General features: G+C 40.5%; 6 protein-coding genes across 11 annotated transcripts; 4 read left to right on the top strand and 2 right to left on the bottom strand.

The window, feature by feature from the left end:
* Positions 1 to 30,751: 30,751 nt before the first annotated feature.
* Positions 30,752 to 36,766, bottom strand: LOC132133063 (ADP-ribosylation factor-like protein 3). Of its 2 annotated transcripts, none has more exons than XM_059545767.1 (7): positions 36,633 to 36,766; positions 36,313 to 36,418; positions 32,899 to 33,042; positions 32,692 to 32,808; positions 31,721 to 31,771; positions 31,318 to 31,503; positions 30,752 to 31,097 (listed from the first exon to the last, which is right to left on the bottom strand). In XM_059545767.1, exons 2-7 carry the CDS (start codon positions 36,313 to 36,315, stop codon positions 31,050 to 31,052), a joined length of 549 nt encoding a protein of 182 aa, XP_059401750.1. In that variant the 5' UTR covers positions 36,316 to 36,418; positions 36,633 to 36,766; the 3' UTR covers positions 30,752 to 31,049. The 2 variants fall into 2 exon arrangements, with proteins under 2 accessions (XP_059401750.1, XP_059401742.1); XM_059545759.1 differs by having other exon boundaries at positions 36,619 to 36,757.
* Positions 36,767 to 36,784: 18 nt separating this feature from the next.
* wbp1 (WW domain binding protein 1) lies at positions 36,785 to 46,737 on the top strand. Its single transcript, XM_059545748.1, has 4 exons — positions 36,785 to 36,917; positions 37,735 to 37,837; positions 42,441 to 42,608; positions 44,544 to 46,737. Exons 1-4 carry the CDS (start codon positions 36,855 to 36,857, stop codon positions 44,924 to 44,926), a joined length of 717 nt encoding a protein of 238 aa, XP_059401731.1. The 5' UTR covers positions 36,785 to 36,854; the 3' UTR covers positions 44,927 to 46,737.
* An 8,006-nt stretch (positions 46,738 to 54,743) lies between these two features.
* Positions 54,744 to 61,341, bottom strand: lman2la (lectin, mannose-binding 2-like a). Its single transcript, XM_059545735.1, has 9 exons — positions 61,136 to 61,341; positions 60,456 to 60,574; positions 60,165 to 60,282; positions 59,985 to 60,067; positions 59,360 to 59,392; positions 59,090 to 59,251; positions 58,908 to 59,022; positions 55,393 to 55,512; positions 54,744 to 55,318 (listed from the first exon to the last, which is right to left on the bottom strand). The coding sequence occupies exons 1-9, from the start codon at positions 61,251 to 61,253 to the stop codon at positions 55,176 to 55,178; spliced, it is 1,011 nt and encodes a 336-aa protein (XP_059401718.1). The 5' UTR covers positions 61,254 to 61,341; the 3' UTR covers positions 54,744 to 55,175.
* A 26,697-nt stretch (positions 61,342 to 88,038) lies between these two features.
* On the top strand, positions 88,039 to 88,688 carry LOC132132007 (mitochondrial fission process protein 1-like). Its single transcript, XM_059544209.1, has 3 exons — positions 88,039 to 88,045; positions 88,272 to 88,399; positions 88,452 to 88,688. The coding sequence occupies exons 1-3, from the start codon at positions 88,039 to 88,041 to the stop codon at positions 88,686 to 88,688; spliced, it is 372 nt and encodes a 123-aa protein (XP_059400192.1).
* Positions 88,689 to 104,125: 15,437 nt separating this feature from the next.
* On the top strand, positions 104,126 to 109,727 carry LOC132129353 (zona pellucida sperm-binding protein 3-like). Its single transcript, XM_059540914.1, has 10 exons — positions 104,126 to 104,228; positions 105,699 to 105,880; positions 105,951 to 106,048; positions 107,142 to 107,224; positions 107,854 to 108,034; positions 108,803 to 108,908; positions 108,989 to 109,071; positions 109,183 to 109,268; positions 109,352 to 109,444; positions 109,527 to 109,727. The coding sequence occupies exons 1-10, from the start codon at positions 104,174 to 104,176 to the stop codon at positions 109,679 to 109,681; spliced, it is 1,122 nt and encodes a 373-aa protein (XP_059396897.1). The 5' UTR covers positions 104,126 to 104,173; the 3' UTR covers positions 109,682 to 109,727.
* A 7,800-nt stretch (positions 109,728 to 117,527) lies between these two features.
* On the top strand, positions 117,528 to 208,582 carry LOC132133027 (mediator of RNA polymerase II transcription subunit 13-like). Of its 5 annotated transcripts, none has more exons than XM_059545702.1 (31): positions 117,528 to 118,282; positions 163,509 to 163,743; positions 172,328 to 172,412; positions 174,040 to 174,123; positions 174,444 to 174,583; positions 174,675 to 174,869; positions 174,952 to 175,089; positions 175,859 to 176,006; positions 176,114 to 176,188; positions 180,725 to 181,303; positions 183,672 to 183,861; positions 184,406 to 184,484; positions 184,566 to 184,687; positions 185,700 to 185,799; positions 185,878 to 186,086; positions 186,286 to 186,455; positions 186,719 to 187,602; positions 194,846 to 195,025; positions 195,153 to 195,376; positions 196,032 to 196,215; positions 197,053 to 197,296; positions 197,784 to 198,027; positions 198,109 to 198,297; positions 202,781 to 203,004; positions 203,090 to 203,232; positions 203,315 to 203,473; positions 203,669 to 203,833; positions 205,892 to 206,058; positions 206,142 to 206,303; positions 206,790 to 206,899; positions 207,235 to 208,582. In XM_059545702.1, exons 1-31 carry the CDS (start codon positions 118,205 to 118,207, stop codon positions 207,365 to 207,367), a joined length of 6,039 nt encoding a protein of 2,012 aa, XP_059401685.1. In that variant the 5' UTR covers positions 117,528 to 118,204; the 3' UTR covers positions 207,368 to 208,582. The 5 variants fall into 5 exon arrangements, with proteins under 5 accessions (XP_059401685.1, XP_059401695.1, XP_059401704.1 ...); XM_059545712.1 differs by having other exon boundaries at positions 176,111 to 176,188; positions 185,881 to 186,086; XM_059545721.1 differs by having other exon boundaries at positions 176,111 to 176,188; positions 185,878 to 186,080.
* Positions 208,583 to 288,358: the final 79,776 nt, after the last annotated feature.

Here is a 288,358-nt window from a genome sequence, read left to right as displayed (position 1 = left end):
GAGTAGGTCCTAAAATGTGTTGTTTAACCCCAAAAGAGTTCAGAATGTCTATAAATACTGATCCCAATCCACCTTTTCATTATCAACATGGATATTAAAATCACCTACAATTAATACTTTATCTGCAGCCAGAACTAACTCGGATGTAAAATCACCAAACTCTTTAATAAAGTCTGTATGGTGCCCTGGTGGCCTGTATACATTAGCCAGTACAAACATAACGGGATTTATCATTAACATTTGTTTCTCTGGATAATGTTATATGAAGCACCATTACTTCAAACGACTTATACTTGAAGCCTGCCCTCTGAGAAATCCTGAAAACATTGTTATAAATTGAAGCAACACCTCCACCTTTGCCTTTTAGACGCGGCTCATGTTTATAACAGTAATCTTGGGGGGTGGACTCATTTAAAATAAGGTTTTAGCCAGGTTTCTGTCAAACAGAGCACATCTAGGTTATGATCAGTGATCATATAATTTAAAAAAAGGTGCTTTTGTAGAAAGGGACCTGATATTTAGGTATATAAACCTCTTTGCCACATGCACTGGAATATATATTATATTGCAAGTGATTGTTTTATAAAGTAGCCTATGTGTTCATGTGCTTTGCTTTCGCTGGAGGAATTATTAAACTGGATTTATGGCAAAGAACTGCACAGATGCAGATATTATAACAATCTACCAATAAAGACACACCCTGTCCACTGTTTTTCACTCTGCGCCACCACTGTCTGTAGATTGAAAAAGAATGTGCTGAAAGACAGGAGGAGTTGATATGCATAGACAGTAAAAGAAATGGACACAGCGACCCCATTGGAACTCAATTGAGACAAGTGAAGCCCATTTTTAGCACTTCCGTTTCTGACGTGCAGACTCAAACGAAGCTTGACGACGTCAGCAACCTGTCTGACAGATGTAAATCTTCTAGTGGCTGTGCGTGCAAACTGCCATCGTTAATCTTGCAGAGACGGCGACCTTGAGCGGGGAGTTCTTTGGCGTGAGTGAGCAGGAGTAAGTATTCGGATTAATTATTTTGTATAGTATTTTTAAAATGTAACGCCAGTACGCCATATTAAGTTAATTGCCTGCGAGCTTCCCCTCCTGTCTGTACGGTAATGCGACAGAGAGTCGAGTGGTTATGACGCAATCGTTAGCCTATTTTTACAAAAACTGTTTATACGGGGCCATAATGTAACATAGAAGGTAATGGAGCCCTTTATACATTGTCGTGTATCTTTAGAAATAAATAATGGACAAACTGAGTCTTTAAACGCCTCAGATGTAAAGTTATTCGCTGTCAAAGTGACGCCAAAATGAATGGGAGTCAATGGGAATGCTAACGCAAGTGAAGTTCTGCTACAAGATGGCGGCACGCAGCCGACTTCAACTTCCGGTCGACTTCCTTGCCGCCTGTTGATATGTCTGCCGCCATTTTCATATGAATTTAAAGGGGACTGAGGCAATCACAAATTTGTGTACAGTTTATGGAGCTGATCTCAAAATTTTGAGTAGCCCCCCTTAAAATGGCCTAGTGTTATTAGCTCTATTTTATTAGCTAAACAAATGCAAAGCTTCCACCAAGAAAAAAAACTGCTCTTGCCAAGAACAGTGGCACATTTGTTGAGCTAATAAAATATTAAAACTTGATTCAAAATTGTGCACAATTATTTAATTATGTCATCCTGGTATCGCAGACTCGTTTCATACAAATGCAGCTGCTGCCATTTTTCTATGACTATTTTGTATGCTGTAATTGATTATAAGACAACTAACAAACAGGTAAGATTTTAAAACATTTTTGTCTTTAATCTTTTATCACCATAATTATTCTTGTGGTAAAATGTTGTGTAATAAGTCAGTTGTTTGACTGCGCTGTATCTTTTAAATGTCTGTCTAGTTTAAACTTGATGCTGCTCGCAACTGCTGTTTTCACTGAAACTTTATTGCGTTCAAATATTTCAACTCAAATCAATATTTCATGTTTAATTATTTACTTATGTGGCAAGTAGCCATGTAATAAGTGGGATAATGTACATCCAGACAGTTTTTAATAACCCCCTTCAGGGTGATACAAGACCCCTCCACTTTGCATCGGGGTCCTGTTCACCCTGTCGGGGGATATTCTGCTCACCCTGTCGGGGGATATTCAACCAGCTGGATATACATTATCCCTTAAATATTCAAATGATTGAACAGGCAAGTCAGCTGCTCAGTTGGGCAAGGGCCCATTACAAAGCCCACGTGTAACAACACAATTTTGCCAGAGAGCAGTCTGGAAAAAGCAGCATATTGTGTTCTCACAGAATGGGTAGACCTGCATAAAGAGGCCAAGCTCCTTTCACCCTCGTTCATTCCCCTCCAATCTCCAGGTCGAACTTCACCAGTTGGCATAGTGGCATTAGCCAGGTTTGGTGCGATGTACCTGCCATTTTCTGGAGATGCAACATCTGTTAATATAAGGTAGTTGTGCAGGGCCATGCAGGCTTTAACAAAACATACTGCCTTTTCAACAGAACTCTCGATGCGGCCACTGAGAATCTGGAACCAGGATGCCATACAGCCAAATGCATTATATATTATGTGACGTGCTTGGCAGTGTCTGAAGTTGTACACCGTCTGTGCAGATGTGAGATTCTGCCCTGTTATTAATAGAAAACATAATAGGCTCAGTTACACCAGAAAGTACATTTATTGACACAACATTATTATTATTATTTATATTAAGTAATAAAAATATAAGATGAAAACAGTTTGTATACAAAACCTGGATAGGGCCGCATCAGGTTCACATTCAGGGAGAAAGAGGCATCTCCAACTATGACATGAGGGCACACAGTCTCTGTCCCAGGTAGGTCCTTTGGTCTAGGCAAATCCATCTATTTCTCATATTTCTCTTTGTTGTAATAAGTACTTGTCACTGTAGGCATAGTTGTGGGAATAGCTCATGTCTGATCTTTTCAATAAGCTATTTTAACAGATTCACTCATTAAATACCTACAAGGCACTTAAACATCTACATCTATTTATTATCACAATTTATTTACTACTTATGTTAATACTTATCAATATTTTTGTTATGTTATATTATAGTAAAGTCAGCATTTTCAGAATTTATTTAGTGTGTGTGGGGGGGGGGGGTAATAATGAGCACCGATGCGCCCTACTTTTCATGGTGCATTGTGGGATTTTTCAGTGAGCGAACATTCCAGTGCACTGGAAGGATTTCGCGGTTGAGTCAGCCCGTAAAATGGCCGTCTCCCTGATCAGTGTCCTTACTACTAAACAAGGGAACTGACTGAGAGTGAGACTGAGCGTTTTTGAAGCTCAAAATTGGCAGAGTGGGCTGTCGCCATCTTGGCAGCGTGTCACCATGCCTCAGTCCTGGATAATCGAAAATGGGCAAAAAGACGGGAGCTGGTTGCTGAAATCAAGCCCAACTATCTCAATGGCAGTGACAGCAGCAGCATTCCACCTGTCGCTCAAGAGGCCACGCCCTTAATTATGAAAAGTTTAAGGCTTAATATAATTTAAATGGATGAGTTCTAAAAAAAGTCACCCCCTCACAGTTTCATGAAGGGCAAAATTAGCTATATAGACCAAAACCATTTTTTGTACCAGGCTGTTAACGTTTTTTTTTCTGCTGTAAAGTTTGCCATTTTAATATGGGGAGTCTATTGGACTGACTCCCTTTTGGAGCCAGCCTCTAGCGGTCAGTCGATAAATTGCAGTTTTAGTGACTTGTGTGGGCTTCAGCAGAGAAAACAGGAGATTGCCGCTCGCTAAAATCTAATGAGAAAAAACAAAACAAAACACTTACAAGCTGCTGTCCTCTTCTGTTGTTCGACTGCTTCTTCTGTAATAAAGCACACTTACACTGTAAGTGCACTCATGGCTGTAGCCTGCAATGAGGTCACCAAGGTCCGGACTTTCGTGTGGCTTTCCATGTTCAAAAATATCATTTGTTTTCTGAATTACCAATTTGATGTCTAAACTCCTCATATGTGTCTGCATGTCTAATGTAGTTTAGACAGTTTGCAAAAAAATTTTGTGTCCGTGGTGTGAAAGTGCTGAAAGACGCTGACGGAGTGAGAATGGCTTGAAAGAGCTGTGAGTGAGGGCGTGGGCACAGCCACTTCTGGGTTGCCAAATCCAGCTAATTTTGGAATTGCCTTTTCCACTTAATTTGTCACTTTGGAAAGTTAATAAAGAAGGAAGTTGCAGATTAGGGTTAGCAATATATTCATCCTGTCTTATTTGCAAAATATTTGTTTATTTTTATTTATTGTTTTTGTTTTCATATTTGTTTTCAACAGTGTGTGGCAAGACAGTAAGGCAAAGAAAGAAATCGAGGGAAAGACCTAAAATTTGAAATAGTGGCCCACTATGCCACCTAGGGACTTTCACTCCAGCATATAAACAACCTATATAAATACAGGTTAGGTCTACCCAGAAATGATTGAGATGCTTCTGCCAGTTAAAACCAATGTTTTATTACATCAAAAATAACATGTTTAAAATAATAATAATAATAATAATAAAGTTCACAATTCACAAGGGGACATGTTCGATACAGATACCTTTTAAATACCCACAAGCAAACAAAAAGAGATACCAATTAAAAAAGGAATTAACTAGGAGCAGAAAAAAAGGGAGAGAACAACAAAAAACTGAAAGTACCACCTGGGATGTTGAGAGCACTTACATGGAGAAAATCCTAAACCACCCAGACAGACAATCCCTCACACTCAAGTGCTCTCCACTGCAACCACACAAAGTATGAAAACACAAACGTGCTCCACACTGCACCCCAAAGAATAAAATGGTGTATCTCTCTCTAGGTCCCCAAATGGAGAACTCTCAGCACTGACAAGGGAATACCAAATAAAAATACAATCAAGACAACACATGCGAAAAACATGAATCAAACAATAGAAACAAAACAGCAGTGCAATCTGGGTCTGTATGTCCTGCCAAATATTGACACAGCTAAACCTATAGTGAGTTCTTCCTATTCTCCAGCAGAGGGGGTTGTGGTAGCAATATTCATCCCATCACAATCTATCCCACCTATTTGCATTGCAGTTCCGATGATGAACCAGTAGACCACAAAATTCAGTCTCATGGTCTAAAAATCAAGGAAGCATTAGGCACAATCATCTGGGAATTCATAGCCCCTCTCTCCCTCAACAACTGGTGGAGGCAAGTGGTCCAACCCCTTTTCCTCGTTGCAGGCAGTGTTCGCAGAAGGTTGTGCAGAGTACGGTTAAACTGTTCACACTGCCCATTGCCAGCAGGATGATATGGAGTAGTTCGTGACTTGACAATGCCATATAGGCCACACAGTGGTTGAATCAGACAGCTCTCAAAACTCTGTCCCTAGTCCCTGACTTGGTACTCCAAATTTATAGAACCATTCCATAACCAGAACCTGAGCCACTGTAGAGGCATGTTGATCCCGGGTAGGGATGGCCTGGGTGAATTTCGAGAACACATCAGTCATGATGAGAAAATTTTTCAAATCATTCTGAGCTGGCTAAAGAAAGGTAAAGTCCTGGTGCCCATGCCCCTGATGCAGCGGAGTGAGCACTTATCTCTTCAGTGACATGGAGAGAACTAACTTCAGAACCTCCTCACCCCCATCAGGATGTAGAATACGATGCTAGAGTACTCCCTCCTGCATCACACGACGGTCCCACTGTAGCAGTAAGAACACTGGCCTTGCGAGCATTCACCTTTCCTCAGGGGTCAGCTGGCATTAGTTCTTCCTAAAAGCTAACACCTTCCGTGATCACAGGATCATCTGCCTGCAGGGCACGCAAACTATCAGGGGCAGAATAGGGCAAGACAGAAATGGATGCTTGCATTACCTGCGAGGCTGGCTCCAAAGAAACTTGGGGAAAGGACAATGGCTCTTGGCAGTTCTCCTCCATCCCCTCCTTCGTAGGCACCACATACTGTCACGAGAGGCCGTCTGCATTTTGGTTAACCTTGCCAGACAAGTACTTGATAACATAAATGCAGCCAGATGTGCGACCCACCGCTGCTCAGTAGCACCTAATTTTGCACTGGCAAGGTGGCTTAAAGGATTGTTGTCAGTATACACAAGGCACTTCTGGCCCAACAAGTATTCTCAAAACTTTTCAGTCATTGCCCATTTCAGGGCCAGAAAATCCAACTTCATCGAGCTATAATTCTTCATATTACGCTCAGCAGGCCAAAAGCTTCAGCTGGCCCCGACAGCACCAAGCAGCTAGCATCCACTTCTAAAATGAAGGATAAAGAAAAATTAGCACAAATCGTGGAGGGCTTGCGAAGCCAAGTAAAGACCTCAGCTCAGATACATGTGCAGGCCTTCTCCATTCTGCCACAGTCTGGATTTTCTCCGGATCAGTTGAAACGCCAGTCTTTGAGATCCCATGCCCCAAATAACGTACCTCCAGTTTGAAAAATGAACACTTTTCCAACCTGGCTTTGAGGCTTTCTTGTTTCAGCCATGCCAGCACAATCTCGAGCAGCTCTAGATGTTCTGCAACAGAGGGGGAAAAACATGACATCATCCAAGTACGTACAATAACTGAGACTGACAATGCTGGACCCCGAAGATCCTCTCCATTAGCCTTTGAAATGTAGTCGGCACACTGCACAGAGGCCAAAGGCCATACGATTCCACTCAAAAAGACCAAATGGGGTACAGAATGCAGTTTTTGGTTTATCCTTTTTCGGTGATTGGCACCTGATTGTACCTTCTGGCCAAGTCCATTGTTGTGAACCACAGAGCACTGGTAATCCACACACACAATCTGAGGCTGCCATCCTTCTTTACCAACACATTAGACATAGGGGCTACTACTTTGCCGGATGACTTGTGTCTCTAACAACTGATTAAAATGGGCTTTAACAGTCTCATTTTCTGAAGGGGGAAATACGGCGATACCTCTACCTAACTGGAATCTCATCTACCAATGGAATTTCATGAGAAATTAAATGTACTACAACCCAAGTCCATATCGTAAGAGTAAAAAACAGAACTATAATTATTCAAGCGCAACTACATGTCACCGGTGCAGGCCGGGGCGGACTCGGATGACCAGCCGCCCCTGACTCCAGACGCCACCGTGAGGAGCCGATACCACAGGCACGCAACAGACGGACACAGGAGGAGGCAAGTAATTGAGTTCAAAAGTAACAATCTTTATTGAATAATAATCGACTTAAGGAAAGAATGAGCAACTCTCGTCTTCTCGGGCTATTTGACCGGAGTAGCCGCTGGGACGATTCTTCACTGTCTTCGGGACACAATGGTGTGATAGTGGCTAGGAAGGCTTACTCCACGGCGTTGTTGCACATCTGTAGGACTCAGACGGTAAGTAGCAGGTAAGGTTTCTTCTCTCAACAGCAGATTATCTTATCAGGACGTGAGAGGGGAATTGTGACTTTAAAACTCACTTCACAGCATTGCTGCACATCTGCAGGACTCAGACAGTAAGGAACAGGTAATGTTTCTTCGAGACTTGTAATTTTCAGAGAAAGAGAGAGAGTTAACTGGAGCCTTCAATGAGGAATTACTTCACGACAATACTCAGTGGAAGAGAGGATAATACAAAGCATTACTTCACCAGTTCAGTTGTATCGTTATGGAATTTAGATGGGGACCAGTAGATCATTTCACAAGAATGAAAGCAGGCGTTGGGAGACTCTTCTCAGCATAGCACACAGCACTCGTGTTCACTACAAATCCACAGCATTAATTCAGCGTGCATCAGGTAAGGCAAACAACTGCAAATCACTCACACAATAGGGCTGATCAAAAGCCTCGCTTCATCCATGCATTTCAATGGGAATATTCAACTCTCAATTCCTCTCCAGTGTATCTGAAACAGATGTCCTCCTCAACAGTAAATTTCACATTCACAGTCTTTTCTTCACGCTCTACATTTGATTCAACGATGTAATTAATTCACTTATCTTTCTCTCTTCCTCTTCCAGCACAGATCCAAGCAGCAGTTCAATCCAGTAATATTCCACAAGCAGCTCTAAACGACAGACTCCAATGGCAGTTACTCACTTACACGAATTTCCAGGATTACAACGTCCAATGTGAGCGCTCAAACAGGAGATCTTCTACTCCAAAACACGACGACAGAGACCCAGCCGAACCTGATCAACTGGACACCGACTGCCTTTTACCAACACCAACCCTTCTCTTCTTCTTCTTCTTCTTCTTCTTCTTTTTGATTGGCGGTTTGCAACTATTTCTTGTGCATTACCGCCACCACTGGACTGAAGTAGGCACGGGAGTTACTAACTATTCCCAAACTAAATATACCAGCACGTTAAACTAATATAATAATAATAATAAAAAAAAAAAAAAAAAAAAAAAAAAAAAAAAAAAACTTATATCCTTTTTAACAGGCCTGTACTTTTCAAAAAAAGAAGTAATAAATCAAAATTTTCCCTTGAGCTTCTTTTCAATAGTGTTTTAATTTCTAACGACATTTTCTTTGTTTTCAACTCATTAACAAGCCTCTGCCTTGCCTCATTGTATTTATGACAGTGCATTATTACATGCTCTACTGTTTCAGGTATATTGTTCTGGCAATACTCACAATTTCCATCTCCATGTTTTTTATTAAGAACATTGTACTATTCAACTTTGTATAACCCAACCTCATCCTTGTTAGTATAATTTCTTCCTGTCTTGATCTGGTTATTTGTGTGTCTTTTCCCACTTTCCCTTGTATCCTATAAAGATGTCTTCCTGTGTACCCATTATCCCAAATATGCTGCCACTTTTTAATCGTTTTCGCCTTTACTATACTTTTTATTTCTGCTTTACTGTACTTTACATCTACATCTATATTGCTTTTGTCTGTAGCTCTCTTTGCATGCTCATCGGCCAGTTCGTTACCCTCTACTCCTATATGGGCTGGAACCCATAAGAATGTCACCCTCCTTCCTGATGCTTGTATTCCACTTGCCAGCTGTAAAATTTCGATTAAAATATCTTCCCTTGAATCAGACCGATAATTCTGAACACTAAACATTGCTGAACTTGAATCAGAGGCAATCACTGCCTGCAGACAATTGTTAGACTCTATCCACACGAGTGCTAACCATATGGCAACCAGTTCAGCAGTATACACTGATAGGTCATCATTTATCCTTTTTGCCTTTGCTATTCCCATCTCAGGGATTACATAAGCTACCCCTACTCTCTTTTCAATATTTTTAGATGCATCTGTAAAAACCTTTACACACTCTTTGTATTTTCCTGTTATATAATTTCTTACCCCATACTTATCCACTCCATCTTTCTTTCTTTCCTCCAACAGTCCTAAATCAACCCTCAATTCTTCCAACATCCAAGGAGGCACTACTGGATATGCCACTGTAGGGCTGATGTTCAGTGACCCAATTCCCATGTTATTCACCTTATCTTTTATAACCCACCCATAACTTTTAACTTTCATACTTTCTTTTTCCTGACATTCTCTTAATACTGTCTGAGACATGTGGTTCTCTTTATGACCCCTGATGTTTGCCCAGTATACCAGTGCTAGCTGGTCCCTCCTCAAATGCAGTGGCATCTCACCCACCTCTACTTGAATTGCAGCTACTGGAGAAGTTTTTATTGCACCACTAATTATCCTCATTGCTTGATTTTGCATACCATCAAGTTTGCTCAAGCTTGTCTTGGAGGCTGATCCATATGCTATACAGCCGTAGTCAAACACTGATCTCATTAGACCTGTATAGATGGTTTTCAATGCTGACCTTGTAGCACCCCAATCTATCCCGCATAGACACCTCATGACATTTAGTATCCTTTTACATTTTTCTACCATCTTTTGGATGTGACATGCCCATGTTAACCTCTTATCAAACCAGACTCCCAGATATTTAAAGATCTCAACCCTCTCCAACTCTTTACCTGACACCATTATTTTTAATTCTCTGCAAATTTATTTCCTTGTAAAGAACATAACCTTTGTCTTCTCTATTGAGATTCTAAATCCCCATTTCACTCCCCATTGCTGAACTACATTCACAGCATCTTGCATCTTACGCACAATAAACTCAATGTTCCTTCCCGTCTTCCACATTGCACCATCATCCGCAAATAACGCTACTCCATCTAGGCCATGCAAGTCTTTAAATATCTGGTCTATCAAAATTACAAATAATAAAGGACTCACAATGCTTCCTTGAGGGGTTCCATTTTCTACTCTAAAACTCTCACTTATTTCCCCATCAATTTTAACTCTCACTGTTCTTTCAGATAAGAAGTCTCTGACCCACTGATACATCCTTCCCCTAACTCCCATCTGATTTAATTTAATTAATAGTCCTTCTGTCCACATCATGTCATAGGCTTTCTCGATGTCAAAAAACACTTCCACTACAGTCTCTTTATTCACTTGGGCCTTTCTAATGGCTTCCTCCAGGCATACCACTGGATCCATAGTACCCCTTCCCCTTCTAAAACCACTCTGGTAACATTGCAACAATCCTTTTGACTCCACCCAATACATCAGCCTATCATTTATCATTTTCTCCATTGTCTTACCCATCTGCGATGTCAATGCTATAGGTCTATAACTGCTTGGACTATGAGGGTCTTTCCCTGGCTTCTTAATTGGTACAATGATAGATTCCTTCCACTCTTTAGGGATAACTCCCTCCATCCATATCTTATTATACAACTTCAACAAGACATCCTTACCACTATCACTCAGATTCTCTAACATTGAGTAGCATATAGTGTCTTTTCCTGGGGCTGACTTTCCTAACTTCTTCAGTGCTCTATTCAATTCTCCTTTTGTGAATTTCTCATTCAAACTATCATTTTCCCCATTCCCATTCTCAAACACCCTTTGATATTTAGACACAGTTTCTTCTCTCCCTTTTCTCTCTTCATAACTAAGGTTTTCTGAACTGTGTACTTTAGCTAGTGTTTTTCCTATAACTTCTGCTTTCTCCTTACTAGAAGTTATACTGCCATCTCCATCAATTATCACAGGATATCCATATTCCCTACCGTTTCCTTTCATTTTCCTAATCATCCCCCAAACCTTCTCTATTGGAGTAGTTCGTCCTAAAGAGTCACAAAACGTCCTCCAGTACTCCCTTTTTGCTTTCCTGACATTTTGTCTTACCATTGCTTGCGTTCTCTTGTATTCTATCAAATGTTGGAAATTGTGTGTCCTCTTAAGTAATCTAAATGCCTTATTTCTTTCTTTAACAGCTTCCTTGCACTCTCTTGACCACCATGGCACTATTTTATTCAAGCGTTTGGGTTTGGATTTTGGAATAGTGGCATCTGCTGCTGCTATAATGCTTGACCTTATTTCTCTAGTTAACACTTCAATACTTTCACTACCATCAATACATGATAGCCATTCCTCACTTAGCTCTTCAAACTTATTCCAATCAGCTTTCTCCACAAACCACTTCTCTACTTTCACTTCTTTCTCTTTCTCCATCTCCACACCTATGTGTACCTTTATAGGGTAGTGATCGCTACCCACTGTATTTCCTCTTAACACCTCCCATTCACATTTGTCTGCCACATTTCTCGTGCCCAAGGTTAAATCTATTGCTGACTCTTTTCCCCTAGATACATCTATCCTTGTCCAAGTTCCATCATTAAGACATACTAGTTCCTTCTCTTCTATAAATTCTTCCAACACATTCCCATTTACATCATCTTTATCATCCCATAAAGTGCTATGTGCATTAAAATCCCCACACCAAATAACTCTGCCCTCCAAATCTTTCCAAATTTCCTCAAGCTGGCTGCTTTTTAACTGATTACATGGGTTGTAAAAATTTATAATTTTAATATTACCCTCTTTTGCCCACACTTCCACAGTGACATATTCCAATTCCTCTCCTTTCTTAATTTCCTTGTACTGCAGCCCTTTCTGTATAAAAGTCATGATCCCTCCACCTTTCCCATTCTCTCTATCCCTTCTTACTGCATTATACCCTTTTATGATAAAATCTAGCCTGGGAATTAACCACGTTTCTTGGACACATATAACATTGGGTTTTTCCTTAACATCTTCCACATACTTCTTAAACTCCTGGCCATTCGCAATTAAGCTCCTGGCATTCCATTGGAGTATTATTAACACCATTAAGAGGATCCAGCCCATGACTGAGATTGTTGAGTTTCCTCAAGGGTTTCTCTAATATTTTCCCACTGTAACCCTTTTACATCCAAATACTTCTCAGCAGTTTTTACTATAATCTTAATCCTTTCAGTCCTGCTAGTCGTCTGGGCTGTGCAGTTAATGATTTCTGCCATGAAAAGCACAAAGCCTATTTTGCTCACTATCAATGTTTCTTCCTGAATCCTGTTACACTTTACACATCCGTCATTGCCTTTACTCTTGTTCACTGCATTTTGTGGTATCTTTGGTACTCTTCTGGCTGCTTCAGCATACGTGATTTCCTGATTCACTTTAACCTTCTGAACTTCTTGCATTCGCTTGTACACTTCACACCCTCCATATGCAGCACTGTGCTCTCCACCACAATTGCAACATTTTTTCCTTGCCCCTTCCTCACATTCATCATATTTGTGTTCACCGCCACATTTACTGCATCTTATTTTTCCTTTACATGCTGCTGCCACATGCCCATATCGTTGGCAGTTGAAACACCTCAAAGGGGGTGGTATGTACATCCTAACATTGTAGCTCATGTACCCTATAAAAACTTTCTCTGGAAGTCTTTCTTCTTCAAAGGTTAGCAGTACTGAGAGACTATCACATACTACACCATCTCTTTTTGTTTTTAATCTTTTTGCCTCACTCACCTTTACATTCTTTATATTTGTACACATTCCTTCCATTGATTCCTTCTCAGGGATTCCTGTTATTACTCCTCTGATTCGGCTTTGAACTTTCTCCCCTTTTACTTTCTGTCCATTTAATGCATTTGCCCTTACTGCCTTCTTTTGTTGCACCTCATCCTTACACTTTACCAATAATGATCCATTCCTTAATTTTTTCACACTATTTACATCCCCTATTTCCTTATGTATAGCTTTCGAAAGTTGTGTTGGACTCCATCCATCAAAAGTCACTCCCTCCTGCACCAGTGTGATAAACACATTAAACTCTTTTACTTTTTCCCTATCTTTTACCTCAGTATAATCATCTGATATTTCCAATGATTTCTTTTTCTTCCGCTTACTTCCACTCACACCCGCACCCTCTACCTCCATCATTTCCTACTCCGTCCTTCCTCCAGTCCCACGTGGCGCCCTAGCGAATCGCTTTCCGCCAAAAACCCTTCTCTTCTCTTCTGAACGGCTCTTTTATCCTCCTCTTGTGAAGCGGAAAGCCTGTGCAAACGCCGCTCCTCTCTCTCTCACACCTGCCGTGTATCAGCAGTAATTAGGTAGGACAATGCCTCTGCTACACCCGGGGTGCTTCTCAATATCCCTACTCGTCTCCTCGCTCCTCCGTCCTCCATCCTATGACCCGGAAACCGATCGAACACAGCCATCTTGAAGGACATCTCAATTCTCTAATTGCACCACGAGGAGACGAGGATCGAGGAGGGAGGAGGCTTCATGAGGAGAGATGAGCGAGGATACACAGGTGTATCCTATGCGGAAGTATTTTATCGACTTAACGTGACGCACGTATAAATTCTCCTCCCCCTTCACATCTGTTGTAACAATTTTTAATTTATATTTTACCTTTTCACTTCAAATAAACCATGCATGTCATATATTTCAAACAGGGCATCTTGCTTTATTAATATTTATTATGAATGTCTTAATTAACAAACTTTAACAACATAAGGGCAGATCCCTTTAATTACAGCTGATGACACTTTGAAGTAACGCTGAAGGGAGCGAGGATAAATCATTTCACTTGATTCAAGTCCTCCATCCTCACGTCTTTTCCTTGCGTCCTTCCCTCGCATCCTGAAAGGGTGGAGCTAAGACACGAGGAAAGGAAGCGAGGATGCACAAATATGAATTGAGAAGCACCCCCGGAATCGGAGTGAGGCGTTACACCAAATTAATCCCCTCGGGGAACATGGAAAAAGAAAGGTACCGCTTTCCCAAGCATTCTGTCACCCGTGACATATACATCACTCTGATCTTGTCCTGAAAGGGGAGACAAATCTAAGGTATTGATCTTTTCCTGGACAACAGAGGCTTCAAGAAAAAACATTGTTGCAGTAGCAGTCCCAATCTCCTTAACCTCTGCTGGTAGACTAACCATGCTTATCATGTTAAGCATACTGGGTGGAACAAGTAGCGGGCACCAACTTCATGGTTCCACCAGGAACTCTGCAAACTCTTCATCCCAGCACCCTCACCTGCCCTAGAAAATCTACTGCAGGCTCTACCTTAGCCCGATGGCACTGTTGCAGGGCCTGACGAACGGGGCTTGGGACCTGTCACAGAGGGAACATCAAATAATTCAGAACCATACTCTCCACATAACTCTGCATAACATTCTTGAAGAACATTCATTCCCAATACCCCTGGAACTCTGGTATTACTATCTGGAGGGTCTTTTACCACTAACACTCCCCGTCCAAGCATTACCTTTCCACAAAGCTCAACATCCACTTCTATATACCCCACATACAGTATATCTAAACCATTAGCAGCCTAAAGCTGTAACCAATGTCAAGACTGTAACCGTGCTGGACCCAAAGCTACGAAGTGCTTTGAGGAAGAGGAAAAAAAAAACACCACACACAACTCTCCGTAATGGTGGACACCATTGATCCAGTGTCCACCAAACATGACACCTGAACGCCCCCCACAATTACATCAATGTGGGGACAAGATGACATCAACTGACGCATAGATTCAACTTCTGAACTACCCACTGAGCCCAACATAACCCCATCCGAATTGTGGCTCAACAGCTCGTTGGGTATTAGTTTTCCGACTGCCCGACTGTTTCAAAAGCTCCTTTAACTCAGCGGGTTCTGAGCTAGACGCAACACCAGCAGTTGATACATTGCCCTGAACCCCACACTGGAACCCATATGCTAAAGATACTGACTGGCTACGGTTGCGACTACCCACTGATGATCCCTCCTAATAGCCTCCCTACGAACATCCAACAGATTAGAGTTGGGTTTGTCATCCAACTGGCGGAGGATCAGCTGGCAGCGTGCTCCGGGGTCGGCGAACCCCTCCCATCTATATATCTCTCTCTGTCTTCCCCTGTCTCTCTCTCTTCCCCTTCCCCAAAACCTATTCCCTCTCCTAGGACCTGATTCGTGGGGCCACTTAGGGCCGCCCCCCACTGGAGGACGGGGACTGAGCCGGCAGCTGGATCACGACGCCCTGCATGGGGAATGGGGTAGCAGCATCGGGAGGGAATCGACGAGCCTCATACCGCCTCACCACGCCAATTCCCTGACCCACTTCCTGCCACTAGGGCGGCGGGGAGGCCTGGGCCAGCCTGCTGGCGTTGCGAGGATCCGGGCTATTTTGTGGATCGGTGCCCATTCATGGAGGTGTCCCGTTGGTCCGGCCCCCGATCAAACCGGGTTGTACCAAATACCCGTGAGTATTAAGGGGGGTACCTATCGGGCTTTGGTGGATTCAGGTTGTAACCAGGTTGATACCACAGGCACGCAACAGACGGACACAGGAGGAGGCAAGTAATTGAGTTCAAAAGTAACAATCTTTATTGAATAATAATCGACTTAAGGAAAGAATGAGCAACTCTCGTCTTCTCGGGCTATTTGACCGGAGTAGCCGCTGGGACGATTCTTCACTGTCTTCGGGACACAATGGTGTGATAGTGGCTAGGAAGGCTTACTCCACGGCGTTGTTGCACATCTGTAGGACTCAGACGGTAAGTAGCAGGTAAGGTTTCTTCTCTCAACAGCAGATTATCTTATCAGGACGTGAGAGGGGAATTGTGACTTTAAAACTCACTTCACAGCATTGCTGCACATCTGCAGGACTCAGACAGTAAGGAACAGGTAATGTTTCTTCGAGACTTGTAATTTTCAGAGAAAGAGAGAGAGTTAACTGGAGCCTTCAATGAGGAATTACTTCACGACAATACTCAGTGGAAGAGAGGATAATACAAAGCATTACTTCACCAGTTCAGTTGTATCGTTATGGAATTTAGATGGGGACCAGTAGATCATTTCACAAGAATGAAAGCAGGCGTTGGGAGACTCTTCTCAGCATAGCACACAGCACTCGTGTTCACTACAAATCCACAGCATTAATTCAGCGTGCATCAGGTAAGGCAAACAACTGCAAATCACTCACACAATAGGGCTGATCAAAAGCCTCGCTTCATCCATGCATTTCAATGGGAATATTCAACTCTCAATTCCTCTCCAGTGTATCTGAAACAGATGTCCTCCTCAACAGTAAATTTCACATTCACAGTCTTTTCTTCACGCTCTACATTTGATTCAACGATGTAATTAATTCACTTATCTTTCTCTCTTCCTCTTCCAGCACAGATCCAAGCAGCAGTTCAATCCAGTAATATTCCACAAGCAGCTCTAAACGACAGACTCCAATGGCAGTTACTCACTTACACGAATTTCCAGGATTACAACGTCCAATGTGAGCGCTCAAACAGGAGATCTTCTACTCCAAAACACGACGACAGAGACCCAGCCGAACCTGATCAACTGGACACCGACTGCCTTTTACCAACACCAACCCTTCTCTTCTTCTTCTTCTTCTTCTTCTTCTTTTTGATTGGCGGTTTGCAACTATTTCTTGTGCATTACCGCCACCACTGGACTGAAGTAGGCACGGGAGTTACTAACTATTCCCAAACTAAATATACCAGCACGTTAAACTAATATAATAATAATAATAAAAAAAAAAAAAAAAAAAAAAAAAAAAAAAAAAACAACTTATATCCTTTTTAACAGGCCTGTACTTTTCAAAAAAAGAAGTAATAAATCAAAATTTTCCCTTGAGCTTCTTTTCAATAGTGTTTTAATTTCTAACGACATTTTCTTTGTTTTCAACTCATTAACAAGCCTCTGCCTTGCCTCATTGTATTTATGACAGTGCATTATTACATGCTCTACTGTTTCAGGTATATTGTTCTGGCAATACTCACAATTTCCATCTCCATGCTTTTTTATTAAGAACATTGTACTATTCAACTTTGTATAACCCAACCTCATCCTTGTTAGTATAATTTCTTCCTGTCTTGATCTGGTTATTTGTGTGTCTTTTCCCACTTTCCCTTGTATCCTATAAAGATGTCTTCCTGTGTACCCATTATCCCAAATATGCTGCCACTTTTTAATCGTTTTCGCCTTTACTATACTTTTTATTTCTGCTTTACTGTACTTTACATCTACATCTATATTGCTTTTGTCTGTAGCTCTCTTTGCATGCTCATCGGCCAGTTCGTTACCCTCTACTCCTATATGGGCTGGAACCCATAAGAATGTCACCCTCCTTCCTGATGCTTGTATTCCACTTGCCAGCTGTAAAATTTCGATTAAAATATCTTCCCTTGAATCAGACCGATAATTCTGAACACTAAACATTGCTGAACTTGAATCAGAGGCAATCACTGCCTGCAGACAATTGTTAGACTCTATCCACACGAGTGCTAACCATATGGCAACCAGTTCAGCAGTATACACTGATAGGTCATCATTTATCCTTTTTGCCTTTGCTATTCCCATCTCAGGGATTACATAAGCTACCCCTACTCTCTTTTCAATATTTTTAGATGCATCTGTAAAAACCTTTACACACTCTTTGTATTTTCCTGTTATATAATTTCTTACCCCATACTTATCCACTCCATCTTTCTTTCTTTCCTCCAACAGTCCTAAATCAACCCTCAATTCTTCCAACATCCAAGGAGGCACTACTGGATATGCCACTGTAGGGCTGATGTTCAGTGACCCAATTCCCATGTTATTCACCTTATCTTTTATAACCCACCCATAACTTTTAACTTTCATACTTTCTTTTTCCTGACATTCTCTTAATACTGTCTGAGACATGTGGTTCTCTTTATGACCCCTGATGTTTGCCCAGTATACCAGTGCTAGCTGGTCCCTCCTCAAATGCAGTGGCATCTCACCCACCTCTACTTGAATTGCAGCTACTGGAGAAGTTTTTATTGCACCACTAATTATCCTCATTGCTTGATTTTGCATACCATCAAGTTTGCTCAAGCTTGTCTTGGAGGCTGATCCATATGCTATACAGCCGTAGTCAAACACTGATCTCATTAGACCTGTATAGATGGTTTTCAATGCTGACCTTGTAGCACCCCAATCTATCCCGCATAGACACCTCATGACATTTAGTATCCTTTTACATTTTTCTACCATCTTTTGGATGTGACATGCCCATGTTAACCTCTTATCAAACCAGACTCCCAGATATTTAAAGATCTCAACCCTCTCCAACTCTTTACCTGACACCATTATTTTTAATTCTCTGCAAATTTATTTCCTTGTAAAGAACATAACCTTTGTCTTCTCTATTGAGATTCTAAATCCCCATTTCACTCCCCATTGCTGAACTACATTCACAGCATCTTGCATCTTACGCACAATAAACTCAATGTTCCTTCCCGTCTTCCACATTGCACCATCATCCGCAAATAACGCTACTCCATCTAGGCCATGCAAGTCTTTAAATATCTGGTCTATCAAAATTACAAATAATAAAGGACTCACAATGCTTCCTTGAGGGGTTCCATTTTCTACTCTAAAACTCTCACTTATTTCCCCATCAATTTTAACTCTCACTGTTCTTTCAGATAAGAAGTCTCTGACCCACTGATACATCCTTCCCCTAACTCCCATCTGATTTAATTTAATTAATAGTCCTTCTGTCCACATCATGTCATAGGCTTTCTCGATGTCAAAAAACACTTCCACTACAGTCTCTTTATTCACTTGGGCCTTTCTAATGGCTTCCTCCAGGCATACCACTGGATCCATAGTACCCCTTCCCCTTCTAAAACCACTCTGGTAACATTGCAACAATCCTTTTGACTCCACCCAATACATCAGCCTATCATTTATCATTTTCTCCATTGTCTTACCCATCTGCGATGTCAATGCTATAGGTCTATAACTGCTTGGACTATGAGGGTCTTTCCCTGGCTTCTTAATTGGTACAATGATAGATTCCTTCCACTCTTTAGGGATAACTCCCTCCATCCATATCTTATTATACAACTTCAACAAGACATCCTTACCACTATCACTCAGATTCTCTAACATTGAGTAGCATATAGTGTCTTTTCCTGGGGCTGACTTTCCTAACTTCTTCAGTGCTCTATTCAATTCTCCTTTTGTGAATTTCTCATTCAAACTATCATTTTCCCCATTCCCATTCTCAAACACCCTTTGATATTTAGACACAGTTTCTTCTCTCCCTTTTCTCTCTTCATAACTAAGGTTTTCTGAACTGTGTACTTTAGCTAGTGTTTTTCCTATAACTTCTGCTTTCTCCTTACTAGAAGTTATACTGCCATCTCCATCAATTATCACAGGATATCCATATTCCCTACCGTTTCCTTTCATTTTCCTAATCATCCCCCAAACCTTCTCTATTGGAGTAGTTCGTCCTAAAGAGTCACAAAACGTCCTCCAGTACTCCCTTTTTGCTTTCCTGACATTTTGTCTTACCATTGCTTGCGTTCTCTTGTATTCTATCAAATGTTGGAAATTGTGTGTCCTCTTAAGTAATCTAAATGCCTTATTTCTTTCTTTAACAGCTTCCTTGCACTCTCTTGACCACCATGGCACTATTTTATTCAAGCGTTTGGGTTTGGATTTTGGAATAGTGGCATCTGCTGCTGCTATAATGCTTGACCTTATTTCTCTAGTTAACACTTCAATACTTTCACTACCATCAATACATGATAGCCATTCCTCACTTAGCTCTTCAAACTTATTCCAATCAGCTTTCTCCACAAACCACTTCTCTACTTTCACTTCTTTCTCTTTCTCCATCTCCACACCTATGTGTACCTTTATAGGGTAGTGATCGCTACCCACTGTATTTCCTCTTAACACCTCCCATTCACATTTGTCTGCCACATTTCTCGTGCCCAAGGTTAAATCTATTGCTGACTCTTTTCCCCTAGATACATCTATCCTTGTCCAAGTTCCATCATTAAGACATACTAGTTCCTTCTCTTCTATAAATTCTTCCAACACATTCCCATTTACATCATCTTTATCACCCCATAAAGTGCTATGTGCATTAAAATCCCCACACCAAATAACTCTGCCCTCCAAATCTTTCCAAATTTCCTCAAGCTGGCTGCTTTTTAACTGATTACATGGGTTGTAAAAATTTATAATTTTAATATTACCCTCTTTTGCCCACACTTCCACAGTGACATATTCCAATTCCTCTCCTTTCTTAATTTCCTTGTACTGCAGCCCTTTCTGTATAAAAGTCATGATCCCTCCACCTTTCCCATTCTCTCTATCCCTTCTTACTGCATTATACCCTTTTATGATAAAATCTAGCCTGGGAATTAACCACGTTTCTTGGACACATATAACATTGGGTTTTTCCTTAACATCTTCCACATACTTCTTAAACTCCTGGCCATTCGCAATTAAGCTCCTGGCATTCCATTGGAGTATTATTAACACCATTAAGAGGATCCAGCCCATGACTGAGATTGTTGAGTTTCCTCAAGGGTTTCTCTAATATTTTCCCACTGTAACCCTTTTACATCCAAATACTTCTCAGCAATTTTTACTATAATCTTAATCCTTTCAGTCCTGCTAGTCGTCTGGGCTGTGCAGTTAATGATTTCTGCCATGAAAAGCACAAAGCCTATTTTGCTCACTATCAATGTTTCTTCCTGAATCCTGTTACACTTTACACATCCGTCATTGCCTTTACTCTTGTTCACTGCATTTTGTGGTATCTTTGGTACTCTTCTGGCTGCTTCAGCATACGTGATTTCCTGATTCACTTTAACCTTCTGAACTTCTTGCATTCGCTTGTACACTTCACACCCTCCATATGCAGCACTGTGCTCTCCACCACAATTGCAACATTTTTTCCTTGCCCCTTCCTCACATTCATCATATTTGTGTTCACCGCCACATTTACTGCATCTTATTTTTCCTTTACATGCTGCTGCCACATGCCCATATCGTTGGCAGTTGAAACACCTCAAAGGGGGTGGTATGTACATCCTAACATTGTAGCTCATGTACCCTATAAAAACTTTCTCTGGAAGTCTTTCTTCTTCAAAGGTTAGCAGTACTGAGAGACTATCACATACTACACCATCTCTTTTTGTTTTTAATCTTTTTGCCTCACTCACCTTTACATTCTTTATATTTGTACACATTCCTTCCATTGATTCCTTCTCAGGGATTCCTGTTATTACTCCTCTGATTCGGCTTTGAACTTTCTCCCCTTTTACTTTCTGTCCATTTAATGCATTTGCCCTTACTGCCTTCTTTTGTTGCACCTCATCCTTACACTTTACCAATAATGATCCATTCCTTAATTTTTTCACACTATTTACATCCCCTATTTCCTTATGTATAGCTTTCGAAAGTTGTGTTGGACTCCATCCATCAAAAGTCACTCCCTCCTGCACCAGTGTGATAAACACATTAAACTCTTTTACTTTTTCCCTATCTTTTACCTCAGTATAATCATCTGATATTTCCAATGATTTCTTTTTCTTCCGCTTACTTCCACTCACACCCGCACCCTCTACCTCCATCATTTCCTACTCCGTCCTTCCTCCAGTCCCACGTGGCGCCCTAGCGAATCGCTTTCCGCCAAAAACCCTTCTCTTCTCTTCTGAACGGCTCTTTTATCCTCCTCTTGTGAAGCGGAAAGCCTGTGCAAACGCCGCTCCTCTCTCTCTCACACCTGCCGTGTATCAGCAGTAATTAGGTAGGACAATGCCTCTGCTACACCCGGGGTGCTTCTCAATATCCCTACTCGTCTCCTCGCTCCTCCGTCCTCCATCCTATGACCCGGAAACCGATCGAACACAGCCATCTTGAAGGACATCTCAATTCTCTAATTGCACCATGAGGAGACGAGGATCGAGGAGGGAGGAGGCTTCATGAGGAGAGATGAGCGAGGATACACAGGTGTATCCTATGCGGAAGTATTTTATCGACTTAACGTGACGCACGTATAAATTCTCCTCCCCCTTCACATCTGTTGTAACAATTTTTAATTTATATTTTACCTTTTCACTTCAAATAAACCATGCATGTCATATATTTCAAACAGGGCATCTTGCTTTATTAATATTTATTATGAATGTCTTAATTAACAAACTTTAACAACATAAGGGCAGATCCCTTTAATTACAGCTGATGACACTTTGAAGTAACGCTGAAGGGAGCGAGGATAAATCATTTCACTTGATTCAAGTCCTCCATCCTCACGTCTTTTCCTTGCGTCCTTCCCTCGCATCCTGAAAGGGTGGAGCTAAGACACGAGGAAAGGAAGCGAGGATGCACAAATATGAATTGAGAAGCACCCCCGGAATCGGAGTGAGGCGTTACACCAAATTAATCCCCTCGGGGAACATGGAAAAAGAAAGGTACCGCTTTCCCAAGCATTCTGTCACCCGTGACATATACATCACTCTGATCTTGTCCTGAAAGGGGAGACAAATCTAAGGTATTGATCTTTTCCTGGACAACAGAGGCTTCAAGAAAAAACATTGTTGCAGTAGCAGTCCCAATCTCCTTAACCTCTGCTGGTAGACTAACCATGCTTATCATGTTAAGCATACTGGGTGGAACAAGTAGCGGGCACCAACTTCATGGTTCCACCAGGAACTCTGCAAACTCTTCATCCCAGCACCCTCACCTGCCCTAGAAAATCTACTGCAGGCTCTACCTTAGCCCGATGGCACTGTTGCAGGGCCTGACGAACGGGGCTTGGGACCTGTCACAGAGGGAACATCAAATAATTCAGAACCATACTCTCCACATAACTCTGCATAACATTCTTGAAGAACATTCATTCCCAATACCCCTGGAACTCTGGTATTACTATCTGGAGGGTCTTTTACCACTAACACTCCCCGTCCAAGCATTACCTTTCCACAAAGCTCAACATCCACTTCTATATACCCCACATACAGTATATCTAAACCATTAGCAGCCTAAAGCTGTAACCAATGTCAAGACTGTAACCGTGCTGGACCCAAAGCTACGAAGTGCTTTGAGGAAGAGGAAAAAAAAAACACCACACACAACTCTCCGTAATGGTGGACACCATTGATCCAGTGTCCACCAAACATGACACCTGAACGCCCCCCACAATTACATCAATGTGGGGACAAGATGACATCAACTGACGCATAGATTCAACTTCTGAACTACCCACTGAGCCCAACATAACCCCATCCGAATTGTGGCTCAACAGCTCGTTGGGTATTAGTTTTCCGACTGCCCGACTGTTTCAAAAGCTCCTTTAACTCAGCGGGTTCTGAGCTAGACGCAACACCAGCAGTTGATACATTGCCCTGAACCCCACACTGGAACCCATATGCTAAAGATACTGACTGGCTACGGTTGCGACTACCCACTGATGATCCCTCCTAATAGCCTCCCTACGAACATCCAACAGATTAGAGTTGGGTTTGTCATCCAACTGGCGGAGGATCAGCTGGCAGCGTGCTCCGGGGTCGGCGAACCCCTCCCATCTATATATCTCTCTCTGTCTTCCCCTGTCTCTCTCTCTTCCCCTTCCCCAAAACCTATTCCCTCTCCTAGGACCTGATTCGTGGGGCCACTTAGGGCCGCCCCCCACTGGAGGACGGGGACTGAGCCGGCAGCTGGATCACGACGCCCTGCATGGGGAATGGGGTAGCAGCATCGGGAGGGAATCGACGAGCCTCATACCGCCTCACCACGCCAATTCCCTGACCCACTTCCTGCCACTAGGGCGGCGGGGAGGCCTGGGCCAGCCTGCTGGCGTTGCGAGGATCCGGGCTATTTTGTGGATCGGTGCCCATTCATGGAGGTGTCCCGTTGGTCCGGCCCCCGATCAAACCGGGTTGTACCAAATACCCGTGAGTATTAAGGGGGGTACCTATCGGGCTTTGGTGGATTCAGGTTGTAACCAGACCTCCATCCATCAAAACCTGATACAATCTGGGGCATTGGATGCTGGCCGCATGGTTAAGGTGAGGTGTGTGCACGGGGATATAGTGGAATACCCCATAAAGGCCATAGCCATCAAATTTAGGGGACAAAAGCATTATGTGGAGGTGGCCGTTAGTCCACGCCTCCGGCATCCGCTTATCTTGGGAACCAATTGGCCAGCTTTCGAACAGTTATTGGGGTGTTTAACAGTGGATGCCTCTGGGAAGAAGAGACGGCAGGAGGGGGAGGGGGGGAGGGGGGGGGGGGGCGAGCGCTCAGGTGGAAGAATCTGTACCAAGACCCAGTGGGGCGGTCTCAGGGGAACCAAGCGGCTTGGCGAGGCTGAACCTTTCCAGTCGCGATGACTTTCCCCGGAACAGTCCCAAGATGAGACCCTCAAACATGCATTCGAGCAGATCCATTCCATTGATGGGCAGGTCATCCATCCTGACCGCGCGCTTTCTTATCTGTATTTTGCCATTATTAAGGACTGGTTGTATTGAGTGACCCATGACGCTCAAACAAAGCAAGATACAACCCAATTGTTAGTACCTCGGAGCATTGTTATCCAATGGCAGGGCATTTAGGAATGACAGCGACATTAAATCGTCTAATGACCCGATTTTTTTAGCCGGGCATTCACGAGAACGTGCGCAGATGGTGCGCGTCGTGTCGGGAATGTCAGTTGGTGAACCCACCGGCCACCCCAAAAGCGCCTTTGCGCCCACTTCCTCTAGTGCAGGTCTCCTTCGAACGAATTGGTATGGACCTCATTGGGCCATTAGAACGAACAGCATGGGGACATCGCTTTGCGTTAGTCATAGTAGACTATGCAACACGATATCCAGAGGCAGTGGTGCTCCACAACATCTCAGCAAAGAGTGTGGCAGACAACCTGTTTCGTTTAATCTCCTGTGTGGGAATCCCAAAAGAGATTCTCACGGACCAGGGCACCGCATTTATGTCACGCACGTTAAGCGAATTGCGAATTAAGCGAATTTCCAAAGGAAATGCAAAATTTACTTTCATCAGAGAACATAACTTTGGACCACTCAGCAGCAGTCCAGGCATTTTTGTCTTTAGGCACTTCTGACGCTGTCTGTTGTTCAAGAGTGGCTTGACACAAGAAATGCGACAGCTGAAACACATGTCTTGCGTAGTGGTTCTTGAAGCACTGACTCCAGCTGCATTCCACTCTTTGTGAATCTCCCCCACATTTTTGAATGGGTTTTGTTTCACAATCCTCTCCTGGGTGTGGTTATCCCTATTGCTTGTACACTTTTCCTTCCCTTCACCTCTCTATTAATGTGCTTGGACACAGAGCTCTGTGAACAGCCAGCCTCTTTTGCAATGATCTTTTGTGTCATTTGCCCTCCTCGTGCAAGGTGTCAGTGGTCGTCTTTTGGACAACTGCCAAGTTAGCAGTTTTCCCCATGATTGTGTAGCCTACAGAATTAGACTGAGAGACCATTTAAAGGCCTTTGAAGGTGTTTTGAGTTAATTAGCTGATTGTGGCACCAGGTATCTTCAATATTGAACCTTTTCACAATATTCAAATTTTCTGAGATACTGAATTTGGGATTTTGCTTAGTTGTCAGTTATAATCATCAAAATTAATAGAAATAAACATTTGAAATATATTGGTCTGTATGTAATGAATGAATATAATATACAAGTTTCAGTTTTTGAATGGAATTAGTGAAATTCCATAAACTTTTTGATAATATTCTAATTATATGACCTGCACCTGTACCTGGGTTTAAACAGAGAAAGGAATGGAAATCCCAAACCACATGACTTTACCAGGCAAGGACAACAAAATGGTAAATGTAAGGTATGGGAAATTAGTCAAGTGCTCACTACGCCACGGCCATGCTCTACTTTTATTGTCATACAATCATGTTAATCATTAACCACCTTGTGATAAATACAGCTAAACCAGGGGTAACCAACCCTTCTCCTGGCGATCGACTGTACTGCAAAGTTTAGGATTAGGATTGGAGCTGAACTTTGCAGGACAGTCGATCGCCAGGAGCAGGGTTGGTTACCCCTGAGCTAAACCTATAGTGAGTTCTTCCTATTTTCCAGCAGAGAGGGTTGTGGTAGCAATATTCATCCCATCACAAGTGCATCGTCTGCACTTACACTGACAGTAATCAAAAAGGCCCTAATTGGAAATGTGAACGGCCTTGCAAAAAAATAGAATTTTTTCAAAAAATCGGAATTGAGTATTAAGCCCTGCAGTGTGAACGTAGCCTTAGATATAGGACTTAGCCTTTTTTTCTTTTCTTTTTTTTTTCTCGATTATCTGCATGATCGCAAATGTACAATAAACAAGAACTTATAGAGTAACTTTCAGACAAAAGATTCAGTTTTGCTCAATCAGAAAAAAAATAAAAAAAAACAGCAGAACCATTGCGTCTCCAAAAAACAGTGTTTTGTTCCTCAGCGTTACACGGACACCAAATGATTCAATCAAGCCATAAGTACAGTTGTTTGCAAAGTTAAATGAATCAGTTTTTTTAACTAATCAGTTGATTCATCTCACTCATTAAGGCAGTCACTTGCTGCCACCCTCTGGCAGTTCTAGTTTCATATTTAAAAAAGTAGATTGTTTCATTTTTGCAATCATTATTTCTACATTAAAATGTATATTTAAACTTAACATTAATGCACAATCCATATATGAATTTTGTTGATTGTGATTTAATTTGATTGTTAATAGCCAGCATGTCTTTTTATTCGATTGTGAAGCATGTTTTATTATGAATGCCCACTCTTTATTTGACGACTTGTGGACTGTTCCACTGCAACACCCGCTGACTTTTCATTTTTGGGTGAACTAACCCTTTAAGACTAGTACAAAGATCTGTATAAGTAGGTTACAGAATGAAAAAAAATGCAAACATTAGCCATGAAGAAGTCTCTGCTATTTCATTCAGTATAATAGTTAAATTTTCAAAAACTTGAAAAACATTCATAAGAGCACTAGAGTTACCATCTATATAGCAATGGTTAGTAATGAAACTATAACAGTAATATGTATTATTGCATAAATAATAAACAACCGATACAATTATCCAACCCTAACCTTATTCAAGCATTTTTTTATTGCAATTATGATGCAATAAATATAATTCAACAATGTTCAACCCTCCAAAACAGAGAAAACATCTTTCACAAAAAAAACATCTACATGTCTGTCTCTTAAGTGTTTAGTGTATGACTTGTATTTGTAGGGGTTATTTTAGCACTATTCTTAACCCTACCCCAGACAGCACTAATTTTCAGACCCTGGGCCAATGCATGTATTGTAAAATAAAGTGTAACCTAATATTATTGATGTACAATACATCTGAGAAAAACTATGAAAAGTGTGATTTAAAGGGAGGGAGAGACAGATGAGCCTAAACTGTCTTCTCGTGTCTCATTACTCACCTGTCTTCACACACACAAACACACGAATACACAACACTGATGTGAAAGAGAGAAGAGTCTCTAATGGACATCTGTGAGTGGCCTGATCCAATCAGCTTGTGTCATGTGACTGGCACATGGACCCTGTTTACACCTGGCATTTACATCAGTTTTTCATGCTCGTGGTAAATACAGGTGTAAACAAATACAGGTCTAAAACATTTTGTGATCAAATCATTGAAACCACATATGGAAGTAGTGAACACACACAGTGTGTGTAAAGCCCAAGTACTATATGTTGATCTACAGCATTCTGCTCCATCTAGCACACAATTGAGAATGCAAGCCTTTCAAAGAATACTTTACTGACCATGAGCATAGTTGGTGAAAATAAATCTGTCTTTGTGTGAACAGTGTGTCAGGATATGTGTGGATGAAAAGATGTACTGTCTGCAATCTGGAGCAGAACATGCAAGGGAAATGTACTTATGACTTAATCCACAGCCTTCTAAAGTATACTCTGTTAGATAGCAGGCACTCGACATATGCGCACTAGAAAGTTTTGTCCGTGTCCAGTTTTATCTTCAGAATAATGAGTGATAAAATATGTAAATGCACTTGTTTAAACTAGAGTTAATCTTTGAACCTTACACAAGAACTCATCAAAGAGGCTGTAAATACAGTCATTTGCAAAGGTAAATGAATCAGCTTTTTAAACTAATTGGTTGATTCAACTCACTCATTAAAGTAGTCACTTTCTGCCACCTAATGGAGGTTCTAGTTTCATATTTAAAAAAGTATCTATTTCATGTTTGCAATCATTTAATATTTATACATTAAAATGTTATATTTAAAACTTAACAATTATGCACAAAGGATTTTCTGTAATCTGGAGCAGAATGTACAAGTGAAATGTACTTTTGGCTGAATGCACAGTCTTTTAAAGTATATTGTTTGATAGAAGGCATTCGACACATGCACACTAAAAAACTTTGTTCCTTGTCCAGTTTTTTTTTTCAGAGTTATGAGTGATGAAATATGTAAATGTACTTGTTTAAACTAGAATTAATCTCTTAACCTTACACAAGCACTCATCAATGCTATTGTTGTCTTCAGTAGCAGCACCTAACTACTTAGTGCAAAAAATGCAAGGTGAAAATGCAAGCTGTGCCTACAGAGTACATGTGGTTAGAAAAAATTGGGCTGTGCATGCTCAATATGCACATTCTATGATGATGACTAAATTCTGGACCTCAGTGAAGCTCCGCCTTCTCAGCAACAAATGATCATTCTGGGACGAGCTGTGAGAAAGCATAACAAAACTTAGCATTGTTTGATTCAAACTTCACTGTAATGTAATAAACACAGGGATTACCTTTGTAACCGTTGCTGCTATCCTTATTCTTTTCATTTGCTTCCTTTGTTGCTCATTGATAACATTTATTCAGTAGTGTTCAGCGCTCCCGGGATAGTGATGTAGTGAAATAAGAGTGGGGATCTGAAATCATAGTTGAGCACACTCATTCAGTCTCATAATGCATCTCAGCATACATTTTGCATGTCTCCTTAATTAAACACCTGATTCAGGCCATCAACTCATTAGTAGAGATTCCAAAACCTGATATGTTTGTGCCAGACAATGAGACAAATGAAAAATGCATACAAAATGTGCAGTGTTGGAGGGCTCCAGGAACATGGATCAGAACTACCGTATTAAGGGTGATTCTGAATACAGCAAGTAACTGTTCCACTTAGATTCCTGTCAGGACAACAAAGCCTTCAGCATGTAAAATATATTAAAGTCAAAAAAAGAGTTACTCAGAAAAGTACTTGTGTTGTAGTGGTTTAGCAATCGTTCCCAACATAACACATTGTGTATATCCCCTGATGAAAAGCACCTGAATCTAATCAGAAACCTGACATGTGTGTGTCAGACAAAGGAGTACGTTCTTAAAAATAAAGGTGCTTCACGATGACCATAGAATAACCTTTTTTGTCTAAATGGTCCCATTAACGTCAGAAGAACCTTTCTGTTTCATAAAAGGTTCTTTGTGGCGAAAAAAGGTTCTTCAAATTACAAAAATGTATAAAAGAGATGGTTCTTTAAAGAACTTTGACTGAATGGTTCATTGTGCAACCAGAAATGGGTCTTCTGTGGCATCGCTTGAAGAACCTTTTTGAAGCACCTTTTTTTTTTAAGAGTGTAATCCTAAATGTGCAGATCTGTCGGACCAGGACTGGGAACCCAGAAACCAAAACTCTGATTGGAAGGGTTTTTCAGTCTTCTCAGAAGCATAGGGCCCTCCTGGATTCTGTTTTAACGGTTAAGTTAAATTGTATTCATCAAACAGTACGTCTAATTAACTGAAACCATAAAACTTATACAATTTAACAACAATTCATTAAAAGTTTAGCAAAAAATTAATTTGAGCATATAACAGACAGGGGTTCAGTGCTGATGAGTGTTTTTTCTCCTCTGTCTGCAGTCCTGATCTGTCCGTTCAGCAGAATTCCCTCGCCGCGCCATCTGTCTGAATGCTGACTGCTGATTCACCTTGAGCTCCAGATAAGTGTCCAACTCCGGACCGAGGAAGATCACAAGAACACGTGCAAGTCAAGGCTGGGCTGCTGGGTTTTCATAATGGCAAAACACTCAAATCATGTAGCTATGAAGTGGGCTATATAAATGCAAATTGTATTGGAGATCTAGAAGAGGTCTTGGAAAGAGAGTCATATGTAAATGTCCCATAAGAGCAAAGCACTGCGCCCGAGCCAATTACCGAAGGAGAATGCCAGCGCCTCATGGTAAATCATGGTGAACAAGGTGAGAACTCTGGAAATTGAATAGTGAGGTGGTGCGTTTTGACTTATTGTAAATGCAAGAAAGATGCACAGGTGCAAAACTGCAGGCTAAAATGAGCCTAGCACTGAGGTCGTTTTTTTGCAGCACAGAGATCTGTGATACAGGGAAACTCTTCTCACTGATCAATATTTCCAGTACAAGTGGATAAAAGAGCACTTGATTGCTCATTTAACTCATATAACGTGCTGTGTGCTGTTGTGTATGAAAATGCTTTTCTGCCCATCAATGTGGCTGCAGCATAATAATAATGAATGCTGAGAAAGGTGTCCATCTAGTGTTCATCATAAAGAACTGCATATTTGTTCAGAGAAACTACTGATTCAAAAGACAAACACAAAGAGGCACTAATAGGTCTAAATGAAACTTGTTTATTACCAAAAAAACACCAGTAAATTGTCAGACAGAAACTGTCATCATCGGTGACCGGATGAGATCATTAGTGTGAAAGCCTGGGCTATAAAAACTTCTCTACAAATAAATACTGTACTTGAGCATCCCATCAATAAAAAAAAACCCAGCTGGTGCTTGTCATTGACCATTTTATGAAGAGGAGAACGTGTTCCTGCTAATAAATACATTACAACATAGGATACAGGGTCTTTGCAGCAGCAGCACTGAGTCAAGATTAAATTCAAACTCTGGTCAGTCATTTCTTCCTGGTGGGAATGTTCCTGCAGAGCCACACCATCCCGTCCTATAGCAGACAGAGAGCATGTCTACATCAGTGTCTTTTACATGAACACTGTATGTGTAGCTGGTATTAAGCTGAATCATACAGTAAGTTTTTTGAAAACAAAAACTGACTGTAGATTTTATGTGAGGGTTAGGGGATAGAAAATACAGTTTTTACAGTAGAAACCCCATTATGGAATGAACCCATAATCATAGGAAAACCAGTGTGTGTGTGTGTGTACCTGGACTCCCTCTGCGGTGAGAGCGGAGCAGGGCTGGATCTGCCATATCCGGTCTCGTATGGTGTGCAAGTTCAGGCTCTCTGCGATCTCTGCCGCTGTTGCCGCCATCATTATGTCCTGCTTGTTTGCAAAGATTAGCAGGGGCACCATGTTCAGTTTCTCTTCATCTAGCAGCTCTGCCAACTCCTGATAATGTTGGGCATTTCAAACACACACACACACACACAGAGTGAAGTGTGTTTAGTGAGGTTAGGTTTTCAAGAAGAAAAGTGTCAACATTATTAGACTGGCTGATGGTCCACTGACAACTTCTGTCTATTGCCTAACAATCTTTTCATATTCAATGAAATGTAAAGGACAGCTTCCGGCTGATATATAATACAGACGGTGATGAAGGTCTCACCTGTGCTGTTTCATCAAAGCGTTTTCTGTCTGAGCTGTCAATCACATAAATCTGTAATAAATTAACAGTCATTAGTGTAATCTCATCTGTTTTTATGAGGTTAACGATTGCTAATAGAAATAATACTGGATCAAATCAAATTCACTTAAATTCAACCACACTCATATTCCATTTAACTTCTGCAGTATCATGGAAGTACCCCGGTATAAAGCCCACCGTCTGAGTGTCCATCAGCATCTAGAGCATCTTCTAACCCAAATCTATGCTCACTTCATATTTAAGCGTAGATTAAGGACCGCTCAGACATATTTTGTTTTAAAGCAGAAATAAGCTTTTCTGTGTATGTGCGAGACTTTCATCAGCCACAACACGTAAATAACTACAAGTATAATAATGTGCAGTAAACAGTTAAACTATCTGTGCTACTAAACAGTGTACACAATTATGACACTACATTAAAGCAATATGATGAGAAATGCCAGTTTGTAATATTGAGCATCATAATGGACTGTTTTTGTGCAGCTAAAACAACTGAAAGTCTCACACATTGTGTGCCACTGTGCCACTCTTATATGTAACGTAAGGTGGATACTTATATTATAAATTTAACAAGCATTATTGAATTACCATGTTAACTACTGGCAAGACTGCATTACATGACTATTGTTATAATACTGCATAACTATTGGTTCACATGAACCAGCAGCCGGTGTAACATGGGTAATATCAGCAGAAGTTGGAGCAAGAGATAACTTTTTGATAAGCAATTATAAAGAAAAACAGTACTTTCTTTACAGGAATATCACTGATGAATCATTCACAACATAAGCAGGAACACAAATAAACCAATGTCAATGCTGATTTCATGTTGACTTTAACAATAATGAGGAAAGCTGTAATTATACAAAGCAAAGAGTTTCCAAAATGCTCTCCAAATACAACATAAGAGACATTTAATGAACTATAAACACCAGGAGATCTGTGTTCTCAAAGTAGTTCCTCCAGTAAGGTCTGATCTTCCGCTGTCCACCGATATCCCAGACATTTAGTTTGAACCCTTGAGACTGGACACTCTTTATGTTGAAGCCCTGTTTAGAAAGACATCACCATGTTGAGAGCGAATGACACTTCAGAGGTTTGGTCAGAAAAAGTATTGCTGTGATCTATGTCTGACTGACCTGTGTAGGTGTAATGTGGCTGATGTCTTCTGATGCCAGCTGCTTCAGTATGGTGGTCTTGCCTGCATTGTCCAAACCCAACAGGAGGATTCGAACCTCCTGCTCAGGAGAGTTCTTCAGTCTCCTTAAGACCGACAGCAGGCCCTGACACACACAGTGTTTTTTAGGACTTTCCATAGACACGATTTTTATATTGTACAAACTTTATATTCTATCCTCGAAGCCTAACCATAAACGGAACCCTTGGGCTTCAGAAAGCTTTCTGCCTGTTTACATTTTTGAAAAATTAATAAAATATATCACAGCGACCAACCAAACAAACAAAAGGTATCTAGTACAATTTTGTGTGTTTTTGTAATTAATATCTGGCCAACACATTTATATTAAAACAGCATCAGTCATCAGTTCACAGCTCCATGAGGGAATGACTTACTTAAATAGATAACAAACCGATCACTTAAACTATAATGCTGGAGCTGAGATAGCACTATACTTAAGGTAAGAACACCAGGCTTCATTTATCAACAGTGCATAATGTGTGCGTAATAACAGTGTGTAGGATCTACCAACGTGTATGTAGGAGTGTGTGTAAATACAAGCACAACTTACACAGAGCATGCTTACACAGAGCATCTAGTGGTAGAATAGAGATACTACAAAAAGAAAGTCCCTCTGTGTGTTTCCTGTGTTCCTTAATTGCAAATAGCCTAAGCCTACTCAATTAATAATTTCATTGTTCAAGCTAGGACAAAATATATAACATTTTCTAAGCGCTGTTGATAAATGAGGACTCAGGAGCACATATGCACAAAATGGGCATAGAAATGTGCATACACAATTTTCCATGCACAAATAGGGATTAATAACAAATAAGCAAGGCATAGAGGGAGACTGGGTATGGCTGTAACACTTTTTGTTTCAACATCTTTAACTCGCTGATTTTTTGAGCTAGAGTGCGCAAACTTTTATACAAAGTACCCACGTTTGTTAAATACAAAAGGCACAAATTCAAACCTCTGCAAGAATATCACAGCCCTTATAAGTTGACGTCAAATACATGGAGTGCCCTTGTTACAATCTACCCCACTATAGGGGCAGGTTATAACACATCTTGTAACATACATAGTGTTCCTGTGGCTCAAATGGTAGAGCATTGCGTTAGGTTGTGGGTTCGATTCCCAGGGAACAAATGTTAGGTAAAAACTGTTACATGAATGTGTGCCTGCTTTTGGATAAAAGCATCTGCTAAATGCATAAATTTTAAATTTGTATATTGGGGAGAGTTGTAACTGTCAGATAAAAGAAGCAAAAACAGCAGCCACTTCATAAAGTTTGCATCAAAAACAGGTTTATTGAAACGATCTAAAAGAACAATACAAAACGATGTTGTGCTTTCTACGAATGACCACAGCTCAAATCCAAAATTTGTGTGTGAGATTGTGTCTATGTATTAATTTTCTCAATCAGAGTCACAATGGTGACAAACCAATGTTTTTAACCCTATAGAGTGCAGACTTGTAGGATCCAGAAACTGCACAGGGCACATTTTATCCACACTTCCTTTGGCTTTGAGCTTCCAAAAAAGTTCCACATAGACGACATTAAAGTTCTCAGTTCTATGTAAGGGGATGTCAAAATGTGTTACAATTTACCCCACCCCTGTCATCCAAATTTTAGTTAGCTGCATGCATCACACTTTGCCTGAGAATCTACAATTTATTCTAAAGTAAGTTACTGATTGTATATGGTAAATTATATAAATATAGTTTTGGTATATATATATATATATATATATATATATATATATATATATATATATATATACACATCAAAATCAGTCTTTTATATATATATATATATATATATATATATATATATATATATATATATATATATATATATATAAAATCTACATATACAGCCTTGACAACCATTCATATAAAATCATAGTGGAATTGGGTAAGTAATGAAATTATCATAGGACTCCGAGCTCATCCCTGAAAGGTGGAAATGATGCTGTTACAACTCCCGATGTTAAGCCATACCCGGTCTCCCCTAAATATGTGGAGCATCACAATTGTGTTCTAAATAGCAAACTCATGTTTTAAGAAAATATTTTTGAGCAAACGATGATCGTTCCTGTGAACTTGACTTTGTCTGATGGCATTGGAACATAGATGGTAATTACAGACTTAAGGACACGCTTGTTAATCTAACAGTCCAGTGGCTGGTTTGAACAGGTCTAATACTGATAACATTGAACGTAGAACCTCTGCACACAGGTGTCGCGCAGACAGACAGTAGCTTATGATAACCCCTTTCATGCTCTTTCCAATATTGTGACAAAACACCACTGTATTTAAAAGATAGAATTTGAAGGATACTGTAAGATTTGAACGTTTTATTTTCAAAACGTTTTGTTATTGACGCGGTGAGTCAGTTATTTGAGATATGGCCAATCTCTTTCCATTTAAATATAACATCCTAAAATATATGTTCACCTTATAGGCAAAATTCCGAACATTTAAGTTGTTTAAAACAATTTAAGATACTATTTGGCCAGTGGAAAAGAACAACTCTGAACACTTAAAGTTAAAATCCATGTAAAGTTTTATACATGAGGCCCCAGAATTTCTGTTGTTCAGGCTAGATGGCATACAGCAAAAACTACTGGGCATGCACACATCAATATAGCCTAATTTCACACACTGTACAACAATAATTACTACTTTTGCATTATTGTAAGGGATAGCTTTAGGTTTGGGGTAGGTGTAGACGTTAATAAAACTCAATATAAAAGGTAGAAAATTCAATTAATTGTTAGCGTCGGGTTTTTGCTGTTTTTGCCAAAACCAATTTCTGTCTGGTCATCCTGAGCAGAGGAGCTTCTTCGGATCCTGAACCAATCACACAAGACTGTGATCTGATGAGCTAATCAGCTGCTTTGATTAGGATTGACACAGATTAACACAGAGCTCCACGTGCTGCTAACCAAAATAAAGCCAGTTTCTGTGCCATATGTACAGTATACACTCAACACACTACATTCATATGATCTCATTCATTTAAATGAGAACAGTGAAACATCGAAGTTCTGTTAAAGGCTCGTATCGCTTATTCTGCTTAATAGATGCGTAGGCTATATGGATTTACATTTTTTAATAACTTCTTAGCAATACTTAAAAACAAAAATATATATATCTTTCTAATTGTAGCGCGTTCTAATAAACCGTTAAGCGCTGTTTATAAAGGCATCTTCAAACAAGAAAAAGTGTTTTTAAAAAGATCAAACCGAGTGAAAAATTAAGCAATCAGACTGTTCACATATATATAAATGAAATGTATGTGTGTGTGTGAGAGAGAGAGAGAGAGAGAGAGAGAGAGAGTATATGAGATATCAGCCGAGATACTCACCATTCCTCAATGCGCGCTCCCGTTGTCTCACAGAACGCGCGATTGATGTCATCCGGTTGACGTCAGGGGATAATAAAGCCTCAATGTCACGTTACATTCAAAATATCTTAAAATATGCAACATGTCCATATTGAATAAAAACATATTCTTTCAAAAATAAAAATATATAAATAAGATATGTATTAGTTTTTATACGGTTTGTGGTTTTTAACTACTACAAATTTATAATTTATGTGATTGCTGTTGTAGAAAATAAGCATATACTTTTTTAAAATATAATAGACCGATAAATATAACGATACTCACGCATAGTCACGTACTTAGATGTAATGCGAAACAGCAGCGGATGTGTTTCAGCATTCGGTTTCAGTGTCGCTTTTACTGCTGTTATTGTTTTGGCTGAATGTGATGCTGCTGCCCTCTGTATGTGGATCACATTAAATCACATTCATTAACACAGACATGTCGCGCGGACAGTCAACTCGTCTGTTCAACTGAAGCTTTATGATTCCGCTCGAGTTTGGAAAGAAAAACGCAGCACGATGCTACAGAATCTGCTGGGCTCCGTGGTGGGGCTTCTCTGTACAGGGACGTGTTTAGTTCAGGTAAGCCGGCGGCGCTTCCTTTGAGGCGGCGAGTGTTGAACTCGAGCTCCGGGATCAGCACTGAGCGAGGCCTCGATAAACAACTCCGATAAAGCCATAAAACCAGCATCGTGTAACAATGGTTATAAACACCTTATGTCCTTTCTTACGGGATATATTTAAAACCAATATTAATATTTTACATTTTAAAGTCACAGATATTCGGGACATGAAAAGATAAGATACAAAAAACTGGTGTTTATTATTGTTGTTTTGTACTTCAGTGTTTGTGATTATGCGGTGTCTGCAGTGTTTGCAGTATGTCTGTAGGGTGTTTAGTTAGTTCGCCGTCTTTGTGAGGTTTAGGTTTGACTCGTACTGATTGTTTTTAAAGGTTATTGTGTAGGTAAAATGTCCAGCGCCCATCATAGTTCACAAGCAAACAAAGACTCACCTGTCCAACAGGCAACACAGTGTTTCCTATTGATTTATACAGTATTATATTTGAGTACCCAATTTAATTAATTTTATATTATTATATATAATGGTTCCTATTTATTCTTTGATTTCAACTACACTTGCATTACTTTGACCCTATAATTTCAGACTAATATGGGCTTTTTGACACAGAAATCAGATTTTGACTGGTGAGTCTGGTTTTCAAAGATGAATTTGCCTTTGTGCTCATAATAAAGGAGCCACGCTCTTTCTCCGAGTGTTGAGAGTGTTTACTGTCAGTCCTCCAACACAAACGCTGATGTAAAGCCTGGAGTGTGCATGATGAAGAGCTCAGATCTGTGCTGTTGTCTTTCATTCAATGCTTGTGTTTGTTTGACAGGGGAAGGAGTTTTGTTTCGGCGTGAACAATGAACAGTACCGCTGTGAAATGGGCTACTGTTGTGGTGAGACCGAGTGCTGCACATACTATTACGAGCTCTGGTGTAAGTGCAGCACACACACACAAACACCCACCCATCCATACGTATGTGGTTCAGGCTCACACGCATGACAGTACAATGCTAGTGAGGTGTTAGGTCCACCAGCCTGAGCATGTTCAGTTCATATTTCAGCTCAAAATCAAAAGGAATAAAATTAGATTGAAAAACTTAATGAAAACAAAGCTTGTTTTGGGGATCGTTTTTTGCATCGTGACATTGAAACTATATTTAAATACATTTTCCTCTGTATTCTCATTATGGTAATTCATGACATCATTGATAAAGCACAACTCCCTCACACCTTCAGCACTCATACATCCCTATAGAAGAGAACTGAATGTCACTAGGAATCACTGTACTCATCTAGCAACACCATAACATTGTGGATGCTGTCAGATCCAAAATTATTGACTTGGTTTTATGAGACCAGAATATGGATTCCCAGAAGTCTATATTTTGTAAATATTGGCTTATGGAAAATGTTGTGCTTTGGCTACACTGTGAAACCCGAAGTTGAGTATACTCAAAACATTTTAGGAAACTTATTTCCCTCAAAATATTTGAGTAAACGATTTCTCTTTTTTTAATTAGTAGAGCTTAGAATTGTTCTCAGTCCCTCCTTATTCATCATAATGACAATTATATACAGCTTGCCTACATAAAAATCACCTTCACTCAAAACATTTTAGTTACAGTATCTAACAAAAGTGAGTACACCCCTCACAGGGTTTCAGCAACCATATTGGCTCAAGGGACAATACTATAGAAATTAAACTTGGATATATTTTAGAATAGTCAATGTGCTGCTTTTATAGCAGAATAGATTTACTGTCCTCTGAAAATAACTTAACATACAGCCATTATTGTCAGTATAGCTGGCAACAAAAGTGAGTACACCCTAAGTGAACATGTCAAAACAGTATGAGCACCATTGTTATCTAGCACTGCCTTAATCCTCCTGGGCATTGAATTCACCAGAGCTGCACAGGTTGTTGCTGGGATCCTCTTCCACTCCTCCATAGTGACATCACGGAGCTGCTGGATGTTAGACACACAGTGCTTCTCCACCTTTCGCTCAATAGGGTTCAGATCTGGAGACATACTTGGCCACACCATCACCTTCATCTTCATGTTCCTCAGCAAGGCAGCTGTCATCTTGGCGGTGTTTGGGGTCATTATCATGTTGGAAAACTGCCATTCTTCCCAGTTTCTGAAGGGAGGGCATCATGTTCTGCTTCAGAATGTCACAGTACATGTTGGAATCCATGTTTCCCTCAATGAAGCGCAGCTCCCAAGCACCAACCGCACTCATTTAGCCCCAGACCATGATGCTACCAACACCATGTTTGACTAAAGGTAAGACACAATTTTCTTGGTACTCCTCACCAGGGTGTCGCCATACATGCTGAACACCATCTGAGCCAAACACATTTATCTCAGTCTCATCAGACCACAGGACATGGTTCCAGTAATCCATGCTCTTGGACAGGTTATCTTCAGCAAACTCTTTGCGGGCTTTCTTGTGAGCCAGCTTCAGAAGGGGCTTCCTTCTGGGATGACAGCCATGCAAACTGACTTGTTGCAGTGTGTGACCTATGGTCAGAGAACTGACAAGCTGACCTTCCACTTCTGCAACCTCTAAAGCCATGCTGGCAGCACTCATGCATCTGTTTTATGAAGCGAGCTTCTGCACCTGATGAACAGCACAAAGACTCAACTTCTTTGATCGACCCCTGCAAGGTTTGTTCCAAGTGAAACCCATTTTGGAAAAACTCTGTATGACCCTGGGCACTATACTGTAATTCAGTTTCAGGGTGTTACTGATCTTCCTATAGCCTAGGCCATCTTTGTTGAGAGCAACAATTCTAATTCTCAGATATGTAACCCCTCTCTCCTGGGTCCTCACTGCCACTCCTCACTCCGAGTGGGCCTTGAACCGCACTAACAAGGAGGCTAAATGAGTGCAGCCACTAGCGTCTGTCGCTAGTGCATCTCTTGAGATCGGGAGTGAGGTTTACCTGCATAGCACCTACTCGCTGGCCTCCGTTACACTCACCCACCTAAACCTCACTCCCATCTGGGACACGGCACCAACGTAACCCCTCTCTTCTGGGTCCTCCCCGCCACTCCGAGTGGGCCTCGAACCCAGGTCTCCAGCATGGGAAACAGACGCACTGACAAGAAGGCTAAATGACTCCAGCCACTAGCATTTGTCGCTAATGTATCTCTTGAGATCGGGGAGTGAGGTTTACCTGCACAGCACCAACTCGCTGGCCTCCGTTACAGATACTCAGAGAGTTATTTGCCATGAGGTGCCTTGTATGAGAGAATTTTTCCCCAAAGTGCCACATTTTACATAATACAAGATACACAAATTTGTATGGTCCTGTCAAGCAGACAAAAACATGAACATGATGAATAGGACATGCAGCATTGTTGTCACTTAGGGTGTACTCACTTTTGTAACCAGCTATATTGACAATAATGGCTGTACGTTAAGTTATTTTCAGAGGGTAGTAAATCTATACTGCTATACAAGGAGCACATTGACTACTCTAAAATATATCCAAGTTTAATTTTTTATAGTATTGTCCCTTGAGAAGATATACTAAAATGGTTGATGAAATGTGAGGGGTGTACTCACTTTAGTGAGATAGTGTAAGTGCTAGTAGCAACACCACACTAGTACATGCTAACATAGCTACCTTAAATACTCTCACTTGCACATAAATAGTCAAAACAACATGCAGTGTATATATAGTCTTAACATTTAGCTGTCCACCCTCAACCTAACCACAGGCTCTACTCTTCATCACAGCGATAACACTACAAAACCATCATAACAGAAACCTCTGTAAATCCTAACACAACATTAAATACTAACTTAAGTCTCCCCATGTTAATCTAGTGCAAAAACACAAAAGAACACTTAATTTCAACATTTATTTTCCTTATAGTCTTATGCAAAATATGCTGGGAACTAGAAAACTCATCATTTTAATTTCCGCTTACTACAAATAAATTTTCTATTCACAGAACTTTTTTTTTCTTTACAATTAAGTCCAATTAACTTTGCTTATTATTTGAGTGAAATTAACTCATTTAATTTAATTCATTTCACTGTTCAGTTTCTACACTGTAGGTAGTTCTGGTGTGGATAAACAACCATGTATGTCACTTCTGCATGCTGCATCTTACTCGGTTAGATAAAGTGTCACCCTTTTCATAGCTTTTGCCGGCTCTGAGACACAGAGCTTAAAGTGAACTCCTGATTATTCTAATATACAATATAGTCCATTATTTTTGAATTTCTGTTTTACTTTTGTATATTTACACACTTGGTTTTCAGACAGTGATTTTGTGTTGTTCTTGTACCATTGTCCTCTTTTGTGCTAAGAAATAAATCTCCTGTCAGTTCTCTCTCAATTGGTCCCATTGTTGTCACCATTAAGCCTGAGTATGGCTATATATCACTTTTAAAGGGGACATCGGATGCCCATTTTCCACAAGTTGTTACGATTTTTAGGGTCTTTGTGAAATGTCTGCAACATACTTTGGTTAAAATTCCTCAGTAGCTGTGTAAAACAGCACCCTTTAAAATAAAAAACCGCTCTGTTCAAAGGGAGCAGTTTCGGTGCATGTTTCTTTAAATGCTAATTATATCTGCTCACCCCGCCCCTTTCTTATGTGGGAGAGGAAAGGTGATTTCTAAATAATCAAAAAATTTAAAGTGTGAGACTTACAGCTTAATCCATGTTGTGATAACGGAGGAGAAACAAAGTCTAGTGTGAGCGCCCCTTGATTCTGATCCAAAACTGCTTGTTGTGGCTACAACTGTTTGAGTGCAGAGAAAATGGCAGACAGCGTACAACTGGCTGAGGGGCAGAGCTATGCTAATATGGGCCAGTCCATGAGCGGTTGTGGGTGGTGCCTGAGCAATATAACATCATATTACTCAGAAAATTAAAAAAAGTGGGGGGATTAAAAAAAAGTAGTGAGTGGAGTTTTGACATTGTAGGGTGGTTGTGTCCACAAACTGCTAAGACATTATATGCAAACCCAATGTAAAAGTGATTTTTGCATCCGATGTCCCCTTTAATTGTCAAGAAATTGCTTATCTTTAACAGTTTTGGTCCAACATATTTACCTGTTGATCAAAAATGGCCTTTACTTTGTTTGTTTTATTTAGTAACTTTCAGAATGGTGTACTCATTTTTGTACAACAACATTTTCTGATGGAACATCATATCTGTAAAGAGCCCTAACATGTATTCTAGGTAAAGGGTAATTGCTGAATTTAAGTTTCAGAGGGGTGTGCTCATTTATGCTGTGCACTGTAAATGTATATCTGCACAGAAACATCATTTCTGTGAATACTAAAATTGCTTTTGTGCTGAAAATGATTATCAACAATTTATTTGTTGAATCAGGTAAATTACTGATATCAAACATTTGATTGAGGCACTTAAAGACATGAAGAGCCACCTGTCAATCATCTAGAGATGAGATCGGCGAGATTGCATGATGATGAGTGTTGGCATTGATCACATGACTGATATTTAGAGCAGTGTGACGGTATGCAAGGACTGATGGTGTGTGTCTGTAGGGTTCTGGTTGGTGTGGACCCTCATCATCATGCTGAGCTGCTGCTGTGCATACAGACACCGGCGTGTCAAAATGCGCCTGCAGCAGGAGCAGAGACAGAGAGAGATCAGTCTGATGGCATATCAGGGTGCCTCCAGCTCCTTCGTCACTCCTCCTCCTCTCAACTTACGTGAGTACCATCTTCACACCACACCATCACAGATGCCTGATTTGTCGTCAGCTCACAAGAGCATTCAGCATGATGTTTCACACGCGTGTAGCGGTTTGTCATAGTGTGACAGTCATCTCTGACGTGAGTTTCTGCACATTGTTCTCTTCAGAAATGGCCACATTGCACTGTGAGGATGGTCAGGATGCGCTAGGGCTGCATAGTTAATCGAAATTAAATTACAAAGGCAATAAATCGCGATTAGACAGAAGGTGCGATTGTCATGCGTACCTTTCAGTGAAGCACTGTTCTGTGATCAGTAGTAAAATCTCCATCTGAAGGCCAGAGGGCGATCTCGTGCTGAAAATCCAAATATGCCCAGAAGAAGAAATCCAGGAAATGAATCCAGGAAAAATCGCTGCACCTGAAAAAACAGAAGATTTAACTGCTTTCATTGATTCAACGTGACTAATAAACACACGACTACTGCAATATATGGTTTATCGGAGTTCTTCTTATGATTTTCGTCATCATAAAGTATATCTATAATGAAATGCTAATCGACATTATCACTGCTTAGAATTTAATCAAATATTGTAATTATTCTGTTTAAGAAGCCGCATCATCTCACAGAAGGATTTATTTTAAACACTAGACTGAAGTAATGAAGGGAGTTTGGAGTAAAAATATGTTATTAAATGTGGTATTTTCACGTGCTCTCAGATGGAGCAGCATTTACTACTCAGAGTTGTAGTTCACTGAGGAGATACGCAAACCGCTGTCAAACGATTTAATCGATTTCATAATCCTACGATTATATCGTCTGCGATTATGAATGCAATTTTGCTTTGCATGTTAGAGACCTATGGTTCTGTGTAGTAAATTCTGCTCCACCTTAAAGCAGGTGAAGGAGCTTTACTACTAATCACAGAACTGACTTTACTGACAAAATGTGCATAACAATTGTGATATATCACATTCGATTAATCGTGCAGCCCTAGGATGTGCCACTGCTCAATAGCTCACTAGTGAGTTTTAAAGCACAGAAATATCTGTAACACATTCAACCATTGATCTCTGTGTATTTGGATTATTTTCGATTCTATTTTAGAGAAATGATCAGAAAATACAGTAAAATGTTGGTGTCGCTTGACATGCGATGGCCAGGGTGTTCAGATATTTTTAGCTTATAGTGCAAACCTTGAGAAGGTCATGCTGTGAATTAAGGGACTCATTCACGCACACATTAAAATGAGCATTTACTTTGGGGACAAGTTCTCGCTATTAATTAGTTGCTTATTAGCATGCATATTACTAGCATATTGGCTGTTTGTTGGTACTTATAAAGTACATATTAATGCCTTACTCTGCATGACCATATTTTAGATCCCCTAATCCTGCTTCATACCTAAATTTAACAACTGTCTTACTCACTGTTTAAAAAGCAACAAATTAGGAAATTGAGGCAAAAGTTAATAATTAAAATTTGACCTTAAAATAACACGACCTCATTTACTCATCTCTATGCTTTTTGTTCTTCCATGACACAAATAAGTTCTCAAAGATGTTCACAAAGGATATGTTCTCAGCTAAATATAATGTAATATTAGCCAATATGAGAGTCATGTTCCATCAGAAGAGTCATGTGAAGAACTATGGTGTTTTATGGTACTTTGATCAGTTGTCATTAAAAACAAATGTACATTCAGAAGAGTCAGATCCATATTCAGCCTAGTTCATCAGTCCTCCGTAATACCAACCAGTTAACTGCATTCACGCTAGCTAGTCAGACACATGGAGACACTCGTCCAGCTTCCACTAATGTGCTCCTGTCATCTGTTTGGTAATGGGGCTGTAATGTGCGTCATGTCGCCTCTGAAACGAGCGCAGCAGCTGTGTCTGTTATTTTGGTCAAGTTGAGCAACACTCTGACACGTTTGTGTCCTTCACTTGCAGGGTTCTGGACAGACTGTAAGCTACCCGACTATGAGGAGGTGATCGCCCATCCGCCCACGCCCCCTCCGCCCTACTCAGAGTCTCCCCCAGACGTCCCAGTGCTCGCCGGCAGGACGGAAGCGGCCGTGGTCCTGGAGCCGCCTGTGCCTGAGACGGCTGTGGAAGTGGACGAGGACGAAGACGAGGAGCCCAATGGGCGGCGCAGACATGTGACGGGCGACTCGGGCATCGAGGTGTGTGTGTGCCAGCTGGACGAGGGTTCTGGGCCCGAGGAGGAATCGCTGTGTCAGGGAGCCGACGGCGGCTGCTGCTCCGAGTGTGAAACCCTTGCCAGCAAAGAGCTCTCACCCGAACCCGCTGCCACCACCGACCGCCATGTGTGACAGCCCGTCAGTATCAGGAATGATGGAGTTTGTGACAGACTTCTTCTACAGTCTTGACTGCGTCGTGTTTGTCCGTTTCCCTGCATCCCTCTCGCTTTCCTCTAACAGACTAAGCGAATGATCCAGACCACTGTTTGTTTCTCACAGCTGCACCGAGACTTCAGCCCAGAGCGAGACACACACACACACACACACACACAGAGCGACACATGTCTCCTCCCGCAGGAGACACGCACACACTGTCTCAAACACACAGGGTGGCACATGTTCTTTTTTTATGATGTTTGTGTGCTGAGGAATCCCATGAGAGCTGGTCGAGCAGATAAAAACACAGTCAGCTGATCGTCTCGTGTGTGTATCTCATCGTGGCCTTACCTGTTTCATACACTGCTGTAAACAAGCTTGTGTTGATCTGGATGTGGCATCCCGTGTTTGTGTGTGACCTGCTGCAGTCACATGATTTATGATCTATGATTTGTTTATTAGTGAAGCACAGACATGATCAGAAGACGCCACAAAAGGCGGCGATGAGTGTCATGTCGTAGAGGAAGACTGACGTTTACCTGCATTAAGGGCTAAAATTAAGATCAGAATGTTTCCTTTGGTATTCTCATGTCAGTCGTGTTTGTTTCCGTGAATGCTTGTCTCTGTCAACCCTCTGAACATGGCTGCAAACCCTGTTTTGTTTCCTGTTGCACTGAAGGACGCTGTCATCCTCTCAAAGTTCTTCAACTCCATCCCAATTCTCACAAAGTTTACAGATTCTGTGCCTTTCCTGGTGTAGATCTAGATGAACTAACTAACTAGGCTATGCAAAAAATGATGACTCTCTTTTGTTAGCTGCATTAGCGCGGCGACATCTGTTTAGCAATACCGTTCATGTTCACGTGATTCAAACAACTCCTTTTCTATATAATCAAATCAAAAAGTTCATGTTCATTTCTTCACCGGACACTCATTACTGTGTCCATCTGTCATAGAGTTTGTTTCCCTTAGTTTGTGTACTAACTCTGTTCATGATGCCTCTTGTTTCTTATGGATTGATCACCATTTACAGGTGAAATTTGAGGCGATTTGGATCATTTCAGGTTTCAGTTTTTGTTTTGAGCAACGCTTGTGTCAATCACATTACATAGGTGCTCTCAAATATAAAGCCTTTGACATTGAGCAGCTCCAAGTCTGTTGTCAAATGTGTGTTTATAATAAAGACATTTAATACCAAGCCAAATCACAGCGCAAATCTGCATCATGGCACAGTTCTATAAGCATGAGCTGTTTTGACTTCATACTCATTTATAATAGTAGTGCTCTGCTTAACTGTGTAATGCATTTTAAGGCCAATTCACAGCGTACAAATAAACGCCAACAAACACGTTTTTTGGGGTTTTTTGTCTGATCCGTGTGTTCCCGTCGGGGTTTATTTTCATCCGAGTGAACATATTCAATCAGCATTTGTCAGTGTCTGTTGCTAAAGTGTGAACATGACAGTTATTTTTCATAAAATTCTAAATCACACTAAATCAAAATTTTTTTGGTGTTTGTGTGGTGTGAATTGGCCTATACTTGACTCATCTGACAGTCCGTGAGGTTTTCTAATAGCAGCTAGTGATGATGATGATGATGATGATGATTTCTGCCAAATAGCAGCTGATATGGAAATGCTCACAGACCTCCAGACACGTTTGTGGTTCCAGCACTGAAAGCCGTGTGGCATTTCTACTGTCGGTTCTTTAGTAAGATGTCTGCTGTGTCTCTATAGTCATTTGTATTTTATTTTTGTAATAAAAATAATAAACCAGCTTTGGCACTGAGCCGTCCCTGTGTGTTTTTGATGTTCATCTGCTCACATCATGTTTGACTGAGACAACATACTGTACTGGTGATGACTAATAGAAATCTGTAGTGTGGAAATAAACCTGCAGGCAATTCTTGACCAACTTAGTACTAATATCTGGGGGGTAAAATCACTTGCAGAACTCCTGCTGATAGTCTCACTTGTTCTCAATTAATTTTTCAACACATGGTATTTAATGTTACCACATGGTACAAAACACAGCATATTGCATAGAATCCAGCAAAAGAATGGGTCGATACCTAAAAAGCACTGGGATACATCTAAAAAGCTTGTTCCTGTTGCATGTCTTTAAACTAGCAACCCACATTAGTGTCCCCAATAGCATTGAGTCTGCTAGCTGTCAGTATTACATACCGCACCTTTAAAGGTGCACTAAGCAATATTTAAAAAATGGTTTTGACCACAGTGTCAGACTGAGTTCCAAAACACATCAGCAGTAAGGGGCGTGTGTAGTAATGACCAGAGGCGAACCAAGATGAAGTGGGGGCCCCAGGCATAATTATTAGAGGCCTTTCTAAAGATTATTTCATTTATATATCTTCATTACCTAGATATATATTCACACAACATACAAAAAAAGAAGTTAGAAATCATAGAATAGAATAGAAATTATTTTTTACAACAAACTGGTTATTCTTTAATAAAATATCAGTCTTCATCTTAATGGCAGAAGTATAATACAATCTTGTAGATAGAGTACAATCTTCATATTTACACTAACAGATTGTCACATTAAAAATTGTGCTTATGAGCCTTAGCTACAGCAATTGCTGTCACTATGTCCTCCATATCCTTTGTATGTTCCATTCAATTGTTGAGTTCAACTGAAATTAGTGCCAGTGCTGACAGCCTCTCTTGACCTGAGGAATGTTTTTTTTTTTCAGCTTTACTAGTTTTATTAGTTGACAACTATGTTAAATCAACTAATTTAATGTAGAAGAGCTAAATAAATTGGTAAAGTAAACGTAATAAAACCCTACATTTTTTAAACAATATTTAAAGCCTTTTTTTTATTTTATTTTTTTAGCTCTGCCATTCATGAAGAAGACGGGAAATTTTTTTCTCCTGGTGGAAAACAAAGAGTTAAGATGAAAATGACATCAAATTACCATTATATAGTAGATGGCAGCAGAGGATCACCCATTAGCTCAGTTTATCTACCTATTTTTGTTCATGTCTTGCTTTTGGATTTATTATAAAATTACTATGAAGTATAGCAAGTACAGGAAGTCACAAAGTTTCATGTCCTTTAAAAATAAATATGCCCAGACACCAACAGTGCAAAATTATTTAAACGCTTATCTAGTTAACTACAAATTAAATTAATTAATAATAGCATAAATAATTCAATAATGCATTAAATATTTTGACTATTAATTATTTAATTTAAAAATTAGATTTTTCAAACATTGCAAAAAAGGACACATCAAAGGAGAGCTTTAAGTGATCTTTACCTGTAGAAGCTGCTAAAGGCAACACAGACTTGTTGCTGCCGTAGTTTTGTTACTCTGAATTTAATCTGCATCACTTAAAGCACAGCTCTGTTTTGACATTGGCTCGTCAGATAGTTCATTCCATCTATTGCTACAGGTATCACCGTTAATCGCAGATCAATTTTGGCAGATTCACTCACACCCTAACCCTGTTTACAAATATGTCTAAATCTGTGTTAGTGAGCACTTCTCCTTTGATGAGATAAGATGCTGATTAGACAGCATGATCATTGCACAGGTGTGCCTTAGGCTGCATTATCATGCTGCAACATGAGGTGATGGTTGTGGATGAATGGCAAAACAATGGGCTTCAGGATCTCGTCACAGTATCTCTGTGCCTTCAAAATGCCATCAATAAAATGTAACTGTGTTCGTTTTCTATATCATACGCCTGCCTCTACTATAAACCCCACCGTCACCATGAGCCACTTGATCCATAACGTTGACATCAGCAAACCGCTCACCCACACATGACGCCATACACACTGTCTGCCATCTGCCCTATATAGTGAAAACCAGGATTCATCCGTGAAGAGAACACCTTTCCAAAGTGCCAGACGCCATTGAATGTGAGCATTTGCCCACTCAAGTCGGTTAGGATGATGAACTGCAGTCAGGCTGAGACTCAGATGAGGATGACGAGCATGCAGATGAGCTTCCCTGAGATGGTTTCTGACAGTTTGAGCAGAAATTCTTTGGTTATGCAAACTGATTGTTACAGCAGCTGTCTGGGTGGCTGGTCTCAGATGATCATGGAGGTGAAGATGCTGGATGTGGAGGTCCTGGGCTGCCTTTGTGAGGCCGGTTGAATGTACTGCCAAATTCTCTGAAACGCCTTTGGAGACTGCTTATGGTAGAGGAATGAACATTCAATTCAATGGCAAATGCTCTGGTGGACATTCCTGCAGTCAGCATGCCAAATGCACGCTCCCTCAAAACTTGCGACATCTTTGGCAATGTGCTGTGTGATAAAACTGGACATTTTAGAGTAGCCTTTTATTGTGGCCAGCCTACCTGTTCAATTATCATGCTGTCTAATCAGCATCTTGATATGCCACACCTGAGAAGTGGATGGATTATCTCGGCAAAGAAGTGCTCACTAACACTGATTTAGACAGATGTGTGAACAATATTTGAGAAATAGGCCTTTTTTGTACATAGAAAAGGTCTTAGATCTTTGGGTTCAGCTCATGAAAAAGAGGGCAAAAACAAACGTGTTGCGTTTATAATTTGCGTTTATAATATGTTCAGTATAGTAAAAACCGAGCAAAGGGCACTTCCATTATCACTAGTGTAGCCAAAAATTACATTGTGTTGGACGCAGAGCAAATTGGGTGGGCCTAGCCTAAAATACATCTGTTATCAAAATATAGATAGAGAGAGACTGCAGATAAAAAAGACGAAAATTTCAGAGGAACAAAACATTTAAAAGAAGGGTTTTGATCAGGCAAGGGGTGGGACCTGCTTAAATATTGGAGCAGATTTCCCGCAGTGGAGAAACTCAAGGACCGGAAAGGCCTGGAATCGGATGCCATGCTTTGTTTCTTCTTGATAGGCAAGTTACACTGATTTGTACTTTGAATGACCATAGTAATGCCCGTCGCTTTCACTTATTGATGATCATAGAAGATTCTGCCATCTCATTGTCAACATAGATATGTATATGTAGATTCCTCATTAGCGACTGTTACTATAGGCCACTATACGCAAACTGTCCACTATATTCGAAGGGTCAACTTGACACCATTCAAAAATGTAAATATTTAGTTAATACATTTAAAAACACAAACAAACACATTCTCACCTGTGAAAGGTTATCCCATTTCTTTGGGAATTTAAATCCTGGTGGTTTTTACAACCATCGGCTGTGCAGGATTGTGGCATCTTCGAATATTCATAGAATATTATGGTGAATGACGTCAAGTTGACATTAGCAAGATTGAGGGACGTGTTGCATGCTTGGAGTTGTCAATGAGGCAGCCATCTACCTATACATATCTATAATGTAAATGACCATTGATGAAGAAGACCAAGAAGAAAGAAGCAGCATATATCATGCTTTTTTCCTTAGCAGTCGGTTTCCAATGGTGACTCGTCGATTTGTCGCTCTGTTGAGAATGTCTTGTGTGTTAAAACCAAATTACTTTAAGGCAAGTCATGTCACTCGGCAGCCATCTTTGAAATGTCTCTTAGGCAGGGAAGTGCAGCTCCTTTCTCTTTAAATGGGGAAACATCAAATTCAAAAATGTTCACCAAACTTAAGATTAAATTCCATATTTGAAATAACCAATGGAATCTGACAAGGTTTCATAAATGTTGTTTCCGTTGCTCTAATAGCGTTAAATAAAAAGCTTATTATACAGACTAGACCAACCAGTGTGCGTGTGCAGTCCTAAGCTTGCGTCTCAGAACCTTGAATGTTTCAATAGCAAACAGGACTTCTAACGGCAGCTGCAGTGACACAATGACTTTACTAATTAGTGATTCGCTTTTTTATTCAAAAGGCGGAGCTTCCTTCGATAGAGCAGCCATATTGAGCATTGCATTTTTCCCCAATTCAATACTATACTACTGATACATCAAGTATCAAGTATCATACCTCAAGTAAACAAGGTTTTGGCCAATTAACCGAGAGTTCAAGGTATATGCTACGGTAAATTAACCTTGCTTTTTGGAATACCCCTTGGATTATGTTAACTATACATAAACTTTACATTATGCTGCTTCATCCAGACTGGTGTTTGTCAAACAGTGTTTACTGCTCCTTTATTCTTCTACTTTATTACCAGTAGTGGCTAATGTATCCAAAGTCTGACACAGGAAATTACTGACTTCTGACAGACGCTCAACCTCAACAACAATATGGGTGATTTTTTCCTTCAAATGCTGCAGAGACAGACAAATTCATGGACATTATGAGAGGCAATTTACGAAATAGTATTCGTGACTCAATTAAGATTTTAAATGTCTAATGTTTATTTGTTATCTTTAATGGAGCAACTGAAGTGTTAATGGAAATTCAATTCTTTGATGCTGTCATTTCAGATGTCAATCAACAAGGATTTCCACTCAGGCCATACCGAAAGGGGAGAAGGTGATAGTACTAGTCCTGAATCCTCCTTGTGATTTTGTGCTGTCCTGTCCTGTCATCCATAATCAGCTCAAACTCATAATCTGCACACTTTCCAGCAAAATAGCTCTTTTACAAAGAAGTGAAACGTAGATGACAGTAGTACAGTTGCAGATTTTAACACATTATCACTGCATATCACACACTAAATGATCACACAACTTCAATGCTGATTCTTTATGGTAACATCAGGTGGAATTTTCAGTATTTCTCAAGTTTTTTTTTACTTAAAAGTAGTCTTTCAGATCCACTTGACCTGGAGAATGGTCTTTCATTACAGAGTGAAGACTGATGTCCATCTGATTTTCAATAACATCTACAGATCTGAGTCTTGATGATAGACATCATTGTATTTGTTCATTTAGATGAACAAATTGAGGAAAGTTCAGTCTTAGAAAGCAGTGTATTAGTGTTTCACTCAAATCCTGGAAAAATCTCACCTGCCTATTAATAATAATAATAATAATGCATTTTATTTCATGGCGCCTTTCAGAACACCCAAGGTAACCTAAATGCAATATACAGGTCACTGCATAAGACAAAACAAACAACAAACAAACAGCATATACATATAAAGTGGATTTAAGTCTCAATAAAAAATATTATAAAAAAGCCTGTATAAAAAGATATGTCTTAAGACACTTTGTAAAAGTCAACAAGCAATCGCTATTGCGAACATCGAGGGGAAGAGAGTTCCATAGGCGGGGGGCAACATAACTAAAAGATCTGGCACCCATAGTAGTAAGTCGAATCCGAGGTACCGCAAGAGAAATTAAAGATGAAGATCTAAGTGCACGTGAAGGAGTATAAACCTGGAGAAGTTGAGTAAGGTATTGTGGGGCGAGATTATGAAGTGCCTTATAAGTGAGTAGCAAGATTTTGAATTCAACTCTATATTTTACTGGAAGCCAGTGCAATTGCTGGAGAACTGGAGAAATGTGATCAGTATAAGGTGTTCTAGAGAGAACACGAGCTGCAGAATTCTGAACCAATTGAAGCTTATGCAGCAATTTGGAGGGAATACCTGTAAGAAGAGCATTGCAGTAGTCTATACGTGAGGTGACTAGTGCATGAATGAGAACTGCAGTATTATTATTTGAAAGAAATGGACGTAGACGATTAATATTGCGCAAATGGAAGTATGCAATCCGTGTGATATTATTAATCTGAGCTTTAAAAGATAGTGTGCTATCCAATATGACACCCAAACTTTTAACCTGAGAGGAAGGACAGATTGCAGTATTATCAATGTGTAAAGAGAAACAATTAGATTTAGACACAGCAGATCTAGTGCCAACAAGCAGAGCCTCAGTTATATTGCCATTTAATTTCAAGAAGTTCGCTGAAAGCCAGTCTTTAATTTCAGCTAAACAGCTTGACAAAGATGGCGGAGGAAAAGAACCGGTAGGTTTGGCGGACAGGTAAAGTTGGGTGTCATCCGCATAACAGTGAAAATTAATACCATATTTTCTTAAAATATCACCAAGAGGGAGCATATATATAATGAAGAGAAGCGGGAACCCTGGGGAACACCAGCGGTGACTGTAGATAGTCTTGAACTAAAACCTTTTAATTGAATACGCTGACTGCGTCCAGATAGATATGAACTAAACCAAGACAGAGCAGTGCCAGTAATACCAATGGAAACTAATCTGTCAAGAACTATGTTATGTGAGACAGTATCGAAGGCAGCGCTCAGGTCAAGAAGGACAAGTATAGTTAAAAGCCCAGAATCAGCTGCCAACAGTATATCATTGGTTATTCTGACAAGAGCAGTCTCAGTGCTATGGTGGGGACGAAAACCAGATTGGAATTGTTCATACAAGTTATTATTGGACAGATGTTCATGAATTTGTATTGCAATACACTTTTCAACTACCTTAGAGATGAATGGTAAATTGGAAATTGGACGAAAATTTTCAAAATCAAATGGATCACCCCCTGGTTTCTTAAGTATGGGTGTAATAATAGCAGATTTAAGAGATGGAGATACAAAACCAGAACCAAGTGAAGCATGAACAAGTTTAGTAATCAACGGCAAAAGGGCTGGTAAACAAGCTTTTACTAAAGGAGTTGGTAGAGGGTCTAATTGACAAGTCGAAGATTTAGATTTACCTATCGGACCCACTATCTCTGAAACAGTTGGTAGTGTAAAGTTAGAGAAGACAGAGTGGGGGGGTATGTGAGTAATAGACTGACAGGAGTCATTGTGAAGAGTACCAGTGAGTAATTGCCGATGTACATTTTCAACCTTAGATGTAAAAAAAGTCAAAAAGTGATCACATAAGTCAGATGGCAAAGAATCAGGTGGTTTCAGAATATTGTTTACCACCAAGAAAAGAGACCTAGGCCTGGTTTCATAAACAGGGCTTAGCCTAAACCAGGATTAGGCCATAGTTCAATTAGGACATTTAAGTAATTTTTATAAACATGCCTTAGAAAAAAACATTACTGGTGTGCATCTTGAGACAAAACGAAGGCACTGATATATTTTAAGATCAATCAGTACAAGTTTCTTTCATTTGAAACAACTCAGACTTGCATTTTAGTCTAGGACTAGGCTTAAGCCTTGTCTGTGAAACCGGGGGATAGAGTTCCCATTGCTAACTCCAATTACATTGGACTAGTAATCGGATTTAGCTGTAGTCAGTGCATTTTTATAATTTTGAATATGTTCAGCATACATGTCTTTATGAACAGTAAGGCCAGACCTGACGTACAGCCGCTCTAACCTACGGCCTTTAGTTTTAAGTATAGTAAATATACTATACTTATATAGTTTTTTTATAGTAAGTAAATATTGACTTAATAATCCTGAAAATATTGAAAAGATTGTTAAGGCATGTTTGATTAGAGTTAGAGCTGAACTCTGCAGCACAGCGGCTCTCTAGGACTGAACTTGCCTTCTCTTGATTTAGACCAGAGTAGAATTGGTCTCTCAACTGAGTCCGGTTTCCATCACCTGATGGAGTTTGGGTTCTTTGCCATTGTCATATTTGGCTTGATTAGTTTGGGTTTGAAAGACACTTAATGCTGACAGAAGATCTGCTTTATATCTGAATCGAATTCCATTTCATAATTGATGAATTTTGTAACATTAACACTGTAATTTCCCTTTTATGTCTGTGAAGTTGCTTTGAAACAAACTGTATTGTATGAAGTGCTATAGAAATAAGTGTGACTTGACTTCTGAATTATGTCATTAATGGCACTGATCAATTAAAAGATGTGCTGATAATTTGCTCTCTTGGGTTTTGTGCAATGATACATTGTTCTATAGTTAAGTAGTTAATTAGTCTTTGTACGGGTCTATAATAGCAGGTGATCTCTATACATTAGCATTTACATTCAGCTCAGAGTGACACATTTTCAAGTGTTGAATGCTCAGTGTTTAGCATTACCATAGTGGCATACAGATAAAAGAGCGTAAAAGCAACAACATTTTAATTTCAATTCCATAAGATCTTTAGATTTCCCATTTGAATAGAGACAGATAATCATTTTGCCAAAAAAAAAAACAAGATGGAACATGCTCTGTACAATAAATAAATAATAAAGAATAAATATTGGGTCTGTTATGAGAATGAAGGCAGCAGAAGCGCAGGATGCGAGGAGAGTTCAGATCTTGTGATGCTCTCATCATGTCCAGCTTCGTCATCTGAAGCTGGAACCTGACAACGGGTTGAGTGTTCAGAGGTCCAAACTTCAGTGGACCACATCATTCATAGAGTACAGAAACATTCAGACAGGAAGTGCTGAGATGAGAACGGGTCAGTAGAAGCGTTTCCGTCTGCTTTCGCTCCAGTGTCCGTACAGTACGAGTCCCACAACCACCAGGAGAAACACACCCAGCATGGAGAAGAGCACGCTGAAGAAGATGGCGATGCTGCTCATGCCCTCCGCATCTGTGTACGCTGAGATACACACACATATGCATCACACGTTTGCATGTGTCAGCATGCACTACTCTTCAACAGCTCATACTCACGTCTCAGAAGCTCCATGTTGTCCACGCTGGGTATCAGCACCTCCTGCTCCTCCACATCCTCCTGTTTGCTGCGCAGGATGGTCAGCTGGTAGAGCTTCATTGAGATCAGGTCATGGTTATCTGACACACACACACACACACACACACACACACACACACACACACAGGAGCTGAGCTTTAAATATCATGGATCATGTGAAGCAGTCGTGTGTGTGCCTTTCAGGGAAAATTATTCTGATGATCATGTAATCTAATGATTATTAGGTTGATTAATCGATGATTATTTCACTAGTTAACCACTAGGGTTTGATCAATCATTAAGCTCTTGTAATTATTTAAATACGGTGTTACACATTCTTACTAATAAATAAAACATGGTAAACACCAGCTTTTGAAAATGTCAAACCAATTTATTACCATTATACAAAAGGTATTAAGATGTTTTATTTTCAGATAAACTATTCATTTTTATTCACATTATCTCTATTAAAATACCTTATAACGTTTCGATAAACAAAAGAGATCACGCTTTAAACCAAACAGTCACTTCAATTTTAAAAATTTTTTTTGTGCATTCACTAATAAAAAGATTTATTAGCTAGCTCCACACTGGAGAGCTGCTTTATAGAAGATAACCAAGTTATAATGCGGTTTTCATACTGTAAAGCTGCTTCAACGTAGTCTATAGTTAGTATAAAGTTTTATATAAATAATCGTGTGCTTTCTTAACTGCTGCATTCTCACCACTGTATAGTTTTTGTGTTTATTTTGTCATTGAGAGGAAAGCGTGCAGCATATATTAACACTTATCTAAACGTCACTCTCAGCAGTGCCATGCTTGCATATCTTGAACTGCTTTTTACCTCCAAGTGAAGAAAGAGAACTTTGCAATAAGTATATCAGGGCCTACACACATGACAGCATTTGTTGGTTGTAATTTTGTAAAATATTCCCACACTCAACTAGTTTGGCTTTGATTGCCCTCATTTTGAAGGCTACGCCCTCCAAGGGTGATATTTGTTGGCCATGTACTTCACTGAGTCTCCTTATTCCAGAAAAATAAAGAAAGATGTTCCAATAATTTACACCAAGGGCCGGTCACACTACACTTTTCATTCAATTTACTTCCATTCATACGCATGTGAATGCGGGTGAGTGGAAACAAGCTCATACAAAGAAGTTTCACATTTCACTGTATTCCAAAGTTCCAGTTTGGTGAACTCTGACCCGCAAATTCTTTTCACATTAAGATTTATGACCATTAGAAGAACAGCGTGAGCTATTAGTTAGGGTGACCATACTTCCTCTTTTTGATGGACATGTCCTGGCCAGGTCTTCTAAAGGTCTTCTTTGCTTTCCTATTGATGTCAGGTGTGTTTGACTTGAAGCGGCGCTGCACAGAATGATCAGTGTATGTCATCAAAGTACCGCAAGAGTGATTCGAAAGCAAAAGGAGCCATATGCTCTCTTATCGCTCTCATGGTACATTGATGGCAAACACAAATCGGGTCTGCCCAGCGCTGCCTCAAGTCAAACACACCTATGCTCTCTACAGTCCTCATACATCGTATATATATGTGTATCTGCATTGCTTTGACTGAAAGCTATTGGTTGATTATGTACAATGCCTGCACTTTTGTCTTTATTGGTCAAACCCCTTTTTCAGTCATTACCTACAGCAGCAGCTATGAAAACAATACCATGACAAAGCCATAACCTGGCAATTTAGAAATCCTGGTCAGATGTCCCGGGAAAATGAGGTATGGTCACCCTATCTAAGCTGAATTAAAAGAACGCAAACTTTAAATCTGCAGGACTGCAGCACTGCAGTAAATTGATATAACATGAAAATACATATTTTTTGGATGTATTACATGTTGAATTATGTTTTTAAGATTATATATTATGATCGTTCGTTGCTGTGTCTGTAGATATATTTTGCATGCTCAAAGTCTTGCTTTACACTGAATAACAGTCAATGTTATTTGTTTCTTTTCTGAATGAGATGGCATTAATGACATATGCGACTGACTAATGCCACGTCCGGAGGGTGCAACTTTAGAAATGAGAAAGCCAAAGGGTAGGATCTGCCCCAGTTAGGGGTGTAACGGTACGTGTATTCGTACCGGACCGTTTCGGTACAGGGCTTTCGGTACGGTGCATGTGTGTACCGAATGACCGTATGTATTATTTTGGTTCATTTTCGTGTTTCCAAACGAACATAAGTGGCGGAAGTCTCCGCATTCAGCGCAAATACCGCCCTGCAGCAAGGCTGGCGACACACTGGATGCGTGGCGCAAGCGTCTCAGCTGCGTGGCGTGTCCGTTTTTAATTCGGCTCCCATGTTAGAGCTTGCAGACTGCCTGCGTGAGACGTGCGGAACACGCGTGCATGCTAGAAATGGAACCGACGCCTATATTTCACGCGACACGCAAGCATGTTGGAAGCGTTTCCAGGCAAAATAGAATAGGAAAATATGTTTATATGTCATTTTGTACACAAATACATATTAATTCATGACACTTTGATGTTTAAAAGTCTACAGGTATATTCAGATATAAATGTAATTTGAAAAATAAATTAATAATTATCGATTTTCAAATATTGCACCTGTCAAACATAGTCTATTTTGCCGTCAATACTTTTGACAGGTGCAATATGCCAGTGTGTCACCGGCCTAAGGTTTTCAAAAGGCATCACGCGAGTGTGAACATCACTACAACTAGGAAAAAAATGATTGTAATTCAAACACAGCTCCCGTCGGCATTTAAACAGACCTTTACTCTTAATTCTGATCGGTCCAACACTATAATGAAATCTGAACAGGTCTAAAAACTGAAACTGTTGACACCGCACTTTACACTTTATAAAAGTTATATATATATATATATATATTTTTTTTTTAAATATGAGCAGGCCTATAAGCTGGGATTGGTAATGCTGCACTGTAATCATAGTTATTTATTTATATTTTTTATTATATTTTGTTATATGATATTGGTTTGAGACTGAGAGTATTTTATTTAGTGCAGAACTTTGCAGCAGTATTTTATTTCTTATTCTTTCTCTTTTTCTTTCCCTTGCCATTTATTTGCATTTCTTTCCCTTACTGTACCGAAAATGAACCGAATCGTGACTTTAAAACCGAGGTACGTACCGAACCGTGATTTTTGCGTACCGTTACACCCCTAGCCCCAGTGAGGATCATACTTCTGAGATGAGTCCTTCTTAGTACTGAATGCTTCAATGGCACGCTTAATTAAAAATACACATGGCTAAGCCATAAATGTGTCCACCCCCGTGCGTATAGCACAAAAATAATATTAGAATTATAATTCGAAGAATACTTTATTTTGGGAATTTTTATGTTAACTGATTTCATGTTGACTGAAGCATTACAGTGCCCCACTGGTCAAATCATGTAATTGCAGGACCTTACATTACACAATATGACTATTCAAGAACAAAACTATTTGCTGATAATGTTGACGAACGGTTTCAGTGACGCTTATCACCTGACAGATCTCCAGTGATGGCTGAAACGCCAAAGTAGAAGCCCTGCGGCAGACGCACGCCAGGAACGTCCAGACAGTCTCTCCATTCGTGCTGCCCGTCGATGTCAATCATGATCTGCACCAAACACACGTTAGTGTGACATCAGGAAGGACAGTCTGTGTCTATGGCAGGTGTCCCTCACCGTGAGTCTGCGCCGGACATATCTGATGAACAGGAAGGTGTCGTGCTTCAGGTTGCGCACCATGGCGTTACAGCCGCCTAGTTCTGTGGGCCGCCCATCCCGCTCGTGATCGTAGCTTATGGTGCCATTGCCCACCATGGCCAACACGTACGGGAATATCCTCTGATGACAAGCAGAAGAGACGACAGCAGAATGAACTCAGCATGTGATCCACTACTAGTCAACACAAACCCACTGATGATAGTCAGTTAACTAGTGAGCGGTTGTTACCTGTGTGCGGGGCGTGTATCTCTTCCTCTGGGCCTAAAAACAGACACATACAAACACATGAAGCACACAAACGGAACAGGCACACATGATCAGAAATGACTGATTTACACTGTGGTTAAACTGTCCTGGTTGGATTGACTAGGGAAGTGTTCACCAGAATCAGACACAAACCTCTGTTGATCAGAACAGAGTGTACAGGAATGACTGAAACATGAGTGGAGATGTAGACGTCAACATGTTCTCTTGAATCAGGTTTGAAATACAAACTAAAAATACAAACACGATCTGTGTTTCATCATCAGATCTCATCGTGAAACTCATCTAAAGATACTGTGCTGCTAAAAACGATCTCTTCATGTAAGAGATGGACTGAATGAAGGTAAGATCTTTGTGTGGACCGTACCAGACTCCTAAATACACAAATATCACCGCATTATTACAATTAATGACTCAGTGAATCTTTAAATACGTAAACTGATATTTCCTTTTGAAACACAACAGCAAACAACACAAATCACTGTCTAACAAAAGATTTGCAAATTTGCAAAAGGCCCTTTTCTAAGTCCTATACACAGATACATACTGTAATGTCATTGATCGTGCTGGCAGTGTTTGATTTCTGTACCTCCATGAGTTTCTCCTCGTTGGGGTAGGTGTCCACAAACACGCCAAGTCCTGTGAAGAAATCCCTGTTTCCAAACACCGGACCTGCAGACAGGTGAGGGATAATCTACAGTTATTAGCAAACAAACCCTGTCCAGAGATCAGTCTTGACTCAATGAAACGAGGAATCTGCAGCTTTGACCTTTCTGCATGCGCTCCTTGGTGTACCAGATGGCCAGACCGTCTCCATTCAGATTCTTCTTCCCCTGACCGTGAATCTTAAAGTGCACCTGTAGTTCCCAGTCCCTCAGATGACACGGCTACACACACACAACCATAAAAATTCACACACAGTGTCTAGTCATGAACCAATGAACCATTTCCTCTGCTTTTAGGACTAGTTAATGGTTAGGGCGGGGTTGGTTAGAGTTATTATTATATTTGTTTAATAAGAAAATCGTATTAAGCACACTAGAAAGTGATGCTGACTTACTATTCGGCTCCAAATAGCTCCCTGTTTGCTTTGCTGGTCTGGAGTGAGACGCACGTGATCGGTGGTGACCAGAGCGTCTCCCATCTGCTCCCAGTGAGATGAACCCGACACACCGATACCTGAAACACACACACATCATACAATACACAACACATACATTTTAGGTTTCCGTGTTTTATGGGTTAATTCCATAGATGTATTGATTTTAATACTGTACAAACTATTTTCTATCCCCTTACTCTAACCCTAGCCCTAAACCTACCCATCACAGGAAACTTTATGCATTTTTACAATTAAAATAAACTTCATTCTGTGTGGTTTATAACCTGTTTTCCTCATGGGCACCAAATAAATAAAAAATAATATTTCCCTCTCAAAGTAAAAATAAAATTAAAAATACTGTTATCATCACTATCTTTGTGGGTACAAACCATAGAATACACACCCTATGCGCGCGCGCTCTCTATCTCAAACACACACACACACACACACACACTAATAACTAGCCATGCAAACACACAATATAATGCAGCAGCCAAAGACATGGCATAAAACTGCTTTCATTCCTGTGTCAGAATGATAACGTATATCATATAACGTTACGTATAATAATTATTATGATGATAATAGGCAAACGAGTCGAGAGAACAACGAATTTATAATGCATTTGTGTCTCTTACCCTGGTAAGGCTTGGACAGTGAATACTCTCGCTTTAAAAACTCTTCCATTTCATGACCGTCATCACTTAAACTTACACTGATCACTGCAAATAAAATCAACGATGATCCAGAAATCATGATTTAATTCAAAGCTTCATAAACGCGTCCACTGAAATCACACTCGCGGCCATCGAGTCCCACTATCGGTCAATGGTACCACCTGATTGGCTGCTGCTGTTCACACGGCGCGCATCTACTGGCTCTCTCATCTGTCAATCAAACATTAGCCCTCCCACACATCAGCAAACGGGACCGAAGATAAATGATCATAAAAGATTTTCGATTTGCTAAAACAGCAACGAAACGTTTAAAGTAAGTAGTTATTCTCCACACTTATTAACTATTATAGACCGCGGAATTATTTTTTAATTTTATATCATGGTTTTATTTTATGTGCACGCTTCATACTTTAGAAAATGTGAGAGAATGTGCTAACCAAATCTACAGTATAGTAATTCACTGCTAATGTGTTATTTTCATCATTATTAGAGTCGCCTTACTTCCGGTGTATATTGCGTAAGAACTGATTTAGGGACTATCATAAAACGACACCAGCGCCAAACATCAGGTCATATTGTCAGTTATCTTAAAGGGATAGTTCACCCAAAAATTATTTCATTAATAATGGCCAGAATTTAAGCTCTCGGATTTCCATCAAAAATATCTTAATTTGTGTCCCGAAGGTGGACAAAGGTCTTACGGGCTAGGAGGTGAATTATCCCTTTAAAAAAACAGTGCAGCAAAATGGTTGCTTTATCAAATTCACACTTTAAAACCGTATACACAACTTTATGTTAAGTCAATGAAACGGACATATTAAATGACTGATGATTGTTTTTTGATGAATTTTATTGAATGTGGAGATTTTACACTCTCACTCATCAATATGGATTTAAACCTCCATTAACAAAAATAGTAAATTAACTTTTGTGTGTTAATCAATTTTGAGGTTTTAAATGAAGCACAAACATCAGATGAGGTAAAATCAGAATCCTATGATGGGTGTAAGAGAGTGTGATTTGTAGACGACCCCTTAGCTCAGCTATAGTGTCTGACTGTGTGAACACGAGAACTCAACATACAACTTCTGATCATCAGATATCAAACACACATACACACGGGTCAGGATGGAGCACACGCCCGAGAAACACAGCAAAGTGGATATTTATCGAGACACGTGTGAGATTTCTAGGTGAGTCAAAAAGAATTGACCTCCAAGACTTAGTTACCCCCCTCCCCTTGTGTTTGTTTTCCTCACCTACATGTGTGCATTTTAAGATGTTTTAAGGTTCATAAATTGGATAATGTGGCAGCTCGCTCTCATAAGCGCAATAAAATACCAATTATGGCACAAAAATAGACTACGCCACCCCGGAAAAAGATGGGCCGGGGACCCGTTTGTACATAAAGTGCAAAGCACACAGATACGCAGTGACTGGGTCAGATAACAGACAACAAGGAGACGTTTCAAATCGTTTATTAAATACAAATAAGAAAAATACCAAAAGGCACAATACAAACACACATTAAAATAAATATGTCAACCATAACACTTATCCATTTCAGAATTGGGGATTCAGTTCGCCCGCCCGGTAAACACTGCAACTACTGCTCTCACCACACAGCACCCAATCACCCTCTGTGAACACAGCAAGCGAGAAGCACACCACCACCACAGAGGACGTGGACGTTGTACTGGCACCCCAACTCTGGATAAAAGAGAAGGACAAATTGAGACAGAAGCAACCATACATACACACTTTCCACGTAATAGTCGTTTGGTCGAACCCTTATCACATGTGGACAGATGGAATCAGTTGTTTACACAAAAAATAAAAACAACCACTCACTGGCAAACGCTCATTAATAGCTTTCCAACACTGCGTCGTCCGATGATTACAGTATTTTAAAAAGATACAACCTTCTCAGTTCGGATTTAGAAATACATACAAGACATTCAAAACAGACAATGACAATTTTACAAACGTAAATACTTTAAATGACAATGTTTCTGCTAAAAGAGTAAAATAGAAATGACAACCCAGTTATTCGCCGCTGTACGCCAGCCCAAAGATCAGCACTGAATCTGCTAGGTTTAGAAAGCGTCACTACGGCCGAAAATGCGCTATTGTTCCGGCCGCCTCAAGACGGATGAGAGATAAGAGAAAGTGTTAGTCAGATGATCACAACAAATGCGCTATTCCAGTATTTGTCACTGAGAAATGGTCGAGGAGTTTCTGGCAAGGGGAAACACAATCCAATCGGTAGTCACTAAGCCCAGCTACTCCCACCAAGCCTGCTGTAACACCACCCCTGTATTACTAAAAGAATATATATAACACACGATAATTGTAATTTACACATTTATGATCTCGTGAACTTAACATTGAAATGAGTATGACTTACTGGTAAATGGTGAATCATACCGCTCAATAGGGTGCAAATTACAGGCTTGCCATAACGGATACTTTATCAATGAGTTTACGGTCCTCCTCAGTCGCACTGTCAATTGAACGAGTCTTAAATTATCTTCTCTAACGCACGTTCAGAATTAAGCAGCTACCAGCATTTCTTACCTCCCGAATGTAAACACTGCGTGCCAGGATGACGTCACTTCCAGAACGAGAATGACGCGCTCGCTTAAGCATCTTCTTCTTCTTTTGGTTTTATGGCGGGTTGCGAACCAACTTCAAAGGTGCATACCGCCACCTACTGTGATGGAGTGTGAAAAGAATGAACTAATTTCTATATCCTATAATATAACCCACACTTCTTGATGAATTTTATGACTACATTTATCTGTTTCCTTGAATTTGAACTATCATTTAATATATTAGTTATATTGAATTCCCGGCAACCTACTGCTTGAAGATCTTCCTTAAGAATCCTCCTTTCTTCTTCATATGCTTTACATTCCTTAAAAACATGTTCTACCGTCTCATCTACCAAACAAACCTCACATAAACCTGTGTTGTGCTTCCCTATAATGTGTAAAGTGTAATTTAAATTAGAATGTCCTGTTCGTAAATGTGTAAAAATAATTTGTTCTCTTCTACTTAAATTGAGACTTATTTTGCTTTTCTTTACCGTTTTTTGAATCCTATAAAAATACCGCCCCTTATGACATGTATCCCAATCTGTCTGCCATTTTTTATTGCACGCTTCTAAAATTAACTGTTTACCTTCTGATCTACTGAGTGATATGTTTATATTTGGTTCTTCCATTTTTAATGATTCTTTTGCTACTTTGTCTGCTTCCTCATTCCCTTGAATTCCCACGTGTGCTGGTACCCACATAAATCGAATTATAATTCTCATTTGTTTTAAACTGTACAACCTGATCATGATTTCTATTAAAATGTCAGTTCTATTTGTTTCGAAGGATTGTAGACTGTTAAGAACAGCCATTGAATCAGTACATATTATTACTTTATCAGGTCTAACTTCATAGACCCACTCAAGTGCCATTAAAATCGCTATCATCTCACCCGTATATATTGATGTACCATTTGTTATTCCTCCAGCCTTTTTCACCTCAAACTCTGTAACATAGAAGGCAGCCCCTGTCCTGCCATTATCTACATTCTTTGATCCATCTGTGTATATTTGAAGAAATGAATAATGTGTGTTTTTGATATATTCACTTACATATGTAATTAAACTAACAGCTTTACTCATTTCCCTTCTATTCTCGTGTAATTGTGTATCTATTTCAGGTTGTGCTATTAGCCAAGGTGGAATTGGGGACATTATCACTACTGGAGCAAACGATATCAATTCTAAACCACCTTCATTAACCCACCCCTTTATTTTCCAAGCAAATCCTTTACCGGTTACATTTAAAATTTCCCAGCAGTCATTCAGGACTTCCCTTACAGGATGATTATCCCTTTGTCCTTGAAGATTTATCCAGTATGCCATAGCTAATTTCTGTCTTCTTATATATAATGGCATTTGTGATGTTTCTCTCGCTTAAGCATCATTCCCGTCCCCTTTTTTATATCTGCCGCACATACCCAGTCCGCAGTGTTGGGGAGTAACAAGTTACATGTAACGGCGTTACGTAATTTAATTACAAAATTACTGTAACTGTAATTAGTTACAGTTACTAAGAAAAAATGAGTAATTAAATTACAGTTATTATGAAATTTTTAACGATTACAAAGGGGATTACATTTGAATATTTACACACATCCACATACAGATTTAACTGATTTCTTTCCCAAATTGCACTGACTATTCTGAGACATACCGCCCTAATAATTTCCGGGATGCGGAAATACAGTCTGGTTCGTAGAATCCAGTCATAAAAACGAAATGCCTAACGCGGATGGAATATGACACATTTTGGATGACTAAATCAAAAGTAGGTCAGTACACTTGAATCAAAACATGACATGGACTAGTGTCTGTGAATATAAAGCCCCAAAAATGCAATATATGACTTGCACATTCTGCGTGTCTGTGGAAATCAGGCGCGGACTGGACACCGGGAGAACCGGGACAATTCCCGGTGGCCTGGCAGCCGATTTTGCCCCACTATTTAATATCATTATTGTATAATTGCCTGCCGAATGTACTAAAGCGATCATTTGCGAATCCGCCATTTGATAATTAAATCTCTAATAAGTCATGAATTTTTAGTTATGACTCGCGCGCTCTCCGCGCCTCCGCCAAACGGTTTGGATCAGACTCAGAGTAATCAATGCGAGAGAGAGAGAGAGAGAGAGAGAGAGAGAGAGAGAGAGAGAGAGAGAGAGAGAGAGAGAGAGAGAGAGAGAGAGAGAGAGAGAGAGAGAGAGAGAGAGAGAGAGAGAGAGAGAGAGAGAGAGAATACAGTGGACTGCTGAAGCAGAGAAGCAGAACTACTGTTCAGGGTTTCAGGTCAGTTTCATCTGTAAAGATGCTTTTATGTCTTTGTTTTTTTATTTATTTAATCAAGCAGCAGTACGTTGCTCATCAGTCATCACTCAAAATACTATATAAAGGACATAATTATTATCTGTTGTAATATTACAGTAGTAATTTAGCTGAAAAAAATTCAGATTTTTTTTATAGGTTTAGGGGTAGCTACGACAGACAACAACACAACCCTTACGAAAATTAACATTTTAATATTTAACTATAAATCCAGGTTACTGGTTACTATTGTTTAAATGTGATAACCAAAAATGTAAAATTATTTTACGAATGTATTTATTTAAAAATAAATACAAATCCATTTGCAAAAAAAACAAGGTTATTTTACTTTTATATAGGCTAATAAAAGCATGGTAATTTTTTGTAAGGGAAAAAAATGACTCGAGTACAGTATTAGGATTTTTCTATAAAGATATTGTAGTATTGTAGAGTATTGTATTGTAAAGTATAGTTTTGTTCAATCTTGAGTATTAAAGTCATGAGAGAGATGGATAACAGAGCAAAATAAAGAGACTGAAGAGAAAAATGGAAGTGAAGGTGCAGTTCAGGAGAGAACTTTTAATTATTTTGCATGTCCCCAAATTAAAGATTTAAACCTTTTTTATGTCAGGTCCATACAAAAAATAGTTTTGTCCATGAATTTGTTTGTATGAGTTTGAATTTTTCAGTCTGAATTTTTTTTCCCAGTCCGCCCCTCCTGTAAATTAATGGCAAAGACATGGTTTCATTTACTACACATATATAGGCCTACCGAAGCTCGCAGTGTTTTCAACTTCTGCTGCCTCAATATAGGAGTAAACGAGCACATAAACATAATTTCTAGAAATGCTCTGTGTCACTTCATGTGCATTTTACTTATTTTGAGAAAACTATCATCATATACAGAGACAGCAGTTTCAAAAAAACACCAATGTTTCAGGAGTTTATTACACAGAATACGTCACATGCTTATTAGATAACTGTATTTAAGTTGATGTATATGCTTTTATTTATTATTCTTTAATTTCACAAATTTAGAAAAGTAATCAAAAAGTACTCAAAAGTAATTAGTTACATTACTTTAATAAAGTAATTGAAAAAGTTACACTACTATTACATTTTAAACAGGGTAACTTGTAATCTGTAACCTATTACATTTCCAAAGTAACCTTCCCAACACTGCCGGTCCGCCCCTAATCATTATCATGATGGAGCGCATCACCACAATAATATAGTTTTAAAACCAAGTCATTGGGCTGTAGTCTATAGCTTATTTTTCAAGAAAACTTAAACATGAGAATCAGATTTAACGTTGCAATGAATGATCCACGCTACAAACTGGAAATAGAGAAGATATACTTTATGAATATGAATTTAATAAAATCAGTTCTTATTATCATTGTACCCTTTAGTAAAATCTTATGTCTAAAATGATTAAACATGATGGTTATTATTATTATTATTATTGACACTAATTCACACTAATATAAATGAATCTTTTCCAATAAGTTTAAACTGATTTTTTAATTTTATGGGCATTTTTACCTATATAAAGCCTTTTTGTTTTTCTAAATAAAATATTTAATCAGTGAATAATAAGACATTTGGGCTGTTATCAAGCAAATTAAATTAACATCAAAGCTACATCTGAAGTGGCATTTAGATGTATATCACATATATATATACAGTGTTGGGGGTAACGCACTGCAAGTATGTACGTGAGTATGGCCCTACTCATGGGTACAGAAGCTTATAAATCATACAGAATTCGTTGTTTTAAGAATTATAAAAATGCGAGGGGTAAGTTTAGGTGTAGGGCGATAGAAAATACAGTTTGTACAGTATAAACACCATTATACCTATGGAGAGTTCCCACAAGGATAGTCAACCCAAATGTGTGTGTGTGTGTGTGTGTGTGATCTGGTCTTTCATATTTTTGATTTAAGCTCTTCATTGTTTCAGAGTGAGCAGTTGAGAGTCATGAATGTCACTGTCACACTGATCCACTGCTCTTGCTATTTGTTTCAGTATTGTGTACTAGCCTTATAAGCTTATTCATGGTCATAATACAGGAATTAAACTTAAGTGTTGATGTTGTCTAGGCTTTATGTGTCCTTCATCAGTGTGAGATTCAAACAAAAAAATCTGAAATGCTTTCTCGCTCTCTCTCTCTCACACACACACACACACACACACATTCAAGCACACTCACACACCATACTGAAGAATGTCATACTGTTACATTGAGTAAGATCATTGGTGTCTCTCTCCCCTCCCTGCAGGATATTTATGGAACCCGTCTCACCCGCAAAGCCCTCTGCATCACAGGTGATCCCACACACCCATCACACAGCTTCTTCAGTCTGCTGCCATCAGGGAGGAGACTGCAGAGTCTCCAGGTGAGGACCAATGACAGACTGAATGACAGCTTCATCCACCAGGCTGTCAGGAAGTTGAACTCGCTCCCGAACTTGCCCCCCCCCGTCCCTCTTCTGCCCCAGGCACCACTGAACTTTGAAACCTATATGTATGTACTGTACACGTGGAAGAATTGACAATAAAGCAGACTTGACTTGACTAATTCTAAAATACTAAAAATACTGGCAGCAGGGTTGCCAGCCAGTTACTGTAAAATGTACAGTAGTCTTACTGTAATTGAATGTACAGAATGTTACTGTATTCTCGATTACAGTAAAATTCTGTAAATTAAATTACAGTAAGATGACTGTAAAATTTACAGTAACTGGCTGGCAACCCTGCTGCCAGTATTTTACTGTAAAATTTACAGTAATTTTTTATATTTTGTATACTGAATTTTTACAAAAAATATATTGTATAATGCATTTTTTATATATTGTATATGGCATTTAACATTTAAATAGCAAATACACACGTTCAAGTAGTTTACTGTGAAAAATACAGCAATTCTTTTAAAAAAGCATGTGTATTTGCTATATTTAAAGTATGTAAAATGATAGCATACAATATATTTTCCCGATTGCTGACTTAATGACTTGCAGCTGAATTTTAAATGTAAACTATTAACTGCATATGGTTTAAACAATTTTTAACTGCATAAAGTGTTGTACGCAATGGGATTATCATCATCACGTAGCCTTCTAGAAAACAAAACAACCAACTTATTATTAGTTCTACGGCGTTTTAATATTTTATTTTCGGCGGACAACGCTTGAACACAATTAACAAAATGAACGAAGGTAAGGATTTTAACAGGTCAAAATGTAATATTACTTTAAAATGTACATGAAAAAATGCCATAAAAAGTGTATTATTTTGAACTCATTTTTATTTATTTTAAAATGATTTCATTTTTTTTAATGGACATGTAATTTTGGCATGAATATTTTTTAATTAATTGAAACATATTGGCCTTCATGGACCTTGCCACAAAGAAATATGCAAATTGTGTTATAATCAAACATGACCAACATGGTCATATTAAAACAGTTCACCCAAAAGTGAAAATTCAGTCATTACTCACCCTCATGTCGTTCCACACCCTTAAGACCTTCGTTCATCTTCACAACACACATTAAAATATTTTTTTTACAAAACCTGATGGCCCAGTGAGGCCTGCATTGCTAGCAAGATCATTTCCTTTTTCAATGCCCAGAAAGGTACTAAAAGCATATTTAAAACAGTTTATGTGACTACAGTGGTTCAACCTTAGTGTAATGAAGCGACGCAAATACTTTTTGTGTGCCAATAATAAATAATGACAAAATAATGACTATTCAAAAATATCTCCTAATGGGTGATTTTTTTAAAAACACTCCTTCATGAAGCTTTGAAGCTTTATGAATCTTTTGGTTAAAATCAGTGGTCTGGAGTGCATATCAAACTGCCAAAGTCACATGATTTCAGTAAACGAGGCTTCGTTACATCCTAAGTGTTTTGAAATTTCAATAGTTCATGTGACTTTGGCAGTTTGATACACTTTCCAAAGAAATTATTTGAAACAAAAGATTCATAAAGCTTCGAATCTTCATGAAGCAGTGTTTTGAGATCGTCCATCACTAGAAAGTTTGTCGTTTTTTTGTTGTAGTTTTTTTGTCATACAAAAAGTATTCTCGTCCTTTTATAATATTTAGGTTGAACCACTGTAGTCACATGAACTGTTTTAAATATGTTTTAGTGGTATTCTGTGCATTGAAAAAAGAAATGATCTTGATAGAAATGCAGGCTTCACTGAGTCATTGGATTTCATCAAAAATATCTTAATGTGTGTTGTGAAGATGAACGAAGATCTTACGGGAGTGGAACGACATTAGTAATTATTGACTGAATTTTCATTTTTGGGTGAACTAACCCTTTAAAAAAAACACAAAAACACTTTCCAACGCTGACCAACATGGCCAAACAAGTCATACAAACTTTTCCATCAAAAACATAATCAACCAAAGAACAATTATGCTCCAGATGACGTTCCATCCCAGGATTCAAAGTGTGACTAGAAATATTGAAAAGAGCAAAGAGGACAATACATTAGATATATCACAAAACATAATAATACTTTCAGAAACAGATAGGGGAGGACAGATACAGTCATTGACAGATAGAGGGAGGACAGATACAGTCAGTGACAGATAGAGGGAGGACAGATACAGTCATTGACAGATAGAGGGAGGACAGATACAGTCAGTGACAGATAGAGGGTGGACAGATACAGTCAGAGACGGATAGAGGGAGGACAGATACAGTCAGTGACGGATAGAGGGAGGACAGATACAGTCAGTGACGGATAGAGGGAGGACAGATACAGTCAGAGACAGATACAGTCAGAGACAGATAGAGGGATGAGAGGTACAGTCAGAGACAGATAAAGGGATGAGAGGTACAGTCAGAGACAGATAGAGGGATGAGAGGTACAGTCAGAGACAGATAGAGGGATGAGAGGTACAGTCAGAGACAGATAGAGGGATGAGAGATAAAGTCAGTGACAGACAGAGGGAGGACAGATACAGTCAGTGACAGATAGAGGGACGAGAGGTACAGTCAGAGACAGATAGAGGGATGAGAGATACAGTCAGAGGCAAATAGAGGGATGAGAGATACAGTCAGAGACAGAGGGATGAGAGATAAAGTCAGTGACTGACAGAGGGAGGACAGATACAGTCAGTGACAGATAGAGGGAGGACAGGTACAGTCAGAGACAGATAGAGGGATGAGAGATACAGTCAGAGGCAAATAGAGGGATGAGAGGTAGTCAGTGACAGAGGGAAGAGATACAGTCAGAGACAAATAGAGGGATGAGAGGTAGTCAGAGACAGATAGAGGGATGAGAGATAGTCAGTGACAGATAGAGGGATGAGAGATAGTCAGTGACAGATAGAGGGATGAGAGATACAGTCAGTGACAGATAGAGGGATGAGAGATACAGTCAGAGACAGATAGAGGGATGAGAGATACAGTCAGTGACAGATAGAGGGATGAGAGATACAGCCAGTGACAGATAGAGGGATGAGAGATACAGCCAGTGACAGATAGAGGGATGAGAGATACAGCCAGTGACAGATAGAGGGATGAGAGGTAGTCAGTGACAGATAGAGGGATGAGAGGTAGTCAGTGACAGATAGAGGGATGAGAGGTACAGTCAGAGACAGATAGAAGGATGAGAGGTACAGTCAGAGACAGATAGAGGGATGAGAGATGCTGTCAGAGACAGTTAGAGGGATGAGAGGTACAGTCAGTGACAGATAGAGGGACGAGAGGTACAGTCAGAGACAGATAGAGGGATGAGAGATACAGTCAGTGACAGATAGAGGGAGGACAGATACAGTCAGTGACAGATAGAGGGATGAGAGATACAGTCAGAGACAGATAGAGGGACGAGAGATACAGTCAGTGACAGATAGAGGGATGAGAGGTAGTCAGTGACAGATAGAGGGATGAGAGGTACAGTCAGTGACAGATAGAGAGATGAGAGATACAGTCAGTGACAGATAGAGGGATGAAAGATACAGTCAGTGACAGATAGAGAGATGAGAGATACAGTCAGAGACAGATAGAGGGATGAGAGATACAGTCAGTGACAGATAGAGGGATGAAAGATACAGTCAGTGACAGATAGAGAGATGAGAGATACAGTCAGAGACAGATAGAGGGATGAGAGATACAGTCAGTGACAGATAGAGGGATGAGAGGTAGTCAGTGACAGATAGAGGGATGAGAGGTACAGTCAGAGACAGATAGAGGGATGAGAGATACAGTCAGTGACAGATAGAGGGATGAGAGGTAGTCAGTGACAGATAGAGGGATGAGAGATACAGTCAGTGACAGATAGAGGGAGGACAGATACAGTCAGTGACAGATAGAGGGAGGACAGATACAGTCAGTGACAGATAGAGGGAGGACAGATACAGTCAGAGACAGATAGAGGGATGAGAGATGCTGTCAGAGACAGTTAGAGGGATGAGAGATACAGTCAGTGACAGATAGAGGGATGAGATGTAGTCAGTGACAGATAGAGGGATGAGAGGTAGTCAGTGACAGAGGGAAGAGATACAGTCAGTGACAGATAGAGGGATGAGAGATACAGTCAGTGACAGATAGAGGGAGGACAGATACAGTCAGTGACAGATAGAGGGATGAGAGATAAAGTCAGAGACAAATAGAGGGATGAGAGATACAGTCAGTGACAGATAGAGGGAGGACAGATACAGTCAGTGACAGATAGAGGGATGAGAGATACAGTCAGTGACAGATAGAGGGATGAAAGATACAGTCAGTGACAGAGAGATGAGAGATACAGTCAGTGACAGATAGAGGGATGAGAGATACTGACAGAGACAGATAGAGAACAATAAAAGGAAGACTCAAACTTTGTGTGTTTCCTTAAATTTCAGAAATTCCATTGGAAATCCATTATTTTACACAGAAGAGTGGCAACATGTGGGTTGACTGCCACACGTTTCTTCTGTATCATCTGTCCTGTTTTTCTGGATGCCACTTTTCCCTTTGCCTTGGATCCTCTCTCCGGATTTATGCCCACAAAGCGCCTAAAGGGTCATGAAACAGACAATATGTAATTAAGATCGGTTTGAGGACCTCCCAGAAAGTTTGAGATGTCCTCTAATTAAAAAAATATATTTAACTCAATAGCTTGCTGGTATTAAATAGGGAGACAAGTATATTATCTTCTCGAGTTAAGAAACATTGTGTTTAAGGGCTCAGCAGAAATAACACTCATAACATAACATTATTAAAAGTTCTGATATAACTTATCTTTAAGTAAAATGCTGGTTCTGAATAGGGATGGGTACCGAAACCCGGTATTAAACTGGCCCTGGGGCTAAATTATGAAAGACCGTAGTATCAGTAAGATCTGACGCTATTAATGTACTATGTATTTTTCCTTAATAATGTTATCGTGCACATTTTATCTCACCAAATATTTCTAATGTGCGATTATATTAAGACGTTTTTCTGTGAGATCTGCGAGATTTCTCATGCGCGCCGCGGAGGCTGTCTGTCAGTCACACACACACACAACAAGAACAGAGGTGTAGTGGTTAAAAAAAAGAAGTTGGTAAACTATAAATTCTAGGTGATTACATCGTGGTCACGGTAAGGTGGGCCACTGCCTACCGTTGTATGTGTATCCTGATGACATCGCTATAGGCTATCATTTGATATTACTACCAAGGGTATCACTGGTTGTTCCCTCATAAAGGTCACTCAATCACTATTCAATTCATACATTAATCTAAGTTCTTGTTAAAGAGACTCAAGAAGGAATAATATGGTTGAAATCTATAAAGTCGGTCTATATTAAATTGGTCTATAATATGTCAGAAAAATGTGGATCAGTGTTTCCCCAAAAGCCCAGGAATGGTCCTCAAATGTCTCGTTTTGTCCACAACTCAAAGATATTCAGTTTACTTTCACAGAGGAGAGAAGACACTAGAACATATTCACATTTAACAAGCTGGAATCAAATAATTTTTAATCGTCTAAAAAAATTACTCAAACCGACTAATCGATTATCAAAATAGTTGTCGATTACAGTTTTTTCCAATTGCTAAAGTAGCAAGTGCAGATTAACGACAGAAGGATGAATCTGGTGCCACATTTTAAATTGAAAGAAAACACAGTTTCTTTAATTAACAGAAGACAATATAAGTTGCACTGTAGTTTCCACAAGTGTAATGGCTGCCGACATTAACAGACGATTTTGCTAAACTAAAAACAAAAACAAATTATTATCACAACAATGCCCATAGTGCCTCTTTGTCCACTTGAGGTGATGGCTTGCTAATGATATTGCACTGATGTCATAGCTGACGCGTATCAATAAGAGGAGAGTAATCGCTAGCTCTGTTAGCTGTTTGAGCTCTTCAGATCGCATAAATCATTGCAAAATGAATAGAAATGTTATTCTGTATGACGAAATATTTTACAATCATGTCATAGAATTATTATTTCTCCAAATGTGCACACCACTGGACTATATAGCCCTGGCGGATCGTGGATATTGTATGTATACGAACACAAATAAACCGGAGATTAGATGAATGGCTGCTGTATGAGTGATGATTTCTATTCAAAATAATGAACGTTATTATTATTATTATTATTAACGGACGTTTACCATACCTGCGAAACCATGAACGGCTAGTGATAACATTAACTAGGTAGAGGTGACTTGAGTCAGCGGAATCAATTTACCGTGAACCAAATTAACCTCAAAAACATGAAGTTTAGTACTGTTTTCCGAGCTCACTCACTTTGGGCTTGTAGGCGAGGCCATTTGCAGGCATCAGGGGGAGGGCTGCTGTCTTGACGGCGCTTAAAAAAAATTGCCGGATGTCCATTTTTGAATCTTGATGCAGTCTGTTGCGTATCGTTCATGAACGATTCGTTCATTTTGAACGAATCTTTAATATGACTTGGGACTACCGTGTTGTAGAGAGTGATTTGTTCATTTTGTGTTGACCGCACATGCGCATTACACACCATATGGGTTCTGAATCGACAGGTGAGGTCCGAGTCTTTTATTCTTCCTGTCGGTCCCATAAGACGGAAAACGACGGAGACGGAAAGAGAAAAGATTAGTTAATTTTGCTGAACGAGACTCAAAGAGCCGAGTCAGTAAAATGATCTGAACTTCCCACTACTACTGGCAACACCGCACACACAACACAAAGTACCGATAAGAATAACGTTAAAGTACCAGACCGTTAAGCAGTATCGGTAAGAGTAATAATACCGTTAAAACCTTAATGATACCCATCCCTAGTTCTGAAGTTGTTAGAATTAAACCATTACCTTTGAATGTACACACTGCTTCCTCCTGGTACTCAAGATTAAACAAATAGTTAGCCGCAAACAGAGTGGCAAGGCCGGACAGGAAACTTGGTTGAATGCCCTCACACACAACCTCGCCTTCAACACTCAGCATCCAGTGTCCACTTGTCAAAGTGTCTCCTAAAACAATCAATATCACATGTGACAATAGTAATTTTTACCTATACCGTTTTTTTTTCTCTCAGATTTTTACATTTACATTATATATTATATTTAGCAGGGGTGGGATAAAAATTTGATTCTTAAATGCAACGCAATGCGGAAGCAGACGATTCTGAATTGATTAACAAATGTCAAAAATCGATTTTCTAAATGTTAATTGATAACGTAATTTTGACGGAAAGTAAAAGGCGGAACTCTAAAACGCAGAAGTATGTGCTTGGACGGTCAGTGACGTGCACATAACTGTGTGTATCCACTGGCGCAGAGCGAGTGGTGCAGAGCGAGCGTTTTCAGTTAATTTATGGAAGTTGACCTTCAATAGGAATGAACTGAAGATGCTCACTCTGCTCTGCTTTTAAATAAAACAGCGCTAAGGGTTCCTGGAGGCTAAGTTAGGGCCATGCAGGGCCAGTGCTAAGGGACCAACGTTTTGCCTAAGTCTAAGAGGACTACCGTATTTTTCGGACTACAAGTCGCACCTGAGTATAAGTCGCATCAATCCAAAAATACGTCATAATGAGGAAAAAAACATATATAAGTTGAACTGGACTATTAGTCGCATTTATTTAGAACCAAGACAAAAGATTACCATCTACAGCTGCGAGAGGGCGCTCTGTGCTGCTCAGTGTAGACTACAGGAGCACTGAACAGTATAGAGCGCCCTCTCGCGGCTGTAGACGGTTATGTTTTCTCTTGGTTCATTTGTCTTAGTTCATTTCTCTTGGTTCATGTAAAATTAATTTTGATAAATAAGTCGCACCTAACTATAAGTCGCAGGACCAGCCAAACTATGAAAAAAAGTGCAACTTATAGTCCGGAAAATACGGTATATATGTAAAAAAAAAAAAAAACAGGGCAAGAACTTATACAAAAATTAGATGTACAGTACAAACGAAAAGTTTGGAAACATTACTATTTTTAATGTTTTTGAAAGAAGTTTCTTCTGCTCATCAAGCCTGCATTTATTTGATCAAAAATACAGAAAAAAATGTAATATTATGATATTATTACAATTTAAAATAATTGTTTTTAAATTTATTATACTTTAAATTAGCATTTATTTCTGTGATGCAAAGCTGAATTTTTAGGATCATTGTCACATGATCCTTTAGAAATTATTCTAATATGATGATTCATTATTAAAGTTGGAAACAGTTCCGCTGCTTAATATTTTTTCAGAACATGTGATACTTTTTTAGGATACTTTGATGAATAAAAAGTAAACAAAAGTAAAAAAAAAAAAAAAAAAAGAAGCTATGTTATAAATAAATATGAATATTTTGTAATAACAATATACACTACCGGTCAGTAATTTGGGGTCAGTAATTTTTTTTATCTTTTTTTTTTTAATAAAATCAATACTTTTATTCAGCAAGGATGTGTTAAATTGATAAAAAGTGATAGCAAAGAAAATATATTATTAGAATATATATTATTAGGATTTTTTTTTTATTTTGAATAAATGCAGTTCTTTTTAACCTTTTATTCATCAAATATATTAGACAGAAGAACTGTTTCCAACACTCATAATAAATCAGAAAATTAGAATGATTTCTAAATGATCATGTGATAGACTGGATGTTACATGTGACACTGAAGGCTGGAGTAATGATGCTGAAAATTCAGCTTTGCATCACAGGAATAAATTATTTTTTTAAAGTATATTCAAATAGAAAACTATTATTTTAAGTTGTAATAATATTTCACAATATTACTGTTTTTTCTGTATTTTTGATCAAATAAATGCAGGCTTGATGAGCAGAAGAAACTTTTTTCAAAAACATTAAAAATAGTAATGTTTCCAAACTTTTGGTCTGTACTGTATATCTGTCAAAGTAAACCTATGGAATAATTGTGATAATTAAAACTGTATTTCAATTTGTAAATTCAAGAAATTGTTTAAAAATAAGGTGATAAATAATATTATAACTTAATATGATTTAATTAGTGTATGATATATTTAAACTATTGTATTACTATCTGAAATGTGTGTATTTTTGTAATAATGTATGTATATTTTGGGAAATGTCTTGCATTATGTATAAAGGGTAGACATAAGCAAATGCTTACACCTACACCTTTTTTGGTTATGTATATTTTTATTTATAATAAAAAAATTGTCTGCAAGGACTGAAATAAATTTTTGTTGAATTGAGAAAAAGAGAAGAAAAGAATGATAAGCAAATTAAAACAATATGCTTTCAGTTTACAACTGCAGCATCCATTGTCCAACTGAACTAAACTGTTTTTATTACTAAAAAAAGCAAAACAGCGGTATAATGTAATCGGTGTACAGCTGAATACCGGGTAATACCAGCAACACAGACTACCACAGCAAGCATACAGCTAACAGGACAGCCTTACAAAAATACTAAACCTGAAAATTAAATGGAGGAACACAATAAAAGAAACATCCTTAGAGACAAAAACAAATCTGAAAACAATCACAACAATAAATCAATTCTTACAAAAAATAAATAAATAAATAAGTACACTGTTTAAGTAGTTACACACAAGCTTTTCTTTTTTTTCTGTCCAAGTTTTGGTCAATAAAGAGTGTGCACACTCGGTGCAGACTTACCAAGCACAATAAGTCGTGGGCTCCCGGGTATGGTGTGTGTCATTTGAAGGTCAGCTGCTTTGACGCACCTCTACAAAGGGACGAAAAAAAAAACATTTTTTTTACAAGGTTCTCTCCAAAACTTCTAAATGATGCCTATCATACCAGGATCAGTGATATGGCTTTCAAAAACAGGATCCCAGTGGAAGGCCTGTCCATATAAAATATTTACAAGAACATACAAAAATAGGGGTTTTCAGCGATTTACTTACATCTCCAAGTAGTAGAAGTCCATCCGGATCCTCTCGGAAATGGGCCAGGATGAGTTTGATCACAAGGGGTCCAACTTCTTCTTCTTCTTCTTCGCTGGAGAAGAGTTTCTTGACAACATCATTTGTGGCTTTGCTCTTAAAGAAGTCGACAAGGACTTTACCATACTCCTGCATGGCCTGGTTGAGCCTTTTGTGTATGGGGATACTGGTAAGCTCCTCAAAATGTGCAAATATGTGCTTTTGCACAAACAGGTAAGTCCATTTACTTTTGAGGTCTTTGATAGGAGGTGCTTCTGTGTCATTGATGTGCTTTCTTTGCAAGTAGTACGTTTCCTTCATCAAGGCACAAACATCACCCCTGTCAGCTCCACCTTTCCCATATTGCTGATACAAATTCTCTAAAGTTTGTCTTTTTATCTCAAGTACATCATTAGAATTTGCAAGCGGAGACTCAGGCTGCCACTGTGTACATCCGTACGTGGCTGTTGGTTCTCTGCATTGCATTCTTTCAGGTGTGTCAGTTACTCCTCTGATCCGTCGCCTGCGTGATAGTATTATCTCTATTGACGTGTTCAACACGGGTTTTTATCTGTTTTAAGAGGGAGTAGTACCCAATTTCATTTTTTTCTTGAGCATCAAAATCAGAAAAGCTCTTTGGATACTGTTTGACAATTTTGAAAGCAGCAGCAAGGCACTGTGCTTTGCTTGGATTTTTTTCATGTTTCCTAATTTCATTAACAATGATGCGAATCATTTTGCGTCGATCAGCAGGGAGTGGTCTCTTTCCATTCGCTATTGCACTGCGTTATTCGCTTGGCATTTGGTTCCAAGGAACCTGAAATGACTCAGGCCAAGTAACAGCTGCAGTTGAAGAAAGGAGGTGACAGTGGAGGAAGCCGGAGATATTGTTGCAGGGACATCAGCAGATTGATTTTGTTCTCCAGCTAATAATAAAACCACCATCAACATGTCAGTGTTATGCAACTGTGCTAATATTCTGATCTGTTATCAGAAAAATAACTATTTACAGTCTAACACAAAAAATATACACTTTATACATATATATACATATACAGAATGTCAAAATAACCTCTCTTAAAGCTGTCTAGCAGTTTGCGAATCTGGATGGGCGGGAGTAAATCAGACAGGTCCACTCCAGGAGCTCCCTCCACATACTTAAGGTCATCTGTTCTCTCCACACCCCAGCTAAAAAGTCTCTGCAGCAACTCTTCTTTCTTCTCTTCAAGAAGACCAGGCAGCGCTTTGGAAATAACATTTTGTACTTCCTGATCAATGAGAGTTGAAGAGTTATATCTTTCTGTGATGAAGTTGACATCATCTCCTTGAATCAGAATGGCTTTTATTTTGCCAAATACAATTCCATCATCACTTTGATCAAGCACAAGAAACATATTTTTCTTGTATTTAGTCCCTTTCACTTTTGCCTCATGTGAAATTAATGTGTTAGACTGACAGTTAAAATGCGAAACAGCTTCCCTAATATCATCATTGTAATCGGATGGGCAAAAATCGGTTCCTTTTTCAACTACAACATGGGGTGGGAACAGACTACCAGCGCTTAAGTATGCTTGAAAAAGCTGATGCCTTTCTGCAAGAGTAGAGCAAATGTTTTTGAAATTGTGCAACTTTCTTGAACACTGTTTGAAATAAGTGTGTTTGCTTTCAAATCTTAGTGTCCAGAGTGGCCCAAACTGGACTGTTAGTTCTGGATAGTGACTAACATAATGGGTGTTTTGCCTCAGAGGATGGTCAGGAAATAGTTTCTTTCGAAGATACATGTAGTCCTCAATCATTACCTTCAAGTAGGCAATCTGTCCAGCAGAAATAGCAGGTGCACAAATAAACTCCACCAACTCTCTGAGCTGCAAAACTAGTTGCCACACATCATTATCAACTGGGTCCTGTATTTTATCTCCTATTAACACTGGCAGCAATCTGAGGAAACACCAGTTCTGAACCGCATGGTCTCCAAGTTTATCACTCCCAGGATTTATCTCACTTGGCTTATCAAGTGCATCATTGCCCTGGTATCTGAATTGATTTACTCTTCTATTCAGTTCCCCATACGAAAACTGTTTTTCAACTTTGACCAGATGTTTAATGCATAGAGCCAAATCATAGGACACAATGCCTTCGAAAAGATCATGCCCAATGCATGGAGGCAAGCCAGGCTGGCAGACATGGTAATGTGATAGCTCATTAAACAGTGAATCAAACTTTACCCCTTTTTTCTGGTGCAAATCATCTGCCTGGACATTACCTTTGTATGACTGCACAGTCCTGCTTGGTCCCTTAGCCAGTGGGTCTGCCACAAATGTTGATCTATCAACTTCACAGAATCTGCAAAAGAAGGAACTGTTGCTGAAATTTTCAACAAAACCCCCGATAGCATGTGAGCCTAGATTATCTCCGGCAATGGCACACACAATTGCTTTCCTAATCTCACCACTGGGCAGTTGGATGCCACTCACCTCGAGGTCTTTGAGATCCTTTATCAACTGTCCCAACACCAAATCTTGTCCGAAGAACTTAAAATCTTGCTCTCTGCAAAGGAGAACAAGTTGTATATGGTCAGTGGTGGATCGATTATGTGGCAAAATGTCTCCTAATGTGAAATAGACTGCAAGCACTTTATGTTTTTTTCTTACTGAACCTAATGGGTTGACTACTTCGAATGAATCCTGATATAGAATCAAGCCTAAGGACATGGGATCTGACTTAAAGCATTTTTTGCAATTACTTTTCCATCCCAAATGTCCTTAAGAACATCTTTGTTGTGAACTTGCAAATGGGTGTAGCTGTGTTGCTCCTGCATGGACTCGCTCTTGAAAAGACCAGCAACTGTTTTTTTTGTTGGAATGTCCTCTGATCTGTTTTCAAAATCTGAGTGTTGCAAGTGTGGAGAAGATCATCTACTCTAATCTCGTCTACCACTCTTTCTACATCTGTTTTAGGAACTCCAATTAGAATCAGTTTCTCTTTAAGTTTATTCAGCAAATTTGACAGACTGATGTCATGTACATGTATCTCCTGGAGTCCTTCAATGACAGCTTGAATAACAGATGTAGGAAGCAACAACTTTGCCTGCAACTTAAGATAAAACAGGGCCAGATTTTTTAGAAACATGTCATCATCTACATGTTCAGGATAAATATCATCTGTACTCATTTCGGATGAGGCAGCTGCCTCATGCATGTCCTCGGAACGAAGCATAGACACCTGAGTGCTTCCCTGGCTTTCACCTGTTCCCTGAACAATATCATCAATTAAACTGTGCTCTGTCTTTCCTTTATGACATCTTGATAAATATGATGTGAATGTTGACAAGACAGTATATGTTTTTTTGCAGTGTTTAAATGGACAAGTTACTGCTGTGCCCTCTTTCAAATGTTTTTTTAGATGTGAAAAGAAACCAGTCAAGTTCTCACAATGCACAGAGCACCATTCAATGTGACAAGTCAAATCAGTACAGCAGAGTAGTGCCACAGCTGCAGGTCGTCTCTCATTGTGATACCGGTATGAGTGTGACTTAAAAGCATTAAAGCTTTTGAACACCAAACTGCAGTTTGCAATTCCACACTTAAAGGTTGCATTTGGCAAATTCCTGTGTAATTTCATATGCCTTATGTAAGCAAAAAACGTATCAAATTCATGCGAGCAAAACTGACAGATCATCTTGAACCTTATTCTTTTGGATGCCAACCAAGTTATACTTAATTCCCACACTCAGGAAAAAATGCTATCTGGAGTAAGACATTAATATACAATGGATTAAAAAAAGGAACGAGGCCGAAAGGGCGCGAAAAAAGTGCGCGAAGAAAAGTGAGTGGACTTTTAATGCATTTAAATTTACAACATGCAACCTTGCATATTATGTCTAAACAAGACAGTAGAATATGTTTTGCATGCTAATTAGCACGGTAACAGGTATCATTTCCAACTGCCGCAAAAACAACAACAACAAAAAGAAATAATAATTAAAAAAAAAATCTCCCACTAAATTAAAAAAATTCACTGCTCTACAACCCCCAAAAAAGGCAACAGCCACCTAAATAAAATCAAATTAGCTTTATTGTTAACTGGAACTCCTTACATAGCCTTCTCAACACAACCGCACTAAAGCAAGCTGAGCCGACAACTGATAATAAGTCAAAGGCACAATAAAACTTCAGAAAAAAAATAGAAATATTCTACAACTACAATGAGTCAACTCGTTTGTTTATTGGTCAGCGTTGCGCATGATCAGTTCATTTGTTCAAATGTCACCGCACTGAAAAGGTGCCTTTGTGCACCCTGTGCAAAAATAATCCACACAAGATTTGCATGCCGACATAAATATAAAAAAGTATATGGTTGCCCTATGGTAATAAATTAACTATACAAAGCAGACTTTATATCAAACAGATATGTTAAAGTTTTCACATTACCTGAAGTTACCAAAGGCACAAAAAAATCCACATCTCACTGGTTACGTTAACCTCTTGGAACAGAACCACTGAGAATTTATATGACACAGACATCCTCAGTGACTATGACCGCTAGGTGTTAGCAACGCCTATTATTTCGGCGCCCGTGTTAACAGATGACTGCATGTGCAAAGTTGTTTTACATCATAAATAATCACGACGAAGTGTGCCGATAAATACGAAGTTACCGTGAATTTAAACTATTAGCACAGAAACATGTCATTCATAACGAAGGAACACAGAGATTTTCTGCCCATAGCCGCTATAGCGACGGGGAATGTGTGAAATCCTACCGCGATCACGCTACTGAAACCCCACGCAAGTCTGCTTCGCGCCCCGCGGATGGAGAGTGCTTGAATCTGGGGTTACCAATATAAACCGCGAATGTAGATACCTTCATATACTACAAGTTACCAAACATGAAAAATAATAAACTGAAGTCACTTACCACAGTTGTGAATCACTCCTCTTTCCTTTAAGGGTAATCTCGACCATGGTAGTTCCAACGATGTGGCTCTGAAAATTTTAAATTTACAGCAATATTCTGTAAATTTAAGTCAAACCAACACGTGACCCCAAGATGCATTGCAGTTTACCGCAATATTCTGTATTAATAAAAAACAGCCCGCGGCTGTAAAATAATGCTGTAATTTTTACAGCAATTCGTTACAGTGCAGTGCACTGCGTAAATCTTCTGAGGATTTTGCAGCCCGGAAAATGGAGCACAGCTGGAGGAAAACAAAACTAGAGGTATTTTGTATTGCTTGGCAGGAAAGTAACCTGTCCTACAGAAAAGCATTAAAAACTGCTAGATCTGATTACTTTTAATCTCTTTTAGAAGAAAACAAACATAACTCCAGGTATTTATTCAACACAGTGGCTAAATTAACGAAAAATAAAGCATCAACAAGTGTTGAAATTTCCCAACAGCACAGCAGTAATGCCTTTATGAACTACTTTTCTTCTAAAATTGATACTATTGGAGATAAAATTGTAACCATACAGCCGTCAGCTACAGTATCACATCAGACAGTGCACTATAGACCCCCTGAGGAACAGTTCCACTTATTCTCTACTATAGGAGAGGAAGAATTGTATAAACTTGCTAAATTAATTAAAACAACAACATGTAAGTTTGACCCTATTCCATCTAAGCTCCTAAAAGAGGTGCTTCCAGAAGTCATAGATCCTCTTCTGACTATTATTTATCCATCATTGTCATTAGGATTTGTCCCCAAAACCTTCAAACTGGCTGTTATTAAGCCTTTCATCAAAAAAACACAACTAGTCCCCAAAGAACTAGCTACTTACAGACCGATCTCGAATCTCCCTTTTCTGTCCAAGATACTAGAAAAGTTAGTATCATCACAATTATATTCCTTCTTAGAGAAAAATGGTGTCTGTAAGGAATTCCAGTCAGGATTTAGACCGCATCATAGTACTGAAACTGCTGTCCTTAGAGTTACAAATGACCTTCTCTTATCATCTGATCATGGTCGTATCTTTCTATTAGTGCTATAGGATCTTAGCACTGCGTTCGACACTATTGACCATAACATTCTTTTGCACATGCCGCGTTTCCAACGCAGGAACTTTACCCAGGAACTAGGGAAACTCTGTGTGTTTCCACCGCAGGAACCAGGAACTAAATAAAGTTCCAGGTAAAAAAATGCCCCTCAGAAAGTCCCTGCTGGTGAGGTAGTACTTTTTCAAAGTTCTGAAACTTTCGGGGGCGGGACTTGGGCGCTAAACATCCTGATTGGTTGAGTTCACGTAGCATTGGTTGAGTTCAACCACCATTTATGCGGATCAACATTTTCAAAATATTAATGTTATTGTGTCATGAAATTTAATTGTAAAAGTATTTCAGGCGAGAATATAGTTGTTTAAAACTCAAATCTGTGGTTTAGTTATAAAGACAGCGCCTATTTAAAATTGTGTTTTGCCGATCTCGGAGACGTGAGCTCCACACGATCAGCGGGAGCTCAGTCCTCATGTATCCGCCGTGAGCAGCCTTACCTCCGCTAGACCTTCTGATGTGTGCCGCTGGTTCTGATGTCTCTTTAGTGGTTAAACATAACATATAATTCGTTTTGGGTAAATCTAACAGGTTATCTTTGGTCTGTATTCAATTTATCTATATATTAAAATGAAAATAAAAAAGGCAAATTGATATAATATTTCGTTTCATTGTAATTGCTGTATATATACACATTTCCCTGAACTAAGAACATTTCTGCAGCTGTTATTATGTTTAAATTAATTTGATTTGAATTTGATGATTTGCATCTTCGCGGACATCACACTCCCGAGTCGAATGCACGAAGTCTGAACTACCGAGGATACACGTCCAAAATCAGCATACTTTGTACTGAGAAACGCGCGCAGACCTATGTCAACAGTCTATTTGCCTAATCTTCCCTGTACTTTACACCGCGGTGGAAACGCACAAAGCAACAGGTCTGGGGGGAAAAAAGTTCCTGGGAAAAAAGTTCCTGGTACAAATGTTCCGGGTAATTTTGGTGGAAATGCGGCAATAGACTAGAGAACTTTGTTGGCATTAATGGAAGTGCATTAGCATGGTTTATATCATACTTATATGACCACAATCAATTCGTGGCAGTGAATGAAGACGAATCATATCGATCACAAGTGCAGTATGGAGTAACTCAAGGCTCAGTACTAGGGCCGTTACTCTTCACGCTTTACATATTACCCTTGGGAGATATCATCAGGAAACACGGTGTTAGCTTTCACTGTTATGCTGATGATACTCAGCTCTATATTTCTTTGCGCCCCTGGGGAAACACACCAATTTGAAAAACTAATGGAATGCATAGTCGATATAAAAAACTGGATGATAATTTCTTCCTGCTAAATTCTGAAAAAACAGGTGTTAATTATTGGACCTAAAAACTCTGCTTGTAATAACCTAGAACACTGTCTAAGATTTGATGGCTGCTCTGTCAATCCTTCGCCATCAGTTAGGAACCTAGGTGTCCTATTTGATAGCAATCTTTCCTTAGAAAGCCACATTTCTAGCATTTGTAAAACTGCATTTTTTTCATCTCAAAAATATATCTAAATTACGACCTATGCTCTCAATGTCAAATGCAGAAATGTTAATCCATGCATTTATGACCTCAAGGTTAGATTATCGTGATGCTTTATTGGGTGGTTGTTCTGCATGCTTAATAAACAAACTCCAGCTAGCTCGGTTCTGTCAACACTGCACTGGCTCACTATTAAGCATCGTATAGTATAAAAAATCTTGCTTATCACTTATAAAATAATGTTTAGCACCTCAGTATTTGAATGAGCTCTTGTTACATTATAACCATGTCCGCTGCGTTTTCAAAGCTCTGGCAACTTGATAATACCTACAATATCAAAGTCAACTGTGGGTTGCAGATCCTTTTCCTATTTAGCACCTAAACTCTTGAATAATGCTGAGTTCCAGGCAGGTTTTTGAGCCCGTAAATCACGACTTCAAACCACGGCTCACAACTTTGTAGCATTCCAGGCAAGTCACGCCAAACTGCCTAAGCGCAAGGAATTGTAGCTAGATTATACATTTTTTTGCAACGTCATTGTGTTAAAGTCTATTTCTCACCATTTACCACTTGCATAAACACCGCATCCGTAGACGACCACCGGGACAGAACCACAGGAAACAGATGATTCTTCTGCACAAACTGACTTTGCTGCAGCCTGGAATTGAGCTGCTGGTTTCGTCTGGTCAGAGGAGAACTGGCCCCCCAACTGAGCCTGGTTTCTCCCAAGGTTTTTTCTCCATTCTGTCAACGATTGAGTTTTGGTTCCTTGCCGCTGTTGCCTCTGGCTTGCTTAGTTGGAGACACTTCATTAACAGCAATTTCGTTGACTTGATTGCAAATCATTGCACAGATCCTATTTAAACTGAACTGAGCTGCATGATGACATCAATGAATTCAATGATGACCTGCCTTTCATTGTCAATTTGCATTATTGACACACTGTTTTCCTAATTAATGTTGTTCAGTTGCTTTAACACAATCTCTTTTGTTTAAAGCACTATATAAATAAAGGTGACTTGACTTCTGTGTGTCGCTTAATTCATCCACACAAAGCACTTTCTTATAAAACATAAGAAACAGACATTTCAGACATGTTTATTTTCTCCTATATGCAATAGTTCAGTTACACTGCTCCAGTGTTGTTATATGAGATATCAGCACTTATGAATCGCCTCTCAGTCAAAGGGACCATAACTAACTTGCATACTCAATACAAAAATCTTTTAATAATCTGGATTTGTAAAATTTGCAAGATTTTGTTGTAGTTTTTTCACTCTACTAAGTAAAGGTACCCAAACCAACTTGCAGAAAACATCAACATGCAAACAGCTCATAACAACAAACCCTTCCAGATATTTTGGAAAACCCATTTTGTACAAAAAACCAAGTGTTTATTTCCATTGTTGACTTTTTTAATATGTTCTAGCACATTAGTATTTCACAGTCATGCCTGTTTTAAAGACAAATAGTCTTTTAAATATAATATTAAAAGATTAATGTTCTGGATGAAACTTAAGATACAGTCGGGTTTGGAATTCAGTCTCAATAGTGTTTACATTACATTTTAAAATACATTTGTTTCTTGTTTTTTTTTTTGTTTTTTTTTGTTTTTTTACATCTGTTAGGACACATTTCTTAATAGTTATTTCACATTTTTTCTAAACACTTGCCACTGTTCTAATCAACTTTCAGTTTGACACAACAGTTCATGTCACATTCAAAATGCATTAAAAACACTTTATTTTATCTCAAATCAACTCATTCATCATAATACTAGTGAAGATTTTCACCCATGAAACTGACCTAAAAACTCTTAAGGACAGGCAGAATTACACAATGATTTCCACTGTAAATTTTCTTTATAAAACAATATAAAATGACTTTCTGTACAGTTCAGATTGACTGCAGTAAATGTTTCACGTTTTCATTACAGCAAAACATGATTCCTGTGTTGCCCCTTTTGAATAAATGATAATGAGATTGAAAGACTAACACTGTGTAGGAGTTCATTTATATCTAATGCTTTTGATAATATTTAATTTCATATTTTAGATTAACATTCATATTAACAGTTTTGTAAAGAGCTTATAATCTTGCAACATGTCCAGTAGGTTCATTAAGTGTGGCTGGTGTTTGTGTTGAGTGAAAAAATAGTTTGTGTCATTTAAAGCTGTATTCATTGACTGTATCTTGTGTCAAAGCAATGATAAACGATCCACATTTGATCCACACAGAAGCTGCTGAGTTTTGTCCGTCAGTTCTGTGTGAAATATAAGAGGTTTTGAAGTTTAACAGCATTAATGTAAGTGTGTGTCTGACATGTGCATCGGCAGGTTATGCTAACGAGGTGGGCAAGGCATTTCGCACATTGGTGCCAGTCAGCTCGGTGTGGGCCAGCTACGCCGTGGCCACTGCATACGAGTTTGCTGATGCATTTGACAAAGGCAGGAAAGCAGCTGTGGTGTCATCTTCTTGCTGCTCTTCATGATGGTTCGGCTGGTTTGTGTCTGCAGGCTCACACTGAGGATAATGGAAAGGTGGTGCGGGTGGCCATTGCTGTGGTTGACACGTTCGTCTGCCAGGCTTTGGCTTCAGTGGCCATTCCTGGATTCACAATCAACCGCATTTGTGCCGCGTCGTTCTTCCTGCTGGGAAAAACCACACGCTGGCCACTTCCTGTGCGCAAGTGGACCACATCCGCCATTGGCCTCTCCACCATCCCATTCATCATCACACCTATTGACAGGTGAGAACGTGTGTATGAGAGAGTGTGTAAAGCCCCTTTCACACTGAAAGGGGGTCCCAGAAAATTGCAGGAAAATTGCCAGAGTGCCCTTTGTGTGAACGCAAACAAAAGCCAGAACCAATGCCATAAAGAGTATAGGACCATCTATAGGACCAGCGAATAGTCAACGTCAAGCTTAAAGTGTCGTGGCAGAGCACTGAAGTCGACTAGTTGCTGGTCCTATAGAGGGAGTAACAGGATAAGACATTTTTGAAGGACTTCCACATTTATGGTCCATTTTCCTAACAGTTTAAAATGACAAATAAATGTATACAAGACGTGCGATTATATTACTGGATGCTCGAAATTGAACAGGAGAATGCACATTCTGTACAGCATATCGTACAGGTAAGTTCAACGCTGTTCTAATCAGTTATAATTATCACTGTACCCTGCTGCACTGTAACACACACATGGGCAACAGACAGTAGCTCCTTCGCTACGCGAGCACAGAATCATTCAGGGCAGAAATGTAATGTCAACACAGTTCTGTGATTTCTCAATAAAATAGCTTAGAAACTGAAAGGTTCAAGCATATATTTCTTAATAACTAAATCCCATAGCATCACTACTACTAGAGAGACACTGCCATGTGGAATTAATTCACACACGCAATCATTCTCACTAATGCAATCATATAAATGTAATCTTTACTGTGCTACTTTATCTGTATCTGATTTAGAATGAGCAGAAATCTGTGAGAAATAAAACGACCCAAAGGCAAAAGAACTGATAAAAATGAGCTGTTATAGGAGCAATAGCCATGTGGGCAGCAGAGTGTCATAGCTGTGCACAAGGGATTTGTCACAGCTCCAGACTTATTTGTACATTAATGACGTCATCAGCGACTTGTGTGTCATAGTGATGACGCACGTTATCGTGCGACTCTTTAACCAGGTGTTTTGAATGCAGATCAACGTTCGTGATGAAAAAATATGTGCAAACTGATATATAATTTATATAGTCCTTGGCCCCATCTGTTGGACATTGATAGTTTGGAAAGAGTTTTACCTTGGTTGAGGTCATCTGCTGGATTACTGCTTGAATCTATATATCGCCAGGTACATTCAGCTGTCAGCTCTTGATTTTTGGCTATCCTGGTGCTAACCAACACCTTGAGACTTGAGCGAAGCTAGAATGGTTGTGGAATCTACCCATAGTGTCACTGTATTGATCTAGAGGGTGAACTCAGTATGCAAGAGTTGGGCTTATTAAGCACCATTCAGGGCAGCACACAGCTCTAGTCAGGCAATACCTGAGGATGTGACAGTGTGAGGTAGTGAGATACTTGCCAACATAGGTAATTCTACCTCACATTCACACCAGGATCTCAAAAGCCAATCAGGTACACTGTTAGACATTTCTGTAATTTCTACAGTTATTTAATGTATATCACCCAGTATAATACTGCAAATTCCCCTTACAGTAAGTAACTGTAATACCCTTTTCTATCATGGGACGTCAAACTCCACATACAGCAACTTGCTGTATTTTTTTAAATTGCTGTATACTACTATATTTGCCTTAAAGGCCTCTGTGACGGCATTCAATTGAGGTTGTTTTATTTTCCTAATTTCTTACATTTGGATTGACAAGATTTGTCCTGCACTGTGTTTTGTCCTACAATGCCACAACAGCTTGGGCCAGACTATACTGGACATGTTAACGTTATATTTTATTGCTTGTAATGATTGGCAAATACATTTGCCCTTCGTGTCAGAAAGAGCACGAACAACACAGATCCAAAGGGGCAGCGCCACGAGTTTTGCCCAGGGATTAGCCCATGAGAGTGGAAGAGTTCCGGAGAAATCTATATTTAAAATTAATAAATGACAGTAGAATACTGATGAATTAGATTTTTTTATAGCAATTTACTGTAAAATGGTACAATTTTCTACTGTAAATCTTAATTATAGAAACTTACTGCCACTTATTGCCACTGGGTGTTCACAAAGGCATAGGAATACACCTAACAGGGATGGACTCAAGGTTGGTCCTGACAGCAAATAGTTGTTCAGGTTATGGGCTTCAAAGTGAAACAAACAATTAAAAACCACTCTATTTTTAACATTGTGCTGCACAAGGTGTCGAGGGATGAACCATGACTGGCTTTGTGAATGATCTACTTCAGGTGATAGTTTGACGACATAACCCAAGGTCTCTAGTTTCTTCATCTCCTGTTGGTAGGCGGCTGCTTTGATGGGGTCTTTCTCCAGGCATTTCTCTGTGTTTCTAAGGTTAGAAAGTACTGCCTCCATGGGAGCTTGAAGAATGGGTTTTTCCTTCTTATGCAAGAGAGGAGTGGCATAGCGACTCTGATAGTCTTTGACTGGAGCAAGTCAAGGGTTTCTTGGTCCTGCTTAGAATGAGTGACAAAATTCTCTGATCTGTCGGGAATCACGTCTACTTGCCAGAGTCTCTCAACACTCCTTTACAACTCTGTTATGGAGGGATTAGCCGCAATGTGCAGACACTGTTGCTGGGCCTTGTAAAGACCAACCCAGTCTTGTCATGACTGCTGCCGGACCTCCAGGTGGACCAAGTCAAACTGGTTCGGAGTGATAAGGTGAGGATGATCCGCTCCGATCAGTAACAGGGGACAGGCTTTGTGAACAGGCTGTAATGGTAAGCCTCTCAAGTGTCTGTAATGTCAGTGAAGCTCTGCAACAGGGTAAGTATGTTCAGTCAAGCGCAAATCACGCAAGCTGGTGAGGTCGACCAAACCGGGTCTTCAGAAAGATGACCCAGTGCTAGACCTGAATCCACAGCCCAGCCCACACCAAAAGAAGGAACTGAAAGCTCTCAGCTGAAGCTTCCGTGATGTGTTTGGTGTAACAGAATATGATGACATTTTCCAAAAACTGTACATTATTGTAGTTCCTCTATGCCCTGCCTCTCTCAAACGTGCTGTTTTCTACAAAGCCCCTCCTTCCAACAAGCACAGTCTGCTCTGATTGGGAACAGAGTCATGCGACAGACACAGTGATGATGCTTTTATGTATTTGCAGTACACAAGCCGCGATTAAGAAAGCTGACTCCACTATGAAGACCCTGTCTCTCTCTCTCACGCACACACAAACACACACACACGACAGAAAAGCATTAAAAACTGCTAGATCCGATTACTTTTCTTCTCTTTTAGAAGAAAACAAAAAAAACCCCAGGTATTTATTCAATACAGTGGCTAAACTAACGAAAAATAAAGCCTCAACAAGTGTTGACATTTCCCAACACCACAGCAGTAATGACTTTATGAACTACTTTACTTCTAAAATCGATACTATTAGAGATAAAATTGCAACCATTCAGCTGTCAGCTACAGTATCACATCAGACAGTGCACTATAGACCCCCTGAGGAACAGTTCCACTCATTCTCTACTATAGGAGAGGAAGAAATGTATAAACTTGTTGAATCATCTAAACCAACAACATGTATGTTAGACCCTATACCATCTAAGCTCCTAAAAGAGGTGCTTCCAGAAGTCATAGATCCTCTTCTGACTATTGTTAATTCCTCATTGTCATTAGGATATGTCCCCAAAACCTTCAAGCTGGCTGTTACTAAGCCTCTCATCAAAAAACCACAACTTGACCCCAAATAACTAGTTAATTATAGACCAATCTCGAATCTCCCTTTTCTGTCCAAGATACTAGAAAAGGTGGTATCCTCACAATTATACTACCTCTTAGAGAAAAATGGTATATGTGAGGATTTCCAGTCAGGATTTAGACTGTATCATAGTACTGAGACTGCTCTCCTTAGAGTTACAAATGATCTGCTCTTATCATCTGTTTGTGGGTGTATCTCTCTATTAGTTTTATTGGATCTTAGTGCTGCGTTTGACACAATTGACCACAACATTCTTTTGCATAGACTTGAACACTTTGTTGGCATCAATGGAAGTGCATTAGCATGGTTTAAATCGTACTTATATGACCGCCATCAGTTCGTAGCAGTGAATGAAGATGTATCATATCGATCACAAGTGCAGTATGGAGCACCTCAGGGCTCAGTACTAGGGCCGCTACTCTTCACGCTTTATATGTTACCCTTGGGAGATATCATCAGGAAACATGGTGTTAGCTTTCACTGTTATGCTGATGATACTCAGCACTATATTTCTTCGCGGCCCGGTGAAACACACCAATTTGAAAAACTAAAGGAGTAAAACTGCATTTTTCCTTCTCAAAAATATATCTAAATTACGGCCTATGCTCTCAATGTCAAATGCAGAAATGTTAATCCATGCATTTATGACCTCAAGGTTAGATTATTGTAATGCTTTATTGGGTGGTTGTACTGCAAGCTTAGTAAACAAACTACAGCTAGTCCAAAATGCAGCAGCAAGAGTTCTTACTAGAACCAGGAAGTATGACCATATTAGCCCGGTCCTGTCCACACTGCACTGGCTCCCTATCAAACATCGTATATATTTTAAAATAATGCTTATTACTTATAAAGCCCTGAATGGTTTTGCACCTCAGAATGAGTTCCTTTTACATTATAATCCTCTACGTCCGCTACGTTCTCAAAACTCAGGCAATTTGATAATACCTAGAATATCAAAATCAACTGCGGATGGCAGATCCTTTTCCTATTTGGCGCCTAAACTCTAGAATAACCTACCTAACATTGTTCGGGAGGCAGACACACTCTTGCAGTTTAAATCTAGATTAAAGACCCATCTCTTTAACCTGGCTTACACATAACATACTAATATGCTTTTAATATCCAAATCCGTTAAAGGATTTTTAGGCTGCATTAATTAGGTAAACCGGAACCGGAAACACTTCCCATAACACCCTATGTACTTGCTACATCATTAGAATAATGGCATCTATGCTAATATTTGTCTGTTTCTCTCTTATTCCGAGGTCACCGTAGCCACTAGATCCAGTCTGTATCCAGATCAGAGGGTCGCTGCAGTCACCCGGATCCAGTACGTATCTAGACCAGATGGTGGATCAGCACCTAGAAAAGACCTCTACTGCCCTGAAAGACAGCCGAGACCAGGACAACTAGAGCCCCAGATACAGATCCCCTGTAAAGACCTTGTCTCAGAGGACCACCAGGACAAGACCACAGGAAACAGATGATTCTTCTGCACAATCTGACTTTGCTGCAGCCTGGAATTGAATTACTGGTTTCGTCTGGTCAGAGGAGAACTGGCCCCCCAACTGAGCCTGGTTTTCTCCCAAGGTTTTTTTCTCCATTCTGTCACCGATGGAGTTTCGGTTCCTTGCCGCTGTCGCCTTTGGCTTGCTTAGTTGGGGTCACTTCATCTACAGCGATATCGTTGACTTGATTGCAAATAAATGCACAGACACTATTTAACTGAACAGAGATGACATCACTGAATTCAATGATGAACTGCCTTTAACTATCATTTTGCATTATTGACACACTGTTTTCCTAATGAATGTTGTTCAGTTGCTTTGACGCAATGTATTTTGTTTAAAGCGCTATATAAATAAAGGTGACTTGACTTGACGACATGATACTCAACACGGCGCAAAACTCTGCATTTGAACAGTCAATAGCAAATACTTAAACTATTAAGAAAACATACAGTAGCTTATTCAGAATTCAGAAGTGCCAAATTGTCATAGCAGTCAGAATTGACCCAATTTTTTTTTTTTTTAAATAGCCTTTGCATAGCCAGCCTTGGTACTCTCTTAGGTTCACAAAATAATGTTTTATTAACAAGGTTCGGAAGGAGTGCGTCAGATACTTAGCCGGTTTGCACCTTTTGCCATTATATGGCAGACTCAGCTTCTCCCATTTAGATGACGAGATCTATGATGGGGATTTTTTCAGTTCTCCAGGCAATCTGCCGGTTCCAGGATCATTCCTTCTCCGACAGACACCGCCGCCAAGCTCCTGGCTTCATTGTGGCTGCTGCTGTCTGCTTGACCAGCCACATGTTCTCCACGACGCCAAGGCTTAACCTCGCCTCTACCAGCATCACTTCCAAATTTTCCCCGGTCTCTGCTTATCTTTCAGCTGTGCCTACAATTTAAGCCTGAGGCAAACGCTTAATTCTGATGTTTCGCCCTCGCGAAAGGTAAACAAAGCGGATCTGTACGATCTAAGTTATTCGTCTCCAAGCAATCAACCAAACCTCACTCCTAAATCCACAACAGCAGGGTGGCCAATATATCGAGCAAAGCTCGCAATGCCCCAACTCGTCTCGCTCGACACCTCCATTGCCCTGCGGTGCACAAGACCCGGCTCTCCTTAAGCACTGAGTTGCAGTGGCAGGCTTCCAACTTGCCTGAGCCTCGCCCTGCTTTCCCCCATAGGCGACTTGAATTAAAAAAAGGGTTTATGATCAGCCCTTTTGAAGCCCCTTCTCAGTTTTGCATTAGCCCATTGGAGCGGCTACACTGAAAATTCTGGGATAAGAAACTCCTAATCGTTCTGTCAACTCCTCATAATTCACAGTTTTCAAGCATAATCACCTTGTCTGCGGCGGCGCAGGAAGAGCCATCACCCATGACACCCCCTCGTAAGGATTGGGGACCTAGGACTTATCCACTGGCTCGCCAACGGCAACGAAAAAGGCAAGACCTGAGTTCGACGGCAAAGACCTCTCGCCCCTAAATGAAGTTCCTGATACTTCTGCTGTTCATCAGGGACTGTGCCCTCCACTAGAGAGCGCTGTTGGACCACTAATGTGCATCCAATGCTCTTACTGCAGTCCCCTGGCTCTAACAGTGACTGTCTCACCACAAAAGGCACCTCAAGCACCATTGGACCGACCTACCACTTCGAGCACCCCCTCAGACACTCTGCGCAATTCGGCCTTCAGAGTTTTGGGGACGACCCAAGGGTCTGGCAAAGATAGCCGTTTAAGATGGCCCACAAAGCTGCCACTTTCTCGGTAGCAGCGGGGCTCGATGTTCATTCTGTTGGAATAAATCCTGCCATGATCACACTTCAGGATTATATACAACGAAACGCAGCGACTTTGACACATGCATTTCCCATGCTTACGGACGCCGCAAACTTTCCGTGCTCGGAAATTCTAACACATGTTACATTACAGTTACATTAATGTGTGTGACATTACAGGCACAGATGGATGTCTTGAGACCATTAATGCTTTTTCGGGCCGTGTGGGAATGCTTGCCCTGAATTCCGCAATGGGTGTTACGCACAATTCGTCACGGATACACCATTCAGTTTCGAAAAAGGCCCGCCTCTTTTCCTCAGGATTCTTCCCACGATTGTGTGTTCAGAAGAAACTGCAGTGCTGCGAAAAGAGATGTCGTCTCTACTGAAAAAGGGCTAAAGAAGAAGTACACCCCTCTCAGATGGAGTCTGGATTTTACAGCCAATATTTTGTTGTGCCAAAAAAAGATGGCGGCCTACAACCAATATTGGATTTATGCCATTTGAATCTTGCACTCAGGACAAGCAAATTCAAGATGTTGACGATAAAATATATTCTGTCTCAGATTCAATCAAACAATTGGTTTGTTACGATCGATCTGAAGGATGCATACTTTCATATTCAGATCATGAAGAGACACAGGAAGTTCCTCAGATTTACTTTAGAGGGCAAAGCGTATCAATTCTGAGTTCTTGCCCTGGCTCCTCGGACTTCCATGAAATGCATGGACACAGTTCTGGCCCCGTTGCGGCTCCAGGGCGTTCATGTGCTTAATTACCTGGATGATTGGCTGGTATTAGCACAATCCCAGACTCAAGCACGCTCTCATCGAGATCTTGTGCTGCATCATCTAAGCGGCCTGGGCTTATGCATGAATCTCCAAAAGAGTGTTAGGGGTCTGTTTTTGCTGCAAGACTGTCATGTTAGATGCGTCCTTTACAGGTTGGGGGGCTGTTTGTCAAGGATGCCTAGCCCACAGGCCTTGGACGGAGGCACAGTGAGGGTGGCATATAAACAGATTAGAGCTGCTGGCAGTCTTTCTGCCTCTCCAATATTTTTCAAGAGTGCTGTATGGCCGTCATGTGTTAAATAATGAAGTGGACTTATTCGCGTCAAACACAACGCATTGCCCACTATGGTTCTCCCTATCCCTCCCATCGCCCAAGGAACTGGAGGCTCTAGCACACGAATGGCCCAGGACCAGTTTGTATGCTTTTCCTCCGATTCTGCCATTTCCAGCGGTGCTATCCAGAATACGGTTGGACAGAGTGGAACAGCTGTTGTTGGTTGTTCCGTGGTAGCCCACTCAGCCATGGTTTGCAGAACTGATCAGTCTGTTAGCAGGTTCTCCATGGGAGATTCCCCTCAGACGGGACTTGGTGTCGCAAGCACGGGGAATGATCTGGCACCAAAGGCCACATCTATGGAAGCTGTGGGCATGGCCTTTTAGCAGAGTGAGTTATTATTTCCTGATCTTTCAGTAGAGGCCACCAAGACTATAATTGATTCTAGGACAGTTTCTATGAGACGTTTAAATGCCTTCAAATGGAAACTGTTTACTACCTGGTGCAGACTCGGCTTACTGCCCTGTCGTCTCAGAACAAGAGTTTCTTCAAAACCAAAGGGAGTTTTCAAAGGGAGTAACGACAGCCACTCTTAAAGTATACGTGGCAGCCATATCAGCTAACCACGCACACGTAGACGGCATTTCAGTTGGCCATCATCCCCTGGTCTCTCATTTTATGCAGGGTTCGCGACGGCTGCGGCTATTACGAGGGTTATCAGGACATCCATTTGAGCCCTTGGAAACTGTGTCTGAAAAAAATCTGACTCTAAAGACAGTCCTTCTTTTAGCTTTATCCTCCCTCAAAAGAGTTGGGGATTTACAAGCTCTTTCTGTTTCACCTTCGTGCACGGATTTTGCAAAAGGATTTGTGAAAGTTTTTCTGCGACCAAGGCCTGACTATATCCCTAAGGTCGCTTCGAATCCTTTTCGCTTCCAGCAGGTAATCTTGGAGGCTTTCTCCCCCACAGAGGCGGGATTAGGATATCTAAGCCTTTGTCCTGTGATAGCGCTGAAGATCTATGTTTTATCGTACAGCCCAAGGACATGGGTCCGACCAGATTTTGAGAATAAAAATAAAGGCTGTGCTGTCACAAAGCATGTCCCATTGGTTGGTGGAGGCTATATCCTTAGCCTATGAGGCACTTCGCCATTACGTTAGGCGTTCCCATGCGATAGTGTTTCCTTAGATCATGAAATTTGAGCGAAATAGTGCGCAGCATGCAGGTATACTATGCTTAAGCATTCGTAAGGAGGTGCCAAGTGCTAGTTGGCCAATAAAATTGCTGGTATGATACAGGGCTTCTGACATTCATCACATTAAGAGGTTTTCCCATACGGTAACATCACCGCAGCATCTCGTTCCCTATTCAGGGAACCGTGGTTACATACATAACTGAGATGTAAAACTGATGTTTGAAATTATTTTAAACATGAAAAGGTACATTAATGTGAAATTAAAACTGCCAGTAGGTGGCAGCAAGTCACTTTAAAGTGAGTCATTGCATTTGAACTGAATCAATTAGATGGGCAATTAATTCAAAAACGAAACACTGTTGTGTTGTTCAGAGATGCAAAAAAGCACTGTGGCTGTGTTTGGAATGATTTTTGTTGAAAAAAAAGAGCAAAAACAGGAAATACGGTGTTCTAAATGCATTTTAATAGACTGATTCATGCAGTGAAAGAACACACTATAAATGCGCACGCACGCGCACTAGTCTAACTTGCTAGACTTCATCACGTAACGTGCACGCACTCTAGGCGTTTAGTTTGCTTTTCGTGATATACCGGATAATATAAAATCGCACATAGTTACATAGTTAAAACAACAATTGCGATATTATTGCAGGATTCGCAGACCACATAGCACACCCCTATACTTTTTAGATTTTGATAATGCATTGTCTTCTTATCATTCCAACAGTTCACATTTAAAGCACTGCATGTTTGCAGGGTAAAAACATGGGTCGATTTTCGCATTGTTCTGAACTCTGAACAAAACAACAATTTTATAGAAAAAAAAAAAACATTTATTCTGCCAGCAGGTGGAGCATTTGGTAGAATAAGGTTTCCCTGGTAACAGCAGAACTCGAAGCAGCACAGCAGGACTACAAACGTGCAGCACACATGTTTTTTTTAATTAAATCATAACGTTAGCCTTTTGAAGTTTATTCGTCACATTCAGACATATTGAAAGTCTTGAAATCATAATTAAGACTTTCCTGTACAATTTAAGACTTTTTATGGCCTTAAATTTTATACAACTAAATTTAAGACTTTTTAAGACTTGCGAAAAACCCTGGAAATCAGTGAAGAGCACGTGATTCATCTGATAGTGGATTTTAAGGGGCAGTCACACATAAATTCTTTATTTATTCTTGCATAATAAAAACTCTCCTACAGTCCAGTCAGTCACCATCAGTTGCAACTCGCGCGCATTTATTTAAAGTTTACGTCACTCACTGACGACGTTTTCCTAACGAGAAAAAAAAAAAAAAAAAAAACAGATTGCCCTGCTTTGCCTCTGGCTAGTATTCGTTGCCATCTGGGTCAGAGCCAATTAGAAGCAGGATGTGGGTGGGGAAAAAATCTGCTGTCTCCTGTGTGTATGGGGAAAAGGGAGGGACAGAGAGAACAGGCTAGAACTACGTTTAAATAACATATAAAAAATATCTGCTTGATAACTTATTATGGAGCTGGGCATAAGCCCAAATAAGCAACTATTTGGAGGCGTGCATATTAATGGTCCCGACTGTTACGTCACAGTCGGTGTTATATGGAGATTCGCCTATTTTTCAGGGGTGTTTTTCAAAAACGAGATTTAAATAAGAAGGAGAAAACAATGGTTTTTGAGACTCACTGTATGTCATGTCCATGTACTGAAATATTTAACTATGCAAAGATAAATTAAATTTCAAATTCTAGGGCACCTTTAACAAGAATTAATGCACAGTCAAACCAACAATTATTCAAACACCACATTTTGATTTTTTTTTACTAGTAGGTGCAGGACACTATAATCTATGAAAGTGAGTATAGCAAAATAAAGCGAACTGTGACGTATTATACCCAACAATTCTTCATACAGTGGACTACTAGTGAAATTAATAAAAAAAAAATATACAGACACTTTGACCTGACCATGTTTTGCTTACGTGTTTTTCCTGAATTGCTAATGCGACCTTTTTACACCACAGTCTGAATAAAATGAAGCATTGCTTGGTAATTGTTCAACAAAGTATTGATAGTTGTGTAATTATTGTCATACTAATAGTTGTCTGAAGATTTGGTTGATTGTAATCCATTACAATACATTTCTATCATAGTTATCTGACATTATCCAGATGAATTTGTTCTGATACAGTTTAACTCTTCTTGTCATATTTTATTACCATTTTCTAAACTATAGTTAATAAACTGTGATAATGTTAGAAATGTTGAAGGTGTCTGAATAAATTTAGGTTTGATTGTATATTTAATTTTTACACTGAAGACTATGCAGTGCTATTTTACATTTAATTATTCGGTTTCTGTACCTGGACACAAACTTGAATAAACTAAAACACTGTGTAAATAGCACAAATAAATAAATAGAACTAACATACAAATTAAACAACTTCAAACAGGGCCCACTGGTACAACCTGCACCGGGGCCCCTCAAACCCCAGCTACGGCCCTGCACAGTGACGTATCGACCTTCTACTGGTTCCACGTCTTCACGTGATGCGAATTTGCAGTTCAGAGTTCACCAAACTTGAACTTTGGAATGCACCGAAATACGAATTTTTTTCGCATGAGCTTGCGTTTCCGGTCTGACGCATTCGCATGCGTATGAATGGAAGTGCTAGAATGAGGCATTTTAGCCCGGTCTGGATCAGCCTTCTCTTTTAGATAGAATAAATCTGTTTGTTGGAGACTTGGAGCTTTGTAACTGCAGATCTTATACATGCACAAATAGCTACTGTACATAACACACTAAAGAAAAGGAAAAATAGAAATTGCATCATATGTCCCCTTTTACTTACTTTGTGATACAGGCCTTTGGTGAGAAGGGTTCCATAAACCCTCGTGATCAGGGGCGTAGATTACGCGGGGGACGTGCCCCGCGTGCCGATGGAGAAGCACCCGGCTGCAACCTGCAGATCGAGGCGGGGCTGCACCTGGGGCGGGGTTGCACGTGCAGCCCCGCCCCACACCTACTCTGATTGGTTCGATCGTCTTTCATGGACTTACATGATAGGAAATGTGTGCGTAGTTGGTGTAGGACGGAGAACGCAGTTTTACAAAGCCTTCATAATGCACTAAAGAAGAAAAATAAAACATTAGCCTGTAACTCGCCATGTCCCTGAAATGATTGTTTTGTTAAATTAAGCTGATCTTTAGGCTAACATACGAATATAGTAAATTAATTGGGTTGATTATCCACAGTAAGACGATCAGGTCTTCAGATAGAAGAATGGAATTATGAATTAAATAATTTTAGAAAATTGTATTATTTCATATCATCAGAGTATGAGAAAGGAAAATGAAAGGGGTATATCATTACTGTTTTAATTTATATAGCATGAAAAGACAATTATTGTTACATATAATTATCCGTCATGCAGTTGATAAATGACACTGCAATATTCTAATGTGTCTGCCAATTCAATTTTTATGAAACTTTTAATTTTCTTTACTACATTGCAAAACATAGACTTTTTCTCCCCTTTATTTCAGGAAAATATGCTGCTCCCCGTTATTTGAAAGTGAAGACATCGATAAACTTTTATCTCTATCAGCTAGTGATGATTCTGAAAGGACATACCTGTAAACCGTTGCTATAGTAACGAACACAATTTCATGATAATTGTGCTCTTATTTTAGTGCAGTCTCACAGCCACTGTCAAATATTGAGATAAACTTTATAAAGTATCATCTATTTATATTAAATTGGTATCTTCTCCGATATCCATTTTGTGACCATTGAGCCGATTCTTTTCAATCAGCAGGAATAATTCGGGATATTGTAGCCTACGTTTAATGTGGCTTAATGCATTAAAACAGTGTTTTTAAAAGACCAAACTCAGTAAACAAATAAATAATAAAGCATTCTATTCACTGACAGGTAGATGAGTCTAGAATAAGAATACAATGTGTTTAATTACGTGTTACGTGCATTAAAATGTGTTTTAAAATGACCAAACTCAGTAAACATTTTTAATAACACATTTTATTTACAGACAAGCAGGTTATGGGTGGAAATTAAACGCTTTGTGTTCGTATTCTGTGCTCATATTTGGTCTTTTTAAAACACTGTTTTAATGCATAAAGCCACATACTTTCACGTTAAGCGTGCTTTTAGAATGTCCCAATTATTAATTTGTGAATTAATCTGGTCAAGAAGAGTAAACTTGCAGCAGCTAACATCTCTTGATTCAATAAATCAGACATAGTGAGTCAAGTTAATAATAAAAAACTGCATTATAGGAAAGGCTTTGTAAAACTGTACAGCGTTTTTAGCTTTTTAAACAGCGTTCTCCGTCCTACACTAACTACGCACACATTTCCTATCATGTAAGTCAATGAAAGACGATTGAACCAATCAGAGTAGGTGTGGGGCGGGGCTGCCCCGCCCCAGGTGCAGCCCCGCCCCGATCTGCAGGCTGCAGCCGGGTGTACTTGTTTCCGATGAGTCATCGCTAAAATGCCGGTGCTTCCTTCACTCGCTCACTGACTGAATACCTCTTTCTGGCGAATTCTCTCGTCAGAAACAACAAAGTGCAGATGTGTGTACGAATCTTTAATTAAGATATTGATTTCACAGTGTTAACAGTTTCAGTGATTTTAATGTGAGTTTCTGAGAGTGATTGAACTCTAGACTGTGAGTGAAAATGATCTATTCACATTTAATATAAAGTCAGTCGTATTAAAAATATGTTATGGCATGACACCTATATCTGTTACTTAAGTAAACAGACAGGGTTTTATAATAAATTACATAAATTGGAGTAAAGGCTGATGAAATATATACATTTATACACACACACACACACACACACACATACATTACATACATTTTATCTATATATCTAAATAAAAATAGGCTCAGTATATGACCCAAAGTAACTAGTAACTAACTACTTGAGTAGATTTTTTTCCCCGATACTCTTTTACTCTTACTCAAGTAACTATTCAAGACTAGTACTTTTACTTTTACTTGAGTAAATATTTCTAGAAGTACTTTTACTTTTACTTGAGTACAGTTTTTGGGTAGCTCTACCCACCTCTGGTAGTATATAAACAAATCATTATTATATGTTATTGTCCAGCAGTCATAGATTTCTAAGCCAAAAAACAAACAAACAAAAAGCTAGAAATTAGAGAAAAATTAGTTGCGTTTAGTATCCACTACCAGTCAAAAGTTTTTGAACAGTAAGCTTGTTAATTTTTTTTTAAATTCTCTTCTGTTCACCAAGCCTGCATTTATTTGATCCAAGTAGTGCAAATCAGTGACATTTTGAAATATATTTACTAGCCTATTTAAAATAGCTGTTTTCTATATGAATATATTTAAAAATGTTATTTATTCAATTTCAAAACTGATTTATTTTGCATCATAACTCCAGTCACACGATCCTTCAAAAATAATTCTGATATACTGATTTTCTGCTAAAAAAAAAAAGAAATATTATTATGATAATGTTGAAAACAGCTGAGTAGAATTTTTCAGGTTTCTTTGATGATTAAACAGTTCAGAAGAGCAGCATTTATCTGAAATAGAAATCTCTTGTAAAATGATGTCTTTATCATCACTTTTGATCAATTGAAAGAATCCTTGATAAATCCTAAGCTTTTGAATGATATGGTGTAAAATGTTGCGAAAGCTTTTTATTTCACATGAATGCTGATCTGTGGATCCTCCTATTCATCAAAGAATGCTGAAAAAAATGTTCTCATCTATTTTAAATATTGATAATCAGCAAATCCGCATATTAAGAATGATTTCTGATTAATGTGACACTGAAGACTGGAGGAATGATGCTGAAAATTCACCTTTAATCACATGAATACATTACATTTAAAATATACTAAGATAGAAAACAGTTATTTTAAATAGTATACATATTTAACAATATTACTGGTTTTGCTGTACTTTGGATCAAATAAAGGCAGACTTGGTGAGCAGAAGAGACTTCTTTCAAAACATAAAAAATCTTACTGTTAAAAAACTTGACTATTAGGCTAGATTACAGAAATGTTATATCGTAATGAAATTACACACACACACACACACACACACACGCATGTGTATATATATGTGTATATATGTGTGTGTGTGTGTGTGTGTGTGTGTGTGTGTGTGTGTGTGTGTGTGATTTCTGTCCCCCTCACTTCTGAAAAGATGGCTACGCCCCTGCTCGTGATTGACACCAGCTGGCGCTGGTTAACCTGATTATCAGCAGAACCACTTAAGCAGGAAAGATGATGCTGTTCTTTAGTAACTGAAGATGATTTCAGGATGGCTGCTGTTGTTGTTTGTGGCCACTGCAAAGGCAAAGAATGGTAAAATTCTCATAGTGGTAGACAGTAAGGGAGTAGCTTTACTTCATTACTGTACTTAAGTACATTGTTTAAGTATTACTGTACTGGAGTAGTTTTATTTTGAGTAGCTAACTTCTACTTCACTAAACTCCAACGCATAAGATCGTACCTTTTACTTAACTACATTTCATAAAACCTATCGATACTCCTTATAATATCATGTGCTCCGACATGCAGAAGCGGTGTCTGATTCAAGAACAAACTTTTCAGTGAACCTTTTAAATCGGTTCGCAAATAGCATCAAACGATTCTTTCAAGAATTAGAATGATCCTATTGCATCTGCTCTCAAGTCGACAAATCACTGATTCAAATGAACCATTTAGTGAGAGACTCCAGTGAACTGCTGAACTCCCAACCGGGAGATCTTGTGAGCGCGCGCTAGTGATGCTGCTAAAAGTAACTTTCTAATATCGAATTTTTGTTTTGTTTTGTTGAATTTAATTATTGTAACTGAATCCTATTCAAGTCAAAGCTGTCAATTTGTTTGGGAACTAAATCTGCTGTAAAGGGTTACCTGTTCAAGTCCATTGAAATGCTTTAATGCAGACACCTCAACAACAGTGTTTCTATATTTTCGGTCAAAAAACTAAACGTTAAAATAAGATTAAATAAAATAACTATTGCACGTTCAAATTGAGTATTGTTACTCAATAGTATGCACTTTTATATTGTTTGGATTAACTAGCCGAGTAGACCAATGTTTATTCACAACCATACTGAAAATAAGTAAATATTGTTAGCTGATGTTAACAGTCTAGCTAACAACCTTGCTGGTGCGACGTTGAGGTAAATTTCAGCTATAAAGTAAGGTTTTTTTTTTTTCAACCACCTATAGATGACATCTGGGGGGAAAAAAGAAAGGATGTGATGTTCAGAACATGGTAACTATCAAAGTGGGAAGTGATGCCCTCTGGGGGCATTAGGCCAGGGGTGTTTTTACACCACAAGGTTTGAGAAGGGGAAAGATCATTATGAAAATATATTTTCCTTAATGTTCTTCCTTACGTCAGGCCGCATGTAGCCTGTTTTTTTTTTCTTACTAGTGAAAATCAGATGTTCGAATTATCTCCAGGAGATCGCAATGAAAGCTTCATAGTGAACATTACTACATCACTCTTGTCAACTTAGTCCATATCAACAACAAAAATATCTTTTGAGCAGTAGAATTATAAATATGTATGTGCTAATAATATAAAATTAAATAGCCTATATAAAACTGCTATTTTCTTTTAAAGTACATAAAAGTTCCTTTGATCTCACTCGAGTAAAACTGAAAACGGAGTGCTTCTAATTTTACTGGAGTAATATTTTATTATACCATCTGTACATTTTACTCAAGTAGCCTACTTGATTTGTGTACTTCGTCCACCACTGTTTGTCTTCTCATTCTGTCTTCGATGTATTCACTAACTGGAGTGGTTTGCGTTTAGATTTGACTGTAGACTGTGGCAGCGGCGATTCAGTCACTGTCCGCTGGAGACCCAGACTGGATTCGTCTCAGAAGCTGGATCCTTCCAGAGGTTTGTTGGGAAACTGTCCGCCGAGCTTTACAATGTCCGACGACATGCTGATCTTCTACGCGTTACTACGAGACTGTGGCTTTCTCAAACAGGTACACGAGTGTGATTCAGAGATTCACCCGGACGAACCATCTCACTGATTCTCTTCTACCGGTCTGACAGGTAACGGCAGACAGCGTGACGTACTCCAACATGCTGATCTATGACCGACAGCCGGAGCTGCCTTTCATTTTCCAAAGGGTCCAGTGCGTCTATGACTCGTAGGTGATGAGACAGTGGTGCACAGGACACCTCCACCCCCCCACCCCCCTCCCCACACTCACACTCACACCGGTAGATGACTTTTGGCTTGAGCGATATGTTTCTGGAATGCCGTGTTATGTTCGAGACGATACGAAATGCGTGTGCAAAGATAGCGCAGTGGAGTAGGCTATGCGGGAAAGCCGTGTGGAAATCATAGACTGTATAAAAACATTATAGAAAATACTATTAACCTGGTTTAATGTTGTAAAACAACCAGAAAAATGTATCTTCTCACATTTCACTTGTCAAACATTGTTCTTCTTAGGGAATGGCAACTAAAGTGTAAAGTGCAATTTATGCAAGAGCTATTTTTACCTAGTAGCTAGTTCTTACCCCTAAATGTAGTTTTGCCTCCATGTTCATAGACCAATTTATTTCTGCAGGGATTTCATTGATTAAAAGCAATATAAAAATCACAAAGTAGCCTACACTGAACAAAAATGATAAACACAACACTTTTGTTTTGCCCCCATTTTTCATGAGCTGAACTAAAAAGATCAAATACTTTTTCTGTGTACACAAAAGGCCTATTTCTCTCAAATATTGTTCACAAATCTGTCTAAATCGGTGTTAGTGAGCACTTCTCCTTTGACGAGATAATCCATCCACCTCACAGGTGTGGCATATCAAGATTCTGATTAGACGGCATAATTGAACAGGTGTGCCTTAGGCTGGCCACAATTAAAGGAAGAAATCTTTGTTCAGCTCATGAATAATGGGGGCCAAAACAAGTGTTGCGTTTATAATTTTTATCAGAATAATATAATATTTTATATATAGCCTAGATTGTTGTTCCAAATGCATCAATGCAATAAGTCACCACATTTATTACTGATGTTAGTTATGTAAACTTGGGAGACGGACTCAATAGTAGCCTATGCTGCAGCAGGTGCACCAATTTTCACACATGACATCACTGGTGGGAGGGGCCCCATCTCATTCTTTGAGGGTCTTCATCGAAATCTGGTGTGCCACTGTGATAAGACACTGAATTCTTGATAGAGAGGTGAGATTAAGCTTTCATTCAGTCTTTGAGCTTGTTTTCCACAGAGCTGTAAGCAAGATGACCGCATTCGGCGCTGTGGAAGATGAGAAGGAAGGACTGGTGACCTTCAGCATGGAGCTTATGAACAGTTAGTGTTAAAATCACATTTACGTCACTCCTCATCTTCAGCACTCATTCCCTGATTTATTTTCTTCGTAGACTTTCAATAAAAGTGCTTAATCTCCAAACTAATTTACAGACATTTCGCCACAATCCTCATGGATTTAATTAACATTATAATCGGTGAATATCCTTTTTCACTTGTCACATTGGGTCATTCTGGTATTCAGTGCCTTTTTGTGTCCAGTGTAAAGATCATGTTCTTACTGTACCTTTAAAAACTTGCCCTACTGATCTTACTGGCTTAAAATGGCAAGGAACATAAATGTTCAAGTTGTCTTGCACTTATCCCCATTTGAACTTTAAGCATAATGAAGTTGATAACATTTTACAGCATTTTAATCCACCAAATATTACAACTTTTTTTCTGTTTTGTGATGTCAAAGGCACAGAAGAATACCAGGAATGAACTCATTGTGAAAGTAAATGGGGTACAGATGCAGTTTCGATACACTAAATGTGTATATAGCCCTAAAATCAACATCAGTTTAAGTAGTTGAGACCTAAGCGGAGAGTGCATGTGCTGCTGAACTGTCACATATGTACACCTGAGTTCATCATCAGGAAGATTATGACTCCTCTACTGATGGTCTGCAGGTGATTTCAGTGCCCCGGCTCCGTCTATGAGGTTCCAGCTAGGGTCTGTTATTCCCATCAGAGCCACTGTGGAGTCACCGAGCCACAGGCAGCTGAAAATCTACATGGAGAGCTGTGTGGCTGCTACAGATGCCAACATCAGCCGCGCCGCTCAGGTGCACCCCATCATCGCCAATGTCGGGTAACCACACGTGGCTTTCTCCACCATTTACTAACGTCCTTCACCTAATTTGGTGTTCCAAGCCTTTATAAAAATATACAATCACCAAATCTCAGATTCAACCTTTGTCAACATGTTTTTTCAATTAGCAATTGTTCTGGGTTTCAATCTGGAACTGACTACTATAGTAGGCCTCATTGTGCTGAGCTTAGGCACCTCAGTATTTGAGTGAAAAAAGTTCTCGCAAGATTATTCACCTAAAAAAAAAAAACCTTCTGCCAATCTCAGATCAGTGAGGCCTACCATCAATCAGTTCTAAGAAGCAACACAAAAACCTGTGATAACTGTGAAAGAAAAGCTAAATAATCCATGTCTGCAATGAAGCAAATAAATATTGTTCACAAATGTTCCAAAAAATAATTAAGCATGGGAATAAATTCTTTTGAAAGATCAGTGTGTAGACATTAGTTCTATCTGCTTTAATTCATGTTTTATCCTGCTCATGAGCCTAATCATAGGTTTCGGAGAAGCATAACAACCATATTTAATTTTGACAAATTCAAAGAAAACTAGTTTATGAAGATTTTAATCCAAGATTTAGCAATAACATACAGGAGACTTGGAATAAATTTTTGTAGGCCAGTAATTTGGGTAACAAGGTGTAAAATTAATAAATCGCATTTATTTGGAAAAATGTTATACCTTTTTGTGTGGGATTAGTCAGTCAGAAAAACCCAACATAACATGGGCTCATGTTTATGTGTGTTTAATGGTGCTTGTCGTTTGTAGGTGTTTGATGGAAAGTAAATCCGGAAACTCCAGTTTTCTGCCGAGGCGTCATCCTGCTGAAATGCGTCTCTATCTCCAAGCCTTCAAGTTTGCTCTGGGACAGAATGTGAGGGCTGCGCTTTCAGCTTTTATCATGATGTTATGCATTTTGTTTGTCATCTCAGTTGGTCAGTGTTTGTGTGGCAGATTTTCCTGCACTGTGATCTGGAAGCGTGGGATGTCCAGTGCATGGACAGGAAGGTGTGTCACTACAGGCAGCAGCAGCGCAGGTCAAACCGATTTCGGTTTCAAACTAATGAACAAGTTCTTGAGGTTCTGGATCTCGCACAGACTCTGAGCAGCTTGTTGTGTTGAATATTTTGACGTGTGGTTTGTGGTAGATGGGAGCTCCTGGATGATCCATCCCAGAGCTACGTGTGTTCCTGCTGCGAGTTCTCATGCTTCTGGAGGACGGACTGCACGAAAGGTATGCCATTGAATGTTCTGCCACCAGGAGCGTCTGATCTGTGAGGCATTACCATAAACAATTGGCATGATTTTCTCCACGAGGCTTGTCGGCTCGTAAAGTTCTGGGGCCGTTTGTGATGGAAGGTGAATCTCGGAGCGATACATCTCTGGACACACAGTCTAGTGCTGAAGGCGGTCTGTGCTCTTCAACCGGATGTTTATTAAAGGCCGTGTGACTGAATGAGTTTGTGACGCGTGTTCGTTCTGGATTGTGTAGGTCTGACCGTAGCTCTTCTGTGGCTGTTGGTGGTTTCTGTGACCGCAGCGCTGGTGACCATCATGGGAGTTTTGGCCGTGAGCTACTACCTGTGTTTCTGGAGAGGAGGACGCTTGGGCTACAGGCCCATCAGAGATCTGCTGACCAAATACTGATTATTAGCTTTAATAATAATAAAGATAACATTTAATGTTATTAAAAGAGCTGGTTGCAGAGTTTCTCATTCTTTTGTTAGTGCTCGTGTTTTGTCCATCAGGGGGCGCTGGATCACCGATTATGCAACGATCTCCTCTATCCTTTCTTTCAGTGACTGATATCTGCGTAAATTTGAGCAGATAGACATGTAAAAGAAAAGCAGAGTGCTTGAAAAACTGGGTTTAAGAAATTTTTGCAAAATTATAATTTGTTGTTGCTTGATTCATATCAAGCTTTTCCAAGACTCCGTGAACACTTGTTCTTCAAACAATTAAAATAAGAAATACAGTAGGCTAGGCCTAAATGAGTTTAAATCTTTGTGTTTTTTTTTTTGGTCTTGTATTTAAGCTGGTCTTATTTTGAGCCATACTGATGCCTCATGATGAGTATGCGGAGATCTACTTTTTGTGTGTTTTTTTTTATCCACTTTTAAATCCATGCTAAGATAAAATTATGAAAAGCTGAAAAGTGTCTGTAAAAAAATCAAAAAACAAAAACCAACTTCATAAACAGACTGGTTATGTAAAATGATGCTGTGCAGGTCTTAAGGTACAACAATACGAGATGAGTCTCTATGGCGTTTGGCTGGTGTCTGAGCTCTGGATTCAGGTTTGACGTCACCGCGTCTCACGTTGCTCTCAAACATGAGTGTTTCTCCTCTTGGTGGCCCCAGGGCTGAATCTCTCACTCATTACAATAATTAGAAATCTGCAATTGGCGGGTTTGAGAAGCACAGAGGTACTGTGAGCGGAATGTTTTAATTTGCCTGAGCAAACGCAGGCCCCTGATCACATCCACAAACACTCATTATGAGGAGCCTCCAGCAATATCAGGTCACATTACGAGGCCCAAGGAGACAAAGGCCTGATGAATTGAATTAATTTGTAGAAGCTTATGATGGAGGCTTTGTTCGGAATGGCCACACTGTTCATCTGTCACTTACATGGCTCTTTGATTCAGGCAGGAGTCACCCACATCTCTACATGCTTCGTAAAGCTGAATGGTGACTGATCTTCTGTAAATATTCAAAGAATAAAAAACATTTGTTGCCCTTCATGTCAACAGATATTTGAAAAGCCATAGTTGATAGTTTCTTGTAGCACATAAACTTTGACAAAGCCTCAAATTAGGTTTACTGTAAGTTCAATAAAATATCAAGTAAAAATGATCTTAGCTGGGTATAAGAATTAAATAAATGGCATAGTATTTTATGATGGGTCAATTGATGTACTTTACCACATCTCTGAGGATTTTAATGTGAACAGTGTCAGTAATACACTGGGAGCCTGTTTCAGTTCTACGGCCTCATTTATGAAACACACGATCGGATTGATCATAAATGTAATTAAGTTTATATACATAACAAATGTGACCCTGGACCACAAAATCAGTAATAAGTGTCACTTTTTCAATTTGTACATCAGCTGAAAGCTGAATAAAAAATATTTTCATTGATGTATGGTTTGTTAGGATAGGACAACATTTGGCTGAGATGCAACTATTTGAAAATCTGGAATCTAAATCTAAATACTGAGAAAATCATCTTTAAAGTTGTCCAAATGAAGTGCTTTGCTTTGGATAAACAAAGTTTTGATATACTTAGGGTAGGAAATTTACAAGATATCTTCATGGAACATGATCTTTACTTAATATCCTAATGATTTTTTGCATAAATTATAAATCGATACATTTGACCCATACAATGTATTGCTACAAATATACACCAGTGACTTAAGACTGGTTTTGTGCTCCAGGGTCACAAATAAGGAACTAATCAAGATTTATAAGGGCATAATCATGCACATGCCAACCGCTGTACCATGCAGTAATTAAATGTATTTACCATTGTTTATGAAAATCTAAAAATAAACATGGAATTAGAATATGCATTCATATAATTATATGCACAAATGAGCACTATTTTAACAGTTTTAATAACTAAAATGTTCACATTTATTGGGGTCAGTTGTGGGCTGATACTGGATTACAACCTAAAACTGCTTATAGATGAACTGTTATTGATCTGAATTTAACCAACACTGAATTTAATAACAACACTACTGTCTTTTAGAGCTGCTTTACAATAGAGTACTGACTCTCTCCATAGTTGAGTTTCCATCATTGATTGTTATTTTCCTATTTATCTATGTGAAGCTGCTTTGTCACAATTGGTAATGTATAAAGTGCTATAGAAATAAAAGTGAATTGACTTCATTTACAGCCATTTTCCAGTTCAGCGTTATCAGGTCTAGAATGTTGGTCTTCTTCAGGATTATCTGTTGTTTTGTGGTTCTTGTTATATGGCTTCATTCAAAAATCAGCTGTGAATCTCAATGTCATGTTCATAAAACAGCTTACAGCAGGGGCTTGACTGTCACACAAACAAATAATGCTCAATTCAGTCCCCAGCATCTCTCATGTATGTACAGAATTTGGTGTTTTTTCATTTGTGAATTATATTGCGTTCAGTGTACAGATTTTTATTTTATGCATTATGCAATTTTTGCATTCCATGGCAATCAAATAAAATTGTACAGCATGCAGCCACAAAATCTCCTCCTGAATTCTGATCAATTCAAGTGATCACAGAATGATACACTGTATGGAGATACACTGTATGGAGAAATGTATTGGGAAATACTTCTTATTGAATTCAGGTGTTTCAATCAGACCTATTTCCATGTGTGTGTAAAATTAAGCAGCTAGTCATACAGTCTGCAGTTACAAACTTTTGTGTAAAAAAGCGTGATTATAAAGAGTTCACTGAATTGAAGCATGGTAATGTGATGGGATGACAGCTTTGCAATCAGTTCATTAAATTTCTTCCCTGATATTCCACATTCAACTGTAAGTGGTGTTATTAGAAATTGAAAGAGGCACATGGTGTGTAAAAGTCGTCAATGCTCTGCTGATTCCAGAGGTGAAGAGTTCAAGACTTCCACTGCATTAACATCAGCACAAAAACTCTGCACCGGGAACTTCATGGAATGGGTTTCCATGGCTGATCAAGTCTTACCTCACCTAGAACAATGTAAAATGTCAGATGAAGTAGAGTAAAGAATGAAGATACTGGACTCTGGAGCAGTATGAAACCTGTTCTGCAGAGTTACCAATCACACAGTCATATGGGAGAGTCTTGTTTTGGTGGATATCAGGAGAACATAACCGGCCTGGCCTGACTGCATTGTGCTGGCAGTAAGGTTTGGTGGAGGGGGAATAATGGACTGGGTTTGTTTTTCAGGGGTTGGGCTCAGCTCCTTACTTCCAGTGAAGGGAAATCTTAAAGCTTTGGCGTACCAAGATATTTTGGACAATGCTATGCTTCCAGCTTTGTGGGAGCAGTTTGGGGAAGGACGTTTTTCTATTCTAGCATGACTGAGCCCCAATGCACAAAGCAAGGTCCATAAAGACATGGTCAGATGAGTTTGGTTTGGAAGAACTTGACTGTCTGCACAAAGCTCTGACCTCAACCCTGTCCAGCACCTTGGGCTAAACTGGAACAGTGATCGAGAGACAGGCCTTCTTGTCCAAAATCTGTGCCTGACCTCACAAATGCTATACTAATGGATGAGCAAAAATTCCCACAGAAACACTCCAAAATATTGTGGAAATCTGTCCTAGAAGAGTGGAAGCTGCAAAAGAGGGACCAACTCCATATTAATGTCTATGTATTTAGAATGCAATTAATCTCCTTCAAATTCCTGTTGGTGTAATTGTCATGTGTTCCAATGAACCTTTGTCCATATAGTGTACATTTCCCACGTGACAACCAGGTGTAAATGATCCGTCTTAGATGACCACTTGTGAGAAAATCAGTTATAAACAGGAGTTAGGGAAGGCTTTTTGTTGTCTGCAGTGCTTTGCAGTCTTGACTGGAGCTGTTCCCATACCACACTGAGATACTGAGTCAATAAACTTTCTATGGCCCCTGAATAGAAAGTTTTCAGGATTGCTGGTGAGACCCTAAATTTCCTCAGCTGTCGCAGATGGTACATTCTTTGCCTGGCTTTATTAACCTGTTATTGAACAGTGAACACCACTACTCTCTGCACTGGGGGTTCTTGAACGAGCCTTAGTTTATATTCCAGTGTGAGGAAAATGGTGGAATAGTCTGATTTGCCAAAAGCCGGTAGTGAGTGGGCTATGTAGGCATTCTTAAACTGAGAGTAGCAATGATCCAGTGTATCCGGTCCTCTGGTTGGACAGGATTCATGTTGATAAAAGTTCGGCATGACCTGTCTGAGGTTGGCTTTGTTAAAATCCCCAGCGGTGATAAGAGCAGTGTTGATGTTTGTTGATGTTGCCGCTAAGTGCATTGTGAAGCTCAGACAAAGCCAAGCCAGTGTCTTTTTGTGGCGGGATGTAAACAGCAGTAACGATGATCCCCGGGGTAGATAAAATGGGCAGCAAATAATGGATAGATGTTCTAGATGAGGCGAACAGGAGCATGACAGAGTGGAGATATTCCTGGGGTCACACCATTTCTTGTTAATCATGAAACTCACTCCTATACTGTACCTTTGGATTTACCAGCCTCAACTGTTCGGTCCATCCATAAAACAGAGAAGTTATCAGACCGTGTTACAGCAAGGACAAACAAAGTATGTTATATTCCCTTATGTGCCGTTGGAAACTTATTCTGGCTCTAAGATCGTCCATCTTATTCTCCAGCGATTGGACATTGGCGAGCAGAATGCTCATTAGAGGAGGACTGTGAGCTCTTTTCCTCAGTCTGTTGCGAATCCCAGCGCGTTTCCTGCGGTGTTTCTTGATTTGTCGCCTCGGGTGGTTATTCAAGTGGCCATTGTTCATCTCTGCATTCCGGAGAATCTCAGATGGCCACAATGGGTTGAAGGATAAAGTGTCCTGAAACAGGTTAGTGAAGCAGTGTCCAATGTCCAAAAGTGTTCCTTTGTCCTAAATGCTCAGTGCAGACATTATGTGTGTTAAAAGAGAAAGCAAAAGTAAGTAAAAAAGTAAATAAAAGCACAATCTTAGTGTAGTGACCTGGACGGCGTCCAAACTCGGCAGCACCATCTTGTATCAGTCAGCATCTCAGACATGGTCAAACAGATGATGAACACTATTAACAGCAATTATTAAATGAAGCAAACAAACTTATAGCAAAATTTGGTAGTTCTGTATGTTGTTTCAGGGTTGGCATCATCTGAGGTCCTCTGAGGGGTTGGGATCATCTCTTCACAGGTGTTCTGGATCCAATAGATCCAAAAGCAGAGGCAGTGTTGGTCATCATGTTGCCTACATGGTGGTGTTTCTGAAACACATGCATAGCTGTAGTTGTAGCTGTGGCTGTAGGGTTGGATTTGAGATGGACCTTAAAACTGACCTTCACTATGTCTGTGATGCTGAGGTGTGTCTGGGCTTTGGCCACAGTACAGAGAGCAGGAATGATGTGAACCCAGTCGTCATACAAAGATCTGCTCAATCTCAGTCCAATCCACCCTCCCTCCATCCTCACAGCCATGTCATCATAGAAAAATGTTTCTTTTCTTTTCTTTTTTTCCCTACCATGTTTATTGGTATCATCTTTGTTGATTTATATATTTGCTTTCAACAAATGAATCTGTTGTTGAAACAGAATACCTAAAAATGCCCCTTTATTTTTTAAAAGTTCAAATTTAATCATGAATGAACAGGAAATGTAATTTATACCATTACAGTGTTGCTAAATGTAGTGTTTGTTATTTGTCTATATTTGTCTTATTTGACTAAAGTCAACTGGATTTTTTTTTTCTTCCAATTAGCACGGGTTTTGTACTTCTTTTTGGAGCTGATTGATTGTTATGTCTCACTGATCTGATCTTATGCACCAGTTGAGTACATTATAGCCTACAGTTTTGAGTACATTTTGCCAGAATTATCAACAAATAAATTTAATATTAGTTAATATTTTAACTCAAAAACTGAAGTGCATAAGATCAGATCAATGAGACCTACAATTAATCTGAATTTAATTTACAAGCATTTTTTAAAAGGTGATCATTTTTGACCAGGAAAAAAATAATAAACAAAAAATTATATCTTATCAGCAGTAGCTTTATTCAGGAGAAGGTGAGTATAGACTCCATGTTGTTTGAGCAGTGCTGTGTCTTTGTGAAGTGAGAGAGTTGAGTAAGGTTCTCCCGTGACCACAATGCTATAATTTTCCCTGGCTGGATGATCGATGAGCTTGTGTTAGACTCTGTTCATTATAATGCGCGCCATCTATTCTTCTGCCAGACAGCCACTTTTCAAGGAAATGCCATTGAGGTGTTTGGAGTCTGTATGAGTGTGTATGAGTTTATGTGTGTGCAATGGATGTTTGGGATTTTCTCTGTTGATTTGTTGGTGCACTAAACTGTTTTGATGGATTATAAACATATTGAGGACAAACTTTTTGTATAAACTTAGAATGAAACTTGCAAGATTGCAAGCATCTCTAATATCACAATGCAATGAGATAATTATCCATTAGTGTATGAGATCTTTTGTTCTTTTGAAGTTTCCAGTGTCAAATGCTTTATTGAAGTCATAAATGTTATAAAACCACATTAGTCAAAATAATAAGCATGTTATGACTCCCTCAACTCGGACTCATTCTGTGGCATTAAGAACAGGAGAAGACCTTTGATTTACCAGAGAATGCATTAGCTCTGAAACATGACTGGACTGCTGCTTAGCAGAGACCTTTCCAGACCTGCTGGGCATATTAAACAAGATGAAGAAACTACAAATGAATTCTGTCATGTTCTCGAAGCAGTGAGATCAATATGTGCTATGCTCAGCTCTAATATGTCTGACACATTGCTCTCTCTCTCTCTCTCTCTCCCTCTCTCTCTCTCTCTCTCTCTCTCTCTCTCTCTCTCTCTCTCTCTCTCTCTCTCTCTCTCTCGTTTAGCAATAAGAAGAGGCATGGTGCCAGAATCCACTTTTCACCAGCAGAGAAAGTTATCAGATACAGCTGGGCTTTACAATGCATTACGGAAATAACTATAATTTGGCAAATGGGATATGAGCTTTGTTCTTATCACAACACTGATTGCGCCGCTGAAGTTTATAGCATTTGGGTCAGGCCTCGCAGGACTTCAGTGCATTGTTTTGAACAGCCCTTATATAAAACCAGCCTTATAACTGCATGATCCAAATTAGTCCTGATCCATAAGACTGTTGTTAGTGGTTTATCAGAAACTGAGTTTAATATATACAGTGAGAACAAACTGATACCTACAATACTTAAACACAAAATTATGATACGGATTTCAAGAACTGACCAACTAATAACATGTTTGACTTGAACCAAGATTTTGGTTTGATATACTTATTTTATATTTTATTCAGGGTACCGAAAGATTTCTTTGTTTGCCATGTCCACATGTGTTTGTGTATTATTGTGATCAACAGCTGCATATATTGTAGATCACAGGTTTAATTTGTACTACAAGCAATTATTAAAGATGTAGATGGACTCTTGATATAGGCTAATGGAACATTATTTTACATTGTGTGGATAAATTATCATGGTGGATTGAATATGATTATTAATCATCCATGTCAGAGGCAAAATAACAATAAAATTAGCCTTCATTTTATGCCATATAGGCTCCAACATCAGGATCTCATTTGCAAACAATATAAAATAATCACATCCTATAATAATGTATAACTGAAATTTTTAGTGTGTCAAAACATGTCAAAAAGATTATAAAAGACAAGACGCTGTTGATCAGCAGCGCTACTAGCGGCCAAACCGCGTCATCACCGCAGATTCTCCAGCGCTGCCGTAATCCCTGATCACATGACCACACACACGCACACGCACGCGGGAGCGCGCTCAGCGCTGCTGTATGAGCCATGCGTGAACAATACGCGCTTAAAAAACTGGAGTCATTTTAACAACGCTGCGTGTTTGTGTGGATGATTTTTGGCGAATGGACGGTCTTTATAATGTGTGACTGGCGTCGTTTTTTCGTCATGGCCTCTCAGAGAAAAGAGGAAGATGTGTTCACTGCTCACTTCAGTCTGTGAGGAGGAAATCTGAAGGATTTTAGTGCTCTGTTTCAGTGTGTGTGTCTGTGTGTGTGTGTGTGTGTGTGTGTGTGTGTGTGTGTGTGTGTGATTAAAGTGAAAGCTGCGTGTGATCATGTGCGTGTGTGTGACATCTGACCGATTCTTCATTTCACTGTCAACCGGATGATCTGAAACTTCAAGAGCGTCAGACTGTCCTGTTGTGGATTATATGATTTATGGGCGCTTCATCTGTCATGGATTAAAAAAAAAAGAACACTCGAGAATGAAGATGATTCGGTTCGGACCGATTACGGATTTAATCCAGTGAGATATTATAAAGCAGAAGATTCTCATACGCACATGTTTATTGCTTTGGTTCATCTGATCTTCTAATGTTCGGCGTGGATTCTGCGGGTAACTGCGATTAATTGTGATGTTCGGCTCTGATCGGCTTTAATCGGGATGTTCGGCTCTGGATGATTATGACTACAGCAGCGAACTGGGCGGCGAACGGGGCGAGTTTAGAAGACTGTCATTCCAACCTCTTCTCTCTGGTACAGACCCCAATCTCATTTATGTCTCATGTGTGTCTATATTTCATTTATCTGCTCCTGAGGTCATGGGTCAGCTGCCCATAGTTTAGAGGTCATGCTCTGTCATGTTAAAGCAGTGTTAAGGCCCCAATATAGGCTACTGTAAGCAAAATCGAAGACGAACTGATATGACATAATTTCAAAAAAAAAAAAAAAATCCGGGCAAAACTAAGTTCGTTTTGTGTTTGTTTTGGCAAAGAGTATAGAAGACCAAGAGGTGAAACGCTGATGCTTTTAGGGTAACAGACACTAGGTGGCTGTTCAGTAGTGCGGATGCTATTTTGGGGTGAAAATTCCAAATGAATAACAGCAAAGTTAAAAATTACGGAGCCCTGCACATGGCATGCAGGAAAAAAATAGTAGACTAAATCATGTGCAAGATTTACTATTTCGTTACCTCGATTTATACATTGTGCGCACAATTTAATTTGTTCCCTTGATTTATAAATTGTGTGCATGATTTAGCAAATCGAGGGAACGAAATCATGTCATGTGTGGTGCTCCATACAAAAAAAAAAAACTACTAAAGATAGGTCAAATAACGCAATGTTGGGTAATCCTCTGCAAAAACTATCAGTGACTGTAAAAATCTTGCCTTTCGTCGTTTCCCCAAAGACCCTGACAGGTAATTATTAACAAAAGTGTAAAAATATTGTTTCGAAGTGGAACGTAGTGCTGCCTTAAGCACCTGCTATCTTTAACTGTTTTATTACAGTAGTAAACTTAAATCCTTTTAAGAACTGCAGGCCATAGAAACCATAATAATGATTAATATGGATATGACACTAAATAATGAGCTTATGCAACTTTACACATTTACAATAATTACTATATTATTATTTACTATTACTCCACTAGGTCTGAAATATATATTGTATGTTTTAATCCCCTGGAACACACTATGAACATGATGAAATAGATTAGAAAATGATGCATTGCTGTGTCTGACATAATGAAATAACACAAATTTGGATTTTTTTTATTTTATTTTTTTATTTTGTTTACAGTCTTCCTTAAACGGACAGTAATATAAGACAATACTGCACAAACAGTTTGCTGTCAAAATGGTGGAAGCGCAGGGCTGCTGCTGGGTGCTGCTGATGCAATGGAAAGTTCCACAGATTTTCACCTTTTGGTCTTCTATACTCTTTGGTTTTGGGAGTTCGAAACTTCTTGCCAAAGCAAACTTTCTGGAAAAGTTCATTACGGCTCAAAACACCTTTGTACTGCCATTGGTCCATGATGATTACATCATAAGAGGTGTGCACTTAGGCTCCGCCTTCTTTCACACATAACTCTTCAGTTAAAGGTGCTGTATGTAGGATTGACACCGAGTGGTTGAATTAGGAATTGCAGTCCAAATTCAAAATATTAGAGAGGTTTCTTTTACCCCAGCCCCTCCTTAGACTTGACGCACATGCAGGTGGCCAAATTGATGGCACAAACAAGAAGACACTTGACAATGAATTAAATTAAATATGCTGCATTTTCCGCCAATTAGCAACCCAGGGTGGTGAAATACAATTGGGTAAACTGGCAGTTGGCGGGTTTCACAAACCAAAACAGAGACTGACAAATATGTTTCTTAAATATTTGCAAACATATGACAGTATTTTTATGCTTAAGTAGAGTCAAAAACGTACTTTAAAGTCTGTAATTATAAATTGAAAGTTCTTATTTTTTTTACTGAATACTGTAGTGTTTATTATAAATAATTTATCTGTATTTATCTTCATTATTTTTTTTAAATTCATGTGCCCTCATAATCATTAATCACAAACGTTAACCTCCCTTCACCCTCAAAAAGACTCATTTTCTAGTTACAAGCTATGGCGTCATACGCTAGTGACGTTAGGGATAAATGCTGATGCTTCACTTTATAGAAATCAACAACCAGTGCTGACACGAGCCATGGGGGAGTACAATACCCTTAAAGTACCCCTGCAGTAAAATATTTTATCCCTTAAAAATGATCTTTGATAATCAAATTGACATATTTAAATGTTTTTTTCTTGTGAAAATAATTTTCTCATGCCTTAAAATAGCTTGAATTTAACTCTACACCAGGGATATTCAAATCTGGCCCAAGAGATCCACTTTCCTGCATAGTTTAGCTCTAACCCTAATCAAACACACCTGAGCATGCTAATCAACGTCTTCGGGATCATTAGAAAATCACAGGTAGGTGAGTTTGATAAGGGTTGTAGCTAAACTCTGCAGCAGATTGGCCCTCCAGGGCAAGATTTGAGGAACCCTGCTCTACACCCTTGACTCATTTACTATATGTGGGTCTATGAATATACAAATTAGGTCGCCGTGATTTGGCTGAGTAAGACATGTTCCTGGATCAACATCTTTTGGTGAAATCATGCTCACCGTTCCACTAAGGAGGTTCAACCAACACTGAGATGGGAAACTCTTGAGTTTTCGGGTTCAGAACAGCTGAATTGTGTAAGTTCAGTCAATTCTGAGTAGGCTGACTCTGAGTTTAGCACGTGCACCATGACCATGAAAAGCCATAATTTATGGAGCTCCGATATTATGATTCACCATGGCAACAGCTCCGCTAGTTTTACTCAAATCAAATGAAAAAAATGCTCATAAAGTGGCGAAAAGGCAAGTGTAATGCAAATATATTTGAAAGGTCTGGGCGAGGATATCGTCACATTCTCGCGAGATCAGTCAGATCTCGTGAGACACAGTCTTTTTGGACTGTTGACAACCAAAACCTGCTTACCCCCATTGAAAGGCTTGGAGGGGCCAGGACAGTTTTTAATATAACTCCGATTGGATTTTTCTGAAAGAAGAAAGTCACATACACCTAGGATGCTTTGAGGGATAGTAAAACACAGGCTAATTTTCATTTTTGGGTGAACTAACCCTTTAAGGCTAGGTGGCATAATCTACAGCAAAAACTACTGGGCATGCACACATCAATATAGCATAATATTTCTCACACTGTACAACAATAATAATTATTTTTGTGTGTTAGTGAGCACTTCTCCTTCACCGAGATAATCCATCCACCTCACAGGTATGGCATATCAAGATACTGATTAGACAGCATGATTATTGCACAGAAGTGCCTTAGGCACAATAAAAGGCCACTCAAAAAAGAGTCACACGTTTTGAGGGAGCGTGCAATTGTCATGCTGACTGCAGGAATGTCCACTAGAGCTGTTGCCCGTGAGTTGAATATTCTTTTCTCTACCATAAGGGGGAAGTCGTGGCCTGGTGGTTAGAGAGTTTGACTCCTAATTCTAAGGTTGTGGGTTCAAGTCTCACGGCTGAGGTGCCCCTGAGCAAGGCACTGAACCCCCAACTGCTCCCCGGCTGCCGTGGCATAAATGGCTGCCCACTGCTCTGGGTGTGTGTTCACAGTGTGTATGTGTTCACTGCTGTGTGTGTGCACTTTGGATGGGTTAAATGCATATGTCACTTCACTCACTCACATAAGTCGTCTCCAAAAGCATTTCAGAGAATGTGGCAGTACATACATCCAGCCTCACAACTGCAGAACAAGTGTAACCACACCAGCCCAGGACCTCCACATCCAGCATCTTCACCTTCAAGATCATCTGAGACCAGTCATCCGGACAGCTGCTACAACAATCGGTTTGCATAAACAAAGAATTTCTGCACAAACTGTCAAAAATTTTCTCAGGGAAGCTCATCTGCATGCTCGTTGTCCTCATCGGGGTCTTGACCTGACTGCAGTTCGTCGTCGTAACAGACTTGAGCTCACATTCGATGGCCTCTGGCACTTTGGAGAGGTGTTCTCTTCATGGATTAATCCTGATTTTCACTGTACAGGGCAGATGGCAGACAGCGTGTATGGCGTTATGTGGGTGAGCAGTTTGCTGATGTCAATGTTGTGGATCGAGTGCCCCATGGTGGCGGTGGGGTTATGGTATGGGCATGCATGTTATGGACAATCAACACAGGTGCATTTTATTGATGGCATTTTGAGTGCACAGAGATACCATGGCGAGATCCTGAGGCCCATTGTTGTGCCATTCATCCACGACCATCACCTCATGTTGCAGCTTGATAATGCACGGCCCCATGTTGCAAGGATCTGCACACAATTCCTGGAAGCTGAAAACATGCAGTTCTTGCATGGGCAGCATACTTACCGGACATGTAACCCATTGAGCATGTTTGGGATGCTCTGAATTAGTGTTGTCAAAAGACCCGGTACTTCGGTACCTAGTCGGTACTAAAAAAATGAAAATGTCATGGTACCAGGTTTCTTTAAGTACCGGTGAGTGCCGGTAATGAGTGCCCGGTCAACCCGGTTCTTGACACATTCAGCGCTATGATTTCCGCGAAGTAGAAAACGAGGACGGAATCTCAAAATCCAGTCATGAAAATGAAACTTACATTTTAATATGGACAGTCACAGAATTTGTCAAAGTTAGCATAAATTAATCAAATCAAATCGCCATATGGACCAGTATCTGTAAATGTTAAGCCGCAAAAGTTGGTTGAAATATGAATCCTGTGTATTCACGATAACCCGTCAAAATAAAAGTTCATTTTTACATAAAGGCATTGTGCTAGAAATATTACTATTATTTAGTAGAATATATGTGATAGTGCTACTACTGTTGAAAAAATGTATAAAACTTTTTAAAGAAATAAATCACACAATATTTCTTCCAAGTTTTATTTTTTATAGCAAATCCCCTTTATTTACCAAAAATGATTTGTGAACCATATTTGAGAGAAATAGGCCATTTGTGTACATAGAAAAAGTCTTAGATCTTTGAGTTCCACTCATGAAAATTGGGGGGCAAAAACAAAAGTGTTGCATTTATAATTTTGTTCAGTTTATATGTGTGTGTGTGTATGTGTTTTTTTTTTTTTTTGGACATATTATTTATTCTGAAGCAGTATTCTCATCAGTTTTCTATCAGCTGTGATTTATAAAATCTTTGTGTTTTTTATATTTTATCCAAGGGCATTTTTTTTTTTACCTTTATAGAGGGCATTTTTCCCACATTAATACTTTCATCGCAAATTCTATAAATCCAATTATAATAATGTGATTATCTCTATGTTATCAAATTAATTCATGTACACTGAAAAATACAAATGCATTCAATAATGTTATGATATTCTTTTGAATATTTTTGAATATACAAGCGAAATGGTGGAAATTTCAATGAAATGAACATGCCAGTAGTGAGCTGATTCAACCGATTTATTCAAAACACGGAATCAGTCAGCAATGAATCGGCTGTTTGCTGTGTTCCACCTTAAATGTAACTGACCTAATATTATTGTATTTGCTTATTAAACTGTTAATAGAACTATTAAACATTCAATTTTTTCTTTTTACCTCAGGATGCTGAGTTTCTTAGTGTTGTGCATTTTGATTTCTCCTAGAGAGGTTGCGTGAGCCTCTCCTCAGCAGTGCCACGTTATATTGTCAATAGATGCATTATATACAGTAGCTATATCCACTTTCGCCACTTACTCTAAATGTAATAAAATCAGAATAATACATGCGTTTTGGTGTTTACATAGTTATTTTTGGTTATACTGATGTTTTAATCATGTTACTGTCTGGAGCCTTTTTCTTGGAGTCTATGTGCCGGTAGAGGCGAACCAAGATGAAGTGGGGGCACCAGGCAAAATTAATAGATTAATTAATAGATTAATAAATCTTCTAAAAGATTATTTTGTTATATATATATACATATATATATATCTGCTATAATATATCTTCGTTACCTAGATATATATTTATACAACATACAAAAAGTAGGTAAAACTCATAGAATAGAGTTTCCTCTCTTGGTTCATTGTTGACCTGAGGTATGTTTTTAATCATCTTTACTAGTTTTATTAGTTGTCAACTAATTATATTAACTAATTTAATGTAAAAGAGCTATATAAATAATGTGAAGTAAGTAAATGTAATGATATTTATTTATATTGATTCGTGGGCTCCACACTGGCAGCAAGTACAGTACCCAGGGATGCAAACTATTCGTGGGTGACAAGGACGAGCACCCCTCCAAAAAAAAACCCCTACATTTTTTATACTTATAATAATGTAAAGCCTTTATTATTATTATTATTATTATGACTTAATATGAAAATTATATAAAATTACCATTATATACACTAGATGGTAGCAGAGGATCAGCCATTAGCTCAGTTTTTCTCACATCTCTCAAAACTCCTGTTATAATCAATAACTAACTACACAATCTTATTTACATTGTGTATGCTTTATTTTTGTCTTGTTATTATAGGAAGATATGTGCGTAAAAACATTAATGCAGTAAAGAGTAAAGAAAGGAAAACTTGAAATCGCATCATATCACCTGTTTAACAATGTAATCAATATTCTGTTTATCAAAGCCAAGTATGGATATCAAGTTAGTTTCTTAAGCATTTTTGATTTATTCAAAAATATTAATTCAAGGCAGTAAAAATTTAAACAAAATATTCAATTTGTGAACTTATGTTCAGCTATTCGTTAACTTTTAACTTTTTTAATTATTCGGTTCATCATTCATCAAAGCTCAAAATAGGTCACAGACACAGAGATTTACTTAAAATTTTACCAAACTGATTACTCACTAAAAATGAAAATTATGTCATTAATGACTCACCCTCATGTCGATTTAGTCCGAGAGCCTTCTGTCCCTCCATTGAAAACCTATTTACAGTATACTGTCCATGTCCAGAAAGGTAAGAAAAACATCAAAGTAGTCCATGTGACATCAGAGGGTCAGTTAGAATTTGTTGAAGCATCAGAAATACATTTTGGTCCAAAAATAACAAAAACTACGACTTTATTCAGCATTGTCTTTTCTTCCGGGTCTGTAGTGAGCGCGTTCAAGTGTAGTGATATCCGGTTCGTGAACGAATGATTCAGTTTAACCGGTTCTTCTTGAACTAGTTCACCGATTCGAACTGAATCGTTTGAAATGGTTTGCGTCTCCAATAAGCATTGATCCACAAATGACTTAAGCTGTGAACCTTTTTAACGTGGCTGACACTCCCTCTGAGTCAAAACACCCAAAAAACTTTAATTTTGATTTCATAGGGACTTTAACAAGCCTAAACAGACATTGAATGAGAGAAAGATCAACTGAGCATGTGCGATTTACTTGCGAGTCATATATATTTGTGAATATAGGTTGTCATGTCCAAGGAAAATCTCTGTCTTAGCATCAACGCATTGGTCAGCTGAGCCTTCTAACGTGGCGATCAAAGTTAAAATGATTTCAACTGTGCGTTTCATTATGTCTCTCTTTGAATGAATCAGTGTTTTTGAACGTGTAGTTGAATGAATGAAAGTCTCTTGTCCAGTCGGACAGTTATAGCTTATTATAGCGAAACACATACACACACATACACATATACACACACGCACGCACACACACACACACACACACACACACACACACACACATACATACATTTATATACACACACTCACCTGCCACGTTATTAGGTACACCTGTTCAATTGCTTGATAACACAAATAGCTATTCACACACGCGTCCAGGTCGCACACAATCATGATTGTATGTCTGATCTATAACGCTGCCCTCATGTTTTGCCGCAAATAGTGATCGCGAGTAAATCTTTGCAGGACTGTGATATGAAGAGTGTACAAAGTAACACATCTGTAGCAATAGTGTGAAAGTGCATAGCACATAACGTGCACAATACCAGTATAAACACAGATATCTACTGGTATAATATGCGTCACATGACTAAAAAAGCCTCCGTTTTCACAGTCCACACTACAATGCGAAGACAGCGTTTTCAAATTTATCCACTTTGGAGAGCGTTTTCCAAAAGCTACGTTTTTGTTGACTTAAAACACTGTCTCAGTGTGGACGGAAGGAGAGAAAAATATGCGTTTTCAAACGAAAACGTATTACTGTGGACATGGCCTAGATATGGTGAAGACGACTTGCTGAAGTTCAAACTGAGCATCAGAATGGGGAAGAAGTGGGATTTAAGTGACTTTGTATGTGGAATGGTTGTTGGTACCAGACGGACTGGCCTGAGTGTTTAAAAAAAATGCTGATCTACCATTATTTTCATGCACAACCATCTCTAGGGTTTAGAGAGAATGGTCAGACAAAGAGAAAATATTCTGTGAGTGGCAGTTGTGTTGACGAAAATGCCTTGTTGATGTCAGCGGTCAGAAGAGAATGGGCAGACTGGTTAGAGATGATAAAAAAGGCAAAAGTAACTAAAATAACCACTCGTTACAACCAAGGTATGCAGAATACCATCTCTGAATGCACAACACATCGAACCCTAAAGCAGTTGGGCTACAGCAGGAGAAGACCAGACCGGGTTTTGCTCCTGTCAGCTAAGAACAGAAAACGGAGGCTACAATTCGCACAAGATCACCAAAATTGGACAATAGAAGATTGGAAAAACGTTGCCTGGTCCGATGAAATTGATTTCTGCTGTGACATTCAGATGGTAGGGTCAGATTTTGGAGTAAAGAACAAAGCATGGATCCATCCTGCCTTGTCTCAAGGGTTCAGGCTGGTGGTGGTGGTGTAATGGTGTGGGGGATATTTTCTTGGCACACTTTGTGCCAATTGGCCCCTTAGTACTAATTGAGCATTGTTTAAATGCCACAGCCTACCTGAGTATTGTTACTGACCATGTCCATCCCATAATGACTACAGTGTACCTGCTACTTCCAGCAGGATGATGCACCATGTCACAAAGCTCAAATCGTCTCAGACTGGTTTCTTGAACTTGACAATGAGTTCACTTTACTCAAATGGCCTCCACAGTCACCAAATCTCAATTCAATAGACCAGCTTTAGGATGTGGTGGAACAGGAGATTCTCATCATGAATGTGAAGTCGACAAATCTGCAGCAACTGCGTGATGCTATCATGTCAATATGGACCAAAATCTCTGAGGAATGTTTCCAACACCTTGTTGAATATATGCTACAAAGAATTAAGCCAGTTCTGAAGGCAAAAGGGGGTCCAACACGGTAATAGCAAAGTGGACCTTATAAAGTGGCTAGTGAGTGTATATATATGGTTATAATACCGAATACTGTGCTAATGAGCCACTCAAAATTACCGCAAGGGAAATTCCTTTACTGCGATAGCCCTAGGTAGCACAGTTAATTTTAGTTTTATCTTGTTATTATACATCCCGAATTCCGGAAAAGTTGGGACGTTTTTTAAATTTTAATAAATAAAATGGTTTAATATTTTATTCACAATAGAACATAGATAACGTAGCAAATGTTTAAACTGAGAAATTTTACACTTTTATCCACTTAATTAGCTCATTTAAAATTTAATGCCTGCTACAGGTCTCAAAAAAGTTGGCACGGGGGCAACAAATGGCTAAAAAAGCAAGCAGTTTTGAAAAGATTCAGCTGGGAGAACATCTAGTGATTAATTAAGTTAATTGATATCAGGTCTTGATTAGCTATAAAAGCTTTGTCTTAGAGAAGCAGAGTCTCTCAGAAGTAAAGATGGGCAGAGGCTCTCCAATCTGTGAAAGACTGCGTAAAAAAATTGTGGAAAACTTTAAAAACAATGTTCCTCAACGTCAAATTTCAAAGGCTTTGCAAATCTCATCATCTACAGTGCATAACATCAACAAAAGATTCAGAGAAACTGGAGAAATCTCTGTGCGTAAGGGACAAGGCCGGAGACCTTTATTGGATGCCCGTGGTCTTCGGGCTCTCAGACGACACTGCATCACTCATCGGCATGATTGTGTCAATGACATTACTAAATGGGCCCAGGAATACTTTCAGAAACCACTGTCGGTAAACACAATCCGCCGTGCCATCAGCAGATGCCAACTAAAGCTCTATCATGCAAAAAGGAAGCCATATGTGAATATGGTCCAGAAGCGCCGTCGTGTCCTGTGGGCCAAGGCTCATTTAAAATGGACTATTTCAAAGTGGAATAGTGTTTTATGGTCAGACGAGTCCAAATTTGACATTCTTGTTGGAAATCACGGATGCCGTGTCCTCTGTGCTAAAGAGGAGGGAGACCTTCCAGCATGTTATCAGCGTTCAGTTCAAAAGCCAGCATCTCTGATGGTATGGGGGTGCATAAGTGCATACGGTATGGGCAGCTTGCATGTTTTGGAAGGCTCTGTGAATGCTGAAAGGTATATAAAGGTTTTAGAGCAACATATGCTTCCCTCCAAACAACGTCTATTTCAGGGAAGGCCTTGTTTATTTCAGCAGGACAATGCAAAACCACATACTGCAGCTATAACAACAGCATGGCTTCGTCGTAGAAGAGTCCGGGTGCTAACCTGGCCTGCCTGCAGTCCAGATCTTTCACCTATAGAGAACATTTGGCGCATCATTAAACGAAAAATACGTCAAAGACGACCACGAACTCTTCAGGAGCTGGAAATCTATATAAGGCAAGAATGGGACCAAATTCCAACAGCAAAACTCCAGCAACTCATAGCCTCAATGCCCAGACGTCTTCAAACTGTTTTGAAAAGAAAAGGAGATGCTACACCATGGTAAACATGCCCCGTCCCAACTATTTTGAGACCTGTAGCAGAAATCAAAATTGAAATGAGCTCATTTTGTGCATAAAATTGTAAACTTTCTCAGTTTAAACATTTGCTATGTTATCTATGTTCTATTGTGAATAAAATATTGGCTCATGTGATTTAAAAAGTCTTTTAGTTTTCATTTTATTAAAATTTAAAAAACGTCCCAACTTTTCCGGAATTCGGGTTGTATTTGTTTGTGCTATTGCTTGTCATTTATCTATTCTTATTTTATGACTGACTGTTTACTTGTGTTTTTTGTTCAAATTAATTCAATTCAGAGTTTGAAATCAGAGTTCTTTTTAAGTATCTTCCTCAAAACATAAATATGAATCAACAACATTATAAATTAAAATAAATACAAATACACTGGGTGACAAAACATTTAGGAAATGGGGAATCCCCCACATTTTCCAAAATTTCATTAAGTGTGTGTGTGTGTGTGTGTGTATATATATGAATACAGGTGCATCTCAATAAATTAGAATGTTGTGTAAAAGTTCATTTATTTCAGTAATTCAACTCAAATTGTGAAACTTGTGTATTAAATAAATTCAATGCACACCGACTGAAGTAGTTTAAGTCTTTGGTTCTTTTAATTGTGAGGCTTTTGGCTCACATTTAACAAAAACCCACCAATTCACAAATCTTAACAAATTAGAATACTTCATAAGACAACATTTAAAAACATTAAAAACGAATAGTGAATTGTTGGTCTTCTGGAAAGTATATTCATTTAATGTAAATGTACTCAGTACTTGGTAGGGGCTCCTTCTGCTTTAATTACTGCCTCAATTCGGCGTGGCAAGGAGGTGATCAGTTTGTGGCACTGCTGAGGTGGTATGGAAGCCCAGGATTCTTTGACAGTGGCCTTCAGCTCATCTGTATTTTTTGATCTCTTGCTTCTAATTTTCCTCTTGACAATACACCATAGATTCTCTCTGGGGTTCAGGTCTGGTGAGTTTGCTTGCCAGTTAGGCACACCAACACCATGGTCATTTATGCAACTTTTGGTGCTTTTGGCAGGTGCCAAATCCTGCTGAAAAAGGAAATCAACTTCAAAAAGCTGGTCAGCAGAAGGAAGCATCGAGTGCTCCAAAATTTCTTGGTAAGCTGGTGCAGAAACTTTGGTTTTCAGAAAACACAATGGACCAACACCAGCAGATGACATTGCAACACAAATCCTCACAGACTGTGGAAACTTATCACTGGACTTCAAGCAACCTGGGCTATGAGCTTCTCCACCTTTCCTCCAGGCTTTAGGACCTTGGTTTCCAAATAAAATACTAAACTTGCTCTTATCGGAAAAGAGGACTTTGGATCAATGGGCAATAGTCCCGTTCTTCTTCTCCTTAGCCCAGGTAAGATGCCCCTGACGTTGTCTGTGGTTCAGCAAATTCCTTGACAAGTCTGTGTGTGGTGGCTCTTGATGCCTTGACCCCTTGACCCCAGTCCATTCCTTGTGAAGTTCACTAAAATTCTTGAATCGATTTTGCTTGACATTCCTCATAAGGTTGTGGTTTTCTCAGTTTGTTGTGCATATTTTCTTCCACTCTTTTTCCTTCCACTCAACTCTCTGTTAACATGCTTGGATACAGCACTCTGTGAACAGCCAGCTTCTTTGGCAATGAATGTTTGTGGCTTACCCTCCTTGTGAAGTGTGTCAAATGATTGTCTTCTGGACAACTGTCAGATCAGCAGTCTTCCTCTGCTTACAGCACACTTTAAAACTCAATGGGAAAAACAAATGATTTATACTGTTTTTAAAATTATATTTTATAATATGGCATTGTTTTATTTTTGTACTACAAATTTTTTGAGGAGAAACTGACTCCCTTGCATACTTGGAGGAAACGCCACTTTTACATATACATATACATATACATAACACTTTAATCAGAGTGGGCAGTGTTGGGATGTTAGCTAACAGTGTAGAGACAGAGGGACACATGTCATAATCTAAAAACCCTGCCCACCAGAAGGGGGGTGGGGGGGCAATAGAAAACACTCCATTGACTTTCTATTGTGGGAAGCTACCTCCTTATCATTTCTGACTTGTAACAAAAAACTGAGCAATGCCTAAATGCTGCTATGTGACAAGGTGTACAGTAAACAAACTAAGAAACCCAGAACTACGTTTTTATAAGCTGTCGACCCCCAAAAAAACAAGCTTTTAGGACACAAAAGTAGAGTGCAACTTATTATGTTACTGAGAACTGCACCCACTGGAGGGAAACGTAATGGGCGACAAGACTATTTATTATTTTTAACCATGTCAAAGGATTTTTTCACCACTCTATGTGAATCTATAAAGACATAGTTCTAGGTTTTTAAGCTTGTTTACTGTACACCTTGTCACATAGCAGCTTTTAGGCATTGCTCTCTTTTTGTTATATAAGTCAGAAATGACCGGGTGTGGGCGTGGCATAAATGCACTCTGTTTCTATACTGCTGCTCATGTATTGCAAATTTCATTATACCCCTAAATCAGTGGTTCCAGTTTTTCTGCCGTGTCCCACTTTTGTAGAGAGAAATATTTTTAAGACCTCCCTCCCCCTCTTTTTTTTTTTTTTTTTGAAAATCTCTTATGCTCACCAGGGCAAAATTTAGTTATTAAAAACACAGTAAACACTGTAATAATGTGAAATATTATCCATTTAAAATATCTATTGGAATGTTTTAACATATAGGCTACTGTATTCTTGTGATGAAAGCTGAATTTTCAGCATCATGACTTCAGTCTTTAGTGTCACATGATCCTTCAGAAATCATTTTAATATGCTGATTTGCTGGCCAGTAACCATTTCTGATTATTTTAATGATGTTGTGCTGCTTCATATTTTTGAGGAAACAATATTTTTCACTATTCTCCTGTGAATATTTGAAATGGTTCTTTTTATCAGAGGACCGGAGTTCATCAGAAATAGAATGGGGTATCAGTGTACTGTAATGGATTTGTGTCGCGACCCGCGCATCCACAGTACAGAACATCACTGCGTTCTAGTTCTCTATTTCTACACTTAGTAGTAAATATCACAAAAGATAGAGCAGCTTTCATGTTTGCACAGGGGCGGACTGGGACCAAAAAGTGGCCCTGAACTTTCTGGCCCACAGCAGCCCACCACATCAAAACGCAAACGCCCCTGTTTTGATGTAATTTATTTATTTGATATTTAAGTATACTGTTTGGGGATTTTAACCAATAGGGCAACTGATCCTCCATTGAAAAAAAAAAAAAAGATAACCTGCGTGCTGCAGCTGTTCATTTAGCGACTCCTAGTGAGCGATACATGTTCATCACGAGACAAACATTCTCCTAGAACTCACACTTTGCATTCAATTAACCAGTGTTGGGGAGTAACTAGTTACATGTAACTTAATTAAGTAATTGAATTACAAAATAAATGTAACTGTAATCAGTTACAATTACTAAGAAAAAATGAGTAATTAAATTACAGTTACTTCTGAAAATTTTAAAGATTACAGTGGGGATTACATTTGAATAATTACACACATCCACATACAGATGTAATTGATTTCTTTCCCAAATTGAAGTGACTATTCTGAGACGTACGGCCCTATAATTTCCGCGATGCAGAAACATAGTCTGGTTAGTAGAATCCAGTCATAAAAACGGGATTGCTATTGCCTAACACGGACGGAATATGCCACATTGGACAAATATATCAAAAGTACACTTGCATCAAAGCATATGCAAAGTTTTAATATTTGCTATAAATTCAGAGACAAAGGTTACTGTTGTTAAACCATGCCACAAATTTACATATTTATTTATTTAAAAATAAATACAAATGGTAATCCATTTGCAATAATAATAATAAAAAAAAAAAAACATGGTTACTGTACTTTTACGTAATAAAAGCAGTTAATTTTTGTGAGGGAAAAACATGACTCATGTTCAGTATTAGGATTTTATATTGTAGTGATGCACTCAATTTGACATGTAGGCAATTTAGAAAGTATAGTTTTGTTAAATCTTGAGTGTTAAAGTCATGAGGTAGATGGATAACAGGGCAAAATAAAGAGACTGAAAAGAAAAAAGAAATGAAGTGAAGGTGAAGTTCAGGAGAGAACTTTTAATTATTTTGCATGTCCCCAGACTAAAGATTTTAATCTTTTTTATATCAGGTCCATACAAAAAATAGTGTTGTCCATGAATTTGTTTGTATGAGTTTGAGATTTCCCGGTCTGAAATTTTATCCCAGTCCGCCCCATGTGGAAATTAATGAAGCAGACATGCAGACATGTGTTCAAATTTGATCATCTTAATTCAAGTGATGAAGGATTGTAAAAGTCTGACAGTATTGAGCACTGCTGTAAGGTTAAACCTGAATGGTGTAAATGTTTGAAGATGATTAACAGTTGCAAATAAACATTTATTGGAGATTTTGAAAAGTAATCAAAAAGTAATCAAAAGTAATTAGTTACATTACTTTAATAAAGTAATTGAAAAAGTTACACTACTATTACATTTTAAATAGGGTAACTTGTAATCTGTAACCTATTACATTTCCAAAGTAACCTTCCCAACACTGCAATTAACAGATGCATGAATATGCGGTAATATAAGTTCATGATCCGATTCGTGAACAGAGTAAATCTTTTAAAATAATCATTTATTTTGTTTAACGAAAACATTGTGGAAACCAGTGGTTCACAAACTGGATAGATCTGAGGTGCAAGGCTCGCAAAATCGCTAGCCCGACGTCCGGGGGCTATTGTGTTTTGCAGTCGGGCTCCAAAATGTATCACTGCTCTTCCCGACGGGCTATCGTGAATAGTGATTTAAAATTCGCGTTGTTCACTCGCTTGGAGGGGTGAAATGTATCGTAGTTGATCGTTTTCACTTGTTTCTAAATCTTGCTGATTCAACTTTTTTAAACAATTTGCGCGCGTTCGAAGCTTGCGCGCACTCGTTCAAAGCACGCGCTGTGAGCAGCATTTCAGACAATGCGCGTACAAAGAATTAATTCATCTTTTGGGTATCCTAACTTCTGAATGAATAAATACACACACAATTATTTCAAAATAATTGTCTCTGCAAGTATTCTCGTAAACACAGTCGGTTATGTTTTAAGTGAACGTATACAGTGGCCTGCTGCTCAGAGAAATTCGCTGTACCAGATGAATCTGTCTCTCTCTAAATTAGACGAAAACGCGCTTGTTGGCTGCGCGATCGACTCACTCATCCATTTGCGTAGAAAAGAGATGTAATATTATGATTTCCGTCAATTAAAAAAAAAAAAAATATATATATATATAGCCCACATTGGCTAGCGGCCCACCGGGAAAAGTCCCGGTGCTCCAGATGGCCAGTCCGCCCCTGTGTTTGTATATAGTAATTTAACTAATGACAGATTATTGCTTGTGTCTTTGTATTAAACATTATCGAAATTAATAATTTTAATTCTTATTGATTCATCTCAATTAACTTTAAAATGTAAATGTTTAAAGATAATTATAATTAAACACCGCCTTATTTACCTTACAGACATTTCATCTTGTGTTAGTTTGCTAGTTTGATTATTAACTTTCAAAATGAAGACAGGAACTGTTATTTAAATGTCACAAAAAGTTAGATATGTTTTGGATAAGTTTTTTCATTGGCTCATGACTGTGGATGAAGGGTATGCAATGATGGTGAGACTGTGAGTCACAGAGTGACAGCTGTGAATTTGTGTATTTTTCAGTAAGAAATCTCTTTAAGTCAGTATTGAAACCAGTGCACACATTCCCACAAACACACTTTCACAGAAGACTGACAGAAAACAGCACGCATGGAAACTCTTGCCACCAATAGGAAAACAAGACAGCAATGTCTAAAAACGTGTTTGAGCTCCAAAAACATATCCAGCTGCATAGAGAGAGAGAGAGAGGAGTGTGGGAGCAGAGGAATCTGTTTTCGTTTTAGGAAAGTATTGTGTGTGTGTGTGTGTGTGTGTGTGTGTGTTTGTGTGTGTGTGTGCATTTCCTGAGTTCAAGCTACAGCCCAGTTTCTGCCTTGCTCACTGCAGTCACCACTGAAAGTTTGAGTCAGAGCAACAGACACACCCCCCTCAGCTCATACACACACACACAGCGCTCTGTGAGATCATGACGTGATGATACACAATCAGCTAGTGCAACCACCTAGTTATTGCTCTGTTGCAGGATGTGTGAGAGAGATATTACTACTGTTAAACTGTAAATGTTGGTTTGCATGAATCATATTTGCAGTGAAGCTGAATGATAACATGTTTTACAGTGCATATAAGCTATTAAACTATACAAATATTTAAGGACTGGTTCATCCAGAAATTAATTAATTTACTTTCGGTTAATTAACTCATTCTATGATGGCCATCCAAGATGAAGGTGAGTTTTCTTTCTTTCTTTAGTAAAACAGTAAAGAAGATTTTTAGCTATAACTGAGGTCCATGGTGATTCAGTTTAAAGGGATAGTTCACTTTCAACTTAAATGTTGGTATGTTTTAGCTTACCTCAAGGACATCCAAGATGTAGGTTTCTTTGTTTCTGCAGTATTTCCCATTTTGATATTTTTAGGTCAAACCGTTCTTGTCTGTGACTCATATAATGGAGGTCTATGGTCACCACCTCAAAGAGCATGCACAGAGAAGTCCAAATTAAACAATTCCCCATCTTAAGTACACATTGATGACCTAAGACACGAAACGAGCGATTTGTGTAAGAAAACGAACAGTATTTATATCGTTTTTACCTCTTGTACACAACCACGTCCAACTGATCTGAGGGCGCACGTGCTTCCTGGTGTGACGCACGTGCGCGCGCTCTGGCTTAGTTCTGCGCAAGCGCGGAAAGCGCCGGAAGTGATCTCATTCATTGTTTACTGTTTACCACACGATACGCCACCAGTCTGCACTGTCTGAAATATAATGCAGTAATTGTAATTAATTAATTTGTTTATAATGCACTCTATAATCGTTGCGATTATAATAAAAATACAACACTCATTGACGCCGTGCCATTGGGTCCCTCTGGCATTGGACGTCGCCTCCAGTTTATACGTGGCAAACTAAACACAACGTGCAAAACGCTGTGACTCAACAGCGGAGAAAACTCAGGATCTTCAGTCAGGCAGGTGTGTGATGCGATACTGTCAATGTCCTCGTCGTTGTCTTGTAGTTGTTCCATTCATTACAACATATGCTCTCCACTTGTGTTGGCATCTCATAACACTTGCTACTAAAACACCACCAATTTTGAAGAGATCTTTGAAGACGTGCTGCTGCAGCGGATCGCTCCTGAGTACTTGATCTGTGTATTCTGGTACAAATAAATATGGTTGTGAAAAAAATTAAACGTTGTCTATGGATATATTGAAATCGTCTTCCATTGCAATTTCCTGTACGTCTTAATAGGTTTAGATCTTCACAGTGAAAGGTAACACTTCCGAAATCTCTGTGTAAACCCTAGACAGTAAGTGTAAACAATGAGTGACGTACACACACGAGAGATCACTTCCGGCGCTTTCCGTGCTTGCGCAGACTAAGTCAGATCACGCGCTAACGTCACACAAAAACAGGAAGCACATGCACCCTCAGATCAGTTGGACTTGGTTGTGTACAAGAGGTAAAAACGATATAAATACTGTTCGTTTTCTTACACAAACCGCTCGTTTCGTGTCTTAGGTCATCAATGTGTACTTACAATGGGGAATTGTTTAATTTGTATTGTTAATTTGCATTCTCTTTAAGGTGGTGACCATAGACCTCCATTATATGAGTCACAGACAACGGTTTGACCTAAAAATATCAAAATGGGAACTACTGCGGAAACAAAGACACCTACATCTTGGATGTCCTTGAGGTAAGCTAAAACTTATGAAAATTTAATTTGAAAGTGAACCATCCCTTTAAGTCAATGTGTACCAGCTCTTTGAGGGTCAAAAAAGCAACACAAAATGAATACCCGTGGCTCCTGATGATATATTATGGTCTTATAATGTGAAACGGTCAGTCCGTGCAAGAAACTAAACATTATTTACACCATTTTTACTTGTAATCCAGAGCCTCAGTCAAATGTCCAAAATGATGAAATGGTTGCAAACAAATCATTCTTCAGGACAGCAGATTTTCATTTTTGAATGAACTGTCCATTTTAAAAAGGTCAGTATGTGTCTATATGAAGTCCTGGCTGGCGTAGCTGTATTAAACGTTCAGCCAGAGTTCACATTTGATCAGGCTACTTTGACTCAGTTTATACAGTTATCATCTATGGGGGGAAATACTCTCTATGAATGCGATTATTGGTTATTTTTCCCTCTCCAGTTAAAATAAGATGGATGCACAAATGGATTTTTAGACACCAATCATAGTTGTTTTTTTATTCATTTTATTGTGGCATTATTATTTCAGGGACGGAAAAAAGAATACAGACAAAATTGAATTAGGGGATACTGCTCATGACTTGCAGGACACTGAACAAAGCTCAGGACTGTCCTGCACGGTCACCCTATAGAGAACAGACAGATGGAGCGGACAGTGACTCCTGGTGAGACCAGTGTCTGGCAGTGGGATACTAGGAGACTTTGCTGCAGTGTTTGAGGAGTGTCTGTAGATGTGTGTCATGTTCCTTCACAGTGGTGTAGTGGTGCCTGCAGAAGTGGGTATACTCTTAATTTATGCCCCCAATTTTTTTAAAGCAAGCATGGTGTTTCAGTCTGAGATAAGTTTATTTTTAACCAACATTAAAATATCATCATCATTAAAACAATGCAACAATATATTTAAAGCAATGTGTTAAACAAATAACAATAATTAGTTAAATATAATTGTTTTTTTTTTAATGTTTTTACAATATATTTATTAAAACCACAGTGATATATTTTATCAACCTATTTTTTTTTCTTTACAAAGACCATTTTCACTTTAAAAACAGACTGCACATAGTAAAAGACTTGAATTTTTATTTTATTTATTATTATTATATTGCTCTTATATTACATTGCACGAATACAGAATGCCGGAGTCTCAACCTAAGCATTTCAATGTGCAATTGTCTCTGACATTGTACACATGATAAATAAACTTGAAACTTGAACTTGCCAAATATCTCAAGGTTAGGTAAGGAATGCAATACTTGAAATAATAAGAAATAACAAATAACTTATTTTGAACACAAGGTTTATTGTCAGTGCAGGTTTTTTTTTGACCTGTCAACAGCCTGTCTACCCCTGTACTACAGAATATTCCAGACAGACTTGCTCTCTGCAGGGGTTCTCTTACGAGAGCTCTCTCGTACTGCGTCTTAGCTAAGAAGCTACGGGAAAAGTCTCTTTTCACGAAATACTGAAGCAAAAAATTATCCTTAATTTTGTAAAGCGCATTTGCAGCAGTACACAGCCATAGGCGAGACGGCTCGTTCGCTCATTGGCTTGTTCTGTGGCAACTGCACAGCCTATCAAGCGCAGGCTGATGCAACATCAGACCAATAAGGGCACTTCGCGCCCTTCTTGCCACTTCCTACCGAAACGGGTGTGGCCCAACCTATAAAAGGAGCTCGAAAAGGCTGACTCACCTGATTTTTCATCTCTTCAGCGAAGCTCACGCATCGATGGATCACGGAGGAAGCAAGTGCCGTCTGAGAGGCATATCAGCGGGACGAGCCAATCTGAAGCTGCTGGCCTCGCCGCCTTCCACTGCCGTTCCTGCTGCGCTGTCCAGCGCCTATATCCTTTGTATCCTTATATCCTTACATCCTGTGTGTGTTCGCCCTGCGACGCACACTCACAAAAAGAGCTGCGTCTTTTTAAAGATGCCCTCGTGCGGCTCGTGCAGAGCCCCGCTCAGCGAAGGAGATCGTCACGTCATCTGCATCTCCTGCCTGGGTGAGGACCATGCAGCGCTCGCTGACGGCGGCTGCCCTCATTGCGAGCTAATGCCTATGGTGACTCTGAGGACTCGCCGGGCGTTCTTCTCGAAGCCTGCATCATCCGCTGCACCGCAGCTCCGAAAAAAGCGCCGCTCGCAGAGTCTACCGGAAATGCAGCAATGCCGAGCTCGCCGGTTCCCTCCGCTTCGCCGGCCTCCCCTGCATCACTTCCCGATGGTCAGCGTCCGCTGTCTGCCGCCGTGTCATCTGAGGAAGTGGATCTCAGGACCACGTCGGAGGAAGAGGACACGTGCTCTCTGCTTGCTTCGGGCAGTGAGGGTTGGGCGAGCTCCGTGGATCTCGCGCCCTCTGCTCAGAGGCCCAGCAGACGGGCGGATATCGATAAAGAGCTGATGCGAGTGCTCGCGCTGGCCGCGGCGAGCCTCGGCCTTGAGTGGTCTGCACCAGCGCCCCCTTCTCGTTCCCGGCTGGATGGTAGCTTTCTCCCGGATGAGCGTTTTTCTCCCAGCTCAAAGCACGCCCCCTTTCTTCCTGAGCTTCACGAAGAAGTGGCGAAAGCTTGGAATGCTCCATTCTCGGCAAGAGTTCGTTCATCTGTTTCACCAGCATTCTCCACACTGGACGGTGCTAAAAACAGAGGCTACCTGTCACTTCCGCCGGTGGAACAGGCTATAGCAGCGCACCTTTGCCCGCCCTCTGGTCCGCCCACTGCTCGCACGGATCTTCTCTGCTGCTAGGCAGGCTGCGTCTGCGCTGCACACCATGGCCATGCCACAGATTTTCCAGGGCGATCTCCTCCGCAAGCTGGATGAGATGGGACCTGAAGCGATCTGTCTCGCGGATCTGAGGAGTGCTTCGGATCTCTCCCTCCGCGCTACTAAGTCCGCAGCACAGGCCATGGGACGGGTTATGGCTTCCGCTACGGTGGCTGAGAGGCATTTGTGGCTGACGCTTTCTGACATCAAGGAGTCTGAGCGCGCTGCGTTCCTTGATGCGCCGCTGACTCCTGCTGGCCTCTTCGGATCATCAACAAGTTTGTGGAGAGATTCGCCGAGGACCAGAAAGCTTCGCAGGCGTTCAAGCACTTCTTGCTGAAGCGCTCCGGTTCTGCAACTAGCCGCTCTAGACCGGCCCAACAGAGCTCTCAGTCACGCCCACCGCCTCCAGCTGCGTCATCGCGACAGCGTCAGCAACGCAGCTCGGGACCCCATTCTCGCTCTTCCAGCCGTCGCCCCGCGCCGCGGGAGCCGCGGCAGAGAATTGCGGTGAAGCCAGAAGCTCCGAAAACATCCTAGCACTGCTAGGAAAGCGCCGTTGTACGAGTTCCGCTGCGGCCGAGCTCTCACCCAAGCGCGCCGCTGTTGCAGTTCCAAGAATTGTGACTGCCTCAGCGTCTTCTGCAATGCCCAAGCCTGCACCAGTTCCCGCTTGCCTGCACACAAAAGCCGTTATCACGGCTACCCAGATGTTTCACGAAAAGATTGTTATTTCTGGTGTTCCGGCCATGGCCGATGGTGCTATAAATGTAGTGACGATGCCCACTCCTCAGTGCCCATCTCCACATGTAAGCACAGCCCTGCACACAGGGCTCGCGCACATAAGAACGACACAGATCGGTCGAGCGCGCCACATAGTGAACGTGCTCACTCCCCAGTGCCCACATACACTAACTCACATACGGCGCGTGGCTTCTGTAAAAACGAGGCCCGTGCACGTACGCTCTGCCCAGGCAGACAGCGAGTTGAAAGTGGTAAATGTGCACAGCAGCCCACAGTTACTCGCAGACATCACGAGTCCCACGGGACCCGCTCAGCCCTCCCCCAGTCGGTTAAGCGCCGGGACGGGGTCGAGGAGGAGCGATCTGCCCGCTGTGATCAGCGCGCTCCCCGCCTCAAATGCGCAGCACACCCGAGCGCCGCCGTTGCCCAGTCAACAGAGCGCGCTTCACATCCAGCCCTTAGCCATTCATGCAGATGCATGGTCAGCGCTTCCAGGGGTTTCGGATTGGGTGCTAGGCATTATAAAGAGAGGCTACTCGCTACAGTTTTGTCGACGCCCTCCTCGCTTTTTAGCGCGCGTCGATACTACGGTCAAAACAGAAGTAGCACACATACTTCGGGCCGAAATATCAAAACTGTTGAGTAAAGGGGCTGTAGAGCCTGTGTCTCGAGCTCAAAGCGAGGGTGGGCTCTACAGCAGATACTTTCTGGTGCCCAAGAGAGACGGGGGTCTCAGGCCCATACTGAATCTAAGACAGCTGAACAAGGCATTGATGAAACGCAGTTTCAAAATGCTTACGACCAGGAAGCTCCTCGCGCAGATTCGCAGAGGGGACTGGTTCATGTCAATAGATCTGAAGGACGCGTATTTTCAAATACAGATAGCGTCAAATCACAGGCGATATTTGAGATTCGCCTTCGAGGGCCAGGTATACCAGTTTACAGTCCTGCCGTTCGGCTTGTCCGTGGCTCCTCGTACGTTTACGAGGTGCATGGATGCAGCGCTCGCTCCTCTCAGACTCAGAGGCATGCGAATGCTGAATTATTTGGACGACTGGCTGGTTCTGGCTCAGGGCCGTTTTACTCGATCACCTCGAGAAGCTCGGTCTCAGTGTCAATTGGGCGAAGAGTTCGCTGAACCCCAGTCAGGCGATTCTGTTTTTGGGTATAGTTCTGAACTCGTGTTCCATGACGGCGCGGCTGTCACCACAGCGCGCGTTGGGCATTCAGCGCGCAGCGAGTTCTTTCCGCTACGGCGCGACTGTTTCGCTCAAACACTGTCAGAAGGTGCTGGGCCTCATGGCCTCAGCATCTCCGGTTCTGCAGCTGGGCCTGCTCCACATGCGCCCCCTGCAGCTCTGGTTGAAGGCGCGGGTGCCGCGCAGAGCGTGGGTGTCTGGCCGACTGCGTCTCAAGGTCAATCAGAGCTGTGTCACAGCCCTGAAACCCTGGACAGCAAACGGCTGGTACCAATCAGGTGTAAGCCTGGGGACTTCCCCGAATGTGAAGATGGTGTCGACGGGCGCCTCCACTTCGGGATGGGGAGCGCTGCTCGAGGGCAGAGGGCAGGGCATCTTTGGCCTGTGGTCAGAACGGGAAAAGCTCCATCATATCAACTGTCTGGAAATGCTGGCAGTGGAGAACGCGCTGATGCGCTTTTGTCCCCAAATCAAGGACCACCACGTCTTAGTCTGTTCAGACAACATGTCTGTGGTGTCCTACATAAATCGCCAGGGCGGTCTCGGGTCCCAAAACCTGTACAGGCTGGCGGAACGCCTCCTGGTTTGGGCTCAGCGCATCGTGCGTTCGCTGAGGGCAGTGCATGTGCCTGGGCTACAGAATCTGGGTCCAGACAGGCTGTCCAGAGGCAATGTTCCTACGGGCGAATGGTCTCTACACCCGCAAACAGTCCGGCTGTTGTGGGAGAGATTTGGCAGGGCGGAGGTGGACCTCTTCGCGTCCCACGAAAACGTTCACTGCCCCGCGTTCTTTTCCAAGAATGAAAGCGCGCTGTCACGGAAATGGCCGTGCTGCCCGCTTTATGCTTTCCCTCCCATCTCCCTCCTTCTGCAGGTGATAGAACGGGTGAGAGAAACGAGATGTTCAATACTGCTTGTAGCACCTCTTTGGAAGAACCAACCATGGTTCCCAGATTTGATGCAGTTAGCAGATGTCGCCCCGTGGCCAGTACCGTTGAGGAGGGACCTCCTCTCGCAGGCCAGGGGTTCGATTTGGCACCCTCAACCGGAGTTGTGGTCCCTCCATGTGTGGGCACTCAACGGTTACCCGCTGATCTCGCAGTGGGAGTGCTAAATACCATCACTCAGGCTAGAGCTCCGTCGACACGACGTGTGTATGCCTCGAAGTGGTTGGTGTTCTCCAGCTGGTGCACAGCTCGAGGATGTTCACCCCTTAGTTTTGAGGTGACGGAGGTTCTCTCCTTCCTTCAGGAGCTGTTGGATAAGGGCAGAGCCCCATCCACGCTCAAAGTTTATGTGGCGGCCATCGCAGCGTTTTCTGAAACAGCGCTCGGTCAGTCAATAGGAAGGAATGATTTGGTCATCCGTTTCCTTAGAGGAGCTAGGAGGCTGAATCCTCCCAGACCTCCGTCAGTCCCTATGTGGGACTTCGCGGCGGTTTTGGAGGCCATGAAGGGTCCCCCTTTTGAGCCTATCCAATCAATTAGCCTTCAGCATCTGTCCTTCAAGACAGTATTCTTGTTGGCTCTCGCTTCAGTGAAGCGTGTGGGTGATCTGCACGCGCTCTCGGTGAGCCAGTCGTGCTTGGAGTTTGGGCCTAATGACTCAAAGGTTATACTCAAACCTAGGCATGGTTATGTGCCGAAATCCCTCAACACGCCATTTCGGGCTCAGGTTATTGCCCTGTCTGCCCTGCCGGTGTCAGGAGAGGATAGAGACTCGAGTCTTCTTTGCCCTGTCAGGGTTTTAAGAGCTTATGTGTCTCGCTCTGCTGCCTTTCGACAGACTGAGCAGCTATTTGTCTCATCCGGTGGACATTCCAAGGGAATGGCTGTTTCGAGACAGACTCTATCCAGATGGATAGTTGACGCTATAGCGTTAGCTTACGCTTCCAGGGGCCTTCAGTGCCCGCTGGGCGTCAGAGCACACTCCACAAGGGGCGTCGCCTCGTCGTGGGCGTGGTCTACTGGGATCTCCTTGCAGGATATATGTATGGCGGCAGGTTGGGCCTCGCCGTCTACATTTATCAGGTTCTATAACCTGGAGGTTCCCGCCTTGCAAGCAAGGCTGCTGTCGGTATAGTCGAATCAGGGCCCTGAGGGGAACTCTGAGTTCGTGAGCGTTATGCGCTGCCGACTGTTATATGGGCAGTATTGCGTAAGACCCGCATTGCCACATTGGTCAGGCCTTGCCTCGGCTGTGTGATGTCATATTGCCGCATCTACGGATGTTGCTAGATATGGGACGGAGGGCTTCCCCCCCTTCCTGTCCTGGACTCTCTGTGAGTCCCTCAGGTGACTGTGCACTGTAAATCCTGGGCGTTGCTTCAGGTTTATTGGTGTGTGATCCCTGCGCGCACGGCGTTTTACATTGGGTTCCTGTAGTGTCTTAGCTAAGACGCAGTACTAGAGAGCTCTCGTAAGAGAACGTACTCGGTTACTAAACGTAACCTCGGTTCTCTCTAGGAGAGCAAATGAGTACTGCGTTCTCTGCCGTGCGTAAGATTCACTCTGGTTCGCTTCGGCGATGAAATAAATCAGGTGAGTCAGCCTTTTCGAGCTCCTTTTATAGGTTGGGCCACACCCGTTTCGGCGGGAAGTGGCAAGAAGGGCGCGAAGCCTGATGTTGGGCTGGTCTGATGTTGCATCAGCCTGCGCTCGATAAGCTGTGCAGTTGCCGCAGAACAAGCCAATGAGCGAACGAGCCTTCTCGCCTATGGCTGTGTACTGCTGCAAATGCGCTTTACAAAATTAAGGATAATTTTTTGCTTCAGTATTTCGTGAAAAGAGACTTTTCCCGTAGCGTCTTAGCTAAGACGCAGTACTCGTTCGCTCTTCTAGAGAGAACCGAGGTTACGTTTAGTAACCGAGTACGTTTTCACACTGCATTGTCTAGAACGCACAGAAGAGGCAGCACGGTGGCTCTTCAACCAGGTCTTTGGATACTTTCTAGGTTTAAACTTGGAAGTAGGGGGTCCATTGATGTTAATAATCATCAAGTTTGATATGTTTGAAGACCAGAAGGACAACCTTTTTGTCTGTGCTTACATTGTTCATAAGGCTGAAGTTCCTCTCACACTCTGCTTTGCTGATAGGGAATGTTTTCAAATAGTTAATGAGTGGTTTTTGGTCATTGGGCTCACTGTTGGGCTCTTCCAGTAGGTCATGGATCCCATTCAGTGCTTGGTCTGTGTGCGAGTTAAATTGCTTGCACAGTCGCTTAACTTGTTTTTCACCATGGCAGATGCTGGGGTTCGATGGCCATATACTCTGATCAAGAATGTTGAGGTCCTTGATAGTCTCTTCTTCGAAAGAAAAGCATTGCTCAAGATTCATCACAAGGCTTTGTAAGAACTGGCCTGGATTGATAGACCTTGAGCTTTGTATTTCTTTTCAAGGCTATAGATTGATACACCCCTCTTTCTTTTGCTTTTAAAGCCTCACCATATTTCTCACCTGGACTCTCTATGAATGTATGCATCACGCTGATTGCTCTGCTCTGAGGACAGTTAAAGAACTAGCCTGATGTGACAGGACACTTAGCTCATGGAGTGTGTCATACATGAGCCCAAGGTCACAAAGAAATTCAGTACTTTGAACATAGCCAAATAAACCTCTGTACATTTGCTTCTCTTTGTTGGACCTCCTTTCATCAAAACAAGCATTCTTAAAGGGCTGCACAAGAGCTCCCAGTGATGTCCAAACTGCATGAACAGTCCAAAAGCAACCGGCCATCCAGCTTTCATCCAAGACTTTGCCAATGCGAAGACGTTGTGAGCCTACCTCAGTTGCTGCAGCTTTAAGTTCATGCTCATTTGATCCTCAAGTGATTAACAGAGTTTACCTCATCAACTGCATATGACACAGCTAGTTGGAAGTATATGGCTCATATAGTGCCATAAAAAACTAAGCTTTTGGAATCTCAAGGTCAACCTGGTTGCTACTTCTGACTTTTTTCCTAACGTGACTCTGGCACCTTCAGTCACAAATGTTACCCAGTTTTCAAGAAGCCATTCTTCTGTAAAGCCAGCATTCGATAAATAAGTGAGTAAACCCTTTACTATATCATCTGTTCTCTGATTTTCCAGTTCAACAAGCTCAAGGAATATTAATATTAATTAACTGAAACTGTCATGACAGATTTGTGACTTAAGGAAGAGGCCTCATTAATTAGGACGGTTACTGATGATTTTTCTCTGCATTTAATTGGCAACATGTTTGAATATTTGTGACCCTGGACCACAAAACCAGTCTTAAGTCGCTGGGGTATATTTTTAGCACTAACCAAAGAAACAATGTATGGGTCAAAATTATTGATTTTTTTTATGCCAAAAATCATTAGGATATTATGTAAAGATCATGTTCCATGAAGATATTTTGTAAATTTCCTACCGTATTTCAATGGTGATTTCCAAGTAATTTTATTGTTTTGCACCCTCAGATTCAATATATTCAAATAGTTGTATCAAGCCAAATATTGTCAAATCCTAATCCTGATCATGGAAAGGTTATTTATTCAGCTTTCAGATGATGTAGCTTATAATTCTCATTCTCTTTCTAAAAATTGACATTTAAGACCAGGGTCCAGGGTCACATTTGTGTCACTGTAACAAAAATGAAGTATTAAGCCCATCTTTATACCATTCAGTTCCTGCAGCTCAATGAGGCTTTCATGGTCAGAAAAGGGTCTGTTTCTTTTTGGCCAAATGGTAGGCTGTTTGAAACACAGCTTTAGTTTCCTTCATGTAGGATTCACTCAGCCTCCACCACATTCTCAATGACCGCTTCTTTCTATTGTTCTACCATTGTTACACATAAAGTGTGTGCCCTAGACAAAGCATGTTTCCTCACCTTTCTCAAGACTGACAAACTTGTCTCTCTATTTCCCTGGCTAGACGCTTGAATTTCATCCATTCTCTTTCTAGAGAGATACACCTTGATGCTCCTTGATGATATCAATGGACTTCACACTGCTACAGACGAGCATACATACAAGCACACAAACACACACACTGTAAATTTCTTCTTGCCAAAACTACAAATCTACCTAAAATTACCCAAAATTTGATTTTGTATTTTAACGAGGGGTTCTTGGATTTCAAATATTATTTTTGTTTGGTTGTCCACAGGTCTGGCCAGTCATTACTGGTGTCTTAAAAAAAAAATGAGTGATTGAATTATGGGCTATAAATGTAACAATGGACATCGAATTACCATAACTAGAATATTACTGATTTTATTTCATTGACAAAAGAATAAAAAAAAAACAGCCTCATTATGTTAAATCACTTTTATTGTCACATCACTACAGCACATGTGCCTTGGAGATTGAAATTCATGGGAACGTGCTCCAGACAGTGCAGAAACAATTTACATATAGACATACAGACTTATACAGATGACAATGTGCAATATACCCCATACATACTGTATACTCAGTACACACAGTGTACTTTTAGACATACAGTTAGCAATACACAGTTATACACAGTATGACTATGTACATACTTACAGTTAGCAATACACAGTTATACACAGTATGACTATGTACATACAGTTAGCAATACACAGTATGTACACATTCTACATTATGTACACATAGATTCACATAATTCATTTTCATTTACTTATTAATTTATGCATTTAGCAGACACTTTTATCCAAAGCAACTTACAGTGCATTCAGGCTATACATTTTTTATCAGTATGTATATACTTTACAACAGTATATGTATATGTATAATTATGTATATACAACATAATATACGTGAAGGTGCAACAGATTATACATGAACTGGATATGCAAAATGTCATGGATGTGCATAGAATGGTGTCCAGTGGTAGCAGATAAATTATTGTATTTACTGCATTATGTATGTATAGTCCAGTATTGAACTGTGTTGGAGTTAAAGCGCAGTGTGTGGCATACTGTATTTTAGGTGTATGCTGTACATAGGGTGCTGTATGGTGTATTAGTTCTGACCAGTAGTATGATAGCCTGAGGGAAAAAGCTATCCCTCAGTCTGCTAGTGCAGGATTGGCTGCTGCGGAGACTTCTTCCTGAGGGCAGCAGAGAGAGCAGTCTGTGGGACGTGTGGCTGGAGTCTCTGATGATCCTCCAGGCTTTCCTTATGCTCCGCCTGGTGTAGATGTCCTGGAGGGAGGGAAGCTCACCTCCAACAATGTGGCGGGCAGTTTGCATGACCCTTTGCAGACCTTTGCAGTTGCCAGCGGTGCTGTTTCCAAAAAAAGAATAACCTTTATAAATCCAATTAGTTTTTTAAATAATTAAAACAAAAATAAATAAATAAATAAATAGACTGCAGCAATTTACAATTTTTTCTGAACGTCTAGTAAACATGCTATTTTGTTTAGTTGTCTGTTCAGAAGCGTGGGCAGTTTGAACAAAAATTTATATGACGTTTTTTTTTCTAAATTATGCCGGTTTCCCGGTTTATCCCATTTTTTTATTTTTTTTTCATTCATAATCAGGTGTACAATGCATTTTCTGCTGGTTGATATTCCAAGATGTGCTTTTAGTCTGACAGCACTTGCATAAAATGGTTCCTCTTTTTGGCACAAGTTCTTCTGTGTCATGTTCTACTAGTTCTACAGCATCCATCTTCCCTGTAACGCCTGTTTCACACATACTCCGTCTGCAGTGTATATGCAGTCCGCAGCACGGACTCATTGTGCTTTCACACAGGACGCATTTGCAGTCCGCAACTGATCCGAGTCTGTTTAGTCCACAAACACAACATTTGTTCATTGTTTTGATTTCATATCATGAAAAAAAAAAAAAAAAAAAAAAAATATATATATATATATATATATATATATATATATATTTTTTTTTTTTAGCATTGTGAGTCTTTTATCACAGAACAGTAACAATCTTTCATAGTTATGGACATTAGTTTTAATTTATTAACTCAATAAATATAAAAAACGCATTATTCATGCATTTTACTTCTAGGTTTGTATAATAAGCTGCTCAAGCAAGCGGCAAAACATTTAAACACAATAATTAGCCAAATTTTCTTGTTAAAATATTTAAAATTAAAACACCACAGACAGAAACAGTCTCGTGCCTTTTGCATTTAAATTTTTATCACTAGCAATCCCACGGGTCTTAATGAACTTTGTTTTTCTGCCTCCATAAAAGTGAATATATATATTATTTTCCTTGTTTATCTAAAAGTGCACTTTTTCTTGTTTTAAACTTAGCCAAAAACCCATGATTTGCGTGTGAAACAGCTTTAATTAGTATACATTTATTGTGTCCATCCATGTTCATTTTTCCCGCGAACAATCCGCTTTCACTTTTATTCAGCGCCTGCAGCACAGCAAAAATAGACTCAGTACGTTAACAATCGCTGCACTGCTGCAGACGCACCGCTCCTTGGATGCACTGACAGACCGCAACCTCATGCAGTATGAACGCTGGAATCCGTTAACATGTGTGCGTAAAAAAAATATGTGTGAAACAGGCATTATAACGTAACACCAGAGCACTACTGTGTTTACCCTCACCATGCCTCGCAGTCGCTGCTTAGAAGTGCAACATTGTAAAGGGTCCGTCTGAAACAGTGTCGCACGGCCGCGGTGCAGCTTAACATTTGTTCCAAACGTTGAGTAATTAAATACATCGGTATATTAAAAATTAACATCGTAACGAAAATATACACCGGCTTTCGGTAGGGATATGCCGGTATCAAATTTTCCTGTTGCGTTTAATTGATAATGCTTTTATCACAGTATACGGTATTATCACGGTATTGAAATTTTGGTGATGGTCATAATACATGGTCATAATACAGTATAAAAGGATAACTTTTTTTCTTATAACAAAAATAACTAAACATTTAAAACAATAAAGCAATACAGAAAAATATATAAAAGTTAAATGTTTTACACATTAAAGTGCAAAAGAACTATAAAAACCAATAGGTATCACTTTACAATAAGACCTCATTAGTTAACCCTAGTTAATGCATTAACATTCAAGGCAAGGCAAGTTTATTTATATAGCACATTTCGTACACAATGGAAGTAAAAAAAAGTCATGAAGAAAAATAATCACAAAAATAAAACAAGCAATTTCAGAACTTGAAAATTAAAATGATTTAAAAATTGACTTAAAATGAATTTAAGACAGTTTAAAAATAGAAAATGATTTGACATAAAATACAGTGCAATACATATAAAATATAGTGTAATCAGTTTGGACATCGCATAGTGCTCATTCAATAAGTGCACAGCTAAACAATGAGCAATAGCTACATTTACTATAGAAGTTATTCATCTTTGTTAAAAAATCTTAAAAGTCTTAGTTCATGTTAGCTCATTAAATAACACACTTGCAACTTTCAATTTTAACAATGTGTTATTAAATATTGGAATACCTAAGATTAATGAATGTTCAGAATAAATTTTTTTCATTGGCAGTTTATGTTAACAAATGAAGCCATAATTGCCATAATAAGCCATAAAAAAGTGTGAATGAACAATAAAAGATCAAAACACTTTCAAACAATATCTAGGGCATTTGTAGTCCAGATAAAAAAAAAAAAGAAGAATGTTTGAAGATAAATACCCTGGTAAGTCTAAATATTTCAGTAGTTGGCTCTGTAATAAACACCATAGGGAAAACACAAATCTGAAGGGTTATTTAAGATTGTTTATGGTTTAGAAAGTAACAGCTGCTTTTTACTGTGTTTACAGGGTAAGCGCTGTATTTAGCGCCATCTGCTGTCAGAGAGTGAATGTGCTTTCATTCAGTGCATATCTCAAGTGTTCCCCCATGTGCTTCTCATGCGTGCTTGTTTACATCAGAGCGCATGCGCTCTTTCAAGCAGCATACAGCGATGTTGTGCATTTTAAGCAGCTGATGGGAATACTATTCTTAAAATGCATTCCAAATTCTGAATAATTTGTAATGTATATTTATTTACTGTATTTAGAAGTATGGACAATTTTAAAAATAAATAAATACATAAATAAATATAAAAATAAATGTAAATAAGAATAAGTAAATACATAAATATATAAATAAATATACATAGAAAAGTAAAAAAACGAAAATAAATAATTATTTATACATTTATTTCCATATTTATGTGTATATTTATTTTTTCCATATTTATTTATTTATTCTTTTATTTATTTATACATTTATTCATTTCTACATTTATTTATTTATACATTTATTTATTTTTACATTTATTTATTTATACATTTATTTATTTCTTCATTTATTTCTTCCTACATTTCTTCCTGCGTAGGGTAATGAGGAGGGCGTGGTTTACCTCAGACATAGCAATCGAGCTCAGAGTAAGCGAAGGCGAAGGGTTGAGGCCACAGTGACGCCTATTGTGTGGCGAAATACAATTAGTATAGCTCACTGACGTTGATACGGTCTGTGACTGCGAGGTATATGGTCAAAATCCTAAATCTTACTGTGTGACATGGATAGGCTACTCTTTATTCCGGACATGGCCGTAGAACATCGTTTGGTCTGGATTTGTAAAATGTCCTGGGCTAACAAACATGAAAAAGGGACTCTGCAGTGCTTAATTTGTAAATTGCGAGGTCCCGGAACAAAGCGGGGTAACGGATGCATGTGATTACAGGAGGGAGAGGTGACTTGCGCAATCACATTGGTCAGCAGTTTAAGTGATTGACTGCATGCATCAGTTGCTTTTAGGGTCGGTATGTTCATGAATAACATGGAAATGCCATGCAATTTTAAAACAACAATTTCCAGGCCTAAAAACGTTTTGAAAAAGTTGTGGAATTTTATTTTACAAATCTCTGTATAATAGAGTCCTAAATTTCAGTGGGGGACTGTGTAGCTATGTCGCATGGTTTTAATAATTCTCACAGCTTTCAAGTTTATAATGAGGAAAATTCCTGCATTTATTCAACATAGCTTGTAGGTTTGAATAATAAAATTAATCCACGCAAAATGTAAGATTAAATAATTCATTCGAAACCAGTCTTTGAATCCATGAACTCTCTCGCGCGCTTCTCATCAGCGCATCTCGTCTGCACAGTGACCTGCAGCACGCGCCGACACAAGACTTCACTCGCATCTCGGGACAGCTGACAGAACAGTCACTTGACTAATCGGGTCATTGTTGCATTGTCACAAAAATGTATAATTTGCACACATTTTTAAGTATTTTAAGCCATGGTACTCGCGCACTCCGAAGGCTGTATTATGTGCCCTCACAGTCACATCCAAAGTTCACGCGTATAAAGACGCCTCGCAAGTAGCCTATTATATGAGTTATTTTTCGTAGTTTGTTGAGCTTAAGCAATCAGATACACACAATATGATGTCTGTTGTGGGCGTTGAGAAACAAAACAATTTCATGACACACTCTACTTAAACACATGGGGAAAAAAATAAAGAAAAGGGGAAAAAAATCAATAATTAAACAACACTGAGTCGTCAGTGTTGGTATTGTATCGATTATTGACACTTGCACTTAACATGAGGCTATATGAAAAACAAGCTCAAATGGAGTAAACAGGTTTTTGCTGGTGAATAAGGAGATCTGTGTTTTGTCTGTCAACAGAACGCGCGCATCTGAGGCAAGTGCATCGCATTATACGCTTTCATCAACTCTTACAGGTTATATAACATTTATTGTTGCTATATGGGCAATTTGTTTTTCTTGTTGTTTAATTCACTTGGCCAAAATCTCATGATATAAACGATAAAGCGCTTATTAGTGGATTAATTTTATTATTCAAACCTACAAGCTATGTTGAATAAATGCAGGAATTTTCCTCATTATAAACTTGAAAGCTGCCAGAATTATTAAAACCATGCGACATAACTACACAGTCCCCCACCGAAATTTAGGACTCTATTATACAGGGATTTGTAAAATAAAATTCCACAACTTTTTCAAAACGTTTTTAGGCCTGGAAATTGTTGTTTTAAAATTGCATGGCATTTCCATGTTATTCATGAACATACCGACCCTAAAAGCAACTGATGCATGCAGTCAATCACTTAAACTGCTGACCAATGTGATTGCGCGAGTCACCTCTCCCTCCTGTAATCACATGCATCCGTTACCCCGCTTTGTTCCGGGACCTCGCAATTTACAAATTAAGCACTGCAGAGTCCATGTTTCATGTTTGTTAGCCCAGGACATTTTACAAATCCAGACCAAACGATGTTCTACGGCCATGTCCGGAATAAAGAGTAGCCTATCCATGTCACACAGTAAGATTTAGGATTTTGACCATATACCTCGCAGTCACAGACCGTATCAACGTCAGTGAGCTATACTAATTGTATTTCGCCACACAATAGGCGTCACTGTGGCCTCAACCCTTCGCCTTCGCTTACTCTGAGCTCGATTGCTATGTCTGAGGTAAACCACGCCCTCCTCATTACCCTACGCAGGAAGAAATGTAGGAAGAAATAAATGAAGAAATAAATAAATGTATAAATAAATAAATGTAAAAATAAATAAATGTATAAATAAATAAATGTAGAAATGAATAAATGTAAAAATAAATAAATGTATAAATAAATAAATGTATAAATAAATAAATGTAAAAATAAATAAATGTAAAAATAAATAAATGTATAAATAAATAAATGTAAAAATAAATAAATGTAAAAATAAATAAATGTATAAATAAATAAATGTATAAATAAATATATGTAGAAATGAATAAATGTATAAATAAATAAAATAATAAATAAATAAATATGGAAAAAAATAAATATATACATAAATATGGAAATAAATGTATAAATAATTATTTATTTTCGTTTTTTTGCTTTTCTATGTATATTTATTTATATATTTATATATTTATTTATTCTTATTTACATTTATTTTTATATTTATTTATGTATTTATTTATTTTTAAAATTGTCAGCTTTGGCATTCCATATAGAAGTGCCCACGATAACAATATTGTGCATATTAATCACCGCAATATATCGCATTACCGAATACCGGCACAAGTCTAGTTTTCGGTATGAACTGGTATACCGCTCAGAACTATTGCCTCTTCTACTACACAATCCAAAGTGTGTACTTTTTCTTCACCAAATAAGTACATAGTTTACTGTTCGCACTGGGGCGAAGCGGCATTACGTCATGAAAGTATGGACTCAGAGGAAGACCGCGAGGGTTTAGGGTGCCATTTGGAAAGTCGGCAGACTTTCTGGCCCTCAGCAGCCCACCACATCATAAGCCATCCGCCCCTGTTTTGATGAAATTTATTCATTTAATATTTAAGTATACAGTTTGGGGATTTTAACCAATAGGGCAACTGATCCTCCGTTGAAACAAAATAAAACCCTGCCTGCAGCAGCTATTCTTAAGCGACTCCTAGTGAGCGATACATGCTCATCACGACACAAACATTCTCCTAGAACACTTTGCATTCAGTTAGCAGATCCCTACGAATCATGCATGAAATAGAAGTTTATAAACTCAAACGATAGCTTTATGTGCTTTACAGATGAACTTAAAGTGTTCAATAATAGATCATCTTTGACTCGGTAATACAAGTTTATGATCCGATTTGTGAACAGATCCTTTTGAGTCAATCTTTTAAAATAATAATTTATTTTGTTGAATGAAACCAGTCTGGAAACCAATGGTTCACAAACTGGATAGATCTGAGGTGCAGGGCTTGCAAAATCGCTAGCCTGACATCCAGGGGCTATTGTGTTTTCAGTCGGGCTCCAAAATATATCACCGCCCTGCCCGACGGGCTATCTTGAATAGTGATGTAAAATTCCTAACTTGATTTACGTTGTTCACTGGCTTGTAGGGGTGAAACAGATCGTAGTTGATCATTTGCATTTGTTTCAAAATCAAACAATTTCAGAGCTTGCCCGCACTTGTTCAAAACAAGCGCTGAGAGCAGCATTTCAGACAATACGCGTACACAGAATTAATTCATCTTTCTCGTTTCGTATCTTCTGAATGAACACATACACACACAATTATCTCAAAATTATTCTCTCTGCAAGTATTCTCGTAAACAAAGTTGGTTATGTTTTAAGTGAATGTATACAGTGGCTTGCTGCTCAGAGAAATTCGCTGTACTGGATAAATCTGTCTCTCTCTCTGTAAATAAGACAACATGAAAGGGAGCTTGTTTCAAGATACGCAATGGAGTAGACCAAACTAAACAGTGAGGGAGGGCAAAACACTCATGCAATCAAAACACACTCCTTGCTGGCCGCGGCCGCATGATCGACTCGCTCATCCATTTGCGTAGAAAAGAGATGTAATATTATGATTTACATCATTTAAAAAATATATATATATATTTGGGTACCGGGTGGGCTGGCCCACATTGGACAGTGGCCCACCAGGAAAAGTCCCGGTGCTCCAGATGGCCAGTCCGCCCCTGGTCGTCAGAACGAATCGTTTGAATGAATGCCTCAATGACTCACACATTAACACTTGCCGTCACTTACTGGTGGTTAACCTTTATATTTAAAAGTAGCTTATCTTTACATTATTTCCCACATTTCATATATATATATATATATATATATATATATATATATATATATATATATATATATATATATATAAACTGATTTAAAACACCAAGCTCATATGCTGTTGTAATTTTTTGTGGCATTCATGCTACATTTCAGCTTCATTTAACTGGGTAAATACATCAAAAACTCCACTTCAGCTGCTTCTGTTTCTTCTGCAGTGAAAATATATTATATATACATATATATATATATATATATATATATATATATATATATATAATATATATATATATATATATATATATAATATATATATATATTGATTTCATTTGATTGCTAACAGCCCTATACTGTCTTTTTATTAAATCGAGTGAAATTATTAATAAAGTGTAAGAATTTGATATGAAAGGTTATATATGCATTTAATAAGTTTAGGGGGAAATGCCCTTTAAATAGGCAAAAAATTACATCATTTAAATCTATGTAAAAATAAATTTGAGTATGTAGTAACTTAAGTCACATAAAACATAATTTCCCAACAACAAAATTGTGGCCAGTAAAAAAATGCTGGAAAAAATTTGGAAAACCACAAGCTACAGTGGCTGGTGAGCACAAAAGTTAATGTCATGCCCTGTATACAATGAATATTTGTATTATTGCAGTTAAAAATGTGGTGTTTAACGGGAGTAGTGTGGTGGGGGTGCTAGAAACCAAGAAAGTGTGGGAACCACTGATTTAGACTAATGAAGAACACTACTGAATGATGCACATCAGAGGGCATAAACACTGCCAACTGATAAAGCGGTGGGTATACGCCATATACTTGGGTATACCCTGTCTGCACTACAACAGTGCTTCTTCTGATCCAGCATGTGAAAATGGTCTGATCACTCAGTGAAGTATCAGGACACTCTTCTCAACATCACGTGTGATCTAAGGATCATTCATGACTGAAGCATAAACACGTACTCAACCAGTGATAGAGGATTCAGCGTGTCACTGTCATCGCTAGTACTAGTGAACCATTGACATCTAACAACACTAATTAAGCGAATGACCTCTAATTTGAGAAGCAGCACTGGATTTAATTGTGTTATTAATGTTTTAATGGCTGAAGTGCCGCAGACATTCAGCTTCATTGAGTTTCATCAGTGCTGCGTCTGCATGCTGATATTCGTGAGCGCTGGTGGTTTGACTGTGAAATATGTAAGCCCTGCAGTGCCAGCTGTGTGCTATTCTTAGCTTCTGGTGTTCCTGCGTGCAGAGACACACCAGGGAATAGCAAAGAAGAACTGGCAGAAATGCAGGCCGACTGGCAGCCAGTGCTGCCCCTGCTGCCACGCATGCTGGACTTAAAGGATGGTGATGGTCCTAGCCGTCTGCTCCGCCTCAAAGTTATATTGATGTTTCCAGCAGTGCTGCTGAATGCAGCCGTCTGTTACATTCCGACTGCAATATAGTCAGAGCATTTAGTCTTTATAGGTGTCCAAAGTTCAAGCAGTTAGTGATGAGTACTTGATATAAAGATAAGCGTTGAAGAAGAGGAAGCCACTGTGTGAGGTTTGATGCTTTAACTGAAACTGCAAATTCAACAGTGCAACTGTTGTCCTGCATTTTTATGTTGGATGTGCAATTAAATCAGGGTTTTACTTTATGAATCAATCCCACACCCATTAGGCACGCAAATAAGTGTTAGAATATAAATGGCGATCTACAGTGGTAGGCTGTGACCTGTTCAGGGTGCAGTGCTCAGTTGCCTATGATCACTGCTATTAGCTTTGACTGAGGAACTTTGTGAGTTTGTTTGTGTCACTATCCAGGAGATTTGTCAAAGTGTTATTAAATAATTTCATTAGACACAATTTTATGACACATTTGTATTGAATCGTAAAACACAGAATCCAGGAAAAAATCTAATGGAAAACAGAATTTAGGGAAAAATAAAACAGATTCCATGAAGCCCTAAATTAAAGGGTAATCTGTGGAGTTTAATTGTGAAAAAAAAAAATATTTACATTCATTCTCAAGGTCTAACAAACTTGTGAAAAGCATTTCCTTCCCCATTCATGGTAAATGCATGTTGTGATAAATATCGGTATCATAGGATTTGGAAAAAAAAAATTGTTATTGCATATTTGGCTGTGTTGAGCAGCCCTGATGTTGACTGCAGATGTTTTCTTCAGCTGCTGCTCATTTTGCATGCAGTGATAATACATGTATGGTGATCCTCACAACAGTGCTGTAATGTTATGCATTTTGCTGTGGATTATTACACTACTGTGATCTGTGAATCATGTGACTGGTCTGCTTTCCCAAACAAAGATTTCAGCTCAACAGAGTATGGCTTTATCAACTGCAAGGTCATTTCCAAAGAAATGCATGAACTACGGTATATACCCTAAATGCAATGTGAGTCCCTTTGGATAAAAGGAAAATGTAATGTTTACAAAGCTACACAGTGACTGAGCAGAGTGTCTGCAAAATGAGTCTGTTTGGGCAGACAGATAGTTATGAGTAGATAAACCGGAGTACTGAAGATCTGAGTGGGTGATCTTTGAACCTTTTGCTCTTGAATGCCCGGTTGATCCGGCGATACGATCCTGTCTGACAGAAGCGTGCCGTCAGCTGTCTGGCGACAAATCAAGACTCTGTTCACGATTTCCAGTGAAGTTATGATTATGGAGCATGTGAAACCTTGAGCTGGTGCGAATTACATCCCTTTTGTCATGTGCAGTCAATAGAATAGCCCTGCGAATGGCTGGCAACAGCATCACTCTGCTGTAACCCTGGAGACAGAATCCTGAAAATGGAATAAGTTGCTGAAATCCTACAGATGTTGTATGTTGCCTAGCAACTGTTTCGACTTCCCTCTCTTTCTCGCTCCCATCTCTCCATGCCTGTCAGAGTTAATTAAGTCACACATGAGATGAGCTGGTAAAGGAGGCTTTGGTTTATTTATCTGCCTGTTAATAATTTAGCATAAACAGGGACAGCGGTTTAGGTTGCTCTGCCGTGTTGAACTGAATCTGCCTTGTGGCCTTTGTTTGCCAGCAAAGCGACTTCAGTCAGCTTTGTTCATTGTTCATAACTACAGTCAGGCTGTTTGCCCGCTGAGACGGCCCTTGACAGGTGAGAAGTCGGTGCTCGACGTGGTGTTTTGTGGTGCGAGGCTCCTGGCTGATTGGCAGGTCCATCCGTCACTCCGCCCCGCGGGACGATGCCTGCTCTAATTAGGTCGCTTTTCTTCTCTGCACTCCCGGGGCTGATGTCTGTGACGGAACGGGTACAGCGGCACCTTCTGCTGTTGTGTGGCCTGGTAAAGGTGGCAGTAGAATGAAAGCGCCTGTTTAGAGTGCTGAGGCCATCGTGTGCTCCTCTCAAACTCGAGCGAGCCCAAAACAAGAAATGATCCAGTGGGTTATAATTGAAGGGGTCGGACTGTTGGCTTATTATCAGCTCTACAATTCTCCTACTAGAGCTGGTGTCTCTGTGAGTTTTGTTATTGATGTCCTTTGTGGAAGGCATGGAGATTCTTTTATTACTGTGATAATTTAAGAGGAGCAATGAAAACGTCCAGTTCATGCTGTTGAGTCTCCAGTGCCGATCAGAACATGTCTAATGTTTCATGGATACTATATTTTGTGTCGACAGACCCTACAGGCCTCCTTTTGTCATTGATACTAGGGCTGGGCGATATACAAAAAAAAAATGATATCTCGATATTGTCAAAATTTTTACAATATTCGATATATATCTCGATATGTTTGCATTTAAATAATAAAAAATAAAACATGATTTTCTTTTGCCCATTAAAAAAAAAAAAACATTTAGATTAAACAGCTAATTTAAGCAGTTAAAAAATCTAGACCAAGAGATCACTTACTGCTTTTTATTAATGAATACATGTAGGCCTATATGTAACTGAAGCAGTGCAAATTAAGTAACAGTTACAGAAAGTGCATTCTGTCAACTTTTTAGTGCATGCAATTCACAATTTAAACTATGCAACTGGGATAAGTATTTTATTTTAATTTTTTAACAAGTTTTTAAGCTAAGAACACAAGTCTGTCAACTGTCTGTGGTTTTAAGAGAAGCTCTGTGGCATGAAACTGTTCCTACTGACACTAAAAACCCTCTTAGATGGGGAGCTAGTTGCTGAAGCACATAGCTATTTCTTATATATAAATATATATAAATGAATACCAAAGACTTTTGCATTCTCTCTGTCTAGATTATGGAAACTGGTAAACATATCAGTGAAATTCCCCAATAGTAATTCCAAATGGCCATAGCCTATGTTTCTCTATTCAAACATCAGCGGTCGAGTAAGTGCATTTATTTTGCGATCACAAATGCAAACAATACAGTTAAGATCTCACGACAGAACACAGACCGGCTGAACGACGCTTTAATTAGATCGCTCAATTCCAGCTTGTTAGTGTTTTCAGATTATCGTCGTATGGTAATGAGGAGTGAGCACGTGCGCATGGTTGCCAGATTGTTTAAAATAAGCAAACACCGGGAAGAAAATGTATCCTTGTAACAGTGGAGCTCTGATTCGGAGATTTAAACTCTTGTTATCTGGCAACCGCTATCATTACAGCTCTCGTAGTAGAGGGGCGTAGAGCAGTCAGCAGTTACAGGTTCCTTTTTTGGACATTCGGCGCGTTCTTTTGGGAAAGTATGCTTGAATTTGAAATATTCGATATTCCCGATATATTCAAATTGTACATCGTCGTCAAAATTATTCCGATAGTATCGCTAATATTCGATATATCGCCCAGCCCTAATTGATACCCTCTTTCTGATGTCAGAGAACAAACACTGAATAAATACGGGGCCCCGCATATGACAGATAGTTTTAAAGCAGTTTCACAGTAATAAACAGGCACATAAAATTTAGGAATTTAATTTGGTTTCAGGTTTAATTTGTTTGCTGACCAGACGTGATAGCAGAAGAAGCTCTGGATGACTGTGTCGGTGACGCTCAGTGTTTATGTGCAGTTTCTGCCCTTTTCATTGATGTTTCTGCAGTAGGTTTGTCATCCAGTGTCAATCTTTGTGAATGACTTACTCATTGACTTATGTCTTGTACTACAATTTAGATTTAAGTCTTGCTGTTAACACTAATTTCATCCTAACTAATTCACCATTGAATAACCAGCTGCATTATAGTATGTTTATAGCATATTTGTGGTAGTTAAAGGAGTTAAGAACTTTACAGGGTATATTAGCAAATACTTGCAGGAACACTTTTGCAGGAGAATAGACTGACATCAGCATTATTTCCTGATCCTGTGAACACTTCAATCCATGGATATAAGTGGAGATGACAGCAGATCTGCAAGTGTGACCCAGGACGGCCTGTGGGAGTGTGTGAGAGAAAGATATTGTGTGTGTGTGTTTCAGAAGTCCAGCAGATCAGAGCTGGTGCCATCAGGAGCTCTTCCTTGTTTCAGATAATGTTTGTTTTGACACCCGTCAAGTTTTTTGCTTAAGGTCTGTCGATGCAACAGCATTTCTGGGTCATTCTCAGGAAACAATTCTACAATTGCAACTTTGCAATTTGTGCAGCAACATCTCAGGAACATTTAATCTTTGTATCATTTCATGTGAAGAGGTTACAGCTGTTCAGTTTGTTGTGATCAGTATAATTTGAGTAAACACTGGTAGAGTCACCATGTTTTATTTTTTGCTTTGATTAAACAGCAGATGATCGCACCGCTGCTTATTCTGACGACCTTACCAACATCTACAGCAACTAACAAGATGTTTACCTGCTGCTTAGAGGCACTGTTATTTGAAATAGTTATCACTGCAATAATAGACCAGCATTAAATCATTTTAATAATGACACAGCAGAAAATTCGTACAACACCGGAAAACAGCACACATGTATTGACTGTGTGATCTGTCTGTTATAATATATATAATCTTTTGTGTTGTGTTGCTTCTAAAATAAATGTTTATTGTTTCAAGAACCTCTAGATATTTGGAAGATACATAAAAAATATGTCTGTTTTTGCTGTGTATGTCAATGTTATTTAGTATCATTGAGATACTATTTTTTATTTATTTAATTCGTTTTACTTTGTATTTTCCATTTTTATTGTCATTTTTAATTGTTTTAGCAATTTTGTGTTTGTTATTTTTATTATTTTTTAAATGCCTATATAGTTTTTATTTTAGGTTTAGTTATTTTAGTACATCGAATTAAACTAAATGAAAAGTTTTTTTTTTTTTTGATTTAGTAAACTTTAATAACCCTGGTACACATACCTCGTAACATTTCTGCTTGTGGTAATCTACTTTACTTGTGAGAAAACTCATGCACTAGTTCTCCTCAGAAGCTCTTGCTGTATGAACCCAGTTAGTTGTAAATTCACCTTTGTTTCCAGGTGAGCTAATAAAAACCTTTTATTGCATTTTGGAAGTTGCATTCTGTAAAACCAGCTAAACAGATTAGATTGTCTTACATGGAGAAAGTGTTGTGTTCAGTTTGTATCAGATGCCGAGTGAAGGAGCTATGGAGCATCTGAGGTTAATAAATCACACATAATCATCTAAAAAATATTAACCCACAAGCCAGTCCCTTTCTAGAGAGGTTTTGAGTCAATCTCTTAACAATGCAGGGCGTTTGAGTTCCAAAAATGACCACAACTAGCAGATATCATTAAACTCCTCCACATTACTTACAGTCAGTATTCTCATGCTTAATGAGGCCAGTGAAATACTGTAGCATGTGATAAGAAATATTATTAAAGATGTCATCATCATAAATACTGTTAATATCAAACCATTATTTTTAAAGGGTAAATGCCGAAACATAACAAGATTGTATAGAAAGTGCAGGACAGGACAAATTCTGTTATGACAGAGTGATATTATAATTTGAATAATAGAACCAAGATGGCTGCGCGTCCACACGCAGTGGCTTCTCTCTGCTCACTACCTCATTCGGCATGGAACTGACGTCATTCCACTACCTCATCAGTCAGTTAAATAAAATAACTGCTCTTGAGCTCTTTGTCACTTGTCACTTTAATCAGACTTAATAAGGTATTTTTAATAAGGGATTTTTTTGCACTAAAAATCTTTTATCTGCACTGTTGTTCACTACATTGATTTGCGATATATCTGTCATTTGCCTTGCGCTGCTTTATTTAACTTTATTTTTAATTTTATTATATGCCTTTTTTTACATTCCCTTTTTGTATAGTTGTATCTACAGTACATTTTATATTTGATCTAGATTTTTAGGCTTTAATGTTAATTTTATCTGTATGCACCGGGGTCTGAGAGTAACGCAATTTCGATTCTCTGTATGTATGTACTAAATAACCATGGTTTTATTATAGTAAAACTGTAGTAACCCATGGTTTTTTGGCGTGTTGACTACCATTTGTATAACCACAGATTTACTACAAATACCATGGTTAAACTATGGTTAATTTAGCAAAACCATGGTTAATTTGTGGTTACCATGGTTTAACTATAGTAACCATGGTTTTTTGGTTTTATTTGTAGTAAAACCATGGTTAATTTTCATAATGTGGAAATTGACAATAGAGCAGACTTGAGCTTGAACTGAACTTGATTGTAGTAAAAAGAAGGGACTGTGCTGGTAATGAATGCACACACGTGTATTTGCTTTCTGGAGAATTTCAGGTTCATGTTCTTCAGATATCAGCTGTGAGATCTGCTGAATCAGTGATGCAGCTGATTGTTTCTGCTGCTCGTGAAGCTTCTCACTTACTTCTCTTCATTAAGAGAGAAGTTCCTCTGTGATGGCCCGTGTGTTTCCAGCGTGTCCGATCAGCTGAAGCTCGTCAGCTCTGATGTGATGCAGCAGCAGTATCACACGCTTCTCTTAGATCTGATCCATCACACAAACCACACGCTGACTGAGAGGATTTCTCACAACGCTGTGTCTCTCTCAGTCTCAACACACTGATCATTGTAGTTAAAGTGAACAGAACTACAGAGCTGTTACTGTTAACATTTATCTACAACAATTTACCTATTTATTTGAATCTTTGTTAATCCATTCTCATTCAAATTTGTCTTTGGCTCCCACAGGTGGAATATCACACTCTTTCAGCTTATTCATAACATAAAATGCGCATAATACACACATCATAAAGGAAAACAATGATCAGCAATTGTTTAATAAACCAGTTGACAGTATAAGAAAGGGAGAATATTTTTTTTATATTGATTTATTACATTGGCAGTGATGTGTTAATGAATGAACAGATTATATGCAGCATTCATTATCAAGAATGATACTCATCACTGATGCTCCCAGGTAAATGTCTGTGCACATGTGCTGTTTCAGACAGGGATGTTTGCAGTGACCCAATGACTATTAATCTCCAGAGATAATGGCCTTATAAACAGGAGAATTGCACACAGATAATGCAGCATTATCAGATACAAATAGAGCTGCTCTTTATTGTGTATCATTTACTTATCAAAAGCGGTTCATTACAGTGATATTACATTATAAATGGCATGTATAGATCCAGGTGTTGTGATTGTTTGATGTGTTTATTGTTCTCCTGTGCAGGCAGAGCTGACGGGCATTAAATGGCGCTGCTACAGTGCTGGCGGTCTGGCATATGGGCCAGGGATTTCCGCTCCAGCACAGGACGACCCGGTTCTGCGCAGCTTCATGCAGTGCGTCCGTGCGAACCTGCTGTGTGTGTGGAGGCGCAAGATCAAACCGGATGCCAAAGAGCTCTGGATCTTCTGGTGGGGTGAAGAACCAAACTTGACTGATATCATCCACCGTGAGCTGGAGGGTAAGACTAACTAACTGGCGCTAAACAGCAACCACAAATAATTTCATAATTACTTTTATTGTCTTTGAAATACGGTTAAAGTACTGCTGAATGTACTAATGGCAGATTGTGTCAAAGCACCTTTACAGTGTTAAACAGGAAAACAGTGATTCAATAATGCAAATAGAATTCATTTATGCTGTAATTCCCCTTTAAAAAGAGGGCAGTAGTCAGTTTTGTTCAATTGAAGTCAGCTGATTTTTGATTCAGTTCGATTCAATAACAGGGATGTTATCAGTGTCATTTCATTTCTATTGTCATGTAATTTCTATCAAAACCTGTCATGTATTTCAATATATTTTTAATGATGAAACTGCAATTTAGTACATTTAAAATATATTAACTTTAAATGTAATATTGAATAACACACTATATGTGCTTTACGTAGTATGTTAGTCAGCACATCAAAATAAGTGTATTTCTTTAAAATATCATTAAGACTATTACTAAGTGATTTGAACAATTATGTGTACTTTAAAGTAAACTTTTAGTTTGACAGTATTACAAAGTGCATGTTTTAAATGTAAATGTTGCTCTTCATTGATCTTTTATTTTATTAAAGGGGTCATCAGATGCTACATGCACTTTTACAAGTAGTTCGAACTGAAATGTGTGTTGGCAGTGTGTGTACACAACCACACTAAAATGATGTTATGTCTTACGTCTTTACCAGAGGTGGGTAGAGTACCCAAAAACTGTACTCAAGTAAAAATAAAAGGACTTCTAGAAATATTTACTCAAGTAAAAGTAAAAGTATTAGTCTGAATAGTTACTTGAGTAAGAGTAAAAAAGTATCGGATAAAAAATCTACTCAAGTAGTTAGTTACTAGTTACTTTGGGTCATATACTGAGCCTATTTTTATTTAGATATATAGATAAAATGTATGTAATGTATGTGTGTGTGTATAAATATATATATTTCATCAGCCTTTACTCCAGTCTTCAATGCCACATAATCCTTCAGAAATCATTCCAATATGTTGATTTACTATCAATGATGTTCTTTTTATCTTTCTATGCATCAAATAATCCCAAACAAAATGTCACAGGTTCCAAAAAAATATTAAGCAGCAAAACTGTTTCCAGCACTGGTAATAAATCTATATATTAGAATTATATTTTGAAGGATCATAACTCTGAAAACTGGATTAACAGCTGATGAAAATTCGGATTTGCATCACAAAATAAATTATATTTTAAAGTGTGTATTATATATGTATAAATAACCTCTGACACAGAGAAGAGTGAAAACTCCTTACATGCCCTCCTAGTTACCTAACATCTGAACATAACGAACCAAATGCACATTGACGGATCTTCTTCTGTCTGCACGCAGAAGTATATTTCTGCAAGCGTAAATATTGTGGAAATATCATAATTAATTGTGTCTAGGCATAGGGGGGTCGTCATGTGACACACACAGCAGCCACAACAGCATATTGGCAAATTATTATTAAGCATTATTTATTTATTTTTTCATTTTTATTAGAAACATTCCCAGACGCATTAACTATATAATGAAATATCTTGATTCTTACATTACATAGATTGTTAATAATGATAATATGCGATGGTCAAAGTAGCCTAATTATGTAATTTATTATAAAACCCTGTCTGTTTACTTAAGTAACAGATATAGGTGTCATGCCATAACATATTTTTAATACGACTTGCTTTATATTAAATATGAATTTAACATTGAAAGTTAATGTGATATAAAAACTGCTACTAATCTTTCATTGTTCAGAAAGAGAGCAAATAACATTTATATTATCAAAGATCATTTCACTGACAGTCTAGAGCTCAGTCACTTTCAAAAACTCACATTAAAATCACTGAAACTGTTAACACTGTGAAATCAATATCTTATTTACAGATTCGTACACACATCTGCACTTTGTTTGTTTCTGAAGAGAGAATTCGCCAGAAAGAGGTATCCAGTCAGTGAGCGAGTGAAGGAAGCACCGGCATTTTAGCGATGACTCATCTGAACGCCTTTGATTGGCCAATGCTTTAATAAGCTCAAAAGAATCTTGTGTGATTGGTTATAATGCGCAGCGCTGTAAAAACGCATCTATCTCTGGCTCAGCGCCAGCAAGCAATCACAGATCTGAATTTAGCAGCTGATGATATGACTCGCTGAACGTTCTCACACTGGTGTGATTGTATTAAAATTAATTAAATCTTAATCGGCTATTTTTTGTCTTTTGGAAGCTGCATTCACCTTGGTTCCCTTCTGTTATAAGTCACACGTACAACAAACCAATGCCACAGTGGTATCGTGTACTGTAATCGAATGTAGCCCAAGTTATTACCTGTTAAACAGCGCACGTGGTGTTCATCTAATAATCTCCATCGCAAGCAAATAATAGCCTTTGCAGATTTGCTTTCAATTCAGTGCAATTCCATAGCCACGTTTTCAACGCTCTTTCTGTTCTTAAACGTTACAACTCTGAGTGAACCGCTTCAGACGCTCAGCGCGTGCGGCAGGGAACTGAACGAATCATTCAAACTGATTCATGAACCAATTCACTTGTTTGCCAATTGGTTTGATCAAGCCTTTGAATGAATCATTCGCGAATGAGCATCGCTCATTGTCCAGAGAAAAGTAGACGTCGCGTTTGGAATAAACTGAAGCATTTATAACATTTATTGCATTAAGATAAAGTAACGAGAGGAGCGTCGCCCACAGTAACGAAGTAAAAGTACAGATTTCTCTCAAAAAAATTACTCAAGTAAGAGTAAAAGTACCCATCTTTAAATATACTCCCAAAAGTATTAGTTACCCAAAAAATTTACTCAAGTAAATGTAACGAAGTAAATGTAACTCGTAACTACCCACCTCTGGTCTTTACCCCTTTCTCAAATCGAGCCGATCTCAGATGTCTTTCTGTGTGACGTCACAAAAACAGGCCCCTCCCACGATAGTTTGATTGACAGTGGTGTTTCAGCACTGGACAGGACTGGCGTCTTACCTTAGACCCACCCTGAGTGACTGTCATCAGTCTGCCATCGTTTCACCACGGGAGCAGATGTAGACAAGAATTACTCCTAAGCGAATGAGGTGTTCTGTTAAAATAAACATAAACGTAAAAATAAACATAGCAGTCGTCATTTACTCCCAACATCTGAGCCGCTGAAGACGCAGTGTATTACATTTGTTTTTGAAGAGAATGCGCAAATCATTTATGATCCAGCTTCACCTAGAGAAGAAGTGTGTAAGGTTTTTTTTTTTTTTTAATGAATCTTTGCAAATCACCCTTCCTAATAATGTGCTAGTTTCACAATGAATGTGGCTAAAGTAGAAAGTCCCCAAGAGAGCGGCTAAGAAGAGAGGTGCCGTTCCAAAATATCCTCTCAGCTACAATTTTCACATTTTCCCTTGTTCTCCTCGGGATCCACTCTGAAATGATTGTTTCAGCATAATCGTAAATCTCTCTCATGCTGATGATTGATGGAGAAAATCTTTCGCTTTTATTACACAGTTTCATATTAAAAGATCCGCGAGCGAATACTGTACAAGAGCTGCTGTGAGAACGGGGTGGTTTGAGAGCCACACTTGTCAGAAAATAAGGTTGTCAGCCCCAAACTCAGAGTTTTAAGTTGAATTATTATATTGTGATGTATACTGTTACTGAGATATAATGACTGGAGTGGTGGTGATTAGAGTGACAGTTGATGACATGTGTTCACCCATAATGACTCATTAAGCAGAATCGTCTACATCATTATTTACACACACAGGATTAATGCACCTGTAATAATGTGTAACAATCTGACACGCTGTCGTCACTCGCTGAGATGTTTTGAACCTGCAAGGAGAATCTGACGTCTGCTAATGTTTCACAGGACTTCCTGTTTTTTTTTTGGGCATGACCACAGTCACTTCCTGTTTATGCCCCAGTGCACCTGAATAGAAGGAAGGAATGAATGAGTCAAGAGCAGTGTTAAAAGCGTCATCATCTGAGTCATGAAAAAGGAAGCACAGCATCACTGTTTGCTGAAGTGAACAGGTTTTTTATTTTTTTATTTTTCCACTAGAAACCAGGTGACTCACACTACTTCCTTAAACAGCAGAAACACACACAAGTTCAGCTGATGAAAATAGAGACAGTGAGCGATGATGACAACTGCAGTGAAGATCCTGAATGCTAACTGGCTTCTTCTCCTCTCATACACTATTGTTATAAATTGTAGTAGTGGCCACTGATTGGTCCATTGTGTGTTTCAGTCTTGCCTAAACACGTGACATATTAAAGGTATAGTTCACCCAAAAATGGCTCTTCTGCAGTGAATGGGTGCCATCAGAATGAGAGTGCAAACAGCTGATAAAAACATCACAATAATCCACAAGTAATCCACACAATTTCAGTCCATCAATTAATGTCTTGTGAAGCCAGAAACTGCATGTTTGTAAGAAACAAATCCATAATTGAGACATTTTTAACTAAAATACAGGTAGTCTAAAAAGTCATCTGATCTAAATCAGGAGAGAAATATGCACAGACCAAGCACCATTTACAAGCCGAAATAGTTCTAAACGAATATATGGGTGGATTTTGATGTGAAAGAAAACAGGGGATGGACTTTTTCCCTGGACAAAGCATTATTATGGATTATTGACTCATATTTTGGCTGGAAGCAGTTTAACAACCAAACACTTCAACAGAAATAAACAACAGCACATTCTGACACAGAACATAAAAACAACATAATGAATGTCAATGACTTTTAGGAATGTCAACATTGCTAAACTACCAACATAATTGATTTAATATCCCCATAATACAGTGATTCATAACCTTTTTGACTTCAAGGGTCTCTGCTGTCCATAACAGAATTTAACGGATTAATTATCAAGAAAATATGTGTTCTCATAATTTAAAAATAATTATGTACGTATGTTTTACTTTACATTTTTAGAACTATGCAAATGCAAAATCTATACTCATGTTAAATTAGAGTGGGTAATTAGTGTCATGTAAATGCCACTGGAGTGAGATCTACAGCATGAGTTGTGTGTATAATATGACGTGTTGTGTCATTCACAGTCACATGCATGCTGTCATTGCGTCGATGTAGAGCAGATCTCAACACTGCAGCTTTATGACTTCAGTCGAGAGAATACAGGCATCATGAAGGGAACAGATTCTTCTTGCTTGTTTCCCTTTCCATAAATCATAGCAGGTGGCCTGAATGAAGAGCTGCTGATGATTGGCTGATTAGAGTCAGTGCAGTTTGATTCCTGATGTTGTTCCTGATGGATTTGTCTCTTCTGTTCGCTGACACATTACTCTGTTCTTCATGCACAGTCAGTCAGTGAGTGAGTGTTTATGACAACAGAAACCAATGATTGGCATGTGAGTGTGTGTGATTGTGGAGTTTTTAAGGGGATGAGTATGAGATGATCTGATGTACTAGATGGATCATGATGTTTTGCAGAGAGAGAGAGAGTGACAGAGTTCCTGGAGATTTCTATAATTTGGTCCACTCTTATGAAAAATGACTCATACATGCAAAAGTCAAACAAAAGTTTGAGTCATGTGAATGAGTTTCTGGAGTTTTGTGTTAGCTGGAGGTTTGTGTGTCGATTTACTCTGAAAGATCAGAAAGTCTTTTTACCTGGAAACACAGATGTGATTTTATTTTTGAATGTGCTGTCGGACTGAGTTCCTGTAGTCAAACAGCTCCAAAAGTACTTACATTCCTTTCACTGAAGCCTGAATTACACAGACCAGCCTGTATGTGCTGTGGATGGAGAGTGAACATTACATGAATGTTTATTATGACATTTTATTTTACTGCTGTTAATGGCACATTAGAAGAACTCTGGAAACATCCCTGTACTACGTGATAACAGAGACAGATGGACAAACAGACACACGCATGCACTTACAGAGACACACAGACGGACAGACAGATAGATATACAGGCAGATAGACGTGTGAGATTGTTAGATGTCTCTCTCATGTTTTCATACTTGATTCATCTTTAAAAGCATCAAATAAAAGCATAATTTTTTTTTAACATTTAATCATTTAGCAGACATTTACATTTAATCGTTTATCCAAAGCGACTTACGAATGAGAACAATAGAAGCAATCAGACCAACAAGAGAACAACAACAGTATACAAGTTCCATGACAAGTCTCAGTTAGTCCAGCACAGAACACCTAGCTATGTTTTTTTTATCTCCTCCCAAGAATAAGATACTGTAGACAAGAAAAGTTAAGTGCTAGTATTAGTTGGTCAAGTGCTGGCGAAAAAGATGAGTCTTTAGAAAATGAGTCTTTCAAAATATATCAATGGTCTATCAATGGTGGATTAGTAAAAAAACACACACAAAAAAAAAAACAGTAAATCTGCTGGCATCAGGGTTCTTGTTTTCAGCTGCAAGACAAAACACATGTTGCTGTGGTTACCACTGCGTCAGTCATCAATTTCATGAGTGATGTGTGAACTGTACACACCCTTGATCACTGAGGTTGTTCAGTCCCACATTCAGATTCTTTCAGTGTGCAGTGTGGCCTCTGCTTCTCAGTGTATTGATCAGACGGACTGAAGACATGCTGGCATCGGCTGCATGACTCTAGAGCAGATTTGTGTGCAGCGGCACCACCAGCAAGACTCCCACTAGTGGCCAGACTGAGGCCCTGCAGCACATGCAGTGGCGACCCAGTTCAGTCACTGCTCATTTGTGTTGAGCAGAGAGAGAGAGAGAGAGAGAGCAGCCTGAAATAAACGTGTGTATACTCACTCAAGATCTGCTGGCCAGTTACTGCAGCATGTGAGATCATACGAGAGTGGAAGTAATAACAGCTTAAATGAGTGCAGCAGATTCAAAACAAGCTTTGTATTTCAAGACTAAAGTCTCTTACCACTTACCACCAACTAAAAAATAAACTCATCTTGAGACCTCATGTGCTTAAAGTAACATGCTTTCAGTGGATGTACAGTACACATATTTAGACTGTTTCTGAACCCACCAAACACAATTGCTTGCTGAGCTGGTCTGTGAATTTACATACTGTATTTCATATCATGTCCATGTAAAGCCATACAGTGATTTTGTCTATTCGACTGAAATATCAAGAATAAAGAACTTTACTATGACAAATTAAATTCATCAGCTGAGAATACAACACCCTGAAAACATGCCGGATTCAGTTACCCCCAAATGTAATACGGAATATTACAGAAAAAAAAAAATTGGTTTACAACTAAATAAAACTTGACAATTTTCGGTTTCATTGTTTCTGTAAAATATTAATGCCAGTGTATCGTGTCTGTGTGTTGCAGACAGCAGAAAGACAGCAAATGCACATCAGGAACATGTCAGTAGATGTTCAGCACTGCAGCACTACGATCATTCACATGCTTTACAGATCAAATCATAAATCATAGAGTTAAACAAAACATAAGCTGCATATCTCTGCTTTCAAAAGGCAAACAGATCAATGACAAGTGCATGACTGTCTTTGAAGAATAAATACACAGAGAAGAGATCAGAATGATTTTTTACTTGAATTGACAAACACTGTTGATAGGGCTGAGTGTGTGTCACATACTGTCACATGAGACACATGTAGTGTGAAGATCTCATCACGTGTGTGTGTGTGTGTGTGAGAGAGAGAGAGAGCTGCAGGTACAGATTGTCAGATATTCACTCAGTGCTGCTCATCTGTCTGTCTGTGTCCATTAACAGTACAGTGTGTGTGTTTGTGAGTGTGTGTGTTCTCTAGCTGTGTTGCCATGGTTATTAGGGAATTCTGGCAAGTATGAAATTTCATTCAGTCTGCTGTGAAACATCAACACAGCAGCAGCTCATGGAGTGCCGCCACACCCAAACACCAGCGTGTGCTCCACGGTTTGTGTCTGTCATTGAGCGTAAGCTGGATAGAGATCCAGGTCTCTCAAAGCCTCAGTTCAGTGCTTTATGCATGTTCTAGTTTCTGACTTTCACTCAAAATGGCATAGACAAACAATTTTTTTTTTATGTTGGTGAAGTTGGAACTAGTGGCTTTAATTTCCCCTCCATTAAATCAGGTTATCTTTTTAAAATGTTCTAGTTCAAAAAACATTTCTCAGAACTTCACCAGCATGTATTAAAAGCTTTCTAAAGCATTTCACACTATGGCTGTATGTTTGCAGTGATATATTGATGTGCATGTCATTGGCAGCATGTGTACATATGTATGTGTACAGGAAAGGGTTTAGTGTGGAGAAACATGCCTCTTAATTTGTTTTGTATCTCATATTTATGTTTGGTCCTGTAATGACTGTTTCGAAGCTGTATGTTTCCTTTTGTTTTGTATGTATATGAGCATCTGATGTGTTTCTGTGTTGTTCAGGGGCCCCGGGGGCCCTTCAGAGCAGACACTGAGTGCTGCTACTGAGGGGGAATCTGAGCGCACACAAGATGAGATGACAGATGAGCAACACACACGATAATCCTCAGATCAACTGCTCTATGTGTGTGTGTGCAAAGTTTTGTAACAGTACAGATAGTGGTGATTAACTTCTGTGTTGTGCTATTGTCTTACAGTGGTGGAGGAGGGATTGTGGGAATGTGGCCTGTCATATGAGTGCCGGACACTGCTTTTCAAGGCTATTCACAATCTGTTGGAGAGGTATGTGTTCGTACTGTACATGCTCATACTGTACACTCGCTCTTACTGTACATGTTCATTTTGTACACACATTTATACTGAATAAGCATCCATTCTGTACATGCTCATACTGTAAACACACTTACTGTACACACATTCATACTGTACACATTAAAGGGGGTCATATGATGTTGCTAAAAATAACATTATTTTGTGTATTTGGTGTAATGAAATGTGTTTATGCTGTTTCAGGTTCAAAATACCTCATTTTACACAAACTATACTTTATTGTTTCTCCTCTATGTCCTGCCTTTCTGAAACAAATAATTTTTTACGAAGTTCATCGGTCTGAAAAGTGATGTGTAAGCTGATTGGCCAGCTGTCCAGTGCTTTGTGACTGGCTGAATGCCTCAAGCGTGTGACGGAAATGTTACACTCCTTGTCATACTGTGATGCATGTCCCGTTCTGAACATCAGCGCTACAAGACAAAAACAATAAAACCCGTTACAAACGAGCCATTTGTAGCATCCAGTGGGGACATAATTATGGATTATAATGACTTATACTTTGTTTTTATGTGTTGCGTTGCATTGCATTGCGCTGCGTAAACATAAAACCATGTCTGCATTTTTGATCAGAGAAATGAAAGACAACAAGCTCTACCCTACACCAGCGGTTCTCAATTCCAGTCCTCATGCCCCCAGCTCTGCATATTTTGCACATCTCTCTGTTAACACATCTGATTCAGATAATCAGCTCATTAGAAGTGAGCTCCGTGCATGAACTGTGTTCCCAATGACATGGTCCCTACACAGTGTTCATTGCTTCCTACTCCCTGAGCAGGGGAAATCTGTTCTTTACCTCACTTCAGAACATTCATTCACAGATTTGCGCTGCACATCATCTTCACATACGGAACAAGAGGACTGGAATTGAGAACCGCTGCTCTACACTGCTCAAAACACGTGTTTGAATCATCAGTAGCAAATCATTTATATGTAAACGTACTTACAGACTGTGAGTCAGAAGCGCCGACATTGTAGTCTACTCTCCCAGGATCAGAAAACAGTCCTCCATAAAATGTGCTGCACACAGCTGAATATTTGGGTTGAACTGTTCTTGAACAGTGTTGTAAATACAAATTGACCACTGATTTCTAGTTGTGTCCTCTTTTGGAATGCCAAAAAAGTATTTTCGCTTTCACAACGGAACAGCGTCTCCATGACATTGGCCGGCGGCAACAGCGAGAATTAAAGTTACGCCTTCTTTCTATGCGTAAACATTACACAAATCTTCCCACATCATGATGTAGACATGGGGACATGTTTAAACAAGGTTTTTTAGGAGGTTTTGAGAGAGTCTTAACGTTTATAAAGAATATCTCTTTGGGTTTGAGACTTTATTCTTTGCAGCTTTACAGATCTTATCTATTTAACAGCTTATATACTTATATACAATATACTTATATACAGCTTATATACAAACAGCTTGTAACACGTCAAAGAGAAAGAAAAACTTGAACCTGCATCATATGACCCTTTTAATTCTGCACATACACACACATCTGCCCATTATACAAAGTTCCATGTAGCTTCACTGATTTGTTCAATTGATGAACCTGGAATCGCTGATGTGTTTGATTTACAGATGCTTGATGGATAAAGATTTTGTTCGCATTGGGAAGTGGTTTGTCAAGCCATACAAGAGTGAAGAGAAACCCCTCAGTAGCAGGTAAGCGTCCATCCAGCATCTTCATCTACAAGCCTTTCTTCACGTGTCACTGCAGAAGAGAAACTCTAAACATCTCTGATTATGAAAGTGTGAATAACTCACAACAAACTCCTCAGAGGAAACACTTTCACAACAGCAAGATGCCACACCAGATAAGTGTTTGAAGGGCTTTTGAGGAAAACTTAGGGAGGAGCGTTTGAGGAGTGTTTGGGTTTGTCGCCCCCTGCAGGCTCATACAGTGATGAACACACACATGTGGTTTCATATACTGTACTTCAGACTGTTTAGCTCTCTCTCTCTCTGTCTGTGTGTGTGTGCAGTGAGCACCTGTCGTGCTGCTTCTCATTCTTCCTGCATGGCGACAGCAGCGTGTGCACCAGCGTGGAAGTTTCACAGCATCAGCCACTGTATCATGTGACAGAGGAGCACGTGCATCTGGCCCAGAGCCGCTCATTGCAGGGTTCGTCCCATCATCCTCACTACATTCACTGCACTGCTGAATGAACCAGCATCATACATGTTGATGAGTGCTATGTGTGTGTATGTTGTAGTGGTGTTGAGTCCGTATGGCCTGTGCGGGGTACTGACGGGTCGGGCGTTTAAGATGAGCGACCCTGCGGTGCGGAAACTCATGGAGGACTGGAGTCATTTCTACCCCATGGTGCTGAAACACAGAGAGATGGATGGCGAGGACGGCTACCTGACCTTTGACCCTCACAGTTATGTTGCACTTGAGGTCACCGTAGGTCAGCACTTCATAACAACATGTGTAAATGTGTGTGTCAGTGTTGTGAAAGACCTCACGTCTGTGTGTGTGTTTGTGTTTAGGAGGAGTGCGGATGGTTTACCCAGAAGCCCTAGTTCTGGTGGCTCAGAGTGACGCACCTGCGCAGGTGTTGCTCAGAGATTCTTCCAATTGCGGGACGCCCCTCACACCCCCCACCTCACCGGGAAGGGCCTGCTCAGGTAACACTCCCAAAACATCTTCTAGTGTTGTACACCCTCACAAATAAATCTTCTTAATTGGCATCTGTGGTTCCATGTAGAACCTTTTCAAATCCATGAAACATTTGGGATTTAAACACTTAATATACACTTAATATTCAGTAATGTCATCAATTTGACAGCAATGACACTGATCAGATTAATAATGACACTATTATATTATGTCTTAAACCTGAATAATTTATTTTCATAATGCATTTTTGCACCATAGACACTTATTAAACTGAACTGAATCAACACTGAAATTAATTGATCTAAATAAGGACAATATTGTCTTCTGTAGAGCTTCTTCAGAGCAGAGTTTTGAGTTATGAGGATTTGTCTCATGCTACTGAGGGGACATCTGAAGTTTGCATCATTATTTTCCTGTTTATTTCTGTAAAGCCACTTTCATATTGTATAAAGTGCTATAGAAATAAATGTGACTTGACTTTCCATTACACAAAAAGTTCTTTTTCAAAAAGGGTTTTGAGATTATTAAAATGTTTTTCACAAAAATTTGTTAGTTCACCCAAAAATGAAAATTGGCCTGAAAATTACTCACCCTCAAGGCATTCTAGGTGTATATGACTAGAAGATGCACAGTGAAGTGCAGTTAGTCTGTAGGTAGAGGTTAATCTGGTCGTCCTCTTCAGATACCCGTTGATCTCTAAAAATCCGTAGCATTTCTTCCTGACATAAATGTAAATGTATGTAATATGCACGTGTGTGTTTGAACTCTCATCTGTAGGAGACAGTGGCTATCAGATGACCATCTCCAGTGTGTCTGGCCAAGAGAATGCTCCAAACGTCAGCCCAAAGCATTCTGGGAGGAAGTTGATGAATCAGATGCTCCATGAGGCCTGGAGGGAATGTCACGTCAACCCTCTTCAGTGCAAGTAAGCACTGCATGAGATGAGTTGCTGATGTGTGTTTATTTGTGTTTAGATAGATTATCTGTTAATACACTAATTGTTGTGGTCTTTTATCTTGTGTAATCCAGCAGCAGTAAATCTAACAGCAGTTTATCTGTGTGGGGATTCACCAGCCCAAGAGAGCGAGTCCCTTGTGGCTGCTCCAGGTGAGTATCCTCATCACAGCACAGACACACATTTCTCAAGTCCATGTCCAGCTGCTTTCAGTTTATGATGATTTCCGACTTCCCAGTCACAGTAAATCAGTGCTTTCAGTAATCATACAATAAATTGCTCAACTGAAGCTTGAAAGTGTTTTTTTTTTTGTTCTTTTTTTGAGTAATAAAGAAGTTTTGATTTCTGAAAACCGTCTCAGGTTACGAATGTTACCATGGTTCCCTGAGTAGGGAACGAGACACTGCGTCCTCTAGGGGGCGCTATGGGGAACACCTCGTTGTGACCCGTGTCTGAAGCACATATTGAAAAATATATGCTTCACTACCAGCGCGATTATAAATCGGCGCCAGGAGAACACTTCATTCACTTCGTCTGAAGCTTGCATCCGAAGCATGGTAGGGAGCTAGAGGATGCAGTGTCTCGTTCCCTACTCAGGGAACCATGGTTACATTCCTAACCTGAGACGTTCCCTTTAAAGGGAATTTCGAACTGCGTCCTCTAGGGGGCGCTATAGGGAACAGTATACCCACACCGCTATGCTGAGGGGAGTGCAGGCCAGAATAATGGCAAACACTAAGTACCAACTCTACCATTTCCATGGGAGTTGCCCCTGGGATGTTTAGACGGCTGTCCATGACATTATCCCCTACGGCCAAAGGCCTAAGCTACATACCCAGTTTTTATTTGTTAGGGCCTCGGCCCGGGGTAGAGCTAAAGGCTTAGAATCAGGAAGGATTCCTTTAAAGGGATGCGGCTAAGAACCCAGTATTTATACAAGGTCTTGCCTGTCACACAGGGGCTACCGCTTGCTCTCTCATAAGCTTGCTGAAAGAGCTGTCTAAACTGATCCCTTTTAGCAACACCCTGTTTAGATAGGTATCTGAGGAAACATAAATGGAGTGACACCCAAGATGAACAGGGCTTTTACCAACTCATGAAAGGGCACGAAGCAACCGCGCAAAGCCCTCATCATATAGGATTTTGGAAAGAACGCAGAGCATGAGCACTAGGTTTCAGAAAGTGCGCAAAGACTTCACGTGCACACTTACCATAACATGGATTTTGAAATACTGTTCTAGGGAGGGGCTCTTGTGGCACTCTGATCGAGCAGCTCATAGATGGAATGGTGCATCTCAAACAATATTTTTGAGAGAAATCAAGTCGATCTGTGAAAATAATGCTCGAGCGTTCTTGGGAAAAGACAGAGAACTCAGTCTCATATGAGAGGAGAACCCCGAATTCAGAGTAGCGCACTCATAGGCGACCCTTCCTGGAAAAGGGGAGCGCTGCTAAACTACCATGAGAATCGCCCAGATAGCCCCTCACGTTGAGGGAAGCGATGCTTGGAGTGTATAAACAAATACACTCTATCTAAATGTAGCGCAAGGGACCAAGGTCTAACCATCTCGAAAAGGGAACGAAGCTGAGCGCGTAACCCTTACCGAACAGGATTTCAGAAAAGTGTGCAGGGTCTTGCGTTTAGAAAATATACAGAGCTTAGTGTGTGTAAGCTTCCTAAGCATCGCAGAGATGCTGAACCGCACCGGAGAGGCAAGCTCAAATTTTACAAACCTCTGGCGAGGGGAGCATCACCTGAGGCAGTATATACAGGAAGACTTCCGTAATTACCACCTCCACTTCCCGCTGGATGCGACAGCACAACTAAGTGGCCAGGGGGCCCCTTTTCACATCCATGAAATTCCCTGCAGTGCTGTGCCAGTTCTGATGATCAACGAAGCTCACGCAGAAGCCTGTGATCTCAGCCACCTAATACCAGAGCAAGAGGCCGGTCGGCCGGTGCTGACGAATGTTTAGTAAACGCCGTAACTGAGCACTGTAAAGGAACTCACAGAGTTTGTTAGTAGACACATAACCACCAGCAATTTAATACACATAAGTATATACAGAAAGGGTTACATACTCACCCACTCTCGTGCACTGGAGCCCCACTCAAGGGGCGCCTCCTTTTAGTCCGGACCTTCAGTAAGGTGGTTACTATGAACATAGAACCAGCCAATAAACATCATAGGTTCAGCATAGGAGACTGTTATGCAAGAAATTTTCCACCTAATCTCAATCAGGTGGAGAGCTGGTGGTTACAGGGGAATTAGGCAAGGCAGGATAAAAGCAGAAGTTAAAAACACCCAAAGGGAAAGAGTAGCTACCTAGGTATCACTCCGATTTGGACGAGAACGCTGCCTTGTCAGAATCACATCCCTCACTCCGATTCTGACGAGAACGCTGCCTTGTCCGAGTCACATCCCTCAGGTCCTGCTTATCTCCTCGTGACCCACAATTCTTCTTACCCCTGCCCGTAGACGAGGGAGGAGCGCGAGCCGCAACACTAGCCTTCTGCGCCCGTCTTTGATCCTCAGATCGAGACAGGCCAGGACCCCTATGTTGTTCGGGCTCGGACCTGGACCTTCATGGAATGAAGTATTTAAAGGCAACTGAGCGCACCCTTGCATCCCTGAACTTCTCGACCACCATCTCGACGGATGTAACGAAAAGTTTAGAAGGCGAGACCGGAGCATCGAGAAGAAAGCCCCTTTCTTTCCTCCCGATGTCTGAAGGTTCACCCACAGATGTCTCTCCATTACCACCATGGCCACCATAGACCTACCCATGGCGGAGGCGTCCTGCTTGGTAGCACGGAGAGAGAGGTCTGTGGTGCGGCGCAGCTCGGCTAACTGGTCAGCTGAAAGGCCCTCGCCTTTATCGAGGTCCTTCAGCAGATCAGCCTGAAGCACTGCCATCATGTGCAACGAAGCCACAGCCTGACCTGCTGCTGCGTATGCTCTGCCATTTAAGCGGGATGTATCCTGGAGGGGCTTAGATGGCAAAGAGGGAGATTTAAGAGAGGATGTTTCCCCCACAGAGAGATAGCTAGCCAGCGTCTCTTCTACAGGGGGCATCCTTTCATAGCCGTTTTCGCACATCGCCTCGATATTGGCATAACTCGTATGCTGAAACCGATGGATGCGAGAAGAAAACAGCCTCTTCCATTCTTTTTCAACATCTGCATGTAAATCAGACAAGAATGGAAGACTCACCTGGGCTGGAGGGCTATGGTCAGACAAATAGTGTGCGTCGAGGCGACCTTTTGTGGCGTCACTTTGCTGGCACGATTCCATGGCAAGTCCAACTTTGCCATGGCGTGATCCATAATCTTTAAAAGCTCCAAATACGCAGAGCAGGAGGATTGAGAAGGCTCAGCCTCAGCTTCTTCGCCACTCTCGGACATCTCCTGCTCTTCCTGGGAAGAACCCAGCAGAGCACTAACTTTAGTATCAGAAAGGGTTAATGACAACACATCTTCCTCCTGAAGTTCACTCTCGTCTGTCCCCCGAAAAACGTGAAAGGGAAAATCCCTCTCTAAACTCCTCAGCGAGATCCACCTGCGATCCCCACGAGCTCATTTTCCTCCGTGCCTCAGCAGCGGCGGGTCCTGAACCACGGGAAGCAGATGGCTGTCCCTCTTTCCTCGAAAAGAGAGACAGACGAGAGCGGAGCTTTTTCATAGAAAAACGCTCGCAATGCACGCAGATCGCCCCCTCAAGGACATCGCGCACATGCTCTTTGTCCAAACAAGAGATGCAAAGACTGTGTGTGTCATCAGGTGTCAAATAACTCCGACACGGATGTATACACTGTCTAAACACCTTGCTAGTGGATGCCATGATAAACAGAGAAAAATCGCTCTTACTGTGGTTGTTTCTCAGATGCACTCTTCAAACATAACAGTCAATGAAGACGAAGAAGAGAATGATGTGTTCTCCTGCTGCTGATTTATAGTCGCGCCTGTAGTGATGTCAGAGGCTGTCGCCGGCCAACTCGTTGGTGTTTTTTCAATGTACGCTTCAGACACGGGTCACAACGAGTTGTTCCCCATAGCGCCCCCTAGAGGACACAGTTCAAAGTTCCCTTGAAAGGGAATCCAAAATTTTCTTTTTAGACTTAGTACAATGAACTCACATATGTCAAAACATTGATTTCTCAATGCAGGACCCCTATAACCATTAACCAATGAATTGATTAATTTATTAACAACCAGTAATGAAAACGTCCTGCTTCTTATCTAATTCTGATCAATGCAGGTCCTGTACGAATATGAATTTGACTTCTTGATTGTGTCCAGAGATCTTGTGTGCTTTACTTTTGAGCATCACAAATGTGCTAGGCTGAAAGATGGACACTGTATTCAACTATTTAAACAGTATATTAATAGTATAAAAACATACAGAAAGACCCTACAAATCATCAGCTACTCTCAGACAGATCATCTGCACTCGCTTTAATCCCAGACTGCATCATATCTCAGTTAATATGCAGAGAATTTCTGAGAACATGGACCACAAAACAATCAATTAAAAATTGCATTTGATAACCTTAAATATCATAGGCTACTCAAAATAATATTCCAGACTTTGATATTTCTTTAAATATTAAAGCATGATTCTTTACAGTAAACATTCTTTACCATGTGCATTCTCATTCTTTGAGGTCTGGATCTCTTTCTGGTGTAGGTTGAAGCAGGAGCAGATGAACAGCACAAGTTCATACACCGGCTCCATCCCTCCAACCTCCACCCAAAAACACAAGTCAGTCGAAAAGCCTGATAAACCCGAGAAGGTCCCCAGACGTATGTCTCTGACCGCCTTCCACCACCGCATGTGTGTGGATCAGCAACTCTCCTCTGGGCCGGAGCTCAGCCTGATGCCTTTGGATGCTACTCTCCAGCCTCTGTCGGACTGCAAATACTCCAAACCTCACTCCATCACTAGAAAAGCCCCTGAGTCTCTTGTTCAATCTCCTGTATCACCACAGCCACCCACACTGAGCCCCCATCCGCGGACAGGGGACCCCGAGCTGACGGAGACCCCTATGGCTATCCCAGACTGTCTGGAGGGGCAGTCAGGACCCATGCATATGGAGACCAGTGAAAGTGTGCTGTATGGGATGCCTCTAGGAACAAAGAATGCTACCAACAAATGGTGGAGAAGGTACAAGATTCCCATGGCAGATAATATGGAGTTTAAACCTCCGGATCTTTGCTGCGACTCAGAGGAGAACCGGCCACAGAAGGAAGGAGCCGCCCTTAAGAGGTACAAACACATGTTGGGACAGAAATAAGCTCTATGCAGACGTGAAGCAAGCGCATGTACACAAGTGATTATGAAGAAATATCTGTCATTAATATGTTATCCAGATAGATAGTTCTCACTATGTATGTTTGATTGTGGAAAAAATTATAATCATGATGAACACGATTACACATGGATTTCATCCATCATGCATTTCTTGAACTTTTACCAAAAAGCCTTTAATGAAGCGCATTGCTTTGAGGGAAAGGAGTGAAAAATGAGAAAAAACGAAAGCATCACTGCAAAACAGAATGCAGTACAATAACAGTTTTTGTCTTCTTTGGAGGACACAAGTGTAATTAAAATTATATTTGATTAATTATCCAGCCCTAATTTTCACTTAACTAGCCAGATTATGATTATGATCTGTTAAAACTAATGCTCCTATAGCGGCCCTTATGATGGTGCTGAGAATACAAACACTTACAGGGTTTGGACAAAATAATGTGAATACCTCAAAACTAGACAATATTTCTTTATTAAGGTGTTTTACCACGATTTGCCTTTAAAGGGGTAGTTCGGGATTTTTGACATCGGACCTCATTTTTAAGTCAGCCTGGTTGCTATTCATTAGTGGAGACATTTTTTTTTTTTAAATTATCCAGTCTTTATATTTGGATAGATAGCAGATGCTAGGCTAGCGCGAGTCAATGGGAATATGTTAGCCAGCCATTAAAAACCGTTTTACCCGCTCCACAGTGCACCAAACGCAAATCAATTATAACACTAGACTATCGATGCAAATGTCCGTTGATAGAATAATGTTAGAAATCAAACTTACCTTTCATCACATGGCATTAGTTATAATTTGTACCCTGTAATCATAAGCCTTGTCGACAGCAGCAGCGGAGTGATATTGATTACCTAGGCAACCGAGTGAGCCGGTCCACACATGACGCAAGTGTATTTACCTGCCGCTGGCACACTGATTATCACTAACATCACATAAGCAGAGCAAAGTAGAGCCGGAGCAAAGTAAAATTCCGCAGCGGCTGAGAAACTAGTTCCTTTAGGATCATTGAGATGAAAGGTAAGTTTGATTTCTAACATTATTCTCTCAACGGACATTTGCATCGATAGTCTAGTGTTATAATTGATTTGCGTTTGGTGCACTGTGGAGTGGGTAAAACGTTTTTTAATGGCTGGCTAACATATACCCATTGACTCGCGCTAGCCTAGCATCGGCCAACTATCCAAATATAAGGACTGGATAATTTAAAAAAAAAAATGTCTCCACTGATGAATAACAACCAGGCTGACCTAAAAATGAGGTCCGATGTCAAAAATCCCGAACCACCCCTTTAAAGGGGTGGCTGATTGCGATTTCATTTTTTAACATTAGTGTGCAGTGTTGCTGTTTGAGCATAAACAATAACTGCTAATTTGCAGTGCTGAAAGTTCAATGCAAATGGAGATATTGTCTTTTAAAATTCTGGCAGTTTAATTCCTACAAAAACGGCTGGTAAGGGACTACAATGAGCTTCTTCCCAGGTCTATTACGTCGCGAACCCAGATAAACCCCGCCCCCCAGAACACGCAACAAAGGTGGCGATGCCATGTTGTGCTGCTTTAGAGAAGAGGAAGAGAAAAATAGGGGTGCGCGTAAAAAACTTTTAACTTCTAACAATTCTAATGGATTCACAAGTTTTAAAACCAATGTTCTAAAGCAGCGATTCTCAATCCTTTTTCCTAGCGTTGCCCTGCTCTGCATCTCTCTCTCTCTCTCCCCCTTTCATTCAGATCAACAGATCAGCTCAAACAAACTGTTCCATCTATACACTTATTTTCACATAGCAAAGAGAAGCGTTATACATGGATTGCTGTGCTTTATTAAAGCTTTAATCAGAATAAAACAGTGTATTAAAAGCTAACAGAAGCAGTAGCATTTACAAACAAATCTCACTCCAAAACTCTCCAGTGGTTTGATCATATTCAGCTCAGATGATGTCTGGTCAGATGTTAAAGTTTATCTTGGTGCTCCAACTGTCCAGGTTCTGTGATAATCACAACATATTTTTCACATTTTGCATTGGTGCCTGTGACTAAATATTAAGGTTACAGATGCTCCTGGTAAACAGGCTACCATAATTTGCACTTTTTGGAAGTCTGACCATCTTTTTTTTTTACTTGTACTAAACACTGCTGAACACAATGTTTGTAAACTACACAAATTATATTAACCCTATAATAATGGGTGTTCAGATTATTTTGTCCAAACCCTGTACTTGCACTGTGTGATGAACTGCATTCAGAATTCTCAGATATACACACACATACACAATTCAACTCACAATATCAACACACTTAAATGGCTCACACTTCCTCTCAGGCTGTTCAAGCAGATGCAGAAGAGGTTAAAGATCTCAGAAGAGCATGTGAGGAGAGACATACTGCCACAGGCTGAAGTGGACGATCCTGGCGATGATCCATATGACTTCAAAGAGGGAGACATTGAGTACAGCTTCCCTGCCACCAAAAAGCAGAAAGGACTGAGCCGAGACCCAGACCGCAAATCCAAGGTTTAACTGCAGTTTATAGCATTGTTAAGAGCAAAACATTCTGGTCCATTTAGACAGGAAGAGGCACATATATTGACAACCCACCGTTTAATGAATTTTGTTGCCATTAAAAATTGATAAATCTTAAAATGATCGCGGAACAGTGCAAGACACAGTAGTGATTTCAGAAATGCCACAACTAAAGGCAAAAACAGAAATGTAAGCAGAATTCACTTCAGAAAGAACTTAAATCCAGAAGTATTAAGGAGCTTGATGCTTGCTATAACATGACTCAAACAAACCTAAATATCTTGCACTAAGATTCTGTCAAATGAGCAACTATTTCTTTGTTAACACGACTTATAAACACTGAGATAAACCTGTGACTCTGACCTACTGAAAGTGTGTGAAGTCAGCCATAAGATAAAAACAGGCAGATTTTGGAAACTCTCACATATTTTTGTGTCTTAACATGAACAAGTTCAGCTGTGTGTAGGGTTGATGCTCTTTTGTTTGTTTCATGTGAAAACAGTTCTTTGTAACATCTTTGTCTTGTGTCGTTCAGCCAGAGGAAGTGAATGGTAACAGCATGGTTCCTGAGGGGAAAGACGCCATGTCCATCTTTAGTTCAGCCCCAAAGCCAGGTCAGTTCACATTCAGTCATTGGGATATTCAACAAATAACTGACTAAATCTGATATCACTCACCCTGTCTGTCCTATTCAGAAGAGTCAAATCCAGATGAATCAGATGCCAAAGTAAACCCTCCATTGACCAGAGAGAAGGATCTCATTGTGCTCATCTCTGACCTGGAGAATATCTTTGGGGAGGAGGAAGATGAACTAACGGTGAGATATTGATACTTCTTGAAAGTGCTGTGAATGCAACCTCTGAATTGTGAATTGTTAATATGCTGGAATAGACAAACCTGATAAACAAATAGATAAACAACTGGATTGCTTGTGACATCATTACCAATTACACATAACAAGTAATGTGAGTAATGTACAGTAGATCAGATTTCTTTTTCAATTAACATGTAAAGAAACACGTTACTTTTAATTTTACAATGAAATATCTGAGTTTTCAGATAAGTAATGCAAGTTACTTTGTTTGCCCATTTATTCACTGACATCTCTCCTGTCCCTGTCTTGAGAGAAATTAGGAGTGAGGTGCACACCAGAGGAACTTCCTTCAGCCTGAGGCTTATTAATTTCACTTTTGGTGTGAAAAGGCCTTTACGGTCCCAAAAATATAACTTTTGGATTTTTGTTCTAAAACAATTAAAATCATAAATAATATTTTCCATTAAATTATATTTTACATTATATTTTCCATTAAAAGTACTTAAGTAATGCAGTAACACAATACTGTAATGAATTAATAACTTTCCACAACACTGGTCATAACAGTGCTGCCATATTAGAATTCCCACACATTCTGCTGTCTTAATAGTAAAAGCTATTTCAATTGACCATTCAGTATTTTTATATCTGAAGTCTCCCTGTACTTTATACTCTAAGAGTAGAGGTTTAGTGATAAGAGATTTAACTACTAGATATTATACAGTTGTCAGATACTGACACTCTCTGGTGTTTGGGAATAGTAATATAGCTTCTCAAACTCTTCCAATAACTTCACCTCCTTCTCCTGGTTTAGAACTCCACTAGCAATTGAGCCATTGTCAGCCAATTTATCACACTGTGCTGTGTTTTCTGTGTTTTAGTTTTAGAAACTAACGCTCACAATGATCTATTTAGACTTACGATGCTTTTGGTAAACACAGACCTGGCCATCAGTATTCTAAAATGTCTCAAGTGTGGCAAGATTCAAGAACGTTTCTCCATGTACCCAAAGCAGAGCACATATCCGAACCAACAGTCAGCCAAGTCCGGGTCTGTGGCAGCAGAGGAGCGGCCAGTAGGGGTCGAGGGGAGAGCTCCAGTGCCGTATCCCTCAAGTAAGTTCAGCAACACTACAGATCAGCAGATACCAGGAGACCCATCATCCCTTATAGTGTATGGATGTGTCTTCTCAGCAGTAGCAGATCTCCAGCGCATGTTCCCCACACCTCCGTCTCTAGAGCAGCACGCCGCCTTCTCTCCCATTATGATGTATCGCGACACCCCCAGTCAAGAGCCGGCCGGCCCCGCAGCAGCTCATGATCAGCCCAGCTGCTCTCAATCCAACAGCCAGATCACAGACTTCAAAATGGACATGGAGGAAGAAATTACAGAGGATGTACTTGTGCGTTTTTCAAACCCTTGTCTGAAAGTTTCAAATGTTGAAGCCTTGTAGTTTGAAAGCAATAAAGGTTTTGCAGACAGACATATAGTATTGCGGGCAGCTTGACCAGTTAAACCCTGTTACATGCTAAGCACAGTTCTACCCATCTATTTTTTGTTTCTATGATTATTCATTTGTGTCCCATTTGTCCCCTGTCCAGCCGCTGATTGGTTGCTCCATGTATGCCCCACTGCGTTCCTTACCCAGCCAGTTTTTGACTGCTCTTAAAATCCCTGAGCACTGCTACTACAGACCATCCTGGACAGATATGAACAAAATGGAGCAGTACTGCCCGACTACTCAAAATCCCTTCAGCAGAGACACATACGTGTAAGTCAAATTGTCACTTTTCAAAAATTGAAAAATTGTCAAACTTTTCAAAAATTGCATGAAGAAATGTCTGTGTACTATTTGACCCCACAATACAATGTGTGAAATATGCTATAAAAGGTGAAATTATTTTGGTATTTATTTTTAAAAGATTTTTGTGTACTTCAAGTTATTATGAAATTTTGGGGGGGGATTTTTGCAAAATACATTTGACATTCATTTTGGCCATTGCAGTGAAAGTTTCTCACATGAATGTTCTTCAGCAGCAGTGCTCTTCTGGAGCAGGACTACACCTCCATGACCCTGAGTGCTGCCTTCACTGGCACTGCCCCAGGCGTCCTACCCTCCCCGTCCGCCTCTCGCTTCTCTGTGCCGACCCCTCGAACCCCACGTGGCATGGGTGCAGCCAGTGGGCAGGGCTCCGTCAGGCAGGACGGCACTGAACTCAGCTCACCAGCATCAACCCCCTCCACCAGCGTGCCACTCAGCTCAGTCGAGCCATCTGTATCGGGACCACCGCTGCCTGAGGCACACAGTCTCTATGTTACACTGCTGCTGTCTGATTCAGTCCTGGATATTTTCAAAGACCGCAACTTTGACAGCTGCTGCATCTGTGCCTGTAACATGAATGTTAAAGGGGCAGATGTTGGTGTCTATATCCCAGACTCCACCTGTGAGGACCAATACCGTTGCATGTGCGGCTTCAGCGCGATTGTAAACCGAAGGCTGGCGCACGGGGCAGGCCTCTTCCTGGAGGATGAGCTGGACATATTTGGCCGTGGCTCTGAGGCGGGCCAGGCGGCAGAGAGGAGACTGGCACTGTGTAGGCGAGACCCTACCGGCCGAAGAGCTGAGGAGCAACAGACGCCTGCCTCAGTGATCGCTCTGTTACAAGAGCAGTGCTCTCAGCCAATCACATCCTTGACCTCCCTGCACAAATCAACCAGCTGTTCCTGTCATGGCCGCCAGGGGGCACTATTGCAGAGCTGGGCAGCAGACAGGCTGTGGGTGGACAGCAGTGATGCGTGTGTGGAGTGTTATAATGCATTGATGCAGGGACTGCAGTATGTGGACAACGCAGCTGGAGGAAAGGTGGAACAGGCTACAGTGAGGAGCAGCGCACTGCACACCTGGCCACAGACTAATGGTAAGACTCATTTAAAGGCAGGACTCAATCCATATCTAGAGACCAGAACATTATGCCTGACTTAAAATCATTATTCAGAAGACATTGGAAAGCCAAATCAGTTGCATAGTAGTGCAACTAAAAAATAAAAAACATATCACAGCAACAACTTAACAAGTCAAGTCAAGTCAAGTCACCTTTATTTATATAGCGCTTTAAACAAAATACATTGCGTCAAAGCAACTGAACAACATTCATTAGGAAAACAGTGTGTCAATAATGCAAAATGATAGTTAAAGGCAGTTCATCATTGAATTCAGTGATGTCATCTGTGTTCAGTTAAATAGTGTCTGTGCATTTATTTGCAATCAAGTCAACGATATCGCTGTAGATGAAGTGACCCCAACTAAGCAAGCCAGAGTCGACAGCGGCAAGGAACCGAAACTCCATCGGTGACAGAATGGAGAAAAAAACCTTGGGAGAAACCAGGCTCAGTTGGGGGGCCAGTTCTCCTCTGACCAGACGAAACCAGTAGTTCAATTCCAGGCTGCAGCAAAATCAGATTGTGCAGAAGAATTTACATTTACATTTACAGTTTGAAGGTTTTGGGGACATATCCTAATGACAACGAGGAATTAATAATAGTCAAAAGAGGATCTATGACTTCTGGAAGCACCTCTTTTAGGAGCTTAGATGGTATGGGGTCTAACATACATGTTGTTGGTTTAGTTGATTTAACAAGTTTATACAATTCTTCCTCTCCTATAGTAGAGAATGAGTGGAACTGTTCCTCAGGAGGTCTATAGTGCACTGTCTGATGCGATACTGTAGCTGACGGCTGAATGGTTGCAATTTTATCTCTAATAGTATCGATTTTAGAAGTAAAGTAGTTAATAAAGTCATTACCGCTGTGGTGTTGGGAAATGTCAACACTTGTTGAGGCTTTATTTTTCGTTAATTTAGCCACTGTATTAAATAAATACCCAGGGTTATGTTTCTTTTCTTCTAAAAGAGAAGAAAAGTAATCGGATCTAGCAGTTTTTAATGCTTTTCTGTAGGATAGGTTACTTTCCCGCCAAGCAATACGAAATACCTCTAGTTTTGTTTTCCTCCAGCTGCGCTCCATTTTTCGGGCTGCTCTCTTTAGGGTGCTCATTATACCATGTTGTCAAACTGTTTTCCTTAACCTTCCTTAAGTGTAAAGGAGCAACTGTATTTAAAGTGTTAGAAAAGAGAGAGTCCATAGTTTCTGTTACATCATCAAGTTGTTCTGAGGTTTTGGATATGCTAAGGAATTTGGATACATCAGGAAGATAACTTAAAAAGCAGTATTTTGTGGTAGAAGTGATGGTTCTTCCATACTTGTAACAAGAAGTAAAATTTACAATTTTGGCTATATGAAGTTTGCACAAAACTAAATAATGATCTGAGATATCATCACTTGGCTGCATAATTTCAACACTATCAACATCAATTCCATGTGACAGTATTAAATCTAGAGTATGATTTTGACAATGAGTAGGTCCTGAAACGTGTTGTCTAACCCCAATAGAGTTCAGACTGTCTATAAATGCTGATCCCAATGCATCTTTTTCATTATCAACATGGATATTAAAAAAACCAACTATTAAAACTTTATCTGCAGACAGAATTAATTCGGATGTAAAATCACCAAACTTTTTAATAAAGTCTGTATGGTGCCCTGGTGGCCTGTATACAGTAGCCAGTACACACATAACAGGGGATTTATCATTAACATTTGTTTCTCTGGGTAATGTTATATGAAGCACCATTACTTCAAACGAGTTATACTTCAAGCCTGCCCTCTGAGAAATCCTGAAAACGTTGTTATAAATTGAGGCAACACCTCCCCCTTTGCCTTTTAGAAACGGCTCATGTTTATAACAGTAATCTTGGGGGGTGGACTCATTTAAAATAATGTAATCATCAGGTTTTAGCCAGGTTTCTGTCAAACAGAGCACATCTATATTATGATCAGTGATCATATTATTTACAAAAAGTGTTCGTAGAAAGGGATCTGATATTCAATAAGCCAAGCTTTATCATTTGTTTATCCATATTGCATCTGTTTTTTATTTGTTGAACCTCAGTTAAATTGTTAATCTTAACTTGGTTTGGACGTTTTTTGTATTTTCTAGTTCGGGGAACAGACACAGTCTCCATAGTGTGATATCATAGGTGAAAGAGTCTCTATGTGCTGAGAATTACATGATCTCTGTGACGTGAGGCAGCTAGCAGACAGTCGGTTTAGCCAGTCTGTCTGCTTCCTGACCTGGAAGGGTCAACCACTTTAAAAACTTATCACCTGTATTTCAATGCTCTGGCAACCACCCAGAGCACTCTAGCACAGGGATGGGTAACTCCAGTCCTGGTGGTCCACTGTCCTGCAGAGTTCTATCCCTAACTAGGGTTGCAAAAATGTGGGAAATTTCTAGTAAATTTAGGAAATATTGCAGAAATTTTGGAAACTTTCCAGGATATTTTGGCTATTCCAGGGATTTTTGGAAAGTTTCCGGAGATCAACTGGAATTTTTCCACCCCTTTGCAACCGTATCCCTGATCAAACACACCTGATATATTCAGCCAAACTCCTCAGGATTGTTTGAAAATTGCAAGCAGAGGTGTGTTTCTGTAGGATTGGAGCTTAACTCTGCAAGCCAGTCACCTTCCAGGATTGGAATGGCCCATCCCTGCTCTAGCAACTCATCAAAAAAGTCTCAAAACACAATGGCAACCAGACAAGAAATCAGGGTTCGAAATGACTTAGGACTCTTGGGGGGTCCCCAAAAATTTTATTATTAAAGGTTCTGAAGACTACCTTTCTACACTATATACTGTAGGCAACATTATATGGACCAATGTTGAAGGTGGGATAATAGTCTTGGAATGTTTTCCCTTGCCCCACTGCAAATATCTAGACACTTACATTGCCACCAACCCCTGCCATCCCTGGCCCACCCCTATAGGCACATAGAGTAAAATGAAATTCTGAAAAACTATCACATACTTCTTGCTTTACTACTTCTTCCTCTTCTTCTTGAAAACAATTTCACCTGATGATTTGAGTAGCTCTTTTTGTAAAGTTCTAGGATGATTGGGGTAATTTTGTAGGGTAGGCCTAGTGCCTCTGCATAGAAAATAATAAACAAAGTACCAGAGGCGGACAGAGTACACAGCTTCATTACTTGAGTAAAAGTACAGATACCCCTTGCAAAATTTGACTCAAGTACATGTAAAAGTACTACAGTCAGATGTCTACTTAAGTAAAAGTACTGAAGTACTGTACTTGTTTTTAAAAGTACTTGAGTATCAAGAGTACAACAGTACATTTTCTAAATATTGCATTACTACTGCCACAGTGCTTGCATTTATGTACAGAAACAACCTACATGGAGTTATGAAAAATGTTAATAACTTGGAGAATTTAAAAGGAATTGAAAGTAAAATCAAGTCATTTTCATCTTTTTAGCATGTTGCTTTATTTAACATTTCTCACAATAGCACAAGCACAAGTGTTGTCTCTGAAAACGTCTGCTAGAGTTTTAATGGATTTTTTGCACCCACATTTGAACCTGACTGTGTTAAACACACCGCATACTCAAGAACATCAAAGCAAATGCTCAGCTTACATTAATGTGTAATACCAGAAAAGAAAATTCAGCTAAGAATTGTGTGTACATGTGAGTTTCTCTGTTTTTTCATCAATCAAATCAATAAACCTAAACCAGCAAAGAAGGCAATATAGTAATGTTCTGACAGACCTCTGAAACTGACCGTGTTATACACGCAGCAAAGAAGAGAAAATAATGATTAAAGAAAATCAGCTAATCAGCTGTGTTTAGGTCAGCGTACAAAGAAGGAAAAAAGCCCCTTCCTCTCACACTGACATGCAGGCAAAGGCAGGAGAAAATACTTTTTAGCTTTTTAGTGTGTGTGTGTGTGTGTGTGTGTGTACTGTTCTTAAATTCAATCAAATGTCATTAAGTCTTTGGCTGAAAGCTGAAGGTGATTGCTGATAGGCTGTCCCAATCAGTGGCGCCTGCACGATCCAATCACGTTTGAGAGGGAAACAACCAATTGTGGGTTTCTTTTTTCCTTTTTTTTCCGTCCACATGGAGACGCGTTTTGGAAGAGTGAAACCTATGTTTTTTGAAACAGGGTCCCAGAGTGGATAAATTTGAGAACGCCGTCTTTGTGTTTTCGTCTGGACGGCGAATCCGTACATTTTCTGAAACGATGATGTCATCAGCCCACTAGTCAGACACCGCTACGTCACGTAACAGCAACAAAAACATGAACAAACACGGAATGATTGTCTTTTTATTAACTAACATTAACACAGATTAATAAATGTATTGTTCCATGTTTGTTTGTGTACTAGGGATGGGACGGTATGAAAATTTAATATCACGATTATAGTGACTAAAATTATCACGATTATCAATATTATCACGGTTTTGTTGAAACGAGATGAAAGTGTTCAAAAATAGTTGATGCTCACACTGAAAACATTTCAGCAAGTTTTATATTTAATAATCAACAAACAACTAATAAAACAAGCAACTCTATGCACTTAATTTAAAGAAAGATTAAATTCTGTGGCATTTCCTTCCTTACAATGAAAAGTGTAGAAGCATAGAAAAGCATAGAAAAGTCACTGACTTTCGCCATTCCTTCTCGAAAAAAAACAAAAAAAACATTGTGCGCTGCGCTTGCGTCAGATTGTTGCTGGCTGGACATGATTTAAAGTCCAAAGTCCAAAGGGAAGTCGTGGCCTAATGGTTAGAGAGTCGGACTCCCAATCGAAAGGTTGTGAGTTCGAGTCCTGGGCCGGCAGGAATTGTGGGTGGTGGGAGTGCATGTACAGTTCTCTCTCCACCTTCAATACCTTCAATACCACGACTTAGGTGCCCTTGAGCAAGGCATCGAACCCCCAACTGCTCCCCGGGCGCCGCAGCATAAATGGCTGCCCACTGCTCTGGGTGTGTGCTCACAGTGTGTGTGTGTGTTCACTGCTCTGTGTGTGTGCATTTCGGATGGGTTAAATGCAGAGCACAAATTCTGAGTGTGGGTCACCATACTTGGCTGAATGTCACTTCACTTTAATAGTGAGTTATTAAAACCGTGATAATCAAACACGGTTTTAATGAAAATTCATTTTTAAACGATATTACTAACCTTCTGCACATTTTATCACGGTTATCAATAAAACCGGTTATCGTCCCATCCCTATTGTGTACCACACGCAAGGTTTATGAGCATAGTCCATCTCTTCTTCTCCGTTTTTAGTGTATCTTTTTGGCAGAATTACAGCGACACATGTTGGTCTGGCATGTATACTACATCATTTTGTGGTTTCGTGTGGACATGGATATTTCTTGAGACGAGGGAAAAAAAGATCGGATTGGGGTAAGCTCCATCTCCGTGTGGACGTGGCCGAAGAAGTAACGGGTACTAACGGTTATGGATAGAAATGTAGCGGAGTAAAGAGTACAATATTTGCCTCTCAAATGTACTTGAGTAAAGTCATGAATACTCCCTTAAAATGATACTTGAGTAAAGTACAGATCCCTCAAAATTGTACTTAAGTACTGTACTCAAGTAAATGTACTCCATTACTGTCCGGCTCTGCAAAGTACCAGCATATATAATGCAATAGAACTATTGCATATTGCAACTATTGCAATAATAGAAAAATACATGTGAAATAAAGCAGTGCTTTTGGTTTCTCAGGTAAATTAACTGTATTAAGTTACAGACATTGAATAATCAAATGTAAAATAACACTGCCTTCACTGTATACATTAAATATGGTTCATACAATTAATACAGTTTATCGTTAGCTACAAAAAATTTTTTGCTCTTTCTCTTTTGTTGTTTGATTAACTTTGGTGACACAAACAGCTGCAGGTATATTGGGTTGCTGTCCCTTTAAGACGAATGCATGTATTTATACGGGTAATGACACGCATCTGTTTTCTTTCTCTGACTGTGTTTACGGGGAAACTCGTTGAGACGGACACTTTGACTTTCGAGCACATCGTTAATAATTTTTTTTGTTCAAACACAAAATGATAAGAAAGACTGTGCACCGACAGACAGACCAGTCTACATTTGGATGTTTAACATAAATATATAACCTACTTATACAGCAAAGACAACGTCGGCAGTATTGACTGCAAAATAGGCTACAGCATATTTCGTTCTGTATTGACAGGGATTTCTTTAAGCAGAATTTGATGAGAATTTGATGCAGTTGCAGATACCATAGAGAGTAAAATAAACACTAGGCGGGAGGCGTCGAAAAGCACGCTGTTTTTGCATCCCTAATATCTAAAATTTCCCCCAACAACAGCCATGTTATCACATAAGCACAATTTTTCCTTGAAAAAAGTCGGTGATCTTTCTTTTTCCTCTTTTTCTCTACATGTGCAGGATTCCAAATTAAGAAAAATGATATTAGCTTCTTTACCAAGCTCTCATGTACAGTCATGTTCAAATCACATTCACTTTAATCAACTCATAGACTTGAATTAAGTCCTGGTTATCTTTCGTAATCACTGACTGGACAAGTAGGTTGTTAAGCTAGCTTTGAATAATTAGTCTAGCTGCTCATTCTGCTGTTAGCTGGCAGATCATTTGGCTTCATACACAAAGTTACAGCTAGCAAGAAACGTTGACAAACGTACTCTTCTAATAATTACACTGGGTATCTAGTTAATGCAACTTTTGATATAGGAACTCGAACTCCTAATATTTTACTATAAGCAATTATGGAGATATAAACACAATCGAAGCACTTACAGGATTTTCATTCAGAATTTCACTCTTTGTGATGTCTCGTTTTGCCGTGTTCATCTAGTACGTGTCTGCGGGAGCACCACAACAACAATCTGTGATGCTGAACTCACATTTAGCTAATAGCTGCCCTGATTACTGCCTCGCGCTAGTAAAAATAAATTAATTACTGTTATAAATACAAAACATCACTAAAACCTATAATTTTCACAATCATTTTTAATGTTAAAACAGATGATTTTGGGAACCCCCCAAAATCCAAAAATAAATTCTTATGTGGGGCTCCTAATGACTTATGGAGGGTCCGGGACCCCCCCCAGAACCCCCTCATTTCGAACCCTGCAAGAAATGACCTGGTAACCGCTCTGAACACTCCATCATTATGGCGGCGAGTTTATCGAAGTGTGTTATTATTGATACATCTGCTCTCCTTGCATTTCCTCAGTGTTGGACATCAGCAAGCTGTCCTCTCAGGATGTGGTGCGGATGCTGCTGTCCCTCCAGCCATTCCTGCAGGATGCGATCCAGAAGAAGAGGTCAGGCAGGAGTTGGGAGAATATCCAGCATGTTCAGGGTCCTCTCACATGGCAGCAGTTCCACAAGATGGCTGGACGAGGTTCTTATGGTGAGACTATACTCATCATAACACGAAAGATCTTCATTACTTGTATTCTTAATTTTTATTTAAAACATTTTTTTTCACTCTGATCTTGAAATCTTGTTGCAACTAAGCATATGTTTCCAATGGTCAGGTTCTGAGGAATCCCCAGAGCCTCTGCCGATCCCCAGCGTGCTACTGGGATATGATCGAGATTTTCTGTCTCTGTCTCCGCTTGCTCTTCCCTTCTGGGAGAAGTTTCTGCTGGAGCCGTATGGAGGTCAGAGGGATGTGGCCTTCCTGGTACTGTGTCCCAATTATGACGCCCTGCTCAGCAGTGCCAAAGCGTTCTTCCATGAGCTCAGTGCTGTCTATGAGGTATATTATTATCACTCGCACTATCTAACCTGATAGGCACGTATCTTCCTTATGTAAATGAGTGATTCTTCAATTAGAGGCACTTTTTGTTCCATCCATGTCAGGGGTGTCCACTCCCATGCAGAGTTTGACTTAACCAGCATATTTGCCTGGATGTATTTAATAATCCTGAATAATTTGATTAGTTGGTTCAGGTGTGTTTAATTAGGGTTGGTGCTAAACTTTTGCGAGACAGTGGCCCTCCAGGAGCAGGATTAGTGTTCCCTAATCTATATTCAGTTATGCAGTTATCTCTTGAAGCAGGTGCAGAATAATTCAGATATGTCCTGAGTTTAAAAGAAAAGTTGCTGGGACTGAAAAAATTGCTCAAATGCATAAATCTTTAGGTACACAAAACATGTATGTTGCAACAATGTATGCTACTTTTGGTTTTATCATATAGATCCTCTTAATGCGAGTGTACTCCTAAAAGTTGACAAACCCTTTCTTTTGGGAAAACACAAAATGCTGAGGTCTTACCTTGCACTCAAATTTACAAATTGATGTCCAATCAAATACCTCCATGCAGTAAAAGCAAGCTGTGTCCATCAAAAGATTTAATGAGGTCTGTCAACTCTCTCACAAAGACACTCTCTTTTGCTCCTCTTTCACACAGACGTGTCGGCTGGGGAAACACCGTCCACTAGCACGGGTGTCTAGAGATGGGATTGTCCCAGTGGGATCAGTGGAGTGCAAGGAGGAGACAGATGATCAGTGGCTCTCAGGGCTCTGGGCTGGACAACAGGAGGAAAACCTCAACAAACTCAAACTCTACAAACAAATCTGCAGACACACACTCGGTAGGAACCCCTCGTGTTATTCTGTTCCTGTTTCATTGGAGTGAAACACCAATCATTGTGCCAGTGCTCTGTGCCATAAATGTGACCATTATTTGGCCAAGTAGGATGTGTTCTTGGATTAACTTCTTCTGTTAGTCCTGGAGCAACATTTTTCTCAAACAAACTTAACTCTTACGACCGCCCAAGTCCTCACTATGTCACATGCTACATTCAGACTCGTTCATACGTCGGGATTCCAGCACTGATCTCAATGATACTACCAGGGTCTGATGCAGTATGCTCACCTGCAATTTCATGGTAACTTGGCAAAATGACAACGTCTACAATCCAATCCTGCTCCTGGGGAGCCATTGTCCCACAGAGTTCAGTTTTATCCCTAATTAAATACACCTAAACCAAATAGTCATCACCTTCAGGATTACTGGAAACTTCCAGGCAGGTGTTTCGGGGCATGTTGGAGCTAAAATCTGATGGAAATTGGCTCTCTAGGAGCAGGTCTGTACACCCCTGTAAAAAAAAAAAAAAAAAAAAGCATATGCTGATTAAGTATGTTTTTAAGCATGGCAGCTGGTTTAACCTGGTCCTTAGTTGGTCATGAGGTGTTGCATGCTGGTCCTGAGCTGGTTATAAGCTGGTTATGAGCTGGTCCTGAGCAAGAGCTAGTTCCTTAGGACCAGCACATGACCAGCTTATAACCAGGTTATAACCAGCTCATGACCAACTTAGGACCAATTTAAGCCAGCTCAAACCAGCTGTCATTCTTCAAAACACACCTAAGCAGCAACATGAACAGTTGGTCTACAGGGTGTAATTTAAAGTTACACTGCACTTTTTCAGGGCCGCAGCTCTCCACCCTGATTCTGGACAGTGGCCTCCTCCTCCCACCAAAGCCTCCACCTGCTTCTGATCCTCTCACCCCGCCAGCATCCACCCAACAGCCTATATCCGCTGATGGAGACAGCAACTCAGGAAACACCCCTAACCCCACCTGCGGTGCCATATGCCAGTCCAGCGGTGCAGAACCGGGACAGGTAGTTACGGGCGACTCAAACACCACACCATCAGCAGAGAGCGCCGAGAGGTGAGACGTCACTCCACAGCACAGAGCACTGACAACTTCAGTCTCCTACAAGACTGTAGTTGAGAACGTCATGATGTGAGAACTGGTGTAATTCATGTGTGTCCCATGACTGACTACTGAAATAATTACCAGCATACTGCATACTCACATTATTTCATAGCTTTTACTATTATATTTTGTGGATCCCCCTAACCTCTATGTGGTGTGATATTTCCTGTAGTGTTACTGAGTGATACTACAAGAATTTACTCAATTATCTCGGTAAGATAAATTGTGCCAGGGTTAGAACAATGCAGCACTTTAATGCCAGTAGCAGTAAATTTGTTGAAAAACCCACATTTGTAAATTTTTCTAAATGTTCAGCAGAATCCTTTTCAAGTGAACAGAGAGTAAAGTGTGATGCACAGTTTACAGATGTGTACATTATTCACTTCTATTGTTAGTTACTCAGTGTCGCAGTTAGAGATTAATGTCATTGTTGTTGTAGCTCAGCAGAGAGGGACCGGATTGGCATTCCTACAGGGGCGGAGTCGGCAGACAGCCACGCCCATCCACCAGCCATTGTGCTTTATGTGGTGGATCCCTTCCTGTGCTCAGGGGCGGGGTCAGGAGGTGAAGATGGCGGGGAGGACGTGGATGTGGGCAGCGTATGGCTTTTAGCGCTGCTGCGCTGCTACACAGATATGCTGAGTACGCTGCCAGAGAGCATTCAGCCTGCACTAGTGCTACAGGTCAGGACAGATTCAGGTCCTAATGACTCGTGTCTTTCACAAATCTTTAGTGGCGTTTCAGTGGTTAACTTTGATTTGCAGGTGTTGCCGTGTCAGCATCTGTTGCAGCCGGCCAGCGGAGAGAGTCCTGAGTACCTGCAGCACCTGCGATCGCTGGCTTTTTCCACATACTCACAGAGCCGCCGTCTGTTACCCAGACAGACGCACATCAGGTCCCTCACTGGATTCGGCCCAGCGTCCATCGTACAGTCAGCGCTCAAGAGCCCAGAGGTCACACTTCATTATACTGTGTCTGCACTGGATTAGAGTAATGTGTTGTGATGCAAAAACATAAAATCACTCTTGTCATAATAAAGGGTGCTGTTTAGACTGCATGTGCTCGCTATGGTGTGTGCGAATTGTGTCTATGTGTAAGCACATGCTATGACGTGGCTTTGATACTTCATTTTTTTGTGCTCTGCATTGACATTTAATCATTAAATTGATGCTTTTATTCACAAAAACATGAGAGACATGGCAGGGGATGAAACAAAATTGAGACACTGCTGAAGATTTGTTAAACTCATCTGTCTAGCACAGCGTTTCTCAACCCTGTTCCTGGAGCCACTGACACTGAATACTTTCAAGGGGCTTCAGGAACGGTTGAGAAACACTTGTGAAGTGCATATTTACATAGACAAACAAACACAATTAGTTCATTTAATTAATCTTGTTGTATAATGATAATAAAATACATGATTATAAGTACTTTTATTGAAACAACTTTTCTTAAATCATCAAACAGAATTTTACAAATGTTTTTGATATGAAGTCTCTTCTGCTCACCAAGGCTTCATTTATTTGATCCAAAATACAGTAACATTGTAATATTGCTAAATATTTTTACAACTTAAAACAACTGTCACACACCTGGACTTATTTTGTGTGTGTTTTCCCCTGTGACCCAGTTTCTGTCTTCCGTGTGTGGTTTTGATTAGTTCCCAGGTGTGTCTAGTCATTTCCCCATGTGTTCCATGTCCCTGTTAATTTAGTCATGCCATCCACCTGTGTTTCCCCAATTATCCCTTCTACTTAAGCCTTGTCCTTTCAGTTCTGTTTTGTCGGGTCTACTAGTCTACTTGTCTACTTGTCTACCTGTCCACTTGTTATCTGTTACTTGCCACTTGCCACCTGCCACCTGTTATTTACTACTTACCTTGTTTATGTTTGATTTAATAAATCCTTGTTTCGTTTATCCCTCGGCTTTCGTGTTCCTTCCAGCAGCGTAAGCCGTGACAGAAGACCCGACCTAAAAAGTTATAAACTGCGTGTTTTCCCTCCGTTTTTTTTCCGTTTTTTCACAGTCTTTCTCTTCCAGCAGCTGTGTCATGGATCCCCTCTATCGCCCTGAATACCTCCTCCTCCTGCTGGAGCAGAAGGGACTGTCTCTCGAGGACCATACCAGACGGTTTCTCTGGATAGCTAATGCCACCAGCTACCCGGACCAGCGTTGTCGCCCGAAGATGGTCCTCGGGAGGATTTCGCCGCATTTATAGAGTGGAATCTGGTGAGAAATGGGTCACCTCTCACGGTCGGCCCAATGGAGGATCTCGCCAGGTCCACTCTGGACCCAGAGCCCAGCCTACAATCTCCCCACGGTACGAGGCATAAGCCCGAGCCCACCAATGACGGAGAGCCAGAGAGCAACCCGTCAGACCAGGTGCGAGAGCCGGCGACACTGCCCACCACGAGGGAGCAAAATGTGGAGCGCCAAATGGGTCAAAATGAGGGGGTTTCCAATGCACCTATGCCAGATCTTCTTGTAAGCCCAGGACGGGCTCCTGATCCTCTGTTAAGCCCAGGACGGGCTCCTGTTCCCCCGTTAAGCCCAGGACGGGCTCCTGTTCCCCCGTTAAGCCCAGGACGGGCTCCTGTTCCCCCGTTAAGCCCAGGACGGGCTCCTGTTCCCCCGTTAAGCCCAGGACGGGCTCCTGTTCCCCCGTTAAGCCCAGGACGGGCTCCTGATCCTCTGTTAAGCCCAGGAAGGGCTCCTGATCCTCCTTTAAGCCCAGGACGGGCTCCTGATCCTCCTTTAAGCCCAGGACGGGCTCCTGATCCCCCGTTAAGCCCAGGACGGGCTCCTGATCCCCCGTTAAGCCCAGGACGGGCTCCTGATCCCCCGTTAAGCCCAGGACGGGCTCCTGATCCTCCTGTAAGCCCAGGACGGGCTCCTGATCCTCTGTTAAGCCCAGGAAGGGCTCCTGATCTTCCGTTAAGCCCAGGACGGGCTCCTGATCCTCCTGTAAGCCCAGGACGGGCTCCTGATCCTCCTTTAAGCCCAGGACGGGCTCCTGATCCCCCGTTAAGCCGAGGACGGGCTCCTGATCCTCCTTTAAGCCCAGGACGGGCTCCTGATCCCTCGTTAAGCCGAGGACGGGCTCCTGAACCCCAGTTAAGCCCAGGACGGGCTCCTGAACCCCAGTTAAGCCCAGGACGGGTTCCTGAACCCCCGTTAAGCCCAGGACGGGCTCCTGAACCCCCGTTAAGCCCAGGAAGGGCTCCTGATCTTCCGTTAAGCCCAGGACGGGCTCCTGAACCCCCGTTAAGCCCAGGACGGGCTCCTGAACCCCCGTTAAGCCCAGGACGGGCTCCTGAACCCCCGTTAAGCCCAGGACGGGCTCCTGAACCCCGTTAAGCCCAGGACGGGCTCCTGATCCTCCGTTAAGCCCAGGACGGGCTCCTGATCCTCCGTTAAGCCCAGGACGGGCTCCTGATCCTCCGTTAAGCCCAGGAAGGGCTCCAGCCCCAGAGCTTACTCCTATGCCTGCTCCTCCAAAATTACCAACCTCCCACCCACTCCTGCCTCCTCCTCCGCTGTCGTCTGGCTGCCCCTCTGCTCGCCCTCAGCCTACCATCATTGTGGTGCGAGCTCAGCGGGACCGCCATCCTCCAGCGACGCCTTGGTCGGCGTCTCCCTCACCTCCGCCTCCAGCCTCTGAGGCCTGGACTCCGCCTCGGCCCGTTGACCCGTCGGCTCCACCATGGCTCCTAGCTCCTTCCTCTCCGCCGTGGCCCGGCAGTCCGCAGGCTCTGCCTGGCTCCCTCGTCCCTCCGGCTCCGCCTTGGTCTGGCGTCGTCCATCCTATGCCTCGGGACTCCACTCCTCCGGCTTCGCCTCATCCCTCCGTCCCTCCGGCTCCGTCAGGCTCCTTCATCCCCTCGGCTACACCTCAGTCCTCGGTCACTCTGGCCTCACCGCGGCCTTCTGGATCCACATCGCCGCGTCAGTCACCAGAGCCATCAGTTCCGCCTAGGACCTCCGGCTCCTCCCCGTCACCCTGGCTCTTCGGCTCTCCATCTCCACCTCGGGCTCCTCCTCCACTTGCTCCGTTGCCGTGGGTCGAGTCCCTGGAGTCGGTGACCATTCCTCCTCCATGGCTCCTTCCATCGTCGGCCCCACCTTGGGCCGTTATGGCTGTGGCCTGGGTCCTGCTGGGTACCTCCTGCTTCAGATCCTTCCTGTCTCCTCCCTGGCTCCTCCCTCCGTCATCTCCTCCCTGGCTCCTTCCTCTGTGGTCCCTGTCTGCTGGCCCCCTCCTGGGAGGCAGTCCTCCACCGGAACCTCCTCCCAAGTTCCCACCCACGCCTCCCTTTGTTGTTTCTACGGTGCGAGGACGCACCTACCGGGAGGGGGGAGTACTGTCACACACCTGGACTTATTTTGTGTGTTTTTTCCCCTGTGACCCAGTTTCTGTCTTCCGTGTGTGGTTTTGATTAGTTCCCAGGTGTGTCTAGTCATTTCCCCATGTGTTCCATGTCCCTGTTAATTTAGTCATGCCATCCACCTGTGTTTCCCCAATTATCCCTTCTACTTAAGCCTTGTCCTTTCAGTTCTGTTTTGTCGGGTCTACTAGTCTACTCGTCTACTTGTCTACCTGTCCACTTGTTATCTGTTACTTGCCACTTGCCACTTGCCACCTGTTATTTACTACTTACCTTGTTTATGTTTGATTTAATAAATCCTTGTTTCGTTTATCCCTCGGCTTCGTGTTCCTTCCAGCAGCGTAAGCCGTGACAACAACTGCTTTCTATTTTAAAGTATTTTGAAATGTAATTTATTCCTGTTATGCTAAGCTGAATTCTTAGCAGCCATCAGTCTTACAGTGGAAATTGTGATACACTACCAGTATTTGAATAAAATAGAATAGAATAATAAAAATACATTAATGCTTTTATTCATCAAGGATGCAATAAATAGATCGAAAGTGACAGTAAAGACATTTATAATGTTACAAATTATTTCTATGTCCAATAAATGCTGTTCTTTTGAACATTCAACTCATCAAATAATCCTAAAAACAAATAATGTATCACAGTTTCCACAAAAATATGAAGCAGGCCAACTGATTTCACCATTTATAATTTTCAGAAATGTTTCTTGAACAGCAAATCAGCATATTAGAATGATTTCTGAAGGATCACGTGAGACTGGAGTAATGATGCTGAAAATTCAAAATATTTTATAATATATTCACATAGAAAACAGTTACTTTAAACTGTAATAATATTTCACTGTTTTTACTGTATTTTTGATCAAATAAATGCAGCGTTGGTGAGCAGAAGAGACTACTTTCAAAAACATAAAAACTATTAACCACCCAAAAATTTTGAACTGTAGTGTATTTGCACTATAGATTACATGAATTTCATTTGTATACTTGCTACTGTCTTCTGTTTGTTTTCTCTTAAGGTAATGATATTTCCTGTGATACAGAGCCCCAGTGTCACGCGTCTGTATTCTCCGCCCTTCATCCTGGGTCTGACCCGCAGTAAACAGTCTGAGGCGGGTGACGTGTGTTCAGACGCTCCCTCACGCTGTAATGTGCTGTTCGTGGGATACTGTCTGTCACATGACCAGCGCTGGATCCTGGTGTCCTGCACAGATCAGCAGGGGGAGCTCCTGGAGACCTGCGTCATCAACATTGACGTGCCCAACAGGTGACACCTGTTCATTTGAGTTCATCTACCTGCCATTTTTTCAGTTTCAGTATAAAGAAACAGAACATCTTCTCTTTACTCGCAGAGCCCGACGGCCCAAGTTTTCTCCCCGTAAAATTGGCCTCCAGAAGTTATGGGAATGGTGTGTGGGAATTATTCAGATGACATCATTGCCATGGAGGATCGTGATTGGCCGTTTGGGAAGACTGGGCCATGGGGAACTGAAAGGTGTGTCAGTGGGACCGATATATTTTCAACAAAGACCCTCATGAATATTTATTCTCTCTCTCTCTCTCTCTCTCTCTCCCAGACTGGAGTGTGCTGCTGGGCGAGCATTCACTGCATTCTATTAGCCGTCAGCTGCGGGAGGCGTGTCTTGTGTGTGGTTTGTCCACTGCTGATTCGCCCTCGATTCTCAGTGCCTGCCTGGTTTCCATGGAGCCGCAGGGATCTTTTGTGGTGATGCCAGGTGAAATGTACTTCTGTGCGAGCTGCTTTTGTTCTGTGTGGTTTCAGACATCAGACACCTGCATAAAGACTTAACAGTGATAGGGCTGCACTGCTGACTCGATGGAGATGATGATTATGATAAGCTAATCATAAAAAGTGTCAGGAAGTGCAACATGTTGTGTGCCAACAGTCGTGTGTGTGTGTGTGTGTGCAGATGCAGTTACGATGGGCTCAGTGTTCGGCCGCAGCACCGCGCTCAACCTGCAGACGTCTCAGCTCAACACTCCTCAGGATGCGTCCTGCACGCACATCCTGGTGTTTCCCACCTCCTCCACCACACAGGTGGCACCCAGCACTTACCCCGCCGAAGACAACCCCGGTACCACAGCACATCACACACACATACGTACATCCACTACACTTGCTGGAACACAGCACACGTGACTGCAAGTGTGTTCTCAAGTGTGTTGGTCAAGAGCCATAGAATAAATCACTCTCACATCACAGTAAACAAAAAGACCTTGAGCATTCAATCCATGAACTGAAGTCCTGAAATCATTCATACCACCTTAGGCTTGCATTTTATTTTGCAGTACGTAAAGTACACTTACAGTGAACTTCCTTAAAGAAGTATTCAGTAATACGAGGTTTAAGGGTTGGTGCCTAGTTATTACTCAGTTATTGTAATTCCTATAATAAGTACAAATTATGTACATGTGGAATAGGGCTGTAAAATAAACGGCTACCCGCTTTAATTAGAAAATCAGAGGATTCCCTTTTAAAATAAGAGCTGTTATATTGTGTAGGAGTAATTACATATTATACACATAAAAAAATTAAAGACAAACATTAAAGTGCAAAACCAATATCATCCTTTGACCAATACCAAAGGATATTGACTAATATCACCCCCCCCCAAAAAAAAAATTGATATGTTAGCTAAAGACAATCACAAACAACAAATGTCAATGTCAATTTTATTTATATAGCACTATTAAACACAACCACTGGTTGAACAATGTGCTGAACAACAACAATAAAAACATTTCAATAAGACAAAACATAATAATACTATAAAACAATACAGTAGAAAATTCTCAGTTTTAAAACGCTAAATCGAAAAGGTACGTTTTCAACATAGATTTAAAAACAGATAGTGAAGGTGCAGATCTAATACAAAGGGGTAATGCATTCCACAATCCAGCGGCAGCTACTGAGAAAGCGCGGTCACCCCTACATTTCAGCCTCGACTTGGGGATGCATAATAATCTCTGGTTGGACGACCTGAGAGACAAGAGGGGTCAGTGTTCAGTCAATAATTCAGAAAGATAAGTAGGGGCAAGACCATTTAATGATTTAAACAATAAAAGTAGAATTTTTAAATTAACTCGATAGCGCACGGGTAGCCAGTGTAGAGAGAGTAAAACCGGTGTAATATGCTCCCATTTTTTGGAGCGCGCTAAAAGCCTAGCAGCTGCATTTTGAACTATCTGCAAGCGAGATAGGGCTGACTGACTAATCCCTAGATACAGCGAATTGCAGTAGTCCAATCTAGATGTAATAAAAGCATGAATTATTTTTTCGAAATTTCTAGTAGATAAAATGGGTTTAACTTTTGCTAGTAGTCGAAGCTGAAAGAAACATGATTCAACCACTGAATTTATCAAACTTTAGACCATCATCGAAGATAACACCCAGATTTTTTTTACCCAAGGCTTCACAGATAAATTTTTATCGCCTAGGGTTACTTTAGGCGCAGTAAAAGAATTTGATGGACCAAACACAATTATTTCTGTTTTACTCTCATTAAAATGTAAAAAATTTAAAGACAACCAGGCTTTCACATCAGACAGGCAAGACATAAGTACTTCCAAACCATTTGAACTCTATTTTAAGGGAAAATAGATTTGACTATCGTCTGCATAGCAATGAAATGACAGGCCATGCTTTCTAAAAATAGAACCCAAAGGGAGCATATACAGTGAAAAAACAATAGGAGCTAAAATGGACAACAGTCACAAAAATCATCACAGATTCAGAGCCTTTCACTGGAACTAAAGTCAGTCCTGTGATGAACACGTATTTAGCGTTCCTGTAAAATCTTTGAATGTCAAGTCAAATGTATTTGTATAGGGGTATTCACAAACACACACAGTTTCAAAGCAGCTTTACCGAAAAACATCATTTTAATATTTATATCATCTTAATATTCTTGACATTTAGCAGATTAGAGCTGGACAATAATATTATAATATATAAGTTGCGTTTTGCAACAAAATAAACAATCAAGCAGATGATATTTGCTATATAGTATATATTTGGCTTAGCATGAGTGAATAGATTTTAAATAAAGAGTCCAGATAATAAATGAATGTAAGCACTGTGGAGTTCATGTGATCTGCCAAAGATGATATCTGTCTTTCTGTCCGCTCTGTAGATGACATGTTTGGCTTGCCTTTCCCTGATGAGCTGGAGAGTGACATCGGCCATGATGACATGATGCTGCTGACAGGGACGCTGCATCCGTCACCCAACACGTCCCCTGTCCCGTCGCCCGGATCACCATCTGGCCTGGGCTCTGGATCACACTTCCAGCACACAAGGGTGGGTCCAAACGCATGCTCAGTTCCTGTATGTCATGCTGTTGACGTGCCTGTGTGAAACGATCCGTTTGGGTGTGTTTGCAGAGTCAGGGTGAGCGCCTTCTGTCCCGGGACGCTCCAGAAGAGCTGAAGCAGCAGCCGCTGGCTCTGGGATACTACGTGTCCACAGCTCCGGCTGACAGCCTACCGCACTGGTTCTGGGCGTCCTGCCCACAAGCACAGCATCAGTGTCCGCTCTTCCTCAAGGTACGAGACGCTGCTGTCATTCACTAACTCGCTAACTGACAGAGATGAATGTTTATTTTGCATCAGTCAGACATATATCTCTTGCAGTTTCCAGCTTCTGGTTGGACCTGCTTACACTGAGAGATAAGATCGATTTCTTAACAGTTTGTTGCTGACATCCTCATTGTCACAAAACGTTGTCTACAATTATAAGAAACTCTAAATCTCACCAGAGTCTGATAGCAGATGAAATATGGAAAGAGCTTCAGGACGAGCACTGATTCTGATGTGCATCTGTTGCTTTTTCTGTCTACATTTATGCAACTGGAAGATGCTTTTATCCAGAGACCTTTTATCAGTTCATGCATTTCCTGGGAATCAAACCCATGACCATGTTGTTGCTAGTGCTGTGATCTACAGGAATCTATAGCAACGCAGATGACTAATGCAAGTAAACTTGTGGCACGTCTCATCCTGTGATCATTTAAGATGTGTTTGTGTCTGCAGGCGTCTCTGCATCATCACATATCCATCGCTCAGACGGATGATCTGGTGTCTGGTAAGACATCTTCAAGGGTTCACCCGCTGGACTCCAAAACCACCTCAGATGTGCTCAGGTCCGTAGTAGTAAACCTCATGAATCCTTTGTATGACTCAGGAGTACCGAGATTTGTTCAGAGTGAAAAGTTTTTGTGTGATCGATGATGTTAATGAATGAAATAATTTCTGTTTCCTGTATACTCTGGATACTCTGTAAACTCTGTATTAATCAATTAGTTCACCTTGGTCCGAGTCTTTAGACAGTCACATGCTATGTACACAATATAGTTCACCCATGTCCCGATTGGACGCCATCAGTTTGACACTAACCTGCAGACCATAAACCATGCTGGACCATCATGAAGGTTTGCTCTGGTCTTCAGAGAGTGAGGTTTGTATTGTTTTCTTTCAGGTTTGTTCTGGAGCAGTATAACGCTCTTTCCTGGCTCACCTGCAGTCCTGCTGCTCAAGACCGGCGCTCCTGCCTTCCCATTCATTTCACCGTCCTCACGCAGATGTACAATGGCATCCTCAAGCTCCTGTAGATCTCCAATGGGATACAGACCCATTCCTCCAAGTACCTAATGGATTCGGGCAGCTGGTGTTTTCACAGGATGACCAGCCAAGTCCAATCATGAGCCCTCAGATGAGCTGCACCTCTGGACAGACTGCTGAAAACAGGGAAGCGGCTGTGATGTTTGAGGATGACAGCCGCACACGTGTAATGCTCCCCTGTCACTTAATGCCATAGAAAGAGTGTAATAATGAGCTGTGTTTATCCATATAAAAACAGCTCAGCATCATCATGTTTCTGATGAGTTCTCTTAAAAAGGCACTTTCATGATCCGACATTAAATTGATAAACTTGATAAGTAATGTCTGACACTTGTTCAAAATGTTTATCGTGCAAAAGCAAAATTTACAGAGAATTATTTTTGTCAAACGTTTGAATCAATTTAATCAAGGCCTTTTTTCCCAGATTCAGAATGGAAGCCTTGAGATGAGAAAAACAAACTCTAATTTTAAATGATGCTGAAATGCCATATTTATAGATGAATTGTATTTCTGAATGTATAATGATGTTGTAGTGAGCAGCTGTGCTCCGGTCTACATCTTAAACACTTTCCAGAGAGACGACACATTATAAAACCTATATGAATAACAGTGCATTACCTTTTACTTTCTCTTGTGAAATTTCTTCAGTGCTTTTCTTATTTAATAACTTAACTAAACTGCAGTGCAAATTATATTTATAAAGCATTTTCTGCTAAACAAACTTAAATGGGCAATAGAGTTCATTCAGCTTATCTCAGCATACAATTTTAACTGATATGCATTATTTGCTATTTGCTTTTTTAAGATGTCAAATCGGTCCATCAACAGTGAGTTGTTTGCAGAATTTGTCCTGCGATTTGTATTTTCCTGCATGTTTTGTAAATACACTTTTCAGCAGTGTGTTTTCATATTTCTTAAAACTGTACATTTCGTGTCAGTTTGATTCATTTTACTCTACATGACTCCTATGAAGTTCTTTTTACTTTTTGCCTTTTTAAAATATGAATATATACAGTACAGTATATATAAATGAATATCTATATATATAACATTATTAAAGTACAGCCGAGGGTGCATTGCCAAGATATGACACTATACCAATGACAGCATTTGTTACTCAAACATCATTTGAAATATCAAGCTGATATGACTCAACAGTGATTTGTATCTTTTACACATTTCTAAGTAAATGACTGACAAATGAAGATTGACCTGTTTGTGGTTTATGTTCACCAAATTCATTTGTTTGATCTTCTGCTCTGTTATCTGTCACATCTGCAGCCTCTTTGAAAAGTTCAGGCGTAAATATTACACCAAACATGACTAAAGTCTTCAGAGAAACTTGGGGAAACTCACATTCAGATTTTTTTTTTACTTGGGTTTTCTCTGCTGTTATTTCTGCCCTCTTGTAAAAACAGAAATGGTTGCTGAGGGGACTGAACTAATGAGACAGATATCTCAGATTAACGTTCCATAAACTGTGTGCCAAATGTAAGCAAAGCTACTCAAGAGTTGATATAACAGATCTCAAAGAAGTGCTCATTCATAGCAAACTCACAATCTAACGTAGACGTGGAAAACGCTTTATTTTTATTCTAGCTAACCTGCCATGTACTTTTTAGTAGAGGCACAGAAATGATTCAGAATTAGTTATATTTAGCCTGACTATCTATTCTTCTATATAGATCAAATACATTACAGATGATATATTGATGTGGGATTTCCACTGCGAGTATCACACTTCAGATCATTCTTAAATATGCTGACAAAACATTAAATGTTTCAAACATAACGTCCCTCAATTAATTTATCCTAAGTAAAGTTGTGGAAATGTTGCCACGTATCCCAGTGTACTGGCCAAAGACTGGGAAACACCCGGATCAGGTCAGTCATAATGGCTAATATGAAATTTGAGTTGGTTACACTTTCTATAAATTGACATTGTTACGGTATAATTACACGAATGAATAACATAAATGACATTTACTTACTATAAGGTTAATGTTTGGTTTAGGGTAAGTTGCTTGTAATTATGCATTACTTAATGTTATTACAATGTCAGGACCCACTTTATATTAAGTGGCCTTAACTATTATGTACTTACATTTTAAATAATAATTTAGTACAATGTACTTATTGTGTACATACATGTTTTTACATTGTACTTATATTTAAAAAAACTACATGTAATTACATCTGTATTTAATTTCTGTAATTACATTTATAATTACACTGTTGACCCATACCTTACACCTTAATCCACCCTTAAACTTACCCATACCTCCAACCCTCTCCCTAACCTTACCCCTATCCCACCTCAATAGCAGCAAACGTGTTTTACAATACAATATGAACACAATAAGTACATTGTACTTATTTTTTTATGTAAGTACATAGTAGTTAAGGCCACCTAATATAAAGTGGGACCCAATGTTATATTATAAATAAAGTGGTACGTTTGGCGTAAATCAAATACAGCATTTCAGGAAAGGAACCTCATACCAACTGTAAAATATGGAGGTGGAAGTGTCCTGATTTGGGGGTGTTTTGCTGCAGCAGGACCTGGCCAGCTCACCATCATAGAATCAACTATGAATTCTTCTGTGTATCAGGAGGTTTTTGAGGAACATGTGAGACCATCCGTAAAAAAATTAAAGCTGAAGTGGAATTGGATCCTGCAACAGGACAATGACCCAAAACATACCAGTAAATCCACCAAGAACTGGCTGAAAACGAAGAAATGGAGAGTACTGGAATGGCCGAGTCAAAGCCCAGATCTGAATCCCATTGAGATGCTGTGGGCTGACTTGAAACGTGCTGTACATGCAAGAAACCCATCAAATATCTCACAACTGAAACAATTTTGCATTGAGGAGTGGGGCAAACTTTCCTCAGACCGATGCCAGAGACTGGTAGATGGCTAGAAAGAAGCGTCTCACTGAAGTGATTTCAGCCAAAATTGGGGAACAATTTGTAAATCTTTTGTTTAATGAGTAAATCTAGGTCAGTTTTTGTTGTTTACTTGCAATTAAATAACTTTCTTTTCCACACAAAAATAAAAACAAGATGAAAACCAGTGATATGTAAATATTTCTTAATAACAGAAAATAATTTGTGTAAATGACTGTAAATGTAAATGACTATCTATATATATATATATATAATTTGATAGTTTTTGTTTGTTTAATTGGTGCAATTATTCTAAAATAATAATAAAAATTTAATTTATATATCATAATTTTTTGTCAATGTTATCAATGTTTTTGAAAAATGAGATCACCAAAAGGTGTAGAAACGCACTTCCAAGGTCAAAGTTCAGCATAGGAAGAAGCTGTTTAAATGTGATTCTGGTGAATGGTGATTGATTTTTATTTTTTTTTTGTTTTAAAGATGACCCGTTACAGGACTTCAGGAGTCCATCTTCTCGTTTGTCTTTGTTAGAGGAGTTACAGCCAATAAAAGAGCTCCTAATAGGATCAAACTACACATTGGGCAGAGAAGAGCTCAAACTGATTGACTGTTGAAGTGGTGACTTGGATTATAGAGGATTACTACTCTCAAACAGTTATTAGGTTTAAGGTCAAGAGATTAACATCTCACTGGAATTGTTTTTATGACAACGGAAATCTTGACTACGGTCACTAAACATTCAAAATTGTTTGTAATATCAATGTGTGCTAAAATATGCTGTTTTAGAATGGCAGAATGTGTTCAAAGATATCCATCCTTGCTTTTGATGTGAGCACATCACATGACCTGCTGACAGTGCACGCAACTTGATTTTAGCCATCAATATGGATCCTTTGTTATCTGTTAAAATGACAGAAATCACTTTGAAATATTATCACTCAATGTTCTAGTTAATTATTTTTTTTATTAAGGTTTATTAAGGTATATAGCTTATCTGTAACATTGTGGTGGAGATAATAAAATTTTGGGTGTTCTTCATGGTCTATTGTATGTAATGTCAAATTCAAAAACGTTAATTCATGCGTTCATGACCTCAAGGTTAGATTATTGTAATGCTTTATCGGGTGGTTGCTCTGAATGCTTAATAAATAAACTCCAGCTGGAGTTTTGGACCCTTGCCACTGTCGCCTTTGGCTTGCTTAGTTGGGGACGCTTGGCTGATTGCACAGACACTATTGGAAGAGAGCTGAACTGGATGATGACATCACTGAATCATCAATGAACTGACTTTAGCTGGAAAAATTACTCTTTGTTATTGTCCTCTTGCATTATTGACAATGTAAAACTGCTTTGACAATATGTATTGTATAAGACGCTATATAAAAAAGGTGACTTGACTGTTGTAGTAAATTGTTAATGCTTTTACAAATGTCCTTTTTTTGTACTTTTTTATATTTTTAGTGGTTTAAGGGTGAGTAGAGTAATATCACCTTATAGTATTTATTTTTAAATGCTTATTATTGCATTTCAGAGCAAATCTTTGGTTGATTACAGTTTAACGGAAGTTAGTCCAATTAATAATGCAAAGCATGGATAGAAAGTATGATCTGTTTATAGTACATGTAGCCTGTTTATTTTGCATGCTATCAAATGGATTACACATTGAAGAGTTGTACATTCGACTGTAGGCACATGCTAAGTATTCATGTCAAAACTGAAGTATGGTTTGAACAACTCTTGAAAAAAATGTGCTCTAGGTAGAGTGCAGCTACAATTATGTCCAGTGCATTTACAGTGCACTAGATGGAACCGAATGTGGAAACAAGTATAGCTAGACATTTACTGTTTCTTTGTTTTACAGTCGGTTTAAAACTCACAAAATGTGCTGATGAAACATTTGTATTGATTAGATTCCTTGTTCTGATCAGTAGCGTGTTGACCTCATCGACTTTCATCAAGACACAAGTGACCTCATTTAAAGTCCAACAGAACAGCTGTTCTGGTAAAAGCACAGACAGACACAGTGCTCAGGAACATGAACAGATGATTCGTACAGCAGAGAGACCCATGAGTGCCCAATTGAAGATCGGGGTTGCTGAATAGGGAACACACTTAAGAGCAACCCTGGAATTTTAATGAAGTGGGACCTTGGTGCTACTATAGACAAATAATGAAGGGAACTAAGGGCCAAATAAGGAGGCTGGCTTTGGATGCACTGGTCATTGAATAGAGGCTGAAGAGTCACTTTAAGAGTTGGGTGGACGTCTAATGGCAGTAATGTATGAGAGAAGGTCTGGGCTAATTGTGTCGCACACACAGATGACGCACATTCACCCCATAAACCCTCTTCACCAAATGCCCACTACAAAATATACAGTGTGAGTGTTTGTGTGTGTGTGTGATCACATGACCTTAAGGTCAAATATGCAAAGGTCTGTCAAATAAACCAGCAGACATGGTTTGTGCCTTAAAAAAAAAAAAAAACCCAAAATGAACATTTTAGCCTTTTTATTTCCCTTCCTTAGAAATAACAAATAGAATTTGGGGTAGTGACGTCACTGTCCACCCCATACTGTGCAAATGTCTTCAAATCGGTACCGTTTGTTTGTGCTATTTTGTAGCATAGAAGGAAACACCATAACGTATTCCATTCTTTAGAATTTACTCAAATTTCTGGAGAAAAAGTGACATAACGCAAGCCATTCTCCATCCATCTTGTCTACATACACGCACTTTTGTGCTCACTGTGCTGGTTTCTGTCAATGTGTTTTTTCTTTAAATATGGGATTTAGTATTTTAGAACTCTGCTTGATAACGTAATGTTTTCTTTCTTTCTTTCTTTCTTTCTTTCTTTCTTTCTTTCTTTCTTTCTTTCACTCTAATATAATCCCAAATGCACTCTTAAATCTTATCTGTAATGTACTGTAACTTCTCTGGCTGTACTTATACTGTAATCTGAATTATGTTGGATTTTGTCCTATAAAAATGAGGGGAAAATATAATTGTGTATCATCCTAAGTTTTGTGAATACTTTTAACAGTCAATAGCCATTTAAAGTGTTTCTGTCACTTAAATAAATAAATAAATAAATATATAGTGTGACGGGAGGAGCACAAGACAGACACAGTGGGCGTGGCGTCAGGCCTCGGAGAGGCTTTTATTAACAGAAATCAAATAAAACAGGGGATAAAAGTGGCCAAAGGTGAAGAGTGTCCAAAATAAACAGGGAATCTGGTGTCCTCGTCGTGCTGCGGGGTTCGTGTGGGTCGGGCAGTGTTCATAGAGGAAGGGTCCAGGTAAGGGGCGGAGTCCGGCGGCCGCACGCGCTCCCCTCTTCGGTCCGGGGCGCGAGGGGCTGCGGCTTCCTCTAGCTGCCGCATCTCTCTCGTTGGCCGCGGCGCTGGCAGGGGATGGACGGCCCGGCATCCTGGCCCGACGGCCGTTTAAACGGGTGGGGTTCCCATCCGGATTGCGTGTCCGGCAGCTCACGTCTCTTGTGGCGCGGGAGTCCCTCAACGCACCCTCCCTGGACCTACAAGGACACCAGTGTGCATGCACGGGGAAGAGACCGGTCTCCCGAGGAGAGGCGCGTTGGGCTTTTAAACAGCGCCGGTGTTGAGGCTCCATTTCCTTCAGGTGTGCCCCATCACACGCCGCCAGCCCTGACTCGTCCAGCGCCCCTCCTCTCACACACCCACTCCAGTCGGGAGCCTGGTGAAGGGCGGCGATTTAGGACGGGGTGCCGGTGACAATCAGGGAGGAGGCAGCTGACTCGTCACCAGGGCCGCATTAAGACTATAAGGGGCCCCTGGGCTTTACCTCTTGAGGGGCCCTTCCAGGGCTCGACAATAAGGACTGTCCGATTGCCCGAGACTAGTGTGAATGACGCTCGGGACAGTAGACGGGACGGTCACTTGCCCAATCGGGCCAGTGCTGTAGGGTGTTCGTTATATGTAGTCTATGATATCGTAATTGTTGATTTAACGATCTGATATTATCGAGTATGCATCTCACTTTACAAAAAACATACAAAAACACACCCATTCTGTGCACGCATGCACTACGTGACATAGTCTAGTAGGTTATACTTGTGCACGTGATTTAGTCTTAAGGCCTCAGAATTCAAATATGCCCCTGTATATATTTCATATTCATATATATTAATATCTATGTTAACCAATATTACACAAAGAGTGCCGTTTTTCTCCAAATATTAGCATGATTACAAATGTGATGATTTTATTCAGCGTACAGTTTAATAAACAAGAACTTAATATCAAGTGACTTACATTTTAGACACCAAATCGTCTGTTTCGCTGTATTTCGCCATTGAAAAATTATTATAATCCACAGCTTTAATGTGGTTCTTTCATTTTAATTTAATTTTTTCCTTTTTCTTTCATTGGATTAACATTACAGCAGCTAGTAGCTAAATTAGGCGCGGTCACTTTAAGAGACAATGAATGCATCCAATATAATACATATACGATTTTTTTTTCTCAACTTTTTACTTTCATATAAGACATATATATATATATATATATATATATATATATATATATATATATATATTTTTATTTATTTTTTATTTTTTTTATGTATATGTCGGTACAAGAGCAAAAACAGACAAATTTGGCGTTCAAGTGTTTTGAAACGCCTCTCTCGGCGTGAGCCTGAACAGCAGAACACCGCGGTGTTGAATTGGGCTCTTACACACCATTTTCTGTTTGTTTAAACTGCGATTTGTTCGTTTAGGTGCAGGAGGAACTTAAAGGAGAAATTCGCAAAGGAGAGCTCGGTTCAGTGTTGCTGTCTGTGAGACGCGGCTCTCTCTCCGCGTGCGCACCGAACACAGCATGCGAGTAACCAGCAACTCTATTGGGCTTTTCCGCGTCTTGTGTTTTAATGCTTTAAAGTATTTTGAATGGTTAAATTGGCAGGTGGCAAGGCTTAATAGCACATGAAAATTATCCACTTTCGTGACGACAGGCAGCAGCGTTCTGTCAACTGTCTTGAGCGTCTTTTTAGACTAGCTTCAGCCAGACAGTTGAGATCGCCGGGCCCCCCCCCCCCCTCGGCCGTGGGCCCCTATAATCGTCACCACCTTTCACCCCACTAGCGACGGACCTGCGAGCAGGACTTGCAAGTAGGGCTGTGAATCTTTGGCAAGGCAGCGATTCGATTTGATTACGATTCATAGGTTTTCGATTCGATTCAAGAACGATATTTGCAAATTTAGAACGATTCAATTAGATTCGATTCACAATTAAATTCGATTCGATTCGATTATAACGATTCGATTCTGCATTCTTTAAGTGCATTCATGGGACTATTTAAATGCTTCTACTAAATTCTTTAAATGCTTAGTCAGGGGGCAAATTACAGTAGCATTTATGGAACCATAGGTTATAAAAAAAAAAACTTTTATCCATTGTTAAATGATAGTTTAATGATGTGACATGGCATACGTAAAAAATGTATGTAAGCCAAGTTTTTAAAAAAGAGTTTAAAGAGTAATATGTATAAGCTAACATTGTGTCACACCAGGGGCGTAGCCATAATTTCAGAAGTGACAGAAATGTCAAATACAATCATTTTATGTATGTAGCCTATATAATATTAATAATAATAATAATTATAATTATCTTCTTTTTTAATTACTTTTAATTAGCTGTAATAAATCAAATACACTGCTGGACAATAATCAATCATTTGTAATCGATATTTTTTTCCTAATGGCAATTTTATGATTGTTTTATATACTAGGCTACATTTAATTAGCAATTATTTAAATTTTCTGCACAGAATAAGGTAGAAATATATACTTTATAGTTTCTGTACTGTAATAAATGTCAATTAGCACTGCATCATTCATAAATTGTTTGTGGGTTTCATCAGTTCATTCTGCTTTTATTCAGTTTAGCTGCAGATATAGCCTGGCACGTGTATGAGAGCGAGATCGCTTCTCTTTCAGTGTGAAAACGTCTTCATCTCTATTTAACTTTTCCTCTCCATCAGCGAATGATTCTGAGAGAAAATGCGCCAGATGTCTGTTTGCTAATGAAACAAACGCTAGGCTACTTTCATGCATATTATCAGATAAATCTCGTGCTCTTATTTTAAGGTCGTTGTTAATGCTGTGGTAAATTTTAAAAGTTTCCTTCGTATATTCGGTTCAATCCGCATTGTTTAAACACATTTATAATTCAGTGGAACTGTGGTATGATTTAGACACTTACATTTCTGCTCCGTCCATGCAATAAATACAGCTGTCGACGGCTCCGGTAACTCCATCGGTAAGATGCAGAGAGCCATTGACAAACTACAGAAAAGTAAAACTACTTCACGTTAGCATTACTGGACACGAGTCATATAGATCACACGTCAGCTGCGTCAGAGACGAACGGAGCGCGGGCGCAATCCTGTGACAGTCTCAGGCGGTAAACAGTGGAGTGCGTGAAGGACAGATAAGAGGCACGATTCATGAACACTCTTCAAGGTCTCCATTAATTCGTGCGTGTAGTAATTTAATGTGTATACATTTTGAAAGCATTGAATCGCTATAGAAATCGGGATTCATTTGATTCTTAGCATTTTGAATCGATTACTGTCCAAGATCGGCGATTCACGATTCAAAAATCATGTTTCAAGATCGATGCATATGAATCGACACGGTTTGTAATCAATGCATCGAGAAAACGAGTGAATCGTTACACCCCTACTTGCAAGGCACGTGCATTCAAAGCAAAGCGATAAAGCGTAATTTTAAATGCACAGCCAACGAAGTATAAAATCCGATTACAATATTTTCCGGCATCATCGGGGCCCTCCCCCAGCCCGGGGCCCTGGGCTTAAGCCCAGGTAAGCCTGTGCATTAATGCAGCCCAGCTCGTCACATTCCCCCTCCCATGCGACATCCCCGTCATCAGGGCGCCGCCCACACGGGAGTGCTACCATCCTCAACCAGGGACGGGGAGCAGCTGTGACCGATCAGCCGGTGACGAGGATGTGCAGGTGCTCTCTGTTGGTTGCCAGGGCGACGCTGATTACTCTGGGAGCGCCCGTCACAATAGAGAGAGAGAGAGAGAGAGAGAAAGAGATTTTTGATTTTTACAATCGATTTATTATAATATTTGTTTACATAACACTTTACACACACTTAAAAATAAACATATATATATATATAGAGAGAGAGAGAGAGAGAGAGAGAGAGAGATTTGATTTTGACAATGATTTATTATAATATTTGTTTACATAAATAACATTTTACACACACTTAAAAAATAAATAAATAATTAATTAATTAATTAATTATTTAATTAATTAATAAAATTACATTAAATCTCTTGCAAATACAATTTCTTCATTTTCAACTGAAACCAGAACATACAACACCATTGAGTTTCAAAAGCTTTTAACGTACTCATCAATTTATGAAAATTAAAATCAATAAGAATTCTTGATTTTACCATATTTTTAAAAACTAATACAACATCTTGTCCTGACTTCTCTTCTATCTTATTTCTACTAGTGATATAGACAGCATATTTTGCTTGTCCCACATTAAAATTGGTGACTTGACAATTGAACTTTTGTTTTGAACTGTAAAAAAAACCCAAAATATAGTCTTGTTTTGAAAAACTAGTATTAAAATAATCTAAAAAAAAAAACACTTAATAAATCAAAAAGAGGGTTTAGTCGCTTACAATACATGAAACAATGAAAAATAGTCTCTCGTTCTAAACAAAAAGGACATTTGTCACTTACAGTGGGGTTTAAAATAGACACAAATGCATAATACAAATCACCAATATTCTTTTTTAATGGTGGTTTGTAAAGTGCTCGCCAAACAGGCGAGTTTCAGAATTGATTCCTAATTTTTTTCCTAATTCCGAATTTTTCTCTCCATACTGTATCTGTTTTAGTACTTAAATTTTGCTGATGAGTAACTTTTACAATGCATTTATATAATATTTTCCCTTCTACTGTACAAAAATCAATATAATCATTACTTCCAAAATTTAACAGGGGGCTAGTAAAACAAGACTCATCTATAACAGGGAAAATTTCAAAATCAGGAAAAAGATCTTTACTATCAGGGCTTAAAGTCCCTGCACCAAACTCTTGTAAAAGTGTCTTCTCTTCATCAGTTAAAATCATAGTTAATTTTTCAAGATATTTTTTTACAAACCGTATTGATCAAACTCCTAATAGGATAGCAACTTTTTCAGCTCTCAGTAAATTATAACCTGATTAATTTATAATGTTTTTTATCACATAATAAATCTGTTAAGCCAGGAAAATCTTCTGCCGAAGTATCAAACCTTGCTCCAAATACAACTGGTTCTTCCAACAACCAATGAAGAGAAGTTGCTGGTTCCATCCAGCGATCTTTAAAGAAACCCCACACTTTGAACAGATTTTGATAAAAAAGGAGGAATTCCAATAAAAGTCAATCTTTTATGATCCACTAGAAACAATGTTAAATGCACTTCCATATTGCCCACTCTTCTCAAGATACTTAAAGCCAATGGTCTCCACACCAGTGAATAAGGTCCCATCATAAGTTTCTGTATATATTGGAGACGGTAAGTGGCTCTTCTGCAAGCAAGATTTACAAGACCTTGACCTCCTTATCTTTGGGCAAAAACAGAATGCTTTGAGGAGTCCAATGATACTTGTCCCAAAAAAAGTTCACCAGTTCTCTTTGAATATTAACAAGAAGTCCGTTTGGAGAGTCAACACAAGCAAGTTTATGCCATAATTAAGATGCCACAAGATTATTAATTATAAGAATACGTCCTCTATAAGATATCTGAGGCAGCAACCATTTTCACTTTTCCAGTCGACCTTTTATTTTCTCTATTAAACCTTCCCAATTTTTCCTAATAAAGCTTTCATTTCCTAGATAGACACCACGGTATTTTAAACCTCCTCTTTTCCAAATCAGTCCTCCAGGTAAAGCAGGATGATCTCCAATCCAATTTCCCACTACTATAGCTTCACTTTTCTTCTAATTTACTTTGCCACAGGAAACTAGTTTAAAATCATTTAAATTTTTTTCCAGCTTAATAACATCTTCCTTATCATTTACAAAAACAATAACATCATCAGCATATGCGGAAAGGTGTAAAGAATTATTACAATCAGGAAACATCAAACCTTTTAAATGAGCTCGTAATTTTTGAAGTAAGGTTTCGATTGCCAGGGAGTACAACATACCAGACATAGGACATCCCTGCCTGACCCCCCTTTCAACTTTAAAAGGAGCAATGTTACAGTACACAGCCTTTATCATTGATATAAAAGTATGGTTAAACCCAAAAGCCTCTAAAGTACTCCATAGAAACAAATGTTTAACTCTGTCGAATGCTTTCTCTTGGTCAAGAGAAATCATTCCAGAGTTAATTCCCAGGAGTTTGTTAATTCCCAGGAGTTTGTTAATTCCCAGGAGTTTAGAAGCATCAAAAACATCTCTTATTAAATAAATATTATCAAAAATAAAACTGTTGGGAATACAGTAAGTCTGATCACAGTGTATCAATTTGCTTATAATTTTACTAAGTCTCATAGCTAAAGTTTTGGACAAAATTTTGTACTCTGAACATAATAGTGAAACAGGGCGCCAATTGCCGATACACTGAAGATCCCCTTTTTTGGGTAACAGTGTAATGACTGCTCTTCTGCAGCTTAGAGGCAATAGTCCTCTTTTCAGACTGTCATTAAAAACTGTCAGCAGATCTTCTCCTATGACGGGCCATAGAGTCTTATAGAACTCAACAGGCAGCCCATCAATTCCTGGAGATTTACCATTGTCCAAGCTCATCATGGCAGCAAAAGCTCTTTCAGTGACAATATCTGTTGTAGATCATTGTTGGACTCTTCATCCACCTTTGGCAGTCCTTCAAGAAAATGATCAGCCTCTGCACCCCATTTCCTCAGTTCAGATTTATAAAGGTCAGGAAAAAACTCTACAGCACAGCAACGTATGTCAGCAGGCTCCGTTAGTTCTTGTCCTGTAGCTGAGCGTAAAGTATGGATCATTTTACTTTGACCTTTTGTAATTTCCAAATTAAAAAATAATTTTGAGGGAGCGTCCATTTGTGCCACAGTTTGAAACCATGAATGGACTAAAGCTCCCTGTGCTTTAACCCCCATCAGGTCTACCAAAATAGATTTCTTTTCTTCCAGATCATCAATATGTTTTCTGTTGTTTTTTTTATGCTAATAAATCCTGTAAAACAGTAAGTTCTGTCTCTAAAATCTTCATTGACTGGGCTAGGTTTCCAGTAACATTAAGAGTGTACTTTTGACAAAAATCTTTAATAAGAACTTTTCCACAATCCCACCATTGCGATAAAGATACATAAAAAAGTTTCTGCTGCTTAAAACTTTCCTACAAAAAAACTAAAATTTTCATTATCATTCATTATCATTCAGCAATGAAGTATTACAATTCCATTGAGCACTCTTGTACTTAACACATTTAACTAAAACACTACATAGAACTAAACTGTGGTCAGAAAAACCCACTGGAATAATTTTACAGAACTTAAAAAGATTACTTTGATGTTGAACACTATATATTCTGTCAAGCCTTGCTAAGGATATAGAATTTTCAGTACTATAAGCTCAAGTGTACTGTCTAACATCTTGATTCATTTTTCTCCAAATATCACATAAATCATGTGCTTCAATTAATTGTATAAGTATTTTCTGAGAAGCAGCATGTGGTTCTATATGATTTCTATCTAGCTTAGAATTAGCGGTACAATTAAAATCTCAACCTATAAATAACATATCCTCTGGATTTAAATCTTTCAAGACAGCATCCACCTTATCAAAAATCAAAACTCTTTATAACCCCTTTGTAGGAGCATATAAATTCAGAAGCACCATGGTGACTTTCTCATATTTTACTTTGATCTTTAACAAATGACCACCAATTATTTCCTCAACTTCACAAGACTAAGGTAAAAAGTGTTTTGAAAACAAAACAGCAACACCTCCACTAACAGAGGATTTATGACTTAGGACAATCTGTCCATCCCATTCTCTTCTCCAGTCGGTCTCATTTTTAAAATCACTGTGTGTTTCTTGTAAAAAAACATTATCAATTTGCTTTTGTCTACTAAATTTATATAACATCATTCTTTTATAACCATCTCTGGCTGCATTTAAATGTAAAGTTCTAATTTTAAAATTTGTCATATTTATTTTAGAGACAAAAAAAAGAAAGAAAAGAGTTGCCAAAAAAAAAAAAATTGGGGCAAAATTTTAGAAGTTGACAACTTCATCTTTATTACATTTTTTTTAGTTTGTTGACCAATTTTCTAAGACGATAAATCTCCACACCTTGAAAAGCTCCCTCTTTTATTAGATACCTTACATCATTAATGAATTGCTTACTATCAGGGAAGAAATCTTCTACTTGCACTCCTTTTACCCCTTTTGTTTCTTGCAGAAATTTGATAATATCATTAGCACTATACAAACAGATCAAGGTTTCATTTTAGGAACTTAGAGACAGATTTGAACACTAAGACATATTGGAATCGGAGGAAACTCCATCATTATCTGATGCCACATTCTCATCACCACCCTCATCTTTCTTTACTTGTTTAAGTAACTTTTCTTTTCCACCACTTTTTTTGTTTCTTTTAACTGGGATCTTGAAAACATCATGCCGCTTTGGACAACGTCATTTGCCTTCTCAATTGATAAAAAAAAATAAATAAATTCCACTATTCACTCGCGATGCCGAGACAATATGATCATGTCCCACAATCTCTCCCATGGCTAAACAAACCTGCTCCACGTTAATCTTAGACTCCACCTTCACTCCATGTCGGCAGGTTAAATCTTTAAAACTCATTGTGTTGTGGTTCGTCATGCCTCCCAGCACAACGCTGGTTGCAGACGGAAAAAAAACACCTTTAAACTCTAACCGATCCAAAAACAACAACACATAAAACAAACACACAGCTCCAAATACAAAGCACAATGCAGTCACCCTCACCATGCTCAGTTCATGCACTCCGACAGAGAAAGAAAGAGAGAGATCTCAAATTCCCCCACCAACCCGAAAAAGAAAGAAAGAAAAAAAAGAAAAGAAAGAAAAGAGAAGAAAACAAACGTTTTTGCCACAGCGGGCAAAAACACCACTCACACTCACCACGCGCTCTCCAGATTCGCTCAACAGACGCCCACGCATGCGCACGAGAGAGAGAGAGAGAGGGAGAGAGAGAGAAAAGCCATTCTCTTAGTAATGGAGGCTTGTCCACACGCAGCGGCTTCTCTCTGTCCCGACAGAATGGTGTTTTCGTGTTTTTTGTCCTGTGAGTCGCAGTGTTTTTGTACGTCCTCATTGCATCTACCTTTCTTTAACCTGTTAGCCAGCACCCCCCATTATAGGAATCACAGCTGAAAGTGCTCTACCAAACTTATAATTGTAACAGTTTCCTACTTCAGTGTGTTACAAACATAATTTTGGTGTCTTTTGAAAGAAGACCCTTTGGGATTTGATAATGCTCAAAAATATTAAAAGTTATAGACACTGAAGTGCCTTGAAAATTTTTTTTACCACACTTAAATATTTTTTTATTTGATATGAAAATACATCAAATGATACCTGGAGCAATCTAAAAAAAGTAATGGGTTGAAAGTCACATGTCTCATGAGTTTCTATTTCAAATCTGAATAAGATATAATATTATGAGACTATGTCTACACCCCCCAAATATATATATATATAAAAAATACCAACAGTATTGATGTTACAGATATGGTGTGTGCTAAACGTAAGCACAAAGTGCTCGAGGAGGATAGTGATCAAAATGAGGAGTTTACTGGATGACGACGGAGAATACAGACTATACACAACACCACATTAACTTCACAATAGGTTAAGATACAAATACATTAAGTTACATTCACATTCAGATGCACATTCAATCACGGACCAAGAAGAACTAAACAGACAGGGTATTTAAACACACAGGAGGTAATGAGGGAACTGGAGACAGGTGGGGAATAATCAGTTAACAAAACAAGAACAGGAAGACCAAATAAGGAAACGGAAAGTTCATAAACGTAACAGTTCGCCCCCTCCCGGAACGGTGCATCCTCGCACCGCAAGAGGAATACCAGCGGAAGGAGGGTGGGGGTTCTGGAGGCGGGCATGGGGCAGGCAAGGGGCAGGCGAAGAGGGAGCCAGGAGGTAGGAACCAGGGCGGAGTGGATGGAGGGAGGAGCCCGGAGCAGGAGGAGCCAGATGGTCCTCCAGAGACCAGCCAGGACGTAGATCCATGGTGGAGTCGACGGCGGGAGGAGCCATGGTGGAGAATGGGCCGACGACACCAGGGGGCCGACAGGTGGAGACTGCACCGGTGGGTGAGGAGCCCAGGATGGAGCAGCACAGCCGCAGAGCCAGGGTGACGTCGATGATCCGGAGGGCCTAGGTGGAGCAGAAGGCACAGGCGACCAAGGCGGAGGCGGGGTCCTGGAAGACCACTGTGGAGCCGGAGTGACTGAGGATGAAGGTGGAACCAGAGGGAAGGAGGAGCCTGACAGAGCCGGAGGGATGGAGTGACGAGGTGAAGCCAGAGGAGTGGAGTCCCGAGGCGGTCGACGACTGACCAAGGTGGAGCCGGAGGGACGAGGGAGCCCGGTGGAGCAGGTGGGATGCCAGGCCACGGTGGAGACGAGGGAGCTAAGAGCCAAGGCGGAGCCGCTGGGTCGAAAGACCGAGGAGGACTCCAGGGCTCAGAGGCTGGAGGCGGAGACAGGGCCTTAACACGCCAAGGCGGAGCTGGAGACTGGCAGTCCAGCGGCGAACCATCGCGCCCAGATGGCGCAGACTGAGGGTGAGCTGCGGGACTGACTGGCACCAGCAGAGATGACGTCGAGGAACTGGCTGGTCTAGGAGGAGGAGAGAGACGAAGGATGGGAGGAAACACAGGAGGATCGGGGCTGGATGGAACCAGCGGAAGTGGAGCACAGGGACTGGCAGGTCTAGGAGGAGGTGGGAGAGGGAGGCTGGGAGGGAACACAGGAGACACAGGAAATTCAGAGCTGGGCGGAACCAGCGGAGACACAGGAAATTCAGAGCTGGGCGGAACCAGCGGAGACACAGGAAATTCAGGGCTGGGCGGAACCAGTGGAGAAACAGAAAACTCAGGGCTGGGCGGAACCAGCAGAGGAACAGAAAACTCAGGGCTGGGCGGAACCAGCGGAGGAACAGAAAACTCAGGGCTTGGCAGAACCAGCGGAGAAACTGAAAATTTAGGGCTGGGCAGAACCAGTGGAAATGGAGCAGAGGAACTGACTGGAAGGGGTAGGAGTGGGAGACTGAGAGGGTATACAAGGGGATCAGGGCTGGATGGAACCAGCGGAGAAAGAGAAAATTCAGGGCATACCTCCGTAGACCAGTCCATAAGATCCAATAGTTGCACCATATAATTTCCCGAGACCGCAAACAGCTCACCCTCAGTCGCGGAAGTGTGGGCAGGGCGTTCCTCCACGCCCTCGATCTCCACTAAGACTCCCACGATGCACGGTGTTGCTGGCTCACACACCTGGTCTGTCGCGCTCTCGAGGTCCTTTACCCTGTCGGTGATTGGTTTGGGCTCTGCAGCTGCGTTGGGCTCTGGCTCCGTGCGGCTTGATGGTGGCTGGCTGGTCTCTGGGTCGCGAGTGGGACTGGAGATATCCTCTTCGGCGGTGCAGATGGTCCATGAAGATCCATTTTTCTCCAGCACCCACTCCACGAAAGCGACGAAATCCTCTCGGGGACCGTTCGCTGGTAGGTGTGCCTTACACCGCTCGCTCAGGCCGGTGTAGTAGATATTGGAGAGCGAGCGGTCGGGGAAGTGGGTAAGGCACGCCAGATCGAGTCCCTGGTATGGTCCTCCAGCGAACGGTCCAGTTGCTCCAGGCATAGGAGACAGACTGCTGGAATGGCCATTTCGGGAGAGGGAAAAAAATAAAAAACCAAAAAGTAAGAAAAACACCGCTAACTAAATTATACTGTTTGGTCCGTGATTCTGTTACAGATATGGTGTGTGCTAAATGTAAGACAAAGTGCTCGAGGAGGATAGTGATCAAAATGAGGAGTTTACTGGATGACGACGGAGAATACAGACTATACACAACACTACATTAACTTCACAATAGGTTAAGATACAAATACATTAAGTTACATTCACATTCAGATGCACATTCAATCACGGACCAAGAAGAACTAAACAGACAGGGTATTTAAACACACAGGAGGTAATGAGGAAACTGGAGACAGGTGGGGAATAATCAATTAACAAAACAAGAACAGGAAGACCAAATAAGGAAACGGAAAGTTCATAAACGTAACAATTGAAGGCTTCTACAAACTATTTAGTCATTAAACATACCACTGCATAGATTTTTCCACTATAAAACACTAGACAGAAACTTAGACATCATATAAGTGATTTCTTTGAGCACTAGAAAAATACAATAAGAATATTTGAGTAAGAAAAATAAGAATAACAAAAAAAAAAAAAAAAGATTTAACTTTGTTTGCCAGTTATAGAAAATCCTGAGATTGCTAGAAATGCAGCATTTACAATGAATTACGATGCAAATAAGTGCTGATGTGCTGATGGCCACTTATACAGATGGTATTAACACAAATGCGCCATACAGTAAATAATCCACTCTCTCTATTCATATAGACGCGTTCACTTTGATAGCCGTGATCATACAGTAATAGCGTGCTGATTTGGGCTGATTTGCACTCAAACAGATGGTAATCATGCAGATACATTCACATTCAACATAAAACACACTCTCACATATATAAAAACTGGTGAAAAATAAAATAAACAAAGAAAAAGGCGATGGCTATAAGTTCCACCTCCATCAGCTGACAGGTGCGTCAGAGCACGTCACGAGGGAGTGCCAAAATGAAAATATACTATCTTTCGCCTATCTTTCATTCATTCTTTTTTCCGGTGGATTGTCTCGTTCTGTTTGTGACACTGTACGCTGCAAAACCATGCCGTTTTTTTACTACCAAGATGCAATATCTGACCGTGAGTTATTCCATAACGGACTCAAACAATGCTGTCGCTGAAGAACTGAAACGTAAACAAAGGAATTATGATCCATATTACAACGTTATTGCTTCGTTGGACTAAACGTGCTCCATGAGATGTCGTTCAGTGGACCCTAACCTTTCTAACAAAACCGGGATTTACAGCTGTGGATGTATTTATGACTCGTTATTACGACGGATCTGGTATGTACAGTGTTTACATTGCTCATGTTTGTATGTGTACTTCTTACACAAATGTAGTAAATACAGTCTTTTTAAGCTCTCCATTGAAAAACAGTGATCTGTCGTCGATGCTTGAGGCTTAGATCTTTATAATGATACATAGTTTGTCAAGATTAAATTTGTCCCGTTTAATTTAATATATTCGTAAACACTCACACGTGCGAGTCTAGGGGCTTTCAGGACGAGGGCGTCGGGGTGCTGGCTAACAGGTTAAGCGGGTATACAGTCATGAGTTTCTGCTGGATGACGGCAAAACCGCATTTTTACAGTTAAACTCCACGCACACGGAACAGCCACGGGATCTCGGACTGCTCTGGAGGCCTACACCATCAGCGACCCCGACTACTGCATCTCGCCCACAGCGGAGGTGCCACAAATGGTGTGAGAGGAAGCTGAAGAGTGGTAAGTGCGGGGTATCCGGGCTAGGCTAACGGCTAACACAAGCCATCTATCCCCACCATCGTACTGGCTAATGTATGCTCTTTGGACAATAAACTGGACTACATCCGATTACTACGGTCAACTCAGAGGACTATAAGAGACTGTTGTGTTTTTGTGTTTATGGAAACATGGCTCAGCAACAGCGTTCCAGACTGTGCTATTCAGATCGACCAGCTTACGTGCTATCGAGTGGACAGTGCTCTTGTCGCAGGAGGAAAAACCTGCGGCGGCGGGCTTTGTGTTTACATCAATGACGCGTGGGGCCGCGATGCTGTTGTGATCTGTTGAACACTGCTCACCCCTGGTGGAGTTTATGATTATTAAGTGCCAGCCGTTCTATCTGCCAAGGGAATATACTGCCATACTGCTCGTTTCGGTTTACATTCCCCCGAACATCAACTGCAACAGGAACGATGCACTAAATGAACTGTACCAGCACATCAGTGAGCAGCAGACAGCACACCCTGATGCTTTTCTCATCATAGCTGGGGATTTCAACCATGTTGACTTAAAGAGTGTGTTTCCAAAAATACACCAACACATACACTTTCCAACATGAGGAAAAAACATTTTAGACTTTGTTTACACTACACAGAGAGGAACTTACAAAGCCCTCCCCCTCTCCCACCTCTGTGGCTCAGACCACATCACTGTCATGCTAATGCCTGCATACAGACCGCTCATTAAAGTCGCCAAACAAGTTCAAAAACAGATTCAAGTGTGGCCGGAAGGTTTGTCAGGTGCTCTTCAAGACTGCTTTGACACAACTGATTGGAATATGTTTAAGCAGGCTGCCACATACAAAAACTCCACTGACCTCCAGGAGATCTCAGAGACTGTCACTGCCTACATCAACAAGTGTATTGATGATGTAACAGTCACAAAAAGCATCACTGTCCGGGCCAACCAGAAGCCGTGTATGACAGGGTAGGTCTACAGACTCCTGAAGACATGGAACGCTGCATTCAGAGCTGGAGATGAGGTGGGCCTGAGAACAGCCAGGGCCAACTGGTCCCACGGCATCAGAGAGGCTAAGAGACAGCACTCCAGGAGGATAGCTTATCAATTCAGTGACAGCAGAGACACACGGAGCCTGTGGCAGGGGATACAGACCATTACGGACTACAAGCCCCCACGACGGACCTGTGACAGCAACATCTCTTTACTGAATGAGCTGAACACCTTCTTCGCTCGCTTTGAGCAACAAAACAGCACCACTGCACAGAAGACTCCACCTCCTCCCGGCGACCAGGTGATGACGCTGACCCCAGATTAACTGTAAAAATGCGGTTTTGCCGTCATCCAGCAGAAACTCATGACTGTATACCCGCTTAACCTGTTAGCCAGCACCCCGACGCCCTCGTCCTGAAAGCCCCTAGACTCGCACGTGTGAGTGTTTACGAATATATTAAATTAAACGGGACAAATTTAATCTTGACAAACTATGTATCATTATAAAGATCTAAGCCTCAAGCATCGACGACAGATCACTGTTTTTCAATGGAGAGCTTAAAAAGACTGTATTTACTACATTTGTGTAAGCAGTACACATACAAACATGAGCAATGTAAACACTGTACATACCAGATCCGTCGTAATAACGAGTCATAAATACATCCACAGCTGTAAATCCCGGTTTAGTTAGAAAGGTTAGGGTCCACTGAACGACATCTCATGGAGCACGTTTAGTCCAACGAAGCAATAACGTTGTAATATGGATCATAATTCCTTTGTTTACGTTTCAGTTCTTCAGCGACAGCATTGTTTGAGTCCGTTATGGAATAACTCACGGTCAGATATTGCATCTTGGTAGTAAAAAAACAGCATGGTTTTGCAGCGTACAGTGTCACAAACAGAACGAGACAATCCACCGGAAAAAAGAATGAATGAAAGATAGGCGAAAGATAGTATATTTTCATTTTGGCACTCCCTCGTGACGTGCTCTGACGCACCTGTCAGCTGATGGAGGTGGAACTTATAGCCATCGCCTTTTTCTTTGTTTATTTTATTTTTCACCAGTTTTTATATATGTGAGAGTGTGTTTTATGTTGAATGTGAATGTATCTGCATGATTACCATCTGTTTGAGTGCAAATCAGCCCAAATCAGCACGCTATTACTGTATGATCACGGCTATCAAAGTGAACGCGTCTATATGAATAGAGAGAGTGGATTATTTACTGTATGGCGCATTTGTGTTAATACCATCTGTATAAGTGGCCATCAGCACATCAGCACTTATTTGCATCGTAATTCATTGTAAATGCTGCATTTCTAGCAATCTCAGGATTTTCTATAACTGGCAAACAAAGTTAAATCTTTTTTTTTTTTTTTTTGTTATTCTTATTTTTCTTACTCAAATATTCTTATTGTATTTTTCTAGTGCTCAAAGAAATCACTTATATGATGTCTAAGTTTCTGTCTAGTGTTTTATAGTGGAAAAATCTATGCAGTGGTATGTTTAATGACTAAATAGTTTGTAGAAGCCTTTAATTGTTATGTTTATGAACTTTCCGTTTCCTTATTTGGTCTTCCTGTTCTTGTTTTGTTAATTGATTATTCCCCACCTGTCTCCAGTTCCCTCATTACCTCCTGTGTGTTTAAATACCCTGTCTGTTTAGTTCTTCTTGGTCCGTGATTGAATGTGCATCTGAATGTGAATGTAACTTAATGTATTTGTATCTTAACCTATTGTGAAGTTAATGTAGTGTTGTGTATAGTCTGTATTCTCCGTCGTCATCCAGTAAACTCCTCATTTTGATCACTATCCTCCTCGAGCACTTTGTCTTACATTTAGCACACACCATATCTGTAACAGAATCACGGACCAAACAGTATAGTTTAGTTAGCGGTGTTTTTCTTTCTTTTTGGTTTTTTATTTTTTTCCCTCTCCCGAAATGGCCATTCCAGCAGTCTGTCTCCTATGCCTGGAGCAACTGGACCGTTCGCTGGAGGACCATACCAGGGACTCGATCTGGCGTGCCTTACCCACTTCCCCGACCGCTCGCTCTCCAATATCTACTACACCGGCCTGAGCGAGCGGTGTAAGGCACACCTACCAGCGAACGGTCCCCGAGAGGATTTCGTCGCTTTCGTGGAGTGGGTGCTGGAGAAAAATGGATCTTCATGGACCATCTGCACCGCCGAAGAGGATATCTCCAGCCCCACTCGCGACCCAGAGACCAGCCAGCCACCATCAAGCCGCACGGAGCCAGAGCCCAACGCAGCTGCAGAGCCTGGTGGTGCAGTGACAACAATGTCTCTCTGAACGTGGAGAAGACGAAGGAGATTGTTGTTGGCTTCAGGAGAGCACACACTCAGCACAGTCCTCTGACCATCAACGGTGCGACTGTGGAGAGAGTGAGCAGCATCAAGTTTCTGGGTGTGCTCATCACAGAGGACCTCTCCTGGACCGACAACACCACAGCACTGGCCGAGAAATCACAACAGCGTCGCTACTTCCTCCGCAAACTGAGGAGAGCCAGAGCCCTGTCCCCAATCATGTACAGTACACCTTCTACAGAGGCAACATCGAGAGCATCCTGTCGAGCTGCATCACTGTGTGGTATGGTGCCTGCAACGCGTCCTGCCGAAAGACTCTGCAACGCATAGTGAGAGCAGCTGAGAAGATCATTGGTGTCTCTCTCCCCTCCCTTCAGGACATTTACGGAACCCGTCTCAATCGCAAAGCCCTCTGCATTACAGGTGATCCCACCCACCTGTCACACAGCTTCTTCAGTCTGATGCCATCAGGGAGGAGACTGCGGAGTCTCCAAGCCAGGACCAGCAGACTGAAGGACAGCTTCTTCCATCAGGCTGTCAGGAAGCTGAACTTGCTCCCGAACTTGAGATTATTACTTTTTGTTTCCTTTCCTTTTATTGAAATAATATTTTATTTTATTTTGACTTGTATAATTAAATATTAATGAGAGATTACGGAAAAAGCACATAATGACATGTATTCCATAAAATGGGAACTGGGTGGCAGTAACCATGAGTAGCGTCACACTGGGTCATTTAGCGATGCGCAGAGCAAGATGAACTCATAATCCAAGTGAATGGAGAATGAGCAACTGTTGTCCTGCGTCACTGATTTCTCTGTAATATTTCTAATATTTCCAGGTTAGTTACACACCTTGTATGTGACTACAAATGTTTATAAGCTAATAGGAATCCCCAGTGATGTGTGCTCTGTAAGCTAAAAGTATGTCAAATGTGTAAACAGTTAAGTTTGACAGTACGCAGGTGAGAAGATGGTAACTTTAATATTACAATGATACAGATTTAGTTTATAAAACTGAGTGCCAAGTTATGAGGCAGATATATTTATTATTGAAGTCTGTGTTCTTATAGTGTAAATGTAATACAGCTTAACTGCAAATGAGAATTATTCTGTTGTATAAAGTGAACACTTATAAAATGTACAATTATTTACAAAATTACTCTTCTGATAAGAGGACAAAGATTACAGGTGTTTAAATGAAGATGTTTAGATATGATTGATGATAGACCAAACATGGGATTTAAAGGGAAAGCGTTTGTTTTTGGTTTCATACAAACTTTAAGTTCATGTTTGGAAAAATATGTGAGGATACATTTATGTGAAAACAGACAGTTGAGGATTATATTACTTCATGTAATCCAAATGTGGATATAACCTGTGCTTCAATGCAAAGCAGACAAAAATAACAGAAAATAATTCATGATTGCAGATACAAAGTTAAAATGAAGTTGAAAATAAAGATAATCCAAGTGAATGGAGAATGAGCAACTGTTGTCCTGCGTCACTGATTTCTCTGTAATATTTCTAATATTTCCAGAGCACTCCTATCAGAGGATTATCTATATATCTGCCAGCGGAGACCTAGCTGGGACCCGCTACAGATTCTTGGGGGCTCGTCCGGGATCCATCGGCGCCACCTATTGGAAAGGGAGCCGAGTGATGACAACGCTGACCAGCAACTAACCCTGTCCAGCCTTGGGGACTGCAAACGTGGACGAGTGGAGGGCTGCGATTCAGAGCCAACTGCACCATCACCGATCTGTGTTGCCAGCTATGAGGGAGACGAAGAGCCATCATGTTGAGTGGTGGGAGGAAAAGCCTAGTGTGGGACATTAGGAAGAGCCTACTCACCTTGACAGCTGAAGAGCTTCTTCGGGTCGCTAGAGCGGTGAATCCAGTGTCAGACATGGACCAGTCAGAGCTTGTGGAGAGAGATCAGGAGGAATGCCACGATCACATCAACTCGTTCATGTACAGTAAGCAGTTACTGTACTTGAAACAGAGGACGAGGGAATGGTTCAGTTGCTGATGTTAAAAGATACTATTGATGAGATAGTAAAATGTCGTGATGTTATGTCATTTCTAAATGTAAAGGGTGATTCTGAGTTACATACTAGGCAGAGTGGTGATAAGCTTGATGATCTTGTTGATTTTTCTGAGGGTTCTGTTACTACCCAAACACACCCTGAAATCCACACAGACACTCACCTGCAGAGTCGACACACACCTACTTGAGTCAGTACTACATTGCCTAGTAGTATTGCCGAACCAGATTCAGGCTCGGTTACAATGTTAAATGTACCTGACACATCGAATGCTGATTTGCTTAAAGCGCTCGCTAGCAACGAGGAGCTTAGCAAGAAACTCATACAGTGTTTACCAGCACATGCGTCGCCATCACAGACACATATGCGTGCATCCTCAGTCCTGTTAAGCCAGCCAGCCAGAAACCCACCAGGTGAGCATGCCTCTCATTCGCCTCGCGAGGGGATGGTGTCATTAAGAAAACTCAGTTACCTTTCACGGAGAGAGTTCAAAGTGCAAGGCGGGCAGATCGGTGACCAATCTTCAGATATCAGCTACAATAATGTCTGTAGGCAAATTGATGATGGAATCAAAGAAGGATTCTCAGACTCAGAGATTGTTCGTGGTGTGCTCAAAATCATAAGACGAGGCATATTCAAAGAGATGTTGATAAACAAGGACGACATGGCAGTGGCTGAACTCAAGGGATTTCTCCAAACTCACCTAAGAGAAAAAAACAGCACAGAGCTATTTCAAGAGTTGATGTGTACGAAACAGGATGAGAACGAGACACCACAGCAGTTTCTCTATCGTTTAATTGGCTTAAAACAATGCATCCTATTGACATCAAGACTGGCTGACACTAACATTAAATATTCTACAGCTACAGTGCAAGATGTTTTCCTACATACCGTGTACCAAGGCTTTGGACACAAACACACTAACATACGCAGAGAGCTCAAACCTTTGTTGACAAACAGTGGGGTCACTGATGAGATGATTCTGCGTCATGTGATGAAAATCACTAGTGAAGAAAACGAGAGAATGAAAAGACTTGGTTCATCCCGCCGACAGACTGTAACAAATGCACACATCGCACAGCTCGAGTCTGATATGGTAAAGACACCTAGCACAAAGTCAGAGTGTAGAGGTAAAACAAACAAAACCAGATCCTCTGAGAGACCTCACGACCAAAGTAGAGGAGCTCACTAGACTGGTTGAGACCATGCAAAAACAAAACCAACAACAGCTGACTCACAAGGGGCGCCAGTACAGTCAAAATAGGACACAATCTAAACGTGGAAAACCCTATGGTTGTCCAAGCTGCGTGGAACAAGACAAACAAGACTGTAAACACTGTTTCACATGTGGGGAGGAAGGACACCATGAAGCAGGCTGTCTAAAGCGACCAAAGAGACAGGGAAACTCCAACCGGGCACTGGAGAGGGACATCTAGTGGCCGGGTCTGGAAATAAGTCCCAACCAGAAAGTGAGGTCATCAATGACAAAACACTCCCCTCCTCACCCTTAACCCCAATAATGACAAGCACATTAAGTCACTGTAACCAAGTAGCTCAGCTCCCTCCCCAGTCACCACTTGTAGCTAAAGCTAGAGCGGTTGCTAGCCTGATTGGGAAAAAGGCCCTAGTTTAGAGCTATCTAAATGGCTTAGCAGTCACTTCTTTGCTCGACTCGGGGTCCCAAGTCAGTATAGTCAGTCGTGCCTGGAAAGAGGAGTACCTACCTGACCTCAGTATTCACTCAGTTTCTGAGATCTTAGGAGAGGAGGAACTGAAGGTTATTGCTGCAAATGGTAGTCTCATTCCCTATGATGGATGGGTAGTTATTACAGTGAACTTGCCAGGGAATTTGGACCCCAACCTGTCCATTAGTGTGCCATTCCTCATCAGCAGCTACCCCATGGATAAACCGTTGATTGGCTTTAATGTTTTGGAAGTGCAAATTTGTGGGAAACCAGAGAGACTGGTGCCAGTACTTGCTAGCCTTCTTAGCAATGCCATATCTGTTCCCAAAGAAACAGCTGAAGCTCTTGTCAACTTTAATGAGACAGCAAAGCCAGTTATGCAGCAGGGACGCTTAAGAACAGGTGCCAAGGATATCGTGCTCCCAGCTGGTCAAGTGTTGTGGGTGAGGTGTCGGGTGCCATCAAACATGGATGCCTCTACCCGATTAGTGTTGTTCGAGACAGATGAAGACAACCTACCGTCTGGACAGTGGGATGCAGGGCCAGGTTTGTTTGAAATCCAGAACCCGATAAAGCCCTATGTCGCCATTCCAATTGGTAATAACACCAATCATGACATCACAATACCACGTAAAACAGCTCTAGGAATCCTGCAGCGTGTTGAAAATGTTGTGGAGGCAGATATCCTGGACAAAACACAGCCTACAGCAACTGTCAGTCTGGTAAACACCACTCAGGTCAGCAATGCAGATCCACCTCTGTGGGACCCACCTGTAAACCTCGACCATCTGGAGGAACAACAGCAAGAGGTTGTTAGAAAGATGCTTCAGGAAGAGCCAAACGTCTTTGCAAGGGATGGAAACGACCTCGGCTGTATCCCAAATCTGCAAATGGTGATCAACCTCAATGACGATGTTCCTGTGCAGAGAGCGTACACATCCATTCCCAAACCACTGTTTAAAGAAGTGAAAGATTACATTCAAGATCTTCTTGTAAAGGGTTGGATAGTGAAATCTAAGTCTGCCTATTCCGCCCCAGTTGTATGTGTGCGGAAGAAGGATGGCACCCTTCGTCTCTGCATAGACTATCGTCTCCTAAATCAAAAAACCATACCTGACAGACATCCACTGCCGCGAATACAGGATTTGATAGACACACTAGGTGGGTACTCAATGTTCAGCATACTGGACCAAGGTAAAGCTTACCACCAAGGGTTTGTGGCAGAAGGGTCACGCCATCTCACTGCCTTCATCACTCCCTGGGGGCTTTACGAATGGGTAAGGATCCCGTTTGGACTTTCTAATGCACCTGCTGCTTTTCAAAGGAGCATGGAGGAGATGTTAGGCTCTCTGAGAGATGAGTACTGTATACCGTACCTAGATGACCTACTGTGCTACTCCAGATCTTTCAGTGACCACGTGGAGGTGATTCGCAAGATCCTCCAAGCACTGCAGCAGCATGGGGTAAAGCTACGGGCAGAAAAGTGTGAGATGTTTCAGAAGGAGGTTCGCTATGTTGGTCGCTTGGTGTCAGCAGAAGGAGTTCGTATTGACCCCAAAGACCTAGAGGCAGTGATGGCTTTAAAAACCAAAATGCCCCAAACAGTTGGTGACCTCCGACAGGTTCTTGGCTTCCTGAGTTATTACCGCTCCTACATACAGGATTTTGCTAAAATAGTGAAGCCATTATATGAGCTGCTCCAAGTTAAGTCCTCCATGGCCCAACCCCTTCCACGTCACTGCAAGTCCAAGGGTCCACAACTCTCATCCAAAACACCCATCATATGGAAGGCTGATCACCAAAGCACCTCGGAAAGGCTTGTCAGTATGTTGACCGACCCCCCAGTCCTTGCATACCCCAACTTCGAGGAGCCATTCGTCCTACACACAGATGCATCGGTGAAAGGGCTCGGCGCAATCCTCTATCAGCGACAGTGTGGAAAAATGCGAGTCATCGGATATGGATCACGAACTCTGACACCTGCTGAAAGGAGCTACCTACTCCACCGTGGAAAGCTCGAGTTCCTTGCTCTGAAGTGGGCAGTGTGTGAGAAATTTAGAGACTATCTCTTCTATGCTCCACACTTCACCATCTACACTGATAACAATCCACTGACTTACGTCATGAGCACTGCGAAACTCAATGCAGTTGGACATCGCTGGGTTGGAGAATTGTCAGAGTTCCACTTCAATATTAAATACAAACCTGGAAAAAACAATATAGACGCGGACACGCTCTCACGCATCCCACTCGATATTGACAATTATGTGGCAAAATGCACAGAGGAGCATTAAAACACCTCCATGACAACATGGGACACGTTGGCACAGAACGTGTGCTCCATCTTGCCAGAGAATGTTTCTATTGGCCACAGATGAAGAGATGCATAGAGGAGTATGTCACAAGAAAATGCAGTTGCATAAAACAAAAAAAAAAAACACCACGCATGTACGCACGCCAATGGGTGGCCTGACTTCTGCTTCCCCTCTTGATCTGGTTTGCATAGACTACTTACATCTGGAGAAAAGCAAAGGAGGCTATGAGTATATTCTGGTAGTAATAGACCATTTTACCAGATTTGCTCAGGCTTACCCAACCAGAAATAAGTCCGGACAAACTGCAGCTGAACGGATATACAACGACTACATACCTCGTCTGGGTTACCCAAATCGTCTCCACCATGATCAAGGACGCGAGTTTGAGAACAATCTTTTCCGCACCCTTGGACGCTTGTCAGGGGTCGGACACTCACGTACATCCCCTTGGATGTACATGGTTACATGGATTATTGAGAAACACCGAATCAGTGACACACAAAGAATATGTGGATAAATGGTCAAAAAGGATGACGGAAGCATACAAGATTGCAAACAAATCCAGCCTGTCATCAAGTGCAAAGAACAAGTCCTACTATGATCAAAAGGCGAGGGGCGTGGTCCTCAAACCAGGAGATCGGGTACTGGTTCGAAATATGGGTGATCGAGGTGGACCTGGTAAGCTACGCTCATACTGGGAGAAGAGGATCTATGTAGTGAAGGAGCAAATTTCAGATAATCCGGTATATGTCATTCATCCTGAGGGAGACCCAAATGCAAGGAACAAAACCATACACAGAAACTTGCTGCTGTTAGTGAATGACTTGCCGGTTGAAAACCCAGCACAGCCAGCTGACTCTGTTGCAATCCACCATCAGAGACAAAAGAAGCCTCAACAGAGGGTAAATTCTGCTGACAAGGATGGAATATCGGACACTGATGATGAGGATGAATGGACAGGAGGTTATTGGCTGAGAACACCTGTAGTCAGGATGGAAAATGATCAAGTTGGACATGACAGATCAGCGACCTCAGAGAGAGAACAGAGTCCGATGTCAAAGTCATCTCCTACAACAGTGCCTGGTCTGACCCCAAAGAAACCAACCATGACCCACAAAGAATGTCCAGGTGCATTACTGACGAGGGAAACTGAACAGATGGACGCGTACTTACCAGATGAACGAGGGACACCTGAAAGAGACTTAACACACACGGGTGAGACAAACCTACCTGAAAGTGAGCACGAACAAAACACACTTGAAAAAGAGGATGAACAAAGCTCAACAGATAGAGAAGTGGAATTAGTGAGAGAGCAATTACAGACGAGTGAACAAACTGATGTCACTTACTTACCTCAGCCTGGAGAGGATGAGCAAACGGAACATGCTGAACAAGTACAGGAGGAAACACTGAGTTATCCCTCTATGATGACTTGGCCTGCCGAAGATACACACAGAGAGATTAGGAGGTCGGCCAGAGAGAGGAGGCCGAGGCCGGTGTTCACTTATGAATCATTGGGCCAACCTTCAATACAAACCCATGTAGATTCTATTTCCTCACAGATTACCTCAATTCCTCTACCATTCATGCCACACATAACCAGACAGTTTATTCTGCCTACACCTTACGCACCACAAATGTACATGCCTTACACATATTATATGCCAGTCACCACACAAGTTTATTAGAAAAAAAGGGTTTCTTGTTGTAACAAATGTCAGAAGCCATTTTTGTTTGTCGGGGTGGATGTGACACTCACAAAATAGGTTTTGTTGAGATTATTACTTTTAGTTTCCTTTCCTTTTATTGAAATAATATTTTATTTTATTTAGATTTGTATAATTAAATATTAATGAGAGATTACGAAAAAAGCACATAATGACATGTATTACATAAAATGGAAACTGGGTGGCAGTAACTATGAATAGCGTCACACTGGGTCATTTAGCGATGCGCAGAGCAAGATTAACTCATAATCCAAGTGAATGGAGAATGAGCAACTGTTGTCCTGCTTCACTGATTTCTCTGTAATATTTCTAATATTTCCAGGTTAGTTACACACCTTGTATGTGACTACAAATGTTTATAAGCTAATAGGAATCCCCAGTGATGTGTGCTCTGTAAGCTAAAAGTATGTCAAATGTGTAAACAGTTAAGTTTGACAGTACGCAGTTGAGAAAATGGCGGCCGACATTCGCAGATTGTTTATTTTATTTGTACCTTACGGCTCCGGGGCATTTGTGAGTTATTTCAGTGTGTGTGGAAAACAGCAATGTGTGTAGTGCAATGTTAAAAGGGTGAAAAGTTAATGTGAATGTACAGCGTAAAACCAGTTATTGCTGTGGTCTTGTTTAAGGGCACACGCACGGTAATATTACAATGATACAGATTTAGTTTATAGAACTGAGTGCCAAGTTATGAGGCAGATATGTTTATTATTGAAGTCTGTGTTCTTATAGTGTAAATGTAATACAGCTTAACTGCAAATGAGAATTATTCTGTTGTATAAAGTGAACACTTCTAAAATGTACAATTATTTACAAAAATACTCTTCTGATAAGAGGATAAAGATTACAGGTGTTTAAATGAAGAAGTTTAGACATGATTGATGATAGACCAAACATGGGATTTAAAGGGAAAGCGTTTGTTTTTGGTTTCATACAAACTTTAAGTTCATGTTTGGAAAAATATGTGAGGATACATTTATGTGAAAACAGACAGTTGAAGATTATATTACTTCATGTAATCCAAATGTGGATATAACCTGTGCTTCAATGCAAAGCAGACAAAAATAACCGAAAATAATTCATGATTGCAGATACAAAGTTAAAATGAAGTTGAAAATAAAGATAATCCAAGTGAATGGAGAATGAGCAACTGTTGTCCTGCGTCACTGATTTCTCTGTAACATTTCTAATATTTCCAGAGCACTCCTATCAGAGGATTATCTATATATCTGCCAGCGGAGACCTAGCTGGGACCCGCTACACCAATATAGAATGGATGACATAGATTAAACTTGCATGAATTCTAACTTTTATACACATAAAATAAGTTTTTGGCCTAATTTGGAATTACATTAAAAATTATTCACATTTAAATCATATCCCAAGGAAACCAGCCTGTGAAAGTGATGACATCAAAGTCATCAGTGCTGCAAAGGAACAGATGATTACTGGACAGAATATAGCAGTTCCCTCAGACAGGGGCGTAGCAAGCTTTTCAAAAGTGGGGGGATGGATGTGGTTTGTCTATAAACAATAAAAATGATGAATACAGTGACAGAGGGGTACAAAATGCAGGGCTTAAAGTTCTCCGGCACTGTGCCGGATTTCCGGCTTGCAGCGTTTGGCTGGGAAAAAAATAATCCTACTTTAAAAAAAAAAATCAGAAAAGGGGAGAAAAAAAATGCCCACACAAAGCTTTTTCTCTGGTGGTATAAATAATGTAACAATTTACTGTTTTTAAACATTAAAATAATATTCACTTTTCTTTCATAGTTCTTCAACAGGAATGCAAACAATGCTGCTGAACAATATCCCAATAATAGCAATTAGCATTAGTCTAAAAAACGAAATATAATACCGAAAACACTCGACATGTCAACAAAACGATAACAGAACATCTTCCCAAACACATATCAAGCCTATTTAAAAACCTCGAAAGCATGAACACTCATTCAAAGTACCTGGAAAAGGGAGATGTAAATAGCCATAACCATAAGTTCCCGCCTCCTCAGCACGAGCTGACCGATAACACCCCAAGAGTGGGGTGTTATACTTTTCTCAAGACATACAGGCAAATCCTTGAGCTATGCACAATCAACCCAAATGTCTAAGATCAATGTCCAAACACTGACAGCTCACAAGAAAGCTCAGTAGATTTTTATTCAACAGAATGAAAGGCAGACAGAAATCAGCAAAGTCAATGTTATGATTTTGAGTGTGAGGTAAGTCTCTCTCTTATCAGAGATGGACAGAAATCTGGCCTGAAAAAGTCACTTACAAATCGTCCCCTTGGAATTATAAGGTTCGAAATGACCAATCACTCAAAACATGTAAAAGGGAATATGTCACGGGGTGACAGGCAGGGAGGAAATATTGTCCAGGGAAATGTTTTTTCGGGTGGGAGCTGTTTGGCGTGACACCGGACCGGTTCCGGGGTTTCCCCCATGTGTTGTGCCCGGGCGCCGCGGTGCAATGAAGGGATGAGCTTCAGCTGTGCAGTAGGAGGGAAGTCAACGGCGATTGTGACGCAGACTGATTAGGTGGAATATAAAAGGGACATGAAGAGAGGACAGAGCGGGAAGGACTAATGCGGCGGGAAGGTGGAACTCTAGTTACAGCGTTTTGGGAAACTGGAGGAACGAATCTACAGAGTGATTGGATGAGGATTGAAGAGCGGCTGAATACCCCTATTATCTATACAGCAGTTAAGTGCCTCTTGGATATTCTTCTGTGAAGCCCCTTTGTCTTTTATATTCGTGAGTGTAATTGCCAGTGGATAGCATTTCTGAATTGGTCGAGATATGGACTAAAATCTCTTCGTAATAGTCCTCACAGTGTTGGAGATTTAAGCTCTAGGATGGTAGAAGATGCCGGCTGTGGCCATGAGCGAGAGCTGTATTCACTTTGAGTTTGCTGTGGACTGCAGTGCCTAGTGTGAAGTGAACACGTGTGATTCTTTGAGGTGATCTATTGTATGCACAAGTGTGGGTGGATAATTCTGCTGTCTGCTCTGCAGGGAAGCCGCTGTGTGAAGATCTCTTACTTCTTTCTGTTCTATAAACTGTTGTCATACTCTGAAGAGAGGCCATGGAGTGAGGCTATTTGATCATTGTCTGTTCCAAGATCTGCTGTTATACTCTGAAGATAAGCTGTTGTGTAAAAGTCTCTTGTTCCCTAGTCTGCCGCTGCCAGCTCTGAAGAGAAACCGCTGGGTGAAGATCTCTTACCATTGTCTGTCCATTACCGGCTGTTATACTCTGAAGATAAGCTGATGTGTAAAGTTTCTTGTTATAACTTGTTAAGTCAAGTCACCTTTATTTATATAGCACTTTAAACAAAATACTTTGAGTCACAGCAACTGAGCAACATTCATTAGGAAAACAGTGTGTCAATAATGCAAAATTATAGTTAAAGGCAGTTCATCATTGAATTCAGTGATGTCATCTCTGTTCAGTTAAATAGTGCCTGTGCATTTATTTGCAATCAAGTCAACAATATCGCTGTAGATGAAGTAACCCCAACTAAGCAAGCCCGAGGCGACAGCGGTAAGGAACCGAAACTCCATCGGTGACAGAATGGAGAAAAAAACCTTGGGAGAAACCAGGCTCAGTTGGGGGGCCAGTTCTCCTCTGACCAGACGAAACCAGCAGTTCAATTCCAGGCTGCAGCAAAGTCAGATTGTGCAGAAGAATCATCTGTTTCCTGTGGTCTTGTCCTGGTGGTCCTCTGAGACAAGGGCTTTACAGGGGATCTGTATCTGGGGCTCTAGTTGTCCTGGTCTCCGCTGTCTTTCAGGGCAGTAGAGGTCCTTTCTAGGTGCTGATCCACCCTCTGGTCTGTATACGTACTGGATCCGGGTGACAGCAGTGACCCTCTGATCTGGATACAGATTGGATCTGATGGCTACGGTGACTTCGGAATAAGAGAGAAACAGACAAATATTAGCGTAGAAGCCATTCTTTTAATGATGTAGCAAGTACATAGGGTGTTATGTGAAGTGTTCCCGGTTCCGGTTTACCTAATTAATGCAGCCTAAAAATCCTTTAACGGATTTGGATATTAAAACCATATTAGTATGTTATGTGTAAGCCAGGTTAAAGAGAGGTCTTTAATCTAGATTTAAACTGCAAGAGTGTGTCTGCCTCCCGAACAATGTTAGGTTGGTTATTCCAGAGTTTTGGCGCCAAATAGGAAATGAATTTGCTGTGGCTTTCTAAGGAAAGATTGCGATCAAATAGCACACCTAGGTTCCTAACTGATGACGAAGAACTGACAGAGCAACCATCAAGTCTAAGACAGTGTTCTAGGTTATTATTAACACCACTGTTTTTTCAGAATTTGGCAGTAAGAAATTACTCGTCATCCAGTTTTTTATATCGACTATGCATTCCATTAGTTTTTCAAATTGGTGTGTTTCACCGGGCCGTGAAGAAATATAGAGCTGACTATCATCAGCATAACAATGAGAGCTAACACCATGTTTCCTGATGATATCTCCCAAGGGTAACCTATAAAGCGTGAAGAGGAAGTCGTGGCCTAATGGTTAGAGAGTCGGACTCCCAATCGAAAGGTTGTGGGTTCGAGTCCCGGGCCGGCAGGAATTGTGGGTGGTGGGAGTGCATGTACAGTTCTCTCTCCACCTTCAATACCACAACTGAGGTGCCCTTGAGCAAGGCATCGAACCCCCAACTGCTCCCCGGGCGCCGCAGCATAAATGGCTGCCCACTGCTCCGGGTGTGTGCTCACAGTGTGTGTGTTCACTGCTCTGTGTGTGTGCATTTCGGATGGGTTAAATGCAGAGCACAAATTCCGAGTATGGGTCACCATACTTGGCTGAATGTCACTTCACTATCAAGAGTAGCGGCCCTAGTACTGAGCCTTGAGGTATACCATACTGCACTTGTGATCGATATGATACATCTTCATTCACTGCTACGAACTGATGGCGGTCATATAAGTACGATTTAAACCATGCTAATGCACTTCCATTAATGCCAACAAAGTGTTCAAGTCTATGCAAAATAATGTTGTGGTCAATTGTGTCAAACGCAGCACTAAGATCCAATAAAACTAATAGAGAAATACACCCACGATCAGATGATAAGAGTAGATAATTTGTAACTCTAAGGAGAGCAGTCTCAGTACTATGATACGGTCTAAATCCTGACTGGAAATCCTCACATATACCATTTTTCTCTAAGAAGGAATATAATTGTGAGGATACCACCTTTTCTAGTATCTTGGACAGAAAAGGGAGATTCGAGATTGGTCTATAATTAACTAGTTCTTTGGGGTCAAGTTGTGGTTTTTTGATGAGAGGCTTAATAACAGCCAGTTTGAAGGTTTTGGGGACATATCCTAATGACAATGAGGAATTAATAATAGTCAAAAGAGGATCTATGACTTCAGGAAGCACCTCTTTTAGGAGCTTAGATGGTATAGGGTATATCATACATGTTGTTGGTTTAGATGATTTAATACTTTACTTTTATCCGACACCTTTATCCAAAGCAACTTACAATTGCTATATATGTCAGAGGTCTCATGCCTCTGGAGCAACTAGGGGTTAGGTGTCTTGCTCAGGGACACATTGGTGTCTCACAGTGGATTCGAACCCGGGTCTCTCACACCAAAGGCATGTGTCTTATCCACCGCGCCAACATCACCCCTATTTAACAAGTTTATACAATTCTTCCTCTCCTATAGTAGAGAATGAGTGGAACTCTTCCTCAGGGGGTCTATAGTGCACTGTCTGATGCGATACTGTAGCTGACGGCTGAATGGTTGCAATTGCATCTCTAATAGTATCGATTTTATAAGTAAAGTAGTTCATAAAGTCATTACTGCTGTGGTATTGGGAAATGTCAACACTTGTTGAGGCTTTATATTTCGTTAATTTAGCCACTGTATTGAATAAATACCTGGGGTTATGTTTGTTTTCTTCTAAAAGAGAAGAAAAGTAATCGGATCTAGCAGTTTTTAATGTTTTTCTGTAGGATAGGTTACTTTCCCGCCAAGCAATACGAAATACCTCTAGTTTTGTTTTCCTCCAGCTGCGCTCCATTTTTCGGGCCGCTCACTTTAGGGTGCGAGTATGCTCATTATACCATGGTGTCAAACTGTTTTCCTTAACCTTCATTAAGCGTAGAGGAGCAACTGTATTTAAACTGCTAAAAAAGAGAGAGTCCATAGTTTCTGTTACATCATCAAGTTGTTCTGAGGTTTTGGATATGCTAAGGAATTTGGATACATCAGGAAGATAACTTAAAAAGCAGTCTTTTGTGGCAGAAGTGATGGTTCTTCCATACTTGTAACAAGAAGTAGAATTTACAATTTTGGCTATATGAAGTTTGCACAAAACTAAATAATGATCTGAGATATCATCACTTGGCTGCATAATTTCAACACTATCAACATCAATTCCATGTGACCGTATTAAATCTAGAGTATGATTTCGACAATGAGTAGGTCCTGAAACGTGTTGTCTAACCCCAATAGAGTTCAGACTGTCTATAAATGCTGATCCCAATGCATCTTTTTTATTATCACCATGGATATTAAAATCACCAACTATTAAAACTTTATCTGCAGCCAGAACTAACTCGGATGTAAAATCAGCAAACTCTTTAATAAAGTCTTTATGGTGCCCATCTTACCTATTGTGCGGTCCACTATCTGCTGGCACCCTCTGAAAGGGAACCGCTGGGTGAAGTATCCTACCATTGTCTGTTCCATATTCTGTTGTCATATTTCGGAGATAAGCGGTTGTGTGAAAGCTCCTCATTATAGACTGCCACATTACCTGCTGACCACTCTGAAGAGAAGCCGCTGAGTGAAGCCATCTTACCGCTGACTGTTTTACTATTTGTTGTGGGTCTGGAGGGCAGCTGCCAGGTGGAGAGGAGTCACTGTGCGGAGGTTTCTGACCATCATTGTTCCATGATCTGTTGTTGTCCGCTCTGACACAAAGCCCCTGAGTGAAGTCCTCTTGCCATCGTCTGTTCCATTATCTGCTGTCCACACTGAAGGTAACCTGTCATGTGAAAGTCTCTACCACAGGTTGTTCTATCACCTGCCATTGTCTGCCCCGAAAGAGAAGCCGTTAGGCGAAGATCCCTGTATCACTGGCTGAACGATCACCGGCTGTTTAAGGAGGAATTGCCGTGGGCTCGATCCTACTATACGTAACTTTACTGGTTTGGAGAGGAACTGTTGTGCTACTCGTTTGTCACTGTGTTGCAGGTATTGGCCATTGGCTGTCCCGAAGAGGAATCATTACTTACCGTCGATCGCTTGGAAAGGAATTGCGGAGTGGAGACCTTGTAGTTCTATCTGTGCCGTTATCTGCTCTGTGGAAGGATTGAGTTGGCTTCCCGTTCTGCTATCTGTTGGGTCGGGACCATTGTGCTAAAAGCCCCCATCACAGCTGGACCGAGGAAACTGGAGTTGGAACTTTTTCATCATGTGTTTTAGTATTTAGGGTTTTAACTTAATAAAATAGAAATTTTATACTTACCTTGCTGTCCGTCTGAGGTATCTCTGGGTAACCTCCTTGAGGTGGTACATTTAGTAGGGACCAGAACCGGCCTGTGACAAATACATCATCCTGAAAAGTGGATGATGGACTCATGTATTTCATGAGTTGATATAGAAAAATATCAAAACCTTATGCACTCTTATGGCCCTATTTTAACGATCTAAAGCAAAGTGTAAAGTGCACGGCGCAGGTGCACTCAGGGCATGTCCAAATCCACTTCTGCTATTTTTATGACGGAAAAAACGGTTTGCACGCCCGGGCGCATGGTCTAAACGGGTTGCCCCTATTCTCTTAATGAGTAATGGGTGTTTTTTGGCCGTAACGTGTAATAAACCAATCCGAGTCTCATCTTCCATTCCCTTTAAGAGCCAGTTGCGCTTGTGCCATGACGGATTTGCTATTTACACAGCAGAATTTGGCAAGCGCAAAGACAGAACGCGTATCCGAGAAACGGAGCTGCTTGTGTGCGAGAAAATAGATAATTCTGATACATGCAATGCATTTTGACATGTAGGCATATATATATATATATATATATATATATATATATATATATATATATATATATATATATATATATATACATACATATAGATAGATAGATAGATAGATATATTTAGCCTACAAAAAAATCTTATGCATTGTAATCCTTTAATTTTTTATATTTGGCATGTTAGTGTGCTACTGTGCATCCCTGTGTTTAATAAGCAGCGTGTACGTGCCTTGCGGACCGCCTATACTAACACACTCTTTAAATAACAAAGAAAAAAACATTGCGCCAGACTTTAGACCAGGTTTGAGTTGGTCTATGGCAAAGTCTGTTTTCAGCTCCTTAAAATAGCATTGTGCCAGCAATGCGCCTGAACACACCTCTTTTTTACATCAGCACGCCAATGGGCGCACAAATGGGCGCAAATGCATTTGCTAATTAAACGACATAGTGCTGGACGGGAAAATGCAAACGGCGCCGGACTGAAACTAGCAAACACACTTGCGCTGCGCCTTTGGTCGCATTGCGCCGGGTGTATGATAGGGCCCCTCGATTCAGGAAAGCAACATTTTTTCCAAACAACAACATAATTAGGCAGTGCACAGAATGTGACCCACAACTGTCTGTAACGGCTGAGATGCCAGCAGCTAATGAACCAGTTGTGCTTAAAGTTGCACTAAGAAATATTTGAAAAACGCTTTTGACCATAATGTCGAACCAAGTGCCAAAACACACTCGCTGCCAATCAGCAGTAAGGGGGGTGTCCAGTAATGATAGGGAGAAGAGAGCACTCAGTGAGTGAACCTGCGTCAATACGTGGTTTGGAGTGCTGACAAGGAAGCCTGAAGACTCACAGTTACTACCTTGCTTATCAGGATGTAAGTTGCACACTGCATCAAGCTCTTCAGATGGTGGGAATGCATAAGACAAAGAGGAAACTGAGTTAGAGAGCTAATTCATTAAATTTCAGTTGTTGTCATCAGTGAATCAGAATTCCTGCCATGTGCCATCAATTTGTAGCAGTGAATGAAGAAGTATTATATCACAATACATGGGTCACAGAAATCTGTAAAGATTGCAGCGCATCAAGATGACAGAGACAATCTACATTTCCTTCAGGAGCTTTTCCCACATATCATAAGAATGGCATGCTACCTCCCTGTTTGGACAGCTGTGATGGTTCCACACTTCAGAAGTGTACACAACACAACAAGCACTGCAAATTTTGAGGCTGAGTTTAAAAAAATCAAACATGGCCTCTTGGACAAATATTTATAGCAGCCACTATTTGCACTAACTGTAAATAGCAATTAGATTATATTTACACTAAGTGCAAATAGCATATTTTCTTAGCAATAGATACTATTCACAGTAAGTGCAAATAGCAATGGATTATATTTACACTACGTTAAAATATCAATATTTTCTGCTATTGTATTTATATTAATTATTGCAAATAGTTGCAATTAACTGCACCTCAATATTATAGTACGTTATAAAACAGTATGCAGTAATAAAGTATTGAGTGTAAATTATAACTTTAGTTCAAATTGTTAAATGGATGACACCTTATTGAGACAATAAAGCCCTCCATACACCTACTGTACCCTAACCCCTACCCAATACTTTATCAACTTTTTATTTTCTTCATTTTATTTAAAATAAATGTACAGCATTTCTGATGCAATAGGAGATTAAAAAGGGAAAAGAAAAAAAAAAGCTCGGCAAAAAGCGGGTTGATTGCGTTTAAAAGTACAAAACAAAACAAATAACTTACTGTCTATGCCACTGAAACTGATGTTTAACGAGCGTCTTTTCTCAGTGTTGACTTTCCCAATCACACGCCGGTGGGTAGAATCAGTGTAAATAGCCTATAGGGCTATTTGCACTTAGTGTAAATAGACATTTTTGAAAATTTATAACAACGACCAGGCTAAAACACCCAATACAGTTGATAAAATGCTTGTAAGTGTAAATAATCCCTGTGCCTTTGACTCTTTTTGCCAGTGCCTTTGTTCTGCTTTCTGTGACAGTGAATCATTCTGCCATATATCTTGAAGAGAACAAAAAACTCAAATTTTGGATTGGGAGAAGACCATTTTCACAAATGGAGTCTGAAAAGATTCTTATGCAAAGAGGGCAAGACTCTTGACCAGTCTGCAGGTCAATGCAGACTGCAATGTTTCTAACATAATCACATCAGTAATGAAACAAGTACCAAGCGCAACAATTGTTATTTGTATTGTACATGGTTCTTTTTTATTTATTTTTTTTTTACATGAAGACCAGTTTTTTTCCTAGTTGATCTGTTTTTTTTTTTATTGACATATCAGTTTAAACATTTTCATTGTTCTTTGAAATTAATTAATTTGAATTTGTAACTAATTTGCACATTCTCCACCTAATTGTTCCATTAGTTTTTATCTTTGCATTTAACAAATTTGGGGAGATGTTATCTTTATTTTGTTCCATGTTTAAATGATAGAGCAGTATGCCGCATTCTGTTTGATACCTCCAATACTGTCAATGTGTTGGAATTCACAAATCCATAGCAACATTATTTGACGTTAACAATATTTCAGATTGTTACCCTGCTGAAAAAAAAAAACGGCCTGCTGGTGCTAGATTTACCAAACAGTGAGAATTCTGTCTTTATATATTTGCCCTCATATCATCCTAACATTTCTGTGACTTTCTTTGCTGCCAGAAACACAAAAGGAGGTATTTTTAAGACTGCATTTGTCCACATAACTAAAGTAAATAGAGACCAAAACATTGCTTGATTTTGGACCCTTTTTAATTTCTACTGGCATTCTTCAAAATATCTTATTCTGTGCTGCTGGGAACAAACAACGTCACAGACATTTTAGGATGACATTAGGGCAAGTATATAATGACAGAATTCTCATTATTGGGTAAAACTGTTCCTTAACTGGTCTGCCAGCATGATCTATGGTTGGCAAGGTTAATCATGCTAACAAACCAACACACTATTAAGTTTTCAGGTCATTAAAATAATTCCTCAACGTATGTGCTTTAAAAATGTTTTGAACAAAAAGAATCACACATCACCTGTCTTTGTTGCAAAATGTTTTTGCTCCGATTATTTTATCATTTGCATTGCCACACATCTGCAATAGCTACATTTAAAACAACTGGCAAACCTTCAATAGAGCAAACAGATGTTAATGCTATGCAGTATCCTAAACTAATCCCTCAGCTAAAGTTATAGACTAAGACTACTACTTGGTTTGAAGGAGAAGAAAAAGAAAGAAAGAAACATTCTTTAAATAAATTTTTGTTAGTATTTTTGTTAAAAGAATGCAGACATTACTCTGTGCACAAGGTGAACTCATGATAACCTGTAGTGTTGAGGACCTGTGATATCTCCACCATCAGCTCTAAGCTGTCATAGTGTGTGTGTGTGTGTGTGTGTGTGTGTGTGTGTGTGTGTTGCAGGCCTGCAGTCACAGGTAGGCCAAACTGAAGTATAGTCAACTATGTTCTTGGTGATGTTGTAGTTTATTAGGTGAGAGGGCAAGCACACTCATTTGAACATATCTATGTATGTACATAGGCCTACATGCTCTTGTGTTTCTGTAGGTTCAGCTGCTTTATAGTGTGTGTGTGTGTGTGTGTGTGTGTGCACAGAGAGACTCATCACAGTTGAGTGTTCATAAGTTCTGAACATGGTTTTACTACACGTGTTGTATTTGAATTAAGTTGAATAAAGTTTAATCGTTATTGTTGCAGCATTGGTTTTATTTACATTGTAATCTTATCACATACGTGTTAAAAGATGTCATTTGACAGCCTGAAAAAATTGTGAAATTAGGAAAACAACATTTATTTTTGTGTAAAAGCCGCATTTAACAAATGGAGAAAAAAAAGAAGACGAATGAAGATTTAATCCAGGGTAAATAGAAAGAGAGCAGCTCAGACCACTTCAAAGACGCGTTGAGTTCACTGATCCACTTCGATAATCAGCCATGACGCCATTAATTGACTCTCGACAGGTCTGGGCGGATTCAACTACGCATAAACAGACGCTCGCAGTCGCAGGGCATGTAACGTGGAAGTCGTTCTAAGCTGATCACATGAATAGTTGCAGCTCTCTGTTCTGATTCCCACGCAGCGTTTCTTCACAAGAGGTTGCTGTTGCTCAACATATGAAACCCAGAGAGCGTTCAGTCTGATGACTTTCTGACACTAAACCCACACACTAACAGAAAATGTTTTTGTCAGATGTGGCTCACTTTTGGGTACAAGTTTGCCCGAGAAAATATGTAAACACATATTATAACTATTTATATATATATATATATATATATATATATATATATATATATATATATATATATATATATATATATATATTTATATTGAACTAATTTCTGTCTTTAAAATGTTTACATTTTCATGAAGACAGTGTGTTTATCAATGAGCTGTTTTTCCTTTTTTTTTTTTGCTATGGTGAGTGTTTACTGTTCCTTACAATGTAACTGATTTCAGCTTTTAGTGTCATTTGGTCACAGTGTAGTCAAAACCAAACCACAAAAATGCAACGAAAGAAAGAAAGAAATAAAGAAAGAAAGAGAAAGAAAGAAAGAAAAAGAAAGAAAGAAAGAAAGAAAGAAAGAAAGAAAGAAAGAAAGAAAGAAAAAGAAAGAAAGAAAAAGAAAAACAAAGACTGTCAGCTGGAAATGTTTTATTGTCAGTAACTCTTTGCAATGGAGATGGACACATGGAGTCTGCGCTCAGATCACAGATATGATTTTATCACAACTCACACTGACAGTGTGAGAGAGAGAGAGAGAGAGAGAATGAGAGAGAGAGAAGCACTGCTATACTTATTTTTATTTATTTTTTATTTATTTATTAATTATTTATTTATTACTATTCATTTATTTATTTTTCTGTATTCAATACTTTATGTAAAATGTAAATTTTTGTATTCTCACTCTATCCATGTGTAATAATTTCCCTCCAGCTACTCAAATCCACTCAGATTTTTTTACAACCCATATTAAACTATCAACACATCAAAACAAATTAACATTTAAGACAAAGAGAAGGTTAAATTGAAAACACTGGTCAGAAGAACTTGCCAGTTCATTGAAAAAGACAGATTTTCAAACAATCTGAGCAAGGTTATTCCTCTGAACTAGTGAAAGCTTAGGGACTGAACTGACAGATGATTCACATTCTCATGAAGGTATTAGAACAAACTCATGCTTTCATTTCAGCATCAACGTGTCTATTTACATAAATCAAGTATCTGATCACAGCACACTCTCTCCAGATATACACACATAACCCCCCCCACACACCCCTCCAAATACACACTCCATACACACATTTACTAGACTAGCTTCTATTGTTTTTATATAGCCTACAGCTTGTTGTAAATACTATAACCGAACTCTAACCACAAATAAAATAAAATAAAATACAATTTAATACAAACGTTATTTATTTTATAAAAATAAATAAATACAATTAAGTACATGGCCAAAAAGAGGTTTTGTCAGATTTAGTTCACTTATGGGTACAAATTTGTCCCCAACGTTTAAGTAGACACACACACACTCTCTCACACACTGACGGAGAGAGAGAGAGAGAGAGAGAGAGTGTGTGTAAGTAAGAGTAAGAGATCATATCATAAATGTTTAATGCAAGGAATATTAAATTTAAATATAGCGAGGTATTAAAAAATACAATTCAGCCACAGCAGGGCGCTAAATACCATTATTTTTATTATTATTATTATTATTATTTAGTTGAATATGACATGTCAACGCTTAAAAATGTGCAAATTGTGTATTCGTAAATAGACGTAGCTACACATATAAAGTATTAAGTCGACAGACTTCTTTTTTTTTTGGTTACGATTTTAGCCTACTAAATTTACTGTAATTCGATTAGTAACTCCAGTGTCTGTGAATTATATTATATATCACTCTGATAATTTTCACGAGTTCTTCAAAATGCCAGACCTTGAGCAGATCAATTTGGCGAGTCGTTTCTTAAGCAGGAGCTGAGGATCGTCTCAGACTTAAGAAGTAAATAAAATAGCAAAAAATACAAATATGAAGTAGGCTACGCAAAAGTTAAGCGTTAAGGAAAATATATTTAAATCGATAGCATATAGATGGACAAACTCGGGTCAAATTTACAAATTGGAACTTAATTTCAGAACGGTTTCTCTTTAATAGCAATAACTAAATAAATCAACGATGTTTATAAACAGGGACAGTGTACCGTGGATTTTTTGTTTTTATTCAACTAATTATAGTAAAGACAAATCATAACCGAATTCGTTTTGCATTTTAGAATATAAACAGCATGGCCTCACTTATAAATTCGTTACTAAAGTACAGTATAGCTAAACGTAAACACACACACACACACACACACACACACACACACACACACACACACAGGGAGAGAGAGATACAGAACAGAGCCGTCTTACATAAACATCACTTAATTATTTTCAATATTAATTGTTTATTGTATTCATTTTAATTAGCCTCGGTAAATTCACCTCTGACCATAATCAAGCTGTGAGTGAAACTTGCAGATGTCACTGTAATCATATCCCAGCATGCCTTTGGCTTTCTGTTGAGCTGTTACTCTCATGTCACCCCTTAGAAATATTAACCATAGTTTTAACTAATATATATATATATTGTTAAACCATGGCAACCACAAATCAATCATAGTTTTATGTTTAGAATTGCACTAGCCATAATTTAACCATAGTATTTGTGGTAAAACTGTGATTGCACAAATGGTAATAAATTTTCCACAAAAAAAAAAAAACCTTTTACAATAATAAAACATGGTTAATTTTTGTAAGGGAGGGGACTTTGGATTTCTGCTTTTAACATAATTTATATATAATAGTTCACTAATAAGCAAATGGTAAATAATGGCATTCATTCAATTAATCAATTAATATGTCCAAATAAAGTGTCCAGTCAATGGAAAGGCAGATGTAGAAAAGATGAGAGAAATCACTTCCATATGACGTGAAAGTGTGACTGATGAACTGAAGCACCAGCATTCACAGCATCTATACTACAAGACCTGTATCTTCCGTTCATGGACTCAATCTATATGATTCCCTACGTCTGAGAAACCCACCATTCCCCCTGCCTTCCCGTCTCTCTCTCAGAGATCAAAGGCCACATGAAATTATTGGGAAATTTATAACAAACACACAGGCACCACTAAAGGCCCGAGAGCGGCTTTTATTCCAGCAGAAGAATGAAGCTGACAGAGAGCTGAGTTGTGGGAACGGCGACACTGAGTGTCTGCATGTTCTGAGGAGGAAAGATTGAAATCAATTAGTGCAGAATAGAGCAGTGAAAGCATCTATCACAGATGCTCCATTCAGCCAGGCAGACAGACATGACAACATGAATACACACTTAAAACACACACACACAATGACATCTACAGGGACCGTCAGTGTGCGCCCGACTGAAGTTGTGTTTCTATACACGACTGGACCACGCACTGATTCAAAAGTGTTTTTTAACCATCAGGGAAATATATCATTATTTTACTCCATCATCACAAAACCTGAAAGACTTATGAGCAGCACGAACTAGCTAGCTAGCTAATGTGGTTTCTTGCATAGAAAAGGTGCCAGCTAAAATTTCAGAGCATTTCTCCAATAATGAAGAACTATACATGCAAACAAACATCAGTTCAACCTAGTTCAGAATAATCAACTTCAGTCGTGCAGCACACTTGTTGTAGGCTCTCAGTACGGCTGTACTCTCACACACACACAAGCAGATTTAAGACAAAACCACATTCACACAAATTTGCTGCTACCTTTAAGCAATCTGCTCCAGACAGAAGACGTTCTGTTCTTAAGATGTAAAAAGTCTTTGATACTGAAAATAAAGCAGAATGTAATCCCTTTTTTTTTAATGTGGTTTCATTTGTTTGATCATCTTTGAAAGGAAATGAGTGTCTGCAGATTTAATAATGACAACTGTAACTGAATTAAAAGGTTATTTATCATTAGTTGAAGCAAAAGCTAAAGTATATTAACCTTAACAATGAGCAGTACTTTTTACATTGTTCATTTTTATAAATATCAATACATTTTCACATAACTTCATGTATAATATTAATTCTATATGAATATTAATTAATATTAATATTAATATTAATAAAATAATTCATTAATTAATAATAAAAACAAAACAGCATTCAAACCACGTTTAACATGATCTTAGATAAACAGTTTTCTGTAGAACATAGCTCAAGCTTTGATATTATTGTAGCCCCCCCCCCACCTTTCTTACAGTAACACATGCATAATTTAATAAGAGTAAATAGGACAAACAAGTCTTTATACAAAGCTTCATTATGAGCACAGCAGCTCTTCTATAACCTTCACCCGCCACACTGAAATCGTTCCTTTGAGACCCAGAACCATTGTGCTTCAGACCATCACAAAAAACACCAGAAGCATCTCGATCCCGGAGAGAAACGTTCCCTGAAATAATCTGCAGGTTTTTTTAAATTAGAAACTCTTCTATAGCTGGTTATAGTGTTTCAGCATTGAGATCGGCTTGCTCAGCAGCTGCCAAATGCAGCTGTTCTTCAAACAGTTGTTATTTCTGAGCCACCGTTAGCAGACGCTGATTAGAGCTGCCGAGAATTGCCTGAGCCGCAGACTGCAGAACTGCAGCGGCGCACAGAGTCCATGGGCCTGCTGCTAAAGTGCTGATGACAGGAACATACGCAAGCAAACATGCTGTTTGTGCGAAAATGAACAGAACTAAATACAACACAGTCATTTATTACTTTGATTACTGATTTTACAAACTCAACACTGCTATTGTGTACTGTGTCTTTGTTTTGTTTTTTTTTAAATCACATTTGATTTCAGAATAAAAACAATAATTCTGTGACATCTGTGGCCGGAAATAGTGAGGAAGTAGCTGTTGTTTGGCAAATGAGCAAGAACTGCTCGCCACCAACAACATTTATTAACTGGATGTCACTCACTAAAGTAAACATGCAATGCAGTGAGGCCATGTGATAATAATGTAGTACTGTTTGAGACATTTGTTCTTGCATAAGACAGTGTCCAATGAGAGTGTATTTACAAAATACAGTGTACAGTGTGCATCATGAAATGAAAAGTACACTGTTGTTACATCACCACTTTCACCAGAAAACATTAGAGGAGGAGGAGGAAGGTTAAAGCAGAACGTAGAATGTAAAAAGAGAAAGGCACCGTCTACTCACAGTTTGAGTGTTTCTTCATCGGTGCTAGGAAACTGGCTCTCAAGGGAAAGAACAGGAGAAAATTCAGGCTTATACTTGAAGTACTCGACAAGATCAGTGATCAATGAATAGGTTTCACAGAGAATGATGACTGTCCTCCCTCCATTGCTAATTAAATATGTCAGAGGAAAATTATTACCTGTCCAGACAGTCTGAAAAAAAGTTTGTTAGTGTACAGTATATGCAGTAGATTCAGCAGTTTCATATCTACTTAAGATGTGGTGACATTTCGCATGAAATTAAATGTTTCGTCACTGTTTATGTTCCAAACCTGTAAGATTTTCTGTCTTCTTAGGACAGGATGTGTCCGATTCTGCTCCTGGAGGGCCACTGTCCTGTAAAGTTTACCACCAACCCTTATTAAACATACCTGAACCAGCTAATCAAGGTCTTATTAGGCATACTAAAAACTTCCAGGCAGTTAGAGTTAGAGCTCAAATCTGCAGGACAGTGGCCCTCCTGGACACCCTGGCTGTTTCTCAATTCCAAGAACGCAAAGAACGGACTTGTGTTCTCATGGAGACAAGCTTCCTTGGAAGAACGAACTCGGAAGGACACGAGAACACACCCTTATGAGTATTGAGATGTGCTGCGTTCTTGCTTAACTGACCACATAATTACAGCATAAGCAGCGGCCAATGAACCTTAAATATAGCATAACTTTACAAACAAATGTCATAATTTATTGTGGTTTTTTAACGGCTGTATTCTCTCAAGTCTGCACTCGATGCATCCTCGATATCAAGAACACATCCGGGCGCTTCCATGCATCCTCTGTACGTGCGTTCATGAGAATTGGAACTGAACTTCGACGGTTAATGATGACGTATAGCGAGAATATATATATATATATATATATATATATATATATATATATATATATATATATATATATATAGCAATGTAGTGCTTTGAAGGAAGTGTTTGCTGTTGATACATAATGCGCTGCCTTACATATATATACAATGATGTAACTTCTGCCAGTCTGAACAAAAAATGAGTCAGGAAATGTATTCGTCATATGTGTTTGGAATTAGAGTGAGTGATTGATGACCAGACATAAATTTTAAGGTGACCTTTCCCTTTAAGGAAAGTAAAATGCATTTATCTAGAGTGGAGATGGTATTATTAACCAGCATTGGGACCCCGATAACAACAATAACCACAGCAACTCCCACACATACCTGACGTGAGATGAAGATGAGGACGAGACGGACAGATGGACAAAGTGGCTTTCTGATGGCGGCTCAAGGTGAACTAATGAGGGCCGCAGCCTCTGCAGACAGGACAAACATTATTCCTAGCATATTGTGGCTGCCAGTCGCTTATTTCTGGCTGGCCTTTGTGCTCTCAGAGCTAATAACGCTTCAAAAAAACATCGGAGTGGAAGCAGTCTCCCTCACCGCACCACAGCCACTCCAGAGCCACATCAAACGCTCGGCTCCAGGCCCTGCTCCTGATAATTGCACACCTATTGTTCCCAACGTTGAACCCAAGCAGCGGATGAAAAAGAAAATGGAGGTAGAGAGAGGGGAAAATAGGCCCCCATAATGATTCCACTACAGCTGAGTAAATATACTCTAAAACAATATGAACTGTTTTGGTACCTCCCCCCGCTTGAGCACACAGCTCACCTTGATGACCAGCAAAACCATGGTTTGGGGAGATACACATTTGTGTGTGACATGGAAGGGCCAAAAGGTGCATTATGTTATGACCATAACTTGATTTCTAAGGGAAAATTGAGCAGTGTGCAAAACTCACCATCACATTGTTACTTACTGATACCTTGCTGAGGTGTTTTGAATGCTTGCAAATGAGAACATCCCCAAGAGCCTGATACATTGCTGTTCAGTCCATTAAAGCTGCTCTTCATACACAAGAAATAATGAGATAATGAGTTTGGGAAATAGCTATATATTAACATTCCCTTGCCATTTAAGGTGTAACATAAGGCTTACATCATAAAATGTTGGAAACAAGTATGTAAAATGTTATTTCTGGGTCAACTGTGTAGGGATTGTGGTGATCACATCCACAGTAGCTTTTGTGTCTGTTCTATATTGCTATGGCTCATCATTATTGTTGTGCATTCTCAGGTTTGTTGTCATGTGGGTGATTTCATGCGCACGGTAAGCTGTCCGTGAAATGCTCAGCCAAGCGGAAAAATGTGCTTATGATGCCAGATCTCAATTACTGAAAATCACATTGAATTTAATGCACAATTAAATTCGTTTTCTTTTTTTCTTTTTTTTTTTGTGTCATAAGTATAAACTAGCCCCAAATTTCAAGCATTCTGTTTCAAGACTTTTGTCCCTGTCCACCTTCCACAAGTCACCGCCTCCTAAGGCTATTTCTTGCAACAGCATCACATTTAAATCGATGCTTGCCTTAGTGTTTCTTATTTACAGTATGTGATAAATTAAACAGTTTAGCCAGTTAAAGATGTCACCGCTCACCACTACTATGATACTTTAGATCGTCCTGTGGTGCAAGGCCTGTTTCACACCACAAACATCAGCAGTGCATTTTTTTCCCAGTACCTACTGTATATAAACAAACAACAACAACAACAAAACATTCATATTGGAAGCAAGAGCAGCATGTCAAAACTTTGTGTGAGATTAAAATCCATTCAAATGACAGTGCAATCAATGACATGAAGAACTACAAATTGCACAAAATAAGCTTTTATTTCTAGTAAAGTATGTTTTGCTATGAAGGAACACATCCATTGTTTGAATACGTTCTTTTGTCTGGTCTGGAACAGGAAACACAGGGAGCACATGATGTGGAGAAAAAAGCCACATTCCACCATTTATTCATATCATTTTAGTTAAATCATAACCAAATAAAAATGAGGGAACAAGTATGGTCACGATACGTCATGGGAACAAATTCCAAATCTGTACCATGGTTTTTTGTCCATGTCATGTGCGGGGCTCATAAGTAGCACACGCTAACTGTACACAGCCTGTTTTACCACTCAAGGGTTTGGGTTTTATGTAAATTGTTTGCAATTTAGATGCAAATGTGTTCTTCCTTCTCATCTAAACAAGACAAAGTGTTATGAAGAAAGCCTTACTTTGATAATCAGCATGCAAATTGGTACCCAACTGCTGCAAAGTGTTCTGTGCTTGCAGCAAGGTGCAAATTGGAAATGGCCAATGGAAAGCAGCGAGGCCACACGCGCAGAGGTCAGCGAGAGCGCAGAGGCCAGCGCAGTCTTTATGAGCTATTATATTTATGGCAATGAAAGTAAAAGCAGCTTCAAGTGGGCCACTCTAACCTTGATGTGACTGACTCTGACCTGAATAAGAGCATGAGAAAAACATCTCCGGGCTGTAATTAGTGGCCACACTGAGTCACGCATGCATCAGCGTGGCAATGGGATGCTGCGCAGGTGAGGTAAGCCGCTCTCCTTTAGCCCTGTATGTGAGGGGACTGTGTGATCACGGAAACACACTGCCCTCGCATTCGGATTCGCTGCAGGACACGTGGATGTCTCTGGACAGCGCAAAAAAAAAACTGACAAAGAAAAGGCTTTTTCTCATGAAACAGCTGTGCGGTGACCAACAACATCCTATCGTCCTCTTGCAGATAGTCTCAACGGCGAGGTGGCTGTAATTGAGTTGTAAATGTGATGTGGCTCTTTTTGCCCCATGTCAGTGTCACAAGGTGACGATCTTTAGGGGCGGAACCAAAATTCGGGAAGTTTGGTTCCGCCCGGAAGTGTTTCCGCCCGGACCGGAAAAACAGAACACCGGAACTTCCGGTAGCGCCGTAAGAAGGAAAATCAGGGAATTCGATGCACCTGTGCCTAGTTAGGGACAGCGGTTGGTGATTGGAGGATACGCTGGACAAGGCAGTACTTAAGGCCAAGTTATTTTACAGTCTGGGAAGCTCTCTTTGGTGTGTGTGAAGCACTGGGTTGTGCCCGTCTTGGTACGCTGCTGGTAGCTGTCTAACTCTCTCTCTCCCTCAGGCTGGAATTGTATGATTGTGAAGACATCGCGAACCTTAAAGGTTGAGAAGTGAACAGATTATACGGCGAACTGAGACGACGTGAAAAAGGGGATTGGAAGTGGCATTGATGTGAGTACTAAGAGCCAGTCGAAAGTGCCCTGTATATTGACCTGGCGTTGTGTAGATCTCTCCAGGAGGAGGAGGGTGGCCCTACCCCTAATATAGTGTGGTGGGAGAGCCGAAGGAATACTTATTGAAGTAGTCGCAACGACGACATCACTAGCTAGGCCGCATATTCCATCGCCAGATCCGAACCAAGCGAAGTGAAGGAAGACGGGTGTCCTTTCCGTACACTGAGTGTGGTGGGTGAGTCTTCGTGCTGTGAAAACCTATAATTTTGACGTGGTGTTGTATATTGCTGTGGGCTGCTGTGTATTGCCGTGTGTCCTGTCAGATAAACCCCCGCCTTCACGCACTTCGGCGTGGGAGGACAAGGAGATTGCTGGTCCTGGCCTAGTTCAGTACAGTATATGTTGTGAGCGTGCTTCAGATCTCCGGAGATAGCACGGTACGCTGTGTCCAGCCCAGAGGTGAAAGCCATCCAAAGCAGAGTAACTGTGTTTTGTGTCTAAGTTGATACCTGTGGAGAGGAAAGGAAAGAGAGTGAGTAACACAAGGAGAAACAGAGGAAACCTGTACTTACAGTGCGCTGTGTTCAGCCCAGAGGTGAGAGCCATTCAAAGCAAACTAACGGTGCTATTGTGCCCAAGTTGATATCTGTGGAGAGAAAAGGAGAGAGAGGGAATAACACGAGGAGGAATAGAGCGAACCCTGTACTTACAGTACGCTGTGTCCAGCCCAGAGGTGAGAGCCATTCAAAGCAAACTAACTGTGCTATTGTGCCCAAGTTGATACCTGTGGAGAGAAAAGGAGAGAGAGTGGGTAACACGAGGAGAGACTGAGGGAACCTGTACTTACGCCGCTGCCTGTGGAGAAAGAGAAAGCGACCGCTGCCTGTGGAGAAAGAGAAAGCGAGTGAGCACCCAAGGAACGAACTGTGTGAACCAGTACTTACTGTGAGCTGTAATCAGCGAAGAGGTGAGAGCAAAACCAAGCTGAACTAACTGTGCCTGTGTGTCCCAGCCGTTGCCTGTGGAGAAAGAGAAAGAGCGTGAGCACCCAAGGAACGAACTGGGTGAATCAGTACTTACTGTGAGCTGTAATCAGCGAAGAGCTGTTGCCTGTGGAGGAAGAGAAAGAGAGTGGGCACCTCGAGAACGAACTGAGTGAACTAGTACTTACCGTGAGCTGTACTCAGCGAAGAGGAGGAAGAAGGAGGGCGCTACGGATACCTAAGACTCAGGCCGGGGCCCGAGCCCCACGCCCCGGATCCCCGTGGCCCCCTTGCTCCCTGACCTCTTCCCGGCCATAGCCCATCTGGAGGGCCGAGTCAGAGTTTAGTTTTAATTGCCCTTTCCCTATTCCCTAAGCTATTTTTAAATATTTAAATAAAGATTGTTTTATCACTTACTTGTTCTCGTGTTGCTTGGCCATTGGGTCGGGTTTGGGGACCTCCTCGAGGTGGAAGTTGAGAAGGGGTGTGGCTTAGTTAAAGCATAGCCAGCCCCTGGGTGTGACAGATTTGGCGTAGTCGGCAGGGTTTCCACCTCGAGTTGAGTAACCAAGGTCGTCCAATGACCGACAACGCGGGGCTTTCAGCCCAACCCCGTGCCATGCCCGTTTTTATGGGGAGCCCCTGGATTCAAAAATATGGGGGGACAGAATCCGAGGTACGATTGTCTGAATGGAAGGCTCAACTAGAGTACTTGGCCGACCTACAGGGCCTTAGTGCAGCCCAGCGGCTTCAATTTGTGTTAAACTCCCTGGATGGAGAAGCGCGGCGAGAGGTGCATGCCGCCCCCGAAGCCGTTAGAGCCAACGCCCAAACCGTGTTCCAGTTCCTCACTGAACAGTATGGTGACCACACCCCCGTAGCTGTCCTTCGCTCCCAGTTCTTCAATTGTAAGCAGGGCCCCCGCCAACCGATTAGAGCTTTCGCCCTGAGGTTGCGAGAGCAATTCGCCCGACTACAGACCCGTCGGGACCACGGGTTGGGAGATGGAGAGACTCTATTGCGGGACCAGTTTCTTCTGGGGTTGAAGGAGGGTCCGGTGAGACAGAGCCTACGTATCCAGTTTCGAAGGGACCCGGGTCTTACGTTCGAAGATCTGAAGAAAGAGGCACTGGCCCTGGAAGGTGATGAGACTGAGGTGAGTGGTTCCCCAGTGTGTGCGGTTGTCAGTGAAGTAGCACCAGCACAACCCGGAGGCCCTGACTGGAAGCAAGCACTGAAGGCTGAACTTTTGAAAGATGTCCGCGATCAGATGTCTGAACTGTCTAAAGCCCTCGTAGGAGAATTGCGCCAAGGACGGGCGCGGGAGGAACCACGGCCGGCGCCCCGAGACCGAGTGTACTCAGAGGGAGGCCGAGAGCCGTTCAGGCGCCCGAACCACTTTAACCGGCCCCGTTTCGAATGGGACGAGCAAGGGCGACCCATCTGCAACCGCTGTGGCAAACCAGGTCACTATAGCCGCCAGTGTGGGCCCCGCAGGGCGTCAGAAGGGGGTTTTTAGGTCGGCCGGCCACTGTGGGTCGTGTGGCCGGGGCCCCTCGAGAAGACCCTGGAAGAGGATATGGCTCTAGGAGCCAGATGATTGGGCGTAGCCCCGTGGCGAAGGTGAGAGTGTGCGGCAAGGAGATTCAATGCCTGGTAGACACAGGCTCCCAAGTGACGTTGTTTGCTGAGAGTTTATCCGAAGAAGTGTTTGGGAAACAAGGGGCACCAGGGGCGGAGGCCCCCTGGCTTACTCTGAAGGGCGCAAACGGCCTCGACATCCCATATATTGGCTACCGATTGACGGACCTAGAGGTTCACGGAGTGATGGTCCCCCAGAAAGGTGTGATTATCGTGCAAGACCATTGTCTGGGTGCACATCGAGCCCTGTTGGGCATGAATGTCCTCGCTGATTGCTGGGAAGAGCTATTTCGGGCTAGGCCCGTATCGAAGATACCACCTGCAGAGAGGCCCAAGTGGGAGTGTGTGGTAGTTGACTGTCGAAGGGTGCAAATGAGCCAAGTCCGCAGGGAACAGGAAGAGGTAGGAAGAGTGATGTGTCGTTTTGCTTTGTCTGTCCCCGCAAAAAGTGAGGCTGTTGTGTGGGCGCGAGTACCGCCCCGAAGAGCGGGCCCAGAAGAGTGGGTGCTGGTGGAGCCCCATGTGGATTGTCCACAAGTGGAAGTGGCACGAGGACTATCGACGGTCCGGCGGGGGAGAGTCCCCGTGAGGATACGGAATGTACATCCATACGCGGTGCAACTACATCGGCACCAACGATTAGCCCGTCTGACAACGGTTACATCCCACCAAGTAAGGGAAGAGAGGGATATTAGTTTTCGTCAGGTGTGCCCCACTGTCATCGAGGTGGCCCTGACACAAGTAGACACCCCATGGGGTGGTATGGAGAGGAGTGTGCCGAGCCACCTGGCGGGTGAGTCGTTACAAGGGGAGGATTTAGAGCAGGCACAGACACAGAAGTTACAGGCCCTCCTTCGGAGATGGCAGCATGTGTTCGCCACCCACGATGAAGACTACGGATGCACCCAGGTGGTACAACATCATATACCTACCGGGGATGCAGGGCCCAGCCGGGAGAGGTATCGCCCAATTCCGCCCACTTTGTATACCGAGGTACGTACACTCCTGCAAGGCATGCTGAAGCAAGGAGTTGTTAGGGAAAGCAGCAGCCCGTGGGCGGCCCCCATAGTGCTGGTGCAAAAGAAGACGGGGGCTTGGAGATTCTGCGTGGACTACCGTAAGCTGAACCTCGTGACTAAGAAAGACGCTTTCCCTTTGCCACGGATCGAAGATTCGCTTGCCAGCCTCACGCAGTCGGCATGGTACTCTACCCTAGATTTGGCCAGTGGCTACTGGCAGGTGCAGGTGGCCGAAGCAGACCGGGAGAAGACTGCCTTTACAACCCCGTTTGGACTATTTGAATGGGACCGGATGCCTTTCGGGCTCTGTAACGCTCCGGCCACCTTCCAGCGGCTGATGCAGCGGTGCTTGGGAGGTCAGTTAATGGAGTCAGTATTAGTTTACCTGGATGATGTGATTGTCTACTCCCCAGATTTTGATTCACACCTGAGGCACCTCGAGGAAGTCTTTCGGGCCATGGAGAAGTACGGATTGAAACTACAGCCCAATAAGTGTCACTTACTACGGAGAGAAGTCAACTTTCTGGGCCACGTGGTCAGTGCGGCTGGAGTGTCCGTAGATCCTGGAAAGGTATCGGCCGTGAAGGACTGGAAGGCCCCGAGGACAGTGAGGCAAGTGCGATCCTTTTTAGGATTTGTGGGATACTATAGGCGTTTCATAAAGGACTTTTCAAAAATTGCTAAACCCCTTAATCAGTTGCTGGTTGGCACAGGTCGTAACCGGGGCCGGGGGTCGCCCAACGTAGACTGGGATGCAAATTGTGAGTCGGCGTTCCAGACATTGAAGCAGGAGCTGCTACAGGCCCCTATCTTGGCATACGCAGATTTCACAAAACCATTCCTTTTGTATACAGATGCCAGCAATCTCGGGCTGGGAGCGGTGTTGGCTCAACGGCAGGACGGAGTTGAGAGGGTCATCGCGTACGCCAGCCGGAGCCTCCACCCAGCCGAGAGGAACGATGCGAACTATAGTTCTTTCAAATTGGAGCTGCTGGCGTTGAAGTGGGCCCTAAGTGAGAAATTTAAAGACTACCTCTGGGGTGCCAAGGTGACGATCATTACAGACAATAACCCATTAGTACACTTACAGACGGCGAAGCTGGGAGCCGTGGAGCAGCGGTGGGTGGCCCAACTGGCCAACTTTGACTATCAACTACAGTACCGACCAGGGCGTGAACACATGAACGCGGACGTCCTCTCAAGGCTGCCCGAAGCGGAAAGCCCCGGAGGGGCCAGCCCGGAGGAGGGCTATATGGTAGGAGCAGTAGAGGCACCAGGCAGCAGACAAGAGGCCGTGCCTGAGAACTGGGGATGGGATCCCCGTCGGTGGAGGGAGAGACAGGCCAGGGATCAAGATGTGCGGCTGGTAAGAGAATGGCTGGAACAGGGCCGACGGCTGACGCCAGCGGAGAGGTTAGCCCAGACGGATACTGGGAGGAGGCTGCTGGGGCAATGGGACAGGCTGGAGCTGAGAGATGGCGTTTTGTGCAGAAGGGTCAGTGACCCGAAGTTGGGCGAAGAAGTACGCCAGATCGTGGTACCCGCAGATGAGGTAACGGCTTTAGTTTCGGCGTACCACAACCAGTTGGGGCATCAGGGACAGGAGAGGACCGTGTCCCTGCTTAGGAGATTCTTCTTTTGGCCCGGGCTAGAGGCATCGGTGCACGCCCTAATTCAAGCTTGCCCGAGATGCATATTGTTTAAGTCCAGACGGGAGGTCCGAGCGCCAATGGTACCCATCCATGCGAAGGCCCCCCTTCATATCATGGCTATGGACTTCTTGACACTGGGCCGACCACGAGATCGCTACCAGAACATCTTGGTAATAACGGATTTGTTCACAAAGTACGCTTGGGCTATCCCCACCCTCGACCAGACTGCAACCACCACCGCTACAGTTTTATGGCGGGCCGTCTTTCAGACGTTCGGATGCCCGGAGTTTCTGCACTCCGATCAAGGAGCCAACTTTGAGTCCAGGGTAATTAGAGAACTATGCCAGTTGTACGGTTGCACGAAAACTCACACCACTTCGTATCATCCTCAGGGGAACGGCGGCTGTGAGAGATTCAATCAGACCCTATTGGGGCTGCTGGGGACCTTGGACCAACAACGGCAGGACGATTGGGTGAGTGCCTTGCCAAACCTCCTACAGGCCTATAACAACAGTATACATAGTACTACGGGTTACGCTCCCACTTACCTGATGTTTGGCAGACACATACGAATGCCTACTGACCTGGTCCTAGGAGTGATAGCCGACCAAGAGGAAGCAAGTGTAACGGAGTGGGTGGGGCGCCATCACCAGCGCTTGCATTTCGCCTACGAGCAGGTGTCGAAAAGGATACAGACGGCAGGAGAGAAAAGTAAGCGGTTGTATGATCGGACTGCTAGAGAAGCCCCTCTACTGCCAGGAGAGAGGGTGTTGGTGAGAGATAATCGGCGGCAGGGGAAGGGGAAACTGAGTGACCGTTGGGAGGCCACCCCTTATGTAGTCTGCCGGCAGCAGAGGCCGGGGCAGCCGGTCTATACCATCCGGCCAGAAGGGAAGTCAGGCCCCGACCGTGTGGTGCACCGGAACATGATTCGCCCATGCCCTAACTACCCTGAAGCCGTGGAAGAAGTCCCCACGGAACCTGTACCAGCGGCCCCCTGGATTGAAGGTTGGGCTGTGGTACCAGGGAGACCCGTGGTGGCACCACCCCCGATCGCCCCGAGAGAACCAGAAGCAGCCCCTGAACAAGCTGAGCCCGATTCACCAGTGAGACGATCCCAGCGAGAGAACCGAGGCCGACCCCCTGCCCGCTATGGGGAGTGGACAGCCCGAGGACGTTCTAGGGACTAGAACGGATTGGCGGGGGAGGATGTCACAAGGTGACGATCTTTAGGGGCGGAACCAAAATTCGGGAAGTTTGGTTCCGCCCGGAAGTGTTTCCGCCCGGACCGGAAAAACAGAACACCGGAACTTCCGGTAGCGCCGTAAGAAGGAAAATCAGGGAATTCGATGCACCTGTGCCTAGTTAGGGACAGCGGTTGGTGATTGGAGGATACGCTGGACAAGGCAGTACTTAAGGCCAAGTTATTTTACAGTCTGGGAAGCTCTCTTTGGTGTGTGTGAAGCACTGGGTTGTGCCCGTCTTGGTACGCTGCTGGTAGCTGTCTAACTCTCTCTCTCCCTCAGGCTGGAATTGTATGATTGTGAAGACATCGCGAACCTTAAAGGTTGAGAAGTGAACAGATTATACGGCGAACTGAGACGACGTGAAAAAGGGGATTGGAAGTGGCATTGATGTGAGTACTAAGAGCCAGTCGAAAGTGCCCTGTATATTGACCTGGCGTTGTGTAGATCTCTCCAGGAGGAGGAGGGTGGCCCTACCCCTAATATAGTGTGGTGGGAGAGCCGAAGGAATACTTATTGAAGTAGTCGCAACGACGACATCACTAGCTAGGCCGCATATTCCATCGCCAGATCCGAACCAAGCGAAGTGAAGGAAGACGGGTGTCCTTTCCGTACACTGAGTGTGGTGGGTGAGTCTTCGTGCTGTGAAAACCTATAATTTTGACGTGGTGTTGTATATTGCTGTGGGCTGCTGTGTATTGCCGTGTGTCCTGTCAGATAAACCCCCGCCTTCACGCACTTCGGCGTGGGAGGACAAGGAGATTGCTGGTCCTGGCCTAGTTCAGTACAGTATATGTTGTGAGCGTGCTTCAGATCTCCGGAGATAGCACGGTACGCTGTGTCCAGCCCAGAGGTGAAAGCCATCCAAAGCAGAGTAACTGTGTTTTGTGTCTAAGTTGATACCTGTGGAGAGGAAAGGAAAGAGAGTGAGTAACACAAGGAGAAACAGAGGAAACCTGTACTTACAGTGCGCTGTGTTCAGCCCAGAGGTGAGAGCCATTCAAAGCAAACTAACGGTGCTATTGTGCCCAAGTTGATATCTGTGGAGAGAAAAGGAGAGAGAGGGAATAACACGAGGAGGAATAGAGCGAACCCTGTACTTACAGTACGCTGTGTCCAGCCCAGAGGTGAGAGCCATTCAAAGCAAACTAACTGTGCTATTGTGCCCAAGTTGATACCTGTGGAGAGAAAAGGAGAGAGAGTGGGTAACACGAGGAGAGACTGAGGGAACCTGTACTTACGCCGCTGCCTGTGGAGAAAGAGAAAGCGACCGCTGCCTGTGGAGAAAGAGAAAGCGAGTGAGCACCCAAGGAACGAACTGTGTGAACCAGTACTTACTGTGAGCTGTAATCAGCGAAGAGGTGAGAGCAAAACCAAGCTGAACTAACTGTGCCTGTGTGTCCCAGCCGTTGCCTGTGGAGAAAGAGAAAGAGCGTGAGCACCCAAGGAACGAACTGGGTGAATCAGTACTTACTGTGAGCTGTAATCAGCGAAGAGCTGTTGCCTGTGGAGGAAGAGAAAGAGAGTGGGCACCTCGAGAACGAACTGAGTGAACTAGTACTTACCGTGAGCTGTACTCAGCGAAGAGGAGGAAGAAGGAGGGCGCTACGGATACCTAAGACTCAGGCCGGGGCCCGAGCCCCACGCCCCGGATCCCCGTGGCCCCCTTGCTCCCTGACCTCTTCCCGGCCATAGCCCATCTGGAGGGCCGAGTCAGAGTTTAGTTTTAATTGCCCTTTCCCTATTCCCTAAGCTATTTTTAAATATTTAAATAAAGATTGTTTTATCACTTACTTGTTCTCGTGTTGCTTGGCCATTGGGTCGGGTTTGGGGACCTCCTCGAGGTGGAAGTTGAGAAGGGGTGTGGCTTAGTTAAAGCATAGCCAGCCCCTGGGTGTGACATCAGTGCCCAGCGCCGTCCGTCTTTAAGCCCAGAGCAACGGCACCGATGGCCCCGTTCCCCCAAAGTCGGGTAGAGCAAGGCTCACTGACAGATGCGCCAATCGTCTTGGACAGAGTGAATATGTAGCAGGATCTCACTGGCTCTCTGCACACAGGCTGCCACATTCACTCAGCGTCAACCTCCAAACTAGCAATTAACTCTGCAGCCCCGCTCGGCCCTCCTGTGCCCAGCGAAGCACACAGCCCGGGGCGGACTGACCCACCCCCACAACACGCCGTGGACCCTGAACATGGATACGAGGATCAAACACCTCCAAAGGAAGTCCGTTTGCCCGTGTTTTCTGAAAGAGAGTGCTGCAGACTCAGACCTGAGGAAAACTGCAGATGTGAGTGATTGAGGAAGATCTGCAGCATGGGCGGCCATATCTTAACAACCAAAGCTGATTCCAAATCAATACAAGAAATAGTCTTATCTCAGATCAGCCTTTCCATAACTGATTATATTCACTTATTTACAACATCGGATTGTATTTTACTGCTTACTCTTGCTTGGAAAAGAAGTAAACAGAACTACTATTTATATCTTGTAATTACAGTGAACAGCATCCCAGACAATACAAAATGTTCTCAGAACATTGGCTAACATTCTGCAGTGTGACAAGATGACTGTAAATTTTGACTTCAGTGTCTTCAAATGGGTTTGTGTTTCAGTCATTTGCAAACTTCAAGCCACATTATTGGAACCTTTATTATATGAAAATGGATAGAGAAAACTCTATTGTGACAAGAAGATTCTTCTTCATAAAGTATATTTGGTGAATTTCACTGTGTGTTTGGTGTCTTTCAAACCTTCTAATGTTTGTATTTTCATGTATATTTTAGCAGATAATCGTGATTATGTCATTTGAGTAGTATCTTGTCTGCATCAGGTTAGTTGAGCTGCTCTCATGAAGATGCTCAGGAGAGCAGCAGTGAAGCAATGTTTTCCACCAAGGGCTGTTAGCAATGCAGTTGCTCCTAGTATCATTAGCTCTGTAGGATGTTAGTAGCCGACAGCAGTAATTACACTTGCATGAGTACTGAGAGTCCACCTGAGGCAAGATGATACATGCTTCTCTAATGAAAAACTCAACCTACAGTCCCTTTCACCTTCTCCATGTGCTAATTATTGAATTGCAGCTCCCAGACTGAGAACTGTACACACATTCCCATACCGTGTCTCCATTTATGTATCCACTCTTTTGAATGTGCATATGGTTGTGTGTGCATGAGATATTGGCTGTTTTGTATACGTCTGGTAAACAAACGCGCCACATTAGGCATTTGTGACATCACTCATTAATGAGGTTTATATTCCCATGTTTATGTTCAGTCGTTGCCAAACAAAAGCTTAAATGAGGGTGAGCTGAAGAACTTGAAAGGGCAACCCTAAACAGATCATGATGTTTGTCCTGCTATTACACTACTTTGCTTGTTAGACCAATAAATTTGAGGCATAACAGTCTCGTTTAGCCTTATTAAATATGCAGAAAAGCTCAGGTTCAGGGACAAGATAAAAGAACAATTGACATTCTTTTTTAAAACACCATGAGGCAATGAGGAAGTGATTTGGAAGATTTGGAAGCAACGGCGAACATTTGATCCAGTTTTAACTTATATCTGTAAACAAGCTCTCAGTGGAGCCTCGGGGGAGTGATGTCATTGACCATAAGCTGAACAACACAATGAAGAGGCTTTCAGCTCCTGGAGGGGTGTTTCATTAGCTCTTATGTGCCAGCGGCAGACAGAGGTTCATTGGTTTGTTGTAAACCGCTGCCTTTTAGTGAGAAGAAATTATATTAAATGCTTCAAATTTTCAAACAATGAGGCCAGAGTGAAAATTTTACAGAAAGAATCAACAGAGTCCATTGTCTTCCTTCAGAAAAAGTAACACTATGTTCAAATGATTAAGGATGGATAACTGATGGAAGGAAAAGAGGATTCAACTACATCTCAGAAAGCACAGCAAACCACATGATAATACTGTAAATTGCAAACAACTGAAACTCTGTTTTGACACTGGCCATGTGCTCTTAGAATCATATCACTAACCAGACATACATTTTTATATCCTCAGGAGGAAACCAATGGGATTTGAAGAAAGGAATTCTATCAGTTTCAGTGTAATCAATGTAAACGTATGCAACAGAATCTCACACGCTGAGAGAGTTCAGACTGACACAGAGGAGATAAATACTTGATTTTTACTGAAATATTGTTATTCTTCATCCCTCAATTTTTTTTCAGGAATATTAGCTGTAGTTATACAACTGTTATACTAACAGTATAAATAACCAAGGCATTTCAATATAAATCTTTATTTTGTGGAAAACATAATGATCAAAATGATCCTTCGTGCTGCATAGATATTGCACAGCATCAAGATTAAACTTAAAGGGATAGTTCATCCAAAAAAGAAAATGTGGTGTTTATCTGCTTAACCCCAGGGCATCCAAGATGTAGGTGACTTTATTTCTTCAGTGGAACACAAACTGAGATTTTTGACTCAAACAGTTGCAGTCTGTTAGTCATATAATGGAAGTGAAAGGGAATCATGGCTTTGAGAGTAAAAAAAAAAACACAAACAAACTAACAAAACAAGCGAAACCAAATTTAACCCTGCGGCTCATGACGATATATTCATGTGTAAAGACACGAAATGATGTCTGTGCAAGAAACTGAACAGTATTTATATAGTTTTTTTTTACCTCTGATTTACCATCTTCTTCTTCTTGCTTTATGGCAGATCGCAGATTTATAAGTGCATTTCCACCACCTATCTCTCAATTGGACCACTGACACTCCTAATTGAGATTGTAGATAGTATATCAGTATTTCATTGTAAATTGAAATGTAATGCATTAATTTACTAATAACTTGAAAAAATGTATCTGATTTCAATCTGATTTTATGCAACTCAAGTTACTTGTAATGCATTACCCCCAACAGGAGTTATGGTTAGTAGAATAAGTAGAATTACTTATAGGCAATAAAATGTCTTTTGAGGGACCATCAAATAAACTGTAACCTATGTAATTTCTAGAGTTTTTGTTCCATTTGCCATTTGTATTCAAAATATTTTTTAACTGTTTTGATGTCTAAGTTTCACACATTGTTGCTTCATGATGTTTCTTATTTATTTCTATTTATTACAGTTTATTTCTGAACAGAGTTTTCAGTCATTATACTTGGACCAATCTAAGAGAGAAATTAATATAACTCCTCACAATTCTGTAAGCATCACTAATACTGTCATGCCAGATGCTGATATAGGTCCTAAATATGAAATTATGTCAGTGTCTGGCTCCTAATTGCTGAGCAGAGGTGAAAGGTCATCTTCTCACGCCGGGCTGTCACCTCATCCAGCCAAGGGAGAGTGGAGCGCACGGGGCGAGAAATAACAACAAAGATCAGCAGCTAAAAAAGCAAAAGAGGAAGTGACTTACAATAGACGGGACCTTTGATCCATTGCTAAAGGAAGACTTCTCTTTGGGGCGTAAAGTATTAATGTGAAAGTGACTCTACCCACTGCACATATGTTACAGCAAATAATGGACCCTAAAATTAGTACACAATAGAAGGCAGACAGGCGACACTCGCACCCTGCCTTGCGCAGGAAGGGAAGAGGGACTGATTGTATGAAAATGAGTGATTTGGCAGTGCACAGACATGTCAGAAGTGGCGGCCGGCCTTTCACGGCGCGGTAAAGGGGAGGCGACGGGTAACGGCATGCAAAGGTTTGTCCCCAAGGTCACATTCGCCCCAGGTCTATTGTGAGAAGAAGGCCTTGACGACTGACGCTTGAAGCAGCTCATGCCAAACGGAGCAGAAGCAGCACCTCAGGTGTGCACTTGACCATTTTTTCACTTATCGCATGAGTTCAACATACAAATTGTCATATGTGGGGTTGTGGGGAAGTTGGAGACTGTTGGAGACCCTCTTGATGGTCAGTTTATCACAGGGATTATTTGTATAATTGTTCAAGAATGTGTTCAGGTTTGCATCTTTAAAATGTAAAGTCACAGTTATTATCTGTGATAAATGTGTCCTTGTGTCCCGTGGTCCAGTGCTCCTGTGTCAACAAGCTTGGCCCCCCTAAATTTGGAATTGTATCACACCAAACTATTTTGGGTTCAATGCACAGTTTGTTCTGTGGGTGGCAGTAATGGAAAATAGTAAACGTCACCAGCTGATGAATTCAAATCTGCTTCACTTTTTGGCTGGCAAGTGGCCTCAATCTGGCCCTCCAATTACTGGGGTCTAGAACCGGATAAGTTAACATCTAAGATAAGTGAACAATCTTTTACTCATTTCACTGTGCATATTGAGTGGTCTGCATGATTTATTTCTAAATGAACCATAAACAAGTTTTAAACCAAGCATCAAGTTTAACAGTCTTGCGTTTGTATGCAAAGGTGTATTCCAGAAAGCAAGGTTTACTTACTGTCACATATACCCTGAACTCTCAGATGATTATCCCAAATTGGCATACTTGAGGTATGCTGGTTCCGAAAATGCATTTGGCAGTAAGTTCAGTCAACTCAAGGGCTTTTCACACTGTGCTTAACCCTGGGTTATTGTCATTCTAAACACCGCTTTTAACCCCGGGTAAAGAAATGGTTCATGTAATTTGAAAGCGGTGTTAGCACTGCCTTTTACTCGGGGTAATGAAATGCGATGTTAACCTTGCATTGCGGTGCTTAGTTTGTTCAGTGTGAAATGGGGCAGTGTTTACTTGTTGCTGCTGGACGCTTGGCAACAGACAGCCAATCAAAAATTGAGCAGTGAGGCTCATGTCACGTCAGTAACAGGAAACGTGCATCATGTAAACAGCAGCCGGTGAGAGAAAACTAAGAAATGTCAAAAGACAGAAAGCATGTGAACTGTAATGTTTAGGAGACGGTATTATTCTTACAATTATGATCAGAAAAGGAAGACATTTTTTTTTTATAACTGGCAAGATGTGAGAAAAGCCGAAAGAATGACGAAGGGTTAACAATTTCAAGTGTGAAAATCCCTTTAGAGTATGTTCATGGTAAACACACAAGACATTCTTAACAGAGAGATGAATCGACGAGTCACAAAGGTCTTATCTATAATATGATAAAAATAAATGTATATACTTTTTTAACCACAAAGTCATATCTTGCACTAGCTCCGCAATGCGTGTATGCAAATTCACTCATTACGTAATCTTATTGGAAAGATCTCGTTGTCTGTGTACTCTGGGTGAGTAGGATATGGTGAAAAACTCTATCACATTTTCTCCTCTAACTTCAAAATCTTCCGACATATTGTTTTACCCTTTTTCTGGAAGAGTTTTCAGGTTCAGAACAGCTGAATTTAGTTTTAGTTCAATCAGCTCAGAGAAGGTTGACTCTGAGTTTAACACGTGCACCACGACTATTAAAAGCCATGATCAATGGAGCTCCAAAATGATGATTCACCATGGCAACGACACCCAAAAAAAAGAGTCTAGCTTTTTCCCACACTGTGAATGTAAAAAGTCTACTTTCGAGTCAATACATTAGTTTAATTCTTAATCAGTGATATAATATCAGAGGTAAAAACTGAAAGAGTGGTAACTTATTGAACTAATATTAATTTTCAATATTAATTTATCCCACAGGCAAAAGATAAAAAAAGCAACTAAACATGAAGTATAAAGGCATTATTCAATCAAGTAAAGCTTTAAGCATATAAGGTTCATGGGTGTAGGCTAAATGACTTAACAAACATATGACATATTAAATCAATATCATTCAGTGTTTATTTCAATGTGCAACAGCTCTTTCACATAGTCTAATGCTCTTTTCACATAATTAAATGTCCTCTAATCCAAACTGTTGCATTTCTAAATTAGAGTAATGAAATTAACATTTGATTTCTACTCACCCAACAGCACGAAGGCTCACAAAACAATGAAGAACAGATGAAAAGCATGGCCACAATACCAAGTATTGGACGAATATTAAAATCCAGCAGGAAAAAGAATAAAAACTTATTTTGTATTTGTAGGAAATAAAGATAACCAAATAAATTTAACAAGCTGTGGTGTTGGTGGTTACTGCATATATCTCAAACTATCCTTCCATCTGGCATCTTTTCCATTCCTTTTTTGATGGGTTTGTGTCAAAGAAACTACAAAAAATGCTCACACACACACTCACACACACACACACACACACACACACACACACACACACACACACACACACACACACACACACACACACACACACACACACACACATATATATCTATATATATATAGATATATATATACAAACCCGATTCCAAAAAAGTTGGGACAATGTACAAATTGTGAATAAAAAAGGAATGGAATAATTTACCAATCTCATAAACTTATATTTTATTCACAATAGAATATAGATAACACATAACAATTGTTCAAAGTGAGACATTTTGAAATGTCATGCTAAATATTTATCATTTATTTATTTAAATATTTGTCATGCTCATTTTGGATTTCAAGAGAGCTACACATTCCAAAAAATTTAGGTCAGGGAGCAATAAGAGGCCCGGAAAAGTTAAATGTACATATAAGGAACAGCTGGAGGACCAATTTGCAACTTATTAGGTCAATTGGCAACATGATTGGGTAGAAAAAGAGCCTCTCAGAGTGGCAGTGTCTCTCAGAAGTCAAGATGGACAGAGGATCACCAATTCCCCCAATGCTGCAGTGAAAATAGTGGAGCAATATCAGAAAGGAGTTTCTCAGAGAGAAAAAATGCATAGAGTTTGAAGTTATCATCATCTACAGTGAATAATGATGTCACGGGTGACAGAATGCTTGGGAAAGCGGAACCTTTCTTTTTCCATGTTCCCCGAGGGGATTATTTTGGTGTAACGCCTCACTCCGGTTCCGGGTGTAGCAGAGGCATTGTCCTACCTAATTACCGCTGATACACGGCAGGTGTGAGAGAGAGAGGAGCGGCGTTTGCACAGGCTTTCAGCTTCACAAAAGGAGGATAAAAGAGCCGTTCAGAAGAGGAGAGGAGGTTGGAGTTGGTAAAAGGCAGTCGGTGTCCAGTTGATCAGTTGTTCGGCTGGGTCTCTGTCGTCGTGTTTTGGGGTAGAAGATCTCCTGTTTGAGCGCTCACGTTGGACGTTGTAATCCTGGAAATTCGTGTAAGTGAAGAACTGCCATTGGAGTCTGTCGTTTAGAGCCGCTTGTGAAATATTACTGGATTGAACTGCTGCTTGGATCTGCGCTGGAAGAGGAAGAGAGAAAGATAAGTGAATTAATTACATCGTTGAATCAAATGTAGAGCTTGAAGAAAAGACTGTGAATGTGAAATTTACTGTTGAGGAGGACATCTGTTTCAGATACACTGGAGAGGAATTGAGAGTTGAATATTCCCATTGAAATGCTTGGATGAAGCGAGGCTTCTGATCAGCCCTACTGTGTGAGTGATTTGCAGTTGTTTGCCTTACCTGATGCATGCTGAATTAATGCTGTGGATTTGTAGTGAACACGAGTGCTGTGTGCTATGCTGAGAAGAGTCTCCCAACGTCTGCTTTCATTCTTGTGAAATGATCTATTGGTCCCCATCTAAATTCCATAACGATACAACTGAACTGGTGAAGTAATGCTTTGTATTATCCTCTCTTCCACTGAGTATTGTCGTGAAGTAATTCCTCCTTGAAGGCTCCTGTTAACTCTCTCTCTTTCTCTGAAAACTACAAGTCTCGAAGAAACATTACCTGTTCCTTACTGTCTGAGTCCTGCAGATGCGCAGCAACGCTGTGAAGTGAGTTTTAAAGTCACAATTCCCCTCTCACGTCCTGATAGGAGAATCTGCTGTTAAGAGAAGAAACATTACCTGCTATCTACCGTCTGAGTCCTGCAGATGTGCAGCAACGCTATAAAGTGAGTTTTAAAGTCACAATTCCCCTCTCACGTCCTGATAAGAGAATCTGCTGTTAAGAGAAGAAACATTACCTGCTATCTACCGTCTGAGTCCTGCAGATGTGCAGCAACGCTATAAAGTGAGTTTTAAAGTCACAATTCCCCTCTCACGTCCTGATAAGAGAATCTGCTGTTAAGAGAAGAAACATTACCTGCTACTTACCGTCTGAGTTCTGCAGATGTGCAGCAGCGCTGTGAAGTGAGTTTTAAAGTCACAATTCCCCTCTCATGTCCTGTTAAGAGAATCTGCTGATACGAGAAGAAACCTTACCTGCTACCTACTGTCTGGGTCCTGCAGATGTGCAGCAACGCTGTGAAGTGAGATTTAAAGTCACAATTTCCCCCTCACGTCCTGATAAGATAATCTGCTGTTGAGAGAAGAAGCATTACCTGTTACTTACCGTCTGAGTCCTACAGATGTGCAACAACGCCGTGGAGTAAGCCTTCCTAGCCACTATCGCACCATTGTGTCCCAAAGACAGTGAAGAATCGTCCCAGCGGCTACTCCGGTCAAATAGCCCGAGAAGACGAGAGTTGCTCATTCTTTCCTTAAGTCGATTATTATTCCATAAAGATTGTTACTTTTGAACTCAATTACTTGCCTCCTCCTTTGTCCGTCTGTTGCGTGCCTGTGGTATTGGCTCCTCACGGTGGTGTCTGGAGTCAGGGGCGGCTGGTCATCCGAGTCCGCCCCGGCCTGCACCGGTGAAAATATCATCCAAAGATTAAGAGAATCTGGAACAATCTCTGTGCGTAAGGGTCAAGGCCAGAAAACCATACTGGATGCCCATGATCTTCGAGCCCTTAGATGACACTGCATCACATACAGGAATGTTACTGTAATGGAAATCACAACATGGGCTCAGGAATACTTCCAGAAAACATTGTCGGTGAACACAATCCACCATGCCATACACCGTTGCCGGCTAAAACTCTATAGGTCAAAAAAGAAGCCATATCTAAACATGATCCAGAAGTGCAGGTGTTTTCTCTGGGCCAAGGCTCATTTAAAATGGACTGTGGCAAAGTGGAAAACCGTTCTGTGGCCAGACGAATCATAATTTGAAGTTCCTTTTGGAAAACTGGGACGACATGTCATCCCGACTAAAGAGGACAAGGACAACCCAAGTTGTTATCAGCACTCAGTTCAGAAGCCTGCATCTCTGATGGTATGGGGTTGGATGAGTGCGTGTGTGATGGGCAGCTTACACATCTGGAAAGGCATCATCAATGCTGAAAGGTATATCCAAGTTCTAGAACAACATATGCTCTCATCCAGATGTCGTTTCTTTCAGTGAAGACCTTGCATTTTTCAACATGACAATGCCAGACCACACATTGCATCAATTACAACATCATGGCTGCGTAAAAGAAGGATCCGGATACTGAAATGGCCAGCTTGCAGTCCAGATCTTTCACCCATAGAAAACATTTGGCACATCATAAAGAGGAAGATGCGACAAAGAAGACCTAAGACAGTTGAGCAACTAAAAGCCTGTATTAGACAAGAATGGGACAACATTCCTATTCCTAAACTTGAGCAACTTGTCTCCTTAGTCCCCAGACGTTTGCAGATTGTTAAAAAAAAGAAAGAATGCATGGCCTTGTCCCAACTTTTTTGAGATGTGTTGATGCCATGAAATTTAAAATCAACTTATCCCTTTTCCATTAAAATGATACATTTTCTCAGTTTAAACATTTTATATGTCATCTATATATATATATATATATATATACTAAATAATAGGGCTCTATTCACTGTTTCAATCAGAAAGCTGTCTTCACTGCTAGTGCGTGACTAACCTTTACTGATGATAATGGCAGTGGTCTAGTATGACCGTATGGTGGAATGTGATCACAACACTCATTGGACGGGAGATGATATGGTAGCGAGTGTAGACATGTTATTGTTTGTGTTTGTGCAAAGCCAGTGACCCTAGCAAAAATAAATAAATAAATAAAAGTTAGCTGCCTAGCTAGTTTTCAAGTTGTTGGAACAGTAAGTGGTAAGTAAATAAATTAAATGATAATTTTATACCTGCTGAACCCAGAAATCCAGTAACAAAAATGCATTAGCATGTTTAGAGTGCTGGTTTATCAGTCAACAGAGTCACTGTTGCATTCAGAGTTCTGCTAACTTCACTTCACTGCACTCTGTTCCTTTAAAGCAGTCTGACAATTACACCATTCTGATGGAAAGGAGGTATTGCTGTGCAAGGGTTTTACAAGGCCAAGCTTTAAAAAATGTGCTCTGTTGCACATTAACGTTTTCTTTTGTGGATTGCAAGGAATCTTTCCCAGGTGCCGAGGTCCTCCAGCGCTCCATTGGGAGCAGGGTTTGAGAACAGTAGGGGTCTAGCATGCATGCTTTTGTCTATTTTCCCATAAGGCTTGGATTCACGGTGTGTGTCACCCAAACCCGCTGCTGCCACTGCTGCAGCAGTAAAATGCATTACCCCCACTTGTCCCTCTTATTACAAGGATTACAAGATCTAATTTCCACAGAGCTGTTGCCTTCTGAAAGCGCCTTTACGCAAAAAAGGGCCCCGGCTTACAAGTAGCTTGTTTATGTTGGTCGACTGAGAGCTGTTAAACGTTTCAGTTGCGGTAACTGAAGCCAAAGTCTCCGGCTGCAAATAAGCTAACGTGAGATCAGACTTGCCAAGCCTGAGAAAGAACAAGAGGAAACTCCCGTCATGAGGACAGATTTCATTCTGTGGACTCTAATAAAAGTCCACACACAATTTGGTTTTCATAATTTACTTGTGTATTTAATATTTCACTCGCATGACTGACAGTTTGATAATTCTGAGGATGTCAAATACAGTTATTTGAGTTCTCTCACCCCGCTACTATATAACTATTAACATTACTGCAGACATGCCTTACATAGAAAAGATGGCAATTCAGTTCATCTAGATGTTAACATTTTTTTTTTCAGTGTAATCTAAATTAATTGTATTGTTATCTTAAAAAAAAACATGAAAGCCCCAAACTCTTTCATTTTTGCTCATTTATAAGATGAAGTAATGCAGTAACATTACATGTTAAATTGATAGATTGGCTTATTTTGCTAATGGCATACATGGTCATGTAAACGCAAACTGTATGTGGTGTTCACATTGGTTTCTGAAGTGCATTCATGTGTCTGAAATGACTGGACAATCAAGGAAACAGAAAGGTACATGGTTCTCGCTTTAAGCTGCTCATGCTTTCTTCAAAATAATAGTGATAATTAGCGTTAGCTTCAGTTTGCCTCTTACCTGTCACCTGAGACTCGAATGTCTGGTAATAAGTTGCCAGCATTTATTCGTAAAAACAAACACAAATTTCAAAGGCATATTGAGCATTACAGGTAAATTCTCCAAAGGTTTGAAAGACTCTGACAGACAGCTCTGATGACAAATGCCCGCAATATGAACCGGTCGCAGCTGGTTCTGGGTATTTAATAAACATGTAAACAATCCAGTTCACCTCATTAGGTGATTGCAAATAGCCACGCTGTCCATAAATCAAGAGTCAGGTTATCATGGCCTCTGATCTAAACTGTACCGGGGCGCCCAGCTGTCTGCGCTGTGGAAACTGTGAACAGCGGGCTGTAAAGAATTAAATTCCTCCTGACTAGTTTACCTTTCCTCCTCTGAGACTCAGGAGCATACATACAGAAGATATGAGCTTAAAAACCCCAGCAGTCGCTTGTTACACTTACATAAAAGAACATGATCAGATGCACACAGAATGCTGTGTAAATGAATAACTTGTGAATGTAGCTTTGTCCTGCAGGTCATTTAGGGACTGAATTGATAATGTGTTTCTCTAGTTTAAAACTATAATTCAATATCTTGTCCAGGCAAGTCTTTTGTCTCTATGAAACACAGTAAAGATACTGTAAAAGTTACATAAGATCATCTGATTGTACAGTGTAGATTTTTTATGGATGCACTGATATCTGTTTTCTTCACATGTCATCAGAAAGAAACACATTTATTCTTTACTGTTGCAGTTTTGTGCTACACTCTTAATGTAATAAATAAATGTAATTCTTTTTTTCTTTTCATTTTTACAGTAACTGATAATTATTTAAAGACAGACATGTTGTGAGCAAAGAGATGGCTAATTGTTTGTATATGTTTTTGTTGAACCCATCACATTAATTATTTTTTCCCCCTTTTTTTAATAGCAAAATTATTGCGGAAAAACTACATTGCCCATGATGCTATACAGAAATTCCACCAATCAGAGAGTCACATCTAGCAAAGTGTGTTAAAAGAGTTCTGCCCAGTCTCTCTATGCTCTTAAAATATATATGCATATTTTTTTTCAATAAACTTCTTCTTTAAAAGAATAGTTTTCTTTCTCCATTTTACTTGCTTCATGGTATTGTACTGTAGTTCTTAATAAATATTTATTTTTGTAACATTCACAGTGTGGGAAAAATGAATGGGAAAAATACTTTCATAACCAGTCCTGCTGAAAAAGTGGATGGACCACTAATGCACTCTTATTACAAAATAATATATAAAATAAAAAGAAAAAAACATAAAAATAAAAACAAAATATTTAATACACATGCAATAGGCTAGAGATGTGTTGAACTTTGTGATGGAGGTACTTAAAGTTTTGTCTTCAGTATGATCCTGCGTTATGTCATTTTCTCCACAGTTTTATTGCATATCTTTGATTAGAGACATGATTCTGACAAGTACTGAGAATTGTGATGGAGTGTCTGATAGTGAAGCACATGTAGACTTGACAGTGATGGGGATTTGCAAGAGATTAAAGTTCAGGCTTGATTTCAGTGAATCTAAGTGCTATTGACAAAAGCAGGAGATCATGTGGAGTCATCGGCTATAATCAGAACAAGTCTTTAATCACACAGGCTTTCAACTTACCCGACAGTATCGAATTACCTCACATCCGAATCACAGCATATGGCCGCTCACTGGAAATCGCTGACGCTCAGCTATACACAGAAGCATGTCTGAAAATATGCTATTCACAGCGACTCCATGAAATGAATCGAGTATTGTTGCCATTGTCATTATTATTCTCCATAACGGATGTGCAGTTTAGATTATCTGTGGGGGTCATGGAGTATTGTGTCTAATTTGGGAGGCCTGGCTGAATGAGGAAGCGAGGAATATCCTGACTACATCTTTAACCTATTCAGGCAGAATGATGTCATGATTAGAAGAGGAAACTAGCCAAAAAGCAAACACCCCCCAAGCATTAAGAACAGAGAAAGAGAAGACAGCAAGACAGACAGAGAGAGATCAAAGAACAGCAGCACGTCTCACACTTGTCTCCATACCAAACACATAGTATGAATGTGCTGGATCAGCGCAGTGGCCTGCTGTTCCACTCGATTACTGCTCCTCTCTCCCTCCCCATGCAGGACATGATGAGGTGACGTTAGACAGTGAGCAGGAGCATCACGCAGACACTGGTGCTACAGAAACAAGCCTGGCTCACATTTTAGCCCAAATTCCAATCTGGGCTTTTCTGCATTACTTTTGTGATTATTTCCAGTACCTACCTTTCCTGCAAAATTCTCCTTATTGTAAAAAAATAAAATATTGTAATTTAAATAAAAAATGAAAAATAAAATAAAATGATATTAAAAATGATATACAATAATATAAAATTTTGGCACACTGTTTATGCTTCCATAAAACTTTAATAAAGTACAATATTTTGATGCAGTAATACACACAATATGTGTCAAGGAATTTCTAAATAAGCACCAGCACCTGATAGAAAGCAAGGGACCTCAGCTACCAAACCAATTATCCAGTAAGCAAAAAGACCAAAAATAGTTAAGATAGAAAGACATCCTATATTTATGTTTGTACATACATGTGTGTGTGTATGTATGTATATATATATATGTATGTATACATGTGTATGTAGGCCTATATATATATATATATATATATATATATATATACATACAGTATATAGGGTATCACATGACCCAGACATTTTCTTGACAGGTTTCATGAGATGCAGGCTTTGGAATGTGGGAAGCGTGTTGCAGTACAGTTCTTGGCTGTGTATCACAGAGAGGGCGTGCAAAGTCACTTACTGTACAACCCTCCATAAAATCCTCAAGCTGTTCCCACGAGACTGACGACTGAACTGATTGTGTTTCTCACTTGAGCTGTTTAACAATACTGGGCTGATGTTGTCCGAGAGCACAGTGTTCCAAATCCACAGATAAACACTTCCTTCACAGGAAGGACACCTGATCTGCTCTCTTCATTAGAGGAAGGGAAACATGCAATATAGAGATCAGGTCCCAAAAGTCCCACAGGCATTGCATGTAACCACTGATTAATGTCTATATTGCTATCTATACCAGTTACAACAAAGCCAGAATTTCTTCTGGTAATACACAGCTCTCTGGTATAATTGTAGGTAACACTTAATTTTATTGGTCCTTTTGACTACAAGTAACTCTGCAACTCCATGTCAGCTAGCAGTCTTTAGAGTATTTTAATGTCTGCTTAATATCTGTTAACACTATATTTTTTATGGATATTCTATTGACTACAAGTCTCTTTGCAAGTACATGTTAACTTATAATTATTAGTTGACATTTAGTTGCAAAGTTACTTATAGTCAACAGAATTTATTAAGGGGTCATCGACATGAAGTGGAACCCAACTGAGATGGGTCTATCGCTTCTTTCTGTGTTTGATATTCATGTATAATGACACCAAACTCTATAACTATTGAGTTAGGTAAGTGGTCTCTTGCATATCTGTGCTAGTTTCATATCTCAGACTTTTCTTAGGTTGTGTTCAAAGGTGGAGAATATCTGAAGAGCACTTTACAGAATGACACGGCGATCTGACTGGAACTTGCCTTGGGACATTGTAGGCCTTGTGCGTATGTTGCAGCAAGTCCAGTCCTGCTGAGGGTAAGACAGTGAGGGGATCACTTCAAACACTCTCGCTTTAGCTCTCCTCTTAAGACATAACTCACATGGCCCTGTCACCTTGTCGGTGTAAAATATGTTCTTGCCCCAAACTAAAACAAACAACACATCCATCTCCATTTACTTGACTTCCAGAAGATGTGGGGGAGAAGAAAGGGCTGCATTTAAAGGGCTCTGATTGGTTCTCGGCTACGTCCCTGCTTTGACCACCATCGGGTTTTTGACATTCAATTTGAAGCTGGTTTACACCTAAAAACCAAGTTCAGTGACTTTTCACTCACTGAAATACTCAAGGCTTCTTCACAGAAGTTATGTTTGGGAGTGAAGTCAGCCTGACATTTCACATTTATATTGATCTTCTTAAGTTCTTTGTTTTTACAGCAATTGACAAGAAACAGCCATTTCTTCCCAACCTAACATAAAAAGAGTATTAAAGAAAATAATTGGAAAAACATGCAGCAGGGTTTTGATATTTTTTATTCAACTGAAGAAACAATTTGCAACTGTCAAAAAATGAAATCCATTTACTTGACCCTGCAAACTGCTGCCTTCCTCTCTAATAGTGCACTTTGTTTAGTTTCCCTTGATCGTAATACTGGGCTCCATCTTGGTTCAGAACATAGCCACGAGTTATCCAATCCCAAGTCTAAACACATCTCGGTTGCCACACGTGTCCAGGCGTCTGTGTTTATTTAGGCCAGACTTTCAACCCCTCATCATCTCTGCTGAAGTCCGCTCTTTCCAATTTCACCTGACCCCTTGAATGTGCTCAAGATGTGACGGATTCCTCTGTCACAGCTCTGGAAGCCATTTTCTCCCTGTACCTGATGATTGGGATACTGGCGGTTCTGGAGAGGACAGTTCTCTCTGACGGGAGCACGGCCTTCGTGTCAGACCTGATTAAACAAGCCGTCACTGGGAGTCTCTGTCCCTCAGCAGCGCTTGTGTCAGGAGCCTTATGGGAAAGCAATCTGTGCCAAGTGTGAGTTCATCAAGCAGCCTGAGTGCTGGCAGGTGACATGACAATTATCAGGGGTTTCCTTAACCCTTTAGAACCAAAAGCTAAAATTGGCCGTTTTCACTCATTTTGTTTTTTTGAGTATAAAATTAGAACATAATGTGGTATATTCAAGTGTAAGGTGTCATTTTTTTCAGATAATTATAGGCTTTCAGGAAATTACTGTTATTGTACATTATTTTGTGTAATGAGTTAGTAAATAGAATTTAAATAGACAAAAAAATTAAAAACATGCAACTCTGTGAAAGGTCTTGAGTATCACTCACAGGAACAGGCAGATGATCGCATCTCTCTCGAGCTGCCATCCAGGGGAACATCTGTGAGCGGAGCAGCTAGCAGCTCCTGAACGTTTTGCCGTGTCATGAGCTTATCATGGTGGATGGCACACATCTCTTTGTGTAAAATGAAGCTGTTGGTCACTGCAATGTCCAGGAAGTGCTGGAAAATGGTCACATATGACTTGTTTTATGGGGCACCGACTTTGTTCTGAGCATCTTGTTGGAGGTGTCAAGTCCCCCATGTACTTATTGTACAGCTACAGCTGCGACCACTGCCCCGGCCCCTCTGAGATGGTGTGTGTTTGATGTAGATGGCCCATTTGCTTCTTCATAGATAACTGGAGTAAGCCACACTGGAAAAAAAAAAGCAGCATGTATTACAAACTCACTATATATGTACATAAAAATACTTTTCATTATGAAGCAATCTATTAGTAAGAGAAAATTTTTACAAATAATATATAAATATATAATAATATAATAAATAAATAACTATAATAATACAATAAAATAATAAAAATAAAGCCTGCAGTTACTAACATTTGCATACACACAATCACACACACATACATGCACCTACACACACACACACACGCAAATATACAGATATAGACATAAATGCATGCATGCACAAAGTCACGCAAGCGCGTACACACACACATTTAGCATACACATCATAGACTGTATAAGATACACACATGCACACACAAACAGATATACACACACACATACACACAGATATACACATGCACACATTAGCAGTAGCACACACAAACACACATAAACATATGCACACATGCATGCACTTACACAAACATACATATAACGTTACACATACACGCACACATTCGCATACACACACACACGCACCTTTACTTACTTACACACACACACACACAGAGAGAGAGAGAGAGAGAGAGATATGTCCATGCACTTACATACACAATTATGTATGCATGCACACGCAGCCATACACATAACGTTACATAAGTAAATATGAACGCATGCATGCATGCACATACGCACTTACAAGTGTGTGCAACGCACATATAAGTGTGTGAAACAGTGTTTTTTCGAACAGAAACACGGAGTCTGACTATTTTATTCATTTCTCATCGATTCATCAGAAAGAAACAAATAAATAAGCTTCACTTACCAATCCACGACTGGATCAAAACCAGTACACCTCCTCAACGTCTGAATACAGACTCCGGGTCCTATGAATCATGTTCAGCCTCTTCCCAGGTGTAATCAGAGATCAAATCAATCGCCTCCTCTTGTGTAAAACCTTTTTTCGCCATGTTTTTGTTCGTTTTTGTTTATATTTCACACTCTCAAACTTTCAAACCTGCTGCGCTCCGTATCTCCCGCTTCAGCTCCCCCCTTCCCCCTCTCCCCGAAAGCTGCTGTCATTTGCTGCTGGAAAGCATGCAGTTACTGTATTAAGCTGTATATTGTCTTAAAGCGCAAGCTGTCTTCTATCAGACGCTATTGGATTTTTTTTCATAGTGCAAACGGTTGCTGAGTTATGAAAACATTAATACCGCATGGTAAATTGTGTCGGCGCCGACACGTTCGGTTTTAAAGGGTTAATCTTGACGAAAACTCTTCCTGAATTCCAGTGCTGCTGAAGAAAGATTTTAGCAAGTGTCTTCTGTTGGCCTGGAACAGCTTTTTTGTAGGGATATTCTGGAATGGCTCCACGCTAATCATCACTTTTTAAATTTGCTGATGAAGAATGTGAAGACAACACTGTTTGGAACACCACAAGGAGAAGGCTCTGAGCTCCTGGCCTGTCGAGGCAGGAAATCACTTATAATTGAAGGAAAAGCAGCTTTGTCAGAACCTGAGAGCTTCTGTATAAATGCAGAATACAAATTACATTACAGCGATCACACTCTGAAGAAAGGATTCGCTCTTCTCAGCATTTATGAAGCCTGAAATGGTGGCTGTGAATGTGTGAACACTGGAAAACAATCAAGTGATGAAATATTGTCCATCCGAAGAGAGACATTGAAGAGCTTTTAAAGATCGATATCCCAAAGTTCTAGATGAGAAAAGTAAACTGGATGGGGAGAATTTGATACACATGCATGTATGTGTTCATAGCAGTATATTGCTGTGTGATGAGGTGGTGTCTGAGCTATGTGAGTGCCTGAAGGCTATCCTCCAGGCTGTAAAGTAGGCGCCACAGCTCTGGACCCTAAGGAGCTGTCAATCAAAGGCATGAATCATTCAGAGAGCCTTTATCTTCCCCACCAGTGGTGCGATCCAGAGTGATGGTGCCAAACAACCTTTCTGTGTCTCTCTCACTTATAATATCTTTCACCTCCACTTCTTCTCTTATCTTCACATTTCCTCAACTTTGCAACAATTTTCTGTTCATCCTGTCACCACTGCAGGGACTGAAGCCTGCCTACCAGACACAGCTGTCAACACAAACAGAAAGCAGCAACCCCAGGGTGTTAAGATCAAGAGAAACCACTGCATTGTGCCCAGTGGCTACATGACTGTGTTCTGCTGGCTCTGATGCATGTCACCCTGTGACAGTAATATGGACTGAACCCTTGCAGGGACTCCAGGATTTAGGTGGAGTTACAATCAAGCACTTACATTTAGGGGTTATGAGATCGCCTCATTTGGTTGCAGCTGATCAGATGATGTGCTTAATATCTAGTGCTGTCTAAGGCTATGGATTATTATGTGCCTATGCAAATAACTTACAAATGAGGGACACATGCAGTTTTATGTTAAGGAGGCAATGACTTGTGAAGTGCTAGCACAAAGTTTCAAACATTGTCACAGAATAGTATAAACTGGAAGAAGGATGAATATAGGAAGAATAAAGTAAGTTTTTCAAAGTCAGCGGAATGCAGTTAAGTGTTCATGGAAGAGATGAATGATTCTGTTGTGGGGTTGTTTTAAAAAGATCAAAGGAAAGTACATACATTAATAATACTGTGCCACGCTTGGCTGAACCTGATTAATTTTAACAATGCTCCTGAAGTTTTGACCAGTACATTAGACTTCATCCCTGTCCATCATGGTGTGATCAATTTGATTGTGACTATTTAACGTGTGTATGGAAGGCAAGCTGTATGATGAAGTATTAGCTCAATGTCTATTTAAAAACAGCGTTTGACCTTCCAAAAACAGATGATAGGAACAGTTGATACATTTTCAATATTTCATGCTTGATCAGATCTGCTGGCCTCCCATTACTGCCTGGGGCCTTGCCAAAATCAGGCCATCTATGGTAATGGTTCCCAACTACGTTCCTGAAGCACCAACACTTCACACTTTGCATGGCTTCTATAATTTCTTGGAGTCTCAAATATTGAGCCGATGAGTTGAATCAGGTGCGTTTGATTAAGGAAATATAAGTATGTGTGAAGAGTGTGTACCTGTCTGAGATGAGGATGATGATCAGAACCACCTAGTGTCAGCACTCTGATCAGGGATGCCTTCATGAAACCCTGTAATGAGATGTGATCAGGAACTAGAGAACAGAGACAGCACACCTCTAGAACTGTCCATCTCCATTGATCTTTCCCATCCAAATTCAACAAATTCAATCTCTATATCAAAGGATGAACAAACAGCGAATGTTACAGCAGGCACACTTTAGGCCGGTGAATTCTCGATCTCTTTGTGAAAAGCTGCCAAGCTCTGGTAATCCCTGGCATGTGAGCAGAATAGCTTCTCAGTCCATTACTGTGGTGTTAGTGGCTATAATGTTGCCTTGTTGTTAGTGGCAGCGTTAATGTAACGCAATCCTCTGGTCTCCCGCTCGGCCTGAATGTAGCAGACAGCGAGTCTGACCGGAGCGTGGCATCAATTCTAATGGGCTTTTTAGGGCTGTAATGATGGGAATCTGTTAACGCCTCAACTGTCATGCCCAATTATGAACAACCAAACAATGACTCCATTCACACTGGATTGAGTTACATACTCTTTTCCACTGGGTTATCACCATTAAGAGGATCCTAGTCTGCTGGTCCAGCTGTGTGAAATGTATATCCCAGAATGAATATATACTAATAGACACATTTTTAATTGTCTTGAGAAGATGAAACCAAAATTTGAGAATTGGAAAGCAACACAGCTATTCCCTCACTCCCTGATGTCAACTTAGGACTGACATGGCTTAATGGCAAATTTGAGGAAACA

This window comes from Carassius carassius, chromosome 4, assembly GCF_963082965.1.
Source record: "Carassius carassius chromosome 4, fCarCar2.1, whole genome shotgun sequence".
NCBI classification, from domain to species: domain Eukaryota; kingdom Metazoa; phylum Chordata; class Actinopteri; order Cypriniformes; family Cyprinidae; genus Carassius; species Carassius carassius.
Note: the sequence above shows the minus strand (reverse complement) of the source record. Positions and strands in the feature narration are given on the sequence as shown.

Bases quoted from the DNA above. Each gene is read 5' to 3' on its own strand.
- LOC132133063 (XM_059545767.1), bottom strand. The intron at 31,772-32,691 runs GTGTTTATAGTT...AATTTATTACAG, and splicing joins TTGAGAACACAGATCTCCTG to ATTTATGTGATTGACAGCTC. The intron at 31,098-31,317 runs GTACACACACAC...TGTCTGCTATAG, and splicing joins TCACCGCAGAGGGAGTCCAG to GACGGGATGGTGTGGCTCTG.
- wbp1 (XM_059545748.1), top strand. From the start codon at position 36,855: ATGCTACAGAATCTGCTGGGCTCCGTGGTGGGGCTTCTCTGTACAGGG. The intron at 37,838-42,440 runs GTAAGTGCAGCA...GTGTGTCTGTAG, and splicing joins ATACTATTACGAGCTCTGGT to GGTTCTGGTTGGTGTGGACC. The intron at 42,609-44,543 runs GTGAGTACCATC...CTTCACTTGCAG, and splicing joins TCCTCCTCCTCTCAACTTAC to GGTTCTGGACAGACTGTAAG.
- lman2la (XM_059545735.1), bottom strand. From the start codon at position 61,253: ATGATTTCTGGATCATCGTTGATTTTATTTGCAGTGATCAGTGTAAGT. The intron at 60,575-61,135 runs GTAAGAGACACA...TGTGTGTTTCAG, and splicing joins ACTGTCCAAGCCTTACCAGG to GTATCGGTGTGTCGGGTTCA. The intron at 59,252-59,359 runs GTAACAACCGCT...GCTTGTCATCAG, and splicing joins GATACACGCCCCGCACACAG to AGGATATTCCCGTACGTGTT.
- LOC132132007 (XM_059544209.1), top strand. The intron at 88,400-88,451 runs GTGTCATCTTCT...TTGTGTCTGCAG, and splicing joins AAGGCAGGAAAGCAGCTGTG to GCTCACACTGAGGATAATGG.
- LOC132129353 (XM_059540914.1), top strand. From the start codon at position 104,174: ATGATTTCAGGATGGCTGCTGTTGTTGTTTGTGGCCACTGCAAAGGCA. The intron at 106,049-107,141 runs GTAGGTGATGAG...TGTTTTCCACAG, and splicing joins GTCCAGTGCGTCTATGACTC to AGCTGTAAGCAAGATGACCG. The intron at 109,269-109,351 runs GTATGCCATTGA...TTTCTCCACGAG, and splicing joins GAGGACGGACTGCACGAAAG to GCTTGTCGGCTCGTAAAGTT.
- LOC132133027 (XM_059545687.1), top strand. From the start codon at position 118,205: ATGATTATGACTACAGCAGCGAACTGGGCGGCGAACGGGGCGAGTTTA. The intron at 118,283-163,508 runs GTACAGACCCCA...TCTCCTGTGCAG, and splicing joins ATTCCAACCTCTTCTCTCTG to GCAGAGCTGACGGGCATTAA. The intron at 181,304-183,671 runs GTACAAACACAT...ACTTCCTCTCAG, and splicing joins GAAGGAGCCGCCCTTAAGAG to GCTGTTCAAGCAGATGCAGA.